This window comes from Conger conger, chromosome 9 (assembly GCF_963514075.1).
Source record: "Conger conger chromosome 9, fConCon1.1, whole genome shotgun sequence".
Lineage (NCBI taxonomy): Eukaryota > Metazoa > Chordata > Actinopteri > Anguilliformes > Congridae > Conger > Conger conger.
In genome coordinates, this window is record NC_083768.1 from 50,354,871 (window position 1) to 50,624,763 (window position 269,893).

General features: G+C 42.1%; 8 protein-coding genes across 15 annotated transcripts in view; 5 read left to right on the top strand and 3 right to left on the bottom strand.

Moving 5' to 3' along the window:
- Positions 1-19,220: 19,220 nt before the first annotated feature.
- On the bottom strand, positions 19,221-42,076 carry zbtb10 (zinc finger and BTB domain containing 10). Of its 2 annotated transcripts, XM_061255620.1 has the most exons (5): positions 41,167-42,076; positions 30,413-31,325; positions 26,828-26,893; positions 25,899-26,074; positions 19,221-22,021 (listed from the first exon to the last, which is right to left on the bottom strand). In XM_061255620.1, exons 1-5 carry the CDS (start codon positions 41,884-41,886, stop codon positions 21,728-21,730), a joined length of 2,169 nt encoding a protein of 722 aa, XP_061111604.1. In that variant the 5' UTR covers positions 41,887-42,076; the 3' UTR covers positions 19,221-21,727. The 2 variants fall into 2 exon arrangements, with proteins under 2 accessions (XP_061111604.1, XP_061111605.1); XM_061255621.1 differs by lacking the exon at positions 26,828-26,893.
- A 3,525-nt stretch (positions 42,077-45,601) lies between these two features.
- On the top strand, positions 45,602-73,450 carry tpd52 (tumor protein D52). Of its 3 annotated transcripts, XM_061255112.1 has the most exons (8): positions 59,941-60,237; positions 63,330-63,448; positions 63,805-63,953; positions 64,739-64,840; positions 66,602-66,628; positions 68,074-68,115; positions 69,745-69,793; positions 70,028-73,450. In XM_061255112.1, exons 1-8 carry the CDS (start codon positions 60,114-60,116, stop codon positions 70,157-70,159), a joined length of 744 nt encoding a protein of 247 aa, XP_061111096.1. In that variant the 5' UTR covers positions 59,941-60,113; the 3' UTR covers positions 70,160-73,450. The 3 variants fall into 3 exon arrangements, with proteins under 3 accessions (XP_061111095.1, XP_061111096.1, XP_061111094.1); XM_061255111.1 differs by lacking the exons at positions 59,941-60,237; positions 66,602-66,628; positions 68,074-68,115 and adding an exon at positions 45,602-45,735; XM_061255110.1 differs by lacking the exons at positions 66,602-66,628; positions 68,074-68,115 and having other exon boundaries at positions 59,944-60,237.
- Positions 73,451-83,994: 10,544 nt separating this feature from the next.
- Positions 83,995-130,201, bottom strand: znf704 (zinc finger protein 704). 2 transcript variants are annotated; one of them, XM_061255840.1, is made up of 9 exons: positions 129,402-130,201; positions 121,250-121,422; positions 97,678-97,781; positions 95,651-95,892; positions 90,668-90,768; positions 88,981-89,242; positions 88,384-88,491; positions 85,824-85,921; positions 83,995-85,333 (listed from the first exon to the last, which is right to left on the bottom strand). In XM_061255840.1, the coding sequence occupies exons 1-9, from the start codon at positions 129,657-129,659 to the stop codon at positions 85,222-85,224; spliced, it is 1,458 nt and encodes a 485-aa protein (XP_061111824.1). In that variant the 5' UTR covers positions 129,660-130,201; the 3' UTR covers positions 83,995-85,221. The 2 variants fall into 2 exon arrangements, with proteins under 2 accessions (XP_061111824.1, XP_061111823.1); XM_061255839.1 differs by having other exon boundaries at positions 121,250-121,425.
- Positions 130,202-132,818: 2,617 nt separating this feature from the next.
- pag1 (phosphoprotein membrane anchor with glycosphingolipid microdomains 1) lies at positions 132,819-176,973 on the bottom strand. Of its 3 annotated transcripts, none has more exons than XM_061253360.1 (9): positions 176,903-176,973; positions 176,687-176,767; positions 150,015-150,046; positions 146,796-147,006; positions 146,002-146,053; positions 144,675-144,771; positions 143,707-144,287; positions 137,161-137,220; positions 132,819-136,118 (listed from the first exon to the last, which is right to left on the bottom strand). In XM_061253360.1, the coding sequence occupies exons 4-9, from the start codon at positions 146,933-146,935 to the stop codon at positions 135,792-135,794; spliced, it is 1,257 nt and encodes a 418-aa protein (XP_061109344.1). In that variant the 5' UTR covers positions 146,936-147,006; positions 150,015-150,046; positions 176,687-176,767; positions 176,903-176,973; the 3' UTR covers positions 132,819-135,791. The 3 variants fall into 3 exon arrangements, with proteins under 3 accessions (XP_061109344.1, XP_061109343.1, XP_061109345.1); XM_061253359.1 differs by having other exon boundaries at positions 146,796-147,019; XM_061253361.1 differs by having other exon boundaries at positions 144,681-144,771; positions 146,796-147,019; positions 176,687-176,941.
- Positions 176,974-181,257: 4,284 nt separating this feature from the next.
- mrpl53 (mitochondrial ribosomal protein L53) lies at positions 181,258-186,384 on the top strand. Its single transcript, XM_061255729.1, has 3 exons — positions 181,258-181,393; positions 184,080-184,192; positions 186,172-186,384. The coding sequence occupies exons 1-3, from the start codon at positions 181,299-181,301 to the stop codon at positions 186,279-186,281; spliced, it is 318 nt and encodes a 105-aa protein (XP_061111713.1). The 5' UTR covers positions 181,258-181,298; the 3' UTR covers positions 186,282-186,384.
- A 776-nt stretch (positions 186,385-187,160) lies between these two features.
- Positions 187,161-188,710, top strand: fabp4a (fatty acid binding protein 4a). The gene is made up of 4 exons (XM_061254216.1): positions 187,161-187,303; positions 187,629-187,804; positions 187,905-188,006; positions 188,471-188,710. Exons 1-4 carry the CDS (start codon positions 187,231-187,233, stop codon positions 188,522-188,524), a joined length of 405 nt encoding a protein of 134 aa, XP_061110200.1. The 5' UTR covers positions 187,161-187,230; the 3' UTR covers positions 188,525-188,710.
- A 15,581-nt stretch (positions 188,711-204,291) lies between these two features.
- Positions 204,292-211,294, top strand: fam8a1a (family with sequence similarity 8 member A1a). 2 transcript variants are annotated; one of them, XM_061256092.1, is made up of 6 exons: positions 204,383-204,624; positions 204,743-204,838; positions 206,053-206,173; positions 206,761-206,884; positions 207,663-207,802; positions 210,323-211,294. In XM_061256092.1, the coding sequence occupies exons 1-6, from the start codon at positions 204,531-204,533 to the stop codon at positions 210,465-210,467; spliced, it is 720 nt and encodes a 239-aa protein (XP_061112076.1). In that variant the 5' UTR covers positions 204,383-204,530; the 3' UTR covers positions 210,468-211,294. The 2 variants fall into 2 exon arrangements, with proteins under 2 accessions (XP_061112075.1, XP_061112076.1); XM_061256091.1 differs by having other exon boundaries at positions 204,292-204,838.
- Positions 211,295-252,493: 41,199 nt separating this feature from the next.
- Positions 252,494-269,893, top strand: part of atxn1a (ataxin 1a) — a 91,233-nt gene continuing 73,833 nt past the window's right edge. The window contains exon 1 of the mRNA XM_061255474.1: positions 252,494-252,605. The gene's annotated coding sequence lies outside the window, so the exon portion shown is untranslated. The remainder of the gene's footprint in view (positions 252,606-269,893) is intronic.

Sequence of the window (269,893 nt, forward strand, 5' to 3'; positions counted from 1 at the left end):
GGATAGCCAGGGGTACTTAATGTAATCTGGGTGTCCCACCACTTGCCATAGTAGACTAATGGCAAAATGCTAGGCTGCAGGGCTCGCCATGTGAGTAACTTTACTGTCTCATTCACTCTTGAATACAGGAGAGGAACCTGATGAGGCTATTTAGAGTATGCTGTGAAGGCTGTGAAACTGTAATTGACAGTTTGTAGGCTTTTAGACCAGTCAGGCAATGAGAACTATGAATACATTTCATAAGTTTCAGAATTCACTTAAAGGGACTACCAAGCGTAGGCCACAGCTTAAGAAGACCTCAAGACAATGTTGATTATGTGTGTAGCTGCTCTTACCAACACAGTCCAAGCACAGTAATGCAAAACTCTGGGAAAGCTATGGAGAGACCATGAACTGCCGTGGGAATCTATCCTACAGTACAAAATACTCTTGTTTACAGGGAGACAGACCTGAACATTTCAGGAATCCCATTATCTTTCCCAGTATTGTGATGTGTTGCATTTTGATTGCTGTAGACTATCAGGCACTGAAAATACATTCCTGGCTCTGAACACAAGACCACAGCACGAGTTAAACATCTATGAATGTACATTCTTGATCATTGGTGTTTGTATTAGTATAATGCACACATTTTATGTTAGCTCTTGCACAGTTCGTTTGACTAACTGTGTGAATGCGTAAATAAAACACAATGAAAAGAACAGCTTGAGCCTTATGGTGAAATAGTTACATATACATTGCTGGAACATTGCTGAGGTCTTATGACACGACCAAAGGGACAACATTATAAGCAGGCAACATTATTTGCTTTGATGTAGCTTACTCCTCTGCTGGAATGTTAGCTAGCCTCCTTAACTAGCTGATGTTCAAATTTCACAGGCAAAACTAGCTAATAACATTATTCTGATGTTACATTGGACAAAAGCATGCAGTTTCAGAGAATGAAGTTCCAGCAATCTTTGCATGCCTTTGCACTTACCAAAACTTACCAGTAACTTACCAAAAATAATTTAATTAACAGTGTTTGCAATAGGCTACATTCTCTTCACATGTTTGACATGTTTGCAGACTATTGTCATTTTTCTAAATGTTTGTAGACCTAACTATGATGCTTAAAGGTTCCTCACATTGACGGTTTATAATAGCATGTAGACCACTTGCCAATTAAGGCTTGGAAGTCACAATTAAAGTTTTCTCACGCCTTGTTCGGAAGTAAAAGTGCCTACAGTTCGCTTTTAATATTTCTGTCAATCAGGCCTGCCCTGATTTCAACTCACTTTCAAGTTTTTGGATTCTGGTTGAATGGAATTTGGGATCATTATTCAGTTTCTGATATTTCATATTATAAATATAAGCAGCATTACTCAGTGTAAAGACTGGGTGCTAATCAAAAAGGTGCCTTCGATATGCAGTGTGAAGGGAGGTTTGATTCCACACTAGGGCCAACAGTACAACATTTTGGCTGAAGGCATGGCAGCCCTCCTGCACACATTCTCTGGAATAAAAGCTTTGGGAAGACAAGCAGGTACAGTCAGGCCAGGGGGTTGTCACGGCACCCGACGCCAGGCCCCTTGGAAGAGCAAGAGGGAAACTTTAGCACGGGCAGTTCCCATGAACCCCACGCCGAGAGTGCAGCGTAGCCTGACGTCGGGAGCGATCTCTTGGCCATGCGGCACTCCTGAAATTCTCTCTCTTTCTCTCCCTCTATCCCTCTCGCTCTACCTCTCTCTCTCTCTCTGTCTCTCTATCTCTCACTCTCTCTTGCTCTCTCTCTATTCATCTCTCTCTATCTCCCTCTATCCATCTCTCTATATCTCTCTCTCTATCCCTCTCTCTCCCTCTCTCTCTCTCTCTCTCTCTCTCTCTGTCACAGAAAACCCGGGGTCTCCAGCGCGAGGACACTTTCCCATCATCCCGGACAATCCCAGGACAGACAATGCTTTGTGTCCAACAAAGACGGCTCTCATGGAGGCTCAGAGGCCCCAGCAGCCCTGTAGAGGTGCCAAAGAGAACATCTGTGGACTCCAGAAGAGAGGGAAAACACAGCTTTCAGGATTTGTTTCTCCTCGGATAATAGGTTATGTGACTGTGGAAGGGGGGTGGCTGTTTTTTTCTTATTTTTTCCTTCCTCTCGTCCTCCCCAGTCAATGAAACACATGTGTCACCATTATAAGTCCTGAATCAGTGGATTGTGCTTTTAGCCGTGCCTTTTAAATGCCAGCCTTGTTTACTTGGGCGGGTGAAAAAGACAAGCATGTTCACCACATCGGTATAACACATTCAAAACTGTGTTCTTTTGGTTGGAGACAGGTTTATTTATTCATTTAGTTAGTTATTTACTTATTTTTGGGTCAGTTTAGTTTGGGTTCCAGCATATAATTTCTGTCTGGAGCAATGTTAACCTTGCAGTACACAAGTGAGCATTCGGCTTCCATTTTCCCCATTTCAAGCTCACGTCTTATACTTTAATAGGGGGATTCCACATATAGCACTGAAAAAACAGGGCCAAAAAGACACTGTATATTTATTGCATATATGTAGTTACAGGGTATGCCTTCCCTTAAAACATTCTGTCCACGTTTTCTCTTTTCCAGTCGTCTGTGGACAACCAGTAGTCTACCAAATTTTACAATATTGTGAAATAACAATTTTGTGAAGATTACATTAGTAATATGCAGCTAGCCAAAACAGGCCAAAACATCTCATTAATGATTTGAAAGTAGGTTTATGCTTATTATCGCTTTCAATATATTTGTTGAATTTTTGTTTACATTCAAATTCAGCCAGAATCTCCCCATAATTGCTTCAGTGGTCTGTGGGAAAAAGTTTGCTAACCAAGGCTCTGTTCCCAATCCCATCCATCCTAAAGATTCATGGATCCTCGGTGGGAAGAGGAGGGCTCATGGTGTTGTCTCAGAGGGCCTGGTTCCTCACTCCTATGTTCACGTGCAGGAGGCCCGATCTCGCTCCTGTAACGTAAACTCACCATGTTCTGAACAGAACACGGGGAAACGGCCGTGGTTTATGATTACAGTTGCTTATTTACTATCCCAGGCACTAAAACACATTGATTGATGTGAATTGGACCAATATTTATAGAGAAAACAACGAATAACAGCACAATGTCCCTGTGTTTGGAATATTGTTTTGTGTTACGATGTGTTACGATGGTCCGAACACCACTGTATAAGTCTGCCTGGTTCGTAGTCTCGTAATGTCACAGTGTAGCACTATGACCATACCACTGTATGCTGAAACGGATCGCGTACATCACTCATACCAGGTTTTTATGAAAACAGAAAGAATTATACTTTATACAAACACAAAAACAAAGCTGGTCTGGGAGTAATTTTTTTGTTATTTGTCTTGAACGTTGCCCTGTTTGGAACATGGTGAGCTAACTTGGTGTTCGGAACATGGTGAGTTTACATTAGGCGGGTCACAGGACGTTCGCCCGTGCCAGAGGAACACAGCAGGCACAGGTGCTCAACATCACACATTCCACGCACGTGTTCAGAGCTCTCTTCAGTGTGAAGGAGACTGTATAGCGGGGATCATCAACTCAGGCCCTCCAATCCAGCCCTGTTTTTCCCTTTTCTAGGATAATTACTGCTACCGATGGGCCAGACAGTCTTCACACCTGACTCCCAGGTAAAGGGAGGGTGGAACACCAGCAGTTCTTGGCCCTCGAGGGCCATGCGTTGCTGATCCCTGTACAGCGTGCTGGGCTCCACACGCATGGGCGGTGAGTCTGGTGCTGTGAGGGAGGATAGGCTCTCCTTTACGGTCTGATTGTCCTTAGATTCTCTTGTTCTATTTCGTGATTTCTATGGGAGTCTCAGAGGTTTCCCACCATATCATGTTGCTGCAACACACTGCCCAGACAAAACTCCATTCAGGCTCTTTAAAGCCATCTCTCTCTCTCTCTCTCTCTCTCTCTCTCTCTCTCTCTCTCTCTCTCTGATACACACACACTCTCTCTCTCGCTCACAGACACACACACACACTCTCTCTCTCCTTCTCTCTCCCTTCCTCACGCAAACCAAACAAAACAATGCATCATTACTCACACTTTCACTGCCTAGGGAAAACCTATCCCCCCCATACCTGAGAATTACATGGGAATTGATTGCTCCGATTGAGGCCAATGCATTGTATGCGGGAGATGCCAAGCAGCGTTCACAAGGGCAAACAATGTGGTTTTGGGCCTTGGAGAAAAAAAAGAGGGGGGGGGGGGGGGGTTGAATTTTTGTGCACTGGGCTTGCACGTCTCAGGGCTCTGATTTGTGTTTGTTATTTCGGTTCAGGTTTTCACTCGTGTTTTCACTGCTACTACAGACAGGGGTCCGCTGGGTGGAGGAGGTCGAGATCCAGGAGTCTGGGTTTATTTGTGCGGGGAACCAAACAAAAACAGTCAGGGCTGAGACCCAGCTGAGCCGCCAAGAGCCGACGTCTTCTCGGTGTGAAACTGTTTCGCGTCTCCTCCCTCGCACGACGGGAAATAAATAAATAATGTAATGCCGCAGGGCGCTCGGCTGTGGCGGCTCCACAGTTCTCTCACGACGGCAAAGAGGCTAACTAATAATCAAGAGAAAAACAACAATAAGCAACATATAAACAGTTTTCTTTAATAAGAATATGTTGGTTATATATATATATATATATATATATATATATATATATATATATATACACACACACACACACACACATACACACACAAACCCTCTCTCCTGCAAAAACGCACCTGAATATTAGGTCCTTTCATAAGAAGTTCAACTCAGAACTGGCTAACTATTGTTACATCCATGTTTGCCCAGCCCACAGTGGGATTTTGGACCTGTTTGCCAACCGCTTCCTGCTTACACTGCAGAATCAGAGGAGGACTGTGTCCGTTTCCCAGGCACCACGGGACGGAAAGGCCGTATACCATTGGATAATTCATTTACCAAATTAACATAATGCATATATAAAAAAAATCTCTAAATTCTAGTGAAGGTCACCGATCGCAGAGAACGCTAGGGGCTACATCTATAGGCTGGATTGAGCTTGTTTCAATCAAACCGTAAAGTAGATGAAACAAATGGGAAGGAATGAAGGATCAGAAGGCTCTGCCTGGCTTTAAGATTAAATTAAACATTTAGAGTTTAGGCATTCGTGCGAGCAAAAATTCTTGCCCCTTTTTTTCCAAGTAATCTCTACATTGATTGAATGCAGGTGCGGGGATTCTCTGATGCGAGGGTCAAATGTGATCTGATGCGAATGAAGCCAGAATTACGGAATGAACTGCAGATACATTTAAGATATACACTTCGGGTGAAACACATGGACAACTTCATATTGCTGCGAGATATTGTTGGCAGATGTTATTCCCCCACATTCTCAGGACATAGATGTTGTGTATGACCAACTGTGCAAAAGGCTAGCCTGCCATCTACCCAAATAAAATGTTGAGTGAAAACCCTTTATGCAACTCCATATCTAAACATTCACTGATATGTTCCAGAAAGTTCATATGGGAAAAATCGAATCTAACAGTTCATCCCTTCTTCCACTCTCTTTTATAGTACTTAAGTCTAATGCAATGAACGTCCATATTTTCAAATGTAAAATAATAGCTGTTCACTGTGTATAAGACAATGCAATAAATAAATGTTTTGTGTTCACATCCAACTGGAATGATCAGTTTCATTAATATATTTGATTTTCAATAATACTGACCAAAATAACGTTAATCTAAATGATTGCCTCTTGCTAAGACTAATCATTATATCCTCCTAAAACCTGCCAATTCATGCTTGTCTCCTGTATGGGGAAACAGAAAGAAAATATAGGTCTCAAGAATCATATATTCTACTATCATGAAACCAACTGTATACTACAAGACGGATTCAATAAAATAATATTTATAAAGACATTTTCACTGCGACACATTTTGACAGAATACAAATATCATCCAAGGCACTGGTATTATGTCAAAAAAGTCAACTTAATTTAGGTCTTAGGAGGCTGTAGTTTCGTCATATGGCACACTGAAGCAGCAAGTCATTTATGGTATTTTTGTCGTTCTTTAAGACAGTCAAGTCCGTATTTCCGGTACGTTGCTCATACAAAATGTTTTGACCGTAAAAAAAAGGTTTGTAAAGCACATTTAATTTTGTATACACCATTAACCACTTAAGTATCACCCCTTTTCTTTACACAAGCTTGAAAATTACAAACCCAAAATAAAATGGCTGCTATTCTTGAACCCATTTGACTGCAGGCATAATCCTGGTGTCTTCTGAAAGGTAACCCTTTGGGTTTTGTTCCTCTAAGTATTACTAAATTAGAGTTACAGAAACTCAAACATTGCGGAAGTGGAAGATTTTTTTCTCACCGAAAAGATTTTCTGTTTTTGAGTGGATACGGATTATTGTAGTGGTGCCTGGCACACTTAGAAACATAATGGAGCCACAGCCAAAACACTGGACAAATCCCCTCTCAAATGATGATATCACCACATCATTGTTTTTTCTAAGCTATGTCTAAGCAGTTTTCCAAAAAGGACATTTGGAGACTCCAAAAACTATATTATGGGTTTTATGACTTGTAAAACACTGTATTTTGCTTATTTTAACCTGAAAAAAAGTGTTTGCAGTTCTGTTGCCTGTCACCCTCCCCCGACCTCTCCCTCTTCATGTGGTCTCTTCAGGTAGCAGCAGGTCGAGAAGTTAAAAATGAGTACAATATTCCCAATAATATTGTATGCTAATATATTCATTGAGGTCCATTGATTGACGTCTTTGTGAAATACCCAACCCTTATCAAACACATTCTATAATTTCACATGCTATTTCTTATTCAAAAGCAGGCTTGCTTCTTATTTATAAGCATACTGAACTATAATAAAATATTTTGAGAATGTATTTAGATGATCACTGATATAAAATGGGGTCGATTAATGAAAATGCTCTCTATTGTGGAGTCAAAGGTCTTCCTCAGAAATATTTACTCAAGAATACTCAAGTGGCTAGAGAGATTTGTCTAAATAGAGGAGTCCCCCAAAGCAATTCCTCTATTTAGACGTGGGCGTAATAATAGCATTCTTATGTACAAGTACTTTTGTAGAAGTATGCAACAGCAAAACGGACAACAATGATAATTCTTCCTGATAAATTCTAAGTTAACAATTCTATAAGTTTCTCCAAGTTTTTAGAATTTTATTATTATGCATTTGGTTTGCTGGACCCTTGACGTGAAAAGGACACTGACATTATCTTATTTTGTGTAGTATACGGATTTCCAAAATGCAGAGAAGGCAAGGTCCCCCCCAAGCTTGTTTTGCCACCCACTTGTTACAAAATAAGGAACTGTTTTTGCGAAAGCAACAAAAAGCATCTTTAAATATACAGATAGAACTGTGAGTTTTCACACTTTCAAATGGTATATACTGTTACCATAGTGATTGAAAATTTGTTAAAAAAGGAATGAATGCAAAAAAAAAAACACACCGGCCCAGGGAGAGTTAAGGGTTTATTTACAAATATATATATAATAACAAGATTCTGATAGCAGTAAAAAAGTAAAGTAAAATCAAATAAAGTTGGACTAATAAGTAATGAGTTGAGCACAGCATATCCCTGAAATATATACACAAACACACATCCACCCACCCAACCCCACCTCCCCCCACCCACACATACACAAGCACACACACACACAGAGTTGCTCAAGACAGCCTAAGGGCAGGTCAGCGTGTCTTGTCTGTGGGAGTGGGGGTCTGGTGGCTGCATGTCCTTGGCGTTAATCCCCCCTCCTCTCCTCCTCCTCCTCCGCAGCAGTGCAGCCAGGCCTGGGAAGCGGCGGTGGGGGTGATCTCACGGAGCGCTGACGTGGGCGGACAGCTGCGTGTCCCTGCAGTGAGCAGCCGTTACAGCAGCCCTGTCAGTCAGCACACGCCCGCTGAGCCTCGCAAGCTGTCCGAGCGGACACCGCGAGGAGGGGGACCAGCAGGACGGACGCACGGGGGGCTGCGACTGGACAGGGTGCGTGAGCGTAAGCGGGCGCGTGTGTGTGTGTGTGTGCGTGTGAGAGAGACTGTGTGTGTGTGTGTGTGTGTGTGAGAGAGACTGTGTGTGTGTGTGTGTGTGTGTGTGTGAGAGACTGTGTGTGTGTTTGTGTGTGTGTGTGTGTGTGTGTGAGAGAGCCTGTGTGTGTGTGTGTGTGTGAGAGAGACTGTGTGTGTGTTTGTGTGTGTGTGTGTGAGAGAGACTGTGTGTGTGTGTGTGTGTGTGTGTGTGAGAGAGACTGTGTGTGTGTGTGTGTGTGTGTGAGAGAGACTGTGTGTGTGTGTGTGTGTGTGTGTGAGAGAGACTGTGTGTGTGTTTGTGTGTGTGTGTGTGAGAGAGACTGTGTGTGTGTGTGTGTGTGTGTGTGTGTGTGTGTGAGAGAGACTGTGTGTGTGTGTGTGTGTGTGTGTGTGAGAGAGAGACTGTGTGTGTGTGTGTGTGTGTGTGAGAGACTGTGCCAGTGTGTGTGTGTGTGTGTGTGTGTGTGTGCGCGTATGTGAGAGAGAGAGTGTGCCTGTGTGTGTGTGTGTGCACGCGTGTGGGAGAGAGTGTGTCTGTGTGTGTGAGAGAGAGTGTTTCTGTGTGAATATGTGTGTGAGAGAGAGTGTGTCCGTGTGTGTTTGTGTGTGAGAGGGATTTTGTGTGTGTGTGTGTGTGCTTGTATGTGAATGTGTCTGAGTGTTTGTGTGTGAGTGTGTGAGTGTGTGCATGCATATGTGTGTGCGTGTGAGAGAGTGTGTCTGAGCAAGTTTTTGTGTGTGAGACAGATGTTTTGTGTGTGCTTGTGTGTGAATGTGTGTCCGTGTGTTTGCGGGTGAGTGTGTGCCCACGTATGTGTGTTTGTGTGAGAGAGGGATGTTTTCTATGTGCGTCTGTGTGCTTGTCAGTGAATGTGTGTCTGCGTGTTTGTGTGTGTGAGTGCGTGCATGAGTGTATGCACGCATATGTGTGTGTGCGTGTGAGAGAGAGTGTGTCTGTGCATGCTTGTGTGTGAGAGGGATTTTGTGTGTGTGCTTGTGTGTACTTGTATGTGAATGTGTGTCTGTGTGTTTGTGTGCTACAGGGCGGCCTGTAGCGTAGTGGTTAAGGTAAAAGACTGGGACACGCAAGGTCGGTGGTTCTAATCCCGGTGTAGCCACAATAAGATCCGCACAGCCGTTGGGCCCTTGTGCAAGGCCCCTAACCCTGCATTGCCCCAGAGGAGGATTGTCTCCTGCTAAGTCTAATCAACTGTACGTCACTCTGGATAAGAGCGTCTGCCAAATGGCAATAATGTAATAATGTAATATGTGCCTACGTGCCTTCCTGCATGTGTGTGAGTTTGCTTGGATGTCCCTATGTACGTACAGAGAGAGACTGAGCACAGAGGAGGGTTAGACTGTGATGTCTGATGATTTTCCACATTGGGGCACCGCTCTATACTACCACTAGTCCCTTGACTAATGTGGAGCAGAGGTACAGCGAAATTCCACAGTTTTCAAACACCGCGGTCAAGTATCACAAGTTAAATTTCAATTAGAGTGTCACAGTAAACTTTTCTTGCAGCACTATAAACAATTGTTTCATTCTGTTGGGTGCAATCTGCATCATATTTGCCCAGATTCATTGATCTTGAAACCATCTGGACAGCATATCTTCACCATATTGATTTGCATCATATGAGGTTTAGTGGACCTTGAAGCCCCATTAGAATGCTCTCGATGTGTGTCAGCAAAACAGCCTCTTAGATCTTCCAACTGTCTTTCTGTTGGGAAACCTGGTATCAAGTGATATGAGCATGCATGAAGCCATGTGGCCAATGCCATGTCATCATAATTATTTATTTGCAGTTAGGAGTATAGTTTTTTTAGTATAGTGTTTTATTACAAAATGCAGAGTACGTTTTTTGCCCAAATGCAATTTTTTTAATATCTAAAAAAAGCTAAAGTACATTAAAACGCAATACATACTACTCAGTCCAAAATCTAGGAGCTGATTAAAATATTTTAGTGCTAAGGATATAGCCAAACCAAAGAATAAGATGGAAATGTCATGAAACATTGTTATTCAAACACAATTTATTTTAATTGAGTCATAATTTCTCCAACAGTCACAAACATTTTGCTACTGACTGTGAGGATGGGCATACTGTAGACTATAGCAGAATAACCAGCAGAAGAAATACTGATTTCTCTAAATATATTCAAAATCTAATTTCAGGTGTCCAAAGGTTCCTTTCCCTCATTCATAGTAATTCTAATCAGCATTCTTCAGTTTTCCTCATTTAGATGACACCATTAATAGACACGATGTTGAAGAAATCCATTTAGGTTGAAGGCGATTTCGGTTGTAAGAATTAGCCTGCTGAGCCCATGTCTGACTGGTGACCTCTGAGCGGTCGGGGTGCTGGCCTTGGTTTAGTGCGATGACCCAATCTGCCCCAGGAGGCCAGAGGCTTCCGCGTCGGAGCACAGGAAGCAGCTCTACAGCCCCCTGGCTTCTGTGGGCCGCGGTACCGCTGTGCGCACAGCTGTGCGATTGTGTAACCAGAGCCGCACCGGGCCAAGCGCTGCCTCGCGCTACTACACCGCAACCAGGCAAAACACCGCTCCCTTCGCAAGCACACACCCACCCCCACCTCAACTGTCACTGCGCATTCAACTTTTACTGTCTCATACTACCCAGAGCCTGCCCGCAGTGAAAGGACCTGAAGGACGGCTGCTCGAATGAACAGGATATCATTTCATATTTTCACATTATATAGCCTACTGCATATGATGTATAACTGCAGCTATAGTGAATTTAATCTATGTGACATTTTTCGTTCCATACTGAATGTAATATATTCTATATACAAAATATATATTGAACATATATTAACTGACACACAGGTTTAACTGAAATTCAAATAAGAAATAAATAAAAAGAAATAAAAAAATGAGTTGACATGAAAGACAATTTGCAAAATGCTAAAAGCTATTTTTCAAAACGTTTTTGATGTCTGGAAGTTGTATTTCCATTCCAGCAAAACACCCCCAAAGGTAATAGCGGTAATCTTTCCATCTAAATGAATCTAATCTATTGACCCTATATTGACCCGAATGTGCTCCGTGCACCGCAGGCCTGAGAGAAATGCAGCACAATAGGAATCAACCACAGCTATTCGGTCACGTCACAAACAGCCAGTGGCTGGACTGTCAGCAGCTGCAGCTGTGACCGCATGATTACCTGTTTGCTTTAACGTAAACCGCAGTTTAGATTTAATACGGCGGTGGACAATGGAGCCAGTTTCGCGCTGGTCGCGTATCGTCTTTCAGCCTTTCACTGGCCCGCAGGTCGGACCCTGGGAACACGCGGAGCGGGGTCCAGTGTCAGTAAGAAACAGTGACCGGTTCAATGGGCTCTGCCTCAAACAACGCCGCTGACAGACACCCGCACAAAGGGACTGAATGGGGCTCCCCTCCGTTCTCACACACGGCGAAGAATGAGGCAGTGTACCGCCGCCCTGAGCCGTGTTTGTACAGTGTATGCGGCTTTTGTCCTCGACCGCTGCTCCCGGATCGGCGCGGAGGGCCGGAGCGTTTAGGGGACGCGGCCATCAAAAAAAAAAAAAAAAGAAATCAGTTCTCTGGAGCAGAGCAGGCAGAGAGGTCTGCATTCTCCACACGAACTGGCCAAGAGAAATGAGGAAGAGATGGAGGTGCGTTAGACTGATATTAACATTGAAGGGCCCATGACGCTTTAGAAAGGCTCTGTTTCTACACTAGAACGCTGCATGCAAAGGTATTTTTAGGCTGACAACTTCACTTACTGAATCTCCTGCGATCCCCTCAGACAGGCATAAACCTAACTCACTGTGAGACAAAGTAGTCAGACATGGTAAATATCGGTATTGTACATAAAGTACTGCTTTGAATCATATATTGATTGAACGCCCATCCTTAGTAATCGTCAACGCAGTGGCAGGTTGGCAAATACAGTGTTTTAGCTGTTCAGCTGGAAAGGTTTAGTCCCTTTCTGCACTTAAAAAAAATAATAATTATATTCATGTACGTATATGCTATGTTAGTTGTATGTTTCTGATGGCCCAGGCAGGTTTTCAGATAACAACCCAACCAGTATTCAGATCATTTTAGATATTCAGATTTATGATGATGTCTGTTGGCCTTAAAGTGGTAGGTATAGGGCCATTTGTGTCTTAATCAATGAAATACATTTCAAGTAACACCAAAGCTGCTTGCACAGCAATGATATGATACACAGCAAACACATTGAATTTAAAATGTTTATACACAACCGTAAAACTGCATCGGAGTTACATTGCATTCTATTTCATATACGGTGCATATCTTTACTTTAGACCAGAGGTTCCCAAACTGTGGTACCCCCAAGCATCCACAAAGGGTCATGCCATGAAAAATCAGCCAGAGGTGTCAGGTTAACCACTCCAATTTTGCTAAAAACCTTGTATAAATGTTCTTTATATATTCAATAGAGAACATGCAAAACATTAGTCTCATTTGTCATTCTGGAGCTATTGGCTTAAAAATATATGTGGCACCCAAAACATCACTTGCGAGTGGAAATTGGGGTTTGTGTCGATTTTGGAGGCATCATGTCATTGGCATTACAGCAGAGACGAACCTGAAAACATGTACTCTGACTCAATTTGCAATTTCATAATACTGCTTAGAAACAAGTTGATGTTACTTGTGTATATACACTCAGTGAGCAGTTTATTAGGTATTTATTACGCTTATTTTTTTAGACTTATTGGTGTTCTGCTGCTGTAGCCTATCCACTTAGAGGTTTAACGTGTTGTGTGTTCAAAGATACTCTTCTGTATACCACTGTTGTGATGTGTGTGGTTACTGTCACCTTCATGTCAGCTTTGACCAGTCTGGCCCTTCTACTCTGACCTCTCTCATTAACGAGGTGTTTTTGCCTGCAGAACTGCTGCTCACTGGATATTTCATGTTTTTAATCTCTGCAAACTCTAGAGACTGTTGTGTGTGAAACTCCTAGGAGATCAGCAGTATCTGAGATACTCAAACCACTCTGTCTGGCACCAACAATCATTCCACAGTCAAAGTCACTTAGATCACATTTCTTCCCCATTCTGACATTTGGTCTGAAGAACAGCTAAACCTCTTGACCATGGGTGCATGCTTTTATGTATTTAGTTGCTGCCACATAATTGGCTGATTAAATATTTGCATTAACAAGCAGGTGTACAGGGCTACCAAATAAAGTGCTCACTAAGTGTGTGTAAATGTTCCTGTGAATTGAGGTCCTGTTTGAACTGATCAAAACATGCTAAGGCATTGCAGTATCAACTCAATGTTTTATACATAAGTAGGCCTATTATACGTTTTTAAGTTTCATCTTCATTGGAAACTTTCTACTTTAGCATCTACTTGCTTGAATGTCTAACACTTCTTTGCTATTTGCTGTCTAGGCCCAATTTTGGCATTGTATACTTTTTTAAATAAATGATCTATTTGACTTCATTTTGGTTTGACATAAGGGGTAACAATGATCATTATACCCTATTATACCTTTTGAATAGGAAGCTGTCAACCTTACAAACTATTTGGTTCACTATGCAACACTTTTTGGTAATTATCTGGCTGGACCAAACTTTGGCATAGTATAACTATTTTATAAAGGATCTGTTAGACTTAATTTTCCTTGTGACCATTGTGATTCTTAAGCAAAATATCTACTAGTACTAGAAGTATATGATCTGAAAGTAGACAGAAATGGTCTCAGACTCCAAGTTTCCTGCTTTAATGCCAAAGATATGGGGTTGGATCATGGTATCAAACAATAAACATTTATTGAGCTGGCTGAGTGGTGAGTAGGGGGGTCCTCACCCAGATTGTCATGTTTTTTGGGGGCCTTCAGATTTGGGAACTACTGCTTTAGACCACAAACTCTCAAATAACCCAATACCTGTTAATTTAAGGCCTGTAGTATCATTCAGCTCAAGCAAAAACGGTCTCCACCAGTCAAAAATAAAACTATACTACAACATACAATATATTTTTTTATATTTTTTAAGTCCCCAGAAAGTGAACTATCCCTTTAACTTGGTCATTATGATCACAGATGATCTCAAAAGCCTGGAGCTGAAATGGATCTCTGTTTACTAGGACTCAATCCCACAGGAAGTGGAATTGTTCATCCCTGCAACATTTTTTGTTGACCGTTAAGATGGCACCAACATTACTAAATGGCTGTAATTTCAGGAAAATAATCTCTTACAGCAGTGTGTTATATGTCCTACTGGAAACACAATGAGGGAGGACAAGTTTCATGTTGGATACTTATTTTATGATTATTTTGGCAACAAGTGGCAACACACAGGTAGCCCTGCCTTCACTTTTGCCTGTATTTACATACCATATCTGGGATTAATATGTATCTTTAAAAGGGTGATGATCCACTGCATTTATTACGAGCGGTTAATGGAAGCTGGCCATGTGCGTCTGAAGTGCTGGCTTCCCCCGTTCAGCTGAGGTATGTTAGACTCTCTGGGCGCATGCAGACTTTCACACACATCTGCTGCTAGCTGGCTCCGCTCCCAGCCAGAAAGGCCACACTGGATTATTATCTGAGGCAAAAATGTAGCACCATATAACATGCAAAGTCCTTCTATCAGCTGCTCACTTTGCCACTCAGTAGTCAAATAATGTTTATCTTGAGCAATAAGAAGACCGCTGCTAAGAAATTAGTCTATCAGCAAACAGCTGCAATTACAGTATATTACTGTGTGCATCATTTTATTCTGGTTTGCCACTGCTTGCCGTTCTGAAACAGGGTTTGGGGGAAGTTAGTGAAGTGTTTGGTACTGTCATTCTGAAAGTACTACTTGTACATTTCCCCCCCCCCCCCCTTATTTTAATGTATTCTCTGTTTTTTAAAGTGCTTCTAAAATTCCCACTGACTGAAGCCACTGAAGTGTGTGCACTCTTCCCGTAAGCTTGTCTGTGAGCCAGTGATGACCTTACAGCACAGACTTACATGAGGTTCTACAGGTGAAAGCCAATGCCAACAGGAGTAGAGGTGTATCTCTCACTCTACAGGGATTCATGGGCCTGAAAGGAATTTTGTTGTCAAAAATAAGAACCCATGTGGGTAACCAATTGGCAATAGTACATTCAGGATCCTGTAATGTAATGCATTGCTAGCAGGAATAGCAGGAAGTAAGCTAGTCTGGTGAAAAACTTTGGTTCACCCAATTTCATGGAAATGCCAAATCACATTTTGAAATGCTAAGTAGGTGAAATGCTGCCACCTAGTGACACAAGGTTGTGCCCTTCTGAAATAAGATTAAAGAGATTGCTTACTTTTTTCTGGGCTTTTTTTGGTATCGTTTCAGTTTTAGTGTATGTTTTTCATTGGCCCAGGTATTTTTTGTGTGCAATGAAGAATATTTTAGATATTTTCCGATTACCTAATGGGGTTATCCTGGCTGGAATAAGCCTGTTTGACGGTTTGTCATCTACAGTTATGTGCCATTATGTTTCCAAGGCGGCATGGATGGTGCAGTGGGTAGCACTGCCACCTCACAGCAAGGAGGTCCTGGGTTCTAATCCCTGTCGGCTGGGCCTCTCTGTGCGGAGTTTGCATGTTCTCCCCGTGTCTGCGTGGGTTTCCTCCGGGTACTCCGGTTTCCTCCTACAGTCCAAAGACATGCAGGTTAGGCTGATTGGAGAGTCTAAATTGCTAAATTGAGTGTGTGAGTGAATGGTGTGTGTGCCCTGCGATGGACTGGCGACCTGTCCTGGGTGTATTCCTGCCTTTCACCAAATGTATGCTGTGATAGGCTCCAGCCCCCCTGCGACCCTGTTCAGGATAAGTGGGTTAGGATAATGAATCAATGAATGAATTATGTTTCCAGAGGCAAAATATTTATATATGAATCATTTTATAGAATTATAAAGATAAGTTATGATTTTGTTAGTTCTTCATTCAACCAGAGGTCCCAGGTTGCATGTGTTCTATGGGATAGTTCCAACCAAAAATTAAATGAAGCCTAATTTTTAGAGGAATAGCATGTAATATAAACACATACAACTTCTTCGCTACTCAACTCCACGTCCTGCAGGCCGCACTGTCTGCAGGCATTTGCTACAGCCGTGCGTTACACCAGCTGATTTCACTAATAGGCTGATCTGAACCAAGCAGGTAAATAATGAGTGAGTCGCGCTGTTTTAGACCATGAAACCCCAAAAGCGTTAGACATGAGCAAGATTTGATAAGAATTTGATATGATTTGTTAAAAATAAATCATAAAGAAATATTTGTTGAAAAAAACTTGCTCATTGGGCATTTCTAAATCAAGGCTGGGCTATTAGCACAGCCTGTACTATGCGGTGTGAAAATCACTCGTGGATGAGTGTAGCGATTGCCAAAAAGTAAAGTTGCTCATTCCAAATAAGAGAGCAACTCTGACAGACGACACTGTTCCTAAATATCAAAAGCCAAGGAACTGGAAACCTTGTACAGCAATGGCTTCAAACTCATTGCCATGGAGGACTGTGTGGATGCACGTTTTCATTCCAACCAATTAATGCTGCCTTAATTGATTCCAATTACTCAATGAGCCATGTGCACTGCATTAAAGCACAGAATATCAGCAACTGTTATTTAGATGACACCATCCATCCATCCATCCATTATCTGAACCCGCTTATCCTGAACAGGGTTGCAGGGGGGCTGGAGCCTATCCCAGCATACATTGGGTGAAAGGCAGGAATACACCCTGGACAGGGCTCGACCAGGACCTCCTTGCTGTGAGGCGGCAGTGCTACCCACTGCACCATATTTAGATGACACAAATAACATATTTCATTTTATATGCATTATCTGCAAACCTACAATAAATAAGCAAATAACTGAACTGATCACATACTTATCAAGATCTGAGGCTGGAATAGAAACCAGCATACACACGGCCCTCCATGGCACTGAGTTTGATACCACTGCTGAACAGACACACATATTTGTCATATTCATTTTTATTCTGTAACCATCACCACACACCGGTACAGAGGTCAGCTGGAGTCACATGAAAATGAGAAGAACTGGCCAAATCGGCTATTTCATCAATTCACTAAAATGGCCTCATTTTCCTAATTGTTGAAAGGGCACTTAACTAGGGAGAGTACATTTTGCCCCACTGATATGCAAATCGACATTTAAATGTGGATAAGATGTAAATGGTCATGACTTTGCTGACCTCTGCGGACACTTGGCGTGAGAAAACAGCGCATACCTTTTTCACATTAACCTCTGTCTGCACCTTGCTGCTCCTGAAGTAAAACTCAATCAGATAAAAAGGTGCATATAGAGATGGCCAAAAACCCCTGTAAGTTCAAATGCAAGTACAGTATGTGTACTGGCTGAAACTTTATAGTGAAATCAGGATATTCATCATTATGCACTGATCCTGTGCCTAAATGAGCAGATTATTCTAAACACCAGTACAATCAATCTGAAATATTCACAGTAGCTTAACACTATTTTTATAGACTCACATTTTGGATCTTCAAATTGATGGAATATATGACAAGTAACTCTAATACTCATGTTTAAATACTGATATGTACAGCACAGTCTGTAGATATTTGGACAGTGACACAACTTGAGGTTAAAGTGCAGATTGTCAGCCTTAATTTGAGGCTGTTTTTATTCATATCAGATCATCTGTAATTCCATGTAGGAATTACAGCCCTTTTTTATACATAGTCCCACATATTAGGGGACCAAAAGTAATCAGCTTCCTAGCAGAGGCAACCAGATTGTCTGCAAAGATTTCCTGGTACTTTGTTCCTGGTATGTAAATAGTGACCCAGGACCACTGGCAGTAAAACATCTCCAAAACATCAAAGACATACCACCATATTTGACTGTAGGTATGGGGTGCTTCTCCTTGTATGCATTCCATTTTGGCGCCAACATCAAGGGTGTGTGTGGCCACAATGTTCAATTTTCGTCTCACTTGGCCATAGCACTCTCTTCCAATCCTAATTCCATGAGGTTTGGCAAACTCAAGCTGCTTGGTTATGTTTATTGTGCTCAGTCTTCATGTAAAGAGTTCGGTGGTGACATTTAATGTTTTTTTTGTTTTTTTTACAGTTGATGACCCTAAACACTACCAAACTCTGCAATTCTGTGATCCTTGGGTTACTTATGGCCTTCCTTGCCACCTTCCTCACCATCCACGGGGATAATATGCACTTGCATCCTCTTCCTGGCAAGTTTGCCAACATTCCATATGTTTTACACCTTTTTATTATTGCTAAGTGGTATGTTTAACCGTTTTATATATTTTTTGTACCCAATTACCATCTGTCTTCTGAATTGACAGTTGGGTTTCCCATGCTAGTGGTTGACAAAGGGACTTTGCATGGCTATTACCTCGTTTTTATACTCTAGTGAAACAGGAAGTGATGGAGTGAAATATAGTTCCTTTAGACTGATATGAACTCAAATACAGTAAAATTGTATTGCCAAGAATAATTGTTAGGGGTGCCAATAAGTTTGGCATCTGTGATTTTCAGAAATTATTTTTTCACTAAAAAACATTGAAACATCAGAGTGTATGTATTGAAATAAAAGTATGTACTTTTCTGTTTGAACATAAAATATAGATCATTTTCTATTTTGTTTATTATATGCAGCATTTTTTCTCTGGGTGCCAATAATTATGGAACCCACTGTATATCATCCCTGTGGAACTTGATCATTAATTGATACATTCTGTAACAAGTTAAAGCTTTTCTGGAAAGAAAACTCGACCATAACTGTAGGGGGCTGGTTGTAGCGGTCAAATCAGGTGACCCGTCGTGAATTATCTTGGAATGCTGGCATCAGTCTAGACTTTGACCTGATGAGGCAGTTCAAACAACATTCAACAGCTGTCAGGCCAACGCTAATATTTTCAGCCATGCAACGTCTTCCAACAAGTGGCCAACTGTTGGCAGGCTCACATTATGCAAGTTATACACACCAATCCTGCAGTAGTGGCAGGGTGTATAAAATCGGTTTAATCCACATGAAGACAAATTACAAGCATGATTTGCACACCAAGCCTCCACCTGTGTTTATAAATCACAATTTCCAGGCTACACATGTGAAATGGCAAACAGCAAATAAAAAAGTAGACTGAATTGACTTGGACATGAGCAATATCAAAGTTTTATTCTTAAAATTTATTACAGAGAGGAACAGTAGTACAATTGAAAACAGAAACAAGTAGAATGTATTTTTTTGAACCTCAAAACGTAAAAAGAGTAACCTGACTTGTTGTATTCCGAGTAGGCAGTTACCGGTTTGCATCACTGGATAGCGTTTGTCAATGAAAAATACATCTCTGAACAGCTTAAAAAAATACAGCTGAAAAAACTAACTGGTTCTGTAGTGTTTTTGTCTTGTCTGTTTTGTCCATTTACAGCATAAAATCTAAACAATACATTTCTCTTAATTTATCAGATATACAGAAAATCAATAAAGAGTAAAAACAAACGAGATATTGTGGACGAGCACAGTTGTGTACGAAATGGTGAAAGGTGACAAGGGAAATCAAAGGCCAGGCCAAGGTTAAACGTCTGTTAACTGCAGCCAAATTCTGGAACGTAAATCAACTTGTTAAATATATATATTCATATATTTATATATATATATTCATATCCTCCCACAGTGATTTGAAGGTAAATAATATGAACATGAATATCTTCTATACATCTTTAAAATACATTTTCATCTCGAGTAAAGGGAAAATTAAACATCTTCTGTATTATATAGCACTTCAATGTCCACTGCATTTGAACAGAAACTGCTGTTCCAAGGTTGAACCCCACAAACAAACAAAACGTTTTTATAAAATATGTGCTTGATGAAATAAAAATAGAAAATGACAATAATAATAAAAAGGACAAACAAAACAATATCTGCATCAAGGATAAAGTGAATGATTTTAGAATAAACACATTTAAGTCGGACAATTACATACACAAGCAAGGGTCTACACTATATAGTTTACCTGGCTTTTCCATACATCATTTCAACAATAATTCAAGAACAATTTTGGTTGGACAAATAAAAATTAACAGTCTTGATTGCATTTGGAGTCAATATTATATTAAATAAAGAAATATCTAGAAAATGGTTCCAAAGGGGGAAAAAAAACAATATTCTCATTCGCCATTCAGACCCACTTTGGGGAAAACGAAACCAACATAACGATCTGCGATTTCGTAAATGCAAAGTAGTAAGTGCGTATCCATGAGCGGTCACAGAGCTTTTACTTAAAATGCATCCTACCAGACGTACAAAAGTAATACAGTTAGGACCACTCTATCAAATAAAATTAACTGATTGTAGATTTATTTTATGCATCAAATATGACTGCTCTTTATAAATAACTTCATTTGCTCTCTGCAACTTTAAAAATGTATTACCTGACATGTATGGGATTGTGATTGAATGTTCAGTACCGGATTTTACAAACCCACCTCCTCCAATGTTCATTACATCAGTACTGCCGGTACTTATTTGTATACGCATGTGTGTCTGAGGTGTGTGTGTGTGCGTGTGTGTGTGTGTGTGTGTGTGTGTGTGCGCGTGTGTGTATGTGCATATTAACAAAAACAATGGCAAAAAGCATACCTGATAAGGTCTGTAGCACAACAGTGTAATATAGAAAGCTGATTAATATATCTGAGTTCAGTTAGGCTTAATGACATTAACATCATATACAGCTGTAGGTCCAGTATTTTGAAACAAGCGTTTACAGCACCAAACTTCATTAATTTGGCAAAATTCAAGCTTTAAGTGAATGTCAAAATGCTTTATAAAGTGTTACTGTGATGCTGTGATTCATATAAAGCTAGCAATAAATTCCCCTTAATTTTTTTTTAAATTTTTTTTTTTAAACGTTTTTCTTTCATAACATTTTCAGTAGTTTGTTTCCTGCAAAATCTTGGTGTGCGTTCTGCTTGGCACAATAAAAACAGCCTACATAAATTAATTATAAATATGGCTGTCGATGCATTATAGAGTCACAAAACAGATTTTTGGTTCCAAGATTTAAACAGGGAAAAGAATAAAATTAAACAATTTTCAAAATCAAAAGTTTAGGACATCTAAACATATATAACTATAAAGGAGAAATAAATCTTCCTGTAAGCAATCGCTCCATAATGCTCTCTTATATTCATCTAGCAATATACGTTCAGTTTTGACGGGAAGTACAGTCAAAAATGAAACATAACTTTAATAGCAGACACAAAACGACAAGGAAAAAAAAATTATATCATTTAATAAGACATAATATCTGTAAATTTCTTTATAAATTAAATAATTAAATTTTCTTTAAGATGATTGGCCTAATGCAAATTAAAAAGCTGTACACCGCCGCCCTCTATGGAAGGAAGGAAGAAAGAAAAAAAAAAATACATCACCAAAAACCTGATTTCATAGACAATTCTCTTTCTCCTGAGGGCACTCAAGCCCAGAGTCTGAAGCTTAATTCTGTACATCATAGTCCCTCTCTACCAAAGCCTTTTCTGTTTGCCATACACGTACACGTATGCATAACTGCATAACCATGAAGGATGATAGCACTTTGGAGTTTGATTGTTTCCCAGCTGTTAAATAATAATTTTTTTTTTTGTTTGTTTATTAAATTAGTCCACGAGGAGGGCGGGGCCCACGCCGCCGGCGTCGCCCTCCTCCCAGTGGGATTGGTCGATCTCGTTGGGCTCCTCGCCCTCCTCGGCCAGGTCCTCGTCGAAGTCGTCCTCGCGGGAGAGCTCCAGGTCCTGCATGGCGTCCAGGCCCTCCTGGGAGCCCTGGTGGGAGTCGGCGCAGTCCACACACACGCCGTAGCGGCGCGAGCCGTGCCGGATGCCCACGCTGGCCGCCAGCATGAAGATCTTCTTGCACACCATGCACTTGTACTTCTTGTCCTTCTTGTGTACCTGGTTGGGGAGGAGACCAGAGGCTGTAGAAACATACGGACCCGAGTGCCTGTTGTTACGTCATCCGCTGACTATCCGCGGGCTCGTGAAAAGCGGTTTGAAGCCCGGGAAGTCAAGTGTGCCGGCGCCGCCATTTTGTACAATTTGGAGCCGGAGACTGTGCAGTAGGGAATCCGATGCGGCTCCTCCACTAATTGTGTGAGAGTAACATAATCTGTCCCTGATTCGTCCTCAAAATATTGCTGTATTGTACTAATAACAAAATAACTTAAAGAAAATCAGTACATAGGGAGGCATTAGGAAAAAAACACTGAATACAACAACATTTTCTTGGGGGAACTCAACTTTGTACTTGGACCGCAATTGACTTTACACTGAAAACGGGTCTGAATGACCTATTGTCGAGGACCCGGCCCTAGGCCCCCCTGATGAGAGATTGACGGGGGATGGGTTAGAAAGGAATGCATTGTTAACCCCTCGCACACGCCATTGAGGTGGTAGTAAGAACGCCCGTAAGAAGAAAAATATGTGGTTCAGAGAATGAGCAGCCATACTTGTCAGTAGAGGAGTCTGAAGTCGGGGGACTTAGATTTAGGGTTTTAAGGAGCAAGGTTAAAGTTCTGACTGAGAATACCCCAACCCTACAGGGGAGGGGCACAATGCCTGGCTAAAACAAATAAATAAATAAATAAGGAAAACGGAAGGGATGTCAATACCGAAAGAAGATTAAGAGGCTTTAAGGGCCTTCCTGATTATAACACAAATAATTTATCGAATAGATTTAAAAGACTGACTATAGAGGAGTTAAATGATGAATTACACTCAGCTAATAGCTGGATGTCCTTTGTAGATCCCTTAAGGCGCCACAAAAAGGGACACCTGAAAAGGGTGTTGAGATGGTGGCAGGCTTTAACGTCTGGCTTGCATGAGATCAAAGTTTGGAGGAAGTCAAGGAGAGATTATGAAACTGACACAGACACCAGTGATGAATAGGTTCATTAAAAACAACATAAGGGCTAGTGTTTTTCCACTCGTATATTAAGATGGTGGAAATTCCCAAACCAGAGGGGCCCATGAAATAAAATATTGGGGACATTTCTTTTGAGGTATGAGAAAATGACAACTGGAAAAACAGAAATAATTAATATGATCATTAAAAAACAGGTTCTATAAAAGATAAATGTCTTCCCGCTTGACATAATGGGGGCATTTCTTATCAAAAAAGGTACACTTTTGTATGCAAAAAAGATATATAAGGGATACGTTTTTAGACCTTAGAGCAGGATCCCAGAATTCGGCTTCAGAAGATATCTACGAGCTGGTGAAGAAAGAGCCACGCAGAACAACTATAACCAAGCTGGAGTGGTAATTATAATCTATATTACTTGTAGAAGTAGGAAAAGTAACATATTATAAGTTTACTTTTATATACCTTTTATTTCTCATTAGGGTACTATATAAAGTAGAAAAATGTAGAGAAATTATCATATTTAGATGACTATAATATTATAGGAATAGTTTCTTTTTAAACGTCAAGAAGGGGGAGCTATAGGATAAGGCTAAGGCCAAAGAGGATGGATATAGGAAGGGTGTACCTTGATTTTTAAACATTGTGGTGGAAAGGTAATTTAGAAAGAGCTAAGAGGGGTATATGTAACTTGCATGTGATCAGCAAACTGCAAAAGATGATATGTACACTGTAATCTGTATAACTCTATTCTTTTGATTGATTATAATAAAGTATATCTTACTATAATCATATGTGATAAAGAGTCTTTAGAGGAATACATTGAATACAGGACATCGATTACCAGATTTGCATCACACCCTTCACTTCGAGACTGGGCTGGAAGTTCAGTAGAACTTACCAGGGCTCCAGGACGTTCGGAGTACTTGAGTTCGTCCCCGAGACACCTCATTGTGGGGTCTGAGCTCGGCAAGGGGTCCGTGGCTCACGACACTATACAGGAGCCAACCGTGCTGGTTTTTGTTTTCGCCTTAATATCAGCAACCAATTCAGACCCAAGAAACCAGGAGAGGTGAGTTAACGGTGTAATCCACTGCTTAAATGAAGTAACAACAAAAGCCAGCACACCATGCAGCTCTCCAGGACCTGGAGTGAGGACCACTGGCTTAGATACATCCGCTGGCCCGTCCCACTGCTGTCATGTTTGCGCATTCAAATCCCCTGAAACGCACGTGACCAGCTGTCAGCTTCTTAACTCCGCCACCCTTCACAAATCAAGAACCACCCTGCTGACCGCAGCCCTCCTGACCTGAGTGACACCACAGACTATTATGACAAAACGTGTGTGTTAACAAGATGGCGTCAAATGTGTTTTTCCAGCAGTTGTGCAGACCAGGGCAGGGGCGACCCACCTTCCATCTAAAAGGCCTCCTACAGAGGTGTTCCCGCTGCAGTTTTAAAATGACGTGTGTGGGAGGGGGACAGGGGTAAACTGGTTAGCTTCCATCCCCCAATTAAGACCACAGTCAGCAGAACCAGGTGCTTAAGTGGCTGCCTAGAAGGAAAGCCCCAGGACCCGGTTAATCCTTTCTCAGGGTAAAGCACGCTGCACGCCACACCACTTAACAGCCGCTTAAGGCCACACGGCCAGGGACAGGGCAACAGCGGATTCTGAGTCAGTGACACAGCACACGCAAAAGTGCCGCGTCACCAGGTGAAGCTATACAAAGCATACGGCCTCAAAGGTAAACGATAAATAAACGAGTTATACCTTAATGTACTTGTCAAAGTCATTTCCATTAAATCACCTAATAAAGTTGCTTCCACAAACAATAATGCCAAATGTTGAATGAAGAATATGGAGTGACCAGGGAAATATCTTATACAATAGTAAACAAGGAATAAAGATTTCTTGTTCCACCATTTCTGAATCAACAGCAGAAGCTTGATGTTAACAAATATAGATCAAAGCTGCCCCAGGGGTGTGTGTATGATAGGGGGCAGCACTAGATGAAGCTGCCTCAGGTGTGTGGTAGGGTACAGGGCAGCACTAGATGAAGCTGCCTCCGGTGTGTGGTATGGTACGGGGCAGCACTAGATGAAGCTGCCTCAGGTGTGTGGTAGGGTACAGGGCAGCACTAGATGAAGCTGCCTCCGGTGTGTGGTATGGTACGGGGCAGCACTAGATGAAGCTGCCTCCGGTGTGTGGTAGGGTACAGGGCAGCACTAGATGAAGCTGCCTCAGGTGTGTGGTAGGGTACAGGGCAGCACTAGATGAAGCTGCCTCAGGTGTGTGGTAGGGTACAGGGCAGCACTAGATGAAGCTGCCTCCGGTGTGTGGTATGGTACGGGGCAGCACTAGATGAAGCTGCCTCAGGTGTGTGGTAGGGTACGGGGCAGCACTAGATGAAGCTGCCTCCGGTGTGTGGTAGGGTACGGGGCAGCACTAGATGAAGCTGCCTCAGGTGTGTGGTATGGTACGGGGCAGCACTAGATGAAGCTGCCTCAGGTGTGTGGTAGGGTACAGGGCAGCACTAGATGAAGCTGCCTCAGGTGTGTGGTAGGGTACAGGGCAGCACTAGATGAAGCTGCCTCCGGTGTGTGGTAGGGTACGGGGCAGCACTAGATGAAGCTGCCTCAGGTGTGTGGTAGGGTACAGGGCAGCACTAGATGAAGCTGCCTCCGGTGTGTGGTAGGGTACGGGGCAGCACTAGATGAAGCTGCCTCAGGTGTGTGGTAGGGTACAGGGCAGCACTAGATGAAGCTGCCTCCGGTGTGTGGTAGGGTACGGGGCAGCACTAGATGAAGCTGCCTCAGGTGTGTGGTAGGGTACAGGGCAGCACTAGATGAAGCTGCCTCAGGTGTGTGGTAGGGTACAGGGCAGCACGCGTGCGTCGGGCAGGGCCTCACCAGGGAATGTCTCTTGACGTGCTCCCTGCGGGTGAAGAGCTTCCCGCAGATGTCGCAGCTGAAGGAGCGCACGCCCGAGTGGATGATCAGGTGGCGCTTTAGTGTTCGCCGGTGCTTCGCGATATAGTTGCAGTGAGGACATTTCAGCTTGTTCAGAGCCGTGTCGGAGGCCTCACCTGAGAGAGAGAGAGAGAGAGGGTGAGAAAATGAGAGAGGGAGGGAGAGTGAGAGGGGGAGAGAGACAGAGAGGAGGGGGGAGAGACAGAGAATGAGAGAGAGGGAAAGTGAGAGATTGGGTAAGTTGCTTTAGGAAGCATCTTACTGCGGTGTTTGCTCCATGGTGTGGACACATTACAATGTTACAGCACACCACACCCAATGATTTATAGATCTTAGTCATAGATCAATCTCAAGTAACAGCCTCAATGTGTATTAGAACTGCACTGGGTTAGTTTAGCCTGCTAGATCTCCTGCTGTTCAGGCTTGCATCCCGTTGGTTAAAAACACAGTTCAGTTACATCAGGCCAGTTTCTCACCCCTTAGTGTGGTGCTGGGCTGAAGTACAGTAACGGTAAATGGCACAGCAGTGTTATGCATGCGGGGCTGAGGGCTGTGGGTTGAAAGGCAGCCGTGCAGAAGATATTATGTTCACGTTTACAAAATGCCTCCAGTGTTATTGTTTTGCATAATAAATTCCTCATATTTCTGGTCAACAGCACCCTCTTGTGGGATTGAAAGGAGCTGGTGCTTTTGCTTGAAATATTAAACTGATAATCAGATCACTGAAAAAAACCTTCCAATCCAAACACAATTTCCTTCTGAATATCAAAGTGTTGATGAAGATAAAAGCAATGTCCATGAAAAACAGCTGCGATCAGAATTTGATCTTCAATCCAAAGTTATTGTACACAAGGGAAAAAGGCCCTTACCATTTTCCCAAGATTCTCCTTGTTGAGAATCCTGGAGGAAGCTGTACTGGATCTGATTGGCCAGCTCTGAAAGAGAACCAACACCACGCAATATCAGAGGCAGACAATGGAAACGGGAACAAGCCGAAGGGAGTTTTAAAAAAATCTGCTGTCCAATCAGCCATTAGTGTGCTGTAAAGGGGAAAACCCCTGAATACTGCACACCCTTCACGTCTCGCTGAACTCAGACCCGTCTGCCGGCTAAATAAGACATCTGCAACGATTTGGATCCGCGTGTGAACAACAGCATTAAAGCCCATACAGTGTATCGAGTTACAAACTACTGGTTTAACAAGCGGGTGGTTGGAGAGCCGCGAGTTGCAGTACGAGCACCTGCGCTCCGTTCCGCTTCTCCCTCGGTCAATATTTGGAATAGTGCGGACAGAGTAAAGGAGCGCCGGGTGGATTAGGCTGAACAGTCCCAACAGCTTTTCACCTCGGGCAGGCTGCGCTGAAATATGTGTATAGTTAAGCGGCAAACAAGCTGCCATCCTATCCAAACAGTTCAGCGGGCTTGTTTGGAGAGGGCCCAAGAATTTATAGCGACGAATCAAGATTCGCATTGCAAAGCTATGACAGACGGCGCGCCTGGCCGACGGCCCGGGTCTAGTCCCGCGGCACTGAGTGTCCTCGCAGTTTTACTCAGCGTGCGAGTGCGCTCGGCTTCCATCGACTCATAAACACTTTGCGAAGCCAAAATAAGACTATAAAGAACAAGCCCATACTTAAATGCGTACACAATGCCGCAATGTCAGAACTCTGTGATATTAACTCTTAGCATTTTGAAGAATTCAGGTTGGCGAAATGTTCCGTATTTAATAAAGAATAAAAAAGTTCACTAATTTAATTTGCCAGTCTGAAGTAAAAGGCGGGCCAACGCCATTTTTACCACATTCTTGACACAATTCAGAATATTCTAGAATATTCCTGCAATGTCATTTGAGAAGCGCTCCCAAGTTCCAAGAACGTCACTATGTTTAATTTCTGGTGACGTCGTCATTGCAAAACGGCAGGTATACGGCTAGCTTGTCCACGTGAGATACCACCTTTGTTCTCATTCTGCTCCAAAAGTCGTGCAAGAGTAACGCCCCTTCCGTGTTCTGTGCGTTGAAAGGACTCAATTATCTACGCTCGACTTAAAAGCTCTTTAAATTGCTGCTTCGCTACATTATATATTTTAACTGTTAACTGTCAGATTAAAACAAATGTTAAGGGGTTTTTGCAGCCAAACTATTTAAACGGTTTGTTTTGGCAGACTTGACACAACCCAACCCACACAAATATGTTACCGTTTCAAACAGAAGATTACCCCAGTTTATATGGTCTGAAGATGCCAGAATCTTCGTTGCTGGAGTGTAGCTGGAAGCCATCGTATTAAACACTGCATATCTGACAAACAGAAGCTATGGTGCCTCTGCTAATGTTCTAGGGTGTTAGAGAAGGCACTGAATATTTAATTCCCTGGTCCAATATTATCTCAGCAGCATCACCGCAATTTATTGAGAGGTAATGAGCACCAAGGGGGATCCTGTTGTGAACAACAGACCGACAAAGCGTGTAGAGGGGTTACTGATTGTCAGAACATCCGTTTCATGGCAGTAGTGTGTCCTTTGTGGACTGAACTGACACACATGTAGGGCAGTGTGTTCCTCAACATATGAGACACCTCAAAACAACAGGGCCTGTCCAGAAGAAAATACAGGCAGGCTCACCCATTGGACAAAACACAAAGCTACAATCGATAGGGGGCCTCGTACAAGTTTAATATGCACAGCGTGCCCTTCTTCAGTCTATTGTTCCAAATAACCCAAAGGAACACACATAGCTGTGTGCTTACAACAAACACAGAGTGTGAGTGCTACAGTCAGGTAGTTCACTGGGACTGTGTCGATAACTGATGGCTGCTGGGATTCAAGGACACGAACACCATCATCAGCCGCAGCTGCCGAATAAATAACATCATTCTGAAACAAACAGCCGCTGTTCACATTTCCTCACACTGCAGGGTGGGGACCTAGCTCCCCAGTGAAGAAACACCGTTCCTGAAGTAGCTAAGACGCGTACCCCACTCAAGGTGACGGACATGTAAAGGATAGGACACGGTCCCATGCATCCATCCACTCTCCGCACGCACGTCTGTCCCTCTGTCCATTCTCCCTTTCATTTTTGGAGAAATGACACAAGCTACTACACTGGATAAGGAACAAAGTGAACCCACTTTTCACCTGTTTGGTCACACACTTCCCTTCCTCTCTCTTCCCGTTCGCAGAAAAAACACCACAGCTAGAGACGGCACAGATTTTCAATGAATCCCGTGCCAAAAAACAAACCTCAAATGGTTGCGTTCGCTCCACGCATGATCTTCAGAAGAAATTAAGGCGATTTTGACGTTCTTACTCGAGCACGTAAAAGCTGTTCTGCATTTCGGATGAAAACCTACGAGCTGTCAATGGGTGTGCGGTTCGGTGCCAGAAATGGTCCCCGCAAAGTCGTAAATCCTGTGGGATTACTATGCAGAACGGCAGTTGTCACCAGGAGAGCTCCTGCATCAGGATTCATGCAAATGGGAGGTACGAATAAATGTGATCTCTGGACTGGTGAAAAATACTGCACAGCAGTGCACACTGAATCACACATCCATACAATGTGCATCTGCATTGTGCAGTTTTCTAAGCTTGATTAGTCCAAAGCTTTTTAAATGGATGCATACATGCTAATGCTCTTATAATAGGACAGTGTTTGCATTAGTTTAATTGAAATATTGTGACAAGACACATTATCTGTGAACCTGTCTAAAGTGTAATTCAGGCGCTGCTGACAATTTACTGCTATAGTGTCTATAGCTGGTGGTATCTTACCAAAATATTGTAAATTAAAAGTAAAGCTGTGGGTAACTGAAATTAATTTAAGAATCCTTGATGCAGGGAAGTCCTCGTACTGGACTTCCCAGCATCAAATCAGCAAGGCAGGATGATTAATTGCATATAAAGCTTATATTAAGCATACACTCACTGAGCACTTTAATAGGAACACCTGGACACCAACTTATTCATGCGATCTACTCAGCCAATCGTGTGGCAGCAGTGCATACAATCATGCAAATACGGGTCAGGAGCTTCAGTTAATGTTCACATCAACCATTAGAATTGGAAATAATGTGATCTGACAGTAACACAAATAACCACACATTACAACAGTGGTATGCAGAAGAGCTTCTCTGAACACACAACACATCATACCACTAAGTGGATAGACTATAGCAGCAGAAGACTTTAACCTAATAAAGTGCTCACTGAGTGTATATTAAGCATTATATTAGGAAGTTTATATTAAATGATTACCTTCCACATTATTATAGTAAAATAATCTTATATTGGGTCACATCCATAATCAATGTCTATCAACTGCAGATACAAATGTTATATGTTAAATATAAAATGGTTGTTGATCAAACTTGAGATTCAAACGCACGTTTAGGTCTGACACAGCCACCGTGGTCTCAGAGTGAAGGCCTGTGGGTAATGGCATCCCCTGAGGGCTACGCACCTGCGTTCTCCGAGAGGAAGGAGAAGTCCTCTCTGGAGTAGGAGGCAGACGGCTGGATGAACATGCCCTCGTCGAACCCGTCCTCGGGTTCGGGTGGGATGTTGTAGACGAAGCGCCGCGTGATCTGCTTTTTCCGCCGCCCGCTGCCCGGCTCCGGCCGGGCCTCCTTCTTGGCCACGGCGGCCGCCGCGTCGTTCCAGACGAACACAGGCCCTGGGCCCTGCGGCTCGTTCTCTGCCGACTCCGACGAGTTGTCCCCGCCCCAGCCGGAGCTCCCCAGGGGGCAGCCCTCGCCCGCCGAGACCTCCACGTCGCTGGGCTCCTCCTTGATGCTGCCGCTGGCTTTGATGGAGAGCTTGGAGAGGATGCTGGTGGCCCAGAAGTTGCTGGGCTTCTTGTCCGAGCCCTTGCCGTCCTTGGCCACGGTCCGCCTCTTGTTGTAGTCCACCACCACGGAGTCGGGCGCTTCCTGCTTGATGCTGATGTTGAGCGCGTCCTTGATGAAGGCCCGACACGAGTGCACCACTTCCGTCATCTGGAGGTAGCTGGCCACCGACATCACCTCGATGGCGTTTTGGCTTGTGAGCAGGAGGTTGCCCGAGTACAGGAAGTCTAAGATGACGGAAAACCCCTGGACGGCCGCCACGTCCAGGTGCGTGATGGTGGTTTGGTCACAGCTCTCTTTCTTGGTTAAGCAGTAGAGTGTCTTAAAGAAGCGGCTGCCGGCCACCAGGATGTTTTTGTGCGCGCGAAAGACCTGCCCGCTCACCATGATGTTCACGTCGCAGAGGATGCCGCTCTTCCTCTGCTTGTTGAGCTCCTGCAGGAGCTGGTAGCAGTACGAGTTCTCGTTTGGCTTGTTTCCGTAGTCCTCCATCTCGGCCTCGTCCAGGTCCGCGGGCCTCTCTGTATCCTGGTGCGAGAACAGAAAACAGCAATTATACTCCTGCGTAAACAGCACATCGCCCACACGGACGCTGCCATGGCAGCGCCTTCAACAGGAACACTCTTTTTGGGATGTTGTGACCAGAGCCCCTCCTTAAATCTTAAAAAAATAATAATATTAGAATTAAAGGAAAACACCAACATTTTGGGACGTTTCCCCCCGACTTACCCAGACGAGACTTTCGATTTCATTTTCATTTTGGTGCATTCACTGGCTCAATTTCCATGTTAACATAATGTGTTAGCTTAGCAAAAAGACTTGAAGCCTATAGTCACTAGCCTAACTCCTTCAAAGTGAAGAAATACACCTTACAGCAACTCTGAAGGTCTTATTTACACAAGGTATCGTGTATTTGAATACACACAATACGTCTTTTTTTATTTTCAGCCAAAATCAGTGATATGATTCCTTGCCCAGTTCACACATAACAAGCTTAATTTCTGTGTGAAATTATTATCTTGCTTGTGAGCCAGGGAGGCAGGGCAATGGACACATAGCCAGCCAGCTCAGACAGCCAGCTTGCTCACAGTTGAGAAGAATGGGGGAGTGAATTCATTTCTGATTTGTTTGAGTCGCCTAGCAGATGCGCTAATCCAGTGTCGTTTGCATTGCCTCGACCTACATTTACGCATATTATCGCCCTATTGCCGCGTAGATGGCTGTATTTCAGCCTGCATGGTTCAGATTAAATGTACTACCAAAAGGTTCTCTGTGTCAGGAAAGACAGGTTATCAGAAGGCACAACAGGAGGAAACCTGGACAATAAAAAGTCAAACACTGCTTACTTTGTATTCAAAACACGTACCTAATCTTTCTCGGAGTCTATTCCTCAGCAGAAGCTTTGCATTTCTGTATATACTTAGCCGCTGTTTTATAGTTGCGCTAGCATCTGTAAGCATGCGGGAACTCGAATCGTCATGGGATCATGACATCACCTGGGCTTTGGGGAACCATTTAACTCTAATGCAAGGATCTGGAGAAATGACACAAAGCGGTAGGTTGGGGTGGTTTTTCACGAGCGACGGGCGGTTGAGGTTCCCATTCTCAGTTCCAGTCTCAGTTGCTGTTCCGCCCCTCTGTGAATGGGTTCACTTAGGCACGAGACATCTAGCAGCCCTGGTGTCAAATAGCCGCCCGGGCTGCGCTAACGTGGAGTCAGAAGAGGACACTCATCCCAGGCCTCACGCGTTTGGCTCACGCTTTAATGGAGCAGGTCTCCAGATGTGCCACGTGTCGCTGTCCAGATGCGAAGAGACCTGCTCTTACAGTAACAGTTCACACATGGTGACAATGTGTTCGGCCGAACTGCGAGGTGCAGAGAGGCTTGCCTCCAACTGAATTACTCAAATACAGTAAAAAATAAAACCCATACGATGAGCTTAATATTCTCCCGAAAATGTATTCCGACTCAACAGCTAAAACAGAAATAATACATACAGTTGTAATGCAAAAAGAGAACTACGCCTCTATCATAATATACGGCATACATTACATAATCACAATAACTGGTAAATCGAGAGGAAGTAGCCAGTATTCAATTTCGTTGTGAATACACTGTGCATTTGTTTTCAGTTGCAAAATTCCGTTTACATGTAGCCTAAACCAAAATGTGTTACGCAAGTGCCCAATGACTGCCACACCAGGGCTGGGCCAGTGCATTCGCATTCATTCATTTTTAGGGCACAATTTTCAATGACAGGATATATCGTTTGAAAGTGTTAAAATTCTATCTGTATAACCTATTTTAAGATGCCATTGCTTTAGCAACAACCGTTCCTTATTTTGTAACATGTGGGTGGTAAAACAAGTGTGGGGGGGACCACACCTTCATTTTGGAAATCCGCACACTACAAGAAATAAGGTAATATCAGTGTCCTTTTCCCAACAAGGGTCCAGTGGAGCAAATAGCTTCTCATTATAAAAACTTGGAGAAACATTGACAGAATGTCCATTGATTACTTTGAATTTCTTTGGAATTATCATTGTTGTCCGTTTTGCCATTGTCCATTGTATACTTCTAAAAAGTACTTGTACATAGAAATTCTATGATCTACATTTTGTATAGGCGCCCTCAAACATGATGAGTCTCAAGTACAACCGTCTCTGACCAGTTTTTGTAAAGAAAATGCATTGCCCCCATCTGTGGACAATAAAATTCAGTATAACTTCAGCTCATCAAAGAACCGACTACAGGCATGTTATCGAAGAGACGAGTAAAAACCATTTTAGTTAATGATTTTCAATATGCACGTGGAGTGACCCCATTTCATATCAGTGAGCATTTAAATATTCTCAATATCATATTATTCAGTATGCTTATAAATAAGGAGCCAGCCAGCTTTTCAATAATAAATAGGATGTGAAATTAACTTCGGGGGTTGGGTATTTGACAAAAACTTCAATCAATGGACCTCAATGAATATATTAGAATTTAAGATGGTATTTTTGTGATTATTGTACTTATTTCTTATGATCTCTCAACCTGTTGCTGTCTGAGGATAGCTGCGAGGAAAGGAATTTTGGGACAGATAGGCAGGGGAGGGTGACAGGCAGGGAGAAGTGCAAACACTTCTTTTCAGGATAAAAAGTGTTGTATAGTTTAGTAAGCAAAATGCAGTATTTCACACTTCATAGGACCCATAATATAACTTGTTTCCATGTGTCTTTGCTAATTCTAATTCTTGAGTTATTCTCCTCAAATTTGAAAGGGGATTTGCCCAGTGTTGTGACTTGGCTCCATTATGTTTCTAAGTGCACCAGCCACAGCTACAATAATCTGTATCGAATCAAAAACAGAAAATCCTTTCAGTGAGGAAAAAACCTTCCACTTTCACTGTGTTTGAGCTTCTCTAACTTTGTTTTTAGTAATATTTGGAGTAATTCTGACTCCTGGAAAACAAACCCCAAATGGTTACTTTTCAGGAGAGACCAGGATTATGCCTTTAGTCAAAAGAGTTTAAGAATAGTAACCATGGGGCATATCATTTTAAAGCTTGTGTCAAGAAAAGCGGCAATAATTAAGGGGTTATGTTAATGGTAATTGTACCGTCACCACAATACAGCCTCATAAATACTGGTTATAGATATTGGCCCCAGAATTTCCAAATGATGTGCCCCCTACATATCACCTACAGTATTCACTGTTATTAGTTGCGATGTGAGTTTTATCTGAAAATGTTTCCATTACCCAAGATGTCGGCAAAACCAAACAGGTTTGTGCAAACGGGTTTCAGATACAGCAGAAATTATGCTTTTTGGTTTTGCAGTCCCAGCATGGATTGGAGTGCACAGTTCCATAATCGAAAATTCGGAAAGATCCCACTCCAAAGACAGGCAGTGCCTCTTGCTTATTCGGAGCGGTGTTGGGAGAACTGCACAATCCGCACAGCTGGTGAGAGAAGGAGCCACAAGGAGCAGGGAAATAGCCTGTTGATTGAAGCCCTGCCAACAAGCAATATAACGGCTACTCATGCATATCACTATACCAATAACTCATGCCTTGGCTGGATGCCCCATCTGAAGACCCACTGTAATGCACAAATGCCTTCTTGGTGGGAGGTGGATCAAAATATCTGAACTTCTGCCAGGAGAAATCCAATTTGGGACATACACAGACATTACAAAATGCACTGAAGGAGGAACACAGTGGTGAGTAGAACTAATAGGGGGGGGGGGGTAAAACCAAAACAAACGCAGACAGCAGTTGGCTTCGTTCTAACATACAGACACCATAGCTGCCACAGTCGCACAAAAACCTCATTGTGTTCACAAAAGGGCACTTTGGACATGAATTTACTTCTTGACAACAATTGCCATAAACAGAGCAGGAAAATCCGCAGCTGTCCTTTAGGTGTGGTTGGAGAGCATTACATTTTCCCAAAGCAACAAGTGCAATGACGTGAAACATGACAAACAAAAATCGCACGGATGCAGGGCGGATCAGGATCTTATGCAGCAGGATAGGGCCAAACAGCTACCGTGCATCGCAAACAACATGGACTCCGGCACCCCCGCCCGCGCCTTGTTTTTTACAGCCCCTGGGGCCAACTCTGTACCCTGGGTCTGGCTTGCAGAACCCTGAACAATGCAGCACTGTGTTTGGCCTTAGGTGTGGGAGGGGAGGGTAGCTTAGGCCTTTTAACAATGCGAGGGCGTGCTGGCGGATTCCTGGGTGGGATACTCCCTCACATCCCTGACTGTCTGCATCCACTCTGTCGGCCGGAGACGGAAGCTATCGAGGGGAGACCCTGTTCTGCTCGGGGGAGAAAATGAGACTCGAGGGGGGCTTTTAAAGAGGCTGGCTTGTCTTGACATGGTACAAGCCATCAGTGAAATTGGTAGTAAACCAACTGGGACACACAACCGTGCTAATTCACATCACCCCTGATACCAACTCAGCGTCTCAGCTCAGGATACATGTGCGTTGTCCATGACACTCAAATTCTAGCTCACCAGCAGGTTACAACTAATAACATCAACTGAAATCCTGAACGATAACGAATCACATTGAGCAAACTAATCTCCCTTGACGATTTCCCTGACAAGCATCACCAATGATGAACTCTGACCTACAATGACGATGCATAAACCAAAATACTATTTTTAATGGCTATCAAGCTGTACGCTGAGACCGACAATAGATTGAAGAAAAATAGCCGGTTAATACAGCTTAGTTAGAAACTAGCCGTCAACATGCACTTAGTGGAAATGTGTTCTATTAGTCTACTTCCATTGTCAGTGACATACGTTTCAATACAAACAGAAGCTACAAAAGAGGGCAGACTGTAGTTTAATGTAGCACTTGTCCCAACTTAACACTGCAGGCATATCTTGCGTAGTTGAAAAGCACAGGCACAGTTTCTCCCTAGAACATATCCTTGAGGTAAAGGTTTCCATGTAATTTTTTGCATAAGCAAATTGCCACATACATGGGACAGTTCTTTGTAGTCAGTTAAAAGATATTCACACTTCTGTCAAGGAATAACACTAACATATGGAACATATATCAGACTTATAACAGAATTCAAATTATTGCTGAATGCAAGATTTATGCACTTCACAAGTAAAATTTTATTTATTTGCAGATCAAGAGGGCATCTCCATTTTCTCTACTGGCTACAAAATATATTAATTGCTGTTTTTTTAGTACAGGCCAACTTTTGCCATTAGAAATGCAATTAATAGGCCTAGGGGTGGTTCATTGATCTGTGCAAACATTCAACTTAATAAAACAGCTTATTTTAAGAGCCATCCCTCTTCAAAACCAGAAGCATGACATATTTCACTGGGAGCAAAAGCCATTGCTAAGAAAAAGCCTTTCCAGAAAACATTTTAGTACACTTGCAATCAATCAGAGACCATAGGACTACTGCAGAGCTTTCAGGTTCTGAAATAGTTTCACATCAATCATGTGAAGAAAATGTAATAGGGGTAACAGGAATACAGCTGGTGCAGCCCAGTCCTACAGAGGGCACGCAGAGGGTCGCTGCAGCAGTGAAGTTCCTCCCGTAGATCTTTGTTTTCTTCTGTTACAGGTCGCCCATCCAGCCTTTTTATGAAAACGGCGATTGACTAAAGACCATCATAATGATTCACAATGGAGTCCATCTCATCTAGACCTAGTTTGACCACTAAAATGAACAGGCTGCGACCGGTTGCTACGGCCGAGAATCTCATCGTCAAAGAAATTTCCGCGTGATTAAGAACCATCCATTTCTCCAAATTGTCCATTCGAAGTGATCTCATTTCGATTGGACGATTAGGTTGCGAAGTGTGAATATGTCACTTCCAGAGATTTCACTGACATCTCAAAACTGAACAGCATTCGTATTAGAGGAACCAGAGGATAAAAGAACGGCGGCCTACAGTGTGAAAGTGTCCCAAGTCACGAACAGCATGCAAATTCAACTGAGCCCTAATGCAAATTCTAGAGCATTTATCTGCATGGATCCTGGCTTGATAAACTGCCAGGACGAATCCTATTTTAGACAATGTCTTTTTGAAAGCCCCTCTCCATCTCACTGGAACTGCTAAAGCCTTCACTTAAGTCCAGACCACTGCACTGAATTTTTGTTCGTGTAGCAAACAAAGACAAGATTTCCAGGCATTATGAAAGGGTAAAGATAACTTGAGTATGACTCGCATTGTACCACAGACAGAAAGGTAAGAATTTGAGAGTGGGCAAAGCCATCACACAGCATCATGGTGAAAGTTACACTGGGAATTCCTGGTCGCTACCGCTTTAAAAATTTGATTTTAAGATAAGCCTGCCTATGTTTTTAGTTTCTACTGAGGGGTTTGGTCTTAAACCATTTTCTTAGATTTCCTCTACACCCTATGAAAACCTGACACCAGGTAATGACGCAAGACATACAAGCTATTCACCTTGATAAAACAGTGGCTGGTAGATTTTTTTTCTTTTTTTGTTAACTCTTCACATCAATAAAATATTTATGGACTATGCCACAGTTCCTTATAATTAGGTTTGTGTGGGCCAGGTGAAAAAGTAGATAGGGGAATATACAGTGCTGTGAAAAATATTTTCCCCCTCCTTGATTTCCTCCATTGTTGCATATTTGTCACACAAAATGGTTTTAGATCTTTAGACACAATGTAATATCAGACAAAGGGAAAGAGTAAATATTTTTTTTAATTAAAAAAGAGATGAGGATAAAAGGTGGCTGAAATATATCAGTATGGATATACTGAAAATACTATTTTTGCTCATCTCACATTGGCAAAAATGCACCAATCCTTTTGGGATACTGTTATATGGACAGATGAGGCAAAAGCAGAACTTGGCATAAACCAACTGAAACATTTCACATTAGGAACATGACACCAACAGTCAAACATGGTGGTGGCAGTGTGATTGTGTGGGGATATTTTTCAGTCTCATGACCTGCCATTATTGAAGGAACTGTATCTGTACCAGAAAATTCTTAAGGAAAGTGTCCGGGCATCGGTTGGCTTATGCAGCAAGACAACAACCCAAAAGCAAGTCCATATTCGAATGGCTGAAACAAAACAAAATTAAAGTTGTGGATTGGTCTGGTCAAAGTCCTGATTTGAACTCAACAGAGCTACTGTGGCAGGATCTAAAATGAGCAGTTCATGCTCAGAAACCTACCAATCTATCGGAATTACAGCAGTTCTGCAAAGAAGACGGACTAAAATTCCTCCACAGTAAACTGAAAAACGTATATTAAATTACAGGAACAGTTTGGTTGCGGTTATTGCTGCTAAAGGAGGTGCAAGCAGCTATTTAGCTTAAGGGGGCAATTAGCTTGTCACATGAGTGTTATTAAATTAAATTATTTTTTAAAAATCAGTGTGAGAAATACACAATCAGAGAAAATCAGGAAGGGGGCAAATACGTTTTTACATACACAACACTGTATAGGGTAGCCTGGCTATTAGGCGACCAGTAATAGGTTACATAACTATACGATATTAATCCATGACCTCTCCCCAACAGACCTAGTTATACACGACAAGAGGGTCATTATTACAATAAATGTCAGTTTTAATGGAGACAAAATACTTATAATGTTTTAAATCATATGAACTATAATAACTGACATGCCTCAATTAAGTCGGACCTCTTAGGTGAATAATCTATCTACAATAATTCAGGAATGGTGCGCATTCTCAGATTTCTACTATGATTAAAGACACTTACAGAATCGGTGGTAGATACATCCGTTCACTACCTTTTGCACTTGCACTACTTTTTATAAGGACGTCGTTTATTTTCACATTTCCTGCAGTCAGACGGGCTACCTTTTCTGTGAATCTCAGAAACACCAGCCCACCTAAAGGCAATACGCGGTTTTTTAACGAGAGATTATATCTCCAACAGCGTCTTAAATGCTCTGTTGCTAGGGAGGAATACGAGTGTAATCGCTGCCCCTCCTTTCACTCGCAATTAGCGATGTGTAAAAATTGAGTTAGTGGAGCATTTAAGTCATTCTACAAAGAACAATCGCGGACATTAGAACGAGCCGTGCAGTATTCAAAGGCTTTATTTACGAATTCAAAAAAACAAAACACACAACGCCTAAATACTCGATATTAATGGTACAAGACCTCGTGCCAAATTCGGGAAATGTAGTATAAGCTCATTTGTCCCTTCGTGGTTAAAATTAATTTGTCTGTGGGGTTATTTTTGCGTTGACAGCGCGCAGATAACACAAGCTAAATGGAACTTGTGAAAATAACATTAGAACTAAAGTTATACTAGCTAGATGTTTTAATTCTCTGTGGTGCTTTTAAACCTATCTTTTAAAATGATCACAAATAATTGGCTAAAACATCCACAGGTTCCATTTGTTATTTATTTTTTCCCCCATTATCAGCTCGCTAGTCACGTCTGCAAACAATATGCATGCAAATATCGTAACTAGGTAACGTTAAAACAGGCGCATATTGATTGGATTCACTGAATATCATTATCGTACACAGCCTGACGATCAGTGATACAATAAACTGACACACAGAAAATACAGTGGCTGTTAATGAAACGTCGGCCAAACTAAAATGACATGACTGCATTCAGCCCAACTGAGCGTTCAAATTAAAAAGTAGCGTTAGGCCTATGTTTACTGTAACGTAATTTAGCAAGCCAGATGTTACACTTTCATAGCAGCCCATAATAGCGGTAGCTAGTAAAGTTCAACCCTTTTTTAAATAGCTTTAAGCTAGCCGATGATACAAGGTCAGATGACACCGTGACAAACCATTCTGTGGAAAATCAGTTCACTGAACGTTAGCAATCTAGCTAGCTGACTGTAGTCTTCTACAAGAAAGCGTTGGCAATATTGTACGCATGCTATGATGCTATCACCCGGAGCATCGTTATGCATCTAGCTACATTAGGTATTTAACCAGTTAACGTTGGAAACGTTTGCTAGTTGATTGCAAAAAAGTACCAAAGTAGTCTAGGCTACAGCACGGGGGTTAGGTTAAATCTTCGGATAAGTGACTAGCTAAGTTACCTTATTTACTCAGAGGTCACCCTCTCTCGCAAGCTAGCACGCAAAGGAGAGGGGGTGGGGATCCCCCAAACGTTGCCTGGGTCAAGACCTTGCTATTGTTTGACCTCATACAATCAGGTTAGCCAGTTAGTTAGTTACTTAGGCAACAAAAGAATTACCGTAGCTATGGCTAGCTAATTAGCTAGCTGGCGACACGACTTCATTCAACATCGGCTAAAGGCAGCCTATGTAATATTACTGACAGTTTACATGCAAGCAGTAAATTCTGGATGAGCCATCTATCCAGACAGTAAACAAATTAGTTCGCTGGGTAACAATAATTATAATTACTTAGCAAATAGGACAACGTTAGTTCGCTAGTAAAACAAACCGCTTCCGTAGCTAGTTGACGTTAGCGAAACAAACTGATTTAGCTGGCTAAATTAACTTGCTACTCTACGGAACGTCGGCTAACTTTCAATTTAAAGACTTCTTCCAAGTTACCATTAAGTTGTCACATTTTGGGAACGATGCATATGCACTTGGGTAGCTTGGCAACTACATTGCTACTTCTGGATTAACATTACTAACGTTAATGTAGCTAACTTAATGGTATTGCTACCATTGCTAGAGCTACGTTGTAGCCAACTAATGTTAGCTACCTTGCTAGATAGGTCCGAGGAAGCTAATGCCAAAATCTAGCTTGCTAACGTTAGCCAGCAATTACATTAAAAGACTGTTGTCAAAAGGGTAGACTGTTAAAAATAATGTTCATGTTACATTTAAATTACAATTGCGTCGCCAAAATAATAATGTGCTGATCGTAACTTTACCTGCTTTGTTGGGTCATTCCTCCCATGTTCCGAGGACAGGTGATGTCTCAGCAGTAAGGCCCGCTTGTAATTCCGACTGCCTTTGACCAGCTCATCGCTGTTGCTGCCAATGCTCCGACACCAAGAGCAGGACATAAGTCCCGTCTCTTGGCAAAATTTTAGCCAAGGAAACTCCTGTAACCAGGAACCTTGGAACAATGAATGTTTCTGGAGCAATGTTTGTGGTCTCATCTCTACCAAAGCTTTCCTGGGTCCGGTTTCCTCTACGTCTCCTCCGCTCCCCGCTTCGCCCCTGTCGTCCTCCCCGGAACCTGTACCAGCGCCGTCCTCGCTGTTCATGCCATTCCCGGCTGTCCAGCTGCTACCTCCCCTGGATCGGTCTCCCCCAGCAGTCAGCGACATCCAGTCAACACTACCGACTCGGTCATCTTCTCCGTCCCCGGCTCCCCAGTTACCCCCTTCCGGGTCCTCTTCTTCCTCTGCCTCTGGTTCTGTGCTATCACTGATCGACCCCCCACCCTCCACTCGACCCAACGATGTTCCTTTTGCCCCCAGATCCCGATCCTCTTCTTGCTCCGGCCTGTTCCCGTTCAAATGTCGGTCTTGCCAAGCTTGGGCCTCCCAGCTGTTACTGTTGCTGCTGCCGACACCACTGGGACCGGTTACAGCTAATCCACCCCCTCGGAAAGCCAGCGACCTGCGGTTTCTTTCTCCGGACATTTTCTTAATAAATTAGAATCTACAGTTTCTTTACTAAATTCCTGCCGGCTAATTATTATAATAAAAAGTATTTTGTAATTTCGACCGCAGTGTTTCGAATTGAATAACTGGTTGCCGTTTTTTTCCGCTTTGGCCTCCTAGTGAGAGTATGTAGGTTATGCGGAAATAAATAAAGGTTTTAAACGCATAATGAATTTCAGGGTTCTGTCTGCGTCCGCGCAGGCCCTGCAGAGGTCGAATGGCAACGACTTTCCCCATAATGCAACTCGGTCGGAGAAGGGGGGGTCGCGGGGGCTCGTTTAAAGGAAGATGGGGGTGCCGCTGACAGCAAGGGGTCTTTTGTGTTAGTGACTGCACCCATTTTCCGCGTGCTTTTCATCTTTGGATTTGCTTGTCCTTAACCTAATAAATCCGTGTCTGCCTTTCAGACCCCCTGCCTAGTGGGGTTATAGGCCTGGGTATTTATCCCATCACACAGACAGATTCAGTAAGCGACTCTTGTATGTTTCTTTCAAAGGGTGAATGACTATAAGACAGGTAGACTATAATGAGTGATTCCCGAACGCAGTGTAAGGTGTGCGCGTTCAAGTAAAGGTGGTCACTCGCATTTCTGAAATGGTTCTTATATTTTCTTCCAAGTATTCTCCTCCCCTTAACTGATTTACGTCGACTCTTTTTTTCACTTGATTCACCTGGCTCAGTACACCCGAAGCTGCGCTAATTACAGCATTATCATGGTGGATGATCTTGATTGTAATTTTTTTGTTCTCCATAGGTAGCGGTGCGAAACAGGTCCTGCGGAGCTTGGTAGCCATTTTGAAATTTTTTTCTAGCACAGCAGATAATACTGAGTGTTTCAGTTACGGGTTTCATATTGGGAATTGATCGTTTGCTCGGTTTTCATTTTATTACTTTACACAAAAAAACGGTCACTGAGCAGCTAATTAACCATATCTGGTCGGAATCATTGAAATGATATATTATGGTAGCTAATTATTAATTTTAGCTGATGCAGGGAGAATGCTCTATGTAGGCCCATCCCAGGTAGATGTCATGGGAGACACATTTAGATGTTTCACACAAAGTAAGATGTTGATAGTTTTGAAAGTTAGGCTTTGAATTTCAGAGCTGCAAATTCCTTGACAAATAAGTTACAAATACCAGAATGGTACCATATATTAGGCTATTCTAACATTCAGGGAAATATTTGCAAATGTGTATGGATCAAATCAGCTACAAATTATCCTACCGCCAGCAGATTATTATGTTTTGAGGATTTCTAATTATAAGACAGCAGTTTTGTAAGAATTGTGCAATCATAATGCTATTTCAGAGAAAATGAGTCAAATGCTATCATGCACTGTTTTGTACATACATGCAGTGGGAGTAATTGGTACCTTGCAGTGGAAAATAAAAATGTCCCTCTTATTTTACGACCATTTTCCTTTCACCATTATCTAATCCAAGTGGTAGAAGTTGTTGAATGACAGAGCCCATAAGACCTATAAGAAGGGTAAAATGATGCACACACCCACAAAATGGTTGGTGTAAGATTTGGGTTGCTAGTTTGTCCTAGTCCAGTGTTTGAGTGCAGGATAGGTAGAGGAATGAATGTATCTGAGCCAGAATACCCTGTACTGGTGTTACACAGTAGATGGCACTATTTCCTCCAAACTCTAAATCTAGATGAGTGAGTTTGTTTCTTTGCAAACTAATAAAGAGTGCTGTAACATTGCTTATATATTTTTAGTAAGAAATGGAACTGTAATGGTGGGATTACAATTACACTGAGCAGCAATTTATGTTGTGGTATATTGTTTGTTTGAACCTGTTTCATTTCAAAATGAATGTACTCTTTTAGGAGACTGTTTAACATGATAATTATCAGTGGAGGCATCTAAAATATAAGTTTTAAGGAAATAAATGTTGGCAGTTCATTGCTGAAGTGAACTTTGCACCTCATGGTGTACTTTATATGCACACACCATTCTGAATGTTTCTGAGATAATGTATATGATTTTATCAGTTTGATTTTCAGATTTGATTTAGATTTTTGTGTTTATTTGTCAGGGACAATGTACAAAAAACATTAATCTCAATTAATGATAGAAGATGCTTTGTACCAGATTTTAGCCCCTAACGTATACCTGTCAGTCAGCTCATTACATATGACAGCTTCACTTTCCATTAATAGGACAAAAGACTTTTGCATTGAATCAAATACACATATTGTCTGTTTAATTTTGGTCTGAGTAACTTGACATTACATGTTGCGCATTTTTATTAGCATTTTTGTGTAGATATCAATATGTGGGACAATGCTGCAATGGTTAGCACCGTTGCCTCAGCAGAAGGAGTTTCTGGGTTTGAGTCCCAGCTGGCCAGATCCTCTTTGCATGGAGCTTGCATGTTCTCCCTGTGTTTGTGTGGGTTTTCTCTAGGTACTCCGGTTTCCTCTTACATCAAAAGACATGTGTGTCAGGTTAGATCTACTTCTGCCATTGCCCTTTACCAAGAGACTGGCATCAGAAATTGAGTTGGTCCCCAGGTGCTGCACTCTGGGTAGGAGAGGACAAATTTCCCCATGGGGTTTAATAAAGTATATCTTATTTACAAATGTAAAATATATAATGGCAATACTACTACTACTACTACTACTACTACTACTACTAATAATAATAATAATAATAATAATGATAATTGTTGTTGTTATTATGTTGAAGAACAAATTGATTCTTGTGTGCCAACGTTTGAGAGAATTTATATATATGAAAAAAAACTTTGTTGAAGGGTTTATTGAAAAAATAAATGATGTAATAAATTGTAAAAAAAAAAAAAATAATACATGTAAAACGGTGTGCAGTAATTCATTTGCTGATGAAATTCATTTTTAAATCTATATTTGTTGCATTACTTGTTTAACAGCTGTTCCTTAATAATTTATTTACGTGCTTTGAAAACACGCTCATTAAATTAACTAAATAATTTAAATGAAAAACGTTGTTATGTCACCAAAAGATATTTCAGCAACACAGTTTAGTCATCCAGACTGTTCATTATTATTTTGCATCATTGAAAGCTTGTTATCAAGCAAAGTACAACCAGAAGTGTACTAAAATCTGTAATCTAAATTGCCTATGTTTAAATCTATTTGAATTATTTCTAAACATACTACTTTGTGAATGACAGTTCTAATTATGAAATACAGTTCAGGAGAAGTTGCAAGTTAATCTATTGACTGTAATACCGTAGCGTAGTGGTTAAGGTACATGACTGGGACCCGCAAGGTCGGTGGTCGGTTCAATCCCCGGTGTAGCCACAATAAAATCCGCACAGCCCTAACCCTGCATTGCTCAAGGGGAGGATTGTCTCCTGCTTAGTCTAATCAACTGTACGTCGCTGTGGATAAGAGCGGCTGCCAAATGCCATTAATGTAATGTAATGTGTAAAATGTGGATTTACTCGTCAATTTTAAGAAATGGCTGATTTTCTTCTTTCTATTCTTATTATTATTAGTCCAATGAAAATATATTTTTGGGACGTCACGACCCACCACAGATGAACCAGAATTGGATCGTTTTGTTGTATTGCTGAAATAGGGCGTGTTTTCATGCAGTGAAGGCACCAGGCACAAGTATCACGTCAGCATCAACTTTAACCATGTGCCTCGTTCTGTTTACACTTCGACGTGCCCTGCGCAGTGACGTCAGGGAGGACCCCACCCCACATCGAGCTGCCTAGCAGCGTGTGGGGACTGGATCGCAGGAGGGAAGGGGAAGAATCTGCATTTGAACCGCGAGAGTGCTGTAGAATCAGAATTCAACATAAGGATGGAGGAAGCTGATCAAGGTAAATTCATTATTATTGTCATGCAGACTATCAGCAGTTACTGTACATTAACACAAAAACAACACATACTGTACTTTCTGTAAAAGTTAGCTAGCTAGTTTGCTTGCTCTGCTCACGGATAAAATGTTGAACAAAAATACCCGTGCAGCTCGCTAGTACAGCTAGCCATAGCTAGCTAGCCACCAAGCTAAATAGTTGGCTAACGCGTACTATTTATTCCCTTTGTTAATTAAAAAAATATGAATTCCATGCATACATGTTGTTAGACTTGGAAAGTAAAACTGATATTGTATGACCTTGCTGCATAAGACTTTAAATTACTCGCAAGCTAGCTAGTTTGCCGTACTTGCGAAACAATTAAGGAAGTTTCACACTTCTGGTTGGGCGTGACGAATAATCACAAATATTGCAACTGAGCAGGCTAGCATGGCTGTGCAACTAAGAGCGCCACATAAGGAAAAGTAGTTTGAAATATAGTGTCCATTCAGAGCATCAGAAAAATAATGTATTAATACCGCAAAATACATTTAATTTAAGTTATTTTGCGAATTATCTGCACTAACAGTTTTACTGCGTAGATTACAGTCAGTGCAGTCTCACGTGTACAATCGATCCACAGCAAGTTGATTTGAAAGTTTGCGTTTTTCTGTTTGTTAGTTATTCTAAACCTAAAATTTCTTGTCACCAATAGTTCACAAAGCTATCAGTAGAATCAAAACTTTTGTAAATATTTATTTTGTTTATTATTATGTATTTTTCCTGGATACAGTTTGCATGTGTAGTCATGCATAAGACATAAACATCACCGAAAGACCCAATACTGGTGTTAATCTTATTATCCAAAACTTTGATGATTGGTGTTAATTTTATATTTTGTGGCAGGAAAGAAAACATTGTATTGTGATAGTCTGCTGGGGTTCATCCTCTTGGCACATAATGTTGCATATCTTGATTTCTGGATTGTTTTAGTATTTTGTGTAAACGGTGCATCACATTTGATGCTGTGGCAGGCGTTATTATTGGTATTGTAGCATTTTTTGTTAAAATTAGTTTTGCAAGCTCTGTGTTCGGTCAGTGCCTTGCAGGTAAGGTATTGAAGGCCATGCCTTTGTATTGTGACAGTTGAGAAGGCTGGGCTCCATATGGGCAGATGTGTTTATCTGCTCGAGTTCTTATCTTGAACAGATTGTGTCAGTTTTTGTCAGTTTGTGGTTTTGAGGAGGATATTTGAAACTTCCAAGCAGTTGTATGCAGGGCATTTGGATGTCATATGTGCATTCATGTTGATTTGTGTTGTAATATTACATTGCTGAAACCAAGTAATAATCTTTATTGCCAAGAGGGCAATTCTGGCTGTAAATAACCAGAAATTAAATAAAACAATAGCACCCTTACTAATAATACCTTCCATCATAAGAACATTTTAATTGTGTAGCCATTGTTATCCTTTTTTTTCTGTACGGTATTCTTATGCCTCATACCAATGCCATGTACAGTGTTGCTGTAAACTGGAGTTTGCGGGAAGGCTAATCCAGTGTGCAGTTGCCATGTGCCTTGCGCTCTGGTGTGTGGCAGGGGGTTTTGGGTGTTGTCCCTGCCCCTCACATACAGTACCTGAGGCGACCTTGATAAGTCTTAAGCAAGCTTGGGTTTGAGAAAGGGCGCTACACAAATAAACATTATTATTATTCTCATGTGAGATTCTGGAGGGCGCTTGTGATCCTAGAACTTTGCCAATCCCCCCATCCATCCTAGGACTCCGCCCCTTCCCCCTCAGCCCTGTGCGTCGTGGCCCTGGCCAGGATCCGTCACCTCGACGACGGCTTCGCGTGCGCCGTGGCGACAGCTGTCTCGATCCCGCGGTCTCGCCGCCTGACCCTCCGGGCTCCTCTCCAGCGCTCCCGCTGACCCGCCATCTGTCTGCTCCTCCTCCGGCAGACAGGGCGGCGCTGTGCTGCGTTGAGCGTGGCCGGCGCGGGGGTTCCGCAGTCACCTTTTCCCTTCGTTCACAGGTTCGTTCTCCTTTTGGCCGGGCAGCTTATTGCGTTGGCGCACCTCGCCGAAGGGGAAGAGAGACTTCCTATTTTTTTTTCTCGGCCGTTTGTTAATAGCCCTGAGAAAGAAGAACTTATTTCTCAGACACGTTAAAAGCAGGTGCGCCTCGTCTTGTGCGGCTCCATTGAAATGCAGTGCCCTGTCGGTGTGGCAGTGTGCGCTGACCTCTAATCTCCTTTAGAACTAGAGAACGCCCTCATTATAACAGACTGCATTCCCTGTGTGATGCCACTCCTGTTTGGTAACTGAGGCACACAGCCATAAATTAGACATCAAAACCTCAGAGTTATTACTGTGTGTTTCAGTGCAGTTCACTGAAACCGCTGTCTGGCTTTCTGCATGATCGAGTGAGTCGTTTCAGTCTCTTCTTTCTTTTTTTCACACCGTCGCACTGGCATGGCAACGGTTTCATAATGGTTTGGTGCGACAGAGCTACAGGTAACCAGCACGAGAGAGCAAAGAAACGGAAGCGTTTTTTTGGAAGAGAACTCATTGTGCGTAGACAATGGGGGGAGGGGGACGTGCCCTTTCTAAATTATATGCCTCTGTCGGTGTGCCAGGGTACACGGCCTGGATTCGAGACCTGGTGCCTTCTTGGCTCCTAACTTTTATCTTTTGAGGTTCCTGAATTTCTAAGTCATTAGTCAGTGACGGTATGTTCAGCTCTCAGTCGCTCTCCTGTTAAATATCTTGCTCCCGGCACATCTTCGAGCAGTGCCACAGATACAGAATTTGACAGCATTAGACTAGGGCTTTGGGAGACGTTGTTTTCAAGCCAGCTTTGATATCTCGAAAGTGGGAACGAGATTGACAGTCCGACCCGGCGCTGAACTCCCAAATGCATCATTAGCTATGCCAGAGCTTCGGCGCATTTGAAAGGTGGCTCTCTCAACAATCTGGAACTGAATACAGAAGTTCGTAGTCTTGTTTATTGCTGCCATGAGCGCGCCTGTACCAGTCCCAGTTCCACCTTGTTGTTGAATATTCCCAAACAGTGAAATCTTGGTGTACCTAATTGAATATATTTCCTCTATTAGCAAAAAACCCCTTAACAAGTATTTTTAAAGAAAGCCTGCGTTTGCATTTTCCTTTGTCATCACAACTGTAGACACATGCCATCTCTGCAACATGATCTGAAAATGTTGTGTGCCCAATCGAACACGTCCTCTGTAATGCAAACAGTCAGGAACATTGCATAGTCATTGCGGCAGATTATTATGCAATGTATGCAGCTGACACAGGCAAACTTGAGGTGCCCAGTCCATCCGAGGACTGGCTACTGGGCAGAGTCCCTCCCTGCCCAGTAGCCAGTCCCTCCCTGGGTAACGCTAGGCCAATACGCCTCACCCTGTGGGTCTCTGGCCACAGGTATCTCCAAGAAAATAACAAGCATTTGTCATATTATCTGTTTATACAGCTCAGGGAGCCACTTCCTCCATAGGCACTGTTGGATGTGCATTTTAGTTATGAGGAGTGCTCAGTGCATTGTGAATTGGGAGAGGGAGCGGTGAAGTATTTGTCATAGTTGTCACACCTGTTACGAGGCATGGGGGCCAGTCTCGATAACAGATGGGGAAGGGACACATTGTCCTCATTTTGAAGTCTGTGGAAAGTTTTTAACTGCAAGGCAAACTTGGCCTGTGTTTGATTTAATACACGGTTCCACAAGGTTATGCACCAAGAATGCCTGGAGTCGAACAATCTTAATCATTGTATGAATTACTTTTGTTAGTGTGGTATGGGTTTCTCCATTGAATCATATTCAATATATTTGTATTATATATAACTGTTTTTATTTCCCATTTTAAAAAAACATTTCCCATAATTCTAGTCTCACTTTATGACTGCAATGTCCTTCATCAGTTTATATGCACTGTAGAGTTCCATGTTAATTTTGCTGGAGAACACTTAATCCTTCAAGGTGTGAGGTCTCACGGCCTCTGTGGCTAAAATATTCTTAACTGCATATTGTCATGCTAATGTGGCAATCACTACTGCTAATTGAAAGCAAATGAGTGCTAGAACACTGACTTAGAATTTTGATAAAACATTACAAAAAACCTCTTCCAAGGGGCTGAAAAACTGGACAGCAGGTGCCCAATCGCCCGGAAGAGGTGCTATCCCATAATGCATTTCCCAGGGGAGCCCTGGACTTTGCCCTGGCAGTGTCAGGTTTCATTGCTGCCTGAGAGATGGTGCTTTAGCTGGCACTGCCACCCAGTAGCCATGTCCAAATGCTCTTATCAGAGCAGTGTCAGTGTATTCGTCTAATCTTAATGAAAAACATTTACTTGTAGTACTTGATAAAATATGACCTCTTAATATAGCCTATTCCTTAAATCTATGCGCAGAGGACAACGGATATTTGCAATTGGATTTTATCGACTAAATTGAGGTTGTTGTGATGAAGACAATCTGTGGGTGCCCATTTGCTTGTTTTTCTTTAAAGGAAGATTTTTTACTGCTTTAACAGGTTGTCTGTGCACATGAGAACACTAAACATTATTAATAACATCAGACCAGAACATGTTCTTTCTGCTAGCATTGATACTCGGCCTGGTGATTACTGTTCCCAACAACAATAAGGGAGCCTTCAAAGTTGTATTTCTTAGATTTGATTGAAGCACAGCTGACTCCATTGTGAAGGGCGTCCTTCACAAGACAAGGCCCAGCCAATCGTAACTGGCTGTTCTGTTTGGGCCTTGAAGAAGTGGCCGGTGCATCAGTGTTGTTCTCTCACGTCCCTTTCCTGCCGTGAGGAGCAGGACTGACGCTCTGCGCTGTCCGTTACGGTTCTCTGTCAGACAGCTTAATGTCTGTATCTTGGTCATGTGGCAGCAGAGGAAGATATACGGACTGCAGGAAGAAGTGGTGACAGAAAGTGCATTGCCTCGCTGAAGATGAAATACAGCCCCAGGTGTTGAATTGCTTGTAAACCTGAACACTTTGTGCAGATGGTGGCACTCTATGCGTAGTAATGTTCTTTGATTAGATGCGGTCTGTGAGTTTACCGGGTCCTCCTGCTTTATCTGAGGAGGCCGCTCCAGTGTCTGCTTTCTTATTTTTTTTTTTTACTTGTGTAAACCGCCTTCGAGGGGGAGTTTGTAACTCAAGCTGTCCTTCAGGAAGATTGACATTATCTCTGCTTTGTGTGTCATTCCCTCCCGTGGGAGTTTAGCTAATGCTGTAATTACACAAGGCCCTGTCCAGAATGAGGCTACAGGTGTCTGTGACCCTCAGGGGAGACAGGGTTGCATATACAGTGGACACCCTTGATAATGTTTTAGACAAAAGGCTGCATATAATAGACAACATGGATAATGATCTATATTTTATGGTCAAACATGTGGGAAAACGATATACTTTAGTTTCAATACATTTACTCAAATGTTTCTATTTTTTTTATTTAGTACCCTAATTTTCTCTGAAAACCACAGGTGCCAAAATTATTGGCACCACTAACAATTACTGTAAATAAAGTCAATCAAAGTGAAATTGGCAATACAATTTTACTTAATTTAGTTATTAACTATTTATTAATGTCATTCCATCACTTCCTGTTTCACAAGAGTATAAAAATTAGGTAAGCATGCAAAATCCCTTTGTCAACCATCAGCATGGGAAACTTCTGAGAACTATCAATTCAGAAGGCACAGATGGTAATTGACCATTACAAGTTGGTTAATGGGTACAAAACAATACATAAAGGGTTAAACATACCAGTTGGCATTATAAAGGGAATAATAAGAAGGTGTAAAACATATGGAATGGTTGTAAACTTGCCAGGAAGAGGATGCAAGTGCATATTATCCACACGGATGGTAAGGAAGATGGAGAGGAAGGCAATAAGTAATCCTAGGATTGCAGTTTAAGAATTGCAGAGATTGGTTGTGTCTTGGGCTCACCAAGTGGCACCATACCATCAAACTCTTTGGAAGAGTGGCATGAAGACAGCCCTTACTGAGCACAATAAACAAAAACGATTATGACTGGAAGAGAGTGCTATGATCAGTTGAGACAAAATTGAATGTTTTGGCCATACACACCATCAAATGGAATGTATACAAGGAGAGGCACCTCATACCTACTGTCAGATATGGTGGTGGGTCATTGATGTTTTAGAGATGTTTTGCTGCCAGTGGTCCAGGGGCACTATTTGAGATCAATGGCACATTGAATTTTAAGGACTAGGATATATTGACAGAAAATCTGTTCCTCTGCTAGGAAGCTGACACTTGGTTGTAGGTAGGTTGTCCAGCAGGACAATGCTCCAAGCATACATCAAAAACCACACAGAATTGGTTCAGTAAAAACAACAACTATGTTCTGCAATGGCCATCTCAGTCCAGCTGTGGCAATAATTGTGTAATCTGTTTTTGGGGCAATTATTAATTAGTTTGATTAAGTTCACATTTTCTATCATGTTTTGAAAAGAGGCAATGGAGAGTGGCCTTGCTAGCTAACTTCACCTAGATAGCCTACAAAAAACATTTTCCTGTTTTCCTACATTAATTAGTTGACCTCAACAAAGTTAGCTACAAACCTATTTGCGATCTATCTGGCAGGTAGTAATTATTAGAAACGCTGATCTCTAATTGGAGACATCATTAGTAGGCTCAGTCAGTAGCCTCTTTGCTATCGTACTTTATACTATCTTTGCTATCTGTACTTCCTTACCACTCTCACAGCTCGGTAGTTCCTCATCGGCCCCAGCTGTGTCATTAGATATCGATCATAATTACTGCAATTCTCCAGTCTCTTCTAAGGTAAGAAAGCACTTATTCTCACTGCTCTCATTGCCGATATGATAAGAGCAGCACAATTGCTATAATTAGGCTCAGTTCAATTTATTATGCTTTAATAATATAATATAATAATATAATAATTTTGTGACAACATGCAATTTAATGTAGGTCAGTGCTGTCTGCTCACCCTACAGCCACTTCCCCCATTTTCTAAATGGCAATATCATTTAGATAATGAGTGTAATTTCAACCTAGAGCTAGAACTCGAGGCAGCCTATTTTGTGCGAGAGTTAAAATGCTAATTAAATGCTGTTGTTTTCCCCCCTTGGTATTAATCCAGTGTATTTTTTTGTGTGGTGTTACATTCCAGCTCTTAAATAATAATACAAATTATTATTAGGCTGGAAACCCTTGAACCAGAATGGAAGATTCATTTATTAATGTTTTCATTTAAAATAACTAAATATAAGCCATTGCCGTAAATTGGAATATGGCCGCTGTGAACCTAATATTTTATAGTGCTGAATTCTGTGAGATAAAGGTGTTTTCTGCCATTGACACTTAGAGCTCGCTTTGTATTCGCAAGCAAGTCTTATGGCTATTTTGCATTCGAACACAATATTTAGCCTTTAGTCCGTCCCAGCCGTGAATAAACTGTAGCCATGTAAGATACGAAAGTGCAAGGCTTGGATAATGCTGTTACTTAAAATGAATGACAAAGCTCATTGTAGTTATGTTGAATGTAGGCCTGATTCCGTTTACAAGCATCCATTGTATAGGAATCGTGCAATAAAAAGCCTACAGTTGTTGAACTGAGGCACGCGGTATTGCTATTTATATGAAAGACGGACGCAGTCGTAATGAGTCGCACGTTTAGTTTTGCTTTGTGAAGTCGTTAAACCGCATTAGCTTACTCAATGAAATTACAGGTGCGGAAACCCGCCTGCGCGTTACCGTGGCGAAGCGCGAGCGTCAGTGTCACCTGCTGTTGTTCTGCGACCTTTCCCACTCAAAGCAGCGGCTGATGTCATTTAACACCTGTGGGCTCTTGTTTAATAAGTGGGTGCGGGCGTGTCCCTGTTTTAACACTGTTGAAACGGTTGTTCTGTGTCGTTAAACAATGGTCTGCGTGTTCGTAGAAAAAAAAAAAAAACGTTTTCATGCAGGCCACATTCTATTGTTAATAATATGCGCTATTGAAATGACTGGGGCTCGTTTTTATTTATTTATTACGTTCATTGTTACATATTTCTGCCACGTAATAGTGTACCTCCACGTTTTTATTGCTGTTGAAATGGTGCTATATAGTAGCAATTCTATTGCACAGGAGAGTGAAAGAGTTTTATTGCACGCTCTCTTTCAAAAATGATTTAAAGGAAATGCAAGGCTGGTTTTTTACCCTGCAGTTATTATTTGACACATACAGGTATGTGTAAATTTAGCTGTACTTTTATTTAAAGCCCTTTGGGGAAAAAAGAGTGCAAACTAGAATGAGAGTGTTGATACCAGCTACAGAGCATGCTAGGCTAGTTAAAATTCTTAGAAAGCAGTTTTTAGCACGGCCAGCTAACACCACCTACTTTCTCACAGAATCAGCATATGGCGTTTTAGATGCATTCCATATTTTGCTGGGTCACATCTGCTGCTTCCAGTCTAGTGTTCAAAGATCTTTATTTTTCATACCTTTTATGAAGCTGGATATTTCAAATGTCCTAAGAAAATTATGGCTTTTGCACATTTGGCTATAGCCTAGATCACCGATACTCAACTCCACGTCCTGCAGGCTGCAGTTTTTGCTCCTACCGTGCACTACACCACCTGATTTCACTCTTTATTTTACCTGCTTGGTTTCAAATAATATGCGAATTAGTGAAATCAGGTGGTGTAGCGCATGGCTGAAGCAAATGCCTGCTGATACTGTGGCCAGCAGGACATGGAGTTGAGTAGCGATGGCCACCAGTAGATTAGTTCCTGTAACTTAGCAATGGCAGAATCTTCACTAAGTATTGTAAAACCACATTCTACAATCTACAAGTAAAGTTATTGTGGGTGGAAAAGGAATGTGTCTTTAGTCTTAGTAAAAAAAAAAAAAAGCGGGAAGGACCTTTGCTAGAATGCATGCAACAGTGTTGACTTTAGACTTTCTTTGGGCCAGGTCAGCATATCATCTGAGGCTAAAATGGCTGATACACACTGTCACATTTGCAGTCATCCAACCAGACTGGAGCGTGAGCATGAATTCGTCACCATAAAATGCTTTACTGCCACTTTATGACTTTTAAAAGATGATTGCGTCATCACAACGTTTTGAGCAGAGACCACAAACGGGCTGTTACAGAAAGCAGAAAAGCTGCATTAGCATTAGCGATTCAAAGTGTCTGATTGATATTGGAATGTGTCGCAATTGGAGGGGAATCCCACGCGCTGGTTACCCAATCGGGAGACGGCTCCCACACGGCCTGCTTGGGGAAAATGGCTGGAATGGCCACTGACAAGGAATGGATGCACGGAGACGCACTTTTCACTTTTTTTGACCCAAATCTAATTGACCGTCATGTTGGAAATTGTTGTGGAAATATGTCTTTGCCTTCCACCCTTGCGGGTATTGTGCACACACTGCTGACACTACAGACATCCTAGGCCATAAAACGCTCCATAGGGTTATGCAGGTCCAAGAATGAAAGTCTCAGGGCAACCTGGATGGAGCTTTGCAGTTGCCTGGGTTCCACAGGTTCATATCTATGAACATGGGATTCATGCTGTTCTTCACTGTGAATACAGGATTCATGCTGTTCTTCACTGTGAATACAGGATTCATGCTGTTCTTCACTGTGAACACAGGATTCATGCTGTTCTTCACTGTGAACACAGGATTCATGCTGTTCTTAACCGTGAACACAGGATTCATGCTGTTCCTAACCGTGAACACAGGATTCATGCTGTTCTTAACTGTGAACACAGGATTCATGCTGTTCTTAACCGTGAACACAGGATTCATGCTGTTTTTCACTGTGAACCCAGGATTCATGCTGTTCTTAACTGTGAACACAGGATTCATCCTGTTCTTCTATTGTGGCTCACACAAAGAGCTGTGTTTCCATGTAGGTCACAGCCTTCGTTTGTTAATAAATCACAGAAACCAGCGTGGAAATGTGCCGGCACATCATTTTTCCTCCACCTGCTTAATTTTTTTGGCCTGGCTTCTGTGCCCACTCCTGAATGTGCCCGTTTGCCTTCCCTCACTGTGCTCCTGAGCTCTCTGCTAACCCAGGCCAAAGAGAAGGGTGTGGAAGGGTCACAGAGGAGATTAATTTCACTCTGTGTTTTGCTTGGCAGGCACTCTTCTCCCGGGTAACTTCTACCGCTTTCAACACTCAAGTTTTGAAGTCTAGAATCTTCCTAATTATCTAACTATTAATATTCTAGTATGAAATTTGAGCAAAACAAGGTCCTGGGGGGAAAATGGTAGAATTTGACATTTTAGTCAGTATGTCATTTTGTCATGTAAACATCTCATGAATATTTTCCTGGGTTTAAACACAATTAGGGCAGAACAGGCTGCATTTGTTTTAATTGCTTGGGGCGGATTTTGCGCAATGTGAAGAGAGCGGGCCTCTGGGAGCCGCGTGGGCGTCAGAGACTCGACCGTGAGCGCTAACATCACACGGGAGAGTGAAAATTGAGGCCTCCCTGTGAATCTCAGACTTTTTCGACGGCGTTCATCCCGAGGAACGCGTCTATCGCCGTCACGTGAAGTCGCCCTCTTCCAAAGCGGCTGTAAATGACAAACGGGAGGGCATCGGGGTTAATCTCGTTAGCACGGAGATCTTGGACGTGAGGAAACATTTAGAAAAACACAATTCCGAAGGCTTGGTTCACTTTCCAGAGAACTGCAATTAAGTACTGCAATTTTAAGCTTCATTTGAACTGTAGAACATGTAAGAAATAATTATAATAAAAATAGTAATAATTGTCATCTTAACTATCCATGTCTTTTCAGAGAAATATGGTTTGCATTCATGAACGTGTTAGATTTGTCCTAGTGCCCTCCCAGGTAAAGATAAAAAATCTTTGAATGGCCAGTTATTTACATATGAGCACAAGAATGGCTAAAGAAAATACTTTTTTGATGTTGTTTTGGTAATTTTATTTTTTGACTTCATAGCCATCCTTCCATTTCAGTTTGTAGTAGATTTGTTCTCAGGTGTGTCTGTGTGCGATGGTCTGCTTCCTGGCGTGTGCTGCTCAGACCAGGAGAATTCCCTTCCCGCAGTCTTCCCAACGGGCCCGACCCTCCAGCAATCCAGCTCTGGGACCGTCGGTGGGCGGGAGTCCCATGACACTCATTTGGGCCCCATCATGTGACACGGTGCGCGGAGAATAATCCGCTAATTGATTAGACGCTGCGTTTTATTAACCGCTTTAATGCGTCGTTCAGACGGGGGCGTTGTTTGTGTCCTCCTGCGCTACACTAAATGGGAGTCATACTGTCCTAGTTTGAGATGGGGGGGGGATGGGGGGTGGGGCAGACTGAAGCAGTAGGCTGCTGTTGTGCTGCCTAAAGTGTGAACTGAAGAGCAGACTCGCCTGTTGAGAAAAGACTCCACCCAACCCCCGGCCCCACTCATGTTTCTTTCAGGAAGCAGAAATGTTCTGACCTCGAAAGCCTCATCTTTCTTGTTCCGAGAGGTCATAGTTCATTGAAACGGTAAGCGTTTGCACAGTAGGCTGGCTCAGTGGTGTGTGAAATTAGGTGGATGCTTTCGAGCGCCTGGCGAACGCAGGAGCTCCACGAATCACGCGGCACGGTATCGGAAGTCCCTGCTCTTAGAGGCGATGTTGTGATTTTTTCTAATCTGTGCCCTTTATTGGTCGGGGAGGTAAGCCCTTGTTCCCTCGGTTTTCACTGTCGCCTGAGTCACTCAGGCGGTACGCCTCGACGGAGCCGGGGTTTAAAGGAGTGCCGTAGTGCAACAAAGTGTTTTTGAAGCTATTGAGCACTGTGCCCAGTTTGGCTGTGGCCCAACACAGGGAGGGTTTGGAGGTAAATATACGGGTCCTGGAGACATCTTGCACAGCAAACACACCGGCTGCTAAGGTTCTGCCAAGATGGAGCCTGTGTGCCTGTGTATGTGTATGTATGTGTATGTATCTGTATGTGTATGTGTTTCTGGGTGTGTGTGCCTACGTGTGTTTGTGTGTTTGTGTGTGTGTATGTCTGTGTTTTTGGGTGTGTGTGCCTGCGTGTGCCTATGTGTGTGTGTGTGTGTGTGCTTGTGATATACCAATTAAGTAATTACTGAATGGAAACTGGGTGCACCCTCATCATGAGACACTCATATATGGAAACAAAATGGCTGCAAGGCGGTGAGTTTGTGCCTCTCCTCTCTCCTTCATAAACCCTCCTATAAATCCTCCTGTCAGTCTGAGTCCGCCTTCGAAGTGCACTGTAAACCTGGATCAGTTTATTAGCGGCCCAGGCGGTCCTTCAATGTAAAGGTTTGGGAGCCCTGCTCTGTATCTACAGAACCTTTGTAATGCAGGTTTTGAAATTATGGATCTCAGCGAAGTCATAAGGAAGGAATGTCCATTGGGAATACAGGCGTGGGTGATTAGTGGCGGACTTGTGCGGCACGTGAAAAACTAAATTGTACCCCAGATGAAAAACAAGCCGTATATTCTCTGTGTTTAATGCATGTAGCCACAGGATGCCTCCCTCCAGAGTTGTTTCAGTTTTCCAACATTGTTTTTAATTATTTTTTGGTTTATTGCAGATGGGATTATTGCAAGCTTTAAATCGTCCTGCCACGGTTAAAGCTTGCATCCATGCTGTCATTTTGTTTGATTCAGAACGGTTTGCTATGTGAACATGTGAAAATCGATTAGAGGCTAGTTCTGGTGAAGATCTAGCTTAAGGGCCGTATGTCATGACCTTTAAACTCTGTGACCTCTGACTCACAGGGCGTGTTGCTGTCAATTGCTTTTATAGCTTTCATGGGGACCCTGTCACACTTAAAAACTGATTGATACACTCAGTGAGCACTTTATTAGGTATTTATTAGACTTATTTTGGTCTTCTTCTGCTGTAGCCTATCCAGTTAGCGGTTTGACGCATTGTGTGTTCAGAGATGCTTCTGCATACCACTATTGTAATGTATGGTTATTTGGGTTACTGTCACCTTCCTGTCAGAACTGCTGCTCACTGGACTAGATCAGAGGTCACCAACCCTGGTCCTGGAGAGCTACTGGGTCTGCTAGTGTTTGTTCTCACCTTAAAATCAGCACCCTGTTGAGACCCAGGTAACCAGGTGAGGTGAGTTAGCTGTGTAATCATCTGCTCTAATTGATTAATTAAGCGCAGAGTAACAGCAAAAACCAGCAGACCCGGCAGCTCTCCAGGACCAGGGTTGGTGACCACTGCTCTAGAGACTGTAGTGTGTGAAAAGATACTCAAACAACCCTGTCTGGCCCCAACAATCATTTTACGGTTAAAATGATTTAGATCACATTTCCTCAGACTTTTGGTGTGAATAACAGCTGAACCTCTTGACCTTGTCTGCATGCTTTTCTATATTTAGTTGCTGCCGCGTGATGTGTACCTAATAAAGTGCTCAGTGAGTGTATGTCTGACTTCAGTAGACTTAGCATAGTGTAGCTAGGTCTGCTAAATGTGGCTAATGTAGCGATTTGTAAAGGCTCCTGAGTAGGGTCACATTCTCCTAATGAAGCATAATTAAGCATGGCTGAAGCATTGTGGGACAGGAACTCCGCTCAGGGGAAATGGAAGGGGAATGTGCCCATGCATACACACCGCAAAATTGAGCCCGCGACGGCACGCTTGGCAACGTCGTTTGCGGATTCATCTGCCGCTTTAAAGCAGGGTGGAGGCAGCATCTCGTAGATTAGCGCGTTAATCCGGGATACAGCAGATTACAGGCTTTCCTCTTGTAGGACTGATGGGGTCACGTGACACACGACAAACGGCTTGACATTTACCTCAGATGACAAGATACGGGAAACAAAGGCCTGAATGGGAGGTATTCAGCAAACCCGCGCGCGCGCGCACGCACGCACACATAAACACACATTCGTTCCATGACGCCTTTCAGAAGCTGGGTTTGCTGAGCGGTCCGCTAGCCATCCCTGCCGACCTTTGGGATCGCGTTAAAGCCCGGCGAGCCGACTAGGCGATCGTCCCTGGGGAACGGTAACTCATTAACGCTCCCGTCGCCGCTGACGACGCGTCACGCAGGGTCCTCCGCTGCCGCCGAGGGGTGGACGGCGACACAGCCACACGCTCGCCCATGATGCCATGCCGAGAGGAGGACAGGAGGACAGGGAGAAATAGAGCCTGAAATTAGAGAGTGAAAGAGAGAGAGGGAGAAAGAGAAAGCAAAAGAGAGACAGCGAGCGAGAGAGAGGGAGGGAGGGAGAGAGGAGGACAGGAAGAAATAGGGACTGAAATTAGAGAGTGAGAGAGAGAGAGACAGAGAGCGTAAACGGTAGAGAGGAGCGGCGCACACCAGATCACATGCAGGCGATTGTCCAGGGAGAGAACAGGCGCACACACACGTCGGCATGGACCCTGCGGAAGACTACAAGTCGCCGTTCGATTTTGAGCAGGGTGTGAACACCAGTTACCTGTACCTGTCTCCCAGTGACAGCGTCACGCCCCCGGGCTCTCCAGCAACGGCAGTGAGAGGTAACAGAGTGTGTGTGTGTGCGTGTGTGTGTGTGCGTGTGTGCGTGTGTGTGTGTGTGTGTGTGTGTGTGTGTGTGTGTGTGTGTGCGTGCGTGCGTGTGCGTGTGCGTGTGCGCGCGTGCGCGTGCGTGTGTGTATCTGTGTGTGGGTAGGTCTGTGTGTGTCTGTTTTCTGTGTGTGTTTGTGTCTTTCTGTATGTATGTATGTGTGTATGTGCGTGCGTGTGTGCGTGTGTGTGAGTATGCGTATGTGTGCATGGGTGGGTGTTGTGTGTGGATGTTTGAATATGTCCGTGACTATAATGTATGCGTAGGCACACGTGTGTACATGTATATGTCTACGAGGGTTCGGCGTGCTTGTGCGTGTGTATTTTTGTGAGTATGTGTACTATGTGTCACCCAGACCTGTTGAATTATGGCTGCCATTTTTCCGCAGCACGTCAACCTTGAAGGCCTTTCGTTACCAAGTTGAAAGCACAATTATTAAGAGGCGCTACTAAACAGGAAGTAGTATTATTCATGGTTACGTATTCAGTTACCCTAAGAACATAATACAATCAAAGCCACAGATTACAAAATCAAAACTGTTTTCTGGTTAAAGCCTTCTTTATATTCTCATTTTACAGGGGGTTATATGTTAATAGATAGGCTGTGTGATATGGATAAAATAACACAATGAGATTATTTTACAATGTTGTGATTGAGGTATGGTATAACAAATAATAAGTGAACATGTGACATTTCCTTCTAATGTCATTACAAGTACACTCAGTTGGCCAACCTTTCAGTAGATCATATGAGTGGATCGACCTGTACTACACTAGCTGGGTGCATCGATGAATTAAAACAAATTATTTCCAAAATCATCTTAGTGAACCGTTTGCACTATTTCAGCCAATCCTTAAAACTGGGCAGTACAGGTGTCGATATCTGGAATATGGAATTCTTAAATAATTCATTCTTTTCCACAGAGTTATAATGAATGAACATAATTTCTGAGTATAAAGAGTTCTACTTTATTTGTTACCAGTATTTTGGCTTGTGTTTGGTTGCACCAGCTGTGTAAGTTTCAAACACCTAGTTCTAGCATAAGTTTTTACTGAATTTTGGTTTACAGATTACAGAATTTAAATACGGTGCACCATGCAAAATAGTTCTAATGTTAATTCTAGTAATTGCTTAGTATTTACACCTGATTCTGGTCAGCCTTTTAGTTCAGGAAGGTGTACAAAAGTAGTGAATGTAAGTAATAGCGAAGTCATTATTTACATATTCTCTACTTCAACAGCACCTATTGAATGCCATATTGTTGTCCAGTAGCTTTACCTGCTTCTGATTGGTCAGCATCTTCTTCAGTGGGTGCACAGTCAGGCACATAAACCAGATGCTTTTCCTTTTCTTCAGTATACAGTACAGTCCGTATGTATTTGCACAGTTGGTATAATTTCTGTTATTTTGGCTCTGTAGTCCAGCACATTTGAAACCAAACAATAAATCTTAGGAATTTAAGTGCATACTGTCCCCTGTAATTTGAGGAAATTTACATCTATATCAGGTGGTGCGTTTAAGAATCGAATCCCTTTTTATACATCGTCCTCCCCATTTTAGGGGACGAAAGTAATTGGACGGTTGGCATCTCCGCTGCTTCCGAGTAGTCTGGTGTCTTCAGGCATTCAATATCTAGTCTTGATTCTAGGCTTTTGATTGCCTTTGGAATCTGTAATTGGCATTTATCAATATGAGGCCAGAGTTGTGCCAATGACAGTCAAGGAAGCCATTATGAGGCTGAGAAATAAGAAAAAAACTGTCAGATACATAGGCTGTACCATAGGCTTTCCAGTACTTAAGGGCCGAAGGGCCAAGGAAGACCTCTACAGTTGATGACCGAAGAATTCTCACCATAATGAAGAAAGCTTTCTTGTACCTGCATTAAAGAAGCGATTGAATACACCTGACTATTCAGAAGCAGTTGAGAAGCCTAAATAGGATGTGATTCCTACATGCATCACCCATTATGGATGAAAATACCCTCGATTAAGGGTGTTTTTATATGTATTTTATCTCACATTTATTGTTTTATTTCAAATCTAACATGCTGGACTACAGATGAGAAAGAACAGAAACTATAGCAACTGTCCAAATACATACGGACTGTACTGTATATTTGATTGATTGTTCTGTCCTAATTGAAAGCTTAATAATAATAATATTATTGCTGTCTATCACAGTTCTGAAAGAACTTGTAATGTGACAGAACAATGACACGTATGTGGCATTTTGATGCATTTCATGATAGTATTCCATTTGGGTAAGAAACGGTTGGTTGTTAAATTGCTTAACTGTTATTGTTGTCATATCCGATACTTTGTGATAGGAAGGTCTGCAGAGTGTACGGGAGGTGTTTCTGATATTGTAATAATATTGTGAGCATCAAAAATGTTTTCCCTGCTAATGATTTTATGAAGATATGTTAACTGGGGAAACACAAATATGCTTCTTGAAATCACTTATTGAGGTTTCTTTGATTCCACAGATGAGTTTTAGCTTTGTTTTTAGTTTTATTTTTTAATTTTGGCTATGCTATCGCAATGTGCCAAAGTCTGCTTCAGTGCGCTCCAAGCTAGGGTTCAGACGATACCGTTTGATGTCAGTCGGGGATCAGAGACGGATCAGGAGACAGGAGTTCTGTCACATTATTCTCATTTATCCAGTCGAGCTGTACCATGCTGACTCACAGCCCAGTCTCATTTCTCTGGTTAATGGTGGGAGGCATGTGGTGTGGTCTGGTTGGGAAAAGTGATTGTGTGCCATTTTCCAATCAGTCACCTGTTCCTCTGCCTATTGCCTTCTTTGGATAGAAATCCAGGTGTTACTGCAGACCCCTTACCTATGCTGTCCTACCGGGAAAGGTGGAGTTCAGGCGCAGGCGTGTTCAGTCGACCGAGTGTAAATAAACTGAACTCACACCGCACCCTGATAAGATATTTTTGCTCAGGCGTGTGGTGTGGTCATGGCAGGTGGAGGTGTGCGCTGCAGTGAGTTATTTCGGATGCTTGCTGTCCTCACTGAGCCGGTGTTGATTCTGTGTTGAAGTTACACCCAGACCGGACTCCATACCGGAGGTGGGAGAAGATGCGGCGGCCAGCGTCGGCGTGACGCCCACGACCCTGACACAAGAAGAACAGGAGGAGCTACGCAGCGAGCTGGCCAAGGTGAGTCACCTGTCACTGGGCTGTGGCTGTGGCCGAGGTGAGTCACCTGTCACTGGGCTGTGGCTGTGGCCAAGGTATTCCAATCTGTGGTGTGGGAGTGGCCAAGGTATTCCAATCTGTGGTGTGGGAGTGGCCAAGGTAAATCAGTCTGGGCTGTGGATGAGGCTAAAATATTTCAATCTGGGCTGTGGGTGTGGCCAGGGTGAGTCACCTGTCACTGGGCTGTGGCTGTGGCTAAGGTATTTCAATCTGTGGTGTGGGAGTGGCAAAGGTAAGGCTAATGTGAAACTTCTGATAAAGAAATGTGGCTACAGTGAGACTAAAGTGATGCTGACAGTGTAAATTCTGTCCCGCAGGTGGAGGATGAAATCCTCACTCTCTCCCAAGTCCTGGCAGCTAAGGAGAAACACGTGGCAGAGATCAAGAGGAAGCTGGGCATGTCTCCGCTCAACGAGTTCAAGCAGAACCTCACCAAGAGCTGGCAGGAGGTCACCACATCTGTTGTGTACGTCCCCCCTGGTCTGGTCCCCTCTGCAGAAAGGCCTCTAATCCCACAGCCTCAGTGCACGCACTAGTCCTCTCCTCAAAGGGTCACCTCGGGTTCAGCGCTTCTGGTCATTTTCGTCTCAGGTCCCATCAGACAGGAGGAAACAGGAAATGGAAACATTCCTTAGAGACTTTTCTTCCTTTTATGTTGAATCCGCCTCCTCGCGACAAAAATGCATGATGTTATGTCTCATTCCACATCAGCAGATTACAGAACAGTCACGGGTGGGGTGGAGCTGAACTCAGGGGTTACTGAGGGGAGAAGTAGTGCTTCTCTTCTGCTGGACTTAAAATGGTGGACGAGCTAAAGCAGGGCTGTGGTCCTGCAGTACAGATGGCACTATTTCCCTCTGACATGGGCTGCCTGTTCTTGGAGCGCTGCCAGAGAACACCTAATCAAACAGTTTTATCCTTGTGAGATACATTCACTAAGGTGAGGAGGCGCAGACATGCCTTGCGTCTGTAATAAAACCTTCCTTCATTAATGCTAACGTTAGCTATATTATACAGTCGCGGGGCACTTATGCCGGTGAGAGTGGCCCTCAGAGATCACATACGGCACTCACCCTTTTAAGTATTCATTTTGACTGCGCCCGTCCGATAGTTCTGTTTGAATTTGAGCGTGTCAGCATGTAGCATTGCAGCTGCGCTTTTCACAGGGGTGAATGAGGCTGTGAACCTAGCGTGGTATTAGCCCCCCCTTCATGCGGCCGGCCTAACGGCACCTCTCCTCTACCCCCGCAGCTACAGGAGGACCTCGGAGACCCTGAGCCAGGCCGGGCAGAAGGCCACGGCCGCCTTCAGCAGCGTGGGCTCGGCCATCAGCAGGAAACTGGAGGACGTCAGGTGAGCTCGCGTGGGGACAGCCTGTAGCCTAGTGGCTAAGGTGCTTGACCTGGAAGCTTGGTGGTTCAAGCCCCAGTGTAGTCACAATATGATTTGTGCAGCTGTTTGGTCTTTGAGCATGGCCCTTAACCCCTCATTGCTCCAGGGGGGATTGGCCCATACTTAGTCCAGTGTTAGTCGCTTTTGACAAAAGCATCAGCTAAAACAATAACTGTAATGTTAAGCTACATGACGCATGCTATGAAGCAGATTGTGTGCCCCTCTGTCCTGTACCCCACCCTGTTTGGCACCATTAAAGTGTAGAGATCAGTGGGCGACTTTACGAGGACCGTCGGAAGTGCACGCAGGACTTCAAATACAATACCTTTTTAGATTCAAATATGTTTCTACGCTTTACTGAGCTTGTCTGGTTTATTGAAACCTCAATCTATAAAAAAAATGTGAACCCTATCCTCTTGGGTGGCTCAGCTGCACCACGCAAGATCAGTCAAGCACAGAAAAGTTTTCAAGCTTTTTTTAAGGCTCTCTTCAGCACACACACTTGCGTGCCGGAGCTATTGTGCACCAGTAGCAGACAGACCCGAGGCCTCTATCGCACACTTCCTCCTTTCACGGTGGGAACACGGTGCGGAGGCCATTGGTCAGGTGACACGGTGCAGTCCTGACACGTGTGAGGCATTGTGAGGGCTTCCTGCCCCTTCTTGCTGACTCATATGAAACCCAGTTAGTTATATACAATGTGGCGGCCAGGGACACTAGGAAGGCTGTTTCCAGGAATGTCTTCTTTTACACTGAAATGAAGCCTTCATTCAAGGGCCGCTCAGTCATTTTGGTTGCTAATAAAATGCTAATGGCTTACAAAGTGCAAAAGGACTATATGGTACCTTCGTGTATAATTATTCTCCTAATAAAAGTGACCATAAAGATTCTAATGAAAAGCACATAAAAAAGGAAAAGGATTTTAAATAAGTGTCTGGCTGACACTACTTACTTGTTTGCTCTCCGTCTTCCGCATTTTATTCTTCTTTGTTTTTGATATTGGAGCATTTTTGTAGTCCTTGCGCAGCTCGTCACCATGGAAACAAACTCCTCTTTCTTTCATCAGGTAAGATATCAAGAGGAATATTTAGCTAATGTTTTGCAAAACAGACTGCCTCAGATGTACTTAACATTGCCGCAGTCACGTTTGGGAACTGCAACAGTAACACTGGCTCAGAAGCAAAGTTGTTGCCCAGGTTACCAAGACATTAAAAACTACGTGTACCATGATCCACAAGGTACTTATTTGCCATTCGTGTCTTTTTTGTTGATTAATAACAAAACTTACTGAGTGGGCCCTTAACCCTTTAAAGAGTAGGTTTTTAAAATATTTTTTTCTATATTTTAAGTCACTGTTCTAGAACTCCACTTTGAATTACCAGTAACGAATGTTAAATGACCACGTTATTCTTAACTGTACATTCTAATGTATTCTCGTCACATATTTGTGATCTTACACCTTTAAAGGGTTTTAAAAAACCCCGTCACACACAGTGTACACACAAGGCCGGGCAGCTGGGGTGTGTGGAGAGATAAGCGCCCGTTTGAGTGGGAGGGAGGGAGCAGAGAGAGATGTACGATAGCGCGGGCTGTTTTAGACGAAGCCATTACGCTGACAGCTCGACTCATTTCTGCCGAGCTCCGCCACGTCGTATAGCTGCCACGGGGAATGGGATTCATCTCTCTCCATTTCTCTCTAACGCTCCCGACGGCCCTCCGCAGATTACAGAGCCTTTCCAACTCCTTTAGGTAAGGCCGTCGCTAGGCTAACGTCCGCATAACCGCCCGACCCCGAGCCTGGGCGTCATTCGCTCCATATCGCAGTCCCCTCGGCTATACTTTTTCGTTACCTCATCATACCTGTTACTCATCCAGCCCGAGTCAGCTTCAGGTGACCCATCTAGTGCCACCGTTTTATTTGCAGCATTCATCAGAATGTGTCTCCATCTCCCACGGCCTTGTTTATCCAGCCTTCTTCTGAGCATGCTCCGTCTTATGGCGCTATCGGCCTGCGCCCGCGGCCGAACGCACGCTTGTGAATTTGAATGTCTGTCGTAGGACGTTTTTGGCATGCGTTCATGTAACACTGACAGTGCAGTTCAGTCGAGATTGTTGTGTTTATGATTAGTTTTTTTTTTTTTTCCTGTAGGTCGTGGTTCAGTTCATGTCCTGAATGTCAGATGTGTGCCAAATGTCACATTGAAAGTGATATTCAAACCAGGCAGAATTGAGCTGTGGAATGAACACCACGGATATTTGAGATGCGTTTCAGTCAGCAAGGATTATGAGTTGCGAATAGTACCACATTTTATGACAGTAAAATGGCCAAGGGGGGAATTCTGCCAAGATGTAACAAATGGCAGTGAGCTTTATAAAATCCTTCCTTGATTTTTATCACTCAGTCTATTTTATATGACACAAAGTAGACTGGTGATATTAACTCCAGTCCAGTGTTTGACTTTTCTCCCATTCATGATTAATTACAACAGCAGCACAGCGAGAATGAGGCATGCCTTTGCGGAACCTGTTTGTTGTGTGTGTGGATGAACAGAACGCATTGTCTGCACAAAGCGCTGATCTCCCACAGTCCCTCAGTACTTCCTCCTGCTGACGCTGTAGGGAAGCTCATGTAGGCCAAAGCCCTCCACAGCCATCTGCTCTCCGAGTTCCTGCATCTCCTCCCCATTTTAAATCCTCCTCTCTCCTCCTGCTTGATTTACAGTGCTGTTTCTTATCAGCAGGATTAGGTTTTTTTTAATCAATTCCCTGTTCACAGACCCCCCTTTCATGCGTTTTAATTGTATTAAGCTTAGAAATGGGGGGGGGGGGGAACTAAAAGAATGTGGACTGTGTCAAAAAGCAATAGCAATGAGCTACCCCTTAAGTTATTCATTGACTGGAACTGTATCATTTTGGCGCACAGAAAAAAACATTCAGTGTTGAATGAACTCTGATAGAGAGCACTTGATAGATAATTGACTCGTAAACACCATTAGAGTTGAATTAACTCTGTTAGAGTTTATTTAATATAGGACATGTTTGCTGTGTACACGGTTGAACGAAGAGTGAGAGAAGGAGAAAAGTGCTGAGTGTGGATGAAGATGCGCTTTGGCCTTTCTGTCTCTTCACTGCCTTTCCGGAATGTTCTCTCTGCCCTGACTAACCCTTTTCCTTCCTTTACTGCTGACGGATAGCATACACTCCATACAGCACTCTATTAGCATGCCTGCAATGAGGTAAGAGACTATACACACCCGCATGAACACACACACACACACACACACACAGATACACGTACGCACACAGACACGCTCGCACTCATGCATACACACTCACACACACATACAGTACACACGTACACACCTGCATGCACACAAACATGTACACACACAATCGCATGCGCGCGCACACACACATACTGTGTAGTACACACACACACACACCTACATGGACACAAACAGACATACACACACATACAGTACAGTACACACACACCTACATGTACACAAACAGACATGCACTCACACGTACACACACCTCACACATGCTCGCACACAGGCATACACACAAACACAGTACACACACACCTACATGCACACAAACATGTACACGCATACATACAGGCACGCAAGCACACACATGCACACACACACATAAACACATGCAGTACACACACACACACACACACCTACATGGACACAAACAGACATACACACACATACAGTACAGTACACACACACCTACATGTACACAAACAGACATGCACTCACACGTACACACACCTCACACATGCTCGCACACAGGCATACACACAAACACAGTACACACACACCTACATGCACACAAACATGTACACGCATACATACAGGCATGCAAGCACACACATGCACACACACACATAAACACATACAGTACACACTCACACACACACACACCTGTACACAAACAGACATGCATGCACGCTCACACACACACATGCACACGCACACACAAACACATACAGTACACACACACCTACATGTACACAAACAGACATGCACAGACATGCACACACACATGTACACACACACACACACACACCCACACTAATCCTATGGTAGCGCAGTGCTTTGTGACGGTGTGACAGGCGGGTGGATCCCTTACACGCATTTGCGTCAGAAAAGGCAGGGCTGGTGCCAGGGAGGAGGGCTAAAGCTCCACAGCGCATCTCTTACGTCATTGGTCATTAGACCCGGCTCAGTGGAGATATGCACCAATCCGTAGGCTGGGAATGAGAGTGACAGGGCCCAGGAGCCCTGAGGACCCAGTGGGGGAGGGCATGTGCATCTGTTATTTTACTGTGCCTCACAGGCCAATGTACGTAGTGCTGCCAAAACAGGTTTTGGCAGTTTGTCTTCACCAGAGATTATTAAAAATGACTGTAATGTTGAAACAACCTTTCAGAGGAGATGCAGATAATGAGATTAAAATAGCAGAATATACTCCCTCCCCACAGGTATAGGATATAATTAATTCCTGCAACATTTTAGTGGAATTTCTGTCACTTTAGCCTAGCCTAGCTTAAGCTTTCTGAACGTCAGTATAGGACAGCATTATCTCTCTTTGGTGCAGAAATGCACAGCCATATTTGTGTTATTGTTTCTTCTGCCTCAGTACTTCTGTTCTATTGCCCTTCACCCTAATGCCTAAAACACATTTTTCAATAAGACAAATTGAAAATTGAAATTAAAACGTATTATAACATTGCTGGAATGCTGCTTGGATACATAAGACATTGTAAAAATGTAAGTGTTTATATTCTTGTTGAGATTTAGTTTGTCTTGCATTCAGTCAGAACCATTGCTAAGCCTCCGTTTGCTTTGCAGGAACACTCCCACGTTTAAGTCCTTTGAAGGGAGGGTGGAGACATTAAAGGTGAGTTTCTTAGGTAATTAAATTTGCTCGCAACAATCTTCAGTGGAATTACTGTTTCACTGATCATTGTGGTTTGTTAGAGTTGCACGAAAGACCTAACAGGGTGTTCGTATTTTTTCCTCACAGTAATCAAAAATAAAAAACTGAATAACAGAACGCGATGGCAGACAGACGTGTATTTGTGCTTCTGTGTTTCTTCTGAGTCTCGGAATCTCACCCTTGTCCTCACTGCAGACCAAGGTGAGCCCCGCGGAATCGACCGGAGATTTCGGCGAGGTTCTGAACTCCACGGCCAGCGCCGCCCCTCCGCCCGAGGCCACACCCGAAGTGGAGGTGCCCCCAGCAGACAGCGAGGAGCCCCACTGATACCCCCCCTCCTCCCCTGGCTCCCCTCTCACCCCGCCCCCTCCTCCTCTCCAACATTTGGCCACCCTATCACGACAAACCAAAGGAAAACCACAGAATAAGAGTATACTTGTGCACCCATTCGGATCCTGATTTAGTTTTACGTTACATTGATCCCTGAACAAATTGTCAGGACACATTCATATTTATTTGTGCTGATAAGGTAATCGCCTTAATTGGTTAGGAAATGGCACAGGTTGACAAGGCACACAGACAAGGCCAAAAACGCAAAAGGACTCAACTGAAGAAGCCAGGGTCCAGAATTTCTGGTCCATTTAGGTTTTTTCTGGATTATAATCAGTTGTATAATTAGTCTGGGTCAAAACGTTTCAGGCAGTGCCGTTGCAGTCTCACACTGGAACAGTAGACACTACACACTTTCTGTATCTTTTTCATTATTTAAAGGTGCGACCCAGGGCTTCTTACGTTTTACATACCTGCTTATGACGCCATGTATTTACATAAGGAACTGGGCTTAAATGCTTTGTTTGAGGGCACAGCGTAACAGGATTCGAACCCGCCATTCTCCTCACACCATGAGTGTGGGGGTCTCGCATACTTATGTGTAGGTCATATTCACCCTTACGTGTTATCATTTCCTAACCGGCCGTTTTCACCTTGACAGTAACGTTTGACTGATTAAATACATATGGGAGAAGGTCATTCATCTTTTAAGGATCTTGTTACATCATAATATGGTAACTACTGTCACTTTATTTTTTTTGTCTCTGAAATTGAGTAATATTGATAAATGTTTTGAATAATAGTGTTACCCTCGCCCGTCTCACACCTGAAGAATTAGTTTTTAAAATAGTATATATATTACACACAGAAAATGGTATATTATATCTGAAGACCAATTTTACCCTGTTTCTGTGTTCTAGTCTATACAAAGCACTGTGGTTTAGTTCAAAAACTGTACACCAAAATATACTATATGAGGCAACAAGTGCCATTGGGTGCTGTTATGGCAACATGCACACCCTTGTCAACAAAGCTAGCCAGTACAAAAGGACGGTTGCAATACCCTGGAGTTGCACTTTGAGGTGAAAGTTCAGCTCACAGCTAAAGATCCTGTACTGTTGCTATGTGTTACAGATGCTTTAGTTCACCTGTCCAAACCAGCTCTAGTTTTTTGGCTTGCTGAGTCTGCTGAGAACTTGTAGCCATGATGCTTTCAGTTGGATGCAGTCCTTGAAAAACCCCCACTTTGAGGAGATGAAGGCACTTTTGACTTTTTCCAGAATGTTCTCAGAGGGCTCTGTACGATTAGAAGGATGTCTACTTCTTTAATAGCGTTACATTTACGAATGAAAGCCAATTCAACATTTTCGGTTGGCCAAAGTTCGCAGCACCCCCAGTCAGCAATGGGTTGTAATTGAAACGTTAGATTTTCTTTCTGTTTATAATATTTCTGTTGACAGCCACATGAATGCCATAATCTTGAGTGAAGCATCATTTTTCTCCGAATGGATTCTTTTGTCCAGTCATTCCATACCCACAATGCTAAGCTATGCTTTTAGATATTTCACTTTGACAGCGGATGTGATGATTTAGAAGAAGAATTTATTAGAATAATATATTATAGCTAGAGTAATGTTTGTCAAGGGAGGTCGGCATGCTTTTTGTGCAAAGCTGAATTGGTTTGACTGCCTCGCCTCAGAAAATCTGCATTGGAGATTATGTTGGGTTTTAGTGTAACTGAGCCAAAGCATCTTTATCTACTGTGCCAATCAAGATATCTCCAACCAGTTTACGTTTTCTCTTTAAATTCATATAAAGTAGGCCGTACATTTTTGTTTTATTTGTTTAGAGGTATTTAGTGAAATATATTTAATATATTTCATAATTTATAGCATATTGTACTCATACCTATAATTATAATCCTAAATGATAAATGCTTGCAATTTCTAACTACTAAAGTCAGATTGAACTGGTGAATCCTTTGAGGTATAGTTGAGATTGTATGTATGTATGTAATAATTGAATAATTGATTGTTAATACACTAATCAGCTATACTAGACTGGCTGAGATGGGTTTTTGTGGAAGATTCTGCTTTGAGAAGGGTGCCTAGTTGTTTTCAACTCACTGCTTTTTAGGCTTACAGATCGATCATTACATTTTATTTCTTTAATTATGTTAACCAAATGAAATTTAGGCATCACATTCCAGTTTAGTTTAATTACGAAGAGCATTTAAGCAAGGCCGTTGCGTTTTTTTTTTTTTTTTTTTTAAAGGCTGGATTTAAGGCCGCGCTTCGTAAACAACCACGATTCCAGATTGGTTTGGTTGTTTTGTGGAAGCGCTGAAGTAGATACTTTCAGGCGTTTTTTGGATGGAGTGCCAACTACTACTGTGTTGTTTCCTCCGTGTGGAATTGCATTTGCCTTGGCGGTGTTTACACACATCTCATTTGTGATTGCAGTCTTCTGCCGTCAGTTAGCCCCACCTGACAGCTGTCAGTCTTGTCTGGTTCCTATGTTGGTTGCTTAGGAGTATTCCTTTGAAGTACCTGCTTGGTATCACTCCACTCTGTTCTACACACTCAATTCTGTTGAGTCTGATGAAATATCGCCATGTCTTAAATAAAACAAGTGAAGAAAAACAACGCTCCAGAAGTTTCATGTTTACCAAAAAAAAAAGCCAACACGTAAGTGAACAGTAAGACTTAATTTGCAGGTGTGGATTTAAGTGCTACGGATTTTAAAGCTTTAGTAAACAACTGCAAATGTACTTTTTTTCCCAGTCCATTGTGGCATTACCAATTTCCCTCTGAAATATCTCCAGAGTAGCAACTTCGATCTACTTTGAATGGCGGCAAGGCTTTCTGCTCTCGTAAAGGCAGTGTATGTACACGTCTGTCACGAGGAAATGTCCTGTGTACATTCCTGTAGTACAGCCACATTCCTGTTTGCCTCTTTATTGACTAGGAAACCTGAGGTGGCAAATGAAGGCAACGTTAAGTGAATGACGGCTGCATGTTGTCAGTGTTTTTTCTGGGAGTGATATTGCTGCTTTGATGATTTCTGTGCTCTGTGTAGTACATGATGCGGTTTGGCCTCAACCACCAATAATGGTGGACAGGGTCGGCCAATTTGACATCTTGTAACCACATTTAGTGATTTTTTTCTCCTTTTACTGTTTGCTGAAAAACACTTGGGATGTATCCAAGAAGGTCATAATACATTGCCAGCACAACCTTATTTGTTTCTATGTCCAATGCTAAATAAAACAATGAAAGCACAAAAAAACTGCCTTGAGCCTTTCCCTCCACTTTTGTTGTGAACGGACAAAACGTAACCAAGACAGCCTTGTTTGTTGTTGAGATTTTAGCGTGCATTAGCGCGCATTACCGTGCAGGGACACAAGAGGGCGATAGACAACAAAAGCCTCAAGTCGTGAGCAGCGAAACTTAATTACTGGGATGGATTTGATCGCGATCTCTTGTTTCTCTGTTGTGGTTACTGATGAGGAACAAGAGGATGGGAGTGGCTGTGTTCAACAGACACGTAGATGAGCAAAACCACAGAAATCAAAGCAAGTGTGTTTGGTCCTGCTGCCATTGCGTGTGGACAGTCATGCTGCCCACTCCTAGTTCTTTTGTCCAGTGGCACCGAGGTGTTCCTGTTCGAGATAGTGGCTTGCAAGACTATCCATGGCCTTGTAGATTTCACATTTTCTGGTCTCTGAGCTTCATCTTTAACACATGAATTATTATTTTTGATCTCCAAGTTGGGAAAAGAAATGCTATATATCGATAAATAATAGATTTGAACACTAATCATGCAATTTACTCAATTTCTATGCAATATCTGTGTGCAGAAATAGTCACTATTTAAAAAATGTATTTTTTTGGTCCTTTATTCAGGTCCAGTCAATTTCAAGTGAAGAGCTAACCATGAAGACCAGAGTTTCTAAAATAAGTCTGGGATAAAGTTGTATAAAGGTGCAGTAAAAATGTTACTTAATATCCCTTTGGACGCGGTCAAGTCAGTACATGTGAAGTGGTACAGATCAGGCTGTCCCCCAAATTGAGATGCTCAAAAGACCAAAACTTGTCTGGGAATTCACCGCAAGGCTAACCGTGACTTCAAAAGAGTTACAGTTCAGTGACAGATATGGGGAAGGATCTTCATCAGAGCCAGCCTCTGGCATAAACTGAAGTTGTTTAGGGCCACAAAAAATCCCTAGGCTGCACGAAAAAAGTCATTTAGTGATTTATGTTTGAGCACTTTGGGCCACAACAACATTTTTGTTTTGGGCCAGGAAAACCCTAAAGCTGGCCATAATGTTCATGAGGCGATAATATCCCAATCACTCCACGAACCTGGACTGCTGGTTTTGGGTTTGCACTGGACATACCACTTTTTACTACGACCGCAAACTTTGACACCAGGTCGTCTATGTAAACAAAATAATTTTTTCTTCAGCCACATCCTTATACTGTAGTGGAAAACCAGAAACATTTTGGACATAAACAATGACAAAGGCTGTATTTTCAATGCTAAGAACACAGAGTAGACTGGTGTGGTTTCTCCACTGAATGTGGAAAAGCACAAAATTCAAGTTTGCATGCACTAAGTTGCAGTAATGAAGAATACTCACCTTTAACAAATAGAAGTGTGTGGACATCCATTTGGTGAGACCTAATAAACACTTGCCCAGGGTTCACTACCTTTTTCTGTGGAAGTTACACTGCAAAGAATCAGATATTATCGAGCGTTAAGGGTCTTGTAATAAGACTTTATTTTTATATTTATTTTATCTGAAGTAGAAAATAATAGCTTGTTTTAAGATACAGTAAAGTTTGCTTGACAAGTGAGATGACATTTCAAGATTGGTCAATCACCTCATTGCCAATATTCTTTTTTATAGCAAAGAAAATTGATGGAAATCAAATTTTATTATTAAATATAAGACTTACATGCTTGTTGAGACTGACTTAGATTTTTTTGGTTTTGATGTAAAAGAGAAGGAAGGAGTAGGCCTCACGCATGGCATAGTAAACAAACTGCCAAACGGCTTTATTTTCAGTGACTGATCTCCAGGAGCTCATAGTTAACACAGAAAAGCCTCGAGAGGTCTTACACAAAAAGGAAGTGACAACAGCTGCACTTACAAGCACCAGGAGGACAACGTCAGCGTTGTACGACACCACGGCAGTTTATATATATATACACCGCTCTGATAAACTAGAACAGCCAGCATATGAAGAGTTAACAGTCACCAGGTTTTGATCCTTTCAAGAAAGAAACCCAACATTTATTTTTAAAGCATAAAATGACAATAGTAGTAATAACCGAACAAAAAAAAGAAGAAATTTTCAAACTTTATTGGTGCATCGGGAGATGGTGTGTGAGACACTTGCGTGTGGCAAGTGCTTTCTGTATACGACGTGTGATGTATTGCAGTACAACCTGAATCACCAAAAACAACACAGACTCAAACACTGTCAGTGCAGCCTCGGGCTTCTCAGACCCAGTCTGCCTGGTGGAGGTTGTGTGTGTCTAATGGAATGAAGAGCACCTTCCTCTATTACAGACTGGTACTAAACTGAGGTATTCTGTGTGTGTGTGTGTGTGACTTACATTCTGCACATGTGAATGATTGAACTGGGATTATTTAACTGGAGGTATAATCCAATGGAAATGAATGACATGAGCATGAGTACCAATGATTAGCGTGTAGCTAATATAATCCTGTAAAGCAGCTGTGGCCACTTCTATAGGAATGGAAGCCCTCTGTGTCCCTTCTGGGATAGAAAGCCAACTAACTGCAATGACAAAGACTGTTTTCAACAGACACAACCCCATTACAGGCCTGCTCCTAAAATCATTTAACTGGAGAACAATCATTGCATTTTCACTGCAGGAGTTCAAAACGCTCGCCTATGTAAACTATAAAATTAATACTATAGCTTGGAACTAATCCATAGGTTCAAGAGGCCGAACATTACTAACCAGCCCATAGATTCTCAAGGCTTTACATCTCATTACATGTCCAGTTGACTTAAATTTCTTAGATTTCTTTAATTACAATAAAGGAGGACACACGAACATGCTATACGATTTAGTCCAGCTGATGTGTATTTTTTCATCATGCAAATGACCTTGCTGCTTGATATTGAGAGTCACAGATGTAGACAGGAAGAGGGCTGAGCCATTTTAGCGGAGAAACTAGGATAAGGTGACCTTTAAGCTGCCTGGGCTTAACCACGGCTATACCATTTTATGACTGCTTCATTCCTTCACATCAATACAAATTAAGATGTAGGAACGCTGGGGTTTTCTCATAGAGGGCTGGTCTGGTTGCACTATTTTCAATGTGTCTTTCTCTGGGCTACTCTCAGATTTGTAATGTCTGAAACCTAATCTATATCCTAGGTTTAACACAAAAAAGCTGCCTGTCTCTATCCCCTTTAATGTAAAGTGGAGATGTGGTGTGAGAGTGACTCAAACATATGGAGTCTGGAATGAAAATGGAGATAAACTGAGGTTGAGTTGTAAGACAGGTCTGTGAGACTGCAGATGTTCAAGGTCCCTCCAAACAACTTATTTCATGACATGGTGGGGTTTTTAAGTTTTCACTGCATAACTAAATGTGGACTAGGCTTCTGAAGGCAAACTGGAGCCTGGAGCTGACAGTGTTTGAGGAGTGACCACCCTAACAGCTGCAATTTCCTGATATCTTAAGATCCCCGCTACACCATTTTACTTGACTAGGGGGTGCACAACTCCTGTGCCCAAAATTGATTCTTTCAGCGCCTCATTTAGCACTTAAACAGATTCGCGTGTCGTTGGTCTGAGTGAATCGAATCATTGACTGAGCTGGTCCTAGCTGGAAGCGAGAGAGCGCCCAGAGAATCCACACAGTAAAATGTCCACAGTGTTAATTCAACCAAATGGGACCATACGTTCTCTGTAAGAGTTGATTTAACACTGAACATGTTACTGTGCGTTTGGAGTCCTACGGCTAGGAGTTGGGCACCCCTGCACAGCACGGTCAGTTATGGCTTCAAATTCTCATTTTCCACCTCCCTGCCATCGGTCGCCTGTATTGACAAAACATCCTGAGTTTTCCTTTAGAACACAGTATACCGTAGTGTAAAGCGATTCCTCCCTAGTGGCTCCTTCAATGTTGTACAATATACTGTTTAATGTGAGGAATGTTATTAAGAGTTGCTTGCCTCTTACACGGAAAAGACACAAAAATAGGAAAGCATCAAATGTATAAAAACATCACTGTGGGGTCCCAGTTCAGGAAGAATGCAGGCAATTTTGTCCGTAACGTTTGAGCCAATGGAAGTTTCCTTTCGTAAAACCTTGCCGCGAAATAAAAAGGCGTATGCTTCCTGTATTGTGTTAGCGTAAAGATCAACAGTCTCTTCGGAGAGAAGGCCTGCAGAACCCTTGGCTGAATGCCCAGAACTGACAGTGAAGCAGGAGAACAGCCAGCCAATCAGACAGCACCATCTCCAGGGGAGGAGGAGCCAAGCTGTTGAGAGAGATTCTTCCACACAAACATAGACCCTGGAACAGTTTCAGCCTTTTGCACAAAATGGTTGCAGTAAGTTTCAACTTAACATGGGGGTGCTTTCCTCTGCTAAAGTGGACCGGAGTGCAACGGAAAGGGACGGTAACACAGTTACTATCAAGACTGACTGCACCTCTCCACATCCCCAGAATAACACTTCTCATTATTGCCTGCCTTCTGCCTGTTAAATGGACATCACATCACAATATACACATTTATATATTAATTAGGTATTTTTTTGCATGCACATGCAGTATGAAAAATACAGTTCAGTTGTAGGATATTAGTAAAAGTGTAAAAATCCAGTGCGACAGTTGTTGAGTTCTTGAGGTTAACACGGTCGTTAAATTGAGAAGAGTGAGATAACCCATCGCTGAGACACTACCTCCGTGCAGATTTGTGACTGTTATCAGTATCGCTACAGCTCACAGTAATGAGTGAAACCCTCTATGTGTCCTGTAGAAAAGAACCAAATGTACCTACCCGTTTTACAAAATGGATACTTCCCCAGTCATTCGTTAATGCTGGGGTAGGCAATTTTTTGGGGTAATATTTGGTGAAACTCTCTTCGTATTCTGACAGCTAAACCAACTACCAACTGAACCAACCAAATAAACCAACTGCTCTGGGAAAAAAATCTGATATCTATGACTGTCCAAGGACAGATTTTCAGGGACTTCTGTTTTTCATCACTCCCTGTAACATCCAAAGAGGGCAGCTTTCAGCCAGGAGGCAGGCTTACCTGCCTAACAAAATCCCAGGTGAAGAAAGCCCAAATCTCAGCGACTGCAGTCCTAGAGCGATCTCAAAAAAGCAGACTGACTCAAGGGCAGCTGGGGCACGAACCAATTACCACTTTTGGACACAGAGAGGAATTGCTGTGCATTAGCCTGGACACTACAGAGGTTATTTTTGTATTGCCCATTTTCTTTTTGTATTTTTTTGGGAAGTGGATGGATGAATGACTCATACCTCTGCCGTGGAATTATACCTCAAGGTCTCTGCATCTGATGGGTGATCTCACTCGTTTAACCCTTAGTTTTTCCAAAAAAGAAGGAATTTAAAAAAAAGAAGGAATTCCTGGTTTCCCAAAGATGATGCGCTGTATTGGCTCAGGTTTCCAATAGCACATTTGTATAGCTGTGTTCTTTGTACATAAGTGCTCTACGTCTATGAATCTCACTTGAAGGGGTAATCTAAAAATGGGAAACCCAGAAAGAAAACAACAAAAATAACAAGAGTATTGTAGTGAGAATTGAAAACCGATAATGTTGGGAGAAAAGACTCCATCACCTTTGATTGGTTCAAACAACCCAGTCCAAGGACGCTAAAGGGCTGATCCTTTCAGGGGTACACAAAGCATGAAAAAGGGCTGCCCAGTTTCGCTTGGGTACCGACAGAAAAATGTAGAACTCAGATCAACCAACACCAGAGACATTCTTACGTTCCTGTGCGTTACAACACAGTCACACATCACCAAGGCACAGACTCCTATATTTCTCCGTACATTCCTGAAGCCTCCTTTCAGACAAATTCCTATAAAACCCCATAAAAGTTCAGCTATTGGGAGGAACTTTTGGGACGCTCCCTGTCGATCCAACACATCACCATACTCCATGGAAATCCTCCCAAAGAAGGAAACCCCTGCTTCTTTTGTGAACTCCTCTTAAATGCTCATGTCAAACTCCTAGGAGGCACTTCATACTTCCACTTGATTATTTGGGCTTCATGAATAAGCTTCACAGCAGAACCCACTTAGACTGTATTCTGGTGGTTGATTAAGCAACTATCTGAACAGTTGATCACGATATATTCTCTCCTCAGAAAAAAATAAATAATAATTGTTAGGTAAATAAGCAAATTGCTGCTGGTCATTTCACACATTCCACCTACACTGCCGTGGCTTGTTCCTGTTTAGCCACTGACTTTTTATACCCCTCACTTTCACGTAGGGCTGCCAGATTTTGAATGTCTGGTTTTCAAATTATATGTACGGTTTTGTGGTCCTGAATGGACAATATAAATCTATATAAGTCTTAAGAGTTGATTGAAATTTGACCGCTAGTTCCATACTCCTTTCCGTTTAGTTTCTGTTTCCCTCCTTGTCGACCCCCCCCCTGTTGCCTTTGTCCGCTTGTGCATGATGTCCGGTTTGTACTAGCTCTAACTCTGGCAACCCTACTTCTACCTCCAACCTCCTCTTACGTTTATTCCGCCATGGCCACCTGCCGGCGCCATTGTTTGTCGATTTGAAATGCATACAAAAGCCTGGCCGTTCTCAATGGAGGGAACGCACAGCCACTGGTGTCGGCCACCCGCTGGGACGAGACGGAACTCACGGCAGGCCTGCACACACACCACCGATCGAATCAGGCTCACATCACACCGCCGCGCCGCGTCTCGCAGAGAGGGGGAGGATTATAGCCATGATCAAAACGCGATGCTATGCTCAGCGACATGGCGCTTCAGGTGTTTTTCTATCTGGCTTTGCCTTCCCTTGGAAAAAATACATCAAATAAATAAAATAAAAAAACATCGTAAAAATCAACTGCCCTTTCCTTTTTATGTGTGCTTCGTTCTGTGATTCGCGGCAGGTTTGGGACCAAATTAGCTCTGCGGTAAAAAAAAGAAAAGAAAGAAAATTGGTTGTAACTTGGTCAGATGTCTATTGTCTGCTTATTTGATTTGCTTCAGGCTTTTTAAAAGTGCTTTCTTTGTTTATCGTGTCCAGCCAGGCAAACACTTGGCAGGTGGTTTTAAGAAAAAACAACAGCCAGCAGAAAATAATGGCTGTCTCCAATGAATACCAAAGCATGCATTCTCAATGTAAAAATGCAAAGAAATGTTTAAATCGGTTTGTTACGTTTACACATTTAAACCGAGGCTCCTTGACGCTGCTTTTCCATTTCAGCTTCCTGATTGTGCGCATTGATGAAGGGAATGAAATGTTTTCCTGTCTGGTTAAAAACACAACAGTTAATATGTGGCCTGCGATTCCGTTTCATTCTAGCATCTCCATGCTTCAGTACGTTTAATGGATTATGTCACATGATCCAACCAAAAACCAAATTTATAAATACTGGGTATTAAAAAAATAAAAAAGCAAACTATAAATGGCCTGACACATTCTAGACAGATCCACTCCGCAGCTAGCTAGTAACAGCAAGGAATCCTCATATTGCCAAGCTGAACAAGAAAAGTCCATTTTCATAGGAATAATGAATCCTTTTTGATACCCTCAAACAGTCCATTCCTGATGCCATAAAATACAAAAAATAATCGTAGATCTTACAGCTCTTTCTGTATATTCTGTGTAGCTATATAGATTTGTATGTACTGAAGTAAAGCATGCTTCTAAACACATTTTCAGAGAAAAGGACAGTGGAATTCCCTGGGAAAGCACCAAATCCCAGCCTTCCCATTCCAGTGGCTCGGACACCGCGGTAAGGAACGGGTGTGTCCAGTCAGTGTGTGTGGAGCAATAGAGCTCAATTCCAGAATGACTTCACCACACCGATGGCCCAAACTCCTAAGAAAGAAGCGGCACACTATTGCCACAGCATCACAGTATTTTCCAGAATATCTCGGTCTTGGTGAAACGTCACTGTCAACAAGCGTAAAGGGTATAACTCCATAACTCTTCCATTAAGACTGTGCAAGTGATTTTTTTTTTTAGAGCTCATCAGTTAGTTTCCTGACAATTCATTAAAATTAAACGCAAATATATTCTGAGTCAAATTCTTGCCTGTGGTAACGTTCTATCAAGTCATTAAGAATCTGCAAAAATTATGGATTTTTTCCCCCCCAAGACTTCACAAGCGGTGTCATTTCTCTGTCTGTCATTCTAAAATAGCTCTAGGGTAGAAAAGAGAGATGCCACCAAAAGTATTTTCTCAGGACCTCTCCTGCATGCCATATCTGATAGGAATGGCCTCCTCCACACGCAACTGTCACACCTGAAGCCAAACAACTCGGTCCTTCTCTCATTACTGTATCACACAGAGCCCGTCCCTGTCAAGCCCTGTCACTCTTTCCATTATCGACTTCTGAGATGCAACTGGATTTGACACCGGGGTGATGGACAGTGAAAAGCAGCGGGAAAAGGGCCTTACTTCACTTTTAATTGGCTTAATACACTAAAAAGGAAAGAGTTTTCTAAAAAATTTAGTTGTTTATGTTTTATGTGTGCCTGCTGCTAGGGAACTTCACATTTTCTTCCCTGGCAAAAAGTTTCGCTGATTTTCTCCTGTGAATTTTAATCGTCTCAGACCAAATAATATAAAAATCTCGCTATATGCTAGTACGTGCTATTTCATTAGCATGCCTCTCATTGCTTTGTCTTATCTCTCTTTCCTAAATGAATTGGTTCTTTGAAAGGAGGTCTGTGGGAGTTTCTACGGCAGTAATTTTGTTCATAATATCAAATAAAAATTGATTAGCTTATAGGACTCCTTTACAGATAGACGCGTAGGAAAAGCAGCTGCACTCACTAGGTCAAACAAAGGTCACCGAAAAGGCAGCTCCATTACAACATCTGGGGTGTAAACTCACATTTTTCCCAAGACCGTGACAAGAGCAAATATTTCTCATTCAGGCTCATTTATGGGCATGTTGCTTTCAAATGAGCTCACATGGTATAATACCAATTTTTAGTTATTTCAGGAATGTAGCTTTGCCATTTAGGTAAAACAAAACAACATCAGAAAAAGGATAATAAACATGAATAATCAGGAGTGGATAAATCTAACTTTTACTTGAAAGTATATGTAACATATATACACTCAGTGAGCACTTTATCAGGTAGGCCTGTACACCAGCTTGTTAATGCAAATATTTAATCAGCCAATCATGTGGCAGCAACTAAATGGGTAAAAACATGCAGACATGGTCAAGAGGTTCAGCTGTTTTTCAGACCAAATGTCAGAATGGGGAAGAACTGTGATCTAAGTGACTTTGACCGTGGAATGATTGTTGGCACCAGACAGGGTGGTTTGAGTATCTCAGAAACATGCACAACAGTCTCTAGAGTTTGCAGAGAATTTTGCAAAAAACAGCAGCAGTTCTGTGGGCAAAATGCCTTGTTAATTAGAGAGGTCAGAGGAGAATGGCCAGACTGGTCAAAGCTGACAAGCTGCAAATAACCACATATTACAACAGTGGTATGCAGAAGAGCATCTCTGAACACACAACGCGTCAAATCTTTTAAGTGTATAAGCTACACCAGCCGAAGACCAATATGTCAAAAAAATAAGGAAATAAATACCTAATAAAGTGCTGAGTGAGTGTATATTTGTGTGTGTTTTTAAAAGGTGAATGACATTTTCATATTGCAGGCTAGAGCAACAGTCTCCCTCTCTGGCTCTGTGAGCTATGCTTTTTCAGGCAGAACACGTTGGAACAGTTTGGGGAAACCTTAAAATTTTTAATTAACCAGGGCAACACATCTTCAGAAATGTCTTACTGCTTAAAGTAAATGATAGAAAATTAGTTCAAAGAATAGCAGAACAGCTTCTGGGACTCTGGAAAACTGCCATGAGCAGAATATATAAACTGCCGCTGCCCAGCTTTCATCTATTGACAGAATTTCAGACGAATGACGAATGTCCAAACTGCACCCAAACTTCAACAACCTAAATTTGTACATAATCTGAATGACCAGTTGCATCACCTGACCTCAGTAGGTTCACAGGTTCACAGCAACGTTACAATGGCATGGTCCTTTCCACACCAACATTTCTCTGGACCATATGCCAGACTGAAACATAGAGTATAGCCAGAATGAGCCATTTTAGTGCAGTGGCCTTTAAAACACACCTCACAGAGAGCAGGGGGTGACTGAAGCCCTAACAGTTTCCCAGACCTTTCCTTTTCCAATCTGGCTGTCCTGTCGCAGAGTAAGACAAGCCAGGCGGACGCGGTGGAGTAAGTGCTCGCGAGGTCAGTGGGGCGTACTCGACCTCACAATAAATCGCCGATTTTACATGCTTTCACAAAGCATACATAAATTCCTAATGTTTTCTATTATTATTTTAATACCAATTGCTGTCAAGCTTATCAGTACTGGAAAAAAGTTATGGCTCCTCTCATAAAGTTCTTTTATAAAAGCATCACAGATTCACTAAGCCTCAAGGGTGTGCACAGTTCAACAGTTTCTTAGTTAAGCACTCGAGACCTGTGATATTTCTTGCATTGAATAGGATAGCTTATTTTGAAGTCTATATTACAAAATAATACAAGTAGAATCACAGAGGGGCAGGGGGTTCTCTTTATAGTACAGGTATTAAGCTCTTCGTGTACAGATATTAAGCTGTTATGCATCTTCTGTATAGACGTACTCCTCAATTTCAAACTGTTATGTTGTTTTTAAAGAACAGTATTAGAACTGAAAAATAGAATTTCAGTTGAAGACTCCTGTTTTGTTTGTGTAGAGGGCAAAAACACGTCTCCTATCCCTACTGGATCGACACAAAGGACGTTCAACCTCTTGTGGCAAAAAAAGTCTTTTTTATGGATGACCTTCTTATTGCCAGAAAGTTTGCTTTGCGTCTTAATTTTCCACAATATTTCAGTTTGAAACAGTTACTGTGACAAAAACGCACCACTCAACAATAACAAGAGGAAAAGTGTAGGTATGTGGGTTTCGACACAATTTTTTGGTTGCGAGTATATATTGGTATATATAAACTGGAGAGCACAGAAAAACAGTTTTGTATAAATGTAGGTGCTGGTTTTGCTTTCTACTAACTTATTCCTGAAAAAAAAAATGTTATCAGAAGACAGGCATAAAACCTTTTTTGTTTATGTGTACATGTGTGTGCGAGAGCAGTTGCTAGCTGGAAACGTGACAGAGACGAGGAATATTTGCTGGTCAATTTTAGGCTTTTTCTTGGTCTTTTTTGTCTTTTTTTTGCATCAGCCTGTCTCCATTAGGGGGTGCTCTTCTAACTGAAATCCAAACATCTTGTTACATTCCCTGGGGGTGGTCAGTGGGGCCTGCAGTCTAAGAGGGGAGCCCCCATTAGCAGTCTACAGGATGGACAAGGAGCGAAGTCAACCAGAGAGGAATAAAATACCAAGAATTATCCTCCGGAAAACAATGATTTTCTTGTCCTTTTTTTCTCCACACCTTTCCAAAGCTAAAAAAAGAAAGGTATTCTCCATACAAAATGGAAAGTTTAGCTTCACTGCTGATTCCCTCCTACTGGACAAACAAGTTTTACGCTTCCAGAGCTTGAAAAAGAAGTAAATAGAGGACAAAAGGAATATAAAAATGCAGTTAGCGGTTAGCGGCTCCAGAGCCGCGCGTAGCTCCCCCGTGGCCGGTTGCACTAAGAGGGGGGTAGCAGCTCTCGGTCCACGGGGAAGCCTCAGGAAGTTCCACCCCAGCCCAGGAAAGGGGTGACGGGCAACGGGGGTGTCGGCGGGTCGGGGCGGTGGGTAGTGGGCAGGTTTTTGGCGGCGCACTGCGGCTGAAGGGAAGCCCCGGGTCTCAGTCCACAAACCTCTGGCAGGCCTTCTTCCAGCGGCAGGCTGTGCACCACATGTCCCGGTTCTCCATGCCGTACACCTTGCGGCACTTCTTCCCCTCTCCGCGGGACTTCCTGCCGCGCCGGGCCCGCAAACAGGAACAAATGTTATGGCACTTCGTCTTTTATTTAAAACAAATTACTGCTCTACGCTTGCTTTTAAAAAAATGTTTCCTCCCCCGGTTTTTGAAAACACATTTCAACCGTAGGCTCATTCCATTGCTGTGACGTCCCGCCACTTCACAAGGGCACATGCCAGAACTGTCTGCAGCAAGCTACCGCTACTCAACCAGCGGGAAGGCCTTGTAAAAATAAATTGTTACCAATAGCTAAGATTCCAAATAATATATTTATGTACAAGTAGATAAATTATAGATAACTAATAAATGCTTTCAAGTCATACTGAAGTTACCTTCACACCTAGAGACAAAACAATACATTTGTCTCAAGCAGACAGTTCACCTGCATATGTTCACACTACAAAGCTAACTATAAAGAGCAATTTTTCCATGTGGGCTCAATGATAAAGCACCTTCAGCCAATTGAAAGGTCAAAAGAGTGGTACCTGAGCGAGCCAGACGCTCTAGGGGGTGAGGAGAGCACGGCGATGGACTGCGGACGCTGCTCCCCGAAACTCTGGGTCTTACCGTGAGTTGGAGAGGCCTGCAGTGAATCAAACACAACCACAGTCAACTCGCAGATACACCACCGAGACACACAAACAGTACAGTCATACACAGAAACACACAAGTAAAACGGAAGAGTCCACACACTGTATGTGCTGTCACTAGGGGTGCAACGGTTCAGAAAACACAAGGTTCGGTTCCCGTTTTCGGTGTTACGGTTCGGTTCGGTTATGCACGGTTTTGGTAAAGCAGGGAAAATGTTTTAAATGAAAGCAGCGCGAGTTCAACAATCTTTGTCTACCTTATTTTCAGTATTGTATGTGTTGGGCTGAGAAGGAAAAATCATAATCAATAATAATAATATGAATAAAAATACGCTAACCCTAACGCTAACATCAAATAGAAATGACCAATATAACCTTTACATGGCGAATTAAAGTTGGTAGACATAAGAGGATTGAAGCAAGCCAACCAAACTGAACACATGTGAACAAAACCATCGGTGGTGAAGCGAATGGCTTGTTTTTTACATGAACAGTAAAATTGATATCAGTCACATACCGATAATGGTAGACACAATAACAGAGACACACATGGACACACAAATGTATACCTACAGCTGCAATGGAGTTGCAAGATATCGAAGAAGGAAAGAGTACATGTCAATTCGGTTGATGGGGGCGGGTTGAAGGTATGTGTCCCAGTGGTGGTGCCATTGGTGTGTGAAGCTGAATGTGTGCATATGTATCAGTGTGTGTGACAGGGGGCCAGGGTGGGTGCCTCGCAAGTTCCAGTGGTTACTCGTGGTATTGCAGTTTTGTAAGTCTCCAGTGCCAAAAATCTAATTTCCCCATTGAAGTCCATTCAAAACTACAAATTTACCCTTGGACCATACTTCTGAACTCTAAAATTTCCAGGGCCCCACAGAAGAAGATCAAGGATTGATTTAATTTCAATCTGGTCCGTATGGTCACTCTGCACGCCCCTGCTACACTAGCACAGCTACGCATAAAAGAGTATGAGGCTGTGATAGACTCAACTGGCTACGCTGGACTGAGCTGAGAGAGTTCCCTGCACAGAATCGTGTCTCAGCCCAGGAGACCGGGGATTACTGTACTGTATAACCTTCAATATCATAGCCCATGCTTTGATGATATTGTTACTTTTAAATTATTACTGTCAATATTACTAATAATAATTTTTCCTGCAAAATCGTTCTTGAGCCCATTGTTCGAGGTGATGAATCGGAACGATAAATGTAAATTAAATAAAGATGGTATATTGCTCTTAGATCAAGATGCTATTATGCTGATATTATTATTTTGACGACATTGCTACATTGCTCCTACTACTGTTATTAAAAATGTCCTTAGTTGTAGTATTTCTGGCTTTGCCTGATGGCACTGCTGTTGATGATGAAGACACAGCACATATGAAAAATAAATAGGCCAACATTAATAAATAATGAGAATAGCTTCATATATTTACTTTGCTCTTTATTTTTGAGCTTATATATGGCGCTGGTTAAGGTGGTAGTGATGAAGAAGACGATAAACCTGTCAATTACACATTTGCTGTCTAAATAGCTTTAAGTCATCAAGGGTCCAAGGTATCAAACGTGCCTCAAACCACCACACTGCTGCCAGATATGCAGTAAATACAAAAATAATTGTTTCTCCTAACAAATTTTCCTGTTGAACTCAATGGAAGAAATATTCAGGAGAAACATTTTTTTTTGTATCTACTGCATCTACTGGTTTGAGGCTCATTTGATACCTTGGACGCTTGATGACTTAAAGCCATTTAGTCAACAAATGTGTTCCATACTGTATCAGCATAATTGGACACTGTCTCCAGACATATATCTTCATGGTGTGTGCGTGCATGCGTGCGCGTGTGTGTGTGTGTGTGTGTGTGTGAGTGTGTGAGAGTGAGTGTGAGTGTGAGAGTGTATGAGAGCGAGTGAGAGAGTAAGAGAGTGAGAGAGTGTGAGAGTGTGAGAGTGTATGAGAGTGTATGAGAGTGTGAGAGTGTATGAGAGTGTATGAGAGTGAGAGTGTATGAGAGCGAGTGTGAGAGTGTATGAGAGTGTATGAGAGCGAGTGTGAGAGTGTATGAGAGTGTGAGAGTGTGAGAGTATATTAGAGTGTATGAGAGTGAGAGTGTATGAGAGCGAGTGTGAGAGTGTATGAGAGTGTATGAGAGTGTGAGAGTGTGAGAGTATATTAGAGTGTATGAGAGTGAGTGTGAGAGTGTATGAGAGTGTATGAGAGCGAGTGTGAGAGTGTATGAGAGTGTGAGAGTGTGAGAGTATATTAGAGTGTATGAGAGTGAGAGTGTATGAGAGCGAGTGTGAGAGTGTATGAGAGTGTATGAGAGCGAGTGTGAGAGTGTATGAGAGTGTATGAGAGTGTGAGAGTGTATGAGAGAGAGTGTGAGATGTATGAGAGTGTACGAGAGAGAGTGTGAGAGTGTGAGAGTGTATGAGAGTGTACTCACAGAGGCACCAGTGAAGGTGACAGGGGGGGACTGCCAGGAGATGCTGACGCTGCTGCAGTTGCTGGGGGTGAAGTTGGTGGAGCTGGGGATGGTGACGGGGGCGGTCGCCTGCAGACAGCAGGAGGAGTTTACGCACAACACACACACCACACACACACTGTAGACATGCACACGCAGGACTGACAGCAGTCTTAGCACTCAGACTCAGACCAAGATTTTTATCCATCAAATTCAAAGCAGCAGGATGACAAACAATCTAGTCTGCTCCTCCAGTGTCAAACTGTAGGATGAAGAAAGACCAGTGATCTTCATCTCACATTTCATAACCTGAACAGTGAAATACAGAAACTACACACACAAAAGCTAAAAAGTCAAAAGGAGTCCACACACTGTATATTAAATCTAAGGGTGCGATTCTTACCTGTTTAACTCTGACGAAGAGCCATTAGGCTTGAAAAGTTACTTCTTTTGAGTTAATAACTCACAGATGCGTATACATTGTACCGACTCTTTCCTTTTTAGTACTTCGCAGAACAGTCACGATTGGCTTCGAGACACGGGCCATGTCAGGGGTCAGGGCTGCTGACGGGACGTTACCTGGTAGGCATGGTCAGTGTGGACGAGGTAGAGCGTGCTGGGGGCGGAGCGGCTGAGGGGCGTGGTGTTGCTGTCGGCCTTTCCGTTGCCGTTGGCGTCGGGGTGCCTGGGGTCGGAGGTCACCGGCGGCGGGGGGGACAGCACAGACGGGGACACAGGCGACAGGCTGCTGAGGCCGTCCGCCACGGAGTCGGTGTTCAGCTTGATCTCCGTGTAGTAGAAGTCCTCCTCGCCATCGCTGCACTCAGAGTCACAGTTACGCCTGCCGGAGGGGGCGGGACGGGGGCAGGAGATTGGCAGGAGCAAAGCAAGAAAGGGAAAAATTTAACAGGGGGAGGAGATGGGATATCAGGAAAAGAAAACATGGAGAGGAAGGGAGGAGGGAGGGGGAAAAAAGAAGGTAGAGATAATGGCTAAAGGGCTTTTATCCATTTGGTCTCATTCTGGCATTTACTTAAGTAGTGTAATGAAATAAAAGACAGGGTTCGCTTTGTGAAAATAAATGTCATACAGTGCCCAGTGACTGAAAGCAACAGGGCACTGGTGTTATTTTGTTTTGCAGCAGCAATGATTAGAACAATAAGAGCCAGAAACAGCACATGAGACCCACATTAGTACAAATTATGTAGGCAGACGGCATTATGGGAATTAAACTGCCTGGCCTTATTTTGAAATTTGGAATAAGAAAAAAAACTGAAAAATGTTTTTCTCCTGTCTACCTCAGAGCCACCACATAGGACATGTTTACAAGAAAAACTGAACACTGAAGTACAGTTTTATTGAGTTACTGTAGGAAGGATGTATGATTGAATTTAAGTCTTTGAGATTGCAGTTCATTACTGTAGGTCATCACTGGCCATGCACTGTTCTCTCTGTATGCTTTGGAGAAAATGACAAAATGATGTAAATCTAGTAAATATTAAATCACACATCTTGACAAATATGTTACACGATAAGGAAAACGTATCCCTTATCTCTGTACTAGGAATATAATAAGCAGTCAGACAAGCCAAGAGCCTTGGTATGCCATTTAATCTACTGGGACAGGTGTCACTGCGGGTGTGTATCTGCGTGTGCTTGCGTGTGTGTGTGTATGTATGTGTGTGTGTATATGTGTGCGAGTGAATGTGCATGTATTTGTGTTCGTGTGTGTATGTATGTACGTGTGTGCGTGTATGTATGTGTGTGTGTGTATATGTGTGCGAGTGAATGTGCATGTATTTGTGTTTGCGTGTGTATGTATGTACGTGTGTGCGTGTATGTATGTGTGTGTGTATATGTGTGCGAGTGAATGTGCATGTATTTGTGTTTGCGTGTGTATGTATGTACATGTGTACGTGTATGCATGTGTGTGTGTGTATATGTGTGCGAGTGAATGTGCATGTATTTGTGTTTGCGTGTGTATGTACGTGTGTGCGTGTATGTATGTGTGTGTGTATATGTGTGCGAGTGAATGTGCATGTATTTGTGTTTGCGTGTGTATGTATGTACGTGTGTGCGTGTATGTGTGTATATGTGTGCGAGTGAATGTGCATGTATTTGTGTTTGCGTGTGTATGTATGTACGTGTGTGCGTGTATGCATGTGTGTGTGTATATGTGTGCGAGTGAATGTGCATGTATTTGTGTTTGCGTGTGTATGTATGTACGTGTGTGCGTGTATGCATGTGTGTGTTTGTGTTCTCTTACCCCAGATGAACAGTGCGGATGTGCCTCTGGATCCCTGCAGCTGTGCTGAGGACCTTCCCGCAGTTCTTCCACAGACACTTAAACATCACCTTCATGGAGTTCTGCCACAAGCACAGAGCAACAGAGCGCACGGTCACACACCGGTGCGTTACACACTCACACCTGGGACAAACATGCCATCACAAACCACCCATCCGCGGCCATTTGGCCCTCAGACATCAACCACTCCTCCTGGGTAAGGTGTCCCAGACGATTTAGTGGAGAGACACTGATGTCTTTTAAGGGCAGTCACATTCTACACACAACCCACCCACATTAATGCTTTGGATAAGAGAACATCTGCTAAATGAATGCAATACAATGAATTGCTGAGCTTCAGAATTTTACAGTTAACAGTTTAACCATTTAGCAGATGCCAAAGCAACTTACAAAATGTTTTTTTTTTATATACGGTAAGCAAACACCATACCACCAAGGAGATGGATTCAACTGCTCGAATGCTTAACCTCTTGTAGTATATATTGTCCCATGGTTTTCTTTGTACACCGTATCATTAATATTACAGTATTTTAAATTCTAGTTATTTAAGATACCATGAGCTGAGAATTAGAAGTATCTGTATTCTGAGTTGTTTTGAACTATTGAGCTTCAAAGATTCCAAAGTCAATGGGCTCAACAGATACAGCCTTTTATATACTTTTAAACAGTATTTTGTATAAAAATTCACATATATATCTAGTGCCCTGTAAACAACTCATTTATGACACTAAGTAGTTTTTGTCAAAAATGTCAGTTAGAACCTTCTAATTCTCAGCCCACGATACAGTGACAACACAATGTTGCTCTCCCTGTGCTTTTTTTTGGACTGCGAATGCACTGAGAACATGGCGAACACCATGCCAAACATATTAACCAGAGAGGAACATCTACCAACCACAAAAAACCCATCTGTCCCTCCTTCAGGATGGGAGCAGCAGGAGGCTGACTCCAGGCAGAAATGTTACAGAAACGTGTGGCAAACAATAGCAATCGTTGCGACCCCTTGCTGTACCTACTATCAAACTTACACCCACTCACTCTCAATCTATTTTACTTTTCTTTCTTACACACTCACATTCTAATGTACTTACATTGCTTACCCACCACTGTCATTCTTTTGTACTCGTGTACTTCTATTCCGTACATACTCACTGCTGAAATTTTAATTTCAATTTTTGGCATTCATGCTGTTTGATATAAAAAGAACAACAGTCGAAATACTGTCGTGATTGAGTTTGAACAATAATAAGTCACGAGTCACGTGATCACTAAATACATTTAAACTGAACGGATGAATCAAAAGGCATTCTGGGAGAGGATGTGCCAGAATCCACCACGTGCGGTCTCGGTGTGGTCTCGGCAGCCTTAGCTTCGAGGAACAAAACGAGGCACACCACAGCTTTGTGTTTCTGCATGCGGTTGAGAGGTGGATGTTGACATTAACAGAAAAAAATGAGAAAATTAAGATGCTAATCACTTGATTAAATTTGCAACCCAAAGTTAATGAGATTGTGCTTTGGGATTAGACAGAACTGGAGGCTTATGTAAGAAAGGCACTGCATCTTAACATGACAAAAATTCAAACGTGCCTGGTGTTCTAAAAAAAAGAGCACATTTATGTTTTAAGGTTATCCACACATTTTGTTCTATTGTTGAAAGAGAAAAAGAGAGCGTGTTAACTAGTAAAAATATTATAAATAAATAATCTTTCAAATCCTATGGAGGCAACTTTTAATCAATGGCTTATAAAAATGTATCATAACGAGTGTAAAGGCACTTTAATAAATAGTCAAACACGAAACATTACATTGAAAATGTATTCAATAACTGGCAAAGTACATTCATACAGTCACTCTAAACATGAAAGTTCACATTGAGGTCAAAGGCATAGAGGTGGCCAATTGAACTTTGTTTGCAACCAATGATCCATCTCAAAAATGCAAATATAATGGGCTCCTGAAAATCAAGTGTTATCCACTTAATTCTGTTTGAATAGCATAAAACGCTATTATGATTAAAATCATTTATGCCAATATCATTAACATTATGTTATGCTCCAAGCAGCATTCATATTTAAATTGATAATGGGGAGCAGATGTTTTGCTTCATACATTTTCATAAAAGGCACCGACACAATAACTGTAGAATAAATACCGTGTGAAATGAATGCTATGCGCTTCAGTCGAGCTGGAATTAGCGCACGGTCACCTTTTCTGCAACATAATTTGAGCTTGCACATCAATTCAAGGAGCATGGAGAGAGTGAGCAATCTTTCAAATTTTGTTACTGTGCATAATTATTTTGAATGGACTTCACAGCTGTTTTTTAATTGGCTCGGAAAAATCCTTATTTTGAACCTGGCTGTTGTGTTAGATCGTGTCAAAATAATTATAAGCAGTGTAAATCATCCAAAAAGCCAATTATGAGTGAAGAACAATTACCTTGAAGAGAAGCAGGGTGTATCCCCTTTAATGGCACCAAGAGAAGATTATGCAAACAAACAATTGTGTATGGGGAATTGGCTCCTGTCACAATTGGCTTAATACCATTCATTACATAGTACAATAAAACACCAAAATGACTGATGGCCATTTTGTTGCCTTTAATAAATAAATGGAAAGCTCTAGCATCATCAATGTCACACAGTCACTCACAGAGTAAGCAGCTCCATCTGAAAGACAAAACACTTTACTATTAGATGGCAAATGTGGGGTTATAACTAATTTAGTAGAAATATTACAACAGCTTTTTGTACACTGGATTAGAGGATAAACGTCCATTCAACGCTTTAGCAATGGTAGTGTTGCAATAGCAAAAGTGCAATTCAATGTTTTTTAAATTGTTCTTTGGAGTATTTTGAGCCCTCTAATTGTAATTAACATTACAATAACTTATGGATCTGTAGTTGTTTGTAATAAACATACAGCACTGTGTAATTGTGAGGAACTTTATCCACTACATGTGAATTACAACTATTTGAATGTGAACTTTCTGCAATTGCTGCTGGAGGATCCTCTAAGCCGTGCTCTAAGTGGTTCTGACGCCTCATGCTTGCAAAAGGACCAAAGCTTTTGTCCTTGAACCCATGGTGTCAAAATGTCATTTGAACTCCCAATAAGACAGTCTGCTGAAAAAAACTCATTTCTGATCTTTGAGCCCACAGAGCTAGGGCTCTGTCTGTGGGCATTGACTATACACATACATAATGGACACACATATGCAATTATCACCGATGCAGACGGTGAAATCGACACCATTCTCAACCTATAAAGAGTAAATAGGAACATGACATTCAAGACTTAAAGACATAGCTCTTTATTCCATAAGTTGTCCCCATACCCCCCATCACCAATGTTTTTTCTCCCTCTTTGGGAACGGTGAGTCAATAAAGCTGTGTGTTAGAGGCTCACGCACTGGCTCCTATGTACTAGATTGCTGTTATTGATCTAAGAAAGCCCACTGAATTTTAATGTTTACCGCCGAAGACAAAAAAAATCATTCATTTTAACGCCTGAAGGGTTTGTGTGCGGTGGAGAAGTAATTAAGCAGCACAAACGACAGAGACGAGGGGGCGATGACAGGAAACCCCATACGCTCCGCATCCTTGAGCCCCGCAGAACAAACCCAGAGACAAAAGGCGACGCGCTTCGATTCGCTCTGGTGAAGGAGGGGTGGCAAGCACAGGGACAAGCCCAGAAAGAAAAACAAAATGGAGGTAAAGTTCACGTGCGTTCTGGAAAGAGGGGGCAGTGTGAAGTTAAAATGGCGTCGCGTGCCGGGGACTACATTTCTCAGCGCACATTTTCACCCCCTTGTCCGCTCGTGCCCCAACCGGGTTTGACCAGAGACCGATTTTTTTGCGTAGGGGAAGGCTGAGTCTTTGTTTCCTCCTGGTTGGTGGATGACATCATCGCTGCCACTTGAGCTGCGCGGTCACGATTCTGCCAGGCGTCGAGATTGGCGATCAGACGCCATCCTGCAGGAGGGAGTGCATCAGAACGCGGCCCTCGGGTTTTGCAGGCTGTAAAACCCAGGTGTGTGTTTATTATTTCTCTCCCGCCAGCGGTCTGGCAGACTCTGACCTCTGCTTAATCAAGCCAAAGGCCCTGAGAGAAGCAGGTGTGAACCATCTTAACGGACGCCCAACACAAACAGACGGCTAATAGCGTACGTCTGCATGTGAAAACAGAGCCTCTGCAGAACTGTTGTTGCGTCTCCGAGTGGACCGTGACCGGGGCCAATTTCACAATATTATGATTTTTCTTAAACGCAGTAAACACAGTACAGAGCTGCAAGCTCTTCTTTTTTATCAGAGAGCTATCTGCAGGGGAGATATTCTTTTAAACTGGCTTTTGCTACTTCTTTTTGTAGGTTCCGGACACACCTCAGAACAGATACTAATACATACAGAAGACAAGTGTAATGGATGCTGTAAGAATTAAAGACAGGCTTCTGACCAAATAAGGTGAAGAAATCAGAAAATGTCTTTGTACCTTCTCCCACCTGCACATCAATATCACCAGTTTAGACCGCTGGGCTTTTATCTGGAGTGTTCAGGCCTCACAACTCTCTTAAAGGTGTATCAACAGTGTCACACCCGGTGCTGCTGATGTAAAAAGCTAGAGATTTGCCTAAGTGGGAGGTGAGATTTGAACCCCGATCTCCCACTCGTACGAAGACAAGCATGTTACCAGTCAGCTAAAGGCAAAAACAGCCCTAGCCGAGGGCAACAACATGTTTGTATTACTTTTTTAATTTGAGTAGCTACGAGGCCTTCGCTTTAACGCACTTCACTGTGCTTCACTAGCGAACTAGCCAAGCTACACCTGCTATACTGGGACCCAGGAATTCTCTGAACAAAAGCGTGGGTCACTTCCACAGACCAGAACATGGTACCGGGATTGCAGCTGACCACACGCACCCAGCAGCGAGGGGGCTGCTCACCTTGCGTTTGCGGGGGATGGGCTCGTCGAACAGCAGGCTGCTGCCGTCCGGCTCGTCGATGATGTCGTCGGCCGCGCCCGGAGCGCTGGGCAGGCGGAAGGGCTTGAAGCTGTCGGCGGAGAGGGGCGGGGACGGCGTAGAGGGGTTGGACTGGTCACTCGGGGCGCTCCAGCTCCAGTACCCGCTGCTGCTGTAGCTGGACGGGGTGAAGCCGCCGTCCTTCCATGAGCCGTTCAGACACTCTGCCGAAAAACGAGACATCGCCTCATTACAAACAGTCAAAACTTCCCCCATCGGCAGGCATTTTTGTTCCCCGTGCACTCCCTTTTCAAACTGTTAGCTAACGTTAGCTAATGTTCGGAGTCATGAATATACATCTGGGGTCCAAATGCTACCTTCAAATGCACCATTACAGTGGATACGCTAATGGAAGATACGTATCTTTATGTCGATCGTGATAGAAACAGAAATAATAGCATGGCATTGCAGAAAAAGTAATTAGTCTTAGTGTTAAGTATTTTAGTCTTGTCATGAGACATAAAATCATATATATAGTATAAAGTAGAAAATATAACTTATTTGAAGTTACCGTTTGCTTGACAAATGACCCCATTCATTGGCAAATTTTGAAACAAGTAAGACTGTCACACCTCTGTGGCAAAATACAGTGGGCTCCAGAATTATTGGCACCCTTGATAAATATGCGCATAAATGCTGTAAGCGAAAAAAATAATACAGTTATTGACATTAGCTTTATTTTTGATTGAATGGAATCAACCAAAGTTTTACATTTTCTCAAATATATTTTTTCCCCCAAAAGGTTCCACAATTATTGTCACCTCTGGTTTAATTGGCACCACTGTGCAAACACCCCTGGCAAAGATGACAGCCGTGAGTCTTTTCTCATAATTTGCGAGAGGTTAGAGAACTCATTTGGAGGGATATTTGACCATTCCTCCATGCAGATCTTTTCAGAATCACTGATATCCTCTTCAGTTCAGACCACAGGTTTTTGATGGGATTTAAGTCTGTAGATTGAGATGGCCATTGCAGAACATGGTTGTTGTTTTTACTTAACCATTTCAGTGTGGATTTAGATGTATGCTTGGAGTCTGGATAATCTACCTATGGAAATCTCCAAAACATCAATGACCCCCCACCATATTTGACAGTAGGCGCTTGTCCTTGTATGCATTCCACTTTGTTGATGGTGTGTATGACCAAAACTTTCAATTTTGGATTCATCTGGTCATAGCACTCTCTTCTCATTCTTAAACTGTGATTCTTGGGTTACAAGACACAGTCCCCTTACTGTCTGTGGGGACACTAAGGAAGATGCACTTGCGTCCTCTTCCTGGCAAGTCTGCAACCATTCCATATGTTTTACATCTTTTTATTATTGCCATTACAGTGTTAAGTGGTATGTTTAACCATTTTATGATAGTCAATTACGATCTGTGTCTCCTGAATTGACAGTTATTTGGATATTCCCACGCTGATGATTGAGAAGGGGATTGTGCATATTTGTTACATATTTGCACTGCATTTTTATACTGTAGTGATGGAATGACACAAAATAGTTTCTTTAGACTGAGATTAACTAAATTAAAGTAAAATTGTATTGCCAATTGAACTTTGTTTGATTTTGTTTACAATAATTGTTAGGGGTGCCAATAATTTTGCCACCTGTGATTTTCAGAAAAAAATAGATTACTAAATATAGAACATTGAAACATGAGAGTAAATGTATTGGAATAAAAGTATATAGTTTTCCTGTATGTTTGAACATAAGATATAGATTGTTGTTGTTAATCCAAGATCCATGTTGTTAATTATATGCAGCCTTTTTTCTCTGTTTTTGCAAATACTCTAGAACCAACTGTATTCATCTTATTTAAGAAGAAAGTAACAGAAATAATAAGAGACTGAAATACTTGAGATATTTTTTGTTGCTTTTGCAGTCTGTACTCCTCTGCCGCGTGCTCGTGTGTGTGAGCCCAGTTCAGCTCAGTCTCGGAGGAACTCACCGTTGACTTTGACGGGCGGGCTTCGGACCAGCGGGCTGGTGGATAGGGTGGTCAGCACCATGGCTGCCGTCACTTTGTCCATGTCCACTTCCTCCTCAGATTTCCTGTGAAATATCAAGATGTGCAGAATATCACTAGGCAAGCCTAATGTAAATCCAGGGCAAGCATGTACTATGTGGTGCACCTCATAGTTAGCTCTAAAAATCAAAGTGAATGTTAAATCTTTTACCACACACACACATACACACTGGATGCCTGGTGGTCATTGAAATGCATTAATAAAATGTTTGGTGAAAAATGCCACCACAATAGCCACTTAAATCAATTTTTGAATTTAGGCTCAAAACAAGGTTTAAATTGAAAATGGATCATTGAGAGGGCTTATCAGCACTGACGGTCTCCTATGAAAGAACAAACACATGGCCATACTTTTTAAACCTGCATGTGGGCGAGAGGTGTATGAGCACACCTACCCCACTTTGTGCTAAAGCTCCAGAGCTCTGCTTTTATGGATCAGTTCTATTCAGCCTATTTCAGAACATAACAGGAGCTCCCCAGATAGATATGTGCCAAACTGGGGGACATCTCCTCTCAAATGAAATTTTCCATTTATAGATGATTAAAGGTGATTTAGAAGTCATCAAAGGTGTTTTTTACCCCATTATAAGGGGATTTTTTTCATCATCGGGAGAGTGGCGCAGTCGCCTTCTTCAAAGACACCTCTTAACACACGACACCAGCTCAACGACTGAATGCACGCCGGCCTTTGACAAAGCAACAGTGCTGCGCTCGAGAGATGGTCTTTAAATGAGATAGGAAAGGGGTGGAAAAGCTCAGAGAAAGGACTGAAAGGAGAAAAGGCAAGGAAATCCATTAGAGAGACAGCCTAATTTACTGGGCCTCGGCAAGGAAAATGATGTCATTATGCGCTGTGAGTAAATCACTCAGGCAGCCCTGGGCCCTCTTTGTCACGTTCCCCCATAGGAGCCACTTCCTGGTCACCTTGGGGTGGTATCGGATCACGTGACTAAACGCCAGGGTTACGAGAAGGAGAAGTCTTTCAAACGTCCCCAGACGGCGCCTAAACCAGGCCTCCAATATCTGCACATGGATGAAATATTGCACATGAGGGAAAAGGCCATGTATTATTAAGATGTGACATATTGCCAAATGCAAAAAGAAAGATAAAGGAAAAAAAAGCCCCAAATCACAGCAGTCATTAGTGCCCTTATCAAGACACTGTTGTGTCACCCATTTCTTGTGAGAAAGTAATTAAACAGAATTAGGAGAGAGGCACTCAATTGAACAGAGCCCATCTGACATGGGCGTGGAGGAGATTTGGAGGAATGTAATCCATCTCCCCATTGAGGTAGATGGTGGGTGGCACATACCACTACATCTAAACCAGAAGAGATACGGCTCCCAACTGCCCCAATGATTTTATATCATTCCATTTTTGTGTGGAGGAGAGGGGGTGTTTTTAATCCATCACCTTTATCTAGAGCATGTCCCCCTCAACAGAGAACCTGTGGCGCTCTCAAAAGAAAAATTGATTCATACTAGTTCCTCTCGAGACAATCCAGGCCCCTGCGAAACCCCAAAAAACCTAAATCCTCTCTTAGAAATGCTAAAAACTTATGAGGCAGAAGCAACAATGTAGTGTCATCAATCTAAAACTAAGGTGACCCACAAGGACAGTTGTGATTTAGTTCATCACCAAAATCTAGTCCACCTCTGCTGGCCAACACCAACACGCAATAACCTCCAATTACTGCTCCTATTTCTAATGAGCCTTCCCTTCAACCCTCTGCACTGATATAGCCAATGTCTGTAATGTCTGTATAGAAAAACCTGCCTTTCCTAGACTGTTGGCCAGAGCATGGGCGTAAAACCTTCTGAAACACGGATCTTTGCTCCCTTGTTAGCGGAGCTAAAAGCAGTCCAAACACGGGGGTAAATGAGAGGGGTGGCCTCCTGCCAGAGTGAGCCATTCTGCGGACATCTGTTGCTCCTCGCCGGACAGATGTGCCAACTTTGTGGCCACCCTAACTCCGCAGACAGACGCCTCGCTGGCAGCCGGCGAAGGATAATACGATCTCGGAGCAGCGCTGCTTTTGGCGGCATCTGTTTCGCGTTCAGTCAAGAACCCGCTGTCTACGGCGTCGAGTTTGGGTTGGGGATCACCAATCCCACGGGGGGGGAAAGGACTAATTGAATGAAAATCAGAAGAAAAAAAAAACATTTTGGGTTGACATGAATGAGTTTGTCTTCAGATGAAACCATTTCTCTTCCTATTACCCTGGCTGGAAACAAAATCTCAAACAGATGCGTTTGAGCAGGAGCGAGACGAGTCGAGAGGCATCCCACGTGAAAATGGACAAAAAGTTTCCTGCTCTCCAAACACTGAAGAAAATGACATCATCTCCCTGACAATAGAGAGAATGAAAGCCCATGGAGAAGCAATTATATCAGCAATAAGCAAAAACAGTCTTAGTTTTTAAATCAGATATGCAGAGCAAGCAATCAAAAGAACCTTTCTCCCAACCAAACGCCTAGAATAACAATAACAACATCTCAGGGATCTGTATGACCCACAATGACAAAAAAATTACCTCATAATAACTGCACAGAGCATTTGTCTCCGGGTAGTGCACAACATAATGGGGCTAGACAGATAAATACATTACAACGCCAACAAGAACTAAAGTTGTTTTCAAAACCCGGGCCCACTGCGTACCTCTGAGGGCCCTTAAGAGATCATTAAAATCTATTTCAGGGAACTATTTTGGATCATATTTACAATGCTTACTGAAAGCTGCTAATCACCTCTCGAAAGCCAGGTGCTGTACTTGCTTCCCCCAGGTATTCCCTGAATGTAGTGGCCCAGCCGAACCAAAGACAACTGTGTTGGGGAACTCGACCTGACAGCTCTTTGTAAGAATCAGAAGCTAGCGGCTGTCTGTGTGTTCATCATCATCGTACCATCAGAACAAATCAGGATGACGTGAAAGGTTCAAAACAAGGCCTGGATTAGTGGAGGTATTATTGTTTCCATGTGTATTCATGCTTTTTGTCAGTTGTGTTCATCCTTTCTCTACAGATTTTATTTGGAGAACAGTATACAGGTCAGGTCATCGGGTCATAATTTAAGTTTGAGGAGGCGAATGGAAAATATTGTCAGAGCTAGGGTTTGCAATAATAAGGCAAGATAAAGCAAGAAGACAACCACTGTTAGGTAGTCTCCAGCGATATTTTGATATACTGATATTTTTCAATATGAAGATTTATGGGACCATACATATTCGTCCAGGCATTCTAAATTCCTAAAAACGTTCACGTTTTGCTAGTTCCATAGCACAGGTATTGTATATGGCCACCTGTTGTATTATCAAATGTCCACAGTACTGTCTCTTACATTTCTGGTTACCTAAAAACTAGTAGGGGGAAATAATAGCAAAATAATAGTAAACTCAATTGTTATGGAACCATGAAGGTTAGTGTTTTATTTCCAATATACGCAGACCTACAATCACATGCCATGGTTCAACATTATCATATTTCCTATCAATATACTGATATAAAAAATGCTAATATCGCTGGTCCCTACTGTTAGGTACCTTCACCTCAGTCTAAATTACCCTTAGTCCTTACGACGAGTTGCTCGGAGACTGACTGAGGCTCAAGGCCCATGGCTCCAGCAGCCACTGCTGTACTGCAATCACTGGGCTGTGACTTAATTTCCTCATAAATAACAAGCAATAAATCAGTAATCTCCCACTTATAGCCTTTTACATTGCTTATCAGCAGGTAATGATATGGACGTCCATGCACATGCACAGCACGAAAGCGATACGTGTGAACATCAGAACGTGCCCTCTCATAACTCTGGCATGAAGGTAGGAGCAAAAACCACATTTCTGAAGAACAGCAGTGGTCGGCCAAAGTATTCTTATCTGTACAGCCGAGCGACACTAAAACAAATTGAAAAACGAAACAAAGGCGGTTAAAAACAAACAAAAACAATAGCCAGGCTCTTCAGAGAATGCGTTGTGTAGTCTCCCTGCCAGGGCTTTGATTTCCTAATCAAGGAAGCGTGAGCAGCCAGTGCTGTCCTGTTCTGTGTTTCTGCACAGCTTCTATTTTGCGGGAAATGCAAACGTCAACAGGAAAGTCCTCGGTGCTGCTGTGAAGCTGGCGTGGAGCTGGGCCACTCGCGGTACGTTTGCTCTCAGGGCGGTCAGCGCCACGCCCTCGAACAGCGGGAAAGACTGTAATGTATGCGCCGATAGGTACCTGCTGCGCGTCGACATCTGTCGCCTCGCGCTGACCGCCACCCGAGGTCTGAGCCAGGCTGCGCTTCGGTTTCCATCGTCCAGCCGGTCAAACGAAATGAAAACCGTTGCAGTCTTCGCTTTGGCTGAGAATCACGGCCCGCAGGCTCCCTCATGCCCACATTTCGGAAACCCGAGCCGCGCTCAGCCCAAAGCGCCCCTGACGTCCGAGCTTCATTTTCCGAGCACTTCCACCTCAGCTTTGTGCCACTAATAACACTAGGCTATTCCACACAGTCGATACACGGCTCGAAGCATAATCAAGATAAATACTTTCCCCACTAAATCCCATTGAATAGTGAGATTAGATCATTACAAAGGAGCATTACAGCAGCCTTTAATGAACATTAGCGGCAAATTGGTCTGCAGAACGGAGAATCAATTGTCAGCGTACGAGGGATGGACAATGAGCGCGTCTCTGCCACCCTGAATATTACCCGGCAGTAATCCTTTATTTTCTGTGCCCATCTTTTTGCCATACTGTACTGCTAGTGTGGGGTTATTTTGGTAATAGCGTGCTCCTCTGCCTTTGTTCTCCACGCGGCCCCACCCCACCCCTGAGCCTGCATGTTTGCCGGGCGCACGTGGGGCTGGGGCAACTCCCTCCAGCCCGCTCCGGGGGAGGTCGGGACGGGGTTACTGTCGGTCAGCGAAGCCCCCGCAGCTGGCAGAGGGCCAAACCCCACCCCCCAGCTCCCTCTAGTAAAGATAAATGAAGGCTGGGGGATCTGGCAGCCAGCCAACGGCAGGCCGCAGTCAAACAATCATCTCACTTTAATGCTGGATGTTCTTGTTTACTTTCTAATCTGCGCACAGACAAAACACAGCGCTCAGCTTGTGCTTGCGATGTCTGCGGCTCCTCTATTTATAGAGCGCTGCAGGATGCTACCCTAACCACCCCCCGCCCACCACGATAACGGCTCTCTGCAGGACTACATGGGTCACTTCCACCAAATAGGATGTTCCAGTGCCCCGAAGCACGTGGTCAAAATGGGTACGCAGCCCGGTCGGATTCAGTGACTCCCCAGCCCAAAACCGTCTTCAGCACATATTATTTCTGATGGGAAGTTTCACAGAAACAACACATGCTGAAATGATACTGTCGTGATATCTAAAAAAACCTACATCCCTCCATTATAACCTTCTGTCATGCAATGGGGGATTAAGTGGGACCAGGCCTGGATTCTTTTAGTGTGAAAGACCTTCCAGGGAAAACCAAGATTCTGCTGGAGGTGGTGCTGATAGCCCAGCAGGAGCCAGACTTCCATCTGGACCAAGTAAGAAAAAAATGCCCCAGCCAATCAAGATCCACCCACCCGGGAGTGGCACTTGCATGTAGAAAGGCCAGAGCCAACCTGCGAATATGGTGGGGCACACTGGCCATCGAGGGATGACCAGAATAACACCTCTCCTTGCAGGTTCCTTGTTCACGTGTGATCTGGCTGCACCAGCTGTGCCCACATGGAGGCAAGACAGCCCCACAAACTGTGATAGAACGGCCCTTCAATTTCCCCACCTTTGATTGGGCAGTCCAAATAGGTGTGAAAATGTATTTTAAAAATGTCTTGGTCGAGTGATGGGAACACATCTTTAGATGACATATTGAGCCAAGGTGGTTCCAGTGGGATCCCTGGTGTCTCTGGCCCAATTCTCAATTTGACTCTCTACACCTACCCACCTCATCACCCTGCAGGTTAACTGACCACACAAACCCCTCCATCTCCTGGTCAGCTGAGTTATGAGTGTTCAAAATGGCTGCTGTGTGTCACCCATGTGGGTTTTACACCCTGGCTGAGGTGGTTGAGGTGAATCATCCCTCCCCTTTGTTATAAAACACTTTGAGATGCTTAAAAGAGGAGCATAATGAACAAATCCATTCATTGCCGGGTGAGTTCTAGATGTTTCCGTTGCACAGTATGAATGCACGTTATCCTGCTGTAAGCCAGCCAGCTTTCGGAGGAAGCGTTTGCTCGACTAGCAGCCAGGGCTCAAGCTCATTACGTAAGCTCTTGCAGCAGCCAGCGCTGCCCTTACATGTAGCACATGGTGTTCCACACGGAAAACTAAGACAGTGGTTCCCTCCTGCCGTCTCACACGCATTCCGGCCCCCGTGTGCCTATTTGTCCCTGATCCTGTAACAAACCAGCTTTGGATCCAAGCACTCCTTCATGTACAAACACCAAAAGTGTGGAATGATTAACGGCGATTTGTATGGTACAGGATTAACTTCCACCGTTTTATATTTCATTTCCTCTCTGCTTTCTCGCTCTCTCCCTCTCTACTGTTTTTGTCCCCTCTCTCTCCCTCTCCTCCCTCTCTCTGCCGGGGCCAGGGGTCCCAGCTCCAGTGAACTCCACACTGCGGCAGCATCTGGTCGGCCGTGTTAAGCCCAGACGGAGACAGGGCTGCTGAGCCTGCCAGAGACTCCCGTCCTCTCATTACCGCTAAACCCCCCGCCCGCCCCACCTCCGGCCATCGCGTGAAGCTCCACATGTCCAGCCACACTCCCCCTCCCCCCCGGCCACCTCCCTGGGACCCCCAGAGACAGATCCCATCAGCGTAGAGGGGAGCGATGCTCCCCCAATTACCTCTCAGGAGGGATGGCACAGAACCCCCCCCCCCATGTGAAACCTCTCCCAGCGACAGGAAGAACCGCACCCGCTATCTTTGCGAATCATCAAACACTGTCTGCATGCTGCGGGGGACAAGCTCCCCACCACTTAAATGTTTACCTAAAGGGCGCATTTGCTGAGGTTATGTTGTCGCTGCCTCTTGTGTTTGGGGGCTTTAATGGGGGGGGGGGGGTGAGCGCACAAAAGCTGGGAGAGTTGCCCCCGAGGGGCAGTAAAGAGAGCGAGAGGGGCCGTCTGCGCCAGCGCGTGACCGCCGGGGTTACAACCACAGCACACCTACCCCGGCGTCCTGTCTGGGGACATTATCTCCTATTATTCGCCATTACACGCGGCAGAGGAGGCGGCTTTGAGCCTCCGCTGCTGCCTCCACAAGAAACCGCAATCAGATGTTCTGATCTGCCTCTCTCTCTCTCTGTCTCTCTCTCTCTCTCTCTCTCTCCACGCGTTCTACTGTGGGTGGGGGTGCCCACCTTCCAGGGAGATCAATATCTGGGCGTAGACAGATGGAATTGAGGGGAAAATCCTGTGCTTCATACTTTTCGGCTCCTCGGACACAAGGTCTGTCAGTAAAGTCAAGGAAGCTAAACATTTGCCTGAATGGTACAGGGAATGTCGTTTTCATGTTAAACTGACTGACGGAATTTCACCAAGTGCAATTGTCCTACTCCACAGGGATTACAGTACAAAGACTTCCGTAGGTCGTAGGAGAATCAATTCCTCTCTCCCGGTTAATTAGCCAAGAAACCAGGTAAATGAGACGGTTAAGACATGTCTTCTTTATAACAGAGACCGTAGAGCTAAATCTGCTCCACCAGCCCAGAAATGCACACGGTTACAAATCAGGGTAAAATCAGGCTTATTCCTTTAAAAGCTCACATTCAGCTAATGCATATGCCCTGGACACGGAGAGCGGGTTAACGGCCGGTGTTTGGAAACGTCTTTGTCGCGCTGAGGGCGAAGGCGCGCCGTACAAGCTGACCGCAGCGGCTGAAAAACATGTGAGAGAGGAGGAAAAACACGGGAGCGGGGAGACAAAGGGAGGGAGAGGAGAACGGGACGCGTCCACACAGCTGAGGGGGGGGGGGGGGTTCTTATTGTTCACACCGGCTGCAGGAGCGAAAGCACCGTGTTTACGAGCGTCACATCTCAGCCACTCCCACAGAGCGGTTTGTATGTGTGTGGGGGGGTGGGGGTGGAGGACAACGGGGATGTCGTGAGGGTGACTGGGGGTGGGGGCGGCCCCCCGCCCTTCCTCTGTGGTTGTTTTTTTCGCCACCGTGCCCAAACGCATCGAGCCCGCCCTTTTTTTTTATTTCCCTCGCAACAACAACAGCCGGGCTTTCTTTGTGAACGCAAGCACGTGCGCGAGGCGAGTGAGGGCGCGGCCGTGTCGGAGCGGGTAGCGCGCGAGGCCTCTGCCCTTCGCCGAAGGTGACGTTCACGGGCAGGCAGCTGCCAGGGAGGAGAGGAACGGGGGGAAGAAAGAGAAGAGAAGAAAGAGAGAGCGGAGATACCGGGCGGTCTTCTTCCCGTGGTGCGCGATCAGAGGAAAACTCCAGCGCTCCGCGGCTACTTCGTAACAGCCTCCCGATCGATACGTCCTCAATTTGATAGTAAAATGAGAAGCACTTCTAAGAGGAGATTTATTAAAGTCCTCAGGAGTTTGGCGGGAGGCTTGTTTTTCTCTTCCCCTTCTTCTTCAACAACCTCCCCCCCCTCCCCCCAAACAAGGGGAAACTCAGAAGCCAGTACTGGAACCACAACACCTCCAGCAGATGCAGCAGGGATGGTGATCATAAGCCTCGCTCTTTAGCTTCCGCAGAAACCGGAGCACTTCACAACCTTCAGTTGCTCCGTCTGAAGTCGTTTTTACACAGACAAACACACAGCGCATGTTCCAACAAGTAATGGCTCACTAGGACCGGACCAACAGACCTGGAACATTCTCAAGTCCAGCCAAACACGTGACCTTGACCTCACACAACCTCGGAGTCTTGAGAGATTACGACCATTACGCCGCTAATGGCTAAAGAGGAGGGTTAAGGGTGGATTAGCGGTTATTTAAAGAGCGATACCGAGATGGGAAAAATGAGGTTTAAGGGCACGTAACCACCGGCTCTGTGACACTTTGTCAACCCCACAGTTTTAAGTTTCGTTTTAATTACCTTCCCGGTGGTGTAGGGTTTCGAACCTGCTGTTGGGTAACCGAAAGGACCCCCAGAAGGCCGAACCCAAAAGGCCCTTATTGGATCAGGAGAGGGAAACTGATACTCGGTTCTGTCTATCAGAGGAAGATGACTGTGGTCGGTGGCCATGCGCACGACATCATCCTTTTCTTTGATTGACTGCCTGCTTCATTTTCTCTTCCCTGGGAATTACTCAAGCGATTGATCAATATTTTTCACTAGCTTGCTTGCACCATTATTTTCATTACTCATCACACAATGCAGAATTGTCAAGGATTTAGCGAGAGCTGGATGAGGGAATTAATGCATAATTAATAGGCTTGGCGGTAAAAACACCATAAGTTGCGTACCGTATTAGGTCCACAATTGTTGACAGTTAAGATATGAGCAAACGGTAAGACGAGATGAATTTCATAGAGGGAAAAAAAGGAAACTGGGTAATATACACTGGGAGCATGCGGTATATCATATATTTAAGTGTGCGGTATATTTTATGCACTTGGAGCTCCAGTAGAAATTTCTCCAACATCTGGCACATTAACCTGCAGTGGGCAGGGAGGACATTATTTATTGAAGTACAGTGAATCCCCCGGTGGTACAGCCTGATGGTTTACTCCGCAGTCAGTCAACACAACCAAAAAGATGGAATTCACTGTACAAATCTGATCTTAGTTTTCCTACTGAAGGATAAACAAAGATCCCACAGCGGCCTCGTAATTAATTAGTGTGCCTTTTCAGCTGAGCGTGAAAGACAGGGTGAGTAACCTGGCAACCCTGGAAGGATCTGGAACCAGTAACGTCTATGACTGGTGAGGGAAGGAAAGGGGTCTCATGAAGGCAGAAACAGAGAGAGAAAGAGAGAGAAGTAAGGAGAGAGGGGGGTGGTGGTCCCCATCGTCTTATACTGGTCCCAAATCGCATCTTTAACTTGTACAACGGGAGTTGAAACGGTTTCCTTTTAATTATGAAATGGGCACAGCGAGAATCATTCATCACCGCTCGTTTTCATCCCAATGCTACGTTATGAGGGACGAATGTAGAAAATCCCAATTCTGAAGACACGGTCAACAGGATTTTATTTCCGTTTTGTTGAATCCAACTGAGACCAAACCTCTCAAAAACAGAAAATAAATAAAATTAAAAAAACCTTAAAGAACATCGGACAACTTCCTGAAAGCCTCCAATACATCTCAATCTCTCTTCTTTCTTCTTGCATGGGGACCTATCTTTGGCTGCTTTCCACCCCATGGTGCTCTGTGGACCACCGTACTAAACTGTGATAAAATTGATGAGTCTGCCCCAAATTAAATCAGAACAATAATGACACTCTCATGCAGGGAGCTAAATTAGTCTGTCTCTATTTTAATTAATAAGTGCTGTCAGCTTGACAGAAATCAATAATTTATATCACCAACTACAGTGCTAAAATTGATGGGTATAATTAGAAAGGATGAAAATGTTTATAGGGTTCATTTTAATTGGACATATATTACCGGAACAACGTGGCGTCAGTGTCATAATGTCTTTGCCCCAAACCAAAAGGTGGGGGAGTTTAAAAAAAATATATACATGATGTACTATTTTACAAAAGTCCATAATTTTTTAGCACGAAAGGTAAAACTTAATGCATCGAGAATGAATAGGCAATGAGATTTCGGCAACAGATACCTTCCAATACATGCATACTGTACAGACTCTACACACCTTGAACATGAAATCCAGCCATGTTCAAATATATTCACTTCTCTGGGGAAAGCCCTGCCCTATCAACATGGCATGGGCAGATGGTATTAACCGAATGAGCCGTAAGCTGTGCTCTGAAGGCCATAACAAGCTTTATTAATGGTCAACATGGAACGCTTCAGCAGCTTACACTCTCTGGCAGGTGTAGCAGGTGGTATAAACTTTGGCATGGAGTAAAGTGTGTGGACTATATACTCCAAGAATATTACGAAACATCGAAACATAGCCTATAAGAAACAAAGGGACTGTGGGATCATGTAGGCCTGGATAACAGACTGAAAAAGCCTCAGAATTGTTTTACTTTCCCTGACAGCACCCAGCATGCTTAAAACGAGTAGTGACAGAACACCAGTTTATTACACCAATAAAATGTATAGGCTCTGCATATACTGCACATCTGTTAGAAGCTTCAAAGTCACTCTCTTGTGTGAGAAGGCAACAGCACCCATTATTATTATTTACTGAATACCATCATGGCTACCGTAAATTATTCGTGCTTTACTTTTATCATGACAGTATTTTTTTATTCGCATAGGCTATTATGAGCAACTATTATGAAATTATTATCTACAGTTAAATACAAAAGTGTTAGGACAGTGACACATGTTTTGTTGTTTTGGTTCCGTACTCCAACACATCGGATTTGAAGTACAGTACAGACTGTCATCTTTAATTTGAGGTCTTATTTATAATTTGTATTTGGAGTGTCGACGCCAGTAAAAGGGCCATTATGAGGCAAGATGCGAAGCACTGGTAAGCCTCAAGAACGAGGCCACGTAAGGGTTTGGTCAATAAGTACATTAAAAAACTTGAACAAAATCTTCAGATTAGATGACTGTTAACCAGTATCCAGTCTCACCACTTTCCTCTTTCCAGAGGAAAAGTTCTGCCTAAACCAAAGAACCCTCCGTTTCTGTGAAACATGGTGGAGGTACTGTTATAGCTTGGGAACTAAGGCAACTCACCTAGCAACAGGACAGTGACCTCACACAAACCGCTAACCAAGGAGTTTTACAATGCTAAAAAGCGGGATGCACTTGAATGGGCAAGTCAAGCACCCATCCTGAATCCAATTGGACATGCGTTTCACTGGCTGAACTATCGGAAAACAAGACAGAAGGCAAAGGCACTGCTGGAATGAACAGGATCTGAAGACACCAGTACAGACCTGGTAGAGCATCCCCAAGGAAGATATTATGGGTTGCAGACTTCAGGCAGTTATCAAATGTAAATGATTTACAAGCAAGAACTAAATATGATGACAATTTTTCAGATTATGTTAAATTGTCCAATTACTTTTGCTCCCCTGGGGGACTATGTATAAAAACCAATGGGGCACTATGTATAAAAAGGACTGTAATTGCTAGAGAATATGGATGTACTGTAAATACACTCAAATTACAGCTGATAGTCTGTAGCTTGTTTCTGGGGTATTTGAACCTCATATTTTCAAAAATTTCTTTCATTAATTTTTCAAATTCAATGTGCTGGAGTACGGTGACAAAACAACAATAAGTGTCACTGTTCCAATACATATCTATCTATCTATCTATCTATAGAGAGGGAGAAAGAGAGGCTACTTCATTTTTTTCATACTGTGTTTACCCTCATTAGTGCAGTCATGGTAGGATATTTCTGGGTCAACCAACATGAATATTTATCTTTTGCTGAATATTTATAGATTGCATCCACGCCTTGACACAATGAACCCCATAAAATGAAGACAGGCGAGTAAATAGCCTCATATATTAACAGGATTCAACCATGCTGCTCATGTGCAGCTGCACACTAAACAAGCACTTTGAGTTTGGGAAAAGCGCAACAGAAATAAAATGTATTATTATTATTACTATTATTAAGTTGTAACAAACTACAGTTATTTTAATCATGACATGTAGCTCCACTGCAATTGCAATTAAACGCCATCCTTTACTGCTGCAGTGGACACACACATTTCAGTCTCCCCTCTGTCTTTGTTCTGTGAAAGAAATACAGTCTGCAATATGGGATATAAAAAGTTATGACTACAACTCCCAATATGCCTCAGTAATATTTATGAGTCACTTACAAAAACATTGATCCGCACATTACAAAATAAATTATGGGGCATACGCATATTTGGTTGTTGAACAGTTCACTAAAATACTACATTAGCCTGCTAATAACTCAAAATCCAGAATGCATGAGAAATAGCTCATGAGATAGCTTGATGTGATGATGTTATTCAACACTAAAATAAAGAATGTTTAATGTTGTAATATTATTTTAGTAGCTTTTAATTATTACTATCAGCGATACTAATTAAAATCCCAACAGAGTATCCAAAATGTCCTTGGGACATCACACGACTTCACAATGGGTGAATCCAGGGTTTCCTCCAGGTATTAACTGTTTAGGCCAGAGGTTCCCAAACATTTTTCTGATGTGACCCCAAATGAATTTTCACAAACTTACATGACCCCAACACCCCACCCACACACATCTTGTGCCTAACAACACCCTTTAGCCATGACTATACTGGAAATATACCACAACCTCTCCTGCCTCATTGCCTTATTAAAATTGGGTTGTTGTAATGTTAAACATGTAGTGGCCTACATTCACATATTTTAAAGAGAAAAAAATGTAATTTTATCTTTTTCTACATTTTCAGGCAACCCCATCATGAAATCGACCAACCAAACCTGTGGTCCCAACCCAAAGTTCTAAATACGTCAATGTTAAGAATGGTAATTTGCCCGTTGTGTCACTGTCCAAATACTTACGAACTGCACTGTGTGCATATGTTTGTGTGTCTGATAATAAAGAGTAGAAGAGGACTTACAATTTTGCTGCCCCCTACTGATTGGGGGGTCAGGATAAATATGCAATCACTGGTTCCCAAACTCGGTCCAGCAGTACCCCTGTGCATGCTGGTTTTTGTTCCAATCATAATCGCAATTCAGGAATTTTAACAAGCTGTTAATTGTTCTTACTGACCCTCTTAAAGCACATTTTATCAGGTAATTCCCATGTTCCTATTGTGCTATATTGCAAACTCATACATTCTGAATAAAAAGTAGGAAATGATTATTAACTGATAGAATTAAAGACTAAGGTGAATCAGTAGGCTCCTAATTGCTTAAAGTGTTGATACCTGGCCACCAAAACGAATCAAACAGAAGATGATGAAGAATTCAAAGGCAAAGCAAATGATAACAAGGCAAACCAGCATTGTGTTCAGACATTTAAAGGTACAATAGGTCATTTTGGACTTCAGCGCTGACATTGAAACCCCCCCATGCCATTGGCTGTGGCAATTAGGACCAATTTTCAACCAATGAGCTTTAATTAATGTACAGCTATACAATGTTTTGGAGACTGTTGGTCCGTCAACTGCATATTTTGAAACCCAAATTTAAGGACTAAAAACACAAGCTGAGTCAACATGTCAGCAAGCCTTTTTCATTGATAGGAAGGGATTTACAATGGTCTTGCAATAATGTTTGAAGTTTAACACAACAATCTTACCTATTGTACCTTTAAGGGAAAAATAAAATTGAAGTGTGCTCAACTACCTAATTAGGAGCTTGTTAATTATCCTCAGTCTTTTAATTGTTTACCTCTTCTTTTGTCATTGTTTCCAAGATGGTACAGTAAGCTAAGCACAATATGAACATGGTCATTTTATCATTCATGCAATTGCAAAGCTATTCCTGGCATAATGCAGTTTGAGGTAAATAATCCATCTATCAAGATGAAACACACCTAATTAAGAAAGATTAACAGCTTGTTAAAATTTTAGATGGCAATTGTGGTTGGAACGAAAACCAACATACACAGGGGTACCCTTGGACTGTGTTTGGGAACCACTGCGTATACTTGTTTTCCTTCCAATTGCAATCCTAGAAGTTTAACAAGCTGTTATTTTTTTCTTAATTCTCTTAATTTTCCCCACATAAGACACATTATGATTGAAATAGTTTGATTATCTGGCTGCAGGCCATATCCATGCCATATCCATGCCATAAAGAAGTACGGTCCACATTGTGCTTATTGTGCTATATTGTGAGCGAGAATGTAAAGGTTGGAATATTTAAAAATGCATTTAAAAATCACATAATTGGTGAATGTATGGACAATTGGCCATTAAAACGAATTGTTCGGTAGATAATGAAGAATTCAAAGATAATGAAAATGACAACAAGCCGAACCTGCACAGCGCTAATAAGCTAAAGGGAAAACAATCACACAAACTCAAAAACCTGTGTTCAGCATCCTTAACTGAGCAAGAGACTGTCTGTAACAAAAACCATTAAACACAGGGGACCCCAGAATCACTTTGAGAATCACTTTGTTAAATTACACTTCAAACTGCCACCAGCAAAGCCATACATGCTGAACAAACCTCACCAGAAGCAATACTCCTTATGCAAGGCCACTATTCTTTGTATATATTTTTAGCGGCATGCTAGCAAAGCTCATCAGATATGCATTTTAAAATATTATAATCAACGTGTAGATCAGCCACAGACCACGTCCAATCTGATAGCAGCTGCTGAGAGAAGAGAGCTGAAATGGAAGTTTCTGTTTATGAGCAGGAAGGCGTCCAACATGGCAGATCTTTGGTCTCAGCAGAGAGGAGCTCTTTTCAGATGGTAATCACATGGTCTGAAACCAGCAGTCACCACCCCTCTCTGAAGCGAATTGTTTTCTTTGGCAAACTCCGAGCAGCTCTGCTGAGAAACCATATTGTTCAGACGCTCTGCGGTGCCCCCCCTGCACGTTTCCGGAAACTATCGACCGCTACAGAAAAAGATCCTTATGCAGAGAAGGGAAAGGGAATTTTGTCTGTTCAACATATGCAGAAACCCATGCTGGTGAAACCCACAAATAAAAGATCTCTCCCATTAGCTTCCTGGGAGCTTGCTGCTGTGCTGTGTTAGTGTACTGTATGTCTTCTCGTGCACAGTGACAGTAAGCATTTCACTGGCAAACTGCTGTGGATAGAAGAAATGAAAATTGTGAAAAGGATAGTCTTAGCTTAGCTTAGACTTGTTGTTGGTATCTTTACAGTGGTAAGCAAAAGTTTTGGCACTCCAGGTCAAAAAGCCTTTTAGTAAGTAATATCTACGTAAGTGATATTAGCCTGACCTCTAAATGGTACAGAGTTAAACATTTATTCACATTTTAACGCAATATTATTTTTAATATTTATTTATTGCAGTTTCAAAATAATAAAAATGGAAAAAGGCCCTGTGCAGATGTTTGTGAGCCCTGTCAGTTAGTACATTGTAACTCCTTCTCAGACAACTATAACAGCTGCAAACACTTCCTGTAGCCAGCTAAGAGTCTTTCAATTCTGGCTTTTCTTCCCCATTCTTCCTGGCAGAACACCTCTAGCTCAGAAATATTTTTCAGCCTCCTCGCATTTACTGCATGTTTGAGATCTCTCCACAGATTTTCAATAATATTCAAGTCTGGGGACTGTGGTAGCCATTCCAAAACCTTCATCCGTCTTTCCTGGAAGTATAGTTCATTTCGAGGTATTGGATCATTGTCTTGTTGGAATACCCAACCTCTCTTCAACTTCAATGTCTGGACTGACCTTGATGAATATTAGCTTCTAGAATTTCTTGATATTTGGTGGAATCCATTCCTTCCACTCGCACAATATTTCCTGTACCCCCAGCTGCCACATAGCCCCAAAGCATAATGGATCCACCTCCATGCTTAACAGTTGGCAAGGTGTTCTTCTCTACAAAGAATTAACCTTTTATTCAGAAAAACATACCTTCTTTGTTAGTGGACAAAAAGTTAAATTTTTGATTTGTCAGTCCAAAGCACATTGTTCCAAAAGGCTTCAGTCTTCTCAATGTCTTCTTTTGCATACTTCAGAAGCTTAATTTTGTGTTCAGGCTGTTCTGTTGTGGCAACTCTGCAATGTAGGTCTTTGTTGTTTAAAGTATGTTGTATTGTTGTCCCGTGAAAAGCTAGACCTGTGTCTAGACCTAGACCTTTTGCAGTGACGTGTGGGTTCTTCTGAGCATTTCTTACCGGGTCTCAGGCTATCTGAAATCTTTCTTGGTCTTCTAGACTTTGCCTTGACTGTTCCATTTATCTTCCATTTTCTGACACTGGAAATAGGTAGTTTGAAAGGTTGAGAGAGTTTTTGTAGCCTTCTCCTTCTTGGTGGAAATAAACGATCTTCATCCTTGGACAATTGTTTAGAGTAACCCATGGTTGTTAACACCAGACAGAACAGCCACTGCAGTGGGATACTTTAGAAGGCATAAGAATAAAATGTTCAGCCCTAGAATTATATTCACCTGACTCATTGAAGCCCTAATGAGTTAATCACCTGGGTCTGGGCAGAAAGGTATCATGTTTAACTCTCTACCATTTAGAGTTCAGGTTTGCTTTCGATCACGTGCAGATTCATGACAACAGACATTCAAACCAGGTGTGCCCAAATTTTTTCACCCCACTGTACAGTAGCAAAGATAAGTAATTTTCTCGAGAAACTGAACTAAAGAAAAACATGACCTTGGGCTTACCATAGATATGCAAACAAAGAAATTTGGAGTGCAGCGAAGATATGCATTGCTAGACTGCAGTAAAACAGTCCCTCATCTTGTAGCAAAATGTATTGTTTTAGTATTCCACAATAATTACTGAAGTCTACTCTTTCCCCCCAACTCTACTTCACTTCCTCTGCTTGCAATTAGCCCTCTGAAGGCTATTTGTTATATTTCGAGGGGTCTGTTTCCAGAAGTCTGCTCACCAGCTCTTATTACCGTTGGTCATTTCCTGCATGAGCAAAAATAATAACCCTTCCAAGAATAGCATAGTTCTACAGCTGCTCAAAATGGCAGAAGTCAAAACGGGCCCCTGGATTTAATATGTCTCCAGACTGTAACATGGAGTTTGTATGTGTACTGTCGCACACATACACAGGGACAGCACTCCTGTTCAGGGGACCAAGAAGATAGTACATAAAGCAGCATTTTCTAATGACCAGAAAACTGCGTCTCAAACTGCAGTTAGCAAGACAATAGGTCAAACATTGCAATAGACTATATATATTTTATGTAAAATTGTACAGTACATTAATTGGGAGATTGGTACAGAAAATGTCATAAGAAAATGTTTGAGAGCACACATATTCACATATTTTTTCCTGTAAGACATTCTGGTAGTAATACAGTGGGCAGTACATTAAAGAGCACCAAACTTTCTTCTTTTTTTTCTGAAAAAATAAAATAAAAATAGAAAACTTCGCTTTTGCACACAAAATACAGACAGTTCATGGAGGAGCATGAAAAAAGGAAAGTCTGAAAACCCACTGAGATTTAGAAGAGATTGTATCTAGGTTACATTAATGGAATGTCATCAGAACATTAAGGCATTTTTTTTTTTAACACCAGCAATACAAGACCATTGCCAAGAAGCAAAAAAAATACTCAAGGTCATGTTCTTCAACAGATTTTATATTTTATTTTAACTACATGATCCAATTTAATTCATTTTAATGGAACAGTACTTGAATTTACGAAGTGTAATGGCTAATGGTTACAATGATAGCTCAGCTTCAATTTCACAACCTGAGGATCAAGTCAGTTCAAAGGCTGAGATTCCTTTTGACAGTTAAAGGAATTCTTGTTGGGAAGTAAAACTCCAAAACACACATACAGTAAGAGCATCACACTGCAGCTCATCAAAAGAGCTGTTAACAGGCCACTAATTATCCCTTGGTCCTGAACTTCATAGTAGGTCAGCTGGAAGTAATATGAAATCTCACGACCCTTTGAACACATCACATCTCGAGGACCTCCAGGAACAAAAACCACAGACATGCCTATTTTAGCCATAAACAGATACCATTTTCATTCTGAAGAATGTAACACAAGGAAAACCATGATGATTGCTACTGGATCTGTTAGCAGCAGTCTGACGTAAGAGAGACCTAGTTAACAGACCTAACTGTGTCCCAAATGGAGAGACACACCGTTCCGAATTACTAATAGATACGGACAACACAAATCAGTTTGTTTGTTTTTTTCAAGTAAATGTGACTAAAGTCTTTGGCAAACAGATGCTACAAACGATGTTCAGTCAACATCATGTTTTGTAACTTAATTTAAACAGTTGCATAGGAATTGGAAATGCTCCAGAAAAAAATAAAGAACATTAGCCTACACTCGTAAAAGCATAGAGTAACTCTTTAAAAACCATAAAACTGGACCAGAATGGCTACCACAGTGCCTCTATTTTTCCCTTTTTTCCCTTTCTGTAGTTACACCTTGCATAACTCTCCACCTTGTTCATGCCTCACTGGTCTATTCCTCAACAGACATCATTTAACAGATTTTCTGACAATTCTATGAATAACATTTGAAAGAACTCACTCATTAGTCTGGCATGGTGTCAATAGCCAGTCACACTCATTGTTATTAGGTATTGATCCCAGGGTCTGTGCTTACCCACAGTCCTATTTATGGCCATATCATAGTTTCTGCATTGAGCTTTGCTCCATTAAGTTCAAACTAGTAGTATACAGAGCAGATATTTGCAGATAATATGCAAACTCTCACAGCAACGATAACATAAATTCTACTTTTACATAACATTAGCATCTCCTGACCTAATATGCCATGTGTACTGCTCAAAGCATCTACACTTACAGTTGTGGTCAAATAAATAGCAGTGCATTAAAAAAGTGAATAAAATGCAAATATTTTTTTATAGCTTTTAGTTAAATATTTGAGATGTTGTGGAAACATTACACATTCAACTCCAAATCAAAGCATTAGCAAGTTTTATCAAGTCTGCTTTATTCTTTTACAGGAAGCAAACAAAAGGAATATGAAGCTGTTCAAAAAAATGGCAGTGTCCAAATTTTTCTCTTCAAACTGTTTAAACTGAATACATTTTTCAAGATTTAACTGCACTTAAAATTACTAAACTAATATTTAGTTGCATAACCATAACTGCTGTGCATCTGCGTTGCATCGAGTCAACCAACTTCTTGCACCTAGAACAGGTATTTCAGCCCAGGATGGACAAACTACATTCTGCAGTTCCTGTGAATATTTGGGTTTTGCTTCAGAAACTGCATTTTTAATGTCACCCCACAAGTTTTCAGTGGCGTTGAGGTCAGGGGATTGAGCTGGCCACTCCATTACCTCAATCCTTTTTGTGTGGAACCAAGATGTTGCTCGCGTACTCATACGTTTGCAGTCGTTGTCTTTTGAAACACCCACTTCAGGGGCGTTTCCTCTTCGGCATACGGCAACTTTATCTCTTCAAGTATTTTGATGTATTCAAATTGATCCATGATCCCTGGTATGCAAACCCAACACAGTAGTATGAAAAACATCCGCAAACCATGATTTTTGCACCACCATACTTCACTGTCTTCACAGTGTACTGTGGCTTGAATTCAGTACCTGGGGATCATCTGACGTACTGTCGATGACCACTAGACCCGAAAAGAACACTTTTACTCTCATCAGTCCACAGAATGTTACACCATTTCTCTTTGGGCCAATCGATGTGTTCCTTGATGTGGCTTCTTGCAGATAGCTTGGCTTCGATCATACTTCTTCTGAATGTAACAGCATTTACAGGTCATTGTAGATCTTCTTTGATCTTTCCGGAGCTGATGAATGGCTGAATCTTTGCCATTCTGACTATTTTTCAATCCGTAGTAACAGTAGTTCCTCGTTTTCTTCCGCTTGTTTTTTGGTTTTTGTTGCCATTTTACAGCATTTGAGATCATTTTAGCAGAGCATCCTATAATTTGCTACATTTCTTTATACGTTCTCCCCTCTCCTATCAACTTTTTAATCAAATGACGTTCGCAATTCAGAAGGAAATATATTTTATAACAATGTGTGAAACATTTGCTTAATAAAGGACTTTTAATAACACCTGTTTTTTCACAGAATTAATGAATTCTCTAATTAAACTCCACACTGCTATTATTTTGAACACGTCCCTTGCAATGAATTAGTCAATCACTCAGAACAAGCAGTGTGCATGTCATGACAGTTGGGTCTGTTGTTTCTATTACACTACTAGATCTACAAGTAAAGTATTTGCCATGCAGAAATATCACTACTATTAATAACAGTGGTTCATCAGGTTCTTGTACTGCTATTTTCTTGAACACAACTGTATGTGAAATGCTTTTGTTGACCCTAAGTGATAAACTCCCACTGCCCACATAATCTCTGTGCATGCTCATAACTTCCAATTGAATCCATTAATTCTTCTCCTAGTTGGTGCATATTTAGCAGGGATGAACTCTTTGCTGGTTATCTTGGCTCACGTTAGGCAAACTCCACTGTCAGGTCGTCTAGATATGTCTAAGTGCTTAGCGTTTCCGTTTATTACCCTCTGTGCATACCATAGTCTGTCAGCCAGTTCATTCATTCCCTGTCATTTGTTTCACCTGTCTCACACTTCCTGATTGTTTAACACACCTGAGTGTCATTTCTCTCTCGTTACCTGTGTATTTAAACCCTTTTGTCTCACTCGTTGCCAGATTGTTATGCATCCCGACCATACTCTCTAGAGTTATTTTATGACTGATTCCTGTTACAATCTGTTTCATCCTAGACTTCCGTCTTTTGCTTTGCCCGTCTGTCTTGTTTTGAACCATAGTTTATCGACCCGTTTTGGCTTATCGACTTTCATTTCTGGATTCTGTTTTTGTTTGGTTTTCCTGCTAGTTCGACCCTTTGCCTGTGACTTTGACTAATTTTTGATTATCCCTGCTATTTCTGTTTGCTGGTGTATTGACCCTCAACCTGGACACTTACCTACAAACTGCCTATTCCCTGCTGATTCTGTTTGCTGGCTATTAACCCTCACCTGTATACTCTGCCACCAAGTCTACAATAAAAACTCTGAACTCAATCTGTGGTCATGCTACTGGGTCCTGTTGTCCTGGATTCTGACACTCCTCTGGCATGTGCTCCAGACATTCTCTTCACCACAGCTCAAAGTCACATTCCACTCAAACTGCCAATAACCGAAAGCTCTAGGTCCAATTATAAAAGCCTACAAATTTAGGACAAAGGTTTAAGAGTAATGCATACAAAGTATCAGTATGAAGTATCAGTTGAAATGAGGTAGTTGATGGACAACAGTAAAAATTATATTATTCATTCTGGTTTGACAGACCGGGGTAATGATGTTCATTAACCCAGCGTTCGGGAAACATCCCATTATTGTTATTAATATATCATGGCCTTTTATAATATCCACGTTTTTTACTGAAAAATCTCATATAATAAATGTTTCATGATCAATTGTTCTAGGATTATATATTATCCAACACTGTAAATCACTGAACTAGCAGTATGACAGTCTCACCATTTTTAGCATGTACACCATGGTAAAGTGAGGAGCAAGTTCATTTTAATAACTTCCTTTTCAGTAAAATAATAATCATATTTTAAACTAAAGCAATTGCAAAGCAAAGCTAGCTAATGGTGAGAATGTCACAATTGGACGGAACTGTGCACAGGAACACAACTTTTTGATTATTGTGTAAAAAAGCAGTCTGCAGTCTTCGAAGCAATTTTTGTCAGTAAGTGTCTCTTTTGGTTCTTGTCAAACAACATTCATGTTTGCGTTAATATATGTAAAGGCTAATTATTTCCCCAAAATCCCCTCTGAGTTTTATTCAGTCTCTAGAAGCTGGAATGGCTCGTTTTTCAGTTGTAAAGAACAGCTCTAGTCCATTTGAATATTTCTCACAGACTCGCAACTACTGAAACTGTCATGGTTCCAACATAATTTGATTTTCAGCTCTTTTCTTTTTCTAATTTGACTATTTCTACAGGCAGAAAGGCCAAATCTCTAGCCCCTTAGATCATGTTTCAATAGCAATGCAATACAGTGGTCAATGGCTGTTGATCATTTTTAAAGTCAAACATAACTTACAGTTTGCAAACCATTCACAGAAAGACAAACCGCAATTGCATTACATTAAATCACCGTTTTGCTACGTTCTCCTGCCACGCACAGTTAGTGTAAAGACAGCTACCCGGTAGGCAGTAACATAGTCTACCATTCCCACATGCTAACATGGTATGCAAACGATCACCGCAGTCTAGGATCTTAGTTAGCCCTCAATCATCAATTACACACTTCCAGCACTGAGCCCTGAGATTGTGGCCAGTAATGTGGAATGACTGCAGATACACCAGGGATTCCTGCACTCTACACCGGGGTGAGGCGATTAACCCAGCAGTAAAACTTCAGGTTGATCAGCATCAGAGATCACACCAGACCTGGGTCAAATATGTAATTGTTCTGGATTCACTTTTCTATGCTCGATTGATCTTGCCGGGTGCAGTTGAGCCAAACAGGAAGACCAGACCGTAGGGTTTGCACATTTGGGAGAATAGGTTCCAATAGACTCGACAAGCTCAGTAAAGAAAAAGTAGAAAAGTATTTGAATTCAAAAACTATTACATATTTGGCCCTGGTCTGGATCACACCACAGCAGTTTCACTCAGTCTGTGGCTTTACTGTAATCACCTGCTCCTCTGAGGAACAACATACAGTCCAGGAAAGATGACGAAAACAAAGAGGCTCACACCTCACCTCCGGCACCCCTGTCCCACCAGTGCCCATTGTTCCTGCCCCCAACCCGCTACCCCCTGCGAACGTTTCACCCTCTCACCTGGCGTGCGGCACGTCGATGCTGGAGGAGACCACCTTGCGCTTCTGCTCGAGCAGGCAGACCGAGCGGGCGTGGTCGGGTCCCCGCGGGTCCTCCGGAGGCTCCGGAGCCAGGGAGTTGGCCTCGCCTTTTTGGGATTCCGGCGGATGGTCCCGACCATTGCAGGAGCTCTGCTGCTGAGAAACGAACAGTTACTTATCAAAGGAAAAGTAGGCCCGCCAACTGCCTCCAATACGGCGCGCCAAAATAAAACAGCAGGTGCTTGTAATCATCTCTTAAATGGAACAGGTTTTTCAAGGGCATGTACGGATGGATAGGCCAAGACATTTCTTTCATATTCGTTCCATTATCAAACTGATTTTGAAGTTTGATGCGGCAATGTTGTGGCAGAGGTTCTCATCTGATAACATTCTGCATTCTTTTTACATTCACGGGAAACACACCATCATTTTGGACATTCTCAAACATTGGACTGCTGTACACATGTATAACTATGGGTAATAAAGCAATGCATTAAGTTATACTATTAGGTTATATAATGCAGTATGTATAATTAGTTTCATAACTCATCTAAGGCTTCTTTTGCTCTGGTTTCAAATCTTGAGACCAAAATTGGCCACTAACAAGAGGAACCACATATGTAACCCATCTGCTTGCTAGGGAGTTCACAGCACAATGCATACTCTAGCTAATTTTATAATAGCAATATAATCTGCCAAGCTGACATCTGCAGACCGATCACATTCAATGCACTGACATATTTCATTTCAACATATAAAACTATTCCACCATTGTCCATTAACTTCCATTCATATCAGAAAGCTTTTCTGAAAAATTGCTTGCAAATTCCTGGCGGGGGTAAAATCTTGCATTGGACTTAAGCTGAATATTCTTTTATAATTCATTTATCACTTCACACAATGAATAATGCAATGGTCTTTTACCAAGCCATACAGCCTTTACCGTTAATTTACAGTGACCTATAGTCTGGATACAGATACAGATTTTGATTAAATATGGTAAGTGCAATATTATTGTGGCGTATAACTACAGTAGATGAAACTGAATGATGCACATCCATAGAAAAAGACACAGTGGAATGATGCATTCTTAGGTCTGTGGACAACTGCAAAGAAGCACATATTTGCAAATATATGGGCCCACAGGACTAACAGTATCATGAAGACCATTCTTTTATGTGTGAGGTACTTCAGCCAGCAATGGTTCCAAACACTTTCTAAATACTAAACAGCAAAGGCATAAAAGGTTTCACTGTGGTGCTGGAAAGAGCGGCACTTATTCTGGAAGCACGTTTTCAAGCGAATGCCATCCGCATAGCTAGGGGTTTACCTTCACCCGGTGTCGTTAGCTTTTCTCTAGATGTGTAACTGGAACCGCACGCATTTCATCGCCGGGCTGAATCAGCAACATCTCCACAATGAGCACTTTGTATGCGGTGATCCTGCGTGGTCTCTTGCATTCCTCCTCACTGCAAATGAATGTCTGCTTTGCACTAGGGTCAGTGGAGAAACCGCAATATGCAGGTGTGTCGGCAATGAGATCTGGGGAGGCCTATTAGTTAACGCTTTAGTGTCAGGGCAGTCATTCGCCTAATGTAGCTGGGTCATTTTTTCACAAATACGCACAATCATTATGATGAGAAAATCCACTTCTTCATTACCCACATAAGAATTGACACGTGTGAAAATAATGAACCGTCGTAGCGAATGAAACTGGAAATGAACAAAGCGGCTTGTATTCTTTAAACTTCAGCTAAATGGGGTAGGATGCATAACTCAAAACAAAAAACCTGAACCTTTCCTCACACACTAAAAGAGCTCAATAGAGTTTATCTATTCACCTGCATCTTCATCAGCAACCCACAAATTAACCCCTATTGGATAGGAATGGGCATGGTTAATCGATTAACCAGTTAAGCGAAATGGACACTTAACCAAAACGGCAAATGTTTGAGCCTTTTTTTTAAATCCTGAATTATAGCATTATAATTATTTTAGCTTTTCTAAAAACATTTTTAAGAGTGTTGTATATTTTGATTGGAGTTGTGGGTAGCCTACAGCAGTGGGGTCATAGAATTTCAGAGTAACATTGCGCCACCATCGACTCAAAAATGCAGCGGAGCCGGCAATGGGAACATTTTGAGGATAATCTGCAAATAACTAGATCAGGTTTTCTTGCAGAGTTCAATACTTCAATCAATCGTAAAAATTAAAACGCAAGTCATTGAACAATAGAAGGCTAGCCATAAATGTGGAAAAACAGGTTGAATTTACATACATTACATTCACTTTTGCTTTGTTGTTTGTTTGTTTAAAATTTTTTTTTTTTTTATAAATAAATAAATTAATTAATTAATTCAAATAGGCCCTGGTCCTAATATTTGTTGTACAGGTAGCAGTTGAAATTGTACTTCCCTCTAGCGTCTTTCAGCGCACTTATCCCTGGTTATGGGTATGCACTTTGTTGTACGTCGCTCTGGATAAGAGCGTCTGCCAAATGCCATTAATGTAATGTAATGTAACATTCAAAAGAGCGACCAGATTTCTTAAAACCAGCCAAAAACCACAAATCCGCAATTTTTTTCACTTTGGAAAAGACAAGCTTAAAGTCGTGTAGCCTATTAGTGGCCACCTCTGTCCCTGAAATGACGCCCCTGTTGAGCAGTAGCATATCTAATGTGTTTATACTGAATTTTATTGTTTTGGCTGTGGTCCAGCTTATTGGAGCATGCTTGTACAGCCTATTAACAGGGTTCTAAAAAAAGATTTTTAACCGGTTAATCAATTAACAGAAAATGCCCATCCCTACTATGGGTGCTTGCTAAAGATAGCTAATTTTAGGTAGAACAAACAGATATTTAATATAAACATATTTAATAACCTATATTTCAGTAGTTTAACCACAGTGACGCTTTGCTGTTGTGTTCCTGGAGAGACGTAAAGGTAAATTACGTTTCGATGAAGGTAATGCTAGCAAAGCCAGAACTATTGAATATGCCCAATTTGGAGTGCCCTGTTGTAACAGCAGGCCTGTTTCGTTGCTGCTGCGTCCTTCATCAGTTCAGAAGAACTGCTCTGCTCCTTTTCACTCTCGGCACCAGCTGGGCTCCGGCTATTGTGCTGGAACTGTGGCAGGCAGACCGCAGGTGATAAACAGCATAGAAGAAGGCTGGGAGTAACCCTGTTGACCAGAGCTCTACCCCCACGGGGAATGCTATGGCCGACTATTATAGATGCACCATTATATCGGAGCTGTATTGGAATCGGTATTGGCTGACTATAGCACAAAACTTATCAGTATCAGCCAATAAACTAATATAAACAATTGTGATTATGACCAATGATGGGCCAGAGAGGCAATGCATTTGATAGGCTGTTGATGTTGTATTATCGAGTTATTGTGCTGGATACTGCAGGCAGGTAGGCCGCAGGTGAGCTGCTGAAAAGAGGAGTTGAGGTTGAGGTGCTGGGAGATGAGGTTGAATAATGACTGAGCTGAACTCTACCTCCCAGGGGGCAATGCTGTGGCCAACTATTAGAGGTGTACCGTAATATTGGAGTTGTATCCGTACAGGCTGAAAATAGCACAAAACTGACTTACAGATAATCGATATCAGCTAATAAACTAGTATGAACAATTATGATTATGACCAATGATGAGGCAACACATGCTCCAGAGAGGTGGCGTTTGATCAGCTGTTGATGCTGTAAATTATGTGAACATTAAAATGAAGAATGTAATGTATTTATTTGTATATTTAATGTATAATTGTACTAGCCAAACACAGAATCAACTCTACAGACTTGCTAAGCAAGTATTTGGACGATTGGGTGTATGTCTACACTAAGAACTAGTGTTGAGTGACACTCTACTATGTTATGTTCCTCTTAACAGTCCAGCACAGCCAGGTTTTTAAATAGGTCAGAATTTATAACTACAGGGTACACAACTTTAGCTTACTGACTTACTTACTTACCATGAAGAATATACTGGAAAACTATAGACATTATCAATATATAACAGCACTCAGCATTTACAATGAATTACCATCTCCAATATTTAAACTTCAGTTTGAAACACACCACCAAAGAAAAGTATGAATGTCTCACTGATGGGCTTAATGGGAGGTGGAGTCTGAGCTTTAAAACTCAAATCATGTAACACCAACACTTGGAGACCATTTGTTATGGTTGCTGAAAGAAAAATATACAACACATGAATGTTTAACCATTAAGGAAAAAAATGGAAAGGTTTACTAAACCCATTCCGTTTAAATGGTAATGATTAACGCTCATGCCAATGGGTAACTCGAGCTAGAGTGAGATGGCATCCAGTTTTCTGTAATGGAACATGAAGATCAAACGGGGCCGTTTTACTGCCTGTCTTTCTGCTGCATTGTTGACACAAAGCCCGCAGTTCGCTCTACACACCTGCTCTCCACAATATGCCCACACACCCCTGCTACGAGGAGGCAGAGTAGACATTAACCTCCTACGCTAATGCACACTACACACACATACATATCAACCTAACTTAATACACCTAGCAACCAAGTTTACGAACATGAAACTGGCCAAAGAAATGCGAAACAATGATAATTATTGATGATTATGCTCTATAACTAACCTGCAGAGCTCCAGAGGAATCACATAGGTTCCATCTCTAAATGGAACTATCATCCATAATACTACATTTGTGTGGGGAATAACAAAATCTGTAACATATTCCTTCAAAATAGTCACCTGTACAAATTCAGCTTTGCTCCAGTATAACGGACGGCAAGATTTCTCAAGATGATGGATGCCAGTGCAGTTAAATGCAAGCTTTTCTTTGACTCCAGCCAAGCAGATTGGAAAAAAATGCCCAGTATTTTACAAGCCATGCATCTAAACTATCAGATTCATCTTAGTCGTAAATACACCTAAGATCTTTAATTGAAAAAGTAAATGTAAAAATACATGCAGGGCCTGGCTCAATGGGTCACCTAGCTTATGACACATCAGTCAATACAGCCTCATATAAAAATATTCCAATATATGGAATTCTAATCTTGATATGGATGTCCTAACTGTCATAAAGTCATAACTTTAAAAACAATTTTTTTTTCAAGCTATGAACCTTACATGTCAGCCTACTCCTTTATTTGATGGTAAAGAAATCTGTACATTGTTCCTGCCTGTTCCTGAACCAGCAGGTGTGTGAAGAGGCTTCTGAGCCCACACCAGCATGCTTTCCACACTGCTGAATGGGGCACGGCTTTGACAGTCACAGCACACTTGGTGGTCTGCCGGTTAGCTGCTTGTATGTGGGAATTAATGGTAGTCGTAGGATCTCTGCTTCAGTAGAGCACGGTGAAGCCAAACAGGCCTGTATTTACTCTAAATCTCCACAATAAAATGTTGCTAAGTGGTCTTCGTTAAATGTGCACATTTAATATTGAAATCAAGAACTGGCACATAAATGTAGCTTAATGAAGAAGACTTCACAGCAGAGCCTGTTGGGGAGAGACAACTCATCCAATGAACAGTTGCAACAATGAAGCCAATAAACTATTTCCAATGGCTACATTGTGAGCAAATAAAGTTCTTTGAGTTTAAGACTGGGGGAAGGAGGGTCACATTTCAATTCTGGTTTTCTCCTATTGCATCTCCATGCATGACCGTTTTATTTGCCTCTTAATGTTTTATGAACTGAATCTCATACGTTTTATTACATACAGTAAGGATTATAACTTCTGGACCATGAGTTTTCTGTTTAAAAACAGGGTAGAAAAGCTTTAAAATGAGGAAATTCAATGTTGTGAATTTACTGAATTGCCTACATGCAAGAAAGCTCACAGGCAGGGTCCGAAAATAGGACCTGACAGCAACAGGAAGGACAAAACCCATAATCTCTTTTAGCTATTGTGACACCATTCTGCACTGAACGGACCTGTGGCTAACATTGTGCTACAGCACGTTTGACTGCTTTGTCAGTTATTGCAAAACTCAAGGCCCATCCTCCTGCAATACTGATATTCCTGTCTAGCACTGTCGCCTCAAAATATGTCCAGGCGTACAGCTCAAAATGTCCCCCATAATTCTTAAAATTGAACTTCCTCAAAGACCAGGTCGTCCTAATAATAGTTCAATATGAGGGCTTTGAACAACACACAAAGTACAAACACCATCACATGCAAATGGAATCCAGCCATTCACCATCCCAACCAAATACTCTGAAAAAGCCCTAAGGGCATTTGATTCTGTATCAAATAAGAACCCGTGACAGAACAGCACCGGGTCTTTCAAGGAAGGGCTGTATGCAGGACGACCCAACCCCCCCACCCGCCCGCCCGCCCGCCCGTCCGTCCCCCTTCAGCACACAAACCAAGTCAACAAGTGGCAAAGCCGAAGCTGAATGGGTCTCATTTGGCATTCTGGGCAGACTGCCAGAGCCACAGATTCTTAAAACATGTCCTTTGCAAAGAGCCGTTGCTGCACCACAGCAGCTGCCTGGCCGATTCACCCGGCTGCACTTTCACATACTTTACAGGGTTTGCAAGGCGCTCCAAAAAAAATTGTTTTGCTTTTGCCAAGATGGAAACGAACAATGGATTAGATCGCAATCGCACCGAAAAACATACGTGCTATACATTTTAATACTAAATGGTTGTTTGTTTAACTGTGTGTTTTGCAAATGCACATGTGGTACTGTGTATCCTCTGTATTTAAGCAAAGCAGTGGGTTCCAACCTTCGGTGATGGGGACCCCCTGAGTAAGCCGGTTTTATTAACCATCCCAGATTTTAAACAGGCTGTTATTTTTTCTTAATTAGGCACTTTTATTATTCAGAGGGATTATTTACCCTCTTAAGCCACATTATGTCAGACATAGCTACGCATGCCACAATGAATACAAATCCCATGTTCACATTGTGCTTATTGTGCTATATTGCAAACAATTACATTAACGAGGTAAAATTCTTTAAATTATCAAATTAAAGACTAGGGTGAATCAATAGGCAGCTGATTAGTCTGGGTTGTTGAACACATGTGTTTAAGTCCTTTCATATTTTTTTCCCTTAAACTTAATACAAAGCAGGTTTGGCTCATTATCATTTGCTAAGTTCTTCATTATCTACAAAATGGTTCGTTTTAGTGGCCATTTGTCCACCATTTCATCAATTAGGTTCACCTCATCATTGGTCAGTAAAATAATTTTGTTACACCTTTGTATGTAACTAAATAGGACTAATCAGCTAATCAGTTACCTCTGTACAGGAAAAGCACCTAATTAAGAAAAATGTACATCTCGTTGGAACGAAAACCACAGGCACCCCCTGGACTGAGTTTGGGAGGCACTGTAGTATAATATAGCATACTTTGGGAAATACGTAGATGGATGTTGTAGTTGACTCGTTTTAGGAGTTCTACTTGACTGATGCCTTTCTTTAGACCTTCAGTGAGTTTTCTTTGTTTGGATAACCTACTGTGGCTACTGCGTCTCCAGTTGTGCAAGTGGGAGCGTTATTATTTAAAACTAAGTATTTGTATCATAATCTTAATAAACTAAGACTAAAAACGAATGACAAATATGCTGCTGTTTATCATTGTGTTTAAACTGGAATAAATAATTAGACGACTGGACCGTAAAATTCTAATCGCTACAATCCTTTTCACAGTGAGACGAAACTGGAATAACAAATCCAATCTAAAAGAACAGTAACGTTACACCATATGCCAAAATGAATCACGGGTGGGACTAACCGAAAACAGAGCAGTAGCTCACTGGCAAGCAACAACAGCGCATCGTACAGAATACTGCAGAGATTGTTTGTTTGCCTCCGCTGTACCCGCCTCCTACTAGGTCAGATAAACAGCACGCAGGCCCTGTCACAATACATTCCGAAGCAATTCGTCAACGAAAATCCATTGTTTTTATTTCTTCAATTATATATCTTCACTGTGGTATCACATCAATCATAACTTGATATGCATTAACCACCATCCCAATTCGCCCAGAGAATTGCTGCGCTGGGTTGGTTGACAAATCTGTAGCAAGATAACTGCAGCAAAATAATGCAATACTAAGCACCAATCACGGAGTGATTCTGCACTGAGCAAGAAGCACAACAAAACAGCGATTCTACCAACCTTCAAGCTTGACTTCAGCGGTCCTTTTGCAGTCATCTGAGCGGAGCCCACTGCGATCTCGTCTTCGGAATACTCGTTCAAGCTCCCGTCTTGCATCAGGACCGTGTACACGTTTCGGCGAGGTCCAGTCGAAGCATCCTTGTTTTCCTGTTTGACAGCCTGCACCACTCCTGTGATCACAGCCCCGTCTCCCGTCGGGCTAGGCGCATAGACTCGGCTTCCGAGGATAGAACGCTTCACCAAACGCCTAGAATGCATAACGTTTCCCTCAAATATCGACCGTTAACTATTCAATGCCTGCTTAAAACGTCGACTTTTAAATCACAAGCAAATGCATCAAAATAACAAAACCCTGCAGCAGACGGACTATGAACTAAAAGCACCAAGTGAACGTTAGCGAGTGATAACATAGCTAGCTACCCAGCTAGCTATTAGGTCAAATAAAACTTCAAATGAAACGTAATTGCAAAAGATCAAGCAGCAAAACCATTGCTAGCTGCTAAATGTAAACATTTATAAAAACGCAGTCTTCAAAAGCTTGCAATGCAGAAGTCTGTCAACCTCTTCATCCGACCGGCCACCGATCTTTCTTCATTCGACCTGTTTGTTTTCCTATAGCCGTTCCCTTAAGCTCGCTAGTAGCAGGAAAATCACGGCAAGGATTTCATTATTTTTCGGAGCGAAATGGCCATCTTAGCACCGAATAACCAATTGAACCAATGGGAAAGACACAAAATAGTTCAAAAAGATGCTCATGTGTCCTTTTAATCAGAAAAATAAAGTTTCACGGAGAAAATACGACGCAATCTCCAAGTTTATCAACTCCGGATTCTGCAGCTGAAATCCATTCCGCAGAGGATTCTTTGGAGTCCGTGCCTCTACCGGCGGAATGCTGCCTGTAAACATGTGCGGTCTCGCGGCCACCGAGCGTTCCGATTGGCTGCTGAAGCACACGCCTCCACTATTTTACTCTCCCTTTACGGAGATGAAATGCCAGTTTCCCTCCTAACAGTGGTAACACAAGATGGGAAGGAAGTTCCATTCAAAACAATGACGCAATGATAGCGAGAGAAAGGAGAGCATTGGGAGGGGTGAAAATAGCGAGAATCAGAGTGGACTGGAACAAAACAAAGCGAGTCTGAGCCTTCGCGACAGGAGGCTTTGGCCATGAATGCCCTGCTCCGAGCCAAACGATATGGCATTGTAACGCGTTATCAAGGTCAGCAAATTTGGGGAAATCAGTAAAACGCGGTAAGGAGACAAAATAGCAGAGCCAGGAGTATACGCTATGTGGCAATAGAACGCAAGATTTTTGTTCGCTCCACATTATGTTCAAGCTTGCCGGATGTTAAAATTAATATATATTATACAATATATTAATATATAATGAATAATAATATTTATAGACAAATTACATTTTCAGTCATTGGGTTTCTTTTGTCGTGGTCTCTGCGTAATGACGTATTCCTGCATTAAAAAAACAAACAAAAAACGCTTTATTTGGGGAATTAGCTGTGGGTGACAGGGATATATCCTATTCCACGATAGAAAGTGAAATTGAATGAATTTCACATTAAATTAGTTATCAAAATTGATACTACATACACTATGCAAGAAGTGTTTAAAGTTACCCTTAGCAGTCACATAAGGAACAGCCATATGTATCTCTGGAAGAACCAATTTTGTCCTTAATCCAGGTTGTCTTTCATTCTACCTGGTCCATCAAAGTTTGTGTATTTTAATATCTGAAAACACTGCACATCATAAATATTGTGCAGTAAAGCCACACAAAGCTGTTCTTAATTTATTTTGGTTACACTTTATATGAAGGCTCATACATAAGAGCTATATTACTCCTTCATAAGCACTATGTAAGCATTCATAAGCACTTATGTCAATAGCCACAAATAGGCACATGGTGTGTATTGTCAACATTGATGCAGCAAGTGTCATTACCATGACATACCAAGTGACCTTACACAAGATATTTATGTTAGTTATTGACATAAGTGGTTATGAATGCTTATGTTGTGCTTATGAATGTCATATGTAGTGCTTATGAAAGAGTTATGAGCCATTATGTAGGAGCCTTCAAATGAAGTGTTTGTCCACCCAGCTCCTAGTCCAGGCGCTCGTCATTTCCCGCCTTGGATTACTGCAACTCCCTCCTCCCTCCTCCCTCCCAGCTTGTGCCATCAAGCCCCTCTAGCTGGTCCAGAATGCTGCAGCTCGCCTGATCACCAGTCAGCCCAGGTCGGCTCATGTCACCCCACTCCTCATTGGCCTCCACTGGCTTCCTATTGCCGCACGCATCCGTTTCAAGGCCCTAGTGTTGGCATTTCAGGCTGCTAAGAGGACTGCCCCACCTTACATACAATCCTTAATCACTCCCTACTCCCCAGCTAGACCAATCCTGTCTGCCAGCTCTGGTCGCCTTATGGTTCCCTCACTACGAGCACCTGGCGGTCGAGTTGCACGTTCACGCCTGTTTTCCGTTCTGGTTCCTCAGTGGTGGAATGACTTGCCTACCACTGTCAGGACAGCAGAATCCCTCCCCCTATTTCAACGCAGACTAAAAAAACACACCTTTTCAAACTGTACCTTAGTCCTCCCTCTTGACCCCCCCCCCTTTTTTTGATATCCATATCCCTCTTGTCAGCGCTTCATGTGTATTTTACTAGCTATGTGATGTGATGCTTTAACTTGTGGAAGAACCTATGCACTTGTAAATCGCTTTGGATTAAAAGCATCTGCCAAATGACTAAAATGTAAATGTAAGTGTTACCTGTATTTCTTAGGCATCCAACATCAAAACTTAAACTTTATATCTTTTCCTGGACTTTCACCATCCCCATCCCAACCATCCATCGCTAGCTCAGAGCGACCTTGGCAATGCAAGCAGAACATTTCATTTGTCTTCAGAAATGATGTAATGCAACACTGGTATTGAGGCACTTTGCAAAACTTCCCTTTCTGTGCATATCCGCTTCTCCATCCTTTATTCAGTCCCTATTCAATCCCATTCTTCCCAACCTCTCAATCTCGCCCCGTTGATGCCATTATTTTGAAGATTTTTTTAACAATGTGGGAACTACTTATGTGGTGTTGGTATCTTTTCCAACTCTGACAAACTCAAGGGCATTGCACTGGCCTGTTAAAACATGTTCTGTGCCTCGTGCTGCCTGCTTCACACTCCCAATGTCAGTGCATTCAAGCTTGGTTTAAACCCAATGTATCATATTTTTTATGATATTTTAAACAATATTATACTAGTACTATTAAACAAGTTAAACAAGAGGGCATGCATCTTGCGTACACATATCAACGAACAGTTCGAAGATACTCTCACCAATTTCACAAATGCATGACATAACTGACCCCCCCCAAGACATAGAAGCAGAAAAAAACTTGAGGCAGTTTGGTTAAGTATGTACATTCTTTATTCGAATAGGTAGTTTGATAAACAGGCTCGACCGTTTCCTGGTGCGAGAAGCCGCAAACGTTCCCTGTTTTTCCTATCTTCTCGCCGACCCTCATTTACACTGTCCTGGCAGCTCACTGTATGTAGAGCCTACGTACAGCACAGCGTGTGGTACCTTGTAAAATCAGGCAGCGATGCTCACCTTTGACAGATCGTAAAAAACAATTTATGGCACATCCATGAACATCATTAAGTTTAAAGGATTGCATTACTTCACTGCATGGAATAATCAGAGGGCATGTGAATCGAGCAAGGGAGTAATTTTCTTCATAAATATTAATCACAAAGAGATTTACTCCCTATAAAATGCATATAAAAATCTCAGATGCAAGCTTCCATTTTTCTGAGGACAGTTAATGGCTGAAATGTACTGCCTCAATGCAGATTTGTTCTCATACTGGGCAATTCAGTTTGACATCGCTTTGTCGACTTAATATCAGGCAAATGCCATAACAATGGTCTAAATTGATGACAGTTTCAGTAATGCGTCTACTGTATTCTGAAAAGAAGACATACATATTCCATATAAAGCACTACATTTCTTTTCTTGCCAGCAGTTCTACAATGCTCATTTTCAGATATCAATGTGCACTCAGATAGCTTGAAGCTGAGAATACAAATTTTAAATGTTGAACAACAGCAATTAAATATATATATATATTTAAATAAAAGTACCTCTATATTCAAAAATAACTGCTAACACATTTAAACATGGCAACTGCCTGTACCAATAGAATGTACCACGACTGGACTGAAGTCACGAGGAGGAATTACTGTACACTGGATTTCAAGACAGAAACAAATATCAGTAGCTTAAATTTGTTATTTTAACACTTTTCAACAGGGCTCAATACACCCCCATGTGGCACATTTTAATGAGCTGTTGACCTTTGTCTCAAACCTATTCTGTCAGTCAAAGCAGTATGCCATGCATCTTACAGTTGCCACCATTCTATAAAATACCATAATTTCAAAAGATATGAACTATAAATTACAGAATAATAGAATAGTATGTGCTTTTCTGTCCTCACTGCAGTCAGTTGGCAGCCTATCAGAGATACAACTGACTATACTTTTCCCATGTGAAAATTAGGCGAGGTGAAGGCTGTTTAATAATGAGGAAGCTAATGTAAATCCTTACAATAACTGAAAAAATGGATACAATCTTGCAAATAGATGCAGGCCTCTTTTGGCCTGTTGTCATCATTATATACCGTATACGCATGCATCTCTGTGACAACAATGGGTATATACGACAGAAAAATAATTAATCTGACATTTTAAGTGCCGTTTTAACAAGATAAACGTGATAGGGCTTGTGCTGCAGTACCACAACGTACATTGTGCATGAGAGTCCTTCGACATGACCAGCATATGCGTACCGAATTTCAGCAAAGGGTTCAAAAATAAAATTAAAATTAAACGAAGGTACAAGTTATTAAACACCAAATTGTCAGATTACCTAATTATTTAGCAGTTACTTACTGTGAAAAATTATATTAACATTCAAAACAGGATAAAAATCCTGTGAGCTATTAAAACACACACACACACACACACACACACACACACACATACAGATAAACAAATCACAAGATTCCAACGTCAGCATGAATCAATATGCTCAGAGCCTTGCTGCACCTTCACGTGCGGCTTGTAAGTTCTTTAACTTTTTTCATGGTTTACACAACAATAAGATGCTGCTGTTAGCGGAAAGGGTTTTTAAAGAATAAGCAATGAAGAAAATATACTTTCTTAATTTTGCCATTTAAAGCTGTAAAAATGAAGTATTTAGTTATTCCGTTCAATTATAATGTCTATGGTACGTCAGCTACAATACAAGCTCCTCTGTTCTAGGGTCACACGCGTACCTTTACAGTGTGCTTCAACCAACTACTAATCTTTCAAACCTAATCACATAAAAATGCCCACAAATTCTTAGAAATTAAGAGTTTTCATAATCTAATCCCATTTACTCCCTTGTATTAGCAGCACCAGTCCTTGAGAGTAGAGGTTTGGTATATTTTTTTACCCTTTAACAGTCAACCAATCTAGTCCTAAAACACCAAGTCAATGACTTTCTACTGCAAACAGAATTCCAATTAGACAATGAAAGCTACAGGCATCCAGCATAGGTGTTACTCATCACAGACCTAACAGAACTTCAATACAAACATGCCCAGCCAATCACAACTCAGGACAGGTATTGTGCCAATCAAGATTCTTTTTAAAATACAAACTTTCTGAAAACCATTTAAAGCCATAATACCTGTGCAAAGTTGGCCGATGTGTAAGGTCTGAATTGAGAGAACCCTTGTTGCAATGTGTCCATTTAATTTTTCCTAAAAATAAAATAAAACGCCTAAAAAATAAAACACCTCCCTTTTATATACACTAGTTACCAGGCACTGGGACATGCTCTCCTCCACTGCCCATCAGACTGTGTCTGTTCAGCACTGGTCTGTGGGTAGGATGTAGAAATAACCCAACAGTATTTCATATGGAGCAACTTTTGTCATAACCAGCAGAAACAAGAGTCAACAAAATGCACTATGTCAGCCCTCATCAAATCTGGCCCCGGATTTCTTTTCTCCCGGGTAATTAGCGAAACAATTTGTGCTACTGATTGGCCAGGCTATCCTCACACTCCCAGGTAAAGGAAGAGTGGAAAACCAGCAGTTCTCGGACCTCGAGGACCGTGATTTGACGTGATTTTACATGAATGAATTCAGGCCACTGGGCTAATAAAAGCCTCACATTGGAGTGACCCTTCGGACACCAACACAGATCAAAGGCAGTCCCCACCCCCCAGAAAAGTCCAGAATGAGTGTGTGTAAGATGGCGGTTGAGAGCGAGGTCCAGTTCGAAGGGAGCGGGGGAAATGGAGGTCGGGGACAGCTGTGCTGCAGTCAGAGCCGGGAGATCTCCCTGGTGAACTCCACGCTCTCGTAATCGGGCTCCCTGTACGTCTGCGCCTCCTCTCCCTCCCCCTCCTCCCCCTCCGGCTCTTTTTGGATCCCGATGGTCTCGTAGGCGGGGTCCAGGAGCTCGCCGGCGCCCCCCGGGGGCTGGGGCGGGGCGTCCGCGTCAGGCTGCGGGTAAACGTCCTTCACGGTGGCGTACAGGTCGCCGGACGCGGACTCGGCCAGCAGGCCGGTGATCTCGCCGATGCTGCTGTAGTCGTGCTCCTTCTCCTGGGCGGAGGGCTTCAGCACCGAGGAGTACATGTCAGACAGCTGGAAACAAGAGACGACAACGTGAATTCTCAGACACTCCAACGGACGCACTTCACTTTACGGGTATGTTTATTCAATAAGCAATGGACAAGCGCAGGGGTTCCCAAACCTGTGGGCGGGGTCGCCCGATTTCAGGATGGGGTCACCTGAAAATCTTTAAAAAGATCAAATGTCATTTTTGTCTTTTTGAAATGTGTGAATGTAAGCCACTACACAACATTACAACAGCCCAACTGTAATAAAGCAATGAGGCAGGAGAGGCTGTGGGATATGGTCTGACCAATACACCAAAGTAAATTCCTAATACATGTAAATGTATAAGGTTAAGTTGATTTGATTTAATTACGACTTAATTATGAAGCTGCACTATGATTTATGTTTCTGTATGACATAAAATATATAAAGTCATTAGAATACATTTTTACTTCTATAACACACTGTTCAGAAAACATCACTGCACTTAACTACTCTTAGACCATAGTTTAGCTCATGCCTACTAACTTTATTTACTAACAGTATTCTAACCATGCTAACAGTACAAACAGGCCCTGACAATAACATTTGACTGACAGCTGACATAGCTTTTGACAGAGAGTGGGAGAGGAGGACAGGACAGGGCAGGCGGGCGGTGGGGGACAGGGGGTCAGGCTGGTGGAGGCTGGGGGGCAGGGCCTGTGTTATTGGGCCCGGGCCGGCTGCCCGTGGTCGCTGGCTGGACGCCGGCTGCTCGCAGTATTTCCAGGACAGGTGGTGACAGGGGCGCGACGGGCAGGGGACTGGGAGCGCGCTGAGAGCTGGCAGGCTGCAGATGGCTTGGCAGGGCTTAAGAAGCAGAGGCCTATATATCAGCAGCCCCCCCCCCCCTGGTTTTTAGAGAGGTCACCGCAAGGGTACGAGCGGCAGCCACGCTGGATGTGCGACCGGCCGAAATAACACTCCACCCAGCTGTGGGGGTCACAGAGGAGGGGGGGGGGGGGGTTATGGGTGAGGGTGGGGGTGTGTTCTCTAGCCTAGGAGGACAGGGTCGAGACCAAATACCCACCTCGTTCGCAGAGAGCTGGTCGTTCTCCAGTCCGGGAGTCGGAGACAGCGGACTGTGTATCTGCTCAAGCATAAACAAGACACAGCAGTTAAGAGACATTTTCTAATTTAGCAAAAACCCCTGTCTGCGCAGTGCGTCAGAGGACACTAAATAGATTTAAGGCCCTCCGGTCGAGCCAATTATTATATGGTCTGTTAGGCTCCTGTAGCACTTATGTGCTGAAATGGTTGTATATTTACACAGTGGTAAAGTGTTGTCACCAATTAATTATGGAGGAGCTGCTAATTGAAATCATTAGCAATGCAAGCCGGCAATCGCTTTTGATCTGGAAATTTTGCAAACATAACAGAAGGAAACAGGAAAACCATTTCGCAGGGGGAAAATTACAATATATTTAGTTAGATTTAAAATTAAAATAATCCACCCATATGGCACATACGCACACCGCAGAAATCAATATTCAAGCTCAGCTCAACATTTTCTTCTGCTTTTAAATGGTGAATGAACCGCAGGGAGAGCCATAGAGGGGAGAGATGTTACTATACAGCCTTGGTGCTGTGTACTCCGTACCGTAGTACTCTGGCAGAAGGAATTAAACAGAAGGGAACCATTAATAATGAAAGGGTCTCTTTAAACATTCACAGAGAGGCGATTGAGCTTCCTCCAGGCGGGGTACGGACGGCTGCCCGCGGCGGCTGCGATCCGCGGCACCGCCGAGCGTTTGATCAGCCACACGACGGTTTTGAGGACTCTATCCGCCTCCCTGTCAGCCCGGCGCTGACCGCTCTATTCCGCGAGACTCCGTCCCCGCTCTGCTCCCAGGGGCTCTGCCTCCTCCCGACCCTGCCTTCAGCGACCCCCCTCCACGCTTCCTCCATCTTACGCTGGAGTAAACCGCCTCGCGGAAACGCCTCGTTACAAAACCGCAGCGCTTTTTTGTAAGGTGCGTAATTGCGGGATTTTTTCGAGCACCTTCGATGACATTTTTCCCGAACGCTTTTAAGATGTCGCTCGCCACTGATAACCGGGGAGCGCGTTACGTGACACGAATTCAGAACAGTTTGGAGCATGGCTCTACGCGTGGCTACATTGCGGGGAAACGAGCCTCTCGTGAAAATCATAAACCAAAAGAAAGTCAGGCGGCTCATGGTCAGGCTTTTCTTCCATGAAAGGCTCGAGCCTCTGATCACAGGAGCCGGCGGCGAGGCGGCTGAGGAGGCCGGTTCATCGTGTGATGAGAGGAAGCGCGGAAACCAGGGCACAGAGCGGCTCTTTGTCTCCGCTGGTGGAGGGGGGAGGTCACATGACACAGCTGACATCACACGTGCTCTCGGAGGATCGGTTCGTGCTCAGCGAGAGGGACTCGCTCCTGAACGCCCCCATGACGGAAACCCGCCGTGTTGGCATACCGTGCCCCTCTCTGTGTGAACACATCAGCTCAGATCAGGGGGCTCAGACGGTAAGATCAGTCGTCTGGCAGTCGGAGGGTTGCCGGTTCGATCCCGCCCTGGGTGTGTCCCTGAGCAAGATACCTAACCCTCAAGTTCTGGCTGAAATTGTGCCTTGCAGTTGGTGCCTAGCATGGCAGCCAATCGCTGTTGGTGTGTGCGTGTGGGTGAATGAGAAGCATTAATTGTACAGCGCTTTGGATAAAGGTGCTATATAAATGCAGGCATTTACCATTTAGGTCACATCACGCCATTTCCTACATCCAAGTTTTAGACTCTGCTTGGGCTAATAGGCCATTATTCCACCAATGCTCAAATCACCAAGCCTGTGTCACTCGTAAAAAATTAGCTTTAACTACAGTGAGTAAATGAGCTTATCTATCCTGTCACTGCATAGAGGGTAAATGCCTTTCACAATAGTCACAAATCAACTTAAATGTATTGGGTTGGTTAATGATATCGCTCAAACCTCTCACACGATATCGAGGTGTTCCTGCTTGCAAGGCCCGAGCAATATCCAGCAGTTATAGCAACAAACTACACACATAACAAAGAGTTTCATTTTCGCACATGCAATAAAAATAAAACATTGCTTGGAAAAAAAGACAGCAAGCTACACTGAATTACTGCTTCTACAACAGCGAGCAATGTACGTAAATCTTAGACTGAGCCTGGCTGAATAAATCAAACATTTGCAAGCTACATAAAGAGCGTGTTATGTATTTCAGACAGGTGGTAAATGCCCTCTGGTGAACCTGTGGAAGAGGCTAATGAATATTGAGGAAAGGAAAATGGCCTGGAATAAACAGCCTTATAATTCCACCAGTTCAGGCTATGATTGAGGATCAGAGCATTTTAAGAGATTTTTATAATTACTCAGAGGACACATATTCACTGCAGCATCTGCATCTTTCCCTCTTTGTTTAATTAGCGAGCCAATTAATTTAATGGTCTTGAAGCCCAGGGATGTACCTAGGCAAGATTCCCAACGCATCTTGCAATTTTGCATTCACTTCCCATCACATGACTGAAGAGCGGGGTCCCTCAGGAGCCCATCTTGGACCCACCGCATTCCCGTCATCCGCTTTGAAAAAGGCCGTTTAATTAAAGTCTCCCTCTCATGTGGCACGCGGATGCGGTGGGAAAACCCGCTTGTGTGTAGCTCTTAAGCTCTCTCCTCCTGCCGTTGTGATATGTCATATTAAGCTCTGCCACTGCGATATGTGGCCGAACGTCAGGTGTACTCATGGATGAATGACAGGTATGATAGCTAACATGACAGCTGCCTGATTACGAAGATTGACGTGAGACAGAACAGAAGTGAGGCAGGATGAAAATGCCTCTGTTGGAATGAGGATCAGTGGCTATGGATTCTAGGTTAGAGCATGCTGCACACAGCTTAACACTGTTCAGTGATACAGTATATTTAGGAAAGATGTTAAATCCACTGCAGTCTCACACCATGGTCAAATGTTAGACAAACATCAAAGGAAACAAAATATGTCTGTGCAAAATCATCGATCTACATATGGGCAGAGACACTGTAGCCTAGGTTAATGAACACACACACACACACACACACACACACACACACACTGTTGGCTCCATAATGTTTGGGACAAACACATATTTTTCTTCATTTGACTCAGTACTCATGTTTAAACTACATTCTCAGCTTTTATTTAAGGGTATTTATATTCCCCCTTTCAGAGCACCATAACCTTTGGAACATATTAATGCTAAATCAATGGAAGTAGTCATGTTCACGTTCTTTGTGCAATGACTGCTTTAAGTCTGTGACCCACAGACAACACCATCTTCTCTGGAAATGCAGTCAGGCCTGCACTGCAGCCCTCTTCAGCTCCTGCATGTTTTACAGGAGAGCTGCCTTACATTTTTTCAGCACATGAAACATGTGTTCAGTTGGATTCAGATTGGGAGAATGACTTAGCCAGTCAGGAATTGTCCAGCTTTTGTCTTTGAAAAACTAATTTGCTTTAGCAGTGTGTTTGGGATCACTGTCTTGCTGTAGGATGAAGTGCCATCCAATGAATTTGAAATTGCCAATTTCTTTTTGTTTGATTTTATCTATAGTAATTGCTAGGGGTGCCAAAGTTTTCAGAAAGAATTGGTTACTAAATACGAAACACGAAACATGACAGTAAATGTATTGAAATAAAAGTATATAATTTCCTATATGTTTGAACATAAAATATAGATCATGTGATATCCACGTTGTTTAGTATATGCAGCCTTTTTCTCAATTTTTACTAAGGGTGTAAATAATTCTGGAGCCCACTGTATAATTTCCACTGTAATTTCAACAGGGTGCAAATGTATAAAATACCCTTTAATAAAATAAAAAACAGTACAAAGGCAAATGAAGAAAAAGTCTTTGTTATGGAGCTCAATGCATGTACATACTGTTCATATGCATGTATATTTTCCCTCTTATCGCAGATAGGGGGAAGCATAGAGGTCCAAAGCTGGAGACAGGACCACAGCCCAGAAAGTATCATAGCAGGGAATCCCCATGATCTCACCATGATATCTCCAGAGAGCCACAGATCTAGTCCTGCTTCCCAGCTACACAATAGAAATTATACAGTGGATCTGCCCACACCATGACAAAATGCGATCAAAGTACAACAAAAAAAACAAAGAAACAAAAGCGAATTACATCTCTGTGTGCGTTATTCATCTATGCGTGACCGCTGTAGACTGGTGACCGCGTGCCAGGTGGCTGACTGAGCCAAGCCCGGCGTGTGGCTGGGAAGCGAAGCTAGACTTACCGCGCTCTAGAGCTGTGTGTATCCTGAATGCATTTAAATGCATTAAATTAAATGTATTACGGATGTCTGTTCTCGTGCTTGCGCGGTGTGCAGCGAGGCGGGGTTTCCCGGTATTTCTTAACCCCGATATAAGCACCATATGTGCTCCTGCTCAATATCCCGCAACCCACTCAGTAAATCAATCCACATTTTCATGCAGCTACTTAGAAACAAAGGCTAGGTTCACACAGTTCACAAGATATAATTACTTAACAGCTCATGTGTAGCTGTATGCACATACTGTACATGAGGTGGCGGTCATAATTTCCTTTGTAATTTTACAATATTTCTTCAGCAGTATTCAATCTGCATTAAACATAAGGAGGCACCACAGACCACAGTAACTGTGTTATGGATGTCATTGCACTCTGTGTCCCTGGGTATTCTGCATTACTAATCTATATATGGTCCCTGGACCCCCTGTGTTATTGTTGTGTGTCCTGTCGCTAATGTTTATGGATCTATGCATGGGTCTGTGTGAATGCTGTACATGTGTTCCGTGTCTGAAAATAGATTGTACAAAGGAAAATACAATTGGGTTAAGATGTTAAATTAAATAATACAGGAAGATCTGAATTAGATATCCAGAGATCTTAATCTACTATACGTTCTAATTGTTTTTATGGCTGTCGCAAATCATATTGGCTAACATTCCTGTGTTCATTGCGGTCACTGTTTTTATTGTTCTTAATGGAAGCAAATTTCATACATGTAGTTTATTGTCATTATCTTAGATGACAAGCTAAGATTGGCTAAATTACCTTTACCCGTCATAACAGTCATATCGGCAGCAAGGATCCGTTTAGATACTGCAGATCGATGAGCATTTTCTGGATCGCTGCGCATATTGTGGATTGATGCATGTGTCAATACAGTGGATAGCATATTTTCACATCTATTTTGGCTCAGTGCATGCATTACTCTAAAAAGCTCTATGCTACTACAGGTCTGGCAAAGCAAATTAGATCTGGATATAGTTTGTCCCACAAATATCTCCAGTGGACACATTCGTCAGAGGAGACAAGAACAGATTGATTTCTCCACCAAATCGCCAAAAAAAACAAAACACCCACCCCACACCAGGGTGACCCACACACCATCATTCCCTCTGAAAGCACAGCGGGGCGACAGCTGTATCCGCCGCTCTCCAATCAGCCTAACAAAGCACTCTGCATACAAACACCGCGCACATTCCCTCGGCTGGCTAATGAGACAAAGCACAACACTGGTCCCAATTAGATGCACGTAAGACCTTGGGGAATAACTCAATGGGGGCTTTAATGTAATGTGTAACCAGGTAGCGACACCGGGAGGTGGCAAACACAAACACAGTCACGTCTGCTGACTTCACATTCGCACGTGGAATTGGTGTCGGGCGGCAGTGACCCCGATTCAATATGCAGGCGAAGACTGACAAGAGGCGGCGGTGTTCCGCGACAAATGAACTCGGTTTTAATGACGAATAGGCTAATTGTGTAAAAAAGGCTAACGGAGCAGGATGCCGAGCGATTCCCGAAGAAATGGCACGGGGGACTGCGGCTTCCGTAAACAAAGACTCCGCTTCCTAGAAAGTGTAGCTGTGGCGACGGTGGAGCCTGGTGATAGATGAGCTGAGCGCTGCAGAGACGCCGCACGCTGGGAGACGCTGGGAGGGCAGTCAGCGGTTCAGTCTGCCAGCGATTTGCTCTCATACTCTGGCGGCTTCATTTGTATTCTACAGGCGATGCCGTGTAGGCAGCTTAGAAGATAATAACTAAGGAAAAAGGCGCTCCGAATCTCCTCGCTCTTTTTCCTCCCGAACCACATGTCCGAAAACAAAAGAGCTGCAGATAAAACGTCCCAGTATCTTGACGACACGCGCCTAAAAATGGCTAATTAGCGTGACTGTCACCATAATTATCGGTATTATTTTTATTATTTATTTTGTCAATTCTTCAGTGTTTGGGGAAAGGGGTGTGTGCACATTTATGCGTGGAGCAAGGAAGGTGTGTGTGTGTGTGTGTGTGTGGGGTGGGGTGGGGTGGGGGGCGTTTTTAGAAACAGGTTGTTGAATAGGAACAAAGACAAGCCATTTCACTGCAAACAAAGCAATGCAATGGAGAAATACTACAATACAACACTATACTGCAGTATACCATAACATGTACTATACTACCCGAAGAAACAATTACGTTCAATAACAATATGAATTCATATATTGGGGGGAAGGTTATATAAAAAGCCCTTAGTTACACACACACACACACACACACACACGGTGAGCTCACCTCGCCGTTCTCCAGCCCGCCCCCGGGGAGAAGGGGCGCAGGCTGGTTGTCGTTCTCGTCCAGCACCTTGTCGGGGATGGGCGGGGGCTGCTCGTCCTCGGGTTCCGGGGGGGCGGGGGCCTCGGCCGCCCGCCGGCCCTCCAGGTCGGCGCTGTAGCGGCTCTTCTTGTTGAGGTCGACGGACGCGTACTCCACCACGGCCTGCAGGGGTGGGCGGTCCGGGGTGTCGGGGCTAAGGCGGCCGTTGGGGACGGGCGGGGCCTCCTCGGCCAGGCTGGAGGCCGAGGTGCCGTTGGCCAGGCCCTTGCCGTCCTCGTCCTTCAGCTCCTTGACCGTTTCGTACAGGGAGTCCTCCACGCTGACGTCGCGCGACGCCGTCTCCTTCACCACCTCGTACGTTCCGTCCCCGGCGGAGGCCTGGGGGTCCGCCACGGTCACCGCCGCCTCCTCCAGGCCGCTGTTATCGGGGATGCTGGGAAGCTCGCGGTCCTGGTGGCACTTGGAGGACCTCAGCTCAGACTGGCTGGACAGCATCTCCTCCGAGAGGTGGGGACTGGTGTCCAGAGTGTCCTCTGAAAGAACTGTGGGTGGAGGATGAGAACCCAGCTCACTAGCACCCCAGCACAAACCACACTCATTTAACCCGTTATGGACTAAGGCACCCTATAGAAACCCCATACAAAGGCCTAGAAATCACAATGCATTTCAATGGTCATGTGTCTTGAAAAACGGTCATACAATCAATTCTGGCATTGCATTCGTCTGTTAAGGGAGATGTAATGCGCAGGTCGTATCTGCCCATAAGGGGTTAATGGCATTAAACGCAGTCGGATCCTCCATGCGGACAGACTGGATTAATGTCAGCCCAGCTACACCTTCAAACACACTGTGTAATGAACAACAGACCCAATAGCCTGTTTACAGAAGCCCGAATCAGAATCCAGTGAACACACAAAGGGAATTTTCACCTGTACCGCATGTGAGTGGCCCATTTTGGGAGCTACTGGCCACCATGTCGGTCGCAGGGCTGTCGACAGACTGGCTGAACGCCTCCTTTTCGGACACCTGTGGAGAGAGCACCTTTGGTCACTTCAGAGTTCGCCAAATCAACTAGAATCAGCACAGCACGGCTCTATTTGAGCTGGAAACAACAACATTGTCCTATCTACCACCAGAGAGGCTTCTGCAGTCTACAGGTCTTTGTTTGGATTTTGAACTAGTACAGCTCTGTACTGCCACCTAGTGGCACATTCAGGAAATTGATGCTTTGAGGCTGCTGGGAAACAGAAGCAATCTTGTAACAAAAAGAACCAACTTCAATTGCAGAACATTATGCAGTGCAGTCTGTATGTATTTGGACACTTGGTACAATTTCTGTTCTTTAGGCTCTGTAGTCCAGCACATATAAATGAAACAGGATACGGTAAAGTGCAGACTGTCCCCTTAATTTGAGGGCATTTAGATCCATATTGGGTGATGTGTGTAGGAATCACCTTTTTATACATAGTTTTATACATAATTGGACAGTTGGCTTCTCAGCTACTTTTGAATAGTCAGGTGTATTCCATTGCTTCCATAGTGCAGGTATAAGAAAGCTTTCAGTATCTAGTCTTGATTCTAGGCTTTTGATTGCCTTTGGAGTCTGTTATTGTCTGTTATATATATATATATACACTCACCGAGCACTAACCTTCAACCTGACAAGCTTAATTTGTATCAAAGTGAGACCAATTTCAAACATGTCTCTGGCTTCACACTGCTAGCCATTCAGTAATCATCTAGTCTGATGTGTGAAGTTTTCTCTTTCAGGTTGATAATATTTGCGAGTGAAACATGAGTGCAATGCCGTAACATTGGTTGTGTGGGTGTTGTGCATGTGCAGCATGTATGGTATGTGGATTGGAATTTGTGTTTATGTGTGTGTGTGTGTGTTCTGTATGTTTGGCCATGCAAGCATGTATGGTATGTGGACTGGAATTTGTGTTTGTGTGTGTGTGTGTGTGTGTGTTTATACTGTATGTGTGTGCATGTGGCGTGTGCCTATATTTGTATCTGTCTTTGGTATGTATATGTGTGATCTACACCCATCAAATGTGTAGCAAAAGAGGAACGTGTGTGCATGTGCTGTCCTGTTAGCTTCAGAGCGTTAGCGCTGCACAGGACCATAACCTCACTTTTACTACACAGAGATATGCAAAGAAGAAAGTGCAGATGCCTTAAATTTGTTATTCAAAATTCAACATAAACTGCCCGAGTGGCAGGAGCTCAGTCCTAGACTGCTTCAGCTATACACACCCCATTCACCAGGTTCTCATGGTCCCCGCTTGGTACGCTTTTCTTCTTTTGTCTGGAGACATAGGGAAAAAGAGACTGTTAAAACACTACACACTGCCACAGTTAGAAACCTAGCGGAACAAAGACACAAATCTCTGCTTCCCCAAGTTTCAAACTCAAATGCACAACAGGGGTACAGGTACGCATGCTGAATTAACTGAAATTAGCAATGCTACGGTAAAATAAGCTCACTCGGGCTACAAGCTATCGTACAGCACATCAAACTAATGGCAATAGACAGCAATAGAACACCTCAACAATACTGTGTTAAAGGTGTAACATGGTGGTTGGTCACACTTTCTAGGTCTTTATATGCAATTTGCACAAGACACAAAAATTGAAGAAGCACGATGAAAGTATTAAATATGTCCATTCTTTAGTTTTGGAGAAGTAAGCATTTTAAATTTGTCGTCCTCTTTTCAACCGGTTGAGAATGTTCTAGTAGTATGTCACATGATGACAACCACTCCCCTTATCCCTCCCCTATAACTTGTGACCCACAGTTTGCGCCACTGGCCTACAGAAAAGAGGGGGCACATCATAGCTAATTTACACTTCTCATTACTTGTGGGATATTTAGGCTTAGAAAAATATGTTTTAAAATACATTTGAATGGCTGAATAATAAAAACAATGTTTTATTGTTGCCTGAATACAACTGGCAACCACCATGTTTAAATACATACTCTGCTGTCGTAAAGACACAATACGTGAAAGTAAAGCTTATATATGTGGGTTGTGCACAGAGCCACTCACCCCTGGCAGCTGGCGCAGAGCATTAAGAGCAGAGAGATGAGCAGGAAGGAGGTGAGGGCACCGATGGTGCCCACCAGGGCCAGCTGTCCACTGCCGAGCGCCACACCCGGACCCCACGTGGCACTCAGCAAAGGAGCCATCGCGCGCAGTGGGCCACACTCATCTGCAGGGGGTGCTCTGCTTTAGCAGCCTCGCGGCACAGGGGGGTCACCTGAAGGGTAAGACTGACATTTAAAACATCGGAGAGTGAGTGGCCATTAGTTCTGAGAATATGCCGGAAGGCTGAAAATGCTTACTGCAGGAAACAATGAGATAAAGCTACTGCCGTGCACTCTCACGACAACAGATAGCATTGCTTATGGTTATCTGCCTGATTATTCGCCCACTGGAATGTTTTCCGCCCGTTGCTGATGGTTAACAGCACCTGAAAGCACTTTGCCTGGGCACTGCTCCCAGCGCTACTCACTCGCAGTCCTGATACATCACTTACAGCCTCCATTTCATTTGATGGATTACCCAGATAAGTGTTGGTCCAACCATGTTGGTCTGCTTCCAGTCCAAAACAAAGGATTAATTTCTATTCTATAATTCACTTGTTATGAACGTGAATAACTATTTAAAGGGCTAGACATTTGACAGTTTTAGTTGTGTACCCCAACATACATGACTAATGCTGTCATAGGGTCTATGTACTCCAGATTAATGAGTGAGGAATATATATGTAAATTATTTAAATGTAGAATAGGTAATTTCAGACTTCTTACGGTCAAGAGAGGAATAACAGCAACCAAAACCACAACACTGTTCATCCCTCCCCCTTCTCTGTGAATGCGGTGACATTGAAACACCATTGGCTGTGGCAATTAGAACCAATTTTCAACCAATGAGCTTGAATTATTGTACAGCTATACAATGTTTTGGTGAAGTGTCGTCAGTCAACTGTATATTTTGAAACCAGAATTTAAGGACTATAAACACAAGCAGAGGGTGAGTCAACATGTCAGTGAGCCTTTTTCAATGATAGGAAGGGATTTACAATGGTCACAATATTTTAACACAAAAAATCTTCCCTATTGTAACTGTTAGGGAAAAATGCCCTTTTTAACATTTCACAGGTGAGCATCGTCGGATGAAACAAATCCTTATCTATATTTCAGTTTAACTTTTGGATTTATTTGCAAAGAAATAACAGAAAGTGAGAAAGCTTACCGGCTTTCTGATTTGAATCAGACATAGTAAGACTCTTATACACACTTTTCCAGAAGGGGGGGCTTTACCAAAACCAAAAGACATGAAGCTGGTCACTAACATTTATCAGTATTTTGTCTTCTGAATACCCCTTGTTGACCTTGCTGTAAGACCGGAATGTGCTAGCTATCCCCTTCCAGGAGAAGCAGAGACATTAAGGTGAAAGGCTGTCTGTCTGCTGGGAGAGAGACAGAGAAAGACTCCTAGTAAGCACTTAATTCAGAAAGTGGTCAAATAGTAATAAGTAAAACTAAAAGGTTATTTATAATCATGTGATTGTCTTTATGTTAACACACATTGTCAATTAAGAATCAATTAAGAAAATTACCCTAACATACCTTATTACCTATTGTAAAAAAAAACAAAAAACATTTCATTTGTGTGCTCCAATGTCTATGACAATACTGCCATCATTGGGCCTTTATGTGCATCTCGTGCCCTTAGTTTTTGGAACAGATATTGTCTGTATACATTAGAGTAAAGACACATGCAGAAAGTTTCAGTTAACTTAATCTGCCACTATATTTGCTCACAAAATGGTCTTCTTTGCCGATGGTAATGATGCTGAATTTCGAAATACGAGTGAAGTTTCACCAACAGGGGGCAGTAGGTACTGAATCTATGCGCCGCGGCAAAACAATGCATCACTGTGCTGTGCAAAAGCTCAAAATCCACTGCAGTTCACTCTATAGAATAAAAGAGTGCTGATCTGAGCTGTCCGCGCTTGGTAAGTAACCTTCATACAGACAATTTCTGAAATTCATTCGGAGACATGCCAAAATCAGGCCCCCGTCCTATATTATTTTAATCCTGTGAGGGTGGCGAGGCAAACGCGCCCCACCTCCACGGATTGAATAGTGAGATAAGAATCACATAGCTAGGTCTCCAGCTTGGTACAGGATGTACTCACTGTCTTCGTTGTTTTTTATTTCAAATAATTGTTTTTTTCGCGATATAATCAAGACGAGACTCACGAGAGACAGCGACGCACTTCGACAGAAGAGAATCCCTTTTCTCCCACAGACAGAATGGAACAAATCACACAGAACGCAACGGGGTCAGAGAGTAACAACTCGACAATATGTGCCCTAAAAAGCTGGCGGCATGGAGTGCATGCCGATGCGGTCTGCGACTGCGAGTCCCATGAGGGTTCTCTGCATGTGCACTGAAAAAGCCTATTGTGCGCCAGTGGACCCTATGCAAATATGGCTTTCGGCCTGGAGCGTAGGTTTTTTTTCCCGCCGGTGCTATGTTTATGCAACTTCGCATTTAAGTGTATGAGAAAATAAATACACAAACGCTGATTCCAAGGAAACATTCTAGAACGGCCACATTCCTTAATGTTAATATAGTCAGTGAAACAAATCATATTGACTGGTGCTGCTACTTCGCGGGAATTAAATTAATTACACTCGGACTGGCAATACAGATTGTCCTGAATAAGCAACTGCCAATGGCTGAAAAGGCACCTTGAGTTCTTCGCCGAGATAGAAATAAAAATGAAACCAGAGGAAAAAACAGGAACTGCAGCATATAGGTATCTCAGCCCTTTGGCGACCATGTGACCGGCTGTACAGGATGGTTGATGCATCCAACTGAACACTTTCCCTGGGGATCATTTACAAATAGTTGTTGACCTTTAAAAAACTGTTATTTCAAGATCCTGCCACACTTACAATCATGGATAGCTCTAAGGTGATATTAAGAAGTTACTGTACAGGCCTACTGTATATTTGCCTAAATGTATGCCTAATTGTATGTCTCTTAAGCACATTGAATGACCATGATATGAGACGTGCTATATGAATAAAATTTGATTGATTATAATACATTATTTCATGCTGAGTGACCAATTCATATATCAGTATTGCTTGTACCAAAGAATTAACATAAATCACCCAGTAATCCTAACACACCATTAAATGAAACTATTAAACAGTAAGCCCTTTTGTTAAAAAAAGAGAACCATACCTTGAAACCCGGAGTTCTTTAGACTTCTTTTCCTGCAGGTAAACAAACAGAAAAACAGGAACATGAGCGTCGCCTCAGGCAGGGAACGGTAGAACAGGACACAGCCTCTCATGACAGGTTTGTGGTGTAATGAATGTGTTGGCATAATACCAGTGTGACATCATGTGGAATTATATCATGGGAGACGGATCCCCGTGCTAATCCACGGCGTGGAGAAGGGCTACCTCCCAGGGAGGCGTGACACAGTTCCCTCCCTCCCAGCTGCTTCCAGAACAGAAAACAGTAACTTCACGGCAGTCAAAACCAGCTACTCTCTCACGGTCTCGGGTTCGAAGAGAACCTCTCCTCGCATCCGGTCAGAAACACGCAGGACGAGCGTAAAACGCACACTCGAAAGTGCACCGTGCAGAGGAAGACGATCTCCAAAATGGCAACATTTTAGCAGAGCACAAAAAGTCATTCTTCGTGGTGAAAAAAACTGGCACAGGTGCCAGTAGGAGCTGGGTGAAAGGGAAACAAGCCAAGGTTTTGTTTATCAGACACTACCCCGGGCTATAGTGCTTTGGGTCTAATCCTGTTCCTGTAATGGCTGCCCAACCCTGTTCCTGGAGATCTACCGCCCTGTAGGTTTTCACTCCAACCTTATAACAAAGCTCAACACATTCAACAGCTAGAGATCTTCCAGAGCTCCTAATTTGTAGAATCAGTTGTGTCAAATTATGGTTGAAATGAAAACCTACAGGATGATGGATTCCCAGAAACAAGGTTGCCCTGTTCACAGCAGCCTGTAGCGTAGTCGTAAAGGGACATGGCTAGGACCCGCAAGGTCGGTGCTTGGAGCCCCAGTGTAGCCCCAATAATAGCCGCACAGCTATTAGGCCAAGAGCAAGGCCCTTAACCCCACATTACTACAGGGGCGTTTGTCCCTTGCTTAATAAACTAAGTCGCTTTGGATAAAAGTGTAAGCTAAATAACATGTAATGTAATGCTCTAATGTATGAGCAATGTCGCAAATACACAATGCAGTCACAAAATGCTGACTATGTCCATAGTATAACTAGTAATTTCTTAGTGCTTTAATAACACTGCTACTGTACTACAGTTGCATAATGTCAGTCATTTTAATAAGACGCAGTAGCGTTTAGGACAGAATGCTCTGCCCTTGTGCTGATCTACACTGTGCACTAGCCTGACAAAACTCACAGGGAAGAGTGATCAATACCAGAAGGGAAAATAATCCGACCCAGTCAAGGATAGCCCCGTCTCAGAAGTCAGTAAATCATTACAAAGTGACAAAGGATCTGCACTTCTCCGTCTCTTCTTCTGTGAAACACACACTCTTCTCGCCAAGGCAGCGGGAAAAGGAGAAGTGGAAATGTGTTCCATTTGCAGAGGCTGTAAGATGAACTCTTATACCATTTGTACAATCACCCTACTGTATGTGCAATTATGTAGGCCTATACTTTTTTTTTGACTAAATTCTACTTTGTTTCAATCTTTCCTTTTCACATTGCCTTGTTTCTCATTGCAGAGACACAAACGTCATAACAAAGTCAAGTAGGCTACAGAGTGAAAACCGCGTACGCAGCAGTGACACCTGTTTTTCCCGCCGGGATAAAAGGAGCCAAGTGCAGGCTGGTGGCATTAAAATCTCAATGTTAGCGCAACCCGCACTGTTACTTTCAGCCTGTCTGTCTGTCTGTGCACCTGTTCGTCTGTCAGAGTCAGCAGTGTCTGGCAGCGAGCTAACTTAGCCGTGTGTGAGAGCCGGTGTGTGAGAGCCGGTGTGTGTGAGCCGGTGTGTGTGAGCCGGTGTGTGTGAGAGCTGGTGTAAGAGCTGGTGTAAGAGCTGGTGTGTGTGAGAGCTGGTGTGTGTGTGAGCTGGTGTAAGAGCTGGTGTGTGTGAGAGCTGGTGTAAGAGCTGGTGTGGGAGCTGGTGTGTGTGAGAGCCGGTGTGTGTGAGCCGGTGTGTGTGAGCCGGTGTGTGTGAGCCGGTGTGTGTGAGAGCTGGTGTAAGAGCTGGTGTGTGTGAGAGCTGGTGTAAGAGCTGGTGTGTGTGAGCTGGTGTGTGAGAGCTGGTGTGTGTGGGAGCTGGTGTGTGTGGGAGCTGGTGTAAGAGCTGGTGTAAGAGCTGGCTGAGGTGTGTGGGAGCTGGTGTGTGTGAGCTGGTGTGTGTGTGAGCTGGTGTGTGTGTGAGCTGGTGTAAGAGCTGGTGTGAGAGCTGGCTGAGATGTGTGAGAGCTAGCTGGCGGCCTCCTCGTGGAGGGCTGGGACCGCCTCCGGCAGGGCAGAGGGGCCCCCGGACACTGGGGACGCGCAGCTGGGGCGGCCTGAGAAAGCATCCCGGCCCAGATTCTCGTGTGAAAGCCGAGGGCTGCTGCTTGGATAAATAATCCGATCTTGGAAAAATGTAATTCATAAACACAAAAAGCGCAACGAACCCCCCATAGGCCGGCTAGGGGGGGGCCCACAATCCAGAGCTGGCACGTGGAGAGCTGCTTCAGGAGCACACTCAGGAGTGATCTCAATCTTGCACAGCTGTACTCTTCAGCCCATAAACTGTAACTGAGCCAAGCCAGTCTGAGGTGTAACTGCCAACAAATTCAGACGTCAACACACTACCGGACTACAAAGCACAACAGATAAACAATTGAGCGGTTTGTTTCATTCGGTATCTCAGATTCATTTGGCGGTCACCAAATTATTTTTATTGCGCCGTATGTGGGCCTGGGGATGGGGTGACACTATAACCCATTATGGACTAAGGCGCCCTATAGAAAACCCATAGAAAGGCTTAGGAATTACAATGCATTTCAACGGTTATGTGTCTTGAAAAACAGTCGTACGATCAAATACTGACGTCGCATCCGTCTGTTACAATAGGTACAATAGGTAAGATTTTTGTCTTAAAACATTATTAAAAGACCATTGTAAATCCTATCATTGAAAAAGGCTCACTGACATGTTGACTCACCCTCTGCCTGTGTTTATAGTCCTTAAATTCGGGTTTCAAAATATGCAGTTGACGGGCCGGCACTCTGTACCAAAACATTGTATAGCTGCACAATAATTCAATTTAACTGGTTGAAAATTAGTTCTAATTGCCACAGCCAATGGCATTTAAACATCAGCAAGTTCACAGAGAAGGGGAGGGATAAACAGTATTGTGGTTTGAGCGTGTTTGTTCCTGAAATTCCTCTCTTGACCGTTAGTCTGAAGTCTGAAATTACTTATTGTACCTTTAAGGGAGATGTAACGTGTAGGTCTCATCCGCCCGTAAGGGGTTAAAAACTGTTTTGTTGAGAACGTGAAACGGTGGGCCTCCGTCTGAGCCTGCTAGCCCCGCAAGCCATTGTTTCGCGGTGCCGTGTACACCAGGGTGAGGTTTCTGGCAGGACTCTTGGGTCCCACACAGCCGCGGTGGTGGTGGAGACGGCTAAATCGAGCCCTGTATAAGCCACCAGACGCCACTCTCCACCGCCAGGGCTGTGACTAATTGCGTCTCTGATACGATAGGGGCTTCTTCGAGGAAGAGGGCCCGCGGGCTCTGGGTCACCCGGGGGCAGCCGGTTCACCGATCACCAGCCGCTTTGTGGAGGGAGGGCGACGGGTACTCCCAGTTAATGCAAGCAGTGTTAATCAACTGAAACGGTGTCACCACAATGACAGCATTCATGCCATTGATCGGTTTGACTGGCACGCTTGCAACTGCTTTCCGACTCCCCGTGCGAAATTTGCCGGGATCAACATTCTCGTCGCTTGGGAACGAAAGCCAGGAATTCGCTGTCATTTATCCAGCTCTTAGTGAAAGTAACAGGATGCACAGAGAGGGCATCCCACCACTTTAGCAATTTGGTAAAAATGACAACGCGCAAGATTAAGGAAGTAGCTCCTTGCTCAGCGCTTCCCGTTTTTTGAAGAATAAGTGGCTTTGAAGAACATTTTCTGAGATGGCTGCCCCCACTAAAGAGAAAAAACCAAGATGACTTCCCTTTGTGGAGACGATTCATCTTGCTCACCGGTCTGAGGGCCTCTTGGGTGCTTGGCGTCCTGGTAGTAGGCCACTTAGTGGAGAGCAGTGGGGCTGTTAGAGGAGGGCAGTGGGGCTCTTAGTGAATGGAAGGGCAGTGGGGCTGTTAGAGGAGGGCAATGGGCCAGTTAGAGGAGGGCAGTGTGGCTGTTAAAGGAGGGCAGTGGGGCTGTTAAAGGAGGGCAGTGGGGCTGTTAGAGGAGGGCAATGGGCCAGTTAGAGGAGGGCAATGGGCCAGTTAGAGGAGGGCAGTGGGGCTGTTAAAGGAGGGCAGTGGGGCTGTTAGAGGAGGGCAATGGGCCAGTTAGAGGAGGGCAGTGGGGCTGTTAAAGGAGGGCAGTGGGGCAGTTAGAGGAGGGCAGTGGGACTCTCTAATACCTCCACTCGGAGTGATTACAAGTGATTACGCTTGCGAGTGTCACTGTCTTGAGAGATTTGAGAGGCATTTCCTGTATTCTCCAAACTCCAGTGCACTCTACCAAAGAGCCACGTTCATCTTAGACAAGAAGGCCAAGGAAACTATTCAAACAAGATACAAGCAGTTCCCCCCTCCATACAAGGAAGTACACTCTTGAATGTTTTACAAGTCCAGGAAGCGGTGAATGGGGGCACCTGTTAATTTTCAACAGAGTCGAGGAAGCTTTGCACCTACAACCGCCAAAATTACATCAATGTGAGAGTTCAGGGCAGGTGCCTGTGGCGATGTTGGCCACAGAAAAGCTGGCTCCTGAAATAAACATTTCTCAAGGTCCTTTAGAAAAGAAGAAACACCATACGCTTCCACAACACAATGCTAACTAATTAGGAATAGTGTGATGATGATGCACTGGGGTTCGCAAGATCGCCATCCAAAGCGAGTCCACTAATACCAGTCCAAAGTGGGACTGATAGGCTCCCAGCGAGCACTCTCTTCTTCTCTGTCCCCCCCAGTTATTGGTCTCCAGGCTGTCGCTCTGCATTCAAAGCGCGGAGACCCACTATGTTGTCAGTCCAGTTCTTTCGAACAATGCTTTCTGTGTTGAGCATCGACACACTCGAGGCTAGTCTCTTTGGTTTCTCTCACTCTCTCTCTTGCTCTCAATTCTGCACTCAGGAAAAGGAAACCACACCACAATCTAACAGCAATTCACAGTTTAGGAAGCGTATATGAACTTCTTATTTTGAGATAATGATCCACAAACATGCTTAATAGATAAACTAAATGCCACCACCGCAACAGATTGGTGTAGTAAAGCCACAGCATTTAGCTTCGGCAGGCCAAACAGAAAAATGCCTTTCAACATCCAAAAAGCATATCCCATTAGGTAAAAGGCAATAGCAGGTTGTCAGTCCATCACATGGCACACACAGCATTCACTCACACACACATACCTATGTGCAATTTAGCCTCTGCTTTAACCTAACATGTCTTTGGACTGTGGAAGGAAACTGGAGTACCTGGAGGAAACTCACAGGGACACAGGGAGAACATGCCGGGATTCAGACCCGGAAACTTCTTTCCGTGCGGTGACAGTGCTATCAACTGCCGTTTTTTCTTCAATTTGATTTACAAATAAATTTAAATGTTACTTTTTTGCAGTATGAAAATGTTTCATAGATACAGTCAGGTCCATAAATATTGGGACATCGACACAATTCTCCTCTTTTTGGCTCTATACACCACCACAATGGATTTGAAATTAAACAAACAAGATATGCTTTAACTGCAGACTTTCAGCTTTAATTTCAGGGTATTTACATCCAAATCAGGTGAACGGTGTAGGAATTACAGCAGTTTCCATATGTGCCTCCCACTTTTTAAGGGACCAAAAGTAATAAGACAAACTAACAATCATAAATCAAACTTTCACTTTTTAATACTTGGTTGCAAATCCTTTGCAGTCAATTACAGCCTGAAGTCTGGAACGCATAGACATCACCAGACGCTGGGTTTCATCCCTGGTGATGCTCTGCCAGGCCTCTACTGCAACTGTCTTCAGTTCCTGCTTGTTCTTGGGGCATTTTCCCTTCAGTTTTGTCTTCAGCAAGTGAAATGCATGTTCAATCGGATTCAGGTCAGGTGATTGACTTGGCCATTGCATAACATTCCACTTCTTTGCCTTAAAAAACTCTTTGGTTGCTTTCGCAGTATGCTTCGGGTCATCTGCACTGTGAAGCGCCGTCCAATGAGTTCTGAAGCATTTGGCTGAATATGAGCAGATAATATTGCCCGAAACACTTCAGAATTCATCCTGCTGCTTTTGTCAGCAGTCACATCATCAATAAATACAAGGGAACCAGTTCCATTGGCAGCCATACATGCCCACGCCATGACACTACCACCACCATGCTTCACTGATGAGGTGGTATGTTTTGGATCATGAGCAGTTCCTTTCCTTCTCCATCCATACTCTTCTCTTCCCTTCATTCAAGTTGATCTTTGTCTCATCTGTCCATAGGATGTTGTTCCAGAACTGTAAAGGTTTGGCAAACTCTAATCTGGTCTTCCTGTTTTTGAGGCTCACCAATGGTTTACATCTTGTGGTGAACCCTCTGTATTCACTCTGGTGAAGTCTTCTCTTGATTGTTGACTTTGACACACATACACCTACCTCCTGGAGAGTGTTCTTGATCTGGCCAACTGTTGTGAAGGGGTTTTTCTTCACCAGGGAAAGAATTCTTCTGTCATCCACCACAGTTGTTTTCCGTGGTCTTCCGGGTCTTTTGGTGTTGCTGAGCTCACCGGTGCGTTCTTTCTTTTTAAATTTAAATTATTATTTTTTTTTTTCAGATTTTTCCCTTTTTCTCCCAATTTGGTAGCCAATTGTATCTCGTCTGATTCAATTGGAGGTAGTCGTATTAGATGTACCGCCCGTACCCCGTCCCTCGGCGGCCCGAATGAGAGCGACACGCCTTCTTCAAGCCGTCTCGTCTCGTGCCCGTTGCCGTGATTCCGAGGCGCCCGAGGTGCGGCGATCTAATAACCCTGCCAAGTCCCTCCCTCTGGAGCAGCGAGCCAATTATTGCTGCCCCACGTGAGCCGGCCAAACTTGGCTTTTTGGCAGGACCGAGAATCGAACCCCGGTCCCCGGTGTGCAACTGCAGCAAACTGCAACCGCAAGTCTGCTGCGTCTTAGCCTGTTGCGCCACAGCGGCTCCCGTTCTTTCTTTTTAAGAATGTTCCAAACAGTTGATTTGGCCACACATAATGTTTTTGCTATCTCTCTGATGGGTTTGTTTAGATTTTTCAGCCTAATGATGGCTTGCTTCACTGATAGTGACAGCTCTTTGGATCTCATATTGAGAGTTGACAGCAACAGATTCCAAATGCAAATAGCACACTTGAAATTAACTCTAGACCTTTTATCTGCTCCTTGTAAATGAGATAGTGAGGGAATAACACACACCTGGCCATGGAACAGCTGAGCAGCCAATTGTCCCATTACTTATAGTCCCTTAAAAAGTGGGAGGCACATATAAAATTCCTACACCATTCACCTGATTTGGATGTCAATACCCTCAAATTAAAGCTGAAAGTCTGCAGTTAAAGCATATCTTGTTTGTTTAATTTCAAATCTATTGTGGTGGTGTATAGAGCCAAAAAGAGGAGAATTGTGTCGATGTCCCAATATTTATGGACCTGACTGTATGTACTGTTGAAGAAAAAGGAAATAAATGTCAAATAAGGACACTGCCTGAATCCAGAATTTCCCTTCACAGACGGAACACAAAACTGTCAAGTCAGTCACTTTCGTTTTTTATCATAGACCACTTGACTTGACACGTACTTGCTCTTGTATGAACCAACCTTAAAGAACAGCCATGGAAATTAGCGCAACCACGAAAGAGGAATTAGCTATTTTCAGCATGTAAAAGCTCAGCAGTATTTTTAAACATGTCTAAACAGAAACAAGTAGCTCTTTTCAACCACTGAGAGCCAATAACAATGACTAGCAAGGGTTGGTTACCATGGGTTTAGACCACTGAACAGCAATACCTTCCAGCCGACAGGTTCCAGACCAAGGTCAAATATGTCATTGTTTAGGATTCAAATACTTTCTTATGCTTTACTGAGCTTGTATGGTGTACTGGAACTTATGAGGGTGCAAACCTGGCCTTCTGGTCCTCTTTTACTGGCTCAATTGCACCAGACAAGATTAATCGAGCACAGAAAAGTATTTGAATCCAAAACGCATATTACAGATTACATTTATATCATTTACAGACGTACAACAAAGGCCACTGTTGAATTCAACTTGTGTGAGCACCTTAAAAATCTATTAATGCAAGGAATCCAAACAGGAAGTCTCCCAATGGCAGACAATGAATGCCGTTTGGCACAAAAGACCCATTTCAAGTGACAAAGTGGAAAAAGCGTGAAGGCAACACCCAGAACTGGTCTCAGCCGAATTCCGTGCCAACTTACAGTGTCTTACAGAGCAGTCACTCCTTTGAGAGAAGGCCCACGTGCAGAACCTTGCTGGCTGTTGGTTATAAGAGACACAAAGCCGGTCTCTGTGGATGTGCACTGCGTGGCAGGACGGCTTTCAGGTTGGGGTTTGGGAAGAGTGATACAGGCCGGATGAAGGGATTAACAGGACGCATTAGTGTGAAGACTGCATCTCGTTTGGCGCCAGAATAGGTGTAGTCGGGCACCAGTCGGGAATCATTATTTTACTCACAGATCGGTTGTGTGCAAGTATTGGTTTGAATGCACCTCCATCACTTTGGTAGAGGTTAATCGTGGTCTCATGAGCGCATAAAACTTTGTTTCAGAACGTTTCTGACTCATCTCTGTATTTCTTGCCTTCCAATTCTTACTACTGATGAGTGGTTTCCATTTTGTGGTATAGCCTCTATATTGCTGCTCTCTAAGTCTTCTTCAAATGGCTGCTTGAGATACCTTCATTCCTGCCCTGTGGAGATTGTTTGTGATTGTTGACTGATGTTTTGCGGTTTTTCTTCACAGCTCTCACAGTGTTTCTGTCATCAACTGCTGCTGTTTTCCTTGGTCGACCTGTTTGATGTCTGCTACTCAGTACGCCAGCAGTTTATTTATTTTTCAGGACATTTCAAGTTGTTGTACAAGCTATCCCCAATGCTTGTGCAATGGCTCAGATTGATTGCCCCACTTTTCTAAGCAAAATGGCTTGCTTTTCTATCAAAGACAGCTATCTGGTCTTCATGTTGGTTTAACTTTTCTAACACAAATGCAGTCTTCACAGGCTAAAACCAAGAGTAAATATTCAGAACTATTTATTCTTTAACCAATCAACCTAACACCTGTCAGGTACACGTTCCAATACTTTTGCTTACCTAAGAATTAGGTGGTCTGATACAAAAGGTGATATTTTAACAAAAGTTATTTCACAACTCTTTTATAAAAGGTGAAATTTGGATCTGTCATCTCATGTATATCTTTTGACCTCAAACTCAGTTGTGTTCAGTGCAAAGCAAAAACAAAGGAATTTACTTTACTGTTCCAATACTTTTTGAGGAGTCTTTAGAACATTAGTGAACATTTTATGTTAAAATATAGAACATAGGTTTCTGGAGACATGCTCACTTTCTACACATTTACTTTTGCTGTGAAAAAAGGCATCCAAATTAATTAAATGGGCTACATTGTGCAATATCTGCTGCAACAGGCAGCAACTTCACCCCAAGCTGTTTCTATTTTAAGATACACTGGAGGTCATAGTTTACAACTCCCGGTACTTTTCCACCTCAACAATGAACTTTTTTCATTACATCTTTCTCAAAACTCTCACACAACGTGTTACTTTGTATTGTGATTGGTGACTGATTGGTTTTCGTGAAGCCAAGTTGACAATGCCATCCCTTTATTTTGTCTATGTATTTAAATGGATACCAAAACATGTACAGTGGTTTCGTGTTTCCTTTGGCGCTTCTGCCTCAGGAGATCTGCCGGGCGGAGGCAAATTTGCATATATTTATTTAGTTTTTCCACAGTAACTAGCTACTTGTTGTTCTTACAACCACCACCAGGTGGCAAATGTGAGCACTCTAATCCAGAGCTGTCTGAAATACTTGCAATGTTCTGACCGTTGATGTTCTGATGTTCCCACTCCAGCCCGTGACTTAAGGGGTTAATGACATTATAGGTCAGTGAACTTCCTGAAAATATCCTTGTAATATTCTGAGGGGTTACAGTCTACATATCAACATTTTCGACAGAAAAGGTGGAGAATGAGAACGGGCAGATGATTAAAAGCTACCAAATACTGAAGGGAAAAGTATCTAGTTGTCAGTTGGGCTTTGTGTTGCTGGTTAGGTTGCCCGAGACTAAAATCTGGTTGTCCCGGGGGCCCGGAAAACCAATTTGTCCACCCCTGTTCTCAGAAAAAAAGGGTTCTTTGGCTTGTCTGCATAGAGGAACCATTTTAGTTCATTACGGAACCCTCTATCATAAATGTGAAAGCTCCCAGAAAAAGAACCATTTTACCTGACAAAGAACCCTTGAATTAGATAGAGTTGTTCTACATTTTTTTGAGTTTTGAGAGTATATTACTAGCATCACTGGCGGTAACTGGAAATTAACGTTATTAATTGTGTGGGGGTGTGGGAGGGGGGGGGCTGGTGCAAACAAATTCAGTGGAAGTGGAATGTTTTTTACATGGTCCTCTACGATCCATTAGCACAAGAGTGATTTACTGCAGCTGGCAAATCTCCCTGCCGAGGAATGCATCTTCCTCCCTACTTTTGATTTATTGGATTTTCACTTGTGTGTGTGTGTGTGTGTGTGTGAGTGGGGGGTGGAGGGTGGGGGGGCGTGACTAGGGCATAGCTCTGGTGATTGCTGGCCACCCCACCAAAATTGACCTTTTTTTGACATCATATATCAGTGAAGCTCCACGGGACTGGAAGCTCCAGGGTTGCACTGCACAGCCAATGCGACCACACCCAGCCTACTTTCAAGGTGTTCCAATTTCTGATTTACGTATAAAGGTTTGTGGCTTTGTATGTTGTTTAACTCCTCATTTCTCACCCCTTTCCCACTTTTTATTGTTTCCCAACTCCAAGTAATATAACCTTGGAAAAATGAACATTCTTCAGGTGAACTGCTCTATAAAATCCAAATCAAGATAGAAAAACACCCTAGGATACACTAAGAGTCGCTATGTAAGAACATGCTAAATCTGTTTTTGTCGCTCATTTCTCCTTTAAGAAGCTTGGCAATTTCACTGAATGTCACCACTCAGGGTACTGAACCGCGTGAGCAGATAGCAACAGAGCTCTTATTTTAGCAACAGATGTGAGATCTTGCCCAACGGCGCTAGAATTTAAATGAAGTACATCAGGACACCATTGGTTCTCAGCCACAATCAGAGCTGCGCTTACAAACGTGAGTCAAACTTACAGTTACAATAACTGTGTAATGAGGCTATATTCATGCAAATTAAACCTGTGTAGCATTCGCTATATCCCACAAATACAATAGACTGAAGCTGCATAACAAAACTATTTTCACAAAGTTGATAACAGCCGAAGCAAACGGAGCAGGGGAATTAATCCACCACGAGGAACAGAGCCGGGAACCGTGGAAGAAAATTGTAGCAGAGAGAAGAGGCCCTCAGAGAGAAGGTGCAATCCCATTAGCCTCTGGGCCGTGAAATTCGCAGATGAATAGACAGGGCCCGGCTTCCAGGGTCTCTGAGGTCATGATGGCTCAAATATAGGGGGAAAAAAATCCAGATTCCCACAATGGAATTTTCCATTAAGTCGATGGGTCGATGTGAGAGAGGGGGGGGTATAGCAGGGTGCTGGAGCAGGCCCCCTCCTATGCTCCCCTGCCTCCACTCATTCCTCCGTAGAAGATTCTGGAACCCTCTCAGGCCGTAATGGGTGAGCTCTTGACCCAAATCTAATTTCCCCTCGGTCCTTATCGCATCAAAGTGCCCACTTTATGTCCACAGAAAGGCTCTCCAAAGTGCCCTGCCGTTAGAATCGTCAATTATCTTCCAATATTTGTCTGTTCTTGTTCTATTAGAGAAGTCAACACGGGCACGTGACGCGGAGCATTAGTGACATGGCGCACGCTGCCTTTGCTCCGCTCTGCGGCTTTGAAGCTGACATTTACGCTGAGATACGGGCCTCATTTATCAAATTAGTCTTTTAGGGCCTGATCTGCAATTAGAGCTCAAAAACGTTCTCATTACAGGAAAATGTACGCCACATCCATACTGCCGTTTTAAGTGTTTTTAAAACCCTGGGGTTATTTTCACTGCAAAACTGAAAAATTCATTGTGTTTTCATGAAGACTATAGCTAAACGCTAAATTAGGCATAAAAAGCTACTACTGCCTGATTACTGCCTGAGTATTTTTCAAGCATTTCTGTGCAGAAATAAGCAACAAAAAATACAATACCCAGTGTATCTGTGCTGTTACATATCAGTTTTTTTTCCTCAAGAAATGAAAAGGACATGGTGCACCATGGGAACTTGGAGAAAACAGGTTTAATTTAGTTGCCTCGGTGGAAAAATGACATTCTCGAAATGGGATTTGGTAATAATCTTCGGAGCAAAACGTTTCAAAATGCGGCATTTTCAGTGAAACCTCCGACGTAAAGCCGATCTCTCCGCACATTCCTGATGGACGCAGGGGCCTGGGGAGGGATGTGCATGCAGCCTTAGAGAGTCCAGCTATGTGACAGCAATATTGAGTGGATTAAATACAGTCCTCCCTGCTGCTAGCCTTTATACCCGCTCATTAGCAAGCCCTTAGGGTCTCAACTCGTAAAGACCAACAGAGTGATGGATGCGTTCCTCTACAAGGTTTCTGTCAACAGGGCCAAGACGCACATGAGATGAGAGCCGCATGTCCTCCCAAATCCCCGCGGGGCACTTCCAGGCCGCCCCTCAGGGGGGCGCAGTCGGGCGGCGAGGCGGTTATTTATGTAAGCCGGACACGAGGCCGGGCCGAGGGGAAAGCTGCAGTGGCTTCCCCCCTCAGCCTAAAAATAAAAGGAAATAAACATTTCTCCCAGGGCTGCGCTGGAATCTCTGAAGCGCCAGGGGAACGCTGCTCGTGTCAGAGGTCGCGAGCTGCTCTTCGTTCACAAGACAGGGGCTCGTCTGCTCAAAGGGACCCCTGGGAAGGGTGCAGCTCTCGGGGGTGGAGGGGTAAGGAACAGGGGGGTTAAGCAATGAATCGTAGTGCTGGGAAAGAGCTAAACTGCGACCTCCTCACAGGAGCGCATGCTTCCTGTCATACCAGACCGGGCTGTCTCGGGCCGCAAACAAGACGAAGGAATGCGGCAGTTAAAATTTAAAGCACGCATGGAAACCTCATCAAAAGAGACTTGGATTCGGGTCAAGGTGCTTAAATCTAAAGAGGCCAAAATTCCATCCTCCTTGTCTGGCATTGCTCCACCAGTGACTCCGTCCCTCATTACAAACTACGGTCTGAACCGCCCTCTGACATCGATTACCTGCTTATAAAGCTATGGGAAGGCGAAAGAAAATGAATAAGGAGTGTACTATGCCACCCTGCTGACCACATCTGGGCACTCTGTGCTGTAGAAGGTTCCAGCTGGGCACGCAGCTGTCCAGAGCAGTTCATTCACAAGAGAAGATAACCCCGTTTGTGCTGCACATTCTGAGCCGCCTACTCGCGGCACAGAGGGATTGTTTTGTTTGGCCATTCCAGCGGGGTGTGGGCTCCCGCAAGCCAAGCACGTTTAGGCCTAATTACCTACATCTCCCGGTGTCCCGCGTTCACACTGTAATCTTTTCTCAAACGTCTGACCTATATGCAGTATAAACTGTATGTGTAATATAAAAATGGGTTGTCATAAAAAGTAGCCTTTTTTCTTTTTACAGTGTCCAGCTTTGAGGTTGTCAGGGTCAGTGCTTTGATAGCTTTCTCCATTGTGTGAGGTCTGAAGTTGCGAGTACATTCATAAATGTGGGAGGCTCAGCTTCCTACTCAGGGTTTAACCTTTAACAAAGTTTATTTTACAAAATGCTCACGTTTTCTCGACAAGAACAGCAAAATGTCTCTTGTATGGCTTTTATGTGCCACTCTATATTACTTTTAAATAAGCCAGAATATAAATGCTCTCATATTTCAAGTATATTATCTCGTAGCAAAAGTTGAGTGGTTTGTTAGTTAAGTTTAGTTAACAGTGAAATGACAAGTATGATGATCTGGTATCATATTCGGCCTGGCATTGAACGGAATTTAACTAAATTTTGTTTTAAATGTATTTATACATTAAGACCAAGAATTGCTGTCCCAGTGATCATAAAAATGGTATCTGAGGTTCAGCTGTTAACAGACATTGGATGGAAAGAGGATGGACAGCAACCACGATGGCAATAAAGCCGTATGTTTTCATATATAAAACTACGGGGCTCATATTCTCAGCACAAACTTGCGATGCCTGCCAAATCCATATTTAGTGAAGCATGCCTCACCAATCCAACATAAATATATTCACAGCAGCTTTCTGGTTTCTTTGTAAAAACTTAAAAAACAAACCTCCAGATGCAGCGAATAATACAAACTTTCCCCACTAAGGCTAAATGAAAAAAGAAGCCTATTCTCTATTATTCTATTGTAAGTGCTGACTCAGCATCATCGGAATTGTGGGTAGAGTAAGGCTCCAGTAAAGGTGCTGATGTGTGAGGACCAGCTCTGAACTGAGCTCCTGAGAGTACACAATCTCCCCCCTGCTGTGCTCTCCTACTTCAGGCCTGTGGAAAGACACAGAGGCAGATAGACCCCAGACAGGATTACTGCCTGTTACGCCATCACAAACGCTCTACTCTCCCCTCAATGCAGAAGAACAGCTCATCTAAGGCCTTTTCAGTCCAATGACACTCAACTTTTAGTGACGTCACCGATGCAACGATGTTGCATCTTGTTAATAGTACCAAATAGCTTAATTGAACAGTTTGCACATAGATTAGGGTGTAAACTGCAAGACTTCCACATAAATGACAGACATACACACAAACACACGTACACGGCATGCACACACACACACACGCACACAAGAACAAGGACACCAACTGAAAATACATTATACTCATGTAGCTTGCAAGGATTATAATAGGCCATTTCTTAAAGAAAAATCTGCAATCCTATTCTGCCAACATAAGAGAAAGCATGGTCAGAATTTAATACTACGGTATGGCTTTGAGGGCATGAACCTACTATATTGCCTTAACACAAAGAGGAAGGTTTTCGATCCATTATACAGTACTTACGTGCCACTTAAAAATACATTTCTTAATTATTTTCTGCAACAGCACAGAAAATTGCAGGCAAATCAGAAAACACTTCAGTCTAGAGCCCCAAAGGACAGTGTATGGTTTTTCCAATGGATTTCAATTAAAATAATAGGTTTTCTTCTCTTGCAAGAGTAGGACCTCTCATACCTCTTAGGAGTAATACTTCATTGGAATGTCAGTCTACAAGCTTGAAAACTGCAATATTAAAAACATAACATCACATTAAATATCACCTATAGCACTGATATTTTGCCATCTGTGGAAAACACACATTTTCTGAAGAACATTAATTCAATTTACAGTAATGGCTTGCTAGAGCATATTTGTGACATTCAACAGATCTTAATCTCTTTTTTCCTTATGAGTCTATGAGTCCAGTTTAATTGTTTTTTGATTGACACGTACAATTGAAACAGATTTGCACTTCCCGGCTCTGATGTAAAGCACATTAGACGTGTAAAAATACAATAAGCTTTTCCTCCTCAGTGAGTACAGTAAATGATGATTACTGTCTGCAGTTCCTATTATTGTTTAAACATAAATGTCACAATTACCCTAATCTTCTTCCAAAGCACGCATCTTAGCGCATGTAATGGGTTGGCACTGATGATTAGTGACACTCAATAGGTAAAAAAATATCTTTCCCATTATGTATTTTTCCACCGATATCTATTTATGATGATAAACTTCCCTTTATGGATATTCTCAGTAAGCTCTAAGAAGAAAAATACATCTGAAACCAAACCCAGGGTGATTAGCAAATGCACTATGACATTGCGAGCGTAAGTCTCAAAGGATCGGACAAATAAAGGATTGATTACCAGTTGCGCATTAACTCCCACAAAGCTGGCTGATCGAATTATGCCTGTGATCTCTGTCTGCCTGGAGGACTTCCGGGTCCATGTTATGGGCCATTAACATGACAGCACTCCATTTTAGAGTTATGATGCCGGGGGCCACAGCTCCGAGGGTGGCCCCTGTGGACGGAATCTGACTCCTGTGCACGTTCAACATTATGGACGGTCAGTTAATGTAAAAACACATGCATTATTGACCATGGGGAGAATATCCTCTGAAGGAACAAAAAACTCAGTCATGTGATGTGGCACCGACTGACTGTCTCCACTGCAAGGGCTTAGCTAACATCTTTACAGGTCTGACCACGAATTTGGAGAGAGAATGGACACTAGCAAAATATGGCAAATTCAACAATATAATCATGACATGAATTCATACTACTATAATTGAGGCTATATAGCCTAATTGAAATATGAACATGATTTTCTCGGGCACTTTATGCCTGTAGAAATAAACATCTGTGCCCTGGCATAAAAAGGCCAGAGAACCATCTTGCAGGGAATGTGCTTTGTATGTACAAATGTGTACAAAATATAGGTTTTTTTTTTTTTGATGTACGCCATGTCTTTAACATTAGCCTGACTGTCAATCTGGCCCATGTGTAAAGACATTCAAACAGTACTGAATCAGAGTGCCCCTTTTGCAGCGAGAGGGACCAGGAAGAAACATGGTCTGTAGCATTAGAAAACAGTCACTACACAACTGTGACTGCAGCATTTCAAAACTGTGACTACACGACTGTAACTAACATTAGAAAACTGACAACACGACTGTTACCCTAGCATTTCAAAACTGACTACATGCCTGTGACAAAGTCCAAGGTTTACAGCAGGTTTCTGATCTGTCCGCCCTTTCAGCTCTCCCACAACGCTCTTCTCTGTGGGGTGGCTGCAGGGGACGGTAGGCCCGTGCTGCAGCATACAGGCCTCTCATACACTCAAACCCAGATCAGGTATACACAACGAAAGCCTTTGTATAGTACCCCTTACTCTAAATCTCAGTCCCACAGGGGCGATGCTGTTCTGAAGGAACAGCAGCGGTTTCCCTGTACCACCTTCTGTTCCCAACCTTAAAATAACCGAGTGATTCCGCACTGCGGTGGCTTTTAGTAAATCATTAATGATCTAGGAAGCTCCAATCACAGAAGTGATAGCTTCAGAATTAAAAGGGGAGTTTTCCATAACTGGAGTAGTAGAAACAATTGAGTAGCGTGCAGCTTAAGGGCAGGGTGAAGGCACAGTAAAGAACTGTGATGACTTGACATTATTTTAGATTGACTTAATGACCAAACCAAGAGATATACTTCAGTTCCGATTGCAGCTCAGAGACCCTGGGTCCCTCCCCATTCATCCATACTTTCTGCACTGTCAGTAGGTCCAAACGGAACCAACACTTTAACTTCTGTGAATGCGAATCCGAATTAAGAACTAAAGCCAAAGCCTGTAAATTCAAGAATGAAGTGCCTGGCTCAACAGAGCTACTGGGAAAGACCAGACGAGGGATGTTTATAGACCCGTTTGGCCAGACGGAGAGTAAAAGTAATCAACATCAAGCCATTCACTTGAGACTCAGCTGGAACTTGAAAAATAACTTCCACAGCACAATCCAGGAAAGTCCCCTATGGCGTTCACTCCCCTTCAGTGACCTGGCCACCATTTAATAACAAACAGGAAGTAGCAATTAGCCCTGAATATCGATAATCTTAACAGACGAATGAGCAGCTAGAAATATGTAAGTTATTGCTTTTATACTCCCACTTCACATTTCAGCAGTAACACTGAGCAGCAGCTGTTTTATCTGCCTGCTTAGACACAGTTACTGTAAACCTCTCCGATGAAAGCAGGGTTAAATATGCGGGCAAAATCTTCCATGTTAATTAACTTTGGTTGGTTGCACCGAAACAACCCTAACAGCTGGGGAAGAATGTGGGAGTTTATGGGGGGGGGGTGAGTTTCTGATATGCTGCACTCTTTTGTACCTCTTGCTAATGAGAGATGGGAAATCGCAGCACAGCCATGCGCCCACAGCTCTAAGCTCTCCGTGCAGCAGCCGAGGCAGCAAAAGTTGGACGCGGGAAGAAAATAACATGATGGTAGTTTGAGGAGTCAGAGACGGACCATGCTCCCGGACAGAGAGACCAAAGCTGAAGTACTTAGCGTGACATACAACGCGTCCTTCAAGTGCTGCTACACAGGGATCAGGGGATATCCAAAATGTTACCAATGGTAGGCATAGCCTACCATTGAAAAAGTTCAAGCTTTGTTTTGAAAAAGCTGGTAGGTGGTTGACCATTTAGACCAGCTCCATACTCAACATGGATTGACCAGCTATGTTTTGAAATAGCTGGTAGCTGGTATTTCAAGCTGGTGATAGCTGGATTCTACATTAGAGTGCGCAACCACTGAAGTCTAAAAGTACACCATACCTGTTTAAGCCTGTACCTGGAAGTTATTGGAAAAATTCCATAGAGGTTGGACTGACTAAGGTTTGGAAATACCAGCCTCAATATATTGCAGCAAGAGACATTGCTCAGCCATAGTTATAGAAGCAGGTTAGTGTACCAAGCAGAATCCACCAATAGGCAACAGTCAACCTGTTGCTAGTAGGACCTACAATGGCTGTAACTGCTAGACATCAAGGATGTCATCCCTGTTTAAACTTAACCAGCATTTGGTCACTGTGTGCTTTTGTCCAGTCCAGGTCTGATGTTTGAATAAAACAAATAAAAATCCACTGTCCTCCAAAAACAAAGTTGTGAAGCATACCAAACGAGAAGGCGTAATCCGTGGCATTTAAGAGTCAGGCCGTCCATCAGTGCGGAAGATGAATGACATGCAGCTGCACTAGAAACCACACCAAGGTGCCTGAGCAGCCACACTGGGCTGAGATGTGAGAAGAGCTCAACTCACTGGGTCACACCCCGAGAAAGCGTTAGGGAGTGGTCGTATCAGAAACGGTCATATTTATATATATTCTACGCCCTTTCACCTCCTAGGGAGGAACCTCAACACGCATTGTGTCCCTTTCTTGCGAATCTTAATTATTATTTTTTAAACGACGGTGCCATTTTTTTTTACAATTTTTCCAGACCATCAGCAAACACGCTAACACTTCGGAGGTAGCATTTTCATCAGATCACAAGTTACTTAAACGGCTTCAATTCAACTGATATGTAGACCACGTAGGGCAGCCATTACATGCTAACACTCCCGACATTGCAACTGAAGTGGAGAGGCCAGGATAAATGACAAAACAGGGGGCTGGAATAGATTAAGTACATGGAACACTGGAGACTGGGTCTGACTACTGCTAAAAGCTTCAGCACCACTAGGAGTTACCATAGCTTGGTTTATTGGCTTAAAATGCTTCGAGGCCATCTTCAATGAAAATCTCACAAGTATGTTGTTCATCATTTTTATCACATCAGGCATCACAACATATTACCCCATGTCGTTGAATACCAAAGAAAAATGAACCAAAGTCATACAGCTCTGTAGTGTTCTCCCTGTAAGACAGCTTAAGCTTAAATGGTGTTGGTGCTGAGCTGGTAAAGGACCCAGTAGGGGTTCCCTCTAAAGCAACGAAGCAATTCCCTGTAGACTGATGGACACACTGACTTTAAAAGACTTTTTAAAAGAATAGGGATGTTTACTGGTCACCTAAACATCCACACCACAATTGACTGGCCACACATTGGCTTTGCATTCCCTTGTCACCTCAAATGACCTGATTAAATAACCAAACACACTTTTTAAAATATAATTTATTTATTTATATTTATTCATAGCAGTTAACCTACTTGGTGCTATCACAAGAATTCCATTCCAAGCAAACACAGTTTGAGAATCAGTCTCTTTTCTAAAACCGTACTCACCTGGTAGAAAGGGCCAACCTGTTTCTTTCTGTTGAGTTCACAATCACATACTGCCCATTCTCTTCGAACACTGCAATTCATTCATGCCAATTGCAAAGCCGAATGAAACCGTGAAAATGAGGATGCAAATTATTGCCTACTGTGCTCCTGGCTGATATCCAGCTATAGATTTGTCTCTTTTAATAACCTGAAAAACGTTTACAAATGCAATGTAATGGGCCTTAACTGGATCACATTAAAGAATGGATGCCCCCTGACTGCTCATAACCCTGTGGAGTTACTGTAACTTATAGGGCTCTTTAGTGATGTTATTAATTTACTTTGGAGCCTGATGTGCCTGATGCTTTGGTAGTCATTCTTCACATTCACACTTAACAGTTGCTGGCCACCATTTGTAAGGTTGTGCCCCTGGCGGTACTGTCCATCCTAATGTCTGAGAAAGGATGATGCTAAAAATGAGAAATATGCAAAGAATTGGTGTTAGCTGAGGGTGTCACAACAGAGAAAGTTCAGTCCTCTGTTCACTTATGAGAAACTGGTTTAAGATTTGCTGTCTGACAATGTCTTTGGCCAGTGTTACTGCGGTCCTGTCAGAGCAGGGCTATTAGCATGAACTTCTGAACAGGTCATAAGCATTTGTACTTTGGATCTCGGCTAACCCATCATGCACTTCCTGTTAGTTGCAGGCTAAAATTGTAGCACAAAAATAAATAGTAGCCCTCACACGCTCTTCAGCCTCTGTGAAAGTCGCAGACCTCAGCTGCATCAAAGCCTACAAAAACATAAAAACAAAACAACAAAACAGCCTCAACTTTAGCGCTGTTCTTTTGCTCCATGGTGGAATCTCACTGCTTTAAAAGGCCAGAACCAGCTTGTTGTCCTCTGTTGTGTCTTTAAAAGCTTCTTATTAATATGTGTTTGCTAGATAACGGGCCCATTTCCTCATGAACGATTAGGAAAGGGAAGTGGGAGGCCCAGTTAATTGTAAAATGTGCAGGCGGTGTGGAGCGCAGAGGACAATTATGGCGAAAAAATATCAGACACACACTCTCCCACCCAAGACCTCCCAGATGCCGGCGATTGCGAGCTCACGTCCATCTCGGGAGAGGACGGATACGTGACCTCCGCATCTGCTTCAGTCCATTATCGGTACCATCTCTCCAGTGCCATGACCAGGTCGACGCAGATCAACTTACTGTACATCATGTCAAAATCAAAGCCATTTTCCCCACACATACCAGCTTTGCTTTACTGTACGGGGCAGCAGGATCTGGCAAATGACTTGCTTCTCTTCTTTACCGCTCACATTACAAATGACCTCCCCAGGGACTTAGCCTACTGTTAGAAGACAAAGAATTTTCGATAGGACAATAGGATAATACTCATGCAGACAGTGATCCTATCTATCTGCAATGTCTACTGTTTACGCAGACTGTCTGAACACTAGGGCTGTTGGCCGTGGTGCAGGGAGGCTGCGATGCAGCTGCGCTGCGTGGGGGGGCAGAAAGACCCCCGTCATGCCCGTGCATCTCGTCTGCTCCGATTCAGGCTCCAAACTGCAGTTCAACCTCGATGCACCAACCCAGAGGGAAGGCACTGCCTTCCCCGCATACTGCGCATTTAAAACGACACTGGAGAAGGCAGTAAACATGCAGTCAAGCCAAGCTGCCTTTTATATCTGAAAACAAAGGCTGGAATAAAGCGTAAAATAACAATGAATGCACTTCTTCAAGCATTTAGAGCAAGGCTATCCAGCTGACACAAGAGCTGTCATCGATGAATTCCCTGTATTTTCTTGCAGTAGCCTGTATCGTTCGTAGACATTCAAATTGGGTTCTAGGATTCACAATAAGCAGGAGATTGTGACAGGTTTTCATTTAGTCAAAGTGCAATCCCAAAGCTTTTCTGTTTTTTTTTGAGAGATTCGGTATAAACCTTCAATTTCTGTCTGAGCAGTGGCAGAGCTTTAGTTAGGTGCTATCTGCAATGAGCAAAAGCTCACCGGTTAACCTGAGAAAATTGCGGTGGAGCCAACCTGATGACACCTCTTGGTAGGCAAGTCCAGACAAGACGCCCGCAGCGCCTCCACACTGCACAAACACGCTGTCACAACACACAACGCCGGGCTCACACTGTTTCAGGTGTGTGCTTTGCTCAGAAGAGTCAATGCTTATTTGTCATTTCAATTGTGTAGATTATATCAATTTAAAAGTAGGCTGTTTTTTTATTATTATTATAGCCCAAATGTCAACATGCCTTCTGCTGTATTCATTTTTCATTCATTAATTATTTTTTTTAATTTTACTGGAACTTTATATCCAAAGGGAAAATGCTATATATTTGAGTAGTAAACATAAAATGTAATCACCAATGTAAAGCAACTAAATAGGGGCCATGAGCCAATCTATATTGTCAGTACAGCCTGCATGGTCATCAGTCTACAGCAGTATTACTCAGATCTGGTCCTCGAAGCCAGCAGTACTGCTGGGTTTATTTTCTACCTGATAGTTCATTCAATGCTTAATGCCACCGATTGAGATTTAACTCGCCTAGTGTCCCAGGATGAATCGGTCCTGATTAGAGGGGAAGAATGAAAACCAGCAGTGCTACTGGCCTCGAGGGCCAAATTTGAGTAGCCCAGGACTACAGCATATTGAACTCTGCAGGAGGAAAACGTCAAAACCCTTCCACCAGAAAATCGACCTATACTTAGCTGATGGAAGAAGAAAACACTCTCAGGTGTTATTTCAGAAAGCCATATGGATAATGGCTGTGACATGCTCCTCCACTGACAGATGAAGCACGCTTTGTGAATGGAGAAAGACTCATGGCAGCTAAGAAATGCTTTAACATTGGAAAATATTGACAACTCCATACTATTAAATAACCACTATTAAAACCTTCCCTTCCATGGGTATCGGTGCACGCAAACCATGCATGGAAAACACATTGTAGCACAACAGTGGTGTCAATCTCCTGTCCTGGAGAGACACTGCCTGCAGGCATTTGTGGTTTCCAGCAACCAATGAAGCCCTTGAGAACAAGGTGAAACGAACTAAAACACACCAGAAACCGGCACAGGGCAGCAGTTTGGGCAGGGCAGCAGTTTGACACACCTGTATTATAACTTCGTAACACAAGACCTAGCTACTTAGGTTAGCAGAAGTTAAGCCTCAGCAGTGAGTTGGTAAGTCTGCTTCTGTAGTGTATGGTTCCAGATACTTTAAGGACACACACATACTTTACACCAGGGATCAGCAACTCATGGTCCTCGAGGGCTGAGACCTGCTGATTTTCCACCCTCCCTTTACCTGGGAGTCAGGTGTGAACTGTCTGGCAAATCAGTAGCACTAATTACCTGGGAGAAAAAAAAACTTGGATTTGAGGGCCAGAGTTGATGATTCCTGCTTTACACTGACTGTTTACAAAGTAACTCATAAGTAAAATATTGACAAATTAATCATTTATTACCTCTTCCGCAAATAAGAGTATTGATTATTTAAGTGTTGTGCATTAATGCTATGAGCATACTCATTTCCATTATGTACTGTAGTGTATTGACTACTCAGTTGTTTATCTGCCTCTACATAAACAGGCATGGGTCTAAAATGAGTTTTCAGCTTCCATTAACACCAGGATCTTTTGTTAATTTCCTAGACTACTCAAATCGGAAACTGAGCAACCAAAGTTTGTAGGCAATTAATTGGCTGGCCACTTTGAGCTACAGTCAAGTGTACATTTGGATATAAGTTTGGGAAAATGTGGCAAATATTAGTTGAATGGGAGGATGCAGATGAAATGGATGCAATTATAATGTTACGCAATGCACATCTGGAGACAACAAGCAGTTTTACGATATTGGGCTTGGTCTTTCTGGGTGTGGGAACTAGAGCCATAAAAAGAACATACACCTGCAGTCCTGCCTGAAGCGACAGATTGTGACAAGAGAAAATTCATGGCGTAAAAAGATACTGAAATGGGTCAAAGTCTGGCGGCTATATTTGACCAAAGACAAAAAATATATATATAGTTTCACATGCATTTATGTACTGTGATACTTTCATGTACTCAAGCCTCAAACAATTCACTGGATGTTTATGCCTGTTTATTTAGTGACCACACTGAGCATGGCAAGCAGGCACTGTGAAGTCTATGCCTGGTAAGTGTGCCAATGTGTGATGAATGGGTAAAATGCTGTGGGATGCCACTGACGTGACAGCAATGCCTCTGGGCATAGAGTAGGGCTACAAAAAGCTTTGTACGCACTGCTAAAACTATGGCCAGTATGCGTGCCAACTTTCATGTGGGGAAGTGAGAGTAGAAAAAAGGAATTCATTATCAAAACAATAGGCTTTCAGCCATTTTGGTTTGAAAGCCTTAATATAAATTCCTATACCACAAACTGAATCTTAGTCAGTATTAAAAAGCATATAGTGCAAGTATGACTGCAGCATCTGGTAGATGTTCATGAGCGGTTATCAAGCTGTGTGATGGGGTACTTAGTTGAGGCAAATGTTTTGAAAAGTGCTTCCAATGTTCACTATCCCATTAAGAAGTATAAAAAAATAATTTAAATGGTATTGATTGTATTCAATAATAATACATTAGCACATATTACAACTCCGAAGCCCATCCTAACAGCATTTTAGGCATCAATTACCTGCCCCTCCACCCAAGCCTCTGACAATAGATTTAAAAAATCCTCTTAGAAGGATGTACATGAACGGCAATGGACTTGTGTCAATGGGGGAGTATAAACAAAGATTAACTGTAAGAGTTAAAGTGTAAAAGGGCAAAGTTCTGGTACTTGCCTGTGTTATGAGCCACTGGTTTAAGCTGCATTCTGTTCTGTTTGTTTGACAGGTGCAAAGCTAATTTTGAACAACAGAAATATTATACGGTTACTATAGGGTTAAAATTATCACTGGCAGCTGCCAAGAGGTTGACAGCATCAATCTAAGCCTGAGGAACCAGTCAATTGACAGAAAGTAGGAGCCTAAGTTTCTCCCTCATATTTCAGGCTTCCTCTTTCAATATTGAGAAGTACTGTACGTTTTTTCAGACACTAAAGAACCAGTTTCTCGGAAGTCTGGGAAACGCATGAAAATATTTTGTCCCTAGGAATACATTTCACTTAAAGATTCCATTCTCTCCATAGTCAGCCAGGCCTGGAATTCTACTTAAGCAAGAAGCTTTCTTCAATGATGATGATTAACCGTGTATTACCGTGGGAATTTTCAAAGCAGTGCACTGCAATAAAACAAAATGTCACAAATTCCTGAAGGGGGATAACTTGTATGTGTAACCCAAAAAGATAATGATAGCACCCTTAAAAAAGCCAGGTGACTTTCAATCACTAGCACCCTAATACAAATACAATAAAACCATGCTCAGCTGATCACATTACCTAAATTCCCTGTGGGCGGAGCAGAGGGAGAATAGTGGTTGTTTAGGAATTAATCCATAACAGCCGAATAAACTTCATGAACTGCTATTAGTATTGGGATACTAAAGAGGTAGCTAATCATAATAAGTGTGAAGTTTTGACCTCCAGTGCATGAGCTATAAATGTTAGGCATGCCACACATTGCATTGCCTCATCTTGTGAGCTAATAAAAGAGCCAACTTAGTTGTGGTTACAATTGTTAGTTAATTGATATTGCAGCATAAACACAGATTTTGACTACATAGCTTAGCTTTACATTAACTGAGCACAAAAATGCATTTTGCACGTGGAATTTGCAATGAGGTCATTGCAGAATGCGCTAACTTTTGCAGCAGTGGGGTGTTTTCTGCCAATTCCACATAGTACAGTTGCATTTTTTTTTTTATATAAGATCTACGGAGACATTGGAAATGGATTATTATAGTATCTGTTTAGATTCCCTCAAATATAAACAGTATCTCTTTTGATAATACGGCTAAGTTTGCGTAAAATGTAAATTCCTTAGAAATAACGAATGCACATTCATCCGAATTCCATAGTGACTCGTTCTTTTCACTGTGACTTTATCATTTTGTATGAAATACAATACAAAAAGCATAAATATGTATTTTCGCATTTCGCAATACGGTGTTCTAGTCAACAGAGGCGACACGCTAGTTAACAAAGGAAATTCAAAGACTATAGCTTCCCAGGCAAAATATCGATTAGAAAGCTGATCACGGTAATAATATTCCTGTTCGATGCAGCCGGTCCCAACTTTGATTTGTCGCCAGAAAATGCTCGCTGCTGTGTTAATTGGGCAGTATTGTAGTCGGACAGCTTGCTTGCTCGCTTGCCAAATTTCTCCCTGACTTGGTTTCAATAACGCATGCAAAGTGACAGTTTCACAAATAAAACTAGTGTGGACCGAATAGCAATCGCAGTAATAACAGATTTGGTGGTGCCCCTGCCCTTTACGTCTTATTAAGAATCGCAATGAATAAGAAACCAAAATATTGAATTCGTTTAACTAATATTAGCTAGAATCAAAGCAAATTGCATGCTAGCCAGCTACTTTATGAAGCCCCCTTCTCAGACATGCTGCGGCACAAACAGCAAATCAATGAAGTTTAACGGAGCTACCATAGCAACAGTACACTTAATTAAAACCCTGACATATTGAAGACAGCGAGCAGGGAGATTAGCAACTTCAAACCCATTTTGCGGTCGGAGGGGTAATCACTTACCAAAAACGACCATCCATAAGATTACAGCCGATTAATGTTAAATTCACATTCGCCTTCTTTATTCTGCACGAGAATCACCACCTGCACAGAGAGCGATTCATTTACGTTATAGCTAGCTACAATTCAATTATGATTAGTTCATTTTCTTGTTTTCAGACAAGAAGCTACGTTCTCACACAATACTCCGTCTCGCACGCAAGAACCTTCATGACATACCAGAACAGTGCTATTTCGACTATGCAGCTAGCTACTCCTCTTCTCCGCCAAGATGTTGGGGAGGAGTGGCAGAGAGCCGCGATTGTCAAGGAGCCTCGCCATGGCTATCGGGACTTGTAGTCCGAAGCTGCTTAACCCTTTTCACGCTCTGACAATGTGTAGTTCGCTGCTTTATCTTATTATATAACCGAATATGTTGGTGTATGTAAAGTATCGTTAAATGCAACCATGATTTTCACATTTTGTTTTTGGGGAAGGGGAAATTAAAAGGCCGCTTTTAATTGTGATTACTTGTCAATGCATACATATTGGTAGGCCTACCTGCACATTCTCTAAAGCAATACTATAGCCTTTCTGATGTAACAGTGGATGGATAACCGTGGACTCATAACCGAGTTGGATTAAGTACTTATATTAGCAGCTGGTAAAGGCTTTACGTTGTAGGATCCTTCAGCCTTCAGTCTCAGAGATTACTTCCCCAAGTCCGAAGACACTGGAATGACAATATTCTTTGTAGCTACATCAAACGAAGAGGATGTCTGTAGCTGCCAAAATGGGAGGCGAATATGTGTTGGATTACGTTCTCTCCTAGCAACACACAATGTGGTTTGTGTGACCGGATCCAATATCTCACTCATCTTTTGCTTTTACTGTGGTTACTTTTATTTTTTGTGCGTGTTTATAATTGACTGCATGACTCAAAGCGTGTCCTGTATGAAAACACTTAATTATTAGTAATTATTAGTAATTTATTATTATTAACCCTGCATATACAGACATTGACAAGAATCTGAGGAATTATCTTCCTCTTCTAGGCTTGATGTATTCCAAATAAAATAGCAACATTCTTCATCATGGGACGTGAGCATATTATGTTCGTAATGAAATTGAAAAGCAAACACAGTCACACCTTTGTTATGCCCTGTAACTGGTCCAAACTTTGATACTGTACACAATGTGATATCTATACTGTGTTCCTGCATTTACATGGATCACAACCTTGATATTGTCTTTTTTGCGCACTATTGCGCAGCTGTCTCTCAAATAAGGATAGTAGAACCAGCTGAACATGTGGGGCAGGTCTATGAAATGTTCTTCTCGGCCGAAACTCCTTAAAGAGTCTTTTACACATTGGGGAAGTAGGAACTCTGCCCACATGATTGAGAATGTTTTTTTTTGTTTGTTTTTTTGTTTTTTTCTTAGAGCTTGCTGCCTGTTCACAGTACCACCAAAACAGCCTTCTGTTTGTTTTAGAGCTTTCTGTCCCAAGCAGCAGATACTGTACTGCTGATTACAGTAGCAGGAAAATATGTTTTCTCTCAGTGATGGTTCATAAATAACACTGGACCACTCAGGTTGCCCCCAAAGAATAAATCTGTATTGTTTGGTAAGGTCCAAATCCATGTTTTGTTCCTTTCAGAAAGTGATTATTGGGTTTAAATGTAATGTATCTGATGTTGTACTAAACTTTTTATGGCCAAAGGATGAAAGTATTTATTTCTTGAATATATTTGAATTGATGTTTTCTGGACAGATACATAGAATAGTAGAGCCTACTTATATGAACATGTATTGCCTGGGTCATGTGTAAACACCAGTGAAGGGGAACATTTACTTTGTTGATGGTAACGATATTTTCATACACACATATAAAAACCCAGAATGCAAGAACAAAAGAGCACAATAAAAAAATCAACAGATTGTATTTGTATTTATTAGATTTATTACAAACTTTTCTCAGATTATCTTTATACCTGCAGACTGAAAATTTACAAATAAATCATCCACAATAACACACAACAACAACAAGGGTAATTTGGCTAACAATATAAACAGCCGTGCATGCTTAAGGACTTTCCTTTTCCTTTTGTTTTTATCCCCCACATTCACAGATCTTTAGGTGGCCAGTTATGAAATAATCTGCAAACCCAATATGGTCAAGTTCATCAAAAACTATATTTGTAGTTATTGTGGGCAGACAATGGGAAAACAAATGTGTAGCCTTCAACCCTCATGCTTATGCGCCTGCTTGTCCCTAATGAATTCAGTCACATTGTTTCTGTTCTTGCGCTTGTCCTTCTTTACGTTATTTTTACACAAATATATGTGATGCCAGTACAATCAATTGTCACAGTTTCATAGGAGAAACAAGGAGCCATCTTGTTGATAGGAAGTGTGCGCTTCATGCCCCTGTCTAAATATAGTCTGAGCTCTTTGTGTCATCTCTGCAGAAAGAAAATCTCCGCCTCACAGGAAGGGCCCAAAGACTTTATGAAAGCAAGTTTAATTCTAAGTTTAGAACTAGGGTGTGGGGCAGTGAGACAATAATGTTACTCAGCACCCTGTTGCTGTACTGTCTACAGTGCACACAGTATCATTAGATTATTTCTGCATAATATTACTGCTCTGGGTTCAACCACTATGGTCCTTGTTAATCAAAACAGCATAGCTCCAAATTACAGCTTTTGGTGAACTGCGAATATTGGTTTTTGGAGAAGGTATAGCCTATATGTTATCAAAACATCAAATTAATGTTTAGGAAGATACCAAATTTAGGCAAGTGCATATTACATTACACTCTTTGCTTGACATACGATACTTCTTTTTTAAAAAACAACGCCATTTTAACACCCACCACGTACGATAATTTAATATTTCTCATCTGGCAATGCTGGTTATGTCTCTCTGCCTCAAAGGAACTGCATTGTGGCTATCATTGTCTGGTTGAGATGTTAGCAATATTCCGCTCAGGCAAGAAACACTCTTTATGTATTTCACAAATATTCGCTATTCAAAATGAAACAAGAAGCAACTAGATCAGGCACTAGCTTAAGGTCCTTTTTAGTGAACAACGCCAATGACAACAGAAAGACTCTTCTCTCTCACCCATAAATTCCACACTTCAGAAGACTGCCTGAGAAAAATATACCAGAGCAAGCACACTGTTCACCACATTGAATCCACAATAAACGAAACGGTCCATGATCGTCCGTTTTTATTAAGTATTTTTAAGTATTTTTTTCTTTATATTGTGAAATAATATATAGCCTACAAATCAATTCACGGGAAAATAATGTCCACGTTTAATGATTTTCAAACGGCGAAGCCCTCTTCAGCAGTGACTTATACAGAGTCAGATTGCAGACCTGGGAAAGCTTAGGGTCTGGTGTGAGTGGCAAGGACCCGGGACATTCCCGGGACCATTGTGTTGTGTGAATGGCTCAAACGCTGAATATTGAGCCCAGGTTCAATATCCTGTGTATATCCTCGGTTTTCTGTGAGAAAGGGGTATAAGTAACACTCTAGCTCAGGGATAATCAACTCTGACCCTTGAATCAAAATCTAGCCCTGGTTTGCTTTTCTCTTGGGTAATTAGTGCTACTGATTAGCCAGATTGTATTTACACCTGACTCCCAGAGACAGGGAGGGTGGAAAACCTTCAGTCCTTGAGGACCTGGAGTTGCTGACATAGACTGTAGAAAAATATGGCTGTCTCCAGTTCAAATATATCTCTATGGAATAGAGAAATTTGTGCAAGAATGCTTGCTGGCATAGATGTGTATGTGCAGGGCGTGTGATTCATATTATTGCATGGATAATAAATAATATATGCTAATATTCAAAGAATCACATTTTTCAATGTATTTGTCGGTTGTGTTACCTATTTTTTAACACCAACAATGGAACTGATTTTTTCAACAATTTTTAGCACTCCTAAGAGTGCTGCACTGTTTGTGTGTTCTCATTAACATTTTTTTCCAAGGAGCAATTGATCAATTTAGGAGCATACTAATGCATCCCAATTAGTAGGAGATGTGCTCCTAAATTATTCTTCCAGTTAGCTAGCATACATCAATTGTCAGGAGCAAATAGGAGTATTTGGTCCAGAACACAGTAAGGGAGAGAAAAGAATAAAGTCAACGCTGCAGCTAGGAATGTTAAAATATAATCCACTGCCGCCATCTACTGTTACTCTTGTAAAACAACAGCGTCCGATGCATTATTCGTGAAAAAAGAAATATTCATAATAAATTAATTTAGGCGGTTTCTGCGGTATGCACTACCCTTGGATGTTTTATTCAGATGATTCTTAAGTGGCTTGAATAAAAGTTTGAGTATAACAGGTCGCTGTCTAAAAATCAGGAATAAATGCGTATGCACAGTCATTGAATTGGCTACATCAAAATTAGTCTTTTACTAGGCTATTCAGAACGAGCTGTAGTTCAGTGGGTCACGTTTTGCAGATAATGCATAGATTCTACTAAAATTCCTCATGTAATACTTGTGGGAGATGAGAGAATAATCGTCTGCAGAGGCGCAGACAAATGCGTCAATTGAATTGTGGGAGTCGTAGTTTGAAAATGACGCACACAGTTGAAAGGTCAACATTGGAAAAATGGCTGCCCCTAAAGCAAGCAGAGTGGTGTTGAAGGCTGTGAAGAAAATTGTAATACAGTTTTGTCCTTTTGAGTCGAATGTTCGTTCTACAAGGTAGGAATAATAAATGATGAGTTTACAAATTATATAATAATTGCGGCATAAACAATCAATAAAGTTAATAGTTTTTATTGTTAAATTCCTACTTTAGCTGAATCTCATCTAGCCATGGGATCTTGAGCATATTTCGTGCCTCTTGGCGTATTTTATTGCATTGAATAACATTATTTCGTGGGGCGTTTAACGTGAAAGCATGCCGCGAAATAAACTGGAATATCTTAGCTAATTAGCTAGCTGTTTTTGTAAAATGGAAGATGTAGCTTTGTCTTAGCTAGCCAACTAGTATGACATTCAAGGCCGGTGTCACTCAACCACGCCACACAGGAGGTTCAATGAGATGGGAACATCAGAGCGTGTGTTTATATAGAAGCTTAGGCTATATTTTTGTTTAAATTTTCTGTTTTTATGGGTCATCATTTGTCTAAATAAGGTCATGGTAATTTTTTCATTCGGTCCCCTCCATCTGGGAAGTAGCAACAGTCAGCTCGCTAGCTAAGTTACCAGTTGTGAGTTGCCTTTTATACATTACGTTCATTAAGTGCTATTTAATACAAACGTTAATCTGTACAAAATATACGAACTAGGTGCATAAAGGTAATAAGAATACGTGCAGTAAAATACCTGAAATTAAATCACCCACAATCGTTTTTCAGTCATAAATGAGGTCACACTATGTGATACTGGTATTATTTACCTGTTCCGTTTCTGAATAGTAGAGACTCTGTCTTGTAAAAGGGGCGAATTTACTAAAATGTGATTTCTTTCTTTTAGCCTTCTTTTTCATATGTTCAGCTCTCTATTACACTCACTCCTGCCACCTTGTTGTTCTTGGTCCAGCTGTGGTGGCCAGCCATCCCAGGATTGGCTGTACCATCATCCAGTAAACACGACACACACACACACACACACACACACACACACACACACACACACACACACACACACACACACACACGGTTGATAGCCACACAGGTTATACATGCTAACGTGATGCATTGCGCTCATGCTCTAATTCTGAAGCACAGGAAGCATCACGCTACTTTGGTCAACACCCACAACCAAATTACCTTTCACCTCACTGGTCACAAATTACACTTCCTGCTTCCTGAAATAATGGGACGGCACACATAGTCAACAGAGCAGCGACTAAGGTGGACCTGTGTTGTGGAAGTGCAGAATTACCCAGTCATATCCAACACTGGCTTACCTTACAGCAGGGGTCACCAACACGGTGCCCGCGGGCACCAGGTCGCCCCCAAGGACCACATGAGTCGCCGGCAGGCCTGTTCTAAAAATAGCACAATTCACTAGTGAGCTGCATCTAAAATTTTATTTTATTCTGTCGCTTTTTTTTTATAATCACACTTGCATTTATATAGATTTAAAAATGACAATATCTTAAAAATATGTTTATTATACATGAAGTTTAGATAAGTTTAGGTGAACTCTGACCTACTCTTGTTCAAAGGTCAGTATTGTGCGTGTGACAAAACAAACTGGTAGCCCTTAGTATGACTCATGTACCCATGAAGTAGCTCTCAGTTTCAAAAAGGTTGGTGACCCCTGCTTTACAGTGTAATTCTTCTAATGTAAGAGTATCTGTTATACTGGCAGTCAGAATGTGTTTCATATTCATGCTGTGCACACATAAGATAAGCAAACCGTGTGGCAGAGAAAGGTTTACATTTTGTAATGCCGCGTTTGTGTCTGAAACCTCATTACCAGAAGTGGGGGAACAGGCATAAAATTAATGTGACCGTTCCTTTTATTATTCATAAAATACTCCGTAGCGATTGGCCTTTCCTTCAATTTAATAACCAGCGGCATTCTTATCGGTGGATGTACCTATTTAATGACTATGTAATCACCTATTCAAAGATCTGCTTCTCTTTACTTACTAATTGTTATGAATTGTATTGGAATCAGCGTGTGTATCTAGACCCAAACAACACTTAAGGTCCATTTGGGCAGTGTGCAATGTGCAATCAATAAAGAGGCAGTAACTTCTAGCACTCTTCTGTTCTTGCCAACTAGCTAGCCATTTTATCATTTAGCAAAATCTTCCATTGCTTTTAGGAACTGAATTTCAAATCTGTTTTGTCTTAAAGTATTCACTTTCACCCCTCATTTATTATTTTTTATTAGTTTATTATTTTTGCTGAAATGGGCATTGTACCAAACTGCATAGATAAATCTACCGGAACATTCCAGCGTGCAGTTTGCTGAAATTGAGAATGGTGATTATATTCCAGGGCTACTTATTTTCCATTATCTATATTTTCTTTTTCTTTTTCATATACTGTATTTTATTTTTTGTATGCTTGTAAACCTGCTGAAGCGATTTGGGATGAAGTATATTTCATTAAACCGTTCTTATCGCATTTGCGTTCCTTAACCACAATGTCAGTGTCTTCCTCAATGACACTGTTAATCCAGTGACCTTGTGGTTATAGTGTTTGCTAATATACACATACGTTATGTTGCTTCCAACCCATGATCAAGAGTGGTACTGTTGTGTCCTGTCTCTGCTTGATGCTCACCATCACAGAGCTTGATAATGGATCTTTTAATGGACCAGTCTTTGTCTCTGTCAAAGTTTTACACACTGGTCAATGCACAATGACTTCTGGCCTTGCATTCCTGACTGCTGCTCAGTAATTATTGTCCTCTTGTCATACAGAGAGTTCCTTACCCGTGTTGCCTCAGAAAAATCCCTATCTACAAATAAGAACTGCGAGCTGAAGACACATGTGAAGCATGACAGATCTGAGCCCACTATTGACATAACCTTCAGTAAGTCCATTTAACCTGAGTTGTCATTGTAATAAAAACTCCCCGATCCATCTTTGTCCATAGAATATGTTTATGCAAATGTCTATGCCCTAGTATACCTCTTTACCAAACTGGAATGGCCAGTCATTTATATAGGCCCATCCCATCACTGCAATATCCACCATGAGTTTGGTAGAGTGCAGACTAGCATGGCTGACTCCACAGCCCATCAGCTAAGCTCAATGGGGAAATTAGTCATTGTGTTGAAGGCATCCAGATGTATGAGAACTGGGGACGGTTTCCACTCATTGGTTCCATGGATTCCTATGGGAGCTCCTCAGTCACGCCTGAAGCCAGTTCATGGAGGCTGCCATGTTTTACTGTGGGGCTTTTTTTTGTCCCCCGAGCATGCACACTGGGCTCCTAAACATGAAGGGATGAATAGGAATGAAAAAAATGTACAGTCAGTGAACACTTTATTAGGTATTTATTAGACTTATTGGCCTACTGCTGCTGTAGCCTGTCCACTTAAGGGGTGTGATGCATTATGTGTTCAGACATGCTCTCTTCTGCTCTAACTGGGCGGCCTGCAGCGTAGTGGTTAAGGTACATGACTGGGACCCGCAAGGTTGGTGGGTCGATCCCTGGTGTAGCCACAATAAGATCCGCACAGCTGTTGGGCCCTCGAACAGCTGTGCCATTAACCCTGCATTGCTCCAGGGGAGGATTGTCTCCTGCTTAGTCTAATCAACTGTACATCGCTCTGGATAAGAGCATCTGCCAAATGCCTGCAATGTAATATAATGCGTACAGCTGTTGTAGTGTACCAAGTGTACTGTAGTAGTACCTTCCTGTCAGCATTGACCAGTCTGGCCCTTTTCCACTGATCTCTCTCATTAACAAGGGTTTTTGGCTGCAGAACTGCTGCTCACTGAATGTTTTTTGTTTTTCGCACCATTCTCTGCAAGTTCTAGAGACTGTTCTGCTTGACAATTTTAGGCGATCAGCAGTTATATTCAAACAACCCTGTCTGGCACCAACAGTCATTCCGTGGTCAGAGTCACTTCACATTTCTTCCCCATTCTGACATCTGGTCTGAAAAACAGCTGAACCTGTTGACCTTGTCTGCATGCTTTTATGCATTTAGTTGCTACCACATGATTGGCTGCTTAAATATTTGCATTAACAAGCTGGTGTACAGGTCTACCCAATAAACTGCTCAGTGAGTGTATATCTTCATCTGTGTGGCTGGAGAGTAATTCCTTCAATGTGAAGAAATGTGCTGTCCAAAATAGTATAATTTCACCAGGTTAAATTCATAGTTTTGAATTCAGTGGGGAAATTAGCTTTTTTACACCAGGGGCTTAATAAACTGCAGTACCCCAAGTAACCACTGGAGTTTGTAAGATTCAGGGGGAATGTAAATCTCTGGTTTTCTTGTTGAAGGACTACACTGCATGTGGAGAGGAGTCTCGTTCATAAAAGCAACCAAATTCTGCCAGCCAGGTTATATCTGAATCATAACATCAACCCCAACAGTTTCAGTTACCAAGGGATCAAGAAAGGCCTAATTCAGCAAGGTCAATCAATGTTCATTGAAGGTTATGCATAGGAAATGTGTTAATAATAGCAATAAACTTTATTTTTATAGAACTTTATAGAGAGAGATGCAGGTCAAAGTGCTCTGCGTAGTGCAGTGAATAAAATAAAGCAACAAAAAAGAATATGAAGTAGCATGTGAAAGATGAAAAAATAGTACAAGTAAAAGAACATTAGGGAAATATTTTAAAATATTTTAAAAACAATAATACAACAGCAAGTTTTATGTTTGCTTTTTAAACAGAGCCAGCTTACTTCTTGGTAAATGCTTACCTCTAAGTTCAGTGTGACACATAGTGAAAGATATGTGTTTTGAAGCAGAGGACTGTTTTGCTATATTGTGCTTGACAACGGGCCCACTTTGAGGATGTTTAATCAAGTCTGGCTTGCTCTTTCCACAGTCGATGGAGATAAGTTGCTAATGAAAGGAGCACACCTGACCAGTGCAGAAATGCTGTTGGCTCTTCAGTCGAGATGTCGAGCCAAAGACCCTCAGACCCTTCAGGGGTAGCCAGGACCAGTAGCCAGGACCTTTGTTCTTTATTTGAGTGTGTGTATTTGTGTGCGTACATATAAAATCCTGATTTGTTTAAATAAAGAGATTTTAAGTGAAACTGATGCACTTTTTATTTTTATTGACTGCTTTGTTGAATAAAATTTTTATTATATATATATATATATATATATATATTTTTGGCATGTACCATTCTTAACATGCACATTTTGCTTTAAATCTGTTCAATGTTTTTAACAAGACTTTTGGAACATGCTATGCTTAAACACATAATTTAAATTAAAATAAACCCGTTTAAGCTTCTTTGAGAAAATATGAAAGCAATATGACAGACTAGATTGCAATCAAACCTGCTGGGAAGAAACTCAAATGTCGAAAATTGAAAATAAGTATAATTTCGTTCGTGTTTAAATTTGGTATATTTTTGTGTGATTCACATTTGAAAGCTGTGGTCTGTGTTTATAAATATGACAGAGCTTTGCATTGTTGGCGCTGAATTTTGAAGGAATTTCTTATCGGCTACCCTTCACACTATTTCCCGAATACACACAAATAATCCAGCCTGTACAGCCTGCAACAACATCTTTCTTATTTCATTGTTATTGTTTCCAAAGTGTTCTGTCCCGCCCACATATTTCTTGTGACAGTCATGTCCCGTATTTTCTGCTACTACATTTTGAAACTCTTAACCTCTGACTTGGTACATGTAATTTGGCAATACTCCGCACATCTTGTATTCGACGACATTTCAAACCTTTCTCCCAGTTTCTCTTTAAACTGCTCCTATGAAATCACTTGATGTGACGTTCAATGCGTTGATTGGTGTGCTGAAATGAACACGTGCGTGGGGATGCCTTTAAATACCACCAAAAGAATATTCCTTTATACTATTGAACTGAAGTCGGCACGGTTGCAGCTTTTCCGAAAAGAAAAATAAAACGTAAAAATGGTTGACAAGTTCATAGGGACATGGCGAATTCAGTCAAGCGAGAACTTCGATGAATACATGAAGGCTTTGGGTAAGACGAACTTTTGGATTTTTCTTTAATGTCCTCTTTAAATGCTTTGTCCAAGTTTGAATCGAAAAGTAATTTTATAATTTGATATTAATTTATATAGGTTATTCTAGCATGAAATTATTAAACGAAAATAATGCTTTAAATGTAATTTCCAAAGAGCCATTTCAAAAATACAGATTATGCACGTTATTGTACTTTCTCCCTTTTGTATTATCGCATATATTGCAACTTTTCCTTGCGCTCATGGAATATAGCTTCATTCCACTATGGGTTAAGGATTTCCAACGCTACACTTGGAGCTAACAGTTCATTCTGCATTTTGCAGGTGTGGGTTTTGCCACCCGTCAGGTGGGGAATATGGCCAAACCAAACCTGACGTTCTGCGTAGACGATCAAGGAGTCATTTGTATGAAGTCTCAGAGCACATTTAAAACCACTGAAGTCAAATTCAAGCTGAATGAAGAATTCGATGAGACCACTGCGGACGACAGAAAGACAAAGGTGGGTGTCAGTCCAGTGTGGTGTCCTCACCTATTTGAGGGAATAGACTACTGCGAGCTGCTGACATCTACAAATAACGGGTCGTATTTCCTCTTTTTAGAGCGTAGTATGCATTGACAACGGGAAACTTGTGCAGAAACAGTCCTGGGATGGCAAAGAAACAACACTAGAGCGAGAAGTGATCGACGGAAAATTGATAGCGGTAAGAACATGTTCCCTTTGTCTGGTGAAATGCAATATGAAATCTGAAAATGAAATGTAAAGGCTGTACAATGCAGTGTCCGCTGAATACATTTCATTTACTAGACCACCAAAGTATTGACTGACCTCATCCTTTTTGTTTAACTAATTTTGCCTAAAATGGACACATGAATGTTACAAATTGTAACTGGATAAATTGCAAATTGAAAATGCTTCATTATTATATACTGGGATTTGTTCAGGTTTTTTTTTGGCAGGCGGTGTGCTAATAATCAATCATATATACAAAGTTGTCAAGATACATACGTGTTTGGGAAACTTCAGTGGCATTGTGTCTGATTGAATTTTCATAACTGTGTATTTTCTGAGAATACTTTGAAAATGTTCAAGCTTTCCTGCAAAAAGTGGTATCAGACATTTGGATAGAATGGCAATCTTTTGACCTCCTGCATCTTTTCCTTACAGAAATGTACGATGGGTAAAGTTGTGGCAGTGAGAACATATGTCAAGGAGGCTTGATGCCGTTTGGCCCTTGTGACGGCTGAATTTGAAGACGCCCGGCTCAGTTCAATGAGCAAAAGACTAAAAATGGCTGCTTGTGTCTCGCTTATTTTGTAACACCAAAGCAAATGTATGCCCTGTATTTTGAGATGATTCCTGAAGTATTAACATCTTGTGGTGCTTTAATAAAATTTGAAAACTGTTCTTTTTGTGATTTTTTTTAAATTTTATTTTTACTTTTACTTGAAAGAGAAGCAATAGTTGCTTTTAATTCCAACTGAAATGAGATGATGAAATCCATACATTGCATCACATTACATTACATTACATTAGTGGCATTTGGCAGACGCTCTTATCCAGAGCGACGTACAACAAAGTGCATACCCATGACCAGGGATAAGTGCGCTAAAAGACCCTAGAGGGAAGTACAATTTCAACTGCTACCTGCACAACAAAGATAAGGACCAGGGCCTATTTGAATGGGGTTTTTTTGGTGTGTTTTTTTTAAACAAACAAACAAACAAAACAAAAGTAGGACCAAACCCTTTAACTAGCCAAACACTGCTTACCTAGCCAAACTAAAAATACTGATACACAAAAAAGTAAATCACAGAAAGACAACAATTAAGGTTAACAGGGAGGTAGGGAGGGACGGGGCGAGGTGCTGCTTGAAGAGGTGCTTCTTCAGTTTGCGCTTGAAAGTGGGAAGAGATTCTACAGTTCTGACCTCAACGGGGAGTTCGTTCCACCACCGTGGAGCCAGAACAGACAGTAGTCATGAGCGTGAGGTGAGGTGGAAGTTCGGAGAGGGGGAGGTGCCAAGCGGCCTGTGGAGGCTGAACGAAGAGGTCTGGCAGGGGTGTAGGGTCAAGCTTTAGGTAAGCTGGGGAAGACCCCTTAACTGCTTGGAAGGCTAGCACCAATGTTTTTAATTTGATGCGAGCCATGACAGGCAGCCAGTGGAGGGAAATAAACAGGGGGGTGACGTGAGTATTTGGGAAGGTTGAAGACCAGACGAGCTGCTGCATTCTGGATAAGTTGGAGGGGTCTAATGGCGGACGCTGGGAGGCCAGCCAAGAGGGAATTGCAGTAGTCCAGGCGGGATAGAACCATCGCTTGGACCAGGAGCTGGGTCGAGTAGGGGGTGAGAAAGGGGCGGATTCTCTGTATATTGTACATCACCTGTCCTATTGGCTTCAAAAAGCCTGTGCACATCTCTTTGGTGGCCATTTTGTGTCTTAAAAGAACAGAAGGTCAAAAGCCAGAGCATGAACAGCTATGTTGCCGTGTTAGTAATGAATGCTTGCATCTGACTATGTACAAAAACAAAATAATGTGTCTATTCCTGCTTTGGTGTCAGTGATATAGGAACCACTGGCATAGTACTAAGAAAAAAAGTGGCTGTACTATAAATCTGGTTCAGCTGGTGAGCTTAGTCACCAGTATTTATATACACGTAAAGCCATGCTTGGGTTGCACATGGGGGAATGGAAAGGATATTTGTTATTATTTGTGTAACTTACTATATATTATTATTATTATTATTGTAGTTATTATTGTAACCATTAATACTATTACGGACCAATCTGTTGCTTCAATAATGTAACCACATTATTGTGGTTATATCGTATTTCTGTGTTGGCTGCTTGGTTCAACACACTTTATACTAATATTCTAGGTCTGTAGGGGTATTGGGACAACTGAATGATTCAATCTAAGCTCTGATACTTTATCTTTTCCAATTGGTAACATGTTTTCTGTGTTCAAAATCTTTATAGCAACACATTTCACAAAGTGACATTTTGATTTCTTGAGCAATATTTTTCACTCACCCCAGTGACCACATGTAATGCCGAGGGAACCAAAATACACAAATATGTCTTTGAATCTCTTGTTCGGATCAGAGGTTAGATTGAAAGCAGGTTTGGATAGCTGTGCTGCCTGTTGATACAAAGCGAAATGTGCACCCTTTCTCATTCGCCTGTATATGTCAGAATCTTTGAGCACATGCTGTTGCTGCTGGAATCCTGCCAAGACATAAAACTCCTAAATAACCTGAAATATTGTGTTCTCATACAAGATAACATAGAGGTACATTCCGGTACATAGAGTATACATTCCGGAGTGATACTCTATAAGTCTGAGAAATGAAATGTTTCCAAACAGTAAAGTGTTAAAGATTTTAAATACAGAAATATATTAATGACAACACATCTAGATGCCCACCCTTTGCATGGCTTAAATTTTTTAATATTTACACCGGTTTTATTCCCCGTGGTATAATGTAAATTTAACGGAAAATATATTTTAAGTGTTTGAGTTTTTCTAGACCATGAAGTTTTACGGTGGTGTTATGTAGTTAAAGTTAATTTGGTAGTTCAAGAATAACTAAGGCATGTGTCCTTTGTTGCACTGTTGCACAATGTAAATATGTGTTAACAATTCATGGATGTTCATGAATATTCCAAAGTGAATAAAGTTACATATATTTTGGCCCATACAAAGTATCAACAAATCTTTTCTCAATATCAAAACTTGGTGCCCCACGCATCACATATTTTTTCTAAGCATTCTTGAACATGTGTGTCATAGGAGTCTCTTGATCATTATTTCATTATTACTTGATCCACCTCTTTGTAGCTATACAATAACTCTGAACCTTAAATACCTTATTTGCATTTGTCTAGACTGGAGCATATTGAATTTGAGATGAAATTATGTGTGCCCACAGAATTATTTTAAATTAATTTTATTTTGACCAAAAAACTGGGAAGTTAAAGAAGCTGTTGAATACCAAAGATGTAAAATTGAATGACAAATAACAATCACAAAATTTAAAGAACAGGAGGATCAATTTTCTAATTAAACATGTTAATGGTCTGAACACAAACTGAACAGTATAATATGAAGTAGCTTCCTTTCCATTGCTGGAAAATATCAATTTAACAAAAACTATTTTAAATAAAAATTGGTATTGATATTTGATAGATTGTAAGGTAAAGTAAACAGACTCTCTTCAGCGCCATTAAAAAATAATTACATGAATGACTACATTTGTCTACAATAATGAATTACTTTCTGTGGCAAGGCACTTGTGTAATAAATTCCTTACTCTATTTACTACAACTTACAATATGTGGTTGTCGCACACAACAACATTTAAAGTTGGGTGTTAAAACATACCACAGTTGGGGGAACTAAGAGTTTAGTATGTATACAGGGCATTAGTTTTTTAAAGGACACATTGTCAAAGTTCAGGGAGGAAATGTATTCCTTTCCTTCTACAGTTAAACATTTCCCGTTTTGCACACATTCTGTGTGCTTCAGGGAAGCAGAGCATTGTGGCATCCCCAGGAATGAGAGCCTTTGACTCACAGCCGATAGGATTCCAGGACTGCACAGAGGGGAGGGAGGGCTGTTCCCTCGAGAGGAAAACTATGGGTAGATACTGATTATGGCTAATGGCATAAACAGCCAAAACAGGTGGAATTGTGGGTAATATCTCCCTATTACCAAAATCACTGCGTGGGCTGTACAAAGTTGACAAAGGGAAAGATTCCAAGTAGTAATAGAAGTCAATCCTCATCCTCACTCCACAGCTGTTGTACAGTATGAATGCATCAGCACACAATGCATCTTCAGGGTGTGTCATCATTCCTACCCACCACATCAGCAGCTATAGTTAATACCCCATACAGGGAACATAACTTAAAGACACCAAGCAAAGCCAGACATAGGGCTCTGTAAAAATTGAGAATATTTTTCATGTATGAAGTGTTGTTTGAGAATGATAAATCTCTTATTACTTTGCGAATCCATTCAAAACTGTATGTAATGTGATATAATTCAGACAAGCATGAGAACTGAGTTCTCCAAGTCCCTGCCAGAGATTTGTCATCTGTGTGAGAGGGGAAAATAAGGAGACTCCCTGTTCTGAATAGGATCAGATATGATCTTACTGAAACAGCACAGGGTTCAACACCCACAATCCTTTGCATCCTTACAATGGCCAGGAGTGATTATTCGGTGGGGAAATGAGTTGGCTTCTACTCCTGAATGAACCTGGAAACAATGTCAAGGAGAAGTGGTACATGTAAATATGAAGATTAAATCAGGTACTAAATCAGGTTCTTTATTTTCTATTCACAGCCACCTTGCAGAGGGAAACTGATTATAAATAGATTAATACATTGATTAATCTATTGATTCATGAGCTTGATCCAGCCATATAATACAGTATGTTCATGTGCATATTATACACGGTAAAATTACAGCACCCATATGGTCCCGATCTGGTCCAGATTAGGAACATATGAGTTTAATTAACACTGGACATTTTAATGTGTTTACTTAATAGTGATTTTGTTGAACAGTTTGCCCTTCAACGCATGAATTTAGTCAAACATACATTTAATTATCTACTTATAGAGTGTTCTGGTGCTCCTCAATTCACCTTTCACTTACCTAAAAATCAGCTATATTTCACATAATATAATACCATACAGTGGCTTCAGAAAGTATTCAGAAGTATTCAAACTGAAATTTTTAATTAGCATAAGTATTCAGATCCTTTCTTGTGGCACTCAAATTGTGGTCAGGTGCATCCTGTTTGCTTTAATTGAGATGTGTCTAGAACGTGATTGGAGTCCACCTGTGGCAAATTGAATTAATTGGACATAGTTTAGAAAAGCACACACCAGTGTATATAAGGACCACCATTCACACTGCGTGTCAGGACAAAAACCAAGCCATGACGTCAAAGGACCTTGGTTTCCGTAGACTACTCTCTGTAGACCTCTGCAATAATTGTGGTGAGGCATAGATGAGGGCAAGGGTATAACGCTTTTCTAAAGTGTTCCCAGGAGCACAGTGGCCGTAATAATTCAAAGAAGTTTGGAACCACCAGGACTCTCCAAATTGAGTAACAGGGTAAGAAGGACCTTGGTAGGGAGGGGACCAAGAACCCAAAGGTCACACTAATACAGCTTCAGAAGTCCTCTGCAGAGATGGGAGAATCTGCCGGAAGGACAGCCATCTCTGCAGCACTCCATCAATCAGACCTTTATGGTAGCGGGGCTAGACGGAAGCCACTCGATTAAAAGTTTGGAGTTTGCCAAATGGCATTTAGAAAAAGAGCATGAGGAAAAAGATTCTCTGGTCTGATGAGACAAAAATGTAACTCTTTGGACACAATTCCAAGCACTATGCTGGCAAACACCAGGTACTGCTCATCTCCTGGCTTTGAGTGACCGAGCAAAAGTCCAGACTTAAACCCCATAGAACATCTGTGGAGAGTCATGAAGATGGACATTTACAGATGCTTCCCATCCAATCTGACAGAGCTTGAGAGGATCTGCCAGGAAAAATGGGATAAACTGCCCAAATCCAGGTGTGCAAAGCATGTAGCGACTTTCCCAAGAAGACTCGAAGCTGTAATTGCTGCCAAAGTAAAATACTCAAGGGTTTGAATACTTGAATGAGATATTTAAGTTTTTTACTTTCCAATAAATTAGCAAAAATACCTAAGAACTTGTTTTGACTTTGTCATATGGATTATTGGGTGTAGATTGATGGGCAAAATGGCAATTTTATCCATTTAAAATGTAATAATGTGTGCAAAAAGTGAAGGGGTCTGAATACTTTATTTTTAAATTTTTATAATTATTCATTATTCTATTAATATATTATATAATTCATAATTATCTCTATAATTAGATGGTATGTACATCCATTTTTGTACAACTGCACAGCAGTGAGATATAAACATATGCAGCTTGTTTACTGGGGTGGTATCTTATTGGCTTTGTTTTGCCTGCACAGATCACATCTGGAAATCTCCACTTCAGTGAGAGACTCACACCCTTCCGTCCTGACTTGTTTTTCATCACAGTTCTGAGGAACAGCCTGGCCTGGTTGTGTCTATCCAGATGCAAGGTCAAGGTTACCACCATGCACACAACTTTTTGCCAACTTCCTCTGGAATCTGCTTTTCGTTCAATGCCATTTTTGTCTTTACATATAAAAGAAATGACCCTTTCCTGCCAAACATTATGAATTGGTACCTGTTGTACTTCAGTTGATTTATAGTGAATTTGTACTTCATTGGCTGCTTGCCTGTAATTTCCTAAAGACATTCAAAACAATTGTTGGTGCTTTGTTTTGTTTCTATTTTATGAAGGAAACTTTGTGAATAATTTATCATATATTGTTTATTTATTGTGCTGTTTCTCTCATCCAGAGGGATTTACATGTCATATGTTTTCATATGCCATATATTTATACAGGGGTGGCACGGATGGTGCAGTTGGTAGCACTATCGCCTCACAGCAAGGAGGTCCTGGGTTCGAATCCCTGTCGGCCAGGGCCTCTCTGGAGTTTGCATGTTCTCCCCGTGTTTGCGTGGGTTTCCTCCGGGTACTCCGGTTTCCTCCCACAGTCCAAAGACCCATAGGTATGAGTGTGTGAGTGAATGGTGTGTGTGCCCTGCGATGGACTGGCGACCTGTCCAGGGTGTATTCCTGCCTTTTGCCCAATGTATGCTGAGATAGGCTCCAGTCCCCCTGCGACCCTATTCAGGATAAGCGGGTTAAGATAATGGATGGATGGATGGATATATTTATACAACTGATTTTACTGAAGACGTTTAATTTAGGTGGTTTGTGCAAAGTGCAAATACAACAGTGCTCCGCCTGGGTCTTGAACCAAACTACTACATTTCTGCTGCACCCTATGTATCTAAGCTTTGTTTGACTCTGTATAAAACTGTTATATAGATGTGACAATTAACATTTTATTTGATGGTAGAAATGTCTTTTAAAACCAGTCAATCAATCAATTAAGCAATTAGTCAGGGATTTACAAGGGATCGCACCATTGCTGGGAAATGTCTGTGCAGTATGTCACAGAAATACAATTGGTGAACAACAATTTAAGAATGGCAAAAAGAAAAAAAAGAATGTTGTGTAGCAGCAAGGTGGGGACCACGGCCCCCACTGATTTTTCATTCAGAACAGATTCTGTACGGTGTGCAGGATGTTGAAAAGCAATGGGTTTTCAGATAAGAGGATTATAGCTGTACATTACTGAACCGAGAAGATGTCTGGGAAGTCTTAAGGAATGTCAGTTGTATCCCTGGTGAGCCCCTGAAGCAGAACAGAGCCAGCCTCCATTTTGTTCCTGGGTGAAAAGGGGGTGTTGGATGCGGCCCACCCAGAGAACTGCTGGGAGGTGAGTTTTGTCTGCTGTGGCATGCTGGAGATAAAATTAGGCTGAGAACCCTTGGAATCCAGATGGGCAGTAGACAGGGGGGGTAGACAGTTTTGGGGAAGAGCTCAATGTTGATGTTATGTGTGTCAGGCCGTCCCGGCCTTCACAACCAGGTGGAGAGATCACAGCCAGGCTGCGTCACCCACCCTGGGCACCCGCTGGGCCAGGGGTCCTCAATCTTATCCAGAAAAGGCTGGAAAGTGTGGGTGCAGGCCTTCATTCCAACCAAGAAGTTACACACCTAATCAACCTCCTCATAGCTAAGACCATGTTAGCTAAGGAGCATTCACTTAAGAGTGTGGAAGGAAGTACATTCTGTGACACTGTATTAGTTGGAATATGATGTACTTTTAGAGTGCCTGTTCTTTTCCCCGCCCTGTCTGGGTGCTTGGATTAGCTCATTCCAGACACACAGGCTAGTGCACCACTGCAATTCCCCAGAGAATAATAATTCTATTCTGCTGTGTCTACACATAGAGGATCTAGATTTTCCTCTTGAGACTCGTTTATTGCAACAGAAAGGAGGAATTGGAAAATCTGGATTATATGAACCAAACAATGTTTTGAATCTGAAATGTTTGTCATAGTAAATTGATGAATGAAGTCAAGGTCGTGCGTTGCATCTTTAAGGCAATGTGCTTTCTCACTTTTCACTGGCACGGTAATAGCTTCCCCTTCAGGGACTAGTGCTTTTATAAATGAATGCACTAAGAAACAATGGGTACACAAGCACACCCAGGCATGTACTGTGTTCTTCCACTCAGTGTTTTGGAAGATAAGACACGCTCTGCTTGTGAGAACCTAGAGGAAAAAGGAAGTCGTTTGTCTTATGGTGACCTTTCTCTGAGCGGCTCGTAAAGTGAGCCTTTACCCTTGCCCTGCATTTACGTAAAATGCAAACAGACGTCAAACACTGGCTGGAGTATGATAGCTGGCAAAGAGTCTTGAGAGTGTGTTCATTCCAGATAATCTGTTTAGAGTTGTGGCATAAAGCTATTCAGGATAACTTTTTCAAATCTAATGTTTCTCTCTGATTTATCCAGTTTATCCAGTTGGGAATACCCAACCATGTTCATGAACTCATCTTAGAACTGCAACGACCTCTGTCAGAAGGTGAATGTTTTCGCTCTACATTCCACCAGCTAAAAGGTCACATGAACAAACACTTCAATCCCAACTGGCCCCCTCGGTCCGTGAATGTAGTCCTCCCTCTTTATTTAAAGGGGTGGCCCCAAATATGCAATGCTGAAGTCAACAACACAGCATTCTGCCAGCTAATATGTTGGCACTGGCAAATATAGGCTATGATACCTGATAATGGGGTGGATATTACATAAGAACCAATCCTTCAGTGTGATGAGCCTTCTATTCCCCAGTCCACGCATTACACTACCTACATTGTTTCATTACACTGGCCAGCATGATACATTTCTTGCTTCAGTCTTGCACATTGTACACTGAAATGTAAGGCACAGGGCACATTGGGAGATCATGTGGCATTGTGGTCTTGTGAATGGCTTGAACCGGCTGTGGTATGCTTCCCAGTTAACCAATGACTCACATTCAATATGCAATGAGAAATGTAGCAAGCCAGACAACAACATAATCTGCTGTGTATGCATCCTCATTCTGATCGCACAACAGCAGGCGGATTTGATGGTATACAGACTCTGTTCCCTTACTTAAACATTGACCCTGCAATGAAAGTGAAGATCTTTGAATGCTGGATGTTTCAGTCTTCATCTTTCACATGGGCTACTTTTTTTGTTCTTTTTTTTTCTCTCTCTCTTTTTTTTTAACAAAATCATGTGATATGCAGACAAAGAAAATCCCCAAATGTATACTTCGGCCAAATCAGCTTTATCCCCAGTTTGACAAAAGGAATGTGTGATAGGAGGATTGGGGCCAAATCCCATATGAAGCCACAAGACTCTGGCCTCTCTTTATCTCCAGATGCCCCTGGGATCCAGGCAAGCGTGTGCAATTCATTTAATTGGAGCCCTATATTTCAAATATATTTTGTGTGCTGCAACTAGGACTGTTGCTTCCAAAACACAGCCAGATTTTGCTGAGGAAGAAATATTTTTTTTTATCTCGCAACTTGATGACAGTATATGCTTTACATTTTGAGATTTACTGTATAAATTAGATTTACTGGTCCCATCAAATGTGTGGGTAGGCAAGTAAAAGAAATGGAGAGCTTTTTTTGTAAGATGGAAACTTTTACCATAAACTATTCATTACAAATTCAAAATGTGATTAGATTGTTAGGATAAGTTGCAAGTGCATTGTCTTTGAAGTAATCAAGCCTCAGGCATGTGTCAAGACCCACGTGGATAGCTGAGTAAGGACATGAACAACTTACCAGTGGCAAAAGGTCATCTAACCACAGCCTTTGGTGTTTTGGATGAACTTTAAACAGCATGTACTTTTGTAATTTTCATTTTATATCTAAATAAAGCCAAATGTAGAATAAAATATTCAGCTAAACGTACAATTTGTGATTTTACCCAAATAGTGTAACATCTGTAATGTAATAATGTAATATGATATGATCAGATATTGCGTTTTCTTTGAAAATATCTTTGTGCAAAGACAACACCAGAGGTTTGATTCTATCATAGGGCACTGCTATTGTATTCTTCACTTAGCAGGTTATTTGAGATGTCCCAGCAAATAGCCAGCTCTTCAAACAGATGCAAGATAAGCTAACCCACATTCACCCCCTGCTTTGAGCTGCACTTGATAACAGAGTGCAAGCTTTCAAACTATGTAATAACCTCAAACCAACAACATTTTCTGCCCTGTGAGCTCATGTGACCTCATCACATGCTTTTCACTCATGCAAATGCATTGTATCAGTAGTATCCTTGAGCTCCTTTTCTTTTTGTGGCATTAAATAATTAATTGTTAACTCCTTGGAACTGAACCTTTTCGTGAAATTCCAATTAGGTTAAGTCAGTGAACTTCAGTCTTAATCTAGTGATTAAACAGCATAGTCTAACAGGGTAACAGGTCAGCAATGTGAAAACTAACTTTAGTACTCTGAACTAAAAGCTTCGGCTGATCTTTTAGGCCTTAATTCATTTGGATGATAAAAAGTCTATTTCATCTCAATGTCTGCTTGACATAACTGTTAAACATTTTAGATGATTTGTTGTGGCATATTTATCAACCTGATTAATTGCAAGTACTCAGAAACCTATTGGGTCCATGTTATGGATTTTCAAAACTTCTTGACCACAACTGGCAATTTCAGACAAGGAACAGCATTCCTGCAGTATGTTCACTTGACTGGGAACCTTACATACAATATTGTTTTTGTATGTAAAAACAATATATGGAATAACAAACACTTAAACAGTCACGATCACATTTATGTTAATGGGTATCAGTAAGATAAATAGTCTATTTAGTACTGGCCATGATATTATTTAAGTTAGTGCAGGACATCAAAATGTGCAAATGCTTGTATAAATTCAAATTCTGACTAAATACAGTACAATATTTATAACATATCTAATCCCAAAAAAGAATTATTTACCAGAAGCAGCAGAATATAAAAATATTATTTCAACTCAAGGGTTTAGGATTTTAAAAAGTGTAAATTAATGTGCCTTCATGGTTTCAGAAAACCCCTTTCCCTTTTCCCTTTCCTTGTGTGAAAATGGGTGAATAAACAACTTGACATAAAATACTTTTTTGTTGCACATTGAGACTCCAATTATAAAAATTTTCATCCAGGGATTCACCAGTTATTCCCATTCACTCAGTTATGTTGAAGATATGTTGGAGAAAGGGAGGACAGGTTGTTTTGAGTCTGCAGTAATTCCATCAGTTTGACTAACCAGAATGTCCTTGATCTTACAGTGTATGCATGCAGGCAGCTGGGAGCCCAGCTCGTGTGGAGGGCTCAGTAACACAGTCTCCACAGACTGTTATTGTTTCACATAGTTTAAGAGGTTTGTAATATTTTGACTTGGTGGAGTAACATTCACCCTAACCCTTGCAGATGGACCCAGAGCAATCTCACTCCCACGACTTCAGCGAATGATATCCCAGGTATCACAAAGCGAAGGCCCGGTCGGTCGCACACGCACAGCTCTACGTGACCTCCGGTTTTGGTAGCAGAAAGGAGCAGGGCGCAGACGGCCGAAGTCGGACCACCCTCACCCACACACAGCCAGACACCCCGGCCGGCTGCTGTAATCCGTCCACGTTAGCTGGTTCCATAGAGGTCAGCGATTGCTGCGGGGCAGCCTTTATTTCGCCCGATTATTTTTGGCCTGTGACTCGGCGGCCTGTCACAGGGGATCAGCCTCTCGCGGGCCGATTCCGTTCCGCCTGGGGTGGCCCATTCAGTGGGCCGCACAGTCATTAGGCCGCTTGAACCTTACTCATGGGCCCAGCCCAGCTCTGTCAGCAAATACAGCCGGCCAGAGAAAGAGCAAGAGGGAGAAATTAATACATCACCGCTTTTTCACAGCTGACCACTTCTACGACTGTCTGATCCCAAATCAATCGTTTCCGGAATAGATTTCGCTGGCGGTCTACGACCTTTTGCCCCCTGTCTTTAGCAGCTAATGTAAGAGTCGATAATAAGAGTTGCAAGCAGTCCTATGCACACGATGAAAGAAACTACTACCATATCCTCTTACATACACTAATACAGTTGCACTATGACTATATACACTATATGCACTCAGTGAGCACTTTATTAGGTATTTATTACTTATTTTGTAGGCTTCTATTGCTGTAGCCTATCCACTTAGAGTTATAATGCCTTGTGTGTTCAGAGATGCTCTTCTGCATACCACTGTTGTAATGTGTGGTTATTTGCATTACTGTCACCTTCCAGCCTGGCCATTCTCCTCTGACGTCTCTCATGAACAAGGCATTTCTGTCTGCAGAACTACTGCTCACTTTTTTGGGGGTTATTTGCACCATTCTTTGCAAACTCTGGAGACTAGTCTGCATGAGAATCCGAGGAGATCAGCAGTTTCTGAGATACTCAACTGGTCAAAGTCACTTAGATCACATTTTTTCCCCATTCTGATGGTTGATGTGAACATTAACTGAAACTTCTGACTCGTATCTACATGAAAAGCCCAGCCACTCTATTGAATCATACACCTTGTTGTGATAACTGACTCCCCTTCTGCAGAATAAAGAACAATAAAGAAGAATTATTTAGTCCCTGCCTCGTACCCTTTTCTATCAACTTTTGGAGTTGACTAACCAGTTGCCTATTTATGGTTTCACGAGATAAGTCATTTTGTTGACTGGTGTGGACAAAGCTTCTTAGAACTTCCGGGTCATGCTAACCAAATAAGAACATGGTTATTAATTGTAGGCCAAATGTTGGAACCTACAAAGCCATAATACTGTTTCATTTGTGTTTTCAGTAATATGCAAAACATTTTTTAGTATTCAAGTAATGATGGATTTGTTTAATCTATGAGTATTTTGTGCCTCAATGTAATTAAGATTATAACTGAATCATGCTGGTGTTCACTTTATTTTAAATGTAACTTCTTGCAGGTGATAACAGCACAGCAAATAAACTGGTGCAAAAGCACCTCTCATCTGAAAACTATGTACCAATAAAAAAATAAACCTACAGGTCAAGCGTCAGTGATGAACACTGCTCCACCCACCCAAATACTCCCACAACAGCCAGCTGTGTCTGGACATTTGAGGAGACTTTTTCGGACTATTGCTGGCTGTAATTATGAGAACAGGCTACACATTCGAATCTTATTGATAAGATAAATTACTGAATTAATTCAGTGATTGTAATGCTGTAAACAAATAAGTGAGTTTGTAAATCACAGGGGAGAAAAGATAATCATTTTAATTGATAACATGCAGTAGTATAACTAATATTAAGACAACTCATGCTTATATTGTGAATAGACATATCAGCCATAGCTGAATACCTGTAAGAAACTTTGTGTTGATGATGTCAGAGAGGTTCATTGACCAAATGATTCAGCCTTGGTCCTTGATGAAGTGATTTGTCCAATGTAGAAGTTAAGGACTAATGTTCCAGCTTTAGTGTGGTAAAAGATATATACCATAGTCCATTGGACAGTGACACATTTTTTGTTATTGTGGTCCTGACTCGAGCATTTTATGTTTGAAGGGCAGACTGTCAAATTATAGAACCTTTTGTACATAGTCCCTCTCAATTTTGGGCGTCAAAAAATATTGCACAGGTTAACATAATGTAGAATAAATTAATAATTTTTCATGTTTGCTTGCATATCCTATGCATGCAATAACTGCCTGAAGTCTGCGACATATTGCTCTGCCAGGTGTGTACTGCAGCCATCTTCAGTTCTTGCTTGTTTCGTGGACTTTTTGCCTTCAGTATCCTCTTCAGCATGTAAAATGCATGTTCAATTGGATTCAGATCCTGTGATTGACTTGACCAGTCAAGGTTTTTCCACTTTTTTGCTTTTGCTTTTTTCGTTGCTCAGGTCATTGTCTTGTTGCATGATGAAGTGCCGGCCGACTTCAGAATTCATCGTTCTACTTCTGTCTGCAGTCACATAATTGCTGAAGACAAGCAAGCCCGTTCCACTGGCATTTCCTTTTCTTCTCCTCACTTTCCTCTTTCCATCGCTCTGGTACATGTTAATCCTTGTCTCATCTGTCTACAAGACTTTGTTCCAAAACTCTTGTGGCTCTTTTAGGTGCTTTTTAGCAAACAGTAATCAGTCATTTCTGTTCTTCAGGCGTATCAGTGGTTTGCATCTTGTAGTGTACCCTCTGTAGTCCTGCTGGTGTAATCATCTACATAAGGTTGACTTTGACACATCTACACCTGCATCCAGGAGAGTGTTTTTGGTCTGTTGGGCCATTGTCAGGGGGGTTTTCTTAACCATTAGTATTCTCGGGTCTTTTGACATAATTGAGTTCACCGGTTGTTTTTTATAGTTAATAATGAACAAAACAGTTGATTTGGGTGTGCCCAGGGTTTTTGCAATTTATTTTAATTTCTCAGCCAGCTTAATTTGCTTCAACACTGCTGTCTTCCTCATGTTGTCACACCCCAACAACAATCTCCAAAGGTAATTGCAGTCTAGAATCCACCTGCCTAAGACATCTATGAAGCCAATTCAACAAATTCCTGTATTACCTTAAAATGGGGGATCCATGTACTGCCATTTCTGAACAGTTCATTCCATGTGGATGAAAATGCCCTCAAAAACCTATCTAATGTCATTGTATCCTTTCAAACTCAAAGGGCTAGAGTACAGAACCAAAATAACAAAAAATGTGTTACTGTGCAACGAATTATGGTGCTCAGTGTACAGCAAACATCCCTGATATTATCAGTTTTTAACATATACAATATTTGTATATCATTTAAAAAATAATCTTATTTAGAATAGTTATGCTTTACATGCCTCAGTCAAGTAGGGGTTCATTTTCGTGTGAATCATGAAAATTGTAACAAATTACCTTGGCTATATAATTAGCAGCTGTTGTAAACATTAAAGAGAATGTGGACCATGTTTTATTGTGGCTGGAACTACAAGAACGTGCATTGAACAGCATTTACAAACAGAAGGGGTTTGCTGCCGTCTTGTGGTGAATTTTTAGAAATGCGTTTATTTACACTTACACTATTTCACAAACGTAAGATCCAGGCACTTTCAACATAGTATTACTAATTTAAGACTGTGTTCTCATGTAATGATTTAATCTCTATAAATGCCAAAAAATAATTGTTCATTTTATTTTAGTAAGTCATTTTGTTCGAAGGAAGTTAATCACTCTATATAGTAGGGAGTTATAAACCAAATAGGTAACTACCAATCTGTGCTGGGATACGCCATCTGTGAAGATGCTACATTGTACATTCCGCATGTCCTGAGTAAAAGTTAGCTAATCTCCTTCATTATGGTGAGGTAGGTATGCTGTTCTCCCTAACCCTTACATCGCTAGAACACCAGCAGTCATAAAGATGTCATGAATTGGCTCCGTTTCAGATACAGGTCTGTGTTGGGAGCCCAAGAGGGTTACCTAGGCTGGCGCACGGATTGATCTTGCTGTATTGACAAAGAACAATGCACACGACGCACCTACTGATTCATTATTAACGGCTGCCATTTATTCCAAATTCAAGGCAGACTCCACAATTCCTGTCCATAAAAGTAGCATACGTATTTCATGGCATTTTCTTCCGTGTAGTATTGAACCGCTGTACGTCAGAATCAACGCTTGAGGGATAAACCTCGTTGCTAGCTAAATCTATTTACGAACAAAAGCTGCAGTTGCCACAGAACGTTCTTTGGATGTTGCTGACCTTTAAGGAGGCTTTACGTTTGGTCCATACCATTATCTTTGAAGTGAAGGGGTATTATTATTAAGGTTTTAAACAAATGCAGTACAATAAAGTACAGTGGTCTTAAACAACTATAAAGCATTTAAATATGATTATAATATATTATTGTTACGGGCTAACATTTGGGACTATTAAGTAGAGCATGTTTGTATGTTTTTTCCACATTGGTAAGGTCTCTACTGAATGTCCCATGTTTCGAAAACCGTTCAGCATGGTTGTGCCAGGATAAGGTTTATCCGTTAAAGAGAACCGTTTTTGCTACGTCAACAAGGTGAGAAATTAGGGTGAAGGTAACATGGCAACAAGTAATATTATTGGTGACAATCATCACACCTCGGAATCCCGACAAGATCGACCTACAGATGAAAACGCGACAACGGAATACTGTCGAAAGTTGCAGGAATGGATGTGGCAGTACTACTGCGGATATGTCAACTGGCAGATTTGGACGGCGATTTCTGCTCCACCGTTCCCTCCTTGCTATTTTCCACATACAGTAAATTCAACCCCGACAGCGACTCCTTGGCCATCCGGGCATTCCCATTCAGATGCCAGAAATTGGCATAATCAGTTTATTTTTGCGTCTCCCCATTCTTTCTCCCCCGCATTCGCAGCTGATGCTCGGACGGAGCAGGTGACAGCTGGTGCTTCAGTGACGAACACGGCCAGGCCCTTGCAAGTAGCGCAAAATGGGAATGTACACCAACGAGGTAACTTGGAATTTTGATATGTTTCTTTAATATCGCTATGTATATTGTGTTTTGACTTCCACCTGTCTCCCCACAAGTATTGGCGTAACTGTATTGAGACAAGGTGTGCTTCTCTCGATCTAGACTGAGAATTAAGCGCTGCACAACCCTGCGCAGGGTGGACAGATACCATAATGAACCCCCTTTTCTGAACTCCCTCTGCAATGGGTATATGCGCTGAAGTGACTGATAGAAGATTTTTCCACTCATAAAATTATTTGATGTATGGTCAACTGCTGGATTTGGCCTACGCCTTAAATTTGTTTCATCATTCAGAAATTTTCATACATTTTCTTTGATGTAGACCCTTTCTTTACACCGCAGTCATTTTATTTGTTCAGGTATTGTTATATAGCATCCGATCAATGGGATGAAAATGACATAAAAGCAAGTAGCAATTGTAAATTACCAATGCTCATTCAGTGTTTCAGTGCCTCAGAACCAGTGGTTCCTCAGAACCGGTGATTTTCCAGAGTTCAGCTTTTGAGCAGTGTGTGGGTGACAGCCACATACTTACATTGGTCCAGAATTTTAATAAACATTATAAAATTGATACCCACAGAGCAGTTCTGATTGAGTTAGTATGCAGTGTATTGGAGTTAAACATTATATACTGGGGTTAGGAGGAACATAGTGTACAGAGTAGTCTTACTGACTGATACTATGGGGCTGCAGCAGCCTGCATTCTGGGGTATTTTTTCAAATGGGAAATTTATTTATATAAAGGCATGCCCTGAAGGGGTTTCTGCAAAGTCAAACTTGTTATGTTCCCTTAGGGGTGGTCTACCCCCTCACAACATTGCACACTGTCAAAGTAACAACATCAAAGGATGTACCTTTAAATAAATAAACACACACACACTGGCCACATTAAAAATGTCTACATACAAAGGCATTTCAGTCAGACTTCACCCAGTCTTGACCCACTTTGTGTTTTCATTGTCTCTGTCCATTCCCAGTTCATGCGACTGGGTTGTAGTTTTGGTGTGTGATGAACTGTCTGTGACCGCTGTATTCTCAAACATAGTGGCCATCCTTCCCCCCAACACACACACACACACACACACACACAAACACACACACATACACATCACGCACACACACACACTCACACACAGACAAAGAAACCCTGAAATTGCAATATGGGTGTTGAACATTTGGATTGCACATTACAGGTCAGGAATATGCCATCCCCTCTCCTCTGCGCCGGTTCTTAGCAGAAACTGTGGATTTCATCATCCTCTTCTGTGTGAAGGCAACCATTGTCCTGGCCATCATGCAGCTAAGTGGTGCGAAGTGAGTTAAACGCAAAGAGTATAAATGTATGTGAATACTGTATGCTGCCATTTTGAAGACCAAAATAAGTATGGGGTACATGGCCAGGTTCTGTTCTGGCAGGGAGTTCTGTGCTTACAGTATGGAGGTTAGGTGCTTTCGCGTCTAATATTTAATATTTACATTTTCAGATGACCTTCTAACAGTTATTAGCAACAAAGTGTGATGCGCTGTTTAGCAGTTACAAGTTAGTCACATATTGACAGATAAAGTTTCTTATTAAAAAAACTTTTGATTAGTAATACTGTGTTATTTTATCAGTCATTTGTTGCTTATTACAAACCTCTATTATGGGAAATACACTGAAATATGGAATACATGGTTATTATACCCTCAAATGATTATTTTTGTCATGTAATCTTTTTGCATAACTGTGCATGACTCTTTATTAAGCAAATCATTTTAAAATAAAGGTCAGAAATAATTGTAATATTCTCATTATTTTTTATTGTAAAATTTTCTTGGGCGGCATAATGGGACATGAAACTCCCAACTGTACTGTAAAGTGAATTTCTTATTTCAGATTTTTAATGTTGCTTGGCTTGTAGGGATATTTCGAAGTTTGCTATGCATTATATTGTGGGGGAGGTTGTTGAAGACACCTCGCTGGAAGACCTGCAGAAGATAATGATGGTAGCTCTCATATACAGGGTGCTGGTGTGCTTCTACGAGGTGAGCCTTGCAGTTCAACATTTTCTTTATCAGCTTATTTATTCCTTGATTATTCCTCCCCCATTTTGTAAAGTCCAATTGTAATTTCAGGCTCACTTTACTGTCTCTACAGCATCCTCCCACCAATGTGAGAGGGTGTGTGTTAGCGCCCTGCGCTAGTCCACCTGCAGACTGTATAGCTGGCATAGGCTTATCACAGGTGTCTGACGAACCAGAGGAAATGCTGCTGTATTGCCTGAAGACCTAAGTTGACTACACCGTCTTTCACAAATAATGAAGCTGCCAGTTCATGCTTTCGTCCTTGTTTTAATCTTTGCTGATGTGAACTGAAGCTGTTGCCGACATTTCAATGGCCTTCTGTGGTGCAGAGGCTAATTTGCATGGCTCCTTTGCATGGATCACAATGGAAATGGTTTTTTCTGTTAACCACCCCAAAAATTACTCTACTATCTGAAAGTGGCATTATGATACAATATTTACAATATTTAGTTTTGTCAAACATAATTGTGCCAATGCATTTTTATTACAGCCTCATAAACACTGGGGATATCGAGTGAGTGTGATTATTATAGAAGAGATTAATCAGAATTCGACATTTTTACCAAATGTATAATCAAGGCTAAATGGACAGGGCTTCATTTTTTATCTGCAATCAAAGGGGGATTAACATATTAAGAATACATATCAAAACCTGACAAGAGAGATGTGAATAAAATGGGAAACACAAGTTCAAGAGACAATTGAGGTGATTTTATATGTTTTCCCGTCTTCCTTTAAGATCGCCTGTATCTCTGGAGTTGACGGAGCCACTCCTGGGAAATTCCTCCTCGGCCTGCAGGTTGTCTCGTGTGACACGTCTGTCCCCGTGCAGTCCAACAGGGTTCGGGTGGTACCTGCATCTAACGTGTCTCTCTCTGCGTAAGTATCAGCTGATTACTGCACAGAGCTTAGCTACCTACGATTCAGGGTGCTCAACCCTCTCTTTTATCTTCAGCTTTAGAAGTTTGAAGCTGGGCATTTGTTGTTAATTTTCTTTGAACTGCCCACAAATGAGGAGATGAACCCGAGGGAAAGTGTTTTGCTTGTACATCTATGATCTTTACAAGGATAACCTAAAGTTGCTTTTAGGTATAACCAGCTTCACAAACATTTATATTGCATACATTTCTGAAATAATTTATGTCTCACATGAAAATGAAAAATAGACCATAAACTAGACAAAATGGAAAAAATGAATAAATGAGCAGTAAAATGTTAGTTTTTTGTAGAAATTGAAAAAGTGCAGCCATATAATATGAATCAAATGTGTTCTGATAGTGCCGTGATGGCGCACAGCTAAAGAAATGGACCTTGACGCAGGCGTCAGTTTGGTGCAGTTGCACACCGAGGACCCGGCCGCGGTCCTGCCAAAGCCGAGGTTGACTGGAACACGTGGAGTGGCATAATTGGCTCGCCGCTCCGAGGGTGGGGGGAGGGACTCAGCAGGGCCTGTAGGATTGCTGTATACAGTAGAGCCGATTGCACTCGTCTCAGAGTCACGGTCGCGGGAACTTGAGACGATGCGGCCTGTAGAAGGCGTATCGCTCTCTAATATCCTGATCCTCCTGGGCCACGGGTGATGGGGCCGTTGCTGTGTATCCACAGTAACATGGGCGATTGGAATAGATAGGGTACAACTGGCTACCAAATTGTGAGAAAATGTGGAAAAATCTGAAACAAAATGTTAAAAAAATGAAAAAAGTGTTCAAATAGTGCTCTGTTTTACAGTATTTTACCTCGGCATTCAAATAAAATCGAGGTGAAACAAATGTACTCATCCTTGTTATGAGGTGAAGTGCCCTATGTTGAAAACGCAGGGCTTGTTTCCTGTGCAGGGTTTACATTAAAGGAGCACCCTTTTTTCACTTTTGATTAAATGCTTAAATTATGTGTATAGGCATTTTTAAAATCACCGTCAGTGTAGCTGTTTCCTAGATATGGGGCAAAACTCCTCCCTTGAATGCAGAGACTGGTTTATGGACGGCCACCCATCCAGGCGATCACATGACACTCCCAGGAAAATACGGTACCATTAGCATATAAGTATCACAGAACCCAACTTGGCTAGCGATATGACGGGCAGCTCTGACTTTGCCGATTTAAAGCACGGCTCCATTGCAGCCATCAATAAATCTGACAGCCTACTGTTGTGTTTTGCTAGCTCACTTTACATTGGATGTCAACAGCTATGATGTTTTCACTCAATAGATTAATTAAGCAACGATGCTCTGGTTATGATTGTTATGAGAGACCAGGGCTAGCTAGCTAGCTAAATTACAGACTGTGATCACATTGCCAACGTGAATAGCCGCCCACACTGTATGGCGTTTAATAAGAAAAAACATGTAGAACAACCAAACTTTCTCATTAAAATCAATTCACAATATGGGGACACACGCATCAACCATCGAGAAATGAACCTTGGCGATTCTCTGACATTGACACCGCCATTGAACGTGATGCGATGGCTACAGTGGAGCTGCTGTCATTAATTGCCATGGATTCATTCCCTCAGTGTCCGATGGCTGATGGTGATTGCTGACGTTGAGGGCTGCAGTGGACGAGGACAAGCTTTTACATTTTGACGAAGAAATACAACCTTAGAGTTTTGAGCCGAAATTTACAGAGGAAGAATTGCGTGAGCAAGAGACACAGACAGTTGAGGATGAGGCCAGAAATCTAGGGTATCTTGTAGTGCTGCAGAGACTACACACAATGGCAGCACACTCTTACACCTCTCCCCAGTTATTCGCCATGGAGTACCCATTCAGATAGCCAACGATAAGCGCTCAGAGCTGCAGGGTTGTATTTCTTAGTTCGATAAGCTTGTCCTCTGCAAAGTTAGAGCTGTCCTTCATATCGCTCAGGCTAGCCAAGTTAAGTTAGGTTCTGTGATATTTGTATGTTAACGTTGCCATATTTTCCTGGGAGTGTCAGGTGATCGCCTGGATGGGTAGCCATCCATAAACCAGTCTCTGCGTTTGAGATATTTCAAACCATTAGTGAAATGTAGTCCTTAGCGCCTTATGAATTCCCCCTGGAATGCAGAATTCATGACTAAGACAGACTAAAGAGACTAATCAGATTACATTACATTAATGGCATTTGGCAGACACTCTTATCCAGAGCGATGTACAGTTGATTAGATTAAGCAGGAGACAATCCTCCAATGCAGGGTTAAGGGCCTTGCTCAAGGGCCCAACGGCTGTGTGGATCTTATTGTGGCTACACCGGGGATCGAACCACCGACCTTGCGGGTCCCAGTCATGTACCTTGACCACTACGCCACAGGTGGATAGATAGTGGTGGATAGGCCTGGAATGGACCGGGATTGCGTGTGCGGCTTAATTTGTGTAGCATTTTTGAGCCTGAGGACCTTTTTGTGTTTTCTGACCGCAGGTCCACGGTGAGAGCCCTGATCAAGAACTTCTCCATCCCCTTCCTCTTCCCGGCCTTCATCACGCTGCTCTTCTTCCAGCACAACCGGACTGTGTACGACGTCGTGGCCGGCACTATCGTGGTGAAGCGCGTCACCGTGAGGTGACCGGCCGGAACGCCGCAGGGCCTTAGCCTTGGGAATCTGGGGAGTTCCTGGAATGCCTGGGAATTCCCAGACGAGTCATTGCCCATCGCAGTGTCCTCCTCATCCGTAGCTGCACGGTCATGTTATATTGTTTTATCTATGGTCTGTTACGTTGAACAGTAATTTCGGATGACCAGTTGTAGGCATGTATGAGGGTTACGCCTAGGTGTTTCCTTGCTTAGAGCCCTTTGAGCTGAAAATGACAACTTACAGTGAAGATAAATGAGTAGGCCTATCATGTTTTCAAACAATGCTGGAGAAATTCTTAGTTTTTTTTAGGTCAATTAAGAGTTACAGGGTCTCCTTTTTGAAAACAGTGAGGCCACTTGGGCACCATGCTTTTAAGTTCTGATCTATTAGTTTCTTTTAAAGGGAAATATAAGTGCTAAAGAACTCTCCGTTTGTGTAAACTTCACAGAAAAGGCTGCTGGGAATTCAGCGAAGGACTCGTTTCTGATGTATTTTCACCTGAGGTTTGCATTAACAGTGGAGTAATTTCACTAAGAAAGATGATTTTCTCTTTCTGAAAAAGAGGTGTATTTTTCTAGATGTTTTTTCAGAAGCTTGCCTGTTGGAGCAGTGGAATGCCAGTCATATCTGCAGTGTCCCTGGCTCATGACATCATTACTGAAGCTACTTATAGCAGCTGTGAACCTGAACTCGTTGAGTTGTACAGTACTGTATGATCTCTCATGTGACTTACGCCCTGATCTCACAACATTTCAGTGACATTTCAGCAGTATTTACACATTGTTGCAATATTTATGAATAAACTGAATTTTCAGCCATTCTGGATTGTGAATGTATGTTTCTCAGTTATTGAGTTTCAGTGAATTTCAGAATCGCTTTTCAACTTCATGAGAAAGAAAATGCAACATGGTATACCTCTTCAATAGCCATTAACCTGTATGTTATGTTTACTTATTCATACCTGTGAAACTGTTACAAATCATCCATAACTCAGGAAGCAGGTGCATGAGTTTATTAACAAGTTGGGCAGAGTTTACAGGTAGCATGATGAAAGTAAAGCAGATATTACTTTTGTCAAAATACTAAATAGGCTTGGCAGGTCTGGGTGGAAGCTTAAACAACACCAGAGCTATGCTACCCAAAGACAGGCATGAACTGAGGGCAATTTAAAGGGAAAATCCTTAAATTTAGAATCAGATGATTCAGTTGGTGTAGCTAATGTTATCATGAGGAGCAGGTGAAGGTGATGGTGGAGAATGATGAGGTTTGGCTGGTGCTTAATAGGATGGGGAGGCAGAGTGCTGGTAGTTTGGAGTTGAGGGTATGACATGGTTAGCCTGGGTCAAATATATGCAAGATGTTATTTTGGCTTTAAAGCAATATGTAAATAAAATGCATGCCTAAATACTGAAGATATATTATCTTCAGAATCAGAATCATCTTCTTCGCATTTCCAAGCACGATAATCCGCATATGATTAGTGGTTGCCATCTACCTCTGCTAGATCACATTCAGCAATGATAATTTAACTTTTTTGTGATGAAGATGTGATTTATATACAGTGCAGTCTGCAAGAATGCATATTTTGACATTTCTGTTCTTTTGGCTCTGAACTCCAGCACAAAATATGAAATGAGGTTAAAGATGAACATGAGGTGCAGACTGTCACCTTTAACTTGAGTGTATTTACATCAAGTTGTACGATGCTCTGGATAAGAGCGTCTGCTAAATGCCACGTAATGTAATGTAATGTCATATTGGGTGATCCGTGGATGAATTACATCCATTTTGTACCCATAGTACATTGGGGCACCATAACAATTTTTTTATTTTGAAGTAACTTCTAAAGTGCAACTGTAGTGGCTGTTCTGTCTGGTGTTAACAACCATGAGTTCCTCTAAACAGTTGTCCAAGGATTTGAGAATGAAGATGGTTTATTTCCACCAAGAAGGAGAAGGCTACAAAAACTTTGTTAAACAGTTGAAGTCAAGGCAAGGTCTTGACTTTTGTTTTCTGTTTTCTGTTTCTCCTCAAGTGGTTTCCCACATCCCGTGGGAAATCCCTAGATTATATTAGTGGTTATCTCACGTCCTGTGGGTGACTTTAAGATTCCCTTCTCGGTCGTGTCTGGTCCATCCATCCCCACTCCCCTTACACTTTCATACAGGAAATTTGAGACAACTTCCTCCCTTAACAAAGGCACAAGCTGCCACAAAACTAACATTATTAATATAATGCTTCAAATATGTTGTCATAGTGACAGCCGTAGGGAAGAGTGGGGCCAAAACTAATACGGGGTAAAATGTAAGCCAGACGTTCCCTCTCTTTGTGTCTAAAAGCGTGTACTTCCATGCTCCGAGCAGATCTTGGAGTGTATGTCCAAACCAAAGTGTGGCAGTGCGAGCTCGGATAAAGTACCTGGATGTGCTGTCCGTTTGAACTATCAAAGTTCAGTCCTCTTCCTGTGGTGAAGGCTGCCCTCTGGGGCCATTACATTACATTACATTACAAAGCATTTAACAGACGCTCTTATCCAGAGTGAAGTACAACAAAGTGCAGAGTAACCACTCCTAAGGTCTAAGGAGGAGAAACAGGTTGACCCCGTCACCTGACCAAGCAACTCATCTATCCAAGCCGCCTGCATCTCCTGCATACACTTCTCCACTATGGCCTGCCAAGCCAGGGGCAACCAACGAGGGCACTGCCGGTGGGCGGTGTGATGTCAATGGTGTGCTGTACTAGGTGTGTGGACCCTACATCACATGTTTTGAAAAACTATGCAGATACTGGTACAGCGCTTCCCAGAAGGGTCCCATTTCTATTTTATCCTGTCAGTGAGTAACAAAAAAATTCTGATTTTTACAGGAACAGATGTCTCATTTTAAATTCAGAAATGCGTTTCTACATTGTGAAACGATGTATTATAGAAAGTAATGCAGAATGCCAATTGGTGTCAGTCAGATTCTAGTGATTAATCGACCAAACCTTACATTCTCCCAGTTTTCATTTTGATTTCATTTTATTTACATTTTTAAAATTATTATTTTGGCCTTTTGAATTCAGAATAACAAAACATCCAGACATACATAACAATAGCAAAGTAACAAAAGGAAACCAACATAAGTACTTAATGAAGACTGATTTTTTTTCATCAATTTTTATTCAAAATATATTTTTTAATCAAATATTGAACAATTTTATTTATATTTATATTTATTTTTATTTTCTACATTTTTCCGTAACATACACTAATGAGACTATTTGGCTGTATTAAAACATTCCCCCATTCCCCAATTTAATCGATAAATGTAATTATCTTTTCTTTTTTTCCTTTATTTTTATTGGTCTTTCCTTTGTCTTTTGTCTCTTCAACGTTCTCTACATCTGCCGTCTCTGATCCTCTTCTTTCTTTCTTTTTATGGTCCCTTGCTATCTTTCCTGAATCCCCCTTTTCGTTGTTTTTTGCATCCTCAATTTCCTCCATTTTCTTATTCTTATCGTGGCCTTTCCTCTCCTTTCCTCTCCTATTTTTCTCCTCTAGTTTTGAATTCTCCGCTTTCTGATTTTTCAGATCCTCCTTTTCTTTCCTTTTCATTGCAAGACGGGCTTTTCTCTTTGCCTCTCTTCTCTCTCTCTGCTCCTCCTCTTTCATTTTCCTCTTCTCCTGTGCTGCCCTCAGCTTTGCTCTTTTTCTCTTCTCCTCCTCTCTTCTCTTCAGCTCTTGATTTCCTGCCATTATTCTCTCCTTCTCCTCCATTTTCCTTTCTTTTTCTCGCTTCCTCTTCTCCTCCTCTCTCTTTATCTCCTCCTCCTTCTCTTTCATTCTTCTCACCTTCACCTGGATGTTCCTTTTTTTTTCTTTCACCCTCATTTCCTCCTCTCTCTTCCTCTTTTCCTCTTTCTCTTTCATTTTCCTCTCCTTCTCCAGATGTTCTTTCTCCCATTCTCTCCTTTTACATTCCTCAAATCTTCTTTGCTCTTCCTCCTTCTCTTTTAATTTCCTCCCCAGTTCTTTAATTCGCTTCTCTTCCCTTTCCTTCTGTTTTGTCTCAGCCAGATGCATTTTCTTCTCCTCTTTGTCCCTTTCTCTCCTTTCCTTCTCCTCCCTTTTCTTCATCCTTTCTCTCCACCTCTGTACCCCCAGCTGCCTTTCCGCCTCCACCATTTCGTTCTTCATCTCCCTCTTCACTCTAATTTCACTCTCTCTCTCTTTCCTGCTCATCTCCATCAGTCGCTTTCTCTCCTGCTCTTTTTGTTTCTCTCTCTCCATTTTGTGCTGGAGTTCAGTTTCTCTCGCTTTCTTCAGCTGCTCCTCGGCTCGAGTTTTCTCTTCATTTTCTTCTTCCTTCCTCTGCTTCTCCTGCATTTTCCTCTCCCCCAGTTCTCTCCTCAGCTCCTCCACCGCTCGCCTCCTCTTGTGCTTTTGTTCCTCCTTCTTCAGGTTGTCCTGGAATATCTTCTCCTGTGTTTCTCTCCTCAACTCATCGTTTGCCTTCTTTTTACCCCAGGCTTCCTTCTCTTTTTCCGTCTGATTCCGAATAATCCTTTGCCGTTCCTTCCTCCGCTGTTCTTCTGCTTGCCTCAACTTTTCCTCCTGTTCTATAACTCTGACCATCTCCTGTACCTGCCTCAACATTATTTTTCTCTGCTCCTCATCCTCCATTTTCCTCCGCTCTTTCTCGACTTGCCGTTTCTCCTCTGCCCTTTCCTTTTCTTTTCTCTCCCACTCCAGGATTTTCTTCTTTTCCCTTTCCTTCATTAACAGCTCCTCCCTCTGCTTTTTGGCCTCCCTTTCTCTTCTCTCCATTTCCTCAATCCTCCTTTCATTTCCTCGAATGAGTTTCTCCTCCACCTGCCTGTTCTTCTCCTTCTGCTCTATTCTTTCCATCTCCTGCATTTGTTTACTCTGCCTTTCTCTCTTTCTCTGCTCCTCCATTTTCCGCCTCTCTTCCTGTTTTTCATATATCATCTTCTCCAGCGTCCTCATCTCCTCCGCCATAATTTCCAGCTCCTTCTGTCGTCTTTTCCCCTCTTCCTCTTGTCTGGCTCTCTCTTGAATCTCTCTTTTCTCTCTCTCCCTGATCATGTGTTTCTCCACCCGCCTCATCTCCTCCTCCTTCAACTTCCTCTCTTTCTCGAGAACTTTATTCATCTTCTCAATCATCTGCTCTTCCATCTGAAGTCGTTCATTCTCCTTTCTCTGCTGCTCCCACTTTTTCTTCTTTTTCTCTCTTTTTCCGTTTTTCCTTCTTGAAGGCAAAACAAAACGGGAGATCAGATAGAACACAGCAGTGGTGCAGTTATAAATCTACCTGTAAAATTTCCTCCACTAGTGGATTATTATACATTAACACTGTTGGCAAAAAAAGAGCAGACACAACTGGTCCATTAAAAGGCTGTCATCCTTACATAAGTATGTGTGTCTATCAGATAGAACCCAGTTATGGCCCACCTTGAGTTTGCATCTGAGTTATGGCAAAACCATAAATGGTTAGCCATTTCAGTGGGTACATCTCAGTGGCTACCTTGCAGCAACATCATGGTGCAGAAGATTCTTCCTCTACAACAACATACCTGACCACATGCTCCACCCAGCTACTCATCCAGGCCATGGTAATCTCCCATATAAAGACTACTGAAACTCTCTTCTCGCAAGCCTACCAGCCCATGCCATAAAACCACTACAACTCATTCAGAACGCTACTGCTCGGCTTGTCTTCAATGTTCTGAAGTTCACATATGCCACTCTCCTCCTGCCTGGGTCAGTCCTGACTCTGGCCTACAACAGACAGCCCCTTCCTACTACCTACATGATATGGGCAATTCCACAGTAATGTCAACCTGAGCATGGAAAAATAAATGTTTTACTTCGCAATTAAACTTATTATGTCCCAAACAGTCGATTGTGACCATTTGATCATCTGGTTGCATCTGCTAGGAAGCTTGGTAGATTGTCCAGCAGGACAATGACTCCAAGCATACAACAAAATCCACATAGAAGACCATCTCTGTCTCCAGACTTAAATCCCATGAAACACCTGTGGTCTGAACTGAAGTGGCAGGTATCACAAGGATATCAATGATTCTGAAAAGTTCTGCATGGAGGAATGGTCTGAAATCCATTCAGATGTGTTCTCTAACAATTATATGAGTACCAATAAATCATTTTTTATTAAAAAATGTAAAGGTACAATAGGTCAATTGTTTTGTGGCCGTGCTCCAGAACTCTTGCCATGACCCATCAACTGGTAGTAGCCACAATCTGGAACGAATTCAAGGTACAGTGGAGTTAATTTGTGGCCTTGTACTGTGTCTTTTTTTTTACAGAGCGCTACGGTCAGAACAGTCACGTGCCTATTATAAAGTATAAATGACACACCACGGTCTATCACCATAGAAAAGTGATAGAACCTGAAATAATACCACAATCCATTTCTATTTGAAACAGGCCCAAATGTTCCTTTCTGGAAATGCTGTCACTTGTTAGTATGCTTTAATTTCCTGTAAACCCTTTTTTCAGATGTTTTCTGCGCATGACAATGTGTGCTGAACCAGCTAGCCTCATATTTATTAAAAACGTTTATACATTTAGATAGGAACATCTTCCAGTCCAACAAAAATGCTTTTGGGTATTTTTTCCACTTTATTAGAAAATTTGTGGGGCGTCCGGACAAGAAACAGTGAAAAAATAGTGAGGGTACTATACAGGTTAAAATTAGAAATATTTACAGTTAAGCAATAATAACGCTTTGGAAAACCTACCATATATACAGTATATATATACATTCCTCCACTACCTTCTGATTTAAAATATTTAGTACGGTTAACGTTGAAATATTGAAATAAATCATAAATTCTTATTACTTACGAGCACTGCATTCTCCGTTTCAGCGAATACGAATAAAAGCTTGAACATTCAGTTTTGCCCTCTTATGTGGCGCCCCCTTGTGACGCCACAAGGAAAATCGATCAAATCTGTAAAGCGCCACAACACTTCAACCTGTGTATATTGTTCTGGATGTTTTCAATTTCTTCTTCTGTAGCGCAGCCTAGCAACTAAAATTATGACTACCTCTAACCTTGATCAATTATTTAAGTCATACAATTTAAGGCATATATATGGATATATGGATGAATCTTAGTTGTCTAGTCCTTGAACGCATACTATTAAGTTAATCATGTCATTATGTTACAATAACACGAACTGTGCAACTATCAATAGGCTACGTTTACAACCGTGCTACCGTTTTTACAAGTTTATATCAACATGCAGTAGCATACATTTTAAGGAGTACAAGAAATAATAGCCAAAGAAATACACACAGCGGTGCATCTCATGGCTTATGATGCATCCCCGGTTAACATTTCCAAATGTAAACTTACTGACTTTAGAGAGGAGCAGCGTTAAAACACAGTTGTATTTAGTTTATTCTAAAGCCTATATTAAAATTAATAGTTCAACCTGCTGATTAGGATGCTGTATACAAGGCTATATCCTAAGCTAAGTTACATGTAGCTACAAAAGCACCCCAATGATTTCTTTGTTAACTAGCCAGCTAACTAGCAATATAATTATAATTCGGGAACTGATATGTTAATTTTGAATTAACTGGTTAAATGATTTACCATGCTTGCTACATCTGTGATGGAGACAAACGGCTCCAGGCTGCTGCTAACGTTAGAATCGCAGTCGAACACCCACTGTAAGCAACTGGAAATCTTTGCTCAGGCGAAGGCACTCTGGGCTTCTGGGAATAGCGTATCTACGGCCCGGAAAGGTGCTCCGCACCATGTTTCTGGCAGCAAATAATCAGTGTGGTAAAAATACAAAACCCGACAGAGAAAACTCCAATTGAACCCCCATGTGAGCGCATTTAAGCGGCCGCCACTGCTGAACTATAAACTATGCTGAACTCGAGATTCTTATCTTGATCGGTTTGAATTATTGAGATCTCAATCAGAACCAAAGTTATCATGTTTTACATCATGACAAAGCTGTGAAAATGTATGACCTACATTTGCTACCACCTAGGCCTGCTGGAAGAGAAAAATATTTTTTGAGGCAAGCAGAACTGTGGTGGTTCTTTTAAGTACTTCTTGGCAAACCTTAACGTGACCATCCTGTTTTTGCAGATTACCAGTGGTTTGCATCTTGCAGTATAGCCTCTGCTTTTCTGCTCATGAAGTTGTCATTGACAAATCCAGACCTGACTCCTGAAGAGTGTTTCTGATTTGTCGTACAGGTGTTATTCTTTATTATGGAGAGGATTCTTCTGTCATCGGCTGAGGAGGTCTTGCTTGGCCTGCCAGTCCCTTTGCAATTAGTAAACACACCAGTGCTCTTTCTTCTTAATTATGTTCCAAACAGTTGCGTAAGGTTTGGCTGATGTTTCTAACCATTTTATTTCTGTTGCTCAGTCTCATTATGGCTTCTTTGACTTTCATTGGCCTAACTTGGGCCCCTTGTTGATAAACAGCAGTTTCCAAAGGTGAGTAGAGGAAAGACTGGTGCTGAGAGCTCGCATATACCTGCATTAAGGAGGCAATTAAACACATCTGATTACAATTACAAACACCTGTGAATCCATGTGTCCGAAACATTAAGGTGGCCTGAAATGTACAAACACTGCTGCAATTTCTGCATGGTGAAACCAAAATGTATAAGAATACCCTATGAGAATGTGAATTTCTCCAACATAAGAAACTATCATGTTTTTTAGAGAGCGGTACATGTTAGTCTGCAAGATGATAGGCTGTAGTCAGCTTATGAACTCATCCCAGTTTTTATACAGCTCTTTGAAAACCTTCAATGTGAACTGAGGTCCAAGATCAGACAAGACGTTTGGGTCACCCCAACATGTAAAGATGTCCTTCTGCAAACATTTTCTGATTGTGGGAGTCATACACGAGGGAAATAACTCCATCCAACGACTATAGTAGTCAACCACACCAAGTAGTTGGGTGTTTCCAAAATAACTACAAAGCATGGGTCCCATAAGGTCCAAACCAAGCATTTCCCATGGCTCAGATTTCTGACAAGCGACAAACCCATTGCTGGAATTTATATGTCCCAAAATGACCACGCAAAGGATTATCGTGGTACGCATGGAGGACAACTGAACTAAGTGACGGAGAAATATGATACACATCACCACGGTCAGGATGTTTGGCTTTCCTATAAACCTTATCCTTCAAAACGGCAAAACTAGAGGCAGTAGAATTGTCAGCAGTAAGCAGTGCCTGATACCTTTTGGATTTCTGGAACACTCATCTGTGCTTTCCTGATATCTGCATTCATTAGAAGAAAAGGAACAAACTGTCCTTTGCGATAATTGTCCAATGCCAAGTGGTCCATGGCAGAGCATCTTGTGTATTGTTTAACTTCACTTAAATTCTTGCAGATGCAGTGCCCAAAGTATAAGCCTGGAGCTGGCTTTGGTGGTGTTAAATACTCACAATAAGTAACAGTGACAACTTGGTGACAACTACAAATAGTTTCCCTTCCAGATTGTGTCTCCATTTCACCAGACTCCACACCACAGCTACACATTCATGTTCTGCAAATTGATTCCGCTCTGCCCTCCTCAGTGAGCGGCTGCCATAGGGAATGACTTCCTCTCTGGAGGAAGTGATTGACCTTTGAAACAAAAGACGCTCGGGACCAACAGAACTTGGTCCGTGTAAACAATTAATTTGTTTCACGGATCAGGGTGACCCAGGATGGGAGGAGAGATCAGATGGTCTTTAAGTCATTGAAAGGCCTTCTGACACTTGTCTGTCCACAGAATCGTGGCTCCTTTCTTTCAGAGCATTAAGGGATTCTGCAATCATTGAAAAATTAGAAACATATTGATGATACCAACCAGCAACCCCCAAAAACCTTTGAATTGCACCTTTGGAAAGTAACCGGAGCTCCCTTCAAACCAAAGGGCATGGTCCGGAAATGGAATAATCAGGCTGTCAGGGTGCATTACCACCTGGAATAGCCACTATTAAGATGGTGGTGAACACTCGTGCACCTGCCTAGGATTCAAGTATGTCTGAAATAGTGGGGAGAGCATACGCATCCCCCTCAATATGTTCATTAACAGGAAAGAGATCAACACAAAACCGGGACCCACCATCGTTTTTAGGTACAAATACAATTGGGGAAGCCCATCGTGAACTGGAAGGCTGCTGAAGCATCTCATCTATCAACTCGTTAGGGCTGCTGAGTCACCACCAAGTCACTTTTTAATTTGATTTCTTTGCCGCCTTCTTTTCATTTACATGACTATCTTTATTAGATTCTTCCTGTCCCTTTTCTGATTCTCATAATCTTTTTTAATTTGAGTGTCAATGTGGTTTGTAACCTGACCACGGAGCTGAAATGCCAGAAAGGGATTCATAGCCTTCAAAATTATTTTTTAAATCTCATTATCTGTGGCAGAAAAGTTCCAACATTTGATGAGTGCCTTTGGAGAAAGCAAAGTCCCTAAGAGATTCATTTTGACCTTACACCTGGCTTTGGTTCTTTTCTTCCAGAAGATAAACAAAATCATTGGGAAGAATGGCTGGCAGAGAAAGACTGTGGAATTTTGCTGTGGAATTTTCTCTTAATATTGTTAAAAATAGAAACAAATTCTTCCTGAGGTCAAGGTTTTTTATTTGATCAATTAGGAGAGACGTATCAAACACCCAGCAGAGTATCAGAGGAGTGTCTCCTCCAGAAACAAGCAGACGCAGTTCTTATACTATATCCACTCTCTTCGTAACTTTCCATCCATGCACCAGCCGAGTGTTCAATTGTCCATGAGTCACATAAAAAGTGAACATTCCCTAAAATAAATAAATAAATCCTGCTTACCCCCACAAAACATTCTTATCTCCCAAACATTCCATTTGTTACTCTCCCACCAAGTGTTCTCATTCCTGATATCTGCTTTCTTACACAAATGCAGCCTGTGCTCTAAGCAATCCAATGCTTCAAGCAACATTATGACATGCCTTTTTTTGAAAACAGATTATTTTGATAGCCACTTAGCCAATAACGTTCTTTTTTATTTCTCTTCAGATAGTTTCATTAAGCAGCTCAAATTTTCTATCACGCTTTTGTTTCTTACAAAACTATTTACAGAATAGAACTTCAGTAATGTAATCTTTCTTCCCTTGTAAGTAGTTTTTTCCTTCAGTAGCCATTGTACTACTGAACTTAAAACATTTTTCTTACTCCAAAAATTCACCTGACGGCATAATGCTCATCAGAGGCTCTCCATCGGTTCTTATTTTGGTTCCACTGTTGGACCATGATGAGAAGACTCAGGAGCACTGCGGCTCCTTCAAGTATGATAGACAGCCTCATGCTTCCACAGAGGAGGTGACCTTTCGGCAACGAGAGGTGTGCACCCACGCGATTCACACTGCAGTGTTGGAAACCAGGACGACTCGGAACGGACTCTGCCACCTCGATTGATGCCAATGCTTCAAGATCCTTTATTACCTCCCAATCGCAAGGTTGCATGTTGTGTAGGGCCCCGGTCGCTGGGAAAGGTAAAGCTTCTTTTACATCTGCAGTTATTCATAATAATCAATCATTACATCATCCAAATTTCTAAATGTGAATCCTGTTTGGGGGTGTAAAACATTAGGCGTTCACATCCTTCTTCCAGTAAACACCTCATGAGGGGGCAGTCTGATGGCTTGGTGTTTCCTTCCCCTCATGCTCATAAGTAAAAGGGGAAGTACATTTACCCAATGTAATTTAATTTCCGCTATAACTTTTGTGAATTTGGTTTTAATTGCCTGATTCATTCTTTCCACTGCACCACCACTCGAGGGGTGATAGGCACAATGTTATTCCTAAATTAGAGCTGAGATTTTGAATTATTTCATTTCCAAAATTAGCTCCATTCTGGATGGAATACCAAACCTTGGTGTTTTTCCCTCAGGAGGGCCTAAGCCACTGATAGCATGGTCACTTTCCTGCAAGGGAAACATTCTACCAATTTAGAAAACATGTCAACAATTACTACAAAATACATGGACTCAATTCTATAAAATTGATCATTAGATAAGTGCACAGTAACTTGGCTAGCCTGTGCGATATGATGGACAGCTGACTTGTTCTTTGCAGTCCATAGTAAGAGCTTGCTTGGTGCAGTCAATGGGAAGAATTTGCTCTGTGCAGTCGATGATAAGAGTTTGCTCTGCAAAGTATACGGTAAGAGTTTGCTCCATGTAGTCCATAGTAAGAGCTTGATCAGTGCAATTGATGGTAAGAGCTTGCTCTTTGCAATCCATGGTAAGACCATACTCTGTGCAGTCCATAGTAAGAGCTCGCTCTGTGCACTCAATGTTAAGAATTTGCCCTGTGCAGTCGATGGTAAAAGCTTGCTCTGCAAAGTACATGGTAAGACCGTACTCTGTGCAGTCTCAAAATTATTCACACCCCGAACAATTATAGCATAGAAAGTCAAACAAAGTATGTAAAATCCCTTTGTCACCCATCAGAATGGAAAGAGTCAAAGAACTGTCAATTCAGAAGAGACAGATGGTAATTGACCATCACAGGACTGGTAATGGGTACAAAAAAAATACAAACACTGTAAGGGTAATTATACAAAACGTAAAACGTTTAATTATTGCAAACTTGCCAGGAAGAAGATGGTGAGGAAGATGGTGACGGAGGCCATTAAGAATCCAAGCATCACAGTTTAGGAATTGCAGAGATTGGTTTCATCTAAGGGTCACAATATCTCAAAAAGAACCATAAAATGGCACATCAATACTGAAGTGAAGGGTTTATTCAGAATAGAGAAATAGAGAATAGAAGAGATCTCTCTCTATATACACTCACCGAGCACTTTATTCGGAACATTTTTATTTTATTACACCTACTTATTCATGCGATTATCTAATCAGCCAATTGTGTGGAAGCAGTGCAATGTATACAATCATGTAGATACAGGTCAGGAGCTTCAGTTAATGTTCCCAGCAATCATCAGAATGGGGAAAAAATTTGATCTAAGTGACTTTGACCATCGGATGATTGTTGGTGGCAGACAGGGTGGTTTGTGTATCTCAGAAACTGCAGATCTTCTGGGATTTGAGCAGCAGTTCTGCAGACAGAAATGCCTTGTTAATGAGAGACGTCCAGAATGGCCAGACTGGTCAAAGCTGGTCAACAGTGGTATGCAGAAGCGCATCTCTGAACAACGCATCATAACTCTAAGTGGATAGTATCCAGCAGTAGAAGTAAAAAATAAATCTAATAAATACCTAATAAAGTGCTCACTGAGCGCATATACTCATTGTAAAATCATACCAATTGAAGCTTATATACATGCACTAAATTCTCTAAATCTGAGAAGCAGTATGCTGCAGGCCGCTTTGGCCAGGAATGCAAGGTTTCCCTATCTATCTCTCAGTCGCCCAGGAGACTGGTTGGCATTATGGCTTGCATCTGTGTGAGGGTGTATATGTGTGTCTTCCTCCCTTCTCTCTGTTTTCCCTCTATAACACTGCGGGCCTGTGGCCTTTGATCCACTTGCATCCCAGGCTCAAGGATATGTGGCCCATCTTATCGCTAGATAGCTAGAAAAGGCACTTCATCTTGAATCCTGAACACATACCTCTAGGAGACCAAAGTTATTTCTGATTTAGAACTGTAAGTATGATGTTATGAGCTAGGGGTTATGACTTTGTTATATCTTACTATATGCTTAGGTATTATACATATACCAATCATAGATAGAATTTTGAATGTATGCATGAAACACTTTTTTTGATTATAAAATGGTGGAGACTGCCTCTGTCTCTTTAGTTCATGCTTGACTACCTTGTATATGCAAGTACTGGACTCTTTCTGCAGAAAAATCCTTTTCTTCTTGGACATATTTGGTCATGTCTGGTCATTATGAGGAGAGAAATTTCGCTTAGCTCAGCTCAACAATACCAAGAAACCCTTTGGATTTGTGGCACAAAGACAGCCCTTACTGAGAACAATAAATGAAACAATGACAATGACACCGAACATAAACAACATCCACACAGAAATGGTAAAGTGAAAACAACATCCATGTTCTGCAATGCCCATCTCAGTCTCCAGACTTAAATCCCATAAAACACCTGTGGTCTGAACTGGAGAGGCAGGTCCATAAGCGCAAACCCAAGATGTCAATGATTCTAAAAGTTCTGCCAGGAACAATGGCCAAAAGTCCCTCCATATGTGTTCACTATCACAAATTAGTGAAAAAAAGGCTCATGAACCCTGTGTTTTACAGTAATAATTTTTTTATTTGAAAAATCTAAGACTACTGTTGATTCCAGGAATCAATAATAAAATACACTGCTTCACTTATGTTAGAAAATAAATATTATGCCAATAACTGTATAATTTTTTAGTCTGAAGTGAAATGTAAATAATATACTGCTGTCCAGGCATTCATGAAAATATTAGGGTCCTGAGGCAATTCTTACTGGTGTCCAGTAGTGGGCGCCAGTGGTCTATTACAGTTTGTTTTTTACAATCACTTTGCCACTAAATTCTGAACCACGAGGTCATTCAATACACAGTTTTGACATAACTTAAAAAGGTAACATCAAGGTATTAGCATTTCAAAATGAAATGCACACATTGCATATGGCATTACTGTCTTTTCATTCATTACAATGCAACTAGCAATGAATACAACTACTCAAAATAATAATTGTAACATTACTCATAATGCATAGCTTTATAGAAACTGATTACTGCAACAACATTTCAGGTTTAGATCATGAATGTTTACAGATAAAGAAATCCACCAATTACTTTGGATTATTTGGATTATGAACCAATTTTAGCACGTTATCATACCACATGCACTCCCCTGGTTTGAACATTTGAGCTGGTGCACCAGGATGTTCTCATCGACATCACACCTTATGTCCTCTCTGCACAATCAGAAGTACAGTCTGCATCAACTTCAAACACCAGTTTCTATAAGTATTATGAAATTATTATGCATACTAATGCATTTCAATTTAGTATTTGTGGCTTAGCAAATTGCTTTCCACTTGCATTTTTGCCTATATATTACTTATCAGTTTTGAAATAGTGTGTGAACACATTTGCAAATTGGGCAGTAAAAATTTTTAAGCCTGATTGAGAAATGAATTTAAGATTTGCGAAAACTGTCTCCACTGAATGCATTTTTTTTTTAAAGAATCATTTACAATTCGGTCCTCATACAGTGCTGTTGTGTGTGGAAACTGTGTGAAAAGATCTGAAAAAGTTAAATTGGTGTCAAAAATGCTTGTTAGCAATAGTAAAAAACTGTAAAACAGACCTATGTTAGAATTGTATTTTTTTATTATGATTTTGTCCAAAGATTCCACGCTCTTCTATCATTTCCACTTTTCCCTTTATTTAGAGCCACAAAGGGAACCATGTTTAAACATGTAATAACAATACTCATAATAATTATTCGCATTTATGTAGCACTTTTCTCACCAGCTAGCGACTCAAAGCGCTTTACAGTGACGAGGGGGAAACTCGCCTGAACCACCACCGATGTGCAGCACCCACCTGGGTGATACCCCAGCGGCCATTTTGTACCAGAATGCTCACCACACATCAGCTGAGGTGGAGAAGGAGAGAACAATTTTTTTTTTTTGCCAATTAAATCAGGGGATGATGAGGTGGCAGTTTGAGTGAGCCAGGTTTGGAATTTAGCCAAGACGCCAGGGAACCCCCTACTCTTTGAAAAGAGTGTCATGGGATCATTAATGACCACAGTGAGTCAGGACCTAGGTTTAACATCTCATTACTGCACTGGGACATTGGGATTTCACCACCCCTTACTGGCCCACCAACACCACTTTCAGGAGCAATTTAGTATTTTTTACTGCAATATTAAAGGATTGTAAAAACATCTAAACATTGAAGCTATAGGTATCTTCTGCGTGGGTCATCCAAACAAATGTTTCTTCAGTATTTCACAATAAATGAGTTACTTGAACCAATGAATTTGAAAGGGCAAGATTTCTTCAAAGATATGAATGCACAACGCAAAGTTTTTAGCAAGCAGACAGGCTGTGTTAGAAATGCTGACCATTTTCAGCCTTGTGTCAATAAGGTTTTGAACATTTTGAAACTTGTGAGATTAGTGCCAAAGTGATTCCAAAACTAAAACTAATATGAACTTGCCCAGTTGCATTTGTAGGCCAACCTCATCATATTGCAACCTCTCTCAATTCAAGATAACACAGACAAGCGCTCCTACAAAACACAAGATGTTTTCTTCTCACACTATTGTCCAAGAGTTGGAGAAAGGCGTAAGTGTGCAGCTTCACAAAGCGGGCTATAGGCAGCTGATTGATCAGTGGAGTCCCTCTTCACAGGGCTCTTGCTACGGCCTATTATGCATGAAATGCTGCCACCCGCAGCACTGGCAGGGCCCAGATGGTGTGCCAGACCGCGGGGCCCGTCTGCACGCTGGAACAGAGCCTCCACAGGGTGAACCACCCAGCAACTATTTTTACAGCCTGTCTGATTACTGAGATGGGTGCCGCAGAAGAGAATGTGTCTCCCCTGATACAACTAATGTCCCAATTCTGTCAAATGATATACCGTAGTGAATTATCCAGTCTCTGTGAATATATTTCGACACTATAGTTAGCGATAGGGGCAGTTTATGGGGGATGTTTTTCAATAATCTAATAAAGTTATTTGATCAAAGGTATAAGGCCTTATCAACAATATAAAAACAACTAGCTGTTGTTAGTGATATGAAAGTGATATGTTGATAAGATAGGAAATAAGGAAAGAAATATGTCTCTTCATATACTGTACATAAAATGTAATGTATAAATCCATGTATGATCATTTGGTGTTTGACAACAGCCAGACTACAAACAGTTTTATATCTTCCTGCTAGATGAAAAAAGCCAAGAGCAATATTCCTTTATCTCAAAGTCTGATTTGTTCAGTTTTCCAAACTTTCCCACTTCCCTGCTTCTTTGTTTTTATTTTTATTAAAAAATGTTAAGACTTTATTAAACAAGGCAGTTTAGTTAAGAACAAAGCTCTTTGCAAAGACATCTTTCTGTGCTGTGGTGTCCCTGGAGGTCCTTCAGTCCGGGGGAAATTCCCAGTGGCAGAAACCGTGTTTATAAATAAATAAACAAGCACGGGTTATCTGAGGACACTGTGAGGAGAATCGTCTCAACGGCACGTTTCCACGGCTCTTCTGCTAAATCTGTCTGAATGACTTCCTCCCTCATGCACACGTAAGCGTACATCCTTCCACAAGCATTTGTGCACACTCCTCACACACATACACACGTAGACATATAAACACGTGTTTGTGTGTGTGTGTGCAAACGTGGAGTCACTCACGCGTGCCAAGTGCGCAAACACTCACGTGCCCAGGCACAAGTGTGCAATCTCTCACACATGTCAAGTATGCGAGCGCTCACGTTCTCACGCAGAAAAGCACACGCAGAGGCACGAGCCCAGAACGTTTGTCTCTCAGCCCGTCCCTGCCGTGGGGAGGGCGGCCCACAGCCCATCCGTGTCAGGGCGGTGGATGTTGATGAGGCTAGATTATGCACCGCATCTGCTTCTGTCAGCCTGTCACAGCAGGCCGTGCCAGTGAGGTCACATACCCATCCTCTCTTCTGCTCCTCACTCTGACGCTTGTCCCGGTCGCGGTGGTCCCGGCGGACCGCCCCTCATCCTGACAATGGGAAACGGTGAGGCTTGATAGGTGGGCTGATCGCTGCCCTTGCCCGCTTGCCCTAGCAACAAGTTTTACAGGCCATCAACACAGGTGGCGTATAATATCTACAGAGGACATTGGACACACGGTCAATCAGACCAGCCTTAAAAGCTCCTGCAGAATGGATGGGCAGGGATTCGTGGGAAATGAAGACGGTGGTGAATTTATGTTGGTGCCTCTTCGATATTTCTCTGGTCCTCACAAAATAGTCCTGCGGCAGGCGATCAAACATGATAATGCACAAATATTTTAAGGACAATATGTCTGTTTTTACAGCCTAATTCAATTGAGGAGACTACAGAAAATGTATTGTCTGGGCAATCCCACACACTTAAACCCTCAGCAAAAGTAATTTTATCTACCTGTTCTTAAAAAACTGGAGTGGAGCCAATGTACAATAAAATTATATTTCCTGCAGCTCAGACTGTATTATATTATAGTTAGATGTGACAGTTCAAATAAGCAGAAACACATTCAGTGTTCTCACTTGCAAATGTAAATTCAGTTTGTTGTCACGTCATACATTTGAAAGCGGCAATGATTGGTTTCATTAAATGGAAAACATTTGGGATTTTATGTTTTTTGACAGCACATAATGTGGAACGTGGCTTTTCAAACAGAGGTAGAAAAAGGACCTGGAGGCTTGCCTGAATTTGATTGAGTGGTCCAAGGGAAGAGAGCTGGCAGGCAGTGGTGAACCATGAAAGGAAGTGGTACTTCATTGAGCTTTGCATTGATTGGCTGTCGCTTAAGGTGTGCAGCTGGCCCTATCGTTCAGTGTCAATGTTTGAACGGCAGAGGAATATTTGCACTCTTTGGTTTGCTTGACCCAGGACTCCGTTGCTCTGAACAACATTTTCGAGAGCTGCCGGTCCCAGCCCTTTCTGTTTGCTGGGGGTCACTCATGACAGGCATGGGGTCAGGAAAATGGAGGCCAGTCTGCAGTTAGAAGGCATGAAGACTGAGTTCTGTTTTGGGCTGCATGGTGGTACAATTTATTTATGTCTTAAATGTGAGTCAGATGGAGGTGCAAGTTCAAGATCCATTTCAGGTTTGGTAGCAATATTTTCCATACATATGGTTCTTATTTAGGCTCTAAATATATGCCTTAAAAAGTTGATACATTTTTGAAAATGAAAACTAGAGCTCATGCATGGTTTTCATGCACCAGGCACCGTTCATATAGACAACTCCAGCATACAGACATACACTCAGTGAGGACTTTATTAGGTATTTATTAGACTTAATAAGTCTGCAGCCTATTCTGCAGCCTATCCACAGGTTTGACGCGTTGTGTCTGTTCAGAGATGCTCTTCTGCATACCACAGTTGTAATGCATGGTGACACCTTCCTGTCAGCTTCAACCAGTCTGGCCCTTCACCTCTGACCTTTCTCATGGGTGACATGGCTCAGGCAGTAAGAGCAGTCGTCTGGCAGTCGGAGGGTTGCCGGTTCGATCCCCTGCCCGCGCTGTGTCGAAGTGCAAGACACCTAACCCCCAAATGCTCCTGATGAGCTGGTCGGTGCCTTGCATGGCAGCCAATCGCTGTCGGTGTGTGAGTGTGCGTATGAATGGGTGAATGAGAAGCATCAATTGCACAGCGCTTTGGATAAAGGCGCTATATAAATGCCAACCATTTCTCATTAACAATACGTTTCTGTATGCAAAGCTGCTGCTCACTGGATGTTTTTTGGTTTTCGCACCATTCTCTGCAAACTCTAGACACACATGAATCTCTATACATTAGCAGTCACCACCATTTTACTATCATTATAATTCTGATGGCCAAATTTCAATGATTGCTTTTGAGGGTATTTTTCCTCTTTTAGCCTTGAGAGCTACAGAAGTACAACCGTGCTCTTGTATGCACATCAACTAGTGAAATAATTTAAACAACAACATAATTCTCTCCAAATTGTAATCACTAAGAGTACCTCTCAAATGGCCACTCTGTCACTCAAACTCATGCAAGGTACATGGAAGTGCAAGTGACCTTTTTACTTCCAACAAGTAGGGCAGCACTTTCACAGGCCTTGGGCTGATTGGAGAGAAGCAACTCTCTCGCTGATAATAAATGGTAGTCTCAGGGAAGCTAGTTCATAAAATTGGAAGAACTTATACAGCGGTAGTGGAAGGAAGCCGTGCCAGCATAAACCTTATTACTGCAGGTTCTCACTACTGTGAATTCCCAGTTATATTCAACTAATGACAACATGCGAAGACAGGGTCAACCTGCGGTCGCGGGTGACTGCCTAAACTGATTGAGCCGCCAAAGAAGAATTTATGAAGTTGAAAGGTCCTGTCTTCTTTGGTTTTTGTGCAACAACCAATTATAATTCTGATAAAAATGGATCTCCAACGCATGTTGGGCCATTTGATAGATTGTAATGCATGTCCCTGCAGAAAAAACAGCTCAAGCTAGGTTTTGAAACAGCTGGTAGCTGGTTTGACCAGCTCAAGCTGTATTTTGAAACAGCTGGTAGCCGGAAATTTCAAGCTGGTCATAGTTGGATTTTACAGCAGGGAGTCCACTTATTGCAGACATTTTTCAAAAAATGGGCCGTATGGAGACAACTTCTGTTTTTCATGGAGGTGATTGAGAGAGTTTTAGCTTTGGAACTGCTGAACAAATATGAATGTTTTCAAGGCAGTTAAGCCACGAGTAGCTGGAATACTCACGGAGAAAGCCAGTGGGAATCCTTTTTGATCTATTTGGATGGAAAAGCCCGGAATACCCCTCTGAGCTTCATTAAATTTCAGCTTGTCTCACTGAGGCACTGGGTCATATGAGCATCTAATTAAATGGATGCCCCACTTCTGTTCTCTTCCATCTGTTGATAATTAATAACTGCTACTGTACATGCTTCAATCCGAGAAGTCACTTGTTTGTACTGTAAGGTGATACACTTCAACCGTTTAAACGCTCCCCATTTGAGACCTACAGCATGTATGCAGGAATCATGTTCCATCAGACATCATTATCACTCTGCAGATGAAAGTTGTGGCTTCTTGGGGAGGTTGAAATGTGTCATTAGTTTGGTTGACAGGTTGATGCCATTGTTGTGTGACTGCACAGCGGTCATCACTTTGGGGACGTGAGAACTGTGACACAATTCAATTTAGACACAACATGAAACAATACAGAGAAAAGTAGGGATCCGTGCACAGATCAATTATCGCTATCGCACATTAGAATGAGTCCAATGCCTTTTGGTTTTGCTACAACCTTATCAGTGCTTTTACTGTGCAGCTGACTGAGGACACAGCACCTGCCAGGTACGTGTGCGAGGCACATTATCGGCTGCTGCTAATCTCTGTTTCTGGTTACCCGGCACTGCACTTTGGCTGTTACAGACGTCATGCCACAGCTGCAACAATAATGTTAGGCGCAACAAACCACAGGTAATATTATGTATCGGCTAATGGGTCACCAGGTTTCACACATTCTAATGAACGCATTACAGTCGTGTTTCTGGAGCACCACAGTCCCAACAGGTTATCAGTCCTAGAGAATTCTAGGGGACTTTCCCAAGTGGAGTGCTTAATTAAGGTGGAAATGGAAAGGGAAAAATGTCAGGTGCCCAAGCACAGTGAGTGTACTTTTCTTTAAAAAAACATAGTGACTGTCAGCATCCATTTCCTCAGAAAATACAAAGTGGATGTGTGCGCTGTGGTCAAAGTCTGAGGAGCTGTCTGTACATACTGAACTGAGCCAATGGCAGTAGCGTCACATGACCTGGAGCCTAGGCCATTGGTGCACCATTGCGTGAAAGGTGGCAGGTGACGTAATGTCCTGTTCAATATACACGGGGGCTATCTTTCAGTCGTCAATATTAAACACAATACACATTACAACAAGTTAAAGAGTGCACTAAACAAGCACATTAAATAGACACATGAAAAAGCCTGGCTATAGATGCATGTAGACAGATACTCTCTGAGACCATGAAATCGTGCATCATGTAACCCCCAGTGAGCTGGCCAGAATAGGAATCATGTACAAAATGGCGGCCTTCCCCCCGTGTCCAAAAACACTACTCAGTGAGACATTTAAGTTTTTCTGTTTCATCGGTCTCACTCACTATAAACCCTGTTCTCCCTGTTATCGGGCTCGTCAATAAATAAAAAAAGCTTTGCGGAATGCCTATGGTTATTGTTGAAATCAATATCAATAAAGGCTTACTGCGACTGCAGCAGACAGAAGGCCCGGACCTTTCCGTTAGATGGATAGAAGCAGTGACAGTTTAGTCTGGAGCCGCAAGCTATTAATAAATCAGCTCTCATCAGTGTGGAAACCCCTGGCACACGCAGTCACAAAGCAATCTAACAAAGCACTTCTGGGTGTGAACCGGCTTATTACAAAATACGTATGATTGCACTCAGCTGTGAAGTCCTCTAATGAACAGATCTGTCAATATTTAATGTTCCGAGTTTGCAAGCATTATGAAATACGCACGATTATACAGGGGTGCCTGGAGACTGAACTCAGAGATGTTAAATATAGTGAGACTCTTGTGATGCTATCAGCATCAAGCAAATTAACATGTTCTGTTACATTTTAACTCAAAGAAAAATGTTTAATTTAAAAATGTTGTAATTTAATATCTCAGTCTTTTGAGCATGAGGTTCATCACAAGTACATTGTTATTACATCAGTTATTACATTGTTTACTGTTCATGCATTTGCAGAAATCACAGAGGTTGTATCAAACATAGTCCTGGGATAGCATACATGTGAAATAAAAACCACAATGGTGGTCTCCTTTTGAGAAATGTATGCAAACTAAAAGAGCTAAATGTCTTCTTCACTGCATTTCCGCAGGCATCTCCAGTTGCTTACTAGTGCTTCAGTTCAGCACGTGAGGGTGGGATGTTCTTTTTCTTAAGTCCCACTGGATTTACAGTTATCTTTCTGTTGATTAGATGGATTTACACTCATTATAGAAGTAGACTGGACCTCCCACATAAATTATGTCTTTAATTAAACAATTAAGGGCTGAAGCAGGAAGAACCTAACACTCCCTTTGGTCCGTAGGGACAGGAACAGCCCAGCACTGGAGTAAGCACATGAAATTATTGTTTGTATTTGTAGAACAAAGCCAATGAATCCCAAAATGTCAGGTACCACAACCTCAGGAGAAACAGCAACTTAAAGACAGGTTTGTATAAAAAACAGGAAACAGGTAGATATCACCGATCAGATAAACAAACAGAACAATTTTCCCATTACTCAGACGTGCAGATCTGCCTGTCCACATGTTGTATCACTTTTAGAACCATTTACATGTGTAGTTAAAAGTATATGGCTTTGAACATGCTTTCAAGACGTTCTCTAAATCTTTTGATTTTGGCAGTGGATGAAGTGAGGAACAGTTGGTCTCAGAGAGGGGCTGGAAGAACAGAGCAAAGGGTCATGTTTGCCTGAGCTTGTCTTTCAGCTGTTTGAACAGCGCAGGGAATTCAGACAGTGAGCACACAACTGAATAACACTTGTGGTATTAATTGTTACCAGCATTTTGATTCTCTGAAACCGGGAGACAGGCTCAGAGACTTTGGCTGACAGTATGTTCCGCTCTCAGCTAAGAGGCAGATGGACATTTTTGGCATGCAGTGAGGCGAGAGATACTGAGAGACTGAGAGAGACTGAGCAATAACTAGAAACAGGTTAACCATGTATTTAATTTCAGTGAACCAAAAGCTCAAAATCTTCCAAAGGATTATAGCCTAATGAGAGAATAAAACAGTGTAATCTCAACTAGGTTTCCTGCCTAAAAATCTATCTTAAAAAAGTCTGACCTGGAAATAAAAAGCCAATGGATTACTATGCAGTTTTCGTCCTGCCCTCCAGGGCCAGCTGCTTATTGGCTGCCACAGTCCCTTGAGTCAGAGCCTCACCCACCAATCAGAGAGTTCCTGGGCCACAAACATCTGAAGTAGTAGCAGTGTGGAATGTGCTGCCTCAGCATGTGCTGTCAGCTGCAGTGAGTAGTAGTATCAGTGAACTGGGGGAAAGTCACAGCTAAGCACTTGGTCACAGAGCTGCTGTTACACTGCGAGTCGGCAGTATGAGCTGCACTATGGACTTTACAGTGGGGTTTCACCCCTGTAGAACCAGCTGTATAGATAATACACAATAGATGCATATATGCGCAACATCAGATATGCATGTACAGTAGCAATGGTCAGTCAAATCTATAATGGTAATGAGAAATTATTAATTTAATACTAATAATACTAAACTAACAATAATAATGCTAACAATAACAAGCTACTGCTATTATTGTTGTTATTATTATTGTTGTTGTTATTTTGTTATTATTATTGTATAGTGGCAGTAGCAGTAGCACTGCCACTATAACTCAGTAGTATAGTGGAAAGACCAGTTTACATTTTGAGAACAGCCCTCTGATGTCAAAATATAAATATATATTCTGTGAAGTAATTCAACTCTTCAGCCATAGTGTATGAGTGAATACGTTTTCTTCATACTGTTTTCTTCATACAGTTTGTGGTGTTTCCAGAAACCAGAGTTCAGCACTTTCGGTCAGATTCCTATTAAGGCCACCTGTTAGTCTAGACAGACTCTAGGCAGACTTTCGCCAGGAGGACAGGGCTGAAAGAACGCTGGTGGTTAGCGTATCAGATTCCCCCAACTGGGAAGAGTGAGGCGACTGATGACCCTGTTTACACAGTCGTCAGACCCCCTTACACACACTATATATCACTTACTCTCAGCCAAAAAAAGCATGTGAGAGGCAGTCACATAGCACAAATCACAGAACAGGCTTTTTCTCAGGAGACACGGGGTTAATTTTGGAGAAAAAGACCCCGATAAAAAGCAGTAGCTAACATGTCTGACTGTGACGCAGCTTTACAGAAATTTGCGGTGTGTAAGTACATTCGGGTTTTCCTGGATATCTGTTTACTGGCAAGTGAGGTAGCCTACTTCAGCTGGGAGCTGTGTCTTCATTTTTCCACCTCTGCATTTTTGTACGCCAGGAATAGACGCTCATTATGCCGACGAGAAGGAAAACAAGCTTGCCGTGGGCCCGCTGCGCTCGTTTAAAAAGCACCCGATAAAACTACGAAGTCCGCTGGGATTTGTTTCACTCCGCTGAGCCTGGAACATTGCTCTCGCCGTTTAAGTAGTGACCTCCAGTCAGGGCTGCGAGGATGAGTTAGGGTTGGGCTGAGGAGGGGAGGCCCCAGCTAACGTGGCACTCCATCAGTCTGGATGGAGGTATGTACTGTATGCCAGGAGTCTGGTGCCTCATGCCTCCAGAATAATCGCCGCGGTTTGGGGAGTGGGCGTCTCCAGCTGGATGCTCAGGGGAGTGGAGTCTAGCCAGAGGACAACGCAGTTCAGCGGTGTGCTTCTGTGTGTGTGTGTGTGTGTGTGTGTGTGTGAGAGAGAGAGAGAGAAAGAGAGAGAGAGAGAGAGAGAGAGAGAGAGTGCATCCACAATATGAAGAATATCTCTTCCAGTATAGTGGAAACTATACTTACAGTAGTAATGCACAGTAATGCACAGCCCTCTATACATATGTGTGTGTGTTCTCTACTGTGCATTTCAAATAGTCACTAAAGTAGTAGTGCCCCTGAAATTCACTGTCATTTAAAACATTTGTGCCAGAAGTTTGACCTACTTTCTTCGATAGGTACACATTTTAAAGTCGTTACAAACGTTCCCAAAATGGTCACAATGAAGCGTGATACGCGACATATAATACGATCACAGGCGGTACAATGTGCATGCAGGCTGACAACATGTCCGCATAGCATTGCACACGGAGAGACATTTAAAAATAGCAGAGTACGGTCTCAGCAGGAGGGTGCTCTCACTCATCTGAGATCATCGTCTCTGATAATACAAAGTGAGGAGGGGTCACTTGAACCACTAAACACTAAGGGAGCAATGAAAACAGTTAGCTCTGTTATTAAACTCACATGAAAAAGATGAAATTAGCTGAATGTTTGTAATAAATTAGCAAGAACAGAAAATTATGATAGGTCTAAATTGTTACACTGGAGTTGTTACAAGGTTTTTTTGTCCTCATTTGACATATGCTTTTTATTCATCAACCAAAACCTTTTGGAGAGGAAATAGTTCACCCTCCTTTCTATGTTTTCACTTTATTTATGCAGGGGGGAAACAGAGAGAGATGCAGTGAGAAATAGGATCACAGTACAGAAAGTGTCACAACTGGGAATCGAACTGTCAGCCACACGACAGGAGATGAGATGGGGGGGAGCTTGTAGATGGGTTTGGTACCCCTACCCTACAGACTGTGCCACAATCTCATCCTTCAGCAACCAAAATTGGCTTAAAAAAAACTGTCATTGTTTTTACAAATGGTCTCAGTTTCTCATTAAACACCATGACATCATCTGTTACTATGAATATACCTGCAACACTCCTGCAAGAAAACCAGTAAAATAACATACTGTTAATAGTCGATAAACATTGTGAAAAAGCTGACAGCCCTTGTCCAAACTTCGGGGAGTGTCTTTTCTCTTGTTCCACATTTAGGCTAATGACAGAGAAACATGACTGCCTGCCTTTGGGTGACATTTAAGCCGAAAACAAACAGTCAAAATGACAGCCAAAACTCTCTGGTTGTGTCCCCTCCTCTTATTTAAATTTTTCCGCTGCCTGAGGTGACTCAGACGTGTGAGGCACATGGCGGCACCGTTCGGAGTGTGTGGTAGGCCTGTGTTTGAAAGAAGTGCTGTTCCTGCGGGAAAGGTGGTAATGAGGCGTTCTTACAGTCTTCCTGCCTGTTACTTTATGCTCAGTATAGAGAAACAGCGCCACAGAAGCCAGTCTCTCAGTAATGTGTGAACTTGGGAGATGTTGTTTCTACACTTCCAGTATTGTTAACAGACACTGCAAAGGAAGGGACCTGATACTCCCTCTCTCGCTCTTCTCTCTTTGAGTATGGATTGTTCCTCTGAAGCCAGCGCCAGCCGGCCTTGCGGTTTCTATTCTTGTAAGAACCGACTGGTTCCAGGATTTGCCGGCAGGTTGAACATGGATTTTGAACAAAGTTCCCTGCCAGAGCAGTGGTGTTTAACTCAACCGGCCTCTCGCTCTTGGGGCTGTCCGCAGTGCCCCCCTGCATCTCCGGCAGGTAGGCACCTGCAGCTGTGTGACATGGTCTGGGGATGTTGTTTTGGAAAGGGCAAGAGCAGCTCATTGTGGGGGAGTGAGATGGGCACATATTAATTAATGCCAGGCTCTGAAGTCCTCAGAATGTTCTAGAAAACAGCAGCCATTTTATGTGGGGTTAGTGGGTGTTCATTGGAACTGAAAACTGGAGTCCCCAGGCGAAGTAACTTGTTCTTATGAGTCCTTAAACCTGCAGTCGGTCAAGTGACAACAGTGTTAGGGTGCAGCCTTAGGTCAGGGACGTAATTAATCTTACTGAACAGGTAGTTCCAAGTTGTTGCTGAGTCTCTGTTATTCAATCTACCTCCCCTTTTAAAATGATTTGCTTGTTGGTTAGCTTTGGGGGTAGAGTGGTGTGCTTATTGCACCCTCAACCCAAAATTGATTCAGGAATTCCTCCATGAGGATTTGTCCTTATTGCTATGGCCATTCTGTACTTTTCTTAATCAATAGTCCCTCAGCAAATTGTCCAGTAAATGTTACACTAATCTGAAGTTCCACTTGATTAGGGGACCGTTTACACAAGCAAGGAGAACCAATTCTCAGACTGCCAGAAGCATGTTATTTTTGTCTCTTAGGTTGTCAGGATCATTTAAAAAAACAAAAATAGTGTGCTTGGCTCAGTTGGGTCTTTCTGTGCAAGTCATTCCCATGACAGGGAGCCTCTGAAAGTACCTAAACATGTTTTGTGAGTCAAAATAAAACCTCACTGAACACACGCTTCATTTAGTCATTTAGCCAAAGGGCAAAGCTGCAAAGCTCAAAGCTCTGTCTTTCATTGGTGACTGAAATCCTGCCCAGTCCACCCCTCTGTGAGCAGCTTTTATGGCAGTTCTGCTCCCTGCTTTTCTGGGGCTGGGTCCATGTCAAGGTTTCACAGAGCGAGCCAGCCCATGTCCGTGCGTCCTTGAACTCAGTAAACAGTCCCAGTGCTGGGGAGTGGCGAAGCAACAAAAGGCAGAACCTGAAATGCTTAGACAGCAAAATACTGTACTGAGGAATGGTAAAGTTAAACACAGTCATTCACACACACTCAGATATGATTAAAAAAATTCACAATGGCACACAAATGTATGCATAAGCATGCACACACAAACATAAGCCCATGCACACAGAGGTGCATACTCTTGTGTACACATTGATGTGCAGACATACACATGTATATGTACAGACACACAAAATAACATGCACACACATGCACCCACATCTGCACACAGGTGCATACTCTTGTGCATGCATTGATGTGCACACATACACATGTATATGTACAGACACGCAAAATAACATGAACACACACGCACACACATCCACACACACACCCACACACATGCACACTCTTGTGCACACACTGGTGTGCACACATACATATGTACAGTATATACACACACTCACACACATGCACACACACACACAAACACTGTGCCATACACACGCACATACACACACATGCACAAAGACATAGACACACTCACACATGCACACACACACACTCTCACTCTGACACACACACACACACTTTCACACACACACATGCACACACTCTCACTCTCACACACAGATTCTCTCTCACACACACTCTCACACACACACACACACACTCTGTCTCACACACATAAACACTAATGCACACATGCACACACACCCTCACTCTCACACTCTGACTCACACACACATACGCACACACTCTCACTCTCACACACATATTCTCACTCTCACATACACACACGCACACACTGTCACACACACACACAGACGCACACACACACACCCACTCTCTCTCTCACACACACGCACACACACACACACACACACACACACACACACACTCGGGGGGCTGTGAGGTGAACTGTGTCCTGAGTGTCTGTTTGAGCTGGAGCTGGTGGAGCGGAGCAGGGGTTTCAGTGGAAGCCTGATTTATTTCCCTGGATTAAACCAGACCATGGATACACCTGGCAGCGCGCCACAGGGAGAGCCCTTGACCTAGAAAAAAAGCAGCAACAGCTCCAACTCAGCGCCCAGGCTTTACAGTATTCTGCAGAACAGCGAAAGGCTGGTAAACTTGTTTTTCCAAACATGTAAATTCTGTTTCAATGACACTCACCAGGCACTCCCCTGGAGTACACGGTGTACCATATCAGGGTACAGGGTTCTGATGCCAACATGGCTGACAGCGTCACGTGCGCTGCGTCAACCGCGATCCTGACTGCAACCACAACCAGACACTAAACTAAACGAGGAGCTGAAATCATGTTTCACTCAAAAGTCGAGAGAAAGAGTGAGAGAGAAAAATAAAGAGAGAGAGGGAGAGAGAGAGAGAGAGAGAGAGAGAGAGAGAGATGCATTCTGAAGTTTGCATGAGACTGCTAACAGGTCATTATAGAACCAAAAAGATACAAATTCCTTCTGAAAAAGTACAACGTGTACATTTAGAAAATAAATAAGTAAAGGACAGAGAAAGAGAGGGACAGGGAGAGGGAGAGAGAGGCTTGTCCTTTAAGCGCACCCTGGAAGCAGACCCTTCTCTGGCAGTGCTGAAAAGGGAAAGATGGAAATAAAGCTTTACTCAGGGCCTGTGTCTCCTCTGCCAGCACTTGTGTTCACAACTCATCATGTGCACTGTTGTTTAAAGGATTTGCCCCCACAGGGAAAAACACTTCAACAATCTGTTAAGATGGCAGTTTTCACATAGGCATACAAATACAGTGGGCTCAAGAATTATTGGCACCCTTGATAAATATTCACAAAAAATGCTGTCAGCTAAAAAAGAATAGTTATTGACATAAGCTTTATTGACATAAGGTTTTCAGACAGAATTAGATTACTAAATAAAAAACATTGAAATATGAGAGTAAATGTATTGCAATAAAAGTTGTACACTCACTGAGCACTTTATTAGGAATGTCTGTACACCTGTACACCTACTTATTCATGCAATTATCTGATCAGCCAATTGAGTGACAGCAGTGCAATGCATAATATCATGCAGATACGGATCAGGAGCTTCAGTTAATGTTCACATCAACCATCAGAATGGAGAAAAAATGTAATCTCAGTGATTTCGGCTGTGGCATGTTTGTTGGTGCCAGACTGGTTTGAGTATTTCTGTAACTTCTGATCTCCTGGGATTTTCACAGATTTTCAACAGTCTCTAGAGTTTTCTAGAAATGGTGCTAAAAATATAAACATCCAGTGAGTGGCAGTTCTGCAAACGGAAACGCCTTGTTGATGAGAAGGTAAACGGACAATGGCCAGACTGGGTCGAGCTGATAGAAAGGCTATGGTAACTTAGATAACCACTCTGTACAATTGTGGTGAGCAGAAAAGCATCTCAGAACGCACGGCACGCCGAACCTTGAGGTAGTTGGGCTAAACAGCAGAAGACCACGTTGAGTTCTACTTCTGTCAGCCAAGAACAGAAAGCTGAGGCTTGTGGAATCCATGCCAGAAAGAATTGAGGCTGGTTTGAGAGCAAAGGGAGGCCCTATTCAGTATTAGTATAGTGATCCTAATAAAGTGCTCAGTGAGTGTAGTTTTCCTTTATGCTTGAACATAAAATATAGATCATTATCCACATTATTTTATATGCAGCCTTTTTTAGTCCATTTTTATTAAGGGTGCAAATAATTCTGGAGCTGACTGACTGGGTACATGTTTGGCATGATTTGGCATGCATACATCTAAACAGATTGGGAAATAAATGTCAAATACTGTACCTGAATTAATGTATCACAAGAGTGGAGTGCCCTTTAATTTTTATTTATTTATTTATTTACTTTTTTTACAATTGGTTCAAGCATTTCTCAACATTGAGTTTGCTTTTTCACCAACATGCAGCTTTGCAGAACCTCAAATTTCACCTCCATTTACCAAATCTACCAAAACACTGGATACATGTCTCAATCATTCGACCAAAAAAACAGCGCTAGTTTCCTCCCAGCAAGAACATGATGTCACTCACACAAAGTCCTAACTCTAACAACAGGTAGCGTTACAGTAAATTCATAATTTAATGTTATTTTGTTATTGTTTACTCCTCCAAATATGCCAGGATTTAAGCATGAAAAAAAGCCATAAATCATAAGATGTAGATACTTGCTCCAATTTTTCAAATCACTTGGATTCTCTGAGTCATCATCACTCCTATTTCAATACATACACCTCATAAGCCTTAATTATTGCAAAAAATCACATCCTGATCACATTATGCAATTTTACATTACATTACATTACATTATTGGCATTTGGCAGACGCTCTTATCCAGAGCGACGTACAACAAAGTGCATACCCATAACCAGGGATAAGTTCGCTGAAAGACACTAGAGGGAAGTACAATTTCAACTGCTACCTGTACAACAAAGATAAGGACAAGGGCCATTTTTTTTTTTTTTGAACAAACAAACAAACAAATCATATTACAGCTTTTATTTATTTTTTATTTTTTTTATTTTTTACAATTGCTAACAAGCATTTTTAAATACCGAGTTTCAAATCTCTTCATACAGCAACTCTAAGCAGCAAAACGCAGCTTGATGCAAGAGTTCATTTGTTCACATGCTCCAAATTTACATTTACATTTTTGTCATTTAGCAGACGCTTTTAATCCAAAGTGCATAGGTTCTTCCACAAGTTAAAGCATCACATCCATAACTAGTAAAATACACATGAAGTGTTGTTCTAAACATATAGTCATCATAAGTGCAATTTTTTTTTTTTTGGGGGGGTTAGACAAGAGGGATAGGGATATCAGAAAGGGGGGCGGGGGAAATCAGGAGGGAGGACTAAGGTACAGTTTGAAAAGGTGTGTTTTTAGTCTGTGTCGAAATAGGGGGAGGGATTCTGCTGTCCTGACAGTGGTAGGCAAGTCATTCCACCACTGAGGAACCAGAACGGAAAACAGGCGTGAACGTGCAGCTCGACCGCCAGGTGCTCGTAGAGAGGGAACCATAAGGCGACCAGAGCTGGCAGACCGGAGTGGTCTAGCTGGGGAGTAGGGAGTGATTAAGGATTGTATGTAAGGTGGGGCCCCCTTAGCAGCCTGAAATGCCAACACTAGGGCCTTGAATCGGATGCGTGCGGCAATAGGAAGCCAGTGGAGGCCAATGAGGAGCGGGAGCAAAATGGACCAAAACTACCATGATTCTGCAAGCATGTCTCAAAATAAATGAAATCACCAACACAAGTTTTCTTCCAACAAGTTTTCTTCTCAATCATAGCACAATCAGCTAAAAAACACTAACAACTGGTGGCATTACAGTACAATCTTTTAAATCTGTGAAGTAGTATATAATTTTTCCCTCTGTAGTTTCTCATTTGTTATTGTAGCCGAATTAAATTAAGAATTACTTTATTATTTGGTTGATAGTGTAGACAATTATAGGTTTTTTGTTTTTACAAACTTTCGGTTACAAATCAGAATGGCACATAAATAGAATGAATAGAATGTAACAGAGAGACAAGTCTGCAGTAAAGCTTTGCTGCAGTAAATGTTCTATTGATATACAGCAATTACAAATGAGAATGACAGAAACAAAAAATCCTCCACTGTAATATAGCAATGCCTGGGGTGACAGATATTTCACTGTATGCTTATTGTTTAAAAAAATGTATTTTATTAATTCTTTATTTCCACAGGTTGTTTAATTGAGATTAAATCTATTTTACAAGAGGGACTTGTTCAAGAGGGAGCAGCAGTCACAGTCTCATTACCACTACAGGCATAAATAATATTAAGGCCATACAACAGTAAAGTGTCACAGCATAAAAGCAATGGTACAAGTAAACAGAGATGAAATTATTTTACACTCCTCAGTTATAATATTATTCAGTCGCTTGTTCCAAGACCATAATGTCTAATAAGTAAATGGAGGTTTTCCATTATGGGGCCAGACTTCAAAATACATCCTTACATGTGAATGTGTCATGTTAGGTTGTGCCTACAGCATACAGAGAAGCTGTAGCCGCATGCAGATAGAAACATCACCACAATCTATTACTGGTGAAAAGGTGGCTTGTACAAGTTTGAATTTCCTTTAAATAAAAAACTGAATTTGAAAGCACGGCCAATATCTCAGTTACTTTACAGACAGAACAGGCCCCAAAATGGAACCTTGGGTAACACCCTTTGTGATCTCCCGGAAGCTTGACTTTTGACTTGCCAATATTGATACACTTAGATATCTTTCTAATAGTGTCTAAACCAGGGACATTTTTAATGATAAGGTAAAATTATATATATATATATATATATATATATATATATATATATATATATATATATATATATAATTTTACCTTATATATATATATATATAATTTTACCTTATCATTAAAAATGTCCCTGGTATGCCTGAACTGTGATAAGCATTGGCAGTCAAAAATAAATATCTTTAAAAAGTACAGCTCACTCTCTGAAATCTGCTGTCAGAGCAACACATTGTACTGCGGCTTCATCTGATCACCAGGCTGGCATGTTGCCAAAATGAACATGAATTTGAATAAAAGGGAATTGGCCAATTGGCATATACACTCATTGAGCACTTTATTAACTATTTATAAAACTTATTTTTGGGGCGACATTGGCAGTCAGAGCAGTCGGAGTTGAAAAATCATAGCACTGCACTAATCTTGTGCAATTGAAATATAACATTAAAATGCAAGGTAACTTAAAGTGTGAATCCAAGTACAAAGCACAAACTTACTGAACGATTTACTGCATACGCTCAGATAGCTATAGACAGGGCAAATAATATCTTGTAGAAAATGTAACTGTTGGACAATAACCACTCATTAGTCATCATTGGATGACTGACAACAGAATGACAAGAGGCTACAGCTTTTGTCTGTCACTGTGAAAGGCTGTTGTCTCCTTTAAATGTGTAGCTGTCAGCTGTGCAGAATTCTAAGTGGCCCTGAAGCAGAAATTTAATCAAATTTTTTATATAATTCTTTTCTGTTCAAATATATAAATATAGTTATTTCTAGTCAATAGAGTCATAGCCTTGACAATTGGTAGTGCTTTTCTGTAGTCCAGACAAACATATGCTGTATCCACACAGTCTGGTATCGGAGTTACCCTTCTGAAAATGTAATACATTTCAATATATGGCATACATGAAATTTCATATGTGAATTGTACCTTATCCAACCTGTTCTGTTGTTCGTTCCATGACCTTGATATGCACTTTTTTGTACGTGGCTTCGGATAAAAGCGTCTGCTCAATAAAACGTAATGTAATATATCCTACACAAATATATTGAATTTTTCACAAAATGTTGCATTCCATATTTCCATATTTCCCTTATCAAAAGTTATGAATGTTCTGTTTGCTGTTCATCACAGGAATACATAATACATAACTGTAAAATATATGGCAAAAAATTTAATTTGTGAATGTGGGAATAACTGATATACAGTATGTTCATGCTTCAATCCGCTCATGCCTTTGTCACCAAGCAAACCTCCACAGCGGTGTCAGCCAATGCCTGTCCACTCATCAGAGACGGAGAGTAACACGACCTCCCACCCTTCTCAAAGCTTCACAAACGTGCGTGTCCGGTTCCACCCCCTCACAATGACAGAGAACTCCACCGCCTTTGCTCAGCTTCATACATTATTCAGCTGCCACCTTGCAGGGTTTTTTTCAAACATTGTACATACTACAACTATCTCCTGTCGACCAACTGAAAAATAAAACTATGTCACCCATGACCCCTAAATGCCACCCTATTATTATTTTTATTATTATTATTAATGCACCAAAAGACATGCATGTCATGTTAGACATACTCCTGCTGTTGCCCTTGACCAAGGCAATGCCCTCAGAACTTGAGTTGGTCCCTGGGCACTGCACTGTGGCTGCCCACTGCTCCTAAGCAACTAGGATGGGTCAAATGCAAAAATGACCCCACGGGGTTCAATAAAGCATATCTTAACATATCATTTTGCCATTATTATTATTGCATAATGGTAGTAATACTAATAGCACTCCTCCTCATAGCATACTCTATTTTATATTAATTTAGGTTATGATGTTTGAATAGTTGTAGGTTTTATTGTTAATGGCTTTATGTTTGTTTTCTTAGGACTGGCTGTAGATGCCATGACATGTATGTATTTAGAATGGGCTTTGCATCTTGGTTAGCATAGCTACTGCATTAGCGATGTTGCATCTTTACTCAGGGTGTGGAAATGATAGCCAGGTCTGATACTATTGCTAATTTTAATCAGTTTACTGCCTTAATGCTTCTTCTATGCTGTAAGTTACTCTGAACAAAAGCATTTCTTAAATGAATGTAATGTAGTGCGATGTAATCACCAGAATAAATCTCTCTGTAGTTTTTATGGTTTTACTGAACTTTGAACACGCTCATAGTACTAATAATGTTCTTATAACCATGGTAATCATACTCCACTACATTGTACTTGTACAGCTACCACTGGCATTTAGCACCTACCTGGGCAATGAACCATCAACTGAGAACAATCAACTGAGGTGGAGAGGCAAGATTTCATTTAAATTAATCTGCTAAAGTGGATGAAAATTGTAGGTAGCCAGGTGAGAAACATGCATTTCCGAGCTTTCTTCTAGTAGAGAGGATCTTGGGATCTTTAATGGGGGGAGACAATTAGAAACTTAGTTTAATGATTTATTTAAAATGGCACCTCATACTGTCACAGCTGCAAGAGTTTGCATTGCCTTTCATTTGCCCCAGATACTGCTTTCACAAATCTATCTACACTATCTATCTCTATATCTGTCTGTCTGTCTGTGATGATATCGCTCCACGTCCAATGAAAACGCAGTTGGAGTATTTGTTCTAATAAGAGATCTGAGGTTGCCGTACTGGAGGAATCTCCACTCTATTGCGTGTCATCGGCTACCCCATTACAAATAGTGTGATGAATGTTCCTGATTCCCGGGGCTCATGTATTATTCAGGAGTCGTCTCTGAGAGTCAGAGGGAGGAAAGGAATTCTCACTGACTCATGTGTTCTGCTGGGTTTCTCTTCGGCAATTAGAGCTAGACTTTCAGAAGATCACATTAGCAACCCCTCAAGATTAGCGCTAATCTGTCTGCTGCAAAGGGGTTGATTAAGTTGGATGCTCCCAATAAAAAGATTACGACCCTGCTACGTCTAATCTGGGCGTTTTATTTCCCCTGTTATCGAGCAAGGGGCAATTGAGAAGGGCGAGGAGGGCATTGGAAAACATGCCTTTCCTTGGAGTTAACTAAAGCTGCATTATGTCTCACTGTAGAACCATTGGTGCAAAGCTAAGATCAACACTTTGAGGGATTCCACAACTTTCAAACCCTGGAATGGGTTTACTAGTAACTATATTTTCTCTGACCCTCCCTCGCTATGATATGTGGTTGAATCTGTTAACATACAGACCATCATACACCGTTCTTTTAAAGAAGTGGACGACATTAGCTCAGGAGGTAAGAGCAGTCGTCTGTCAGTCGTGTTGCAGTGTGTCGAAGTGTCCCTGAGCAAGACACCTAACCCCCAATTGCCCCTGACGAGCTGGTTGGTGCCTTGCATGGCAGCCAGTCGACGTTGGTGTGTGAGTGTGTGTGTGAATGTATGAATGAGGAGCATCAATGTACAGCGCTTTGCTATATTAAATGCCAACCATTTACCAAGTGAATATAACCTCTAGCTAGTGGAGTGTTTAGTTTGATGTAATGGATATCTGTGGAAGGGAGAGCAAAGTTTTTACGACAGTACATACTTCTCCTGTCCCTTGTCAACCCCTTCCTCTCTCATAAGCCACCAAGTCCTTGTCCTTGTTTCGGGAATTCTGGTGTATGTTTACAGGAGCCCAGAATCAGAAAGCCTAAAATAGAATGCCCTGTCTTGAACTGCTGAGTGTCGTGTAGGAAGTGAAGGAATTAATTGTAGCTGTATTAGGCTCACTTGGAGAGTTTCCAGCACCTCTGTGTGTGTGGCGCTGGCTGTCTAAATCATACGTCTTTGAGTAGGAGCATCGCTATAATGCCTGTCATGACTCATGCGAAAGCATGACTCAATGAATAACGGCCAGACTGCCTCTGGAGGTAATCAATAGCAACGGAGTCTGAATGGAAGGAGCGTTATCTGTCCGCCGGCACGCACGTACGCATGCACTATTTTTAATTCTGTTCAGAGGCTGTCAAGAGCATTTTCCAACAACCGGCTCACAGGCTGCGTCTGCCAACTGCGCCTGTGAGAGAATCACAAATCTTGTTTTGCGAGTGGGCGTCGTGGAAGTGTTATTGTGAACCCCGCGCCTCGTCTCAAAAGAGTTTCAAAAATAGGGAGGAAAGCGAGGACACTGGGCTCCAGTACATTGCTTTTAATGTCTGTTCATTCGCCTTCCCTCTCTGCCTCTCGATATCCCTCTGTTTCCGTTATTCTTCATCTATCTCTCCCTTTCCATCTGTCCCTCCCTTGTATTTTTCCCTATCTTAACCCATTATGGAATCATAATGCATGTCAACGGCCATGTGTTTGAAAAACGGTGATAAGATCAAATGCAACACATCCGTCTGTTAAGGGAGATGAAACGGGCAAGATGCATCCACCCATAAGGGGTTAATCGCTTTCTCTCACAAACACATGTATGCAAGCACACACACACAGGCAGACAGACAAACACATACACAGAGGCATGTACACACATAGACACGCACACAGTCTACGCTATGTGATGTTCGACCATCTTGTCAGCATATTCCTTTGGGAGGGTTGCCTGAGATATCAAGGCAGATAAATCATTAGCTGACTGTTGGGCCGAACATAATCTTTCAACATATCCTCTGGAATACTGTTCTCTTCTAATAGTAACTTATTGGTGACAGATATGCTGTTGTCATTTTATAAGGGCATGTACTTCCACTTGCCTTTGTATCTCGTCAACTTGGCCTACCTCCCGCCACATACAGGTAGCCATGTATCTGCCATTTATTTAGGTCCTTGATGGTGTGGACTTTAGTGCAGCAATGGTAGCTAATAGGTAACTATTTTTGAAGAACCTACAGCATATCAACAGGCAGATGGTAGTAGGGTAAAAAATGGGTTTGAGGAGGTGCTGGGGGTCATGTGTGGATAAATCTGAGCACTGACGCTGAAGATAGCTGGATTCAGGAAGCACCATAGCACTGAAACAGGCCTCGCCTCACAGTAATGAAAGATTCGTTTCTCTCCCTGGATTGTGGCTATATCTCTATCCTTGTCCTACTTGACCTAAGTGCTACCTTTGATACTACGGATTCTTCTCCTCCATAGGCTGGAAAAATCAGTTGGCATTACTGGACAAGCTCTTATGTGGTTTAAATCTTATCTTTCTGATAGATCTCAGTTTGTTAGGGTAAATAATGGATCAGTTTTGGTGCTTTGCCCTTTTCTCTTTGCATACTCCCTCTATAGGCAATACCATTGCTATGCAGATGATACACAACTTTATGTATCTTCTAAGCCATGTCCAGCTAGCCAAATTGGAGGCCTATCTTAAAGATGTCTGAATGGCCCAAAATGTTCTCTTACTGAATTCAGATAAGGTTGATATACTGATAATAGGTCCCAAATCACTTAGAGATACATTCTTACAGTTTTCTTTGAAATTATATGATTTCTCTATTTCTGCCAAAGCGGTTGTTAAAACCTTGGTTTTATTGATTCAGAACTCTCTTTCGAGGCCCATGTTAATAATATCATCAGAGTGAAAATTTCCAAATTAAGGAAGATGTCCCTCCAGCACACTCTACAGATGGTGAATGCATTTGTTAACTCACGGTTGGATTACTGTAATGTTTTACTGTGTGGTCGCACTAATCCAGCTCTGAAATGCCTACAGAATGTATAGGATACATCCGCTAGGGTTCTTACTAGAGCTAAGAAATGTGAGCATATCAGTCTGGTGCTCAAAACCTTTCACTGGCTGCCTATTAAATTTAGAATTGATTATAATATCCTGTTGTTAACTTATAAAGCTTTAAAAGGCTTGGCTCCAGAATATCTCCGTTAGCAACTCATTCCTTAGTCTCCTAAAAGATTGCTTTGTTCTCAAGATGCTGGCTATTTAAAAATTCCAAATATACAATTACGATTATAGAGCTCCTATTTTATGGAAAAATCTCCCCAGGCATATTCATGCTTCAGACACACTCTCTGTCTTTAAATGTAGGCTCAAACTCATCTCTTTAGTCAACCCTACAGCTAAACGGTGTATAGTTGTGGAGATGGCTGGCAGGTACAATAGCCCTGCTCCTCTCCTGGTTCATGCCCATGCTTCCACACATCCTGGTGGATGGGCATCCCCCGGGTACCTCTCCAGGTTTCCTCCCATCGGGGAGTTTTTTCTCGCCACTGTTTGAGGGTTTTTCTCCTAATAGGGAGTAATTGACCTCATATGTCATTTGGGGGGTTAGGGCTGATATTTTTTTAATTTTCTTCCCATCTGATATTATGTAAAGTGTGTTTGGGATGCCTATACAAATGAAATTGAATTGAATTGTAGTTATGCATGATTCTAACGATTTGCACAAATTGTAGCAACACCTCCTATCCCCACTAGGGGGTGTAGCGGACACTTCAACATGCAAAAGTATCTCATAATGGAATTGAATATAAAGACCAGAGTAGGTATTTCATGAAGCAGATTCGACACCCCTGTTATAGACCATAGTATCTACTACTTTATGTTTACTAAATCACAGGAGTAACAGAAAGTTGCAAAGTTACAGACCTTGCCCCATTTCTCTGAGATGAACTTAACATACCATAACCCAGGCATACTCAAATCTGCTTTCTTTTCCACCCAAATCCAATATTTAATTGATCGATTAAGGCCAGAGATTTAACTCATCTGGTGTCCAAGGTTTAAATTAGAGGGGAAGAATGAAAACCAGCAGTACAGCTGGCCTCAAGGGCCAGTTTTGTGTACCCCTGCCATAATCCACAATCGTATGCCACTTATGAGTGCAAAATATGTTTGTGATTTATCCTTTTGAGTAGAAAATTGTTTGCATAAGTGCTGAAAATAAGTGATGAAAAATACTCTTCCTGGCACGAGGACCAGTGACACCCACAGTGGGACAAGCCTAGCAGTGATATTTCTTCTGGCTGTAGAAAAATGTTGTGTTGCATTAAAGTCAATTGCATTCCGCTTGTCACTTCTTACACAATCACCCGGCTTGCTTTCAGTTTTGCAGCATCACTTGCTGGTTTCTACCATGCTCATTAGTAGGCTACCCGTAAACTAGCCTTGCACCACACCCTGTGGTTAACTTGTGCTGTGTGATTCTGGCACAAACACACTGTGCATTGTAGTGATTGTAAGCAAATTATTACGGGGAACTTCAGTTTTTTGTAAAAAGCCCGGTGCTCAGTGATACAGGGACTACTTGTCTCTTTTTGGAATGTACACCTTTGGTCACTTTAAGGCTAGCCCCCATATAGGAACAAGGGACAAGCTGTGTATACAAGTTGAAAACACCATCAGCAATATGTTCTGGGTCAACAAAATGATATTATACTAACATTTTTTACAGGTGATCCACAGGATCATATTTCAGGATTTTCGTGTGATTTACTGTTGGATTCACTGTTGAACAGAAACGTGGTCATGGGTTAAATATCTGGATGGGACATTCCTGTTTCACTCATAATGTTAGGCACTTGCATTTCTCAGTTACACACTGTGCTGAACAAAAGGGAAATGTACAGAACACAATACAAGCCACTGTGAATTTCTGCAAGTTTCTCCTTGGCAGTCATGATAGCCCCAAAACAATGGGCTAGCTACTGAATGACAGTCACGGGTGGGGTCCCTGTCTGTTTTCTGTGTCCTCAAATACTAGCAGCCTTGTGCTAGGAGTCAGTTTACAATGTGTCTGGCTCTTGAATGAAGGACTGCCCTGGTGCTAGGGTGACAGAACACAGTTCATAGGCTTTATTGTTTTTTTTTTCATTAGAGTCTGCCCACCCTTACACAGAATGCTAATACAGAGCTAGCATCTAGGCACTTCCCCAAGGATAGCATAATCTGAGAAACTGAAAAAACTGGAATTTAGTATTGAATTATTTTTTTAATATAGTTTACACAGCAGAGACGATTCATTTAACACATTTTGAAAAACGGCACACTGAACATAATCACAAAACCTGCCTTTATTTAGATTTTTCAGGAAATAACGATATTCGCAATCTACTGACACCAGGCCCAATGCTGAGAGCACAACGTCACATGCATTCACTCATTTGCACGATAACATCCAAGCTATTGTTCTGTAACAAGATCCTCATTTTGTCTTGTTACTAACATTCCTTTCAGACTTCACATTTGTCTGACAAAGGCTTTTGAGTAAAACATTTGAAACATGATACAAAAATTCTACCTTACATAGATGGGTGGCACTGGGCTTCTTTTGCAACGGCGACATATTATACTGATGCACTGTACGTATGCCATTCATATTGAAAAAGGAAATCCCCTGGAGAAAACTGGGCTGTCTTCTTGCTCTTTTCCGGTCATGCTTCAAAAATAATTAATTTCCAAGTGATTTCATATGTTTTCAATGAAGTGCTATAAAGTGTGCAGAGTACACTGCCTTTCAAAACATGAAACGGAATGAAAAAAATATTTGCTTATTGTGGGCCGTCTTATATTAATGCAATGCCAAAATGACATTTTCAAGAGCTTTCAATAGTTTCAATAGTCTTGCCAGCAATAATAAGTGCGCAGCGATGAAAGACGTGTACACAGAGTCCCTATTTATGAATGGCGATGGGTCGTTTATGTTATTTTCTAAATTACAGAGATTGTTGCGCTCAGGATCTGAGATGAGTGCGAGTAAACATAGAAATGGCAAACAATTTAGGTTAAACTGAGTTCAGCGATCTAGTAACGCGTTGTGGTGTGTGGGTATGTCTTAAAATGCGACTTTTGGACACTTGCCAGTCAGCTGCCTCGCTTCCATCCCCTTCGTGCACATAGTAGGAACTTTGAGCTATTGCACAGGCGGCCAAGTGCTCCATATTTGGCTTTTACACATTCACACACACAGAGCGGGGGGAGGGAGAGGGGCATTGAGCAAGCGAGCTAGTAGCTGTACTGCTGCAGACGTCGGCATACTCTACTCACTAGTGGAGGGGAGACAATTCCACCGTCAGTGCTGGAAAAAGGAGCCCTGGCAACAAGCGAAGGCACTGCCTTCTCAGACCATTACACCGTACAGTAAGTCATATTTTACTACACCGCTGTTATTGCTCTGTCCTTGCAGCTACGCAGACACTTTACTCAGACAGCCAAGTGAGAAAAATGGCTGGAACTAGGAAGGGATTTAAAGTAGCACCCTCGTAATTTATTTCAGTTTTTATTGATTTAAAAAAAGCTATGCTTACTATCCCCGAAATGCAAAACTCCGATATCAGAAGTAAAAAAGACCGCTCGACTCACGGTGGTGTGTTGTCATGTCACTCCTCAACAATCTTAACTGGTTAGCTTGATAGCTAGAGTGCGAACCTGGTAGCGGATGTTTCGCGGAAATGTAGCCGGACAAGAAGCGCACTGAGCAGAAGCTGGCGTAGGGCAAGCTCGCTACTTACTGCGCCACTCCACTGCCTCTGGTTGCACATTGCATCAAATAATGTACTTTCTTGTGATCGCTAGTTCACAGTAGTATAGTAGCTAAATTAACTTATTACTGTTATGAAATTTCGCTGCATAATTCGTAGATACGACTCTTGCTTAGTCACTTCCCCGTAGTTTCTATCATGTTAGTTTCCAACTACGATATTTCAGAGCTGTCAAGAAGAATATTGTTTAGTAGCAAATAAACTAGGAACCAGGAAAATGCAAAACCGTCAGTTTTTTTTCCAATCAAATCGTAATTGTAAAAGTGTCTAGCCTACATAATACATAATGTATTACACGAATATTACACTGGGAAGCTTTTTTATTTGTGTAAATCATCGTAACTGTATCATTTTAAGTAATTTATAACCTATACAATCTTATTATTGGTGTATTAAGGACATTGCCGCTGTTGGCTACGGCGGGTGGTTGCTCGCCTACCCGTGATGTCATACAGACCAGCTCTGGTTATATAATGGGGCTGTTGGGATCACACCGATTGAAGGCTATTTTTACTTTGTTTACAGTCATGCATTGCTGTGTGCATTGTCAGAGCTTCAGAATCAAGAGTTTTCTAAAAAAAAAAAATAACAATAAAGTATTACGCGCAGCTGCATACGAACGTAGGCATGAATATAATTTTCAATGGCAAAATGTGTCTAATACGCGACTGATGGAATATTTAGGCTACATATTCAATTAACATGTCTTACCGATTATTTTGTATTCTCTGCTATCTGTTGTGTGTTTGTTTTGAATTGCTAAGTGTTGCCAGTGACGTATGTTGCTTTTACATGTAATCCAAATGTAAATATTAGGGTAAGAATGACATTTCCAGAGGAGAGCTGTCCTCTTGGGGCAACACGAGCGTGCGCTGTTCTGCAGCAAAATACATGGACGTAATCTTTATCAGAAGCCGGCGCGACTTCTAGAACAAACACGTAAAAATAAAATTCCCACATTAAATTGCGCGGTGACGTGAAATGCAGAACTGGCATGCTAGTAATTGATATAGTTTAGCATAATTGTACACTTAACAATCAGTGCAATAGTAGGGCGGCTCCATAATAGCAGTAACAATAAACATTTAAACCTAGGGTTTCTGTGGCTTCTTGTGCATTCCACTTTTCTTTCCAATGAAAATTGCTGCTACACAAATTTAACAATCTGTTTATAGTGCTCTGTTTATACCAGAGCTGCACAGTAATATTTTCAGGGTAAAATAAACTCTTAAAGAAAGCAAATGGTCCCTAGAGGACTCTGATTTATTCTGTTAGAGTTGAATTAACTCTGGACATTTTACGGTGTAGCTTTTTTTATTCAAGGATGACCTAATCGCGCTTATTATGGCACGCTTATGAATACATTTTCCGCAGGGTACTCTGTGCAGTTCCCTTTGGAGTTACGCGCACAATATTTTATTGACTGATCAACAGGTGGAATTACTAAATTGTTGAATTAACAAATAAAACCTGGTTACCTAACCTGCACACCTAAACTGCCTGTTGAATGCTGAGATTACAAAAAAAGCAAATGTTTATTAACCAAAATCATTTTAAAGAAAATAATAATAATGAAAGTGGTCAGGTACACATTATCAGGTACCCAAATTATTATTTCATTTTGTTGGAACAAAAATTGTGGCCTACATCAAGATTAGAGAATCACAGAAACAGAAGATCTTTGGAAACGTGCATCATTGTAAATATTATAACTAATATTTCAATGCCTTAAAACGATGAACTGGACTTTGAAAATACTGCTCACATATTTAGCAGAAGAGATATTGCAGAAATAATAAGCTCTGCAAACACAACACACAAACGACTAATTAATTTGACTCATTGACTCAACTTTTACATGTCAGTTATTTCACTGAATATTAAACAAGTTATCAGACTGTTAGCTATTTCATTGGCCCTCAATTCTGGTATTGATTAATGTGTTTAATACTTTGTTAAATCAAGCCACATGATTTATTATTGCAGTAAGTGCACTAATAAATGTAGTTTTTATTGGATGAATGCAGAAATACCAGCCTTTATGGTAATTGTACACAAACTGACGGAAGGCACATTACACTCTCTTTAGCCTCCGACTCAGGATATAATGTGTACACTCCACCCTGATCAGGGGGCGTGTCCCAGTTTCTCAGCTGTATCAGCTGACAACAGCTATTGGCTGGGGGGTGGAGTTTGTAGCCTGTTTTTTTCCTTCGCTGGTTGAAGAGAGCCTTGCCGAAAGCTCATAGGTGTACAGTGTGTGCCTCTGTGTGAGCCAAAAGCATCGTCAAAGCAGTGCTAGGCACCGAAGTGGCAAATTGCCTTTACACTGTTTTAAGTGTCAACCCCCTCCCCCCGCCCCAACCTCCAAAGTGAGTGTCAGTGTAAAATCTTTCCGCTAAATCAGATAAGGCATTTGATCTTGCAGGAGGTTGCATGACAGGCTGGAGACCAATGTGTGACTGTGGAAAGGGGCTGAGCGTAGTAGAATGGAGAAGGGTGTGAGGCAGTGTGTAAGCAAACTGTACCACATTTCACACATTCATTTCTTCCCTTTTCATCCGGCTTTATTCAGCGAGTTGTACGTTGCCGCTTAGAAACTCACCCTGCTTGTGTAATTACCGCTGGTAAAAGAAATAGGTAAATACTAAGTAACTAAATACTTAGAAACACCTCCTCACCTATCAATTCAAATGACTATCTTGTACAGCAGGTGTCAAAGTTTTAGGTTGGTTATAGCCTGTCTGCAATTGTGTACTTCCTCAGAAATGAGGCAATACATGTGTTCTAATGTATTCCCAAAAATTATTAGGCTTATCTAAATAAATATGCCGGTAAACCTAACCAAAAACTTTGATAACTACATGGTAATCGCTTCAATTGATAGGTAACAGAGGAGGAGTATTTCAGTTTTTAGTATCTAAGTATTTAACTATTTTTTACCAGTGGTATTTACCCAATAATTTCACATTTTTACTTCATATTTAGTTGACAAATACCTACTACTGTAAAAGCAGGCGTTACATACAGGCTCTTATAGTATATTATAAAGTGATACATTATATAACAGCACAGGCTATGTATTGGCATGCTGGTGCAGTGTTTTCCACCAACTGTCTGTATGTCTGGATGAACTGAATAAACCCCCTTGTACTCAGTCTCATTAAATCCCTTCACAAGGCGGTTGCTGTTGTGCCGTTTGGTGCCGGTCGAGTTCCCGGTTCGAACGCCACCGTCTGCTGTCGGCTACCCGCTACGCGTTTCGGCTTGGCTGCTGTCGGTGGCACGGAAGTCATGCACATTTAAACAGGTTACTGCCTGAAAATAAAACCTGTTCCAGTACATAATCAGGTGTCAGGGATCGCATGCATTGTATTTGACAGCAGCGCCTAGAGGAAATACACTTCAAATGCGCAGCAGAATAAATGATGCCAGCAGAACCTCCGGCTGGTTCTGCAGTCCTCCAGGTATCGTGGGGCTGAAACCAACAGTTATTCACATCGCTCTAAACAGCAGTCTTCCTGTTCTTAATATGATGGTGGTGCTGGCTATTATGATACCACACCACAGTCAGGAAATGACTGGACTTTCTAAAAAGAAAGCTCTTTTTTTATACATGATTGTTCTAAGCTAATGACTGATCATAACACTGTCTGTGTGATTGGGCAAGAACGTTTTTGCATTTTTCAATATATAATTTCTCTTACATTTTTCATATGAAGAGCTTGTGCACATTTGCCACGTTGGATTCAACAAACGCACCTAACTTCAGACAACTTCCCGAAATGAAAATGTCTGTTATGATATAGTTTATGTGGTAGTATATGTGGGTTCTGTCAGATAGATGGCCAATTGGATTAACAAGAATAAGGGATGTCTACCACATAGTCGGTACTTGATTGCTTAGACTTGTTTGAAAGTTTGACCCGAGTTCAGTGTGTCAGACGAGCTGACATGCACTGCAAGACTCTCCATAGGTAATGAATGGAATACTTGTACAAGCGATTTTAAGAACAAATCTGTTGGTATGGGTGGTTTTTGCACAAGGCCCAATGCACCATAAATCTTGCCTTGGGAAATATCCTCCCAAACTGAACTGTGATATTCACTGTAGATTGAAAGCGCTGCATTACATTTCAGCATCCTCCAAGGTCGGCAGCTATTGATAGAGGCAAACCGCTCTCGATAGAGGCAAGCTGCTTTCTGGAAGATTCTTCATAGTAAAAGCCACCAGAGTTCAAAGTGCTGTAGTGCTCTCACTGACAACAGCAGTGTTTGACGTCTCACTCCAAACACGGCCAGAGTCATAGGTCTCAAGATTGATGGATTGCTCTGCACTCAGGGTGCTTCTGTGGAACAGCTTCATGAGTCTTCTTCATATGAGCCACCGATTGAATGTGTGTGTGTGTATTCCACATTCCCCAAAATTCTGGGGTCCCAGCAAACCTCAAATTCTTTGGTTCCACGTCATCGTTCTGAACCTAGCCTTTGGGGGGTCAGAGCAGGAGCACCTTGGAAGGTGCACATACTGCAGTGACATCCGTGCCTCCTACTGTCTTCTGGAAAACACTGAATTAACCTGCACTCAAAGTGAGGGAGAATAGAGTTAGTAGATTGAGTTAGTTTGTCAGTTTCTCCAGTCCCTTTTCAAATATAAGTGATGTAAGTTCTCATGGCAAGTCCATGCCTACGGATTAGAAACTCGCTGTGACAACAGGATAAAAAAAGATAAACAACACTATGGGACCTCCACCCTCAGCACGCAAGTTCTTCCTTCTCATTCAGTCTAATGACGGCAGTAAGCTTGAGTCACATCTGTGATGAAATGGTGGCCTAATCCTCCTTTCCCCCCTGTGTGTTTGCAGCTGGTCTTGTTCCCTATTCGGTTTGGGTTCAGAACATTGTTAAATGATTTGTACTGTTAATTCCCAGTACAGCTTGCCTGAATGAGGGCAGAGAAAGGGCTAGTGTGTGACCGTGTCAGAATCAGCTGTCAAGGAGGGGGATTTGCATGGCGTTTGCTGATGGGGTGTTTGAGACCCCAATGAAAAAGCTTGTCTATTTTTAGCTTGTTGACTTTACACCAGTGTCTTGTTCCCTTCCTTTGTGTCTCATGTAGCTAAATTGCTGTTCAATTGCGAACATGGCACAGGTTACGTTTGTCGGCTGCTAGGGACTAGAGATGTTTTACACAGAGAAAAATTGGCAGTTTAATCAGTATAGAATAATTGGCCTGCCATGCAATGTATGTAATATCCTTTGCCTTCATTTAGGTTCAAAGTTCAAAAGTAGATCTGAGAGGTTCTGAGAGCACAGGTTAAGTGTGATGTGGGCCCTTTTTCCCTACTAGAGCTGACAGAAGTCTTTGAACAGGGTTGTCTGTTGAAGTACTGAGATATTAGTCCCTATTTTCAAGTGCAAACTACTCTGGGTCTCAGTCATATACAGTATGACAAAACTGGAACTGATCGTGCATGAAATTGACTACTACAATTCAGTACTGTCACAGCTCACAAACAAAAATGACCTGAATTTACAGTGACCACCTCAGATTCTGTGGGCTCAGTAAAATACATTGAAAAATAATGTTTTCCTCCCAAAAAAACTTGGTGTAGCTTAAACCTAGATGCTAAACTAGTAATGAACAAAAAAAGTCAAGTGTGAAATGGTTGCTCCTCACAGTGGAGCTGCAAGTTCATGGTAGCTGTTCAGCTTGACAATTGTATTTCACAGCAGTTATTCTTCATGGAAGGTATTCCCCACATTAGCTCTTTCTCACACTTTCTTTGTGGTGTCTGTTACTCAGGTCAGTCATTAGTCATGAGTGCTGTTCCGAATAGTCGCTAGTCTTCGTGGTTACTAGCAGTTGTTTGTGATGGTGGCTGTTCCCCGTGATAGCTATTCCTGTGCTGTGTCTGAGAGTTGACTGGGTGAGTTAAGCTTCCCATACCATACCACCTCGGAGGGCTTCGTGCTGAATATAACAATGGAGCTTGATGCAACACTAAGATAAGGAAGACCAGAAAAATTCTGCAGTTGCACTGTCCTCCTCACTTTCTTAAACTTACTTCTTATTTGGTGTTCCCAGCTACCGGTGGCAGGCAACCCATTGGGTCCTCAATGTGCCAATGCTGACAGCACAAACCCAATGGATGGTTTGAGATACAAAGGGAGGCCTGGTTAAATAACAAATGGACAAATGGAATTTCTCTCTGGCTCGTCTTGCCGTGACTAGTGGCCGAGCAGAAAGCGGGCTAAAGAACCCGACTTAACAGCGGCCATCAACAATGACTCCGTCCAGGCCACGGAGGATACGCATCAAGAAAGGAATTCAATAACAGGAAGAGACACTGATACAAACAAGCAGTGGAATACCAAAACCCACCCTTACGTTGTTATTTCTGGCACAGTTAAACTACTTCTATTATACTGTATTTCTGTATTACTCTGCGAAGTGTATACAGTGTTAGCTACATACAATGGCTACAAACAGTGTTATGTTGCTTTTATGGACAGTTGATTCATTGTGATCTAATCTTCTTGTACGAAGGTCTCTGAAATGTCAGACTTCTTAAAAATAGTGAACAATCCACTGGCGATGGCAAAATAGAGATTAAACCTGTTTCCTTTCATTTTTCCTCACTAAATTTATTTGTCAAATTATTTTTATTTGATTAGAAATCAATTAGAATTAGAATTTCGAATTGTATATTCATATGGGTTCAGCAACTGTGCTTACGTACGCTTATGGATAGTATATACGTTATGTAAGTATAAGATTTATTATTTAATTATTTATTCATTTACTTTAGTCTTTTTCTCAGGACAGTCTTAGAGGGTGGATGACACTATTTAAATGTCTATGAGCACTGGGTTAAAGGCTAATGTAATATTAATAAAAATGCAATAATACAAATAACACAAGTTGAACACATAAAATTTGATAAATATTCCAAACACATATTAACAAACAAACCTTATTCAATTTGACATATTTGACATTCACATTACCATGAAATGCATGCAGGTTGGGGGTTGGGTGGAATAGTCGCTTGTAAGTATTTTTAAAGTAACACTACATACTATATACTGTACAGTATATGGATGCTGTATACATTCTATGAAGTTATGTGTTAACTATATGTAGTTATGTGTTAGAAGCTATATCTCGAGTCACATATATACAAAACAACATACCAAACAGGGGTTTTTCAACAGTAAGTGAGAGTGTTTTACGTGAAATAGCAGTTGTCATCCTCTCATTCATAGCTGTTTTTAAAGGAAGAAGCCATTTTCAAAAACACATTCTTCCCTTCCTGTTGTAGAAGATCTTACTGAAAGGACTTCCCCCTTTTTAAGTTACCCATTTTAAAAGGGAGTTCAAAGTAATTATGTTGCAAATCTGAATGTTTCACAACTAAATACAGTCCAACATTAATATGCAAAAAAGCAAAATTGTGTCTACCCAAAAATGCTCTGGGAAATATCGAAATGTAATGGAATCAGTGAAATGCAATATCTCCTCAGTAAGACGCTTAGGCCTAAGGCTAATTCATTTTGCTCACAGCCATTTCCTGCATTTAAAAATATCATTGGTGTGAAAAACAAATAACACAAACCTGCCGCCTATTGTTATCTATGTGAGGAGAATGCTGTTTGTGACAGTAGGGATTGCTCAGATATTGGTCCCGGAGGTAACCTTGTACAACACAGCAGAATGTGTTGTTCCAGACCTGGCAATGATCACACTGTTTCATTCATCACTGAAGTGTCCAAATAGCATTTATACTCAGCCTCTCTCCTGAAGAACAGCTTGAATCCACGAATCCACGAATCCACGAATCAAGCTGCACGCAAATCAAGCAGGGAGCGTTTTAACATGTACAGCACCAATACCATTTAAATAGTCCAAATTGAGTATGGCCAGCATGAACAGTATACACAAACTCCTAGCAAGTACATTGCTGGAATACCTATTTTCATAAAGGAGTTTGTAAGATGTTGGATGTCTTCCCGCTCACGTCACATGGCGTTAATTAAAAACGGGGCAATGGAAGGCGGTGAATGAATAAGGGCTTGTAGTTTGCGATGAGGGTCACTGGAAGGGCTGCTGAGACACGGAGTCCCCCCCCCGAGCACCGTTCGGGGAGAAGGGGGAGGTCCCATCAGGAGCCAGCGTGCCTCGAAGGAGGGCCTGGAGATGTGGCTGCCTTACTAGAGGACTCAGTGGAAAAAACCCAGGCGAAGCGTCGCCGTGGTGGAGGAGGAGGAAGAGGAACAGGGTAGCGGACTTGCTCTTACACTCATGATCACGCATCACATGCGCCGCAGCTGCCTACTCGTGCGTCCACTCGAAATAACGTGCAGATGTGTCCTGTAGTATTCTTGTGCAATTCTCGGGCATTTTTAGCGATGTTCTTGTTTCGAAGTGACTGCAGCGTGTTGCTGCTGAAAGTTACTGTTGTGCACCAGGTGAATGGCAGCTATGTTTGTGTCATAAAATGGCGGGGTTTTCTAAACTTCTGCTTCTTGTGTGTTCAAATGCCGGGGGCAGCCGGCTGGGAGTCGACTTCTGGCTAATGCCTCTTTCACAATAATATAATGCATATTGATGCAAACCCCCATATGAAAAAAATTATATATGTTAATATATGTAAAAATATGACATCCAATTTAAGCAACATCTTTAAAAGATTAATCAGTGTATGGCATACATTACTTGGTCTATATCATTGGCATATCTCAGCTTACATAAAATCTGTCTATATTTATCTGTAAATGTGTCTATATTTATCTATAATATCTGTGTATTACATACACTCAGTGATCACTTTATTAGGTAGAGCTGTACACCAGCTTGTTAATGCAAATATTTAATCAGCTAATCATGTGGCAACAACTAAATGGATGAATGCAGATGTGGTCAAGAGATTCAGCAGTTTTTCAGACCAAATGTCAGAATTGGGAAGAAACGGGATCCAAGTGACTTTGACCATGGAATGACTGTTGGTACCAGGCAGGGTGGTTTGAGTATCTAGAAAACTGCTGATCTCCTGGAATTTTCCTATATTCTCTAGATTTTGCAGAGAATAGTGTGAAAAACAAAAAACATCCAGTGAGCAGCATTCCTGCGGGCAGAAGAGGTCAGAGGAGAAAGGCCAGACTGGTCGAAGGTGACAGTAACGCAAATAACCATGTATTACAAACAACAGTGGTATGCAGAAGAGCATCTCTGAACACCAAAGTGGATCGGCTATGCAGCAGAAGAATAAAATAAAACTAAAAACTGTTGTTAGAATAAATACCTAATAAAGTGTTCGTTAAATTGCTCAATACACTGATATGGGTAACAACCTGCAGTGACAATTTCGCAGCAATTATTGTGTGGAGACTGTAATTAACCCTTTCTAACAGTATTGCCTCCATAGAGTGAGCAGGGGGTGGGTTGGGTTGACTGTGGGTTGAATGTTCTTCTTGCCTTGTAGGTTGTAGCTCTTATGTTCCATTTGTGGGCTGTGACAGGGGCTTGCTTCTGCAAGATGCTTGTGCTGTAGCTGTTGTGCTTCTATGTATCTGAGAGCACCCGGACCTCAGATAAAGGACACAACCAGAGCCAAGTGTGTGTGTGTGTGTGTGTGTGTGTGTGGGTGAAATGTGGGCACTTACATACTTGCACTTACATACATTGTAGGGCACACCAGTAAACTGGGGATGCGTTTTCAACAGGGGACAAAAAAGTATGTGTGTGTCTGGCCCCCTTTCAGCTAAGTGACTGTGGGCCTAGAATCTGTGTGTCTCTGTTACCTGGTGACTGAATGTCTCCTTTGGACGCTGGGAGAGTGCCCGGGTCAGTGTTAGCACTCTCGGGCCAACACTGGCCGACTGTAATCTCCTGTCCCAATTCTTCTGCCCTTCTGGGGACGTTGAAATCAATGCGGCCCCTGACCCCAGTGCCTCACAGGAACAAGGCAACCAAAAGCAGAAGAGATTGTTTCCACTGGCAAAACCTTTGAAGGGCACCATCAATGCTTTATCTGGCTTTTTGGTCTGCCAGAGTGTGACAGTTTTCTCCCATGTTCATAAGATTACAAGAGACGAGCTAGGCCAAGCAGGTGCTTTGCTGGACTCCTTTCATATAGGGGACATCACCTTTACTGCTTAAAGGGCATGTGTACGCTTGGCCATAGGTTCATTAAGAAAGTGATCTAAGGGGAAGGCTAGGTCACGGGAAGGTGGGTGTTTGGGTGTAAGGCAGCATAGCGCCTGTAGCGTAGTGGTCAAGGTACATGACTAGAAGCAGCAAGATCGGTGGCTCGATCCCCAGTGTAGCCACAATAACACGATAAGATCCGACCCGTGACCCCCTGGACCCTTGACCCCACATTGTCCACATTGCTTGTCTCCTGCTTAAGCCTGATTTATACTTCCCTACGCCGTAGGCTATGCAGAGGCTACAACGCATAGTTGCATTTCTGGGGAGGTGTGCATCGGGCTACGCTGTAGGCTATGATGTAGAAGTATAAATCAGGCTTTAGTGTAGATCAACTGTAAGTCACTTTGGATAAAAGCGTCAGCTAAATAGCATGTAATGCAACGAGTGATGCCAAATAAGATAATAACTCAATCGATTAAACTGGTCTTTAATGGAACATAATAGATGTGAGAGAATGGGCAAGCCATTTGCTTCTAGCTTTTCAGGTGTCCTGGTTGTATAAGCCGCCATGACAGCAGAGTACGCAAGCATGCTAGGAATGGGTCATTCGCGAGTTAAGACAAAAAAACACAGCTGCGCAACAGCGTGAAACGCACTTGTGTAAAACCTCAGCTTGGTGCTAGAGGGGTTTCTCTGACAGCAGGCTGCACGTTTTAAAGCTTGTTTGCAAGCCAGTCACAAGGAAGGGTACTCTTGATTTACTGAGTTTTTTTCTTTTAAGTGATTGTAAACACTTTGTAGAAACAAGTATGTTTCATGTCGAAGCCTTGTGCAAGCGGCTCGGAAGAAGCTGGAATGGCGAGTTTGAGCTTCAGGGTGTTTCTTTTTTCTTTTCTTTTTTTTGCAGTGTTCTCTTTAATAAGCGAGCATTTAATTTGTTTGTCTGTTTGCCAAGTGCAGCACATGACACGTCCTTCGTAGTATTGTTGCTCAATCGCGGGCATTTCAGTGCTCTGATTTGCTTGCTCTGCAATGTTTTCTTTTCCTTCTCTGTAAGTACAGGTAATTTTAAGCCTCTTACATGCATAATACTCAAACACTGCACTCTGGTCCAGCTCTGGTGAAGAATGAGGCTTACTGGAAAAAAACCCCACCATGTGCGTTAAGTACGCAGTACCTGTGAGGATGCTTGTAAATATTCCTTCTAAAGACCCCTGAGATAGTTAATACCACCTATGTATTGAATGTCTTCACATTTCAAAAGCCTTCACAAATTCCTTGCTTAATGATGCCAATTTCCAATTATTTGATTGCATGGCCGATAGTTTAAAAAGGCCGTTTGAAAAGTATCATGCGCTCTAGAACAGTTGATAAAGGCCATTTCTTTCACTGATTCGTTACTTGGTCATAGGATTCTATGACAACAGAAAAAAAAGCAAATTTAAAAAAAGAGTTCAACTAAGAATAAAAGTGCTTTGAATCTTTTTTCAATTACTTTGTGTTTCATAAGCGCTCGATTGGCTGTCTGCTCTGGTAGTGCCGTCTGAAAAGGCTTTAATTATTGAGCCTCCCTGTAGAGAGAGGTTCAGTCCTTTTCAGTTGCACAATGGGACTCATTTCCATTTCATATCTATCGCTGCTCCACTTTCCGTAGTCTTTAATCATGTATGAGAGCGAGTTGCTCCGGGGGAATGTGTGTGTGTGTACGTGCATGCTCGTGTATGTGTGTGTGCGTGTGTCGGGGGTGTGGCTTAAAACAGTGTCAGAGGCTGCAACTGATACTCTTCTAGGATAAGCCCAGGTCAGCCTGATAAAATTCAGCTGCTACAGTACACCCCCTTTGCCTGGAGTGGGCGCTAGTAGCACTGATCCCAGATCAGCACCAGAGGTTTCTCTGCGGGATCCTCCTGTTCCATCTGCATGCAGGCCGAACACTGCAAAAAAATTAAAAATAAGTCAGTCTTAACAAGTATCGTATATGAACTTATATTTACACTTAAAATCTTATTTCTATTACTTTTTTAACTAAATGAGACAAAAAAATGGCAATTAGGTGAGAACGTTTGACTCATTTCAAAATTTGCCAATGGGGTGAGAAATTAAGTTAAGTAAACAGTAACTTAAAACAAGCAAATATCTTCTACTTCAGAGAAAAATATAAGATCTTAAGTCTTAAAACAAGACTAAAAAACGCTTATACAGACAGCCATTTTTTGCAGTGAAACTTTTACGGCAGGCCCCAGTGAGCCCGCCCAGGATACTCCAGCTGTCCCTCTGGGGTGTTTGCAGTATCTTTGATGATTTGTGGGCTACCCGCATACGGAGGTACTGGATTGGACGCAGTCCAAGACGCTGTACGGTATGCATTCACATGTCCTGAAAAAGTATGCGCAGGCAAGTAGCACTGCGCCGCCGTGCAATGCTGTACAAACAATATGAGCATTACTGGAGCATAAATTCCTTTTGGCACTTTGACTTTTATTGCATAACTTTCCAACGCCAGGCCCTGCTGTGTGTGTGGTACATAGAAAGGCAGAGGTGACTGTGCGTGCAGGTCACACACACACACACACACAAAACCTTTTTTTGGCCATCCTGTCATTATTTATTTATCATATGTCCATTTGTTGCGTATGGACCTATCAGTGTCAGGTCCTAGAGCAGCAATATGCAAACAGGACTACATTAGAATTTTTAAAGGGTTTTAATTTGTGATTAAGCCCAAACCACTTACACGACACTTGTCTTTTAGTCTTTAATAAGACTTAAGATCTTATATTTATATAAGTATAAACTAATTGCTTGTTACTGTTAACTTGTTAAAGTGCAATTTTCTTACCCCATTGGCAAATACTGAAATGAGTCACACTGTCTTACCTCTTTTTTGTCTTGTTCAGCAAAAAAAAGTAAAATAAGTACAATTAAAGTAATTTAATCTCAATATAAGGCTAAAATACTTGTTGAGATTGAGTTATTTTTTAGTTTTTGCAGTATAGTACTAGACCACCAGTGATAGCCTTGTGGCGGGATTGTAACATGTCTACAGCACCACGTCATGTTATCATCTTCCTGTGGGTCTGTTCAGATCCGATTCTTTGGCAATGTAAATAGATCCTGGTTTCATTCATTGCCAATCCAATAATATACTGTCTCTGGCTTTGCCCAGACTAACCAGGCCTTGTCCTCAACTTTAACTAAGGAAATTTAAGTTTTTGCATGCATATATACTCAGCTATTGCTGCAAGTTCACATATTCCATGACTTTGTTGGCAAATACTCTCAGAAAAAAATGGTTCCAAAAGGAACCCTGTGATTCCATAGAAGAGTCTAATGTAACTTAATGGTTCTTTGTCTGGGAGCTCTCAGACTTCACACCCATGATAGAGGGTTCCACAAAGAACTAAAAAGGGCTTTTCTAGGGAGACAGGCACAGAACCCTTTTTTCTGAGAGATAAGTAAGCAAAGCCCTTTGTGGATAGATTGAATTGAGGCCTCTGCCAGGGGAATAATTTCTGTCTATTCTGAAACTGTACATTTATGTTATTCCTTGGTCTTCCATAAAGATCCAGTTAAATATTCAATAACCTCAAAGTGAATGAGGACATTTCGTGTGAAATATGAAGACCCGCCCAAACTTATTTTCCCACAGGTCTGTGCAGGTCCAGCTTTTGGGGAGTTCTTAGGTGTGAGTACATTTTTCCTTCCATTCGCTAATGGACTCGTAAAAGTCACGCTATGGGAATTGTTTGGCGTTCTGCATACCCTAAAGCGACATGTTCTCCGGTCCTCCCAAAAACTTTTCACCCAAATACCGGCATTTAATTAATTCAGGAGTGACTAGATTAAAAAGGACTGTATTTAATAAAGATGTGCAAGCTTGGCAGAAACGGTGATTTAGGGCCGTTTCTGCTGAAGAATTAGAGCAGGAGAGTGCCGTTCCTTTCGTCGGGTACGATCCTGCACGCATTATCAGCTGACTAGAGTTTGAATACAGAGAATAGTAGGCCTGTGTCAGGTGTGTAGGAACGAGCTGTGCGGCTCTGGATGTGCTGGTTTCCCCCTCGTGAAACACTCGATAGGTGTCGGGAGTTGCGTTGCGAGCCGGCTCGTTGCTAAGCAGAAGAGCCCCGCTGTGTGCGAAGGCGTCGTCTCTCGCAGTGAGCCGGGGTTATGTTCCGAGGCGTTCTGATTGTGTTTACTTTGGGGGTCGCCTGAGAGCGCAATTGAATGCCATTAGTCAGAGCTGAGATAACACAGATCGACCTGGCCCTCTGTGTTTAAATTGTACTGGAGCGCTGGCTCCCGTTCGCTGGGAGCCGGCCTAACCCCTAACATGGTGGCTAGACAGACATTAGCTGTTTGCTTAGCAGATGTCCTATGCATAATGGCCTGTTTACCGTCCTGTTCCCAGTTACTGGAGTGCATTCAGATACAGACGGCTGCAATTTGCTATGGGTTGTCTTGAATTTTGTTTGCAGCGGTTTGCAGCGTCTCACAACAGTTTTTGGAGATATGTTTGCTCTATTTAGCGAATGTTGTGGCATAACCGGAGGCAGCAAGCGAGGTATTTTAAATTGGTGTCGCGCCGTACACATTGCCCTATTAGCAACCGGACGTTCAGTCAGCACAGTTTCCGCTTATAAAACAACTCGAAACTTCCTCCTATGCCGACCTGGGGACTCGATGCTACCGATGCGGGCTGGGAGAACATGGTGACGAGACACGGAAGCGCCAACGATGCTAAAGGCGCAGAGATGAGCTGAAATAGTATGAGGCTGGTAATGTATCCGTGACCGGATCACAGGCGTGCGCGGCAGGGTGACGGATCAGCTCACTCAGTGTGACAGCGTTGCGGAACGGGCGTGCGTTAGTGGACGCCTCCTCTTCCGCATTTGCATATTTAATGAGGGAGGTATACACTGATAGGAGGGACATGTCTGCGGGAGAGGGCGGTGGAGCCACCGCTCAAAGTCGCCTTACAGTCACCGCAGGGCTGAAAATATCTCTGGGATGACGTGTATTTCTTCTTGCCGGTTCTGATCCTGTTTGCCCTGTGCGTTGCGAGAATACCACCATAATGCGGGCTAATCCCTATGTATACTATATACAATGGGCTCAGAATTATTGGCACCCCTGACTGGCAAAAAACAACAACATGATTACTGAGATAAAGTCAAAATGCTGAACATGTTAAAAAAAATACTGGACTTTATTAATGTTTCAATCAATGGAGCCAACCAAAATCAAACATTAATTTAATAAATTTCACCAAAGTCAAGGATCCATAATTATTGACACCCCTAGTTTAGTACTCAGTGCATCCACTTCTGGCAAGGATAACAGCATGGAGTCCTTTCTGTCATGCTTGGTAAGGAACACATTTGGAAAGGATTAACAGTGCCCCTGGACCTCTGGAATTAAGACAGCCTCAAAAGGTCAGTGATGTTTTGGAGCTGTTTTAATACATTTTAATGAAAGTATTCTTGTGCATTGCCAGTAAAGGGTGCCAATAATTCTGGAACCAAATTGATACTACTGGAACATGTTATTGGTATCAGGTTTTCTGAAAGAAGACTGCTAATATAGTGAACACTAAGGGAATTATGTGGCCCATGACTGTTATAGCCAGACTATGCACATGGTGCAGGCAGCAATTTGGACAATTAAAGTCACTGGAATTAAACTGGGGCAACAAGGTCAATTAAAGAGACTGGGATTAAACAGGGGCAACAGGCACAATTAAAGTCACTAGGATTATACCAGAAAACAGTATATCATGCAATAAGCACAAAATGGAAATATCCGATATGCAATGATAGGGCACTGCCTGTCCAGATTTCTCAAATTAACACTGAAATTACATCTTTGGAAATCTGACATGGTGACATTCTGATGTACAAATTCTGCTGATACCTGGATGGACACCAAGACAGACACTCCTCGTGTGGTGTGATGGAGTATCAGTGCTCAGATATATTCAATTCAGTTCATTCAATTTTTATTGTATCACACTTTTTACATACAAGATTATCACAAGGCAGCTTTACAAAGAGCCCAGGCTGAGACCCCCTCAGACTAACAGGAAGAAACCTTGAGCAGAAACAAGCTCAGAGGCTGAGCCCATCTGCTTCTGGTCAGCACTGGGCAGGACAGTGAGTTTAACAGTAGTAAATAAATTAAATGAAGTTAGTAAATTAGATTATACAAATAATAAATTATGCAAATACTAATTATGCAAATAATTATGCAAATATATAGGCCAGATGAGGTGGGGTGTATTAGTTGTGGTTATTTGCGTTTCAGTTTGTAGTAGAGTGCCACTGGTGTTGGTTGCTAAGTGACATCAAGACATATTATTAAATGTGTTGTAAAAATTAAACATTAAAAATTAACTTGGCAAATTTTAATGAGACAATGTGTGACTGGCTAGTGAGGCGTTTTAATTCATCAGTTACAGAAATGGCTTGTGCTACATTTTACGAAAGCTGTCGAGCAGACAGACTTCATCCTCTGGCCTTTCTCGGCCAGGCGAAGGTAAAGGTATCTTGGTAACAAGGCATCGTCGGTAAGTGGAGAGGTGACCTTTGAGCCGGGCGGACAGAAGTGGCTGTTAGGTTGCGTAAGCGAAACCGTTCCCCGTGCGTTCGCCAGACGCCCGTCTGCCAGGGGCCTCGGAAAAAGCTCAGACTTTGTTCCGCCGATTCACGAAGCGGAATTTCAGGGCCAGAGCGCCG

What these genes read in the sequence shown, in the direction of transcription:
- pag1 (XM_061253360.1), bottom strand. Translation starts at nt 146,935, where the DNA reads ATGGCTCCTTTGCTGAGTGCCACGTGGGGTCCGGGTGTGGCGCTCGGC. An exon ending in CTCTGCGCCAGCTGCCAGGG is followed by an intron (nt 146,054 to 146,795) that starts GTGAGTGGCTCT and finishes CTATGTCTCCAG; the next exon opens with ACAAAAGAAGAAAAGCGTAC. An exon ending in ATGAGAACCTGGTGAATGGG is followed by an intron (nt 144,772 to 146,001) that starts GTGTGTATAGCT and finishes CTCTCTCCACAG; the next exon opens with GTGTCCGAAAAGGAGGCGTT.
- fam8a1a (XM_061256091.1), top strand. Translation starts at nt 204,424, where the DNA reads ATGGCAACAAGTAATATTATTGGTGACAATCATCACACCTCGGAATCC. An exon ending in TGGGAATGTACACCAACGAG is followed by an intron (nt 204,839 to 206,052) that starts GTAACTTGGAAT and finishes TGCACATTACAG; the next exon opens with GTCAGGAATATGCCATCCCC. An exon ending in TGCTGGTGTGCTTCTACGAG is followed by an intron (nt 206,885 to 207,662) that starts GTGAGCCTTGCA and finishes TCTTCCTTTAAG; the next exon opens with ATCGCCTGTATCTCTGGAGT.
- tpd52 (XM_061255112.1), top strand. Translation starts at nt 60,114, where the DNA reads ATGGACCCTGCGGAAGACTACAAGTCGCCGTTCGATTTTGAGCAGGGT. An exon ending in TACGCAGCGAGCTGGCCAAG is followed by an intron (nt 63,449 to 63,804) that starts GTGAGTCACCTG and finishes TCTGTCCCGCAG; the next exon opens with GTGGAGGATGAAATCCTCAC. An exon ending in AGGAAACTGGAGGACGTCAG is followed by an intron (nt 64,841 to 66,601) that starts GTGAGCTCGCGT and finishes GGCCCTCCGCAG; the next exon opens with ATTACAGAGCCTTTCCAACT.
- znf704 (XM_061255839.1), bottom strand. Translation starts at nt 129,659, where the DNA reads ATGCATTCTAGGCGTTTGGTGAAGCGTTCTATCCTCGGAAGCCGAGTC. An exon ending in CGCTGAAGTCAAGCTTGAAG is followed by an intron (nt 121,426 to 129,401) that starts GTTGGTAGAATC and finishes TTCGTTTCTCAG; the next exon opens with CAGCAGAGCTCCTGCAATGG. An exon ending in ACACTGACCATGCCTACCAG is followed by an intron (nt 88,492 to 88,980) that starts GTAACGTCCCGT and finishes TGCTGTCTGCAG; the next exon opens with GCGACCGCCCCCGTCACCAT.
- fabp4a (XM_061254216.1), top strand. Translation starts at nt 187,231, where the DNA reads ATGGTTGACAAGTTCATAGGGACATGGCGAATTCAGTCAAGCGAGAAC. An exon ending in CGGACGACAGAAAGACAAAG is followed by an intron (nt 187,805 to 187,904) that starts GTGGGTGTCAGT and finishes TCCTCTTTTTAG; the next exon opens with AGCGTAGTATGCATTGACAA. An exon ending in TCGACGGAAAATTGATAGCG is followed by an intron (nt 188,007 to 188,470) that starts GTAAGAACATGT and finishes TTTTCCTTACAG; the next exon opens with AAATGTACGATGGGTAAAGT.
- mrpl53 (XM_061255729.1), top strand. Translation starts at nt 181,299, where the DNA reads ATGGCTGCCCCTAAAGCAAGCAGAGTGGTGTTGAAGGCTGTGAAGAAA. An exon ending in TCGAATGTTCGTTCTACAAG is followed by an intron (nt 181,394 to 184,079) that starts GTAGGAATAATA and finishes CTTGTCATACAG; the next exon opens with AGAGTTCCTTACCCGTGTTG. An exon ending in CACTATTGACATAACCTTCA is followed by an intron (nt 184,193 to 186,171) that starts GTAAGTCCATTT and finishes CTCTTTCCACAG; the next exon opens with TCGATGGAGATAAGTTGCTA.
- zbtb10 (XM_061255620.1), bottom strand. Translation starts at nt 41,886, where the DNA reads ATGTCCGGAGAAAGAAACCGCAGGTCGCTGGCTTTCCGAGGGGGTGGA. An exon ending in CTTCCTCTCGGAGAACGCAG is followed by an intron (nt 26,894 to 30,412) that starts GTGCGTAGCCCT and finishes GTTCTCTTTCAG; the next exon opens with AGCTGGCCAATCAGATCCAG. An exon ending in ACGTCAAGAGACATTCCCTG is followed by an intron (nt 22,022 to 25,898) that starts GTGAGGCCCTGC and finishes CTCCCCAACCAG; the next exon opens with GTACACAAGAAGGACAAGAA.